This window comes from Ambystoma mexicanum, chromosome 13 (genome assembly GCF_040938575.1).
Source record: "Ambystoma mexicanum isolate Mex_15411 chromosome 13, UKY_AmexF1_1, whole genome shotgun sequence".
Taxonomy (NCBI): Eukaryota; Metazoa; Chordata; class Amphibia; order Caudata; family Ambystomatidae; genus Ambystoma; species Ambystoma mexicanum.
In genome coordinates, this window is record NC_090938.1 from 819645307 (window position 1) to 819933664 (window position 288358).

Consider the following 288358-nt stretch of genomic DNA (forward strand, 5'->3'; position numbering starts at 1 on the left):
AGGTGAGTGACTACGGAATTGTGGATGAGTTTTCTTAGTTATCTGGGTGTGATGGGAGGTGATGGCCCCCTCAGAACCTTTGATCCTGTAGTCTGCGCTTCTATCATTGGCTGATAATCACCAGACAGTTGGACAGACGGCACTTTCTGACTCTGTTCAGTAATATGTCCAATAAACATATAATGTTATTGTTAATTTATTCAGTTAATAAAGATTCATATGCAAAAAAACAAAATCCTGTTTAGAGAAAACAAAGGAAGCCTCACGCGGTGTCCATCTTTCTTTTCTGTCCATATCAGGTCTTGCTGACTCGTCATCCAGGGCCTCTAATGCCTGAAGGTAGGTACTGCGCTACTTAAAGGGGCACTCGGGACAGTATGGAGTTTGACTACTTGTTAACCATAATCCTACTGTTCCTATCTCCAGAAATCGGTAGTCTATACAAGGGTGTTTTAGGATGTGTCTGAAGGCCTGGTCCAGGCCTCATGGGAGAAGTTCTGCAGGTCCCAGGAATCAGGATCTGCTCAGGGTAGAGGTACATGCCTCATGGGAAAAGGTCTGCAAGCCCCAGGAGTCGGGATCTGCTCTGGTTAAAGTTACAGGCCATAGGGGAAAAGGTCTGCAGGTCGGCAGGCCCCAGGGGTCGGGATCTGCTCTGGTTACAGTTACAGGCCATAGGGGAAAAGGTCTGCAGGTCGGCAGGCCCAGGAGTCGGGATCTGCTCTAGTTACAGTTACAGGCCATAGGGGAAAAGGTCTGCAGGTCGGCAGGCCCCAGGAGTTGGGATCTGCTCTGGTTACAGTTACAGGCCATAGGGGACAAGGTCCGCTGGTCAGCAGGACCCAGGCGTAAGGATCTGCTCTGGTTAGATGGGAGAAGGTCGGCAGGTCTCAGGCATCGGGATCTGCTCTGGGTAGAATTACAGACCTCATGGGAGAAGCTTGGCAGGTCCCAAGTGCTGGGATCTGCTCTGGTTAAGAGTTACAGGCCTCATGGGAGAAGCTCAGCAAGGCCCAGGCGTCGGGATCTGCTTCAGTTAGAGGTACATGCCTCATGGGAAAAGGTCTGCAGGCCCCAGGTGTTGGGATCTGCTCTGGTTACAGTTACAGGCCATAGGGGAGAAGGTCCGCAGGTCGGCAGGTCCCAGGCGTCGGGATCTGCTCTGGGTAGAGGTTCGGGCCTCATGGAAGAAGGTCGGCAGGTCCCAGGCGTCGTATCTGCTCTGGCTAGAGTTACAGGACTCATGGAAGAAGGTCGGCAGGTCCCAGGCGTTGGGATATGCTCTGGGTAGAGTTATAGGCCTCATGGGAGAAGGTGAGCAGGTCCCAGGCTGTGGGATCCACTCTGGGTAGGGGTACAGGCCTCGTGGGAGAAGCTCGGCAGGTCCCAAGTGCTGGGATCTGCTCTGGTTAAGAGTTACAGGCCTCATGGGAGAAGCTCAGCAAGGCCCAGGCGTCGGGATCTGCTTCAGTTAGAGGTACATGCCTCATGGGAAAAGGTCTGCAGGCCCCAGGTGTTGGGATCTGCTCTGGTTACAGTTACAGGCCATAGGGGAGAAGGTCCGCAGGTTGGCAGGTCCCAGGCGTCGGGGTCTGCTCTGGGTAGAGTTACAGGCTTCATGGAAGAAGGTCGGCAGGTCCCAGGCGTTGGGATCTGCTCTGGGTAGAGGTACAGGCCTCATGGAAGAAGGTCAGCAGGTCCCAGGCTTTGGGATCCACTCTGGGTAGGGGTACAGGCCTCATGGGAGAAGGTCGGCAGGTCCCAGGCTGTGGGATCTGCTCTGGGTAGAGGTACAGGCCTCATGGGAGAAGGTCGGCAGGTCCCAGGCTGTGGGATCCACTCTGGGTAGGGGTACAGGCCTCATGGGAGAAGGTCGGCAGGTCCCAGGCTGTGGGATCTGCTCTGGGTAGAGGTACAGGCCTCATGGGAGAAGGTTGGCAGGTCCCAGGCTGTGGGATCCACTCTGGGTAGAGGTACAGGCCTCGTGGGAGAAGCTCGGCAGGTCCCAGGCTGTGGGATCCACTCTGGGTAGGGGTACAGGCCTCATGGGAGAAGGTTGGCAGGTCCCAGGCTACGGGATCCGCTTCTGTTGATGCCTTAAGAGAGGAGAGGCTGGTTCCCAAAAAAGGGGCAAAAAGTGCATGTTTCACTTCCAGGTGAGCAGCCAGAGGAATCCACTTTATCCGCTGCTCAAGAGTCTGGTAACCATCGGGACCCTTGGATACACGGTGAGAACCTTTTCCCGGGGATTATGTTATGTTTGTTGTCTTACTTCCTTTTGGCTGGTGTGAGTGGCCAGTACTTGACAGATTGTTGGTGTGGAACATGACATGGAATATTGGGTGGATGTTGATGTGCGTTCCAGAGAGAGAGAGAGAGAGAGAGAGAGAGAGAGAGAGAGAGAGAGCTGAGTTGTAATGTATGGGGGGGCGGTGGATGTCTCCCTGCACATATATCAACTTAACTTACCTCATGTACTTACCGCTTGTATTCTTGATCTGTGGTCCCAGTAAAGACTTGTTATCCCACGTCTGGCTCGGCGTACTTCCTTTTGAAGAAGTCCATATCTTATCATATTACTTTAAAAGTCCTCAGTTATCAGTAATAATGGATACCCCAGAGTAGGGGAGCAGAGCTCACGGGAGGAGGGGAATGACTCTTGAGTTCATGTTCCTTAATTCTTCCAGGAGCAGAAAAATTGCACACCTGCTCTTGAATTGAGCGACATTGATGTCTATCAGTCATGTCTTTGTTGTTCTTTGGGACATGTTTGTCGCAGTGCCTCCAGACGCCCCCACCTGTGTGTGTTTTACCTGCACAAGGAGGTGGCTTGAATTCCTCCATGCTTTGTTGGATAGGTCTCCAGCTCAGGGAGGGGGTGGGGGGGTTGGGCAGCTGTTCATGTTCTTGGTGTGACCAACACAGAAGTGGGTGATCTTAGCAGTCTTTGGTTCTCTGCTCACAGTTGGAAGTTTAATCTGGAGGTGGTTCATTACGTTTTCCTGCCTTGTAAATTTATTATTTGTTAAATGTACTCGCCACACTGGGTGGGTGGGAAAAGGTCAGGTGGGTGCCTTCTCTCTGGAATGGTTAGAAAAGGCTCTTCACTGTCTCTCCAACACCAGTGACTGGCAGGACTTTACAGACATTCAGACGCACCCTGAATGCCACAATGATTACAATTGCTGTGGGGCACCTTCACCAGTCCTGGTGTTTAAATCTTGTGGAACAGGATGTGTCTGCGACTTCCTCGAAGGGAAGCCCTCAATCTCCAGAACATTATCACTCTCCCCAAAAAGCACTATTAACATACATGTTATTTACCGGCCTCCAGGACTCCCGGCAGACTTCCAAGGTCAAATCACCCACTTACTCAGTGATAATATTAAAAAAACTACTAAAACCCTACTCCTAGGTGACCTCAACTTAGGATTCAATGATCCCAATGATCACGCCGTGATCTCATTTCTGAAGGACCTCACAGACCTGGACGTTTCCCAGAAAATATGACCCCTACCCACTCCAAAGGCAGAATTTTGGACTGGTTGTTCGACCACAACTGTGGCTCCACCATAACCTCTAACACAGTCTACCCCTGGACAGACCATAGCTGTATACAATTCACTGTCCCCACAGCTCCAAGTACTAAAACTACTACACATAAACCTGCCACTCTAGCAAGAAGCTCTAAAAAGTTCACTTCGGACAACCTACGACCCTATCTTGACATCCCGTGCTTAGCACCGCCTTTCTCGCAAGACCCAAACATCTTAGTAGATATTTTTAAGGACACCCTCACTCACGCAGTCAACTCCATTGCCTGACTAGAAGACACAAAAGAAAAAAGGAATTCCACTCAAATTCATGGTTCACAGAAGACCTCCAAACCCTACGCAATAACAAACGGCAGGCGCAAACAAAAAAAATAGCAATACCACCAAAGAACTGTTCAAAACTTTTGCCAAAAAATACAAAGATGCCGTTTTCAATGCCAAAACTGAAGCATATAATCGCAGAATATCCGACACCAACTCGCAATCCAAAGAACTCTTCACCATCTTTAAGGAACTCACAGACACTCCTATCTCCACAGATTAGATTCTTAAAGATGAAGCTTCGTGCACTAGCATACAAGCCGCCATGCTCCAAAAAATAGACCTTATACAATATAAAATCCTTGACCATCACTATGCCTTACTGAAACTTAACCAGCAAACACAAACACAGCCCATCAGCAGAATTATCAACGTCCCTAAATTCGCCTTTAATGACATCTCAGAAACAGAAGTCAAAGACATCCGGAAATACTTGAAGCCATCGCAATGCAAAGGTGACGTATACCCGCCTAAGATCATCAAGGAATGCGCCGAGCCACTTGCCCCACTCATTACCGCCTTCATCAATGCCTTCTTTAAGATGGGCATCGTCCCTGACAGCCTTAAAGAGGCTTGGGTGCGCCCCCTTTTAAAAAAGCCAATACTAGACCCTGCACAGCCCAACAACTACTGGCCTATAACAACCGTCCCATTCCTGCTCAAAATATTAGACAAGGCAGCTCACAGCCAGATCCAACTATACCTAGAAGCTAACTCCATCCTAGGAAACAGACAGTCAGGATTCCGCAAAGGGTACGGAACCAAAACAGCCCTGCTGGATCTAAAAATCAAATTACTCAAATCTTGGACAATGGGAAGCCCGCCCTCCTTCTCCTCCTAGACCTTTCAGCGGCGTTTGATCTTGTTGACCATAAAACCCTCACCGCACACCTCACACACTCAGCCCATTTCTCCGACCAAACTGTTTCCTGGATCACCTCATTCCTAGAAGGAAGAGCTATGAACGTCTTCTCAAACACAGCTAATGCAGTCCCCACCATCATACACTGTGGTGTCCCACAGGGATCCTGTACTGCCCCTATGCTGTACAATCTCTTCACAAAGCCTCTTTTTGATAAACTTGATGCACTTGGGATCACATATACAAATTATGCTGACGATACCCAGGTGCTCCTTCCCTTAACAGGCTCCTGTCACCAAGACGCCACAGCACTAAGGCAAATCTACGCCACCATCCAAGCTTGGATGGCCTCTAATGGCCTATGCCTCAACAGGGACAAGACTGAGATTCTTATTCTTGTCCTAAAGTCCACTCTAGCCAAGCTAGACTGTCTTTACTCCAACTTCAACATTGACAACTGCATCATCCCAGTCCTATCATCAGTCAAAACTCTAGGGGTCGACATTGATGCGACACTGTCAATGAACAAGCAAGTCAGCGCTATTGTCTCTGCCTCTGCCTTAAGTATTAAATTCATCAACGCCATTAAACCATTCTTAACTAAGGAAAATTGTCTCTCAATATCCAGAGCTACCATAGATGCAAAGCTTGACTACTGTAACGCGCTCTGAGCTGGCACCTCCTTAAAAAACGTAAACAGACTTCAAATCATCCAAAATAATTCACTAAGAGCAGCCTTAAGCATTCCAAAAAGAGACCACATTTCACAAGCAAGACAGTCCGTTCACTGGCTACCAGTCAAAGAACGCATCACATTCAAGATTCTCACGACCGCGCATAAATGCATCCACCGCACAGCTCCGCCCTATCTTTCAGACACACTCCATAGATCCATCTCTGCTAGGCCTGCCCGATTATGCTACACCAACCAACTCACTGTACCGCGAATCAACAAGGCCAAAGCAGGATGGACAGGCTTCCCATACTTAGCCCCAAAGCTCTGGAATGCGCTCCCCACTGCCCTAAGAGCAGAAACGTCTCTCCCTGCCTTTAGAAAAATCCTTAACACTACTCTCTTTAACTAAAACGCTCGCCACTACATGTTTTACAAACTGTCCTATGCAATTGTACAATAATCATGCCTGTGTGTGTTTTTTCATGTGTAACTAAGTTTTGATCCCTCTCTGTAACAAGCGCCACGATGCCCCCGGGCTGCTGCGCGCTCAACAAATATGAATAAATAAATAAATAAATTGTCCTGTGGTTTGGCACGCTTTATACATCTCTAAATAAATAAATAAATTGTGAGCACTGACCGTTCCTCAGGGTCTAGAACCTACAGTTCAGCAAAGGTCTTGTTCGCTTCGACATTCAGTGGATCTGTGCAGCTAGGATGGAAAGTAAAAGCGAGTGGATGTGTTTCTGCCGGGATAGCCTAGATGGGGTGCTTGGTTTTGGTGCGCTTAGGGCCTACTCTAAATTACAAACTCAATATATTTGTGAGAAAAATGAAGGGGGGGGCATTAATGGTAGAGTGTTGGCTGCGGTGTTGGTAGAACTGGTGAGTAACCCCAACCCACCTTTATGGAATCAAATGGGACAACTGTTCTACTTGTCCGCGCTCTGCCCTTCTCCTAAATTGAACAATGAGATAGTAATGTCATAAGATTTGCCTGCGAGCAGTGCAGTATTTTATGTATAATTTGACAAAGTATACCTTGCACACCTCAAATTAAAGTCAGGTACTAACAGAATATCCCATTGAGATCAATGAATTCTCATACTGATACAATTCACCACTCTCCAAACATAAATGATTTAGTACCTGTCTCTGGTCTAGAAGTTCACCAGATCACAAATTAATCTTGTAAACTACTAATAACACCCAAGATTGTCTGCCACAAATGATTTGGAACCTGTCTCTGATAAATTGATCTAGTAACCTTCTATACTCAACACATACATACGGTTGGTTGCCAAGAGACCTAAAATAACACCTACATTTATCTGCCTACACGTGTTTCGACCCGTTGGGTCCTCGTCAGGGCACACTTAAGCTATACACCTCTTAAGTTTCTTAGGTCTACTGCCCAATTCATTATTTCATCACGTGATTCTTATTGAAATTAGTCATGAATGGTGGCACACTGTAGGGGATGAGGAGAGGTGGAAGGGCTGTTCTTCCAGTCTCCCTATTCGTACTGTTCGTGATATTCTCTGATTGTAACTGCTGCAATCCTTAATAGATCACAAATGTTGCAGCTTGTAGGCTTTCTCGTACAGGGTCTTCCCTGGCTATGCTAAGGTTGTAACTGGGTCCCTTGTCTGTGGGAGGCTCATCTCAAACCATAGTTCACTTGTGCTGATACATTGCAACGTTATTACCAAAGGCTGTGCCTGTAGTTTTCTTCACGGGAATTGTACCTGCTGTTTTACTACCGAATAAACAATTTAGATGATTGAAAGCCTGCGCGTAAATGCGGCGTTCCTACATCTGCTCCGGCAAAAGCCATTGGTCATTAGGCAAGGGGCTTGCACCTTGACTGCAACCCTTGCCCAGACCCCGCAGGTATTTCCTCCTGCTTCTTAGCACCCACCTAGCCATTGTCTGTCTTGGATTGGCCAAAGCTTGTTCTCTGCGTGGGACCTCTCTCTCCCTCCTGCTCCTTTCTGACCCTTCTCTATCTCCAACCTTTCTCTGGCATGGGCATTCAGGCAATAGTGCTTGTCATTCATTTGGTGTTAAGCAGGCAGCCTGGCAACAGGGGTGAGGCTCTGGGGATATGATATGGCATTTATAACGCGCCTATACACAAGTGTTTCAAGGCGCGACAAGGCAAGGGAGGGGAAAACAGTGGAAGACAGACAACGATCCTACTAGGCCAGGTGTCATTCAGATCGTGCAAGTGCGAGGGTAGGGAGAAAGGGAAGAGTGCCAGGGGAAGGGAAAGGGGAAAGTGCAGTGCAGTACATGGGAAAGAAGAATAAATACGATACATAAAACAGCCTGATGGTGGCAAGTGCAAGGTAAGAGCAGACATAAGTGCTGGTAATGGGACTGAAGGGACTTCAGAACCAGTCCCCAAGTGCAGGGGGTTGCCAGGGAGGCAGGGCAGGTGAGCAAAGGGCGGGACTTGGCCCCAAGATCAGAAAGGGTGGCCAGGTAACCGGTGCAGAATCGGCAGGGAATTTCAGCAGAGGAGAGAGGCAGAGAAAGCAGAAGCAAAGAGGAAGGTTTTGAGGTGTTTCCGGAACCCGAGATGGTTCTCTCCGAGTTTCACGGAGGCAGGAAGGCTGTTCCAGAGGGAGGCCCCAGCCGAGGAGAGAGATCGACCTCCAACTCATTGCTTGGAGAAGCAGCTAACCCTGAGGGAGTTGGAGGCAGATGAGCGAAGAGCTCGAGAAGGAAGATATTTAGGAAGAGAGAGTTGAAGGTAATGAGGTCCCAGGCCCCAAAAGGCCTTGTGGATAATGTAGAGGGTTTTGAACTTAATCCTCGCAGCCACTGGGAGCCAGTGCAGAGATTGCAGTCCTGGAGAGATACGATCGCTGGGCTTGAGGCCAAGGACAAGTCTCGCAGTCCTGTTTTGGATAAGTTGCAGAGGGCGGAGAGTAGAGGCAGGCAGATTTAGATAGACGCTGTTGCAATAGGCCAGCTGGGAGAGAACCAGGGCTCTGGAGACGGTGAGCTTCTGGGGGAAGGAGAGGAGAGGAAGAATACCTCTGAGGAGGTACAGCTGGTAGTGTGACTTCTTAGAGACGTCGGAGAGGTGAGGAGAGAAGGAGAGTGTGGAGTCGAAGATGACCCTGAGGTTTTTAGCCTTGCAGGTGGGAGCAGGAAGAGGGCCAAGAGAGGCCGGCCAGAGAGCTAAAGGGAAGGAGGGAGAGGGTGTGCCGATGAGTAGAATCTCGGTCTTACTGGCATTAAGGCAGAGGTCGTTGGCGGCACACCACTCCTGGATAGCAGACAGACAGTCAGAGATGAAGGAAGGAGAGGAGGAGGCCGAGGGTAGCCTACAACTGAGCTGGGTATCATCTGCATAGCACTGAAAATTGGGGCAGAGGGCGGCGATGCGGTGGGCAAGGAGTGCCAGGTATTGGTTGAACAGCCAAGGAGAGAGGTTAGAGCCCTGGGGGATGAAACCTGTGCAGTTACCTTAGGGACCACTGCAAAAGGCTTTAGACTACAGGTGTAGGCAGTAAACCCAATTGGTAGCAGTCTGTACCACCCAGATTTACCTGGTAGCTGTGGCTGAGCAGCCAGACTTCTCTCAAGAAGAGTTAGACAGTATATAGAGTATACAAGATAGGTACCAAAATACAGTAGTACAAGCAAACACTGACCAGAGCTTTGGCATCAAAGTATATAATTATTTATTTAAAGACACACTTTTAGAAACACTCCAGCACTATTACTGTAAGCAAGTTCATAACACAGTCACTATTAATATCTATACATCCCTTATTCCTTATTAGACAAGTCTTAGTTAACACCACTTATTTTCAGATAGAGGTGAGCGCTTAACTAAAGATGGCACTCTAATAAGTTATCAGCCGGTCAAGTGGCACAGCGAGTAGAGCACTCGCTTTGACATCTGTGCAGAGCCTGCTAACGCAGGTTCGAATCCCGGCGGGGCCAAACTCAGCCTTTCATCCTTCCGAGGTCGATAAATGAGCACCACACACCGTGGGTAATAATAAGCAGCGCTCAGATACCTGAGGGTTCGTAGCGCTATATAAGTGCCTAATTATTATTATTATTATTATCAAAAAAGGGAGGGGAAAAGGCAGAAATTAGAAAAGCACACAACACTAATACTTTAGAAGCACCCAGCAAGGCAGGAAAGTCAAAGTCTACTGGTGAGCAAAAATGTTCAGAGGCCAGGCTCCCTCTTAGAGAGAGTAGAACACCAATGCGCCCAAGATCACACAGTTTAAGAGGCTTGAAAAGTCTTGCAAAGAGTTCAAAAAGGAATTAGTTCAGCTCATAAAAGTTCAGTTAGCCAGCCTAGGGCCAACCCAAGTGGTAAGTTGAGGATTTAAGAGACACCCCACACAGACCGTTGCGAGGGAGACCAGGTGGATACAGTACCTTGGAAGTGGAGCGGATCCTCCAGCGGGGGAAGTTGTTCCTGGCATCGGGTGCAAGTCGCAGCGTCGTCCAGAGGAAGAGAAGATCTCGACGTGGAGGGCAGCTGAAGGTCGTCGAAGTGCCAGGTAAGAAACCAGCCACGGAGTTCTCCGGTTAAAAGGTACTACCCTTTTATTCGCGGTAGTGGTAAAACGTGGTATACTGGTTGCCGGGGTGCTTGGCACAGGCAAGGCAGCCACGAGATGATCCAGGAAGGCGAAAAGGTGGGCAAACTGGTTATCCCTACCAGTCAAAGGAAGAAGACCCTTCGGGATGAAGATCTCCTCTGTCATTGGAAGAAGTGGTGAGGCGGTTCAGCAGGGCTCCACCGGTGGTGTTGTCGTTGCAGGTCGGCTCAGCTTCTCCCTCTTCGGATTCTTTGGTCCTGTGGTGACTTCTCAAGTTCCAGTCCCCAAAGCCCTGCTTTTATGCAGAAAACCCCCATTCATCAGTCCTAGCTGTCACTCAAACATGCTAAGTGGTGAGCCGGGCGGCTCACCACTGGGCCAATCACACAAGAGTGCGACTTGTGTTGCCGAGGCAACTCAGTCCAGGGTGCCTAAACCACCCTCCCACACATCCTGCAGACCCAGACAGAGTGTCACCACTTTTGGAGGCTTCTTTGGAGAAGCCCGCCAAAAAGTGGAACAAAGGGCTCGACTTGGGTTGGAGTTACAGAGGCGAACACAAACGCCATTTTAAAACTGAGTTCCAGAAAAAAGACCCAACCGGGGAATAAATATTAAATAAATAACCCGGCGGTATCTTTAACATTGCACCAAAAAGTGGTGCGCTTAAAATGAATGGGAAAATCCCATAGGAAATATTCCGGTGGAATATTTTGCGTGGTAACCACCGCCACCAGCCAGAAACTCGACGAGGGGGGACTGCACAGTGCCCCCTCGAAAAACAGACCCAGGGGCAATCTAATTACCCCTACCAGTACTTCCACAATATGATGGTTTGTACTGGTTCTGTTCCCAATTTAAGACTAGTAAAGTCAATGGTGACTTTACATGCCCTGGGAGACAGTAGTCAGTCCCAGGGTATGGAGTCTATGTTTGGGGGTCACTATGACACCCCTGTGTTACTGCACTGAGGGTGCTGTGTAACACACTTACCAAAAACCACATGAAACCCTATGGAGTAAAAGACCCCATAGCCCATAAAACACATTACAAAGTCAAAGGATATCTCAAATCATGTCTAAGAGTGGGAGAAAAAGAGTCTCACTCTTAGCAGGAGAAAAAAATAAACCCCAAAAATCCAGCAAAGCTGCTGGGGGACTCACTAGGTTTGGGAAATTAGCCTTAACAGAGAATTCTCCCTAACAGAGAGGAAGGACCCAAGTTGGACCTGGGAGGGTCGGTCGGAGAGGATCTTCATGATACTACTTTAAGAGATAACCAGACAGAGCAGGGGCCTCCCCCAGCCTCCAGGTTGCCCCTCTCCTGTTTCCTGGCCTCAGGGATGGAACTTTACAATACACACATGTCTCCGTCCTCAAGAGTGTGAGGCGGGAGTAGGCAGGAAATTGACTCTGTGTGTAAGCAGGGAGTAGGCAGGAAATGGACTCAGTGTAAGAAGGGAGTAGGCAGGAAATTGACTATGTGTGCAAGCAGGGAGTAGGCAGGAAATGGGACTATGTGTGTAAGCATGGAGTAACAAGGAAATTGACTCTGTGTGTAAGCAGGGAGTAGACAGGAAATGGACTCCGTGTGTAACCAGGGAGTAACAAGGAAATTGACTCTGTGTGTAAGCAGGGAGTTGGCAGGAAATGGACTCTGTGCGTAAGCAGAGAGTAGGCAGGAAAGGTACTCTATGTGTAAGCAGGAAGTAGGCAGGAAATGTACTCTGTGTGTAAGCATAGAGTAACAAGGAAATGGATTCTGTGTGTAAGCATAGATTAACAAGGAAATTGACTCTGTGTGTAAGCAGGGAGTGGCCAGGGAATAGACTCTTTGTGTAAGCAGGGACTAGGCAGGAAATTGACTTTGAGTCCCTCTTCCCTGTCAATATTGAGCCCAGGAGATTTGCAAGATCATTAAGGGCCCTTCATGGGCTTCCCAAGGTCCAGAGTCTGTTCCCAGGTGGCAAAAGCCTTAAAAGGACTTTGGAAACAATGTCACTGCCCACAGAAGCGCACCTTGGACAAGGGCACGTCCAGAAACCTTGAGGGGTGGGTCACCAAACAGAAAAGGGCCTCTTCTTGGGGTGTTTCATATCACAAAGTCTTATCTGGTGCTGTCTAGATTTGAACATTAGTGAAAACAGCAGAATTGTCAATGATGCAACGTTCGTATCAAGTGGGCAATGCCTTCAACTCCCCCCATATGACGTGTGTTTAAGAATCTGAAGATGCTTCCAGGCGTGCGGTAGAATGGCTGCATGAAGGGAGACTTTTTTTTTCATTAATACAGGATTGAAGGATTGTCTGGAGCACGCCTCTGCCAGGAATCCTCTCAAAATGTTCAGAGTTCTTTTATAGGTTCTAATGCCTGGTCCACGTGACAGCCAGGACTTTCATTATGGACTTCTCTTATTCTCAAATACGTCAGTATCTTCACTGGAGGGGTCACCTGGAATATCCTGAGATGTTGCTCATGCCCTTCCTTTCTTCTTCTTTTCCTTTTGGTCACAAAGACTCAGTTTCTCTTTGAAGAGATAAGGTCCCTCTGTTGGAGGCCACGGTGCTCGACTGAGCACACAACTCGAGTAGGGTGACCACCAGGGAGGCAGCCGTTGCAGAGAAAAAGCAGACTGCGGCCCAAAAGACACTTTGCCAGGATGTAGGTTAGGCAGTCCTCGATGAATAACAAGTTCCAGAGGGAAAATTGTAAATAGAGAGCAAAAAGGCAGCCAAATTGCCCAACAGGAACAGCTGCAGACAAACTCCTGGACTCAAGGTGGAATTGCAGGAAGAAAGGCAGCAACGAGGCAGGGAAAGGTGGACCAAGCAGACCAAAGGTGGGAGCCAAAACAGCAAATGGGAGAAGGCAGAAGAAGCATAGGAAGAGAAATACTAGCGTCTTACCCGAATTGGAGGAACAGGGTTCCAAAGCGAGGTAATGCTTTTAGGATGCACTGATATGATGGCGGCGGCCATCTTGGGAAACAACTAGACCGCTGCAAGTCCTACACTCAGGACATGTCGGCACAATTGAGGAAGTCAATCTCCAATGTCTCCAAGAACTCCAATGATGATATATGACAGTATTACCCGTTCATAACCGGGGATTGCCCAGCTTCCAGGGATGACAGCAATGGAATTGAAGACGCAATCAAGAGGCATGAATCTGCCGTAAAGGCTCCCAAGATCTTTCAGCTTCAGAATAGCCCTTCCAATGAACAATATACTGGAGGGTTCCCCGGTTGTACCAGGAATCAATGATCTTGGACTCTTCAAATTCTTCGGTCTCCGGTGTGGTTAAGAGAGGGGATTTACTCTTCTTACGTTGGTATCTGTCAGGAAGGTAAGTCTTAAGTAGAGCGGAATGAAAAACAGAATGTAGTCGACCCAGACCTTTTGGAAGAAGCAGTTTGAAGGCTACTGGACTGATCTTGGAAATGATATTTTAGGGTCCAATGTAACGTGGAGAAAGCTTTGAAGGGCGAATGTTTGGTAGACACCTTGGTTCCTATCTTGCAATGTGGGCATTTCCTCCTACTTCGATCAGCGTACGCCTTGTTTCTTTTCTTACTTATCGTCAGGTTCCTGTAGGCTTCCTCGTGTGTCTGAGGGTCTGAAGCAGAGAGTCCACAGAAGGTACCTTGGATGGTGGAAATGCAGAAGCAGGAAGTCTGGGATGCAAGCCATAAGGACAGTAGACTCATGCCGATAACAGTATGGATGGTATTGTTAGACATGAACTCAGCTATAGGCAAGACCTCACACCAATTGTTTGTTCTTTGTTGTTGAAACAACAAATGTATTGCTCCACGGTGTGGTTGAGCCTCTCTGTCTGGCAATTGCTCTGGGGGTGATAGCCAGAAGATAAGGCTCTATGTATTCCCAGAAGGTTACAAAGCATAGACCAGAACAAGGAAGTAAACAGAGTGCCTCTATCAGAGACAACTGTGATCGGGAGTCCATGTAATCGAAATATATCCCTGAGAAACATCAAGGCCATCTGAGGAGTGGTAGGAACCCCAGATCCCAGATAAAGGCGAGAAATGTGCCATTTTGTTGAATGAATCTACAGTGACCATTATGGCTGTACAGCCATGGGAAAGAGGAATATCTAGAATGAAATTGGTAAACACGTGTTGCCATGGTCCTTTGGGGGTCAGGGGCGGGGGTTCCTGATGCAAGAGTCCCAACTGTCTAGCTGTAGAATACCTGTTGTGAGCATAGACTGCACAGGAAATAAAATACTCTCAAACATCCTTCCTTATGGTGGGCCACCAAAAAGTATGGGAAATGAGATTGAGAGTAGCAAAAAGGTCCTTATTTCCAGCAGTCTTGGCGTCATGGCAACATGATAGCACCTTTTCTTGGAGATCTGGAGGTAGGAACAACCAGCCTTCCATCCAGGAGAAGTAGTCAGTCATCCCTTCTCACTGGCAAAAGATGGTCCAGAGACTGAGGCAGAGAATAATCTACTGAGGCGTCCCTCACATCCTGCAAGAATGAGTGGACCACAAAGACAAGCCTCTTTCCTGAATGGAGTCTTTCCTTTGGTGAACTGTTTTCGATGAATGCACCCAAGCTCCTGGAAAGACTGCCTGCCAGAATATTTCTATCACAAGGGAGGTATGTGATAAAGAAATCAAACTGAGAAAAGTAGTACACCCACCTGGCATGGTGGGAGTTGTGGCATTCCATCTGCTGGAGGACCCGAAGATTTCGGTGGTTGGTTCGAACCTCAAAAGGATGTGAGGCACCCTGCTGAAGATGATGCCATTCTGAACAGGCCTGTCTGATAGCAACTCCTTCTCCAGAATGGAATACTTAACCTCATTAGAAGTGAGTGTACAGGAGTAGTAGGCAACAGGATGTTCTTCCTTGTCCGGACCAAGTTGAAGAACGGCTCCAATAGCACCCCCAGATGCGCCAGTCTCCACAACAAAGGACAAAGATTGATCCCGTTGAATAAGGATCGGAGAGGAACAAAAGAGGGACTTCAATTGCTGAAATGCCCAATTAGTGCCTGATTCCAGCTAAAATGAACCCCCTTTTTGAGAAGGGCAGTTAAGGGCAAGACAATCTCAGAAAGGTTCCTGAAAACTTCCTATAAAACCTTGCCATCCCTAAATAAACATTGGATATCTTTAACTGACCGTGGCTCTGGCCACTGCATGATCGCCTTAATCTTTTGGGGATCCATCTGGATATGATATGATAATTTATTTATATAGCACCTATACACAATGTGTTTCAAAGCGCTTCAAGGCAAGTGAGGGAACAAGGGAAAATACAATGACATTTTTGTAGGCCATGAACAGTAAGGAAGTGAAATTAACTATTGTATTCGGCCTGACGACATTTCAGATAATGCAAGAGCTAAGAAATAGATAAGGAAGGGAGGGGGAGAGTGGGAGGAGGGGGTGAGTGGGAAGGATATAGAAACAGACAGGCGACAACCGTACTGGGCCTGGCGACATTTCTGATAGAGCCGGAAAAAACAAAAGGTCTTCCTTGTACAGGGTGAAACCTAAGTAGGGAACAGAAGAGACATTAAACACACACTTTTTTGGTTTGACCAGAACCTTATGGCAGCGAAGACGATATAGGATAGATGCGGACTGTGTTGATTTTCAGAAGAGGAAAAAAACAAGATATCATCCAAGTAAACGATTTTGGAATGGGAAAGGAGTTCGGCAAAGACCTTACCAATAAATCGTTGAAAGATCGCTGGGGCATTGACCATTCCAAAAGGCATTACTTGGTATTCAAAATGCCCAAAGGGCATTCTAAAGGCGGTCTTCCACTCGTCGCCCTTACGGACTCGAAGAAGATGATAAGCTCAGTGTAAATCCAGGGCATGGGGTAGCGATCTCATCCAGTAACACCATTAAGGCCACGGAAATCTTTGCATGGTTGCAGTTCTTTTGTGTCCTTCTTGGAAACGAAAAACAGAAGCTACGGCAGAAGACTTGGATTCCCTGATCAACCCTTTCTGGACATTGTTCTCCAGATACTCCTTGAGTGCTTCCTCATCTGGGAAGGATAAAGGATACATCCTACCAAATGGAACAGATGCGTTAGGAACAAGATCGATGGCACAGTCTTCCAATTGGTGTGGTAGTAATTCCTTGGGCAAATTGTCCTCAAAAACATCTTTGAATCTCTTGTATTTAGCAGGAATGCATAGAATTACAAGGTAGACATATTGACTGAACACCCTTGTCTTCCCCTTTGTTGCCTGATAATCTGCAGTTGGTGGATCAGTAGTCGGGCTGCAACTGAATTGGTTCTTTGACCAGTCTATAGCAGGATAATGCCTGCGTAACTATGGTATACCAAGGATAATGGGGAAGGTAGCGTTCAGGTGAGGTCAAAAGAAATGCTTTCCCGATGGTGAACAGGTGCATGTTAATTGACAGAGTCCCTTATGTGATAGGCCCAGAGACCAAAGGAGAGCCGCTGACACCTTCAACCGGAACTGTCTCTGTCTTGTCTTCTCTGGGAATATGTCTTTCCTTTGCCCGGGCTATGTCCATGAAATTGCCTTCCGCTCCGCAATCCAACAGGGCAAACACTTCCATTGGTGGTCTTTGCAGTACCTGAAGGTGTACCCGGAAGACCATCAATCGGTTATCTCCCATTACCGGGGGTGTATTAGGGTAAAAACAGGGACTATTGAATCGACCCGGAACCGTGGTCCCTTTTAGGTCCAGGGTTGGTCTTTTCCCTGCCTATGAGGAGGTATTTTGTATTTGTATTTTTATTGTTCTTTATATAGCGCCTTTATCCAAAGTGATTTACATAGGAGATCAAAAGTATATAAGAACAGTGGAGTAAAACATGCATCAGGTACCGCCGGTAACAATCAATCCAGGTACTGAAGCAGGTGAGTTTTAAGGAGGAACGGAATAAGGAGTAAGAAGTAATAGAGCGAAGGGACAGAGGGAGCAAGTTCCAGTGAGGAGGAGCGAGGAGCTGAAAAGAGCAAAAGCAGGATTGAGCGCAGAGAGGACAGGGCACAGCCAGTCTAAAGAGATCCGAGGAGCGGAGAGAACGCGAGGGAGAGTAGAATGAAAGGCAAGATGCAAGATAGTCAGGGACCAGTCTGTAGAGAGATTTGAACACTAGGCAAAGAAAATTGTATTTAAGTTGACAGTGGAAAGACAACCAACCAAGTGAGGCAAGATAAGAAGAGATCGAGTCACGATAAGAGAGAGCACAAAGTGATCGAATAGCCGAATGATAGATAGATTTAAGAGGAGCAAGGCGCGAGTGAGGAAGACCAAAGAAGGTGACAGAACAATAGAAAAGTCGAGAAAAGATTAACGATGATATGAGAAGTTTTGAGGCGTGGAAAGTAAGGAAAGGGCGGACGCTGCGAATGTTGTAGGGATGAAATCGACAGGCGTGGGATGTGAGAGAGACATGGTGAGCAAAGGAAAGGTTAGAGTCAAAGTAAAGACCAAGATTGCGGGCTATAGTGGAGATGGATATGCTGGAAGGAGAAAAGGAGATAAATGGGGCATTCAAAGTGAGAAAGTGGGAGGTCATTCAAGATCTGATGACAGACAGGGAAGTTGAGAGAGTAGAGTGAATATCAGGGGTGAAAGAGGAGAACGAAAGAAAGAGCTGAGTGTCATCAGCATAGAATTGGTGAGATAGTCCAAAAGAAGAGATTAGGGACCAAGTACTGATCCTTGAGGAACACCATGATTGAGGGGAAGAGGTAAAGAGGTGTTGCCACCCCAGGAGACAGCAAGAGTGTGGTTGGATAGGTAAGAGGAAAACCACGATAGGACAGAGCCATGAAAGCCAAACGAGGAGAGAGAGTTCAGAAGCAAAGAGTGATCGACGGTGTCAAATGCAGCAGATAAGTCGAGAAGAATAAGGACAGAGGAGTGTTTAGAATAACGAGCTGTAAGAAGAGAGTTAATCACACAAGTCAGGGCTGTTTCAGTGGAGTGACGGAGCCGAAAGCCAGACTGAGTGGGAGGAAGAAGAGATAGACCAGAGATAAATGAGGAGATTTGAGAATATACAAGACGCTCAAGGAGTTTAGATGGAAAGGGTAAGAGAGATATAGGACGAAGGTTTGAGACAAGAAGGGGATTAGCTGTAGGTGTTTAAAAGATAGGAATGATGATGGCATGTTTGAAAGCAGAGGGGAAGGTAGGAGTTGAGAGAAAGATATTGAGAAAAGAGATAAGAAAGGGTACCAGCATCGGGTAGATTTTAAGAAAGGGTGAGGAAGGAATGGAGTCAGTACGGGCAGCAGTGGGGTGAGCTTTAGCCAAGAGGAGAACCACCTTGGAGTCTGAAACAGAGGTGAAGTTAAAGATAGTGTTGGAATGGGTAGGAAGTGGTGAAGGAGAGGGGTTATAAGAAGGTGACAGTAGAATGTCCTGGCGTAAAGAAAGAACTTTAGAAGAAAAGAAGTTTGCGAGGTCAGATGCTGATAAGGGTTAATTAATGGAAGGATCTGGTAAAGGAGGAGAAAGAAGCCGAGTTAGTGTTTGAAATAGACGTCGAGGGTGAGTAGATTGAGAATGGAGAATGTCAGAGAAATAAGCGCGTTTGGCAGAGTTGATACAGTTGACATAGAGAGTATGATAGGAAAAAAGTGGCGTGATTGGTGGGAGAACAGAGTTTGAGCCAGCGCCTTTCGAGGCGACGAAGAAAGCGGTGCATAGCCAGGGTCGGACTGGGACCAGAAATAGTCCCAGACACCCAAAAAAAGTTGCCCACCTCTCGCCTCAAAAAATTGGCCCACCCCTTGCCTCATGACCCTTGACCTCTGATGACATCACCGGAAGTGATGTCATTTGACCCCACCCCAAAGTAACATCCTGGGAAGCAATGAAACACAACCTTTCACCCCTTGACAAAACAGGAAGTAGCATCGTTCCTAAGTACACTACGAAAAATGTGGTTATGATTTCACTAATGTGATGTACATTTCATACAAGAATGGATCACCATATGTATCATTAATATCTGTGTGTATAGATCCATATTGTCAAATTACTGTGAATGCAAGCAGACGTCCATGGCAAAATGATAACGTTATTGTATAGCACTTACGCTTAAGCTCTTTTTTATAGAACAAATATGCATACAATATCACCCAGCCTGGGTTGGTACTCATTTATCGACCTAAGAAGGATGAAAGGCTGAGATGGCCTTGCTGGGATTCGAACCTGCAGATCACACACACATCGCAGCTGCGAGCACTCAACCCACTGAGCTATCATATTGGCTATAGTAAAACCAGCAATTATTCTATAGTGGATACCATTAAACTCGTAACTGAGATTTAACAGCAGACCAGTTAAGTTAATCTGCAGGTCCGGTGCAAAGTTGGCCGCATGTCAAGCCTGCATGCATCTACTTTCAGGTTTCAGAGGTTGGCAAGATAGGGAAATCAGCGCACTCACAGGACATCCCATACTATGAGCACTCGTTACCTCATACATGCAAACAAACATCCTGAACAGCATGCCAGTGAGATGGGAAAGGTAGACGCATTACAACAAAGCATTCATTGTGGCACAATGAAGTCAATGGCCACTTGATGTGCTATGGTCAAATATTTCTACACTGTACAGAAGATTTTAGGAACAAGGATTTTGTAAAGTGACCGCGGACACCGAGATGGAATGTCTCGTGATGATCATAACGGAGACAACGGCAGAAAAAAAACCATGCTATTACTGCAACTTGTGAAAGGCAAAATATATAGTCTAAAATGGATGCTTATTCTACTCTAAAACTGGTTGTTTATCACTAATATCACTAATACAACAGCAAAGCAACCCCAGGGGGCACTGTGCCCCCTGGAGTGGCAGCACAGTGGCTGCCGCCGACCCGGCGGCAGCCACGGCCCCTCAACTTTGCATGCTGCAGCAGCATGCGAATGATGCATGCCTCATGTTATGATGCACACATCATGCATGCAAATAAAACATCCAATTATGCAGTTGAAGGTATTTTCTTTTTCCAAAATATATATTTTATTTTTCAAAAATGTATTTTTTCAGAATATTTTTTTGTTGTTGTTCAATCCGGCCCAGGCATTGCCAGAAACCGGCCCCCACCCCCCAGGGACGATTGCAGCCCGGCCACAGGCCGAAAGGCCGAGGGGCCAATCCAACCCTGCGCGTAGCACAGTGATGGGGAGAAAGGCAGGGTTGGGCAGGTTTGCGAGTAGGTTGAAAAGGAGAACAAGGATAAAGTTGGTCGAGGCTGGAAGCAAGAGATGAAGAAAGGGTGGATGCAGCTTTGTCGGCAGAGAGAGTAGAAAAGTTTTTGAGAGAAGGAAGGGAGTTAATACAGGTATCGTAGAAGCGGGAGGAATTGAAGTTGCGTAAATCACGCCTAAAGAATGTATTGTAAGAAGAAGGACTAGAGATACTAGGAGAAGTGAGTGGGAGCAGTGAAGCAGAAAGTAATGAGTGAACGGATAAGTGGACAGGTAGAGCAGAAGAAGAGGAAACACTGAAAGGTACGCCAGGGCAATTCCGGAGCAAATGTGTTCGAGATCCACAATACAAGCAGTGACCCAAATCTCTCCTTCTCATGCATTCTGTAGAAGACAATGGTCTTCGAGCAGAACCTACCTGCATAGGTTCATCAGCGGTAGTTCCATCGGTAGGGGTAGGCACAGTCGGAGGCAGAAACACAAAACCTCTTTGTTTCTTCCGTTCAGATCTCCGTTCAGTCATCCTGTACTCAATCTGGAGAGAAATGGACACCAATTCAGAGAAGGTCCCAGGGTGAGCAACTCGTGACAATTCGTCCTTAATGTCTTTGTTGAGTCTGCGCCTAAATATAGTCTGTTGAGCAGATTCACGGCAGCCGGACTCAGAGGCCGTACTCTGAAAATTGGTCACATACGTCAATACATCAGATTGACCCTGCCGGATGTCTAGAAAAAACTCATAGGAAAAATACAGTACCTCTGGCCATTCAAACCTTTCCTTAAATAAACGGACACAGGCTGAATAATCTTGCAGGGCTGGATCAGCTGCAGTAACCAGAGGCGTAGCCCAAGCTAGAGCGTTACCTACCAGGTTGGAAACCAAAAGTCCGACCTTGGCGCGGTCAGAAACATACGCCTTTGGGCGAAAGGTGAAGTACACTGTGCAAGCATCCAAGAATTCACTGAGTCTACAAGGAGATCCTTCATACTCCCCCCCCCCCAAAAAAATCCCAAAGGCGGTAAATCACTGCTCTGTTCCTCTCTAGCAGCCAAATGTTGTCGTATGGTCAAATATTCAGTCCTCAACTTCTGGACTTCTTGGGTGAGACCCTGTACTACAGTCACCAGTTCCTGATACTGTTCCAGGCTAGCCATATCTTCTGGACATTGCAAGCTCTCAAATACGTCAGCATTTTCACTCGAGGGCTCACCTGGAATATCCTGAGATGTCGCTCGTGCCCTTCCTTTCTTTTTCGTTTCCTTTTGGTCACGAAAACTCAGTTTCTCTTTGAAGAGATAGGGTCTACCTCTGTTGAAGGCCACCGTTCTCGACTGAGCGCACAGCTTCAGTAGGGCGACCACCAGGGAGGCAACTGCTGCAGGGCAAAAAGCAAACTGCGGCACACAAAACCCTGTGCCAGGATGTAGGTTAGGCAGTCCTCGATAAATAGCGAGTTCCAGAGGGAAAATTGTAAACAGAGAGCAACAGGGCAGCCAAATTGCCCAACATGAACGGCTGCGGATGAACTCCTGGAATTAAGGTGAAGATGCAGGAGGAAAGGCAACAACGAGGCAGCGAAAGGTGGACCAAACAGACCAAAGGAGAGAGCCAGAACAGCAAAAGGGAGAAGGCAGAAGAAGCAAAGGAAGAGAACAACTAGCGTCTTATCTGAACCCGGAGGAAAGGGTTGCAACCAGAGGAAAGGGTTGCAACCAGAGGTAACGCTGCTTAGGATGCACTGATATAATGGTGGTGGCCATCTTGGGAAACAACTAGACGGCTGCTAGTTCTACACTCGGGACATGCCGGCATAATTGCGGAAGTCAATCCCCAATGTCTCCAAGAATTCCAACGATGCGATATGACACTTATGGCCTTCTCAGAACCCCTGGTATACTCCCCTGCCAGGTATCTTGCCACAATGTTAGTCTTTTCACAACTTCAGTGGATTGCCTGGTATACTCCCCTGCCAGGTATCTTTCCCCAAATGTCACCTGCCTGGTGCATTCTCTTTTCCAGGATTTCTTTATTGGTTTCACTCTTACTTTCATATATCACATCAGCATCTACTTTGTTCTGTCCAATGCATGTGCTTAGGGTAACACTTGCTTCAGCTCTCCCCCACATTGACATCTCATGCATGTTATTGTTCAGGTTTAGTTGCAGCACTTTTTCTTGTCAGTATTCAAATGTTTTCCTTTTAAACATTGATTTAACACTAGGTTTTGTCTGTTTTTAAATCGCCTTTGAATACTGTCCAAAATATCAATCTGGCATCATTCGTACACTTGCTTGCTTGTTTGTCGGTACGCCCCACGTTCCCCAATGGCTCTGGGCCGACTCACCAGTAGTTTGTGGCGTCTCCAGTTTATGGTGTGCCTCCACAGTGAAGCTTCCTCCCTGGATTGGCTTCTTACACGATGCAGGCGTCTCTTCAGCGTTTCTTGCAGCTGGGTTTCTTCTCTGGCCTGGACCGGAGAACGCTGCTTCCTGACACGACCGTACCTCCAGGATCTCCTCTGCTTCCCGGTGCTGCTGCGTTCCTACAGTTATGCCTGTTGGGCCTCTCCTTCCTTCACACGACACCAGTGTCTGTAGTTCGCGTTCGCGAGCCGCCGCATGAATGTGCCCGTCTTCTCTTCCATGGTTCTCTCCTTTACCTCTTTGCTGGATACTGCGGTTGCCATTTTTAAATGCCCCGGTCACTTTGGTTTGAATGAAATAACTACGACTAGTCTGCACATTAGTCTTTGGACTTTGCTTGGTTTGCATCAACTCTTTGCTCCTCTTCTTCATCGCAGTACTTGAGGCTTTATGGGAGTTGAAGTCCATAGATGCAATTGGATTTCCATTATGATGATGTTCAAGAACTTTCTGAACAGATGGGAGGTGCACCAAAGTCATAATCACCGAAGCTCAATAAATGAGTGGAAAATTCCATACTGATGTCTCTAATAATTCACAAAACTTCAGGTGCAATCGGGTGGTGCCCCCTGACCTGTTGGGGCTCCGGCATCAACTAAACAAAACCCATAGCAGGCATTGCTGACTGGTGACCCCAAATGCACTTCTCTGGGTCCCACAACCCTCTGTCCTTAAACTGAACTTGAAGACCTAAAGTCCAAATCCACCCTTACACCACCAAACTGTATTACCGTTACCGCCACTTGGTCCGGCCGTATTACTGGTGGATTACAAGTGGCGGTGGCGGTGTAAATCCCCAAATTGTCTTTAGTCCATAGGACTCAATGGGGCATTTCCGGTGGAATTTCCCAGAAAGCTGGCGGATTTCCAGCTCATAGCTGGGGGAGAATCCTCCAACTTTCCGCTAAAGTTATAGTTGGGCGGTGCAGTAATGTGGCGGTATACGGTTATACCACCGTGTTTTACCCACACCGCCCAATTTGTAATGAGCACCACTGATATTTAAATACTCCTTATACCTCTGATGGATAAACTGCTAAAAGCAAATCAGTGAAAAGGAAAAACAGGCTGAAGAGGGAGAATAATAAACGTTAAAGGCAGTAGACCTTGAAAAAGAGAAATGAGCAAAGACAACGAAGAAAATACGTTTTGCAACTGAGGGACACGTGACTGGACATGGCACGCAAAAAGAAATGCTGAGTCTCCAGTAGACTGGTGCATTCTGGGATTAGGCCCTGACACAGCTGCTTAACTTGAAAGGACACTGTCATTTTCTTTGCTTTCGATGATGAACGCTGGAGAACTTGTGTTACTGGTAAGTAACTTTTCCATTGTTGCCTCATGTGATTTTAAATCTCCTTCCCATGTCCAGTTGCTATCTGAAAAGGGTGGTGATGAAGTGGGTGTCTTGCACATTCTTGCTAAAGTTTCTTCTTTAGTCTCAGAAATGTCCTTTTGTTACAGATGCAGGATTTCTGGAAAGGAAGCTACTTTCAGCACCATCTAGTGAATGCAGAAACTAGACCAAGAATTATTTGGGATCTCTGGGAATCTGAGCCCCAGGGAGATCCAGGAACATTATGATCTCCTTTGTTGCTGCTCCAGAATTCTTGCTTTCATCGCACCTGCTTCCTTCAAAGGCACTTCCTTTTCCTTTTCTTAAACTCCTATAAACTGGTGGTGAGGACATCAATGGGGCTCCATAATCTAGAATGTTTTAAGGTCAAGAATCGTATCTTGCGTTTATTCTGACTTGTTTGAAAGCTTTAGATGTTTTGGGCAGAGCAAAGTACCCTCTAAATACATATTCTGCACGCTTTATAGTTGACATGCAGGCATTTAAGTCCAGAATTTAAAATGTGTTTAAATATTGTGCCTTAGGAGCTCTCTGAATATATGTCTGTGATTGCATAATTTCTGTCATAGCCTGTTCAAATTCTGCCACAAGATTTTTCATGTAATGACCAAAGGCCCATCTGTTTCTATCCCAAAATCCAAGCCTGTGACTGGTTCCTGTCCCCTGCTGAGGTCTATGGGTATGGAGGTAGGAGAGGATCTAGTAGGGGGGACTGGTTGCAAAACTGAGGAGCAATAACTTTAAGATAAGTTGTTAGGTCCTGAGTGTTCTTGAATCCTGGGTAGCTGCTGGACCCCACAGACCACCACCGATGGTCACGGTACAACATATGATCCACAGCCGCACTCTCAAAACCCGTGAGGGAAAGGGGAATTGGACAAAATAACAAACAACACATTATCTTCTCCTCAACGTGTCTGGAGACCTGCAGATTGTGAAAGGATGACCAGTGAGTAATGCTCCAAGTTAATGAAGGAGAATGCCTCCATGATCTTGTGTGGGGATTTAAATATACACTTGTTGGATGTGAACGGCTTTCCTATAAAATAGAGAGAGTTGGAAGGAAGGGCTCTAGCGTGGTTTCTTGAAGTAGGCTCCAGGGACTTGCATATGTTAAATGCGCAGACAGTTGGGGATTCCCCAGGTATGTGTACATGGGGCAGAGGGGAAAAGAGATTCTGCCTAGACTATTGCTTTGTTTCTGGCAATTTGATGGATAGAGTAAGAAGATTTGAAATGGTGCAGCAACTCGTGAGTGATCACGACCTGGTAGCTATTGTCCTGGAAATCAGAGAAAAACCTTATACCAGGGTAAATATGAACCCAGTGAAATTACCCTGGGCCAGAAACATGCTAGGGGTGGGAAAAAGGGAGATTTCTGCAATCTGTGGGCAATTGCAGGCGGCAGTGGAAGGCAATAAGGCCTGTGTCCAATATAATTGGAGTGTAAAAGATTTCATCCAACCAGTGAAGAGAGGGAAAAATGCTGAGCTAATTCCTAAGCATGCTTACGATCCAATGGTTAGCAGGGCTGAGAAAGAATTTGCGTGCAGCCCTGAGGAAAATCCAAGCGGGAAAGGCTTCAGACTCCGCTGAACTGATCCGGCTTCGTAAGAAAAATTTTAGGAATTGGCTAATAGCCACTAGAAGTCAGCGACTGCAGTCCGAGGCTGAGCAGATGCTAAAGGTGGTCTGTAAGAAAAACACTAGGGACCTCTGTGAACTGCTGAACAACGGGGGGACCTTTAGAGCAGACCTTATGCTGGGCCAAGAGAGCGAGTCAAGTTGGCCGTCTACCTACTCCGGGATGTTTTCAGATCTGGTAGATCTAGTGAGGATGGAGGTGAGAGAGAGTGCCCACAGGTGGATGATTGAAATTGAAAGGGAAGATCTGGAGGTGAGGATAAAGGGATTCAGCTCTTCAAGAGCTGCAGGCCCTGATGGTATTTATATCCAGCTCCTCAAAGAAAATCCGGAAGAGTGGAGCCGATTGGCTATGCTGGTCTTTGATCAGGTTCTTTGTACGAATCAGGTCCCGGATACCTGGTGAGAGGCGATAATTGTCCCCATCTTCATGAAGGGCGACCGGCTGATCCTTGGAACTATCGGCCAATTGCCCTTCTTGACTCTATGCGGAAACTCTTCGCCTCAATTGTATTACGTGACTTGACAGAGTGGGCTGGGAAGGCAGGAGGCTGGACCCCTGTCAAACGGGATTTGTAAAGGGTGTGGGAACCTGCCTGAATCTCTTTGTAATCAGAGACTTAAAACAAAGAGTACTTGAATCAGGGGTCTGTATCCATATGGACTTTATGGACCTGGAACAGGCCTTCAATTGTATGAATCAGGAAAAGTTGTGGGCAAAATTAAAACATTTGAATTGCCCTGCGGATTTATTGGAGACTATCCGCGCACTTTACTTGTACACATCGGTGCAAGTTAGACTTGCAGCTACAGGGGTTCTCTCTGAAAAGATCATGACTCATCGGGGCCTGAAGCAGGGCTGTTCCCTAGCCCCGTTATTGTTTAGTTTGTATGTCTCAGACTTGGGAGAATCACAGGCTGTAGTGAGGCCTTTTCCACGTAAAAGAAATGGAAATGCTATACCTTGGGTCCTCTATGCAGACGATTTAGTGTTCATGGATCTTACCCCAGTTGTCTTGCATAGGCGAATCAAGAGCTTTGTGCAGTATCTTAGAGCCAATAATATGAAAATCAATGTTTGCAAATCAACGATCTTGAGCATGTCGTACGCTCGTAGGAGGCCTAGAAAAGATCAGGTTTGGTGGGTGGAAAATGAGAGGATGGAAGTGGTTGATACTATGGTATATCTGGGGGTGGTCATTAATAAGAACATCAATGATAGAGCCCTTTATCGCTCACTTCACACAAAGACTAGATGACTGGTGCGCCAGGGTATGAGAATCCATTGCAAATATGGTAAATTCTCTCTCTCCCTCTACTGTCATTCTATCGCCAAAAGGTAGTGCCCATTCTTACTTATGGCACAGAAGGAATGATGAACATATCCTGGAAGGGTTGGGCTCTATTAGAGGGTCTGTTCTGAAGAAAGTCTCTTAAATTACCCACCTCACTGCCAATGTCTATTATAAGGCACGAGTTGAGACTGCAGTCCTTGGACTCATTTGCCCTCTGGAAATCTATTGTGTTTTACTGAAAATGTAAGGTGGCTGAAAGCGGAACGCCCTTTGAGATTTTCCACTTAATGGAAAAATCTTCCGATCTATCTCTTCGGAGATGGTGGGAGAAGATTGAGGGGATCCATGCTGAATGTGAGGTTGAAAGGGCAGAGTTAATTTCCACCCCCATGAAAATAAAAATAAAAACCCTGCAAGATCAAGATTCAGTTGAAACTGTTCGCCAAAGAAACTCAGACTCATTGAGACCCTGTTTAGAAAGAGAAAGAGTCTCTTCAATCAGCCCCCACAATATCTACTAAAATTCCCTTCCTCACATTACAGGGATTTGTTGCTTAGGGTGGGATTGAATATTCTGGCTACGAGAGAGGTGGAACTGGAAAGAAACCAAATATCGCAGGAAGCCTCGCATTGTAGATATTGTGGATCCCCAGGGAAAGTTGAAACTCTTGGCCATTGGGTGACCTCGTGCTGGGCTCTTATGGATTTGTGTTCACATTTCCTGCAAGGCCATCAGAGTTCTAGGTTGACAACATTGGATCAACAGTGGTGGGAATGGATCCTGATGGGAGAGAGAAGAAGCTCTGCAATTCATAGAAGCCGTGCTAAAGTCTTCAAAGGATGTGCTCTGTAGCTAGGGCTTGTCTGAAAGTAGTAGAATGTCGAGGAAACCCCCGTAGAGCTGGGAAGCTTCTGGCCGTCGACTATTAAGGGCTTATATTCATGCTCGGTGACAGAGGTGGCTGGAGACTACTCCGGTAAATGATCTATTGAAACGGTGTAAGGTTATGTAAAAGGGTGTTGCTGAAAATACTGTTTGATTTTAAAATGAAGATGGAAATAGGTGAGGAATGTTGAAGCCTTAAACATCTTCTTTTATGATTGCTTCTTTCTTTCTGCCGGTTGCAATGTGGAAGAATGCCACGTCACGGAAATTGGAGGGGATCCGAGAAGGCACCTCTAGTAAAAAAGCCCTGACTTCCGACATTGGGGTCAGTGGGGCTCATACATCCTTTGTGAGGGACGAGGATATCCCTATATTTAATTTTAGCCCCATCACCACCGACCCAGGACTTAGCTTTGGTAATATCCAAACTTAAGGCTACAAAATGCACAGGTGATCCCTGCTCCTCTATCATCATCAAGACCTGCCCGCCGACGCTAGTACAGTCCATTTGTAAGTTTATTAACTCCTCCTTGACAAATGGGGTGGTCCCTAATGAGTTAAAACAAGCCTGGGTTACACCATTACTAAAAAAAACAGGACTGGACCAAAGCATCCCGGTTAACTATAGGCCGATAACCAACACTCCTTTCCTTCTTAAGATCTTGGATCGAGTGGCCTATTCACAGATTGCCCAACATCTTAACCTGTATCCCAACCTAAACCCCTTACAATCAGGGTTCAGACAAGGTTTTGAGAGTGAAACATCTCTATTAGATCTTAAACTCCAAACTACTAAAGAGAATGGACAAAGGCCTTGCCTCCATGCTCATCTCCTTGGATAAATCTGCGGCTTTCGATCTTGTTGATCATACCATCTTGGCTGAGCGGCTTAAGGAAGTAGCAAATTTTTCTGCAGAAGCTACTCAATGGATGTTATCCTTTCTATCTAATAGAACTAACAGAGTTAATGCAGAGGACGCAATGGTGCCGCCCATCCATGTGTTGTTCAGAGTACCTCAGGGTGCTTGCACTTAGCCGTGTATATATAACATCTTCATGGTTCCTTTCTTTGCACATCTTGAGCGGGAAGGGATTATTTTCTCCAACTACGCGGATGACACGTAATGTGTCATCCTGCTCTCAGGATCTCATTGCCAGGATGAAATAGAACTAAATAGAATATTTGCCATTATTGAGCGCTGGATGATGCAGAACAATCTGGCTCTCAATCGAGGCAAGACGGAACTCATGGTTGTCGGTTCAGTAGGCACCCCTGTTGGGGGACGTAGAAATCATCACTCTCCCCAAGGTTAAAATCCTGGGAGTTGTTCTTGATCAGGTGTTGGATATGAAACCATATGTAGGATGCACCGTCGCCTGAGCAACTTATTATATTAAACTATTAGCCCACTTGAGACCTTATATCTCTCAAGATAATGCGGAAGCAATTGCGCAAGCAATAATAGGCTCAAAGATTGATTATTGTTGTAGTCTTATGGCAGGAGCTAGCAAAGCTTCTATCAATCGGCTTCAAGTTGTTCAAAATGGGGCTGTGGGAGTGGTATCAGGCCTATCCACGCGTGCCCACGTAACAGAGTTACGTCGTGCCCTGCACTGGCTTCCTGTGGAGGCTCGTATCGCTTTCAGGTTACTGGTAATTACATTTAAGTGCCGAATGGGTAGGATGCCGACCTATTTATAAGACCATGGGCCTCATTACGACCCAGGCGCTAAGGGGTTAACGGCGCCATAAAAGGTGGCAGTGCCGTTAACCCCTTAGCGCCTAATTACGAGGTCCCTTTGCGGGTTCCCACCTTAATGGCTGGTTTTACCAGCCCTTAAGGATTGGACCCGCAAAGGGACCTCAGAGGTAATTACGGTACCGCAATTTGTGGTACCGTAATTACCGCCTTCCCCATTCCCATTGAGCCCTATGGGGGCAAAAATGGGAATGGGGATGGGTCAATGGAGAATGGGGAATTACCGCCCCGCCAACCTTGGAATGGAGCGGTAATTCCACCATTCACCATGGCAGAATCGGTAAGTTACCAGCGTTAACCATGGCGCTATTAGTGCCATAGTTAACGCCTGGGCCGTAATGAGGCCCCATATCAAGGAAAAACCCAACTACAGAAACTTGAGATCTACCAATCAAAATCTCTTATTTCTGCTCGATGTAAGACTAAGAAGGTGCAGGGAGGACCCTTCTTTGTTGTAGCCCCTCCTTATGGAACGCACTACCTGCCACATTAAGAAACCATAGTTCCTTGTCTTTGTTCAAAAAAGAGCTGAAAACCTGGTTGTTTCGATACATAATCAGTGTCTGGTTCCTCTCCTGCCCCTCTCTGTCTGGGTAGACTTTGCTTTCCCCTTTTGCCCGGACCTTATGTGTTCTGTGTCATGTGTACTGTCTTGTCCGCGCCCTCACACCTAAGGGTTTATGGCTGCGCACTATAAATAAACTAAAGTAAAGTAAAAAAGTAAAGTAAAGCTCAACCAATAAACATATTAAAAAAAAGAAGTCTCCAATTATAAGCTTCATTCTTCTTCACTTCTCTCATTACATGTATAATCCTCAGTAGAACTGGGGGAGTGTAATTCCAGAATGTCTTGGAATGCTTTTATTATTGTGAACATCTGTCAATAATAAACCTTTACTCTAATCTTTAGAAAAGTTAATTAGAGTCTTAGTACTATGCACTCCTCTATCTTCTATTTGACGTGGATACATAACTGTGTACATCAGAATTCCAGTTGGGTATTCTGGCCCATGAAGGCAGGTGCAGGCGGAATTGGGGGTTTAGGGGAGCTGAAGTTTGGGCTCAGACCAGCTGAAGACCTACAGACCAGAGATCATGACCTCAAGGCCCAATATTGGGACTCCCAGAATCTGAAGAGAAAGACTGCTGACAAGGTGTTTTTTAAGCATTCTTCTGAATCTCACATGGCTTTCTTCAGAGTTTACGTGCATCTGTAAATTGTTGCTTAGAGCAGAGCTGCTTGAGGTTATAAAATGCAACTGCCTTCTCCAAGTGGAGGATATAAGATCACAATAACGGATGTATTTCCAAATGTAAGAGCTGATGTAGAGCCGGCCTATCCCAGGAAGCTCCTTATATGTACATAAGTCCAAGCACCTTGGGAATGATGCAGGCTGGTGTAGATTAGGCCTGTCCCAGGAAGCTTCTTGTGAATGATACAGGCTGATGTAGAGTAGGCCTGTCCCAGGAAGCGCCTTGGGAATGACGCAGGCTGATGTAGAGTGGGCCTGTTCCAGGAAGCTCCTTGTGAATGATGCAGGCTGATGTAGAGTGGGCCTGTCCCAGGAAGCTCCTTGGGAATGACGCGGGATGATGTAGAGTAGGCCTGTCCCAGGAAGCTCCTTGGGAATGACGCAGGCTGATGTAGAGTAGGCCTGTCCCAGGAAGCTCCTTGTGAATGATGCAGGCTGATGTAGAGTGGGCCTGTCCCAGGAAGGTCCTTGGGAATGATGCAGGCTGATGTAGAGTGGGCCTGTCCCAGGAAGCTCCTTGTGAATGATACAGGCTGATGTAGAGTGGGCCTGTCCCAGGAAGGTCCTTGGGAATGATGCAGGCTGATGTAGATTAGGCCCGTCCCAGGAAGCTCCTTGTGAATGATGCAGGCTGATGTAGAGTGGGCATGTCCCAGGAAGCACCTTGGGAATGATGCAGGCTGATGTAGAGTGGGCATGTCCCAGGACGCTCCTTGGGAATGATACAGGCTGATGTAGAGTGGGCCTGTCCCAGGAAGCTCCTTGTGAATGATGCGGGCTGATGTAGAGTGGGCCTGTCCCAGGAAGCTCCTTGGGAATGATGCGGGCTGATGTAGAGTGGGCCTGTCCCAGGAAGCATCTTGTGAATGATACGGGCTGATGTAGAGTAGGCCTGTCCCAGGAAGATTCTTGTGAATGATGCGGGCTGATGTAGAGTAGGCCTGTTCCAGGAAGCTCCTTGGGAATGATACAGGCAGATGTAGAGTGGGCCTGTCCCAGGAAGCTTCTTGTGAATGATACAGGCTGATGTACAGTGGGCCTGTCCCAGGAAGCTTCTTGTGAATGATACAGGCTGATGTAGAGTAGGCCTGTCCCAGGAAGCTTCTTGTGAATGATGCATGCTGATGTAGAGTGGGCCTGTCCCAGGAAGCTTCTTGTGAATGATACAGGCTGATGTAGAGTAGGCCTGTTCCAGGAAGCTCCTTGGGAATGATGCAGGCTGATGTAGAGTGGGCCTGTCCCAGGAAGCTCCTTGGGAATGATGCAGGCTGATGTACAGTAGGCCTGTCCCAGGAAGCTCCTTGTGGGGGATGCGGACTGGCTGGCCTGTAGAGCTGGCCTGTCCCAGGAAGCTCAATATGGATGATGCGGGCTGATGTCGAGCTGACCTATTGCAGGAAGCTCCTTGTGAATGATGCCGGCTGATGTACAGTGGGCCTGTCCCAGGAAGCTCCTTGGGAATGATGCAGGCTGATGTAGAGCTGGCCTGTTCCAAGAAGCTCCTTGTGAATGATACAGGCTGATGTAGAGCGGGCCTGTCCCAGGAAGCTACTTGTTGGTGATGCAGGATGATGTAGAGTAGGCCTGTCCCAGGAAGCTCCTTGGGAATGATGCAGGCTGATGTAGAGTAGGCCTGTCCCAGGAAGCTCCTTGTGGGTGATACAGGCTGATGTAGAGTAGGCCTGTCCCAGGAAGCTCCTTGTGGGTGATACAGGCTGATGTAGAGTAGGCCTGTCCCAGGAAGCTCCTTGTGGGTGATACAGGCTGATGTAGGGTGGGCCTGTCCCAGGAAGCTCCTTGTGAATAATACAGGCTGATGTAGAGTGGGCCAGTCCCAGGAAGCTCCTTGGGAATGATGCGGGATGATGTAGAGTAGGCCTGTCCCAGGAAGCTCCTTGTGGATGATACAGGCAGATGTAGAGTGGGCCTGTCCCAGGAAGCTCCTTGGGAGTGATGCAGGCTGATGTAGAGTAGGCATGTCCCAGGAAGCTCCTTGTGGGGGATGCGGACTGGCTGGCCTGTAGAGCTGGCCTGTTCCAGGAAGCTCCTTGTGAATGATACAGGCTGATGTAGAGTGGGCCTGTCCCAGGAAGCTCCTTGTGGGGGATGCGGACTGTCTGGCCTGTAGAGCAGGCCTGTCCCAGGAAGCTCCTTGGGAATGATGCGGGCTGATGCAGAGTAGGCCTGTCCCAGGAAGCTCCTTGTGGGGGATGCGGACTGGCTGGCCTGTAGAGCAGGCCTGTCCCAGGAAGCTCCTTGGGATGCAGGCTGATGTAGAGTGGGCCTGTCCCAGGAAGCTCCTGGTGGGGGATGCGGACTGGCTGGCCTGTAGAGCTGGCCTGTCCCAGGAGGCTCCTTGGGAATGATGCGGGCTGATGTAGGGTGGGCCTGTCCCAGGAAGCTCCTTGTGGGGGATGCGGACTGGCTGGCCTGTAGAGCTGGCCTGTCCCAGGAAGCTCCTTCTGGGGGATGCGGACTGGCTGGCCTGTAGAGCAGGCCTGTCCCAGGAAGCTCCTTGGGAATTATGCAGGCTGATGTAGAGTGGGCCTGTCCCAGGAAGCTCCTTGTGGGGGATGCGGACTGGCTGGCCTGTAGAGCTGGCCTGTCCCAGGAAGCTCCTTGGGAATGATGCAGGCTGATGTAGAGTGGGCCTGTCCCAGGAAGCTCCTTGGGAGTGATGCAGGATGATGTAGAGTAGGCCTGTCCCAGGAAGCTACTTGTGAATAATACAGGCTGATGTAGAGTGGGCCTGTCCCAGGAAGCTCCTTGTGGGGGATGCGGACTGGCTGGCCTGTAGAGCTGGCCTGTGGCAGGAATCTTGTGGGTGATGCACATTGATGTAGAGTGGGCCTGTCCCAGGAAGCTCCTTGGGAATGATGCAGGCTGATGTAGAGTAGGCCTGTCCCAGGAAGCTCCTTGGGAATGATGCAGGCTGATGTAGAGTAGGCCTGCCCCAGGAAGCTCCTTGTGGGGGATGCGGACTGGCTGGCCTGTAGAGCTGGCCTGTCCCAGGAAGCTCCTTGTGGGGGATGCGGACTGGCTGGCCTGTAGAGCTGGCCTGTCCCAGGAAGCTCCTTGTGGGGGATGCGGACTGGCTGGCCTGTAGAGCTGGCCTGTCCCAGGAAGCTCCTTGTGGGGGATGCAGGCTGATGTAGAGCAGGCATTTTGTTTTTTCTTTCGGGCGCATGAACGTGTCCCCCCGTATTTTACGCGGCCGGCAACCTTCTCTTTCACGCGCACCTGCGCCTCTTTGCTTTTCGGGTTCGGCCTCGCAGGACATCAATTCATGATCTGTGACTTGCGTCGTGTGTCGCCCCGAGTGACTAGAACTCTGAATATCTGCTCCATGGCCATTCGCACTACATCATGTGTAATGCGACCCAGGCCGGCGAACGCTTAGCAAATGCGATTCGCGCTACATTTTGCAGCGGGGCTGAGGAACATGCCTTTTGCGTGTTCAAAACTAGCACGAATCGAAGTTTCTGGTGCCTCTGTGCATACCTAGCACAGATCAAAACCTCTTGCTGCCCGAAACCAACACGGGATGGAAGCACCAGACTGTTTTGTTATATGGCGCAAGAGTGCAAACAGAAGCGTGTTGCTGTTTCGTTGCATCCCGGGCACTGTGTGGAACCCATTGGCGGACCCTTAATGCTGATTTCGCGTGGTTTGTGGAAGCGCATTCCAGTGTGTATTTCCCCTATTCTCTTCGTGGGTGGAGTTTCATCCAGCCCTAGAGGGGACGGTGTAGGGCCTAGGGTGGCAGGCCACAGTGGAGGAGAGAGCTGGGAATATAAGTTCCTTCCACAAGGACCTCCCGTTTTGGCTCATTCAATTTGAGGTGGTTATGGATCATGCCGTCCCAATTATTGGAACCCCTAATCCCAATGGGGATCCCTTTGTCATTGTTTAATGCACTTTTGTCACTTTACACAAAACAAAGCTGTTGTGAGTCGAGATTTGGGTGGCAGCTCATTTTGAGGTTCAGAATGTGTGCAGCAAGGCTGTGTTCTGGCCCCCACTCTTTTCTGCCTCTTTATAAATGGCGCATTCCAGCCTGTATGGTCTAGTTCCACTGATGCCCCTCTCTAGGGTGAGATAATACCCATTTCTTTAATTTGCCGACGATGCCGTATTGGTTTCCTTGACCCCGACTGGCCTGAGAAAGCAACTTGCACGGTTTGTCGATTTTTATGATTTTGTGGCCTCTTGCTCTCCTGAAAACAAAATCCATGGTCTTTGAGCCCAGGTCCCTTATTGGACAAGTAAGATCGTTCAATTACCCGGGGATCAGGTTCATGCACTCGGGTGATTGGTCAATAGAAAGCTAAGCCTGCAGACTGATGGGTCCCTTATTGGACAAGTAAGATCGTTCAATTACCCGGGGATCAGGTAGATGCACTCGGGTGATTGGTCAATAGAAAGCTAAGCTTGCAGACTGATGGGTCCCTTATTGGACAAGTAAGATCGTTCAATTACCCGGGGATCAGGTACATGCACTCGGGTGATTGGTCAATAGAAAGCTAAGCTTGCAGACTGATGGGCCCCTTATTGGACAAGTAAGATCGTTCAATTACCCGGGGATCAGGTTCATGCACTCGGGTGATTGGTCAATAGAAAGCTAAGCTTGCAGACTGATGGGTCCCTTATTGGACAAGTAAGATCGTTCAATTACCCGGGGATCAGGTACATGCACTCGGGTGATTGGTAAATAGAAAGCTAAGCTTGCAGACTGATGGGTCCCTTATTGGACAAGTAAGATCGTTCAATTACCCGGGGATCAGGTACATGCACTCGGGTGATTGGTCAATAGAAAGCTAAGCTTGCAGACTGATGGGTCCCTTTTTGGACAAGTAAGATCGTTCAATTACCCGAATCAGGTTCATGCACTCGGGTGATTGGTCAATAGAAAGCTAAGCTTGCAGACTGATGGGTCCCTTATTGGACAAGTAAGATCGTTCAATTACCCGGGGATCAGGTACATGCACTCGGGTGATTGATCAATGGAAAGCTAAGCTTGCAGACTGATGGGTCCCTTATTGGACAAGTAAGATCGTTCAATTACCCGGGGATCAGGTTCATGCACTCGGGTGATTGGTCAATAGAAAGCTAAGCTTGCAGACTGATGGGTCCCTTATTGGACAAGTAAGATCGTTCAATTACCCGGGGATCAGGTTCATGCACTCAGGTGATTGGTCAATAGAAAGCTAAGCTTGCAGACTGATTGGTCCCTTATTGGGCAAGTAAGATCGTTCAATTACCGGGGGATCAGGTTCATGCACTCCGGTGATTGGTCAATAGAAAGCTAAGCTTGCACACTGATTGGTCCCTTATTGGACAAGTAAGATCGTTCAATTACCCGGGGATCAAGTTCATGCACTCGGGTGATTGGTCAATAGAAAGCTAACCTTGCAGACTGATGGGTCCCTTATTGGACAAGGAAGATCGTTCAATTACCCGGGGATCAGGTTCATGCACTCGGGTGATTGGTCAATAGAAAGCTAACCTTGCAGACTGATGGGTCCCTTATTGGACAAGTAAGATCGTTCAATTACCCGGGGATCAAGTTCATGCACTCGGGTGATTGGTCAATAGAAAGCTAAGCTTGCAGACTTATGGGTCCCTTATTGGACAAGGAAGATCGTTCAATTACCCGGGGATCAGGTTCATACACTCGGGTGATTGGTCAATATAAAGCTAAGCTTGCAGACTGATGGGTCCCTTATTGGGCAAGTAAGATCGTTCAATTACCCGGGGATCAGGTTCATGGACTCGGGTGATTGGTCAATAGAAAGCTAAGCTTGCAGACTGATGGGTCCCTTATTGGACAAATAAGATCATTCAATTACCCGGGGATCAGGTTCATGCACTCGGGTGATTGGTCAATAGAAAGCTAAGCTTGCAGACTGATGGGTCCCTTATTGGACAAGTAAGATCGTTCAATTACCCGGAGATCAGGTTCATGCACTCGGGTGATTGGTCAATAGAAAGCTAAGCTTGCAGACTGATGGGTCCCTTATTGGACAAGTAAGATCGTTCAATTACCCGGAGATCAGGTTCATGCACTCGGGTGATTGGTCAATAGAAAGTTAAGCTTGCAGACTGATGGGTCCCTTATTGGACAAGTAAGATTGTTCAATAACCCGGGGATCAGGTTCATGCACTCAGGTGATTGGTCAATAGAAAGCTAAGCTTGCAGACTGATTGGTCCCTTATTGGGCAAGTAAGATCGTTCAATTACCGGGGGATCAGGTTCATGCACTCCAGTGATTGGTCAATAGAAAGCTAAGCTTGCAGACTGATTGGTCCCTTATTGGACAAGTAAGATCGTTCAATTACCCGGGGATCAAGTTCATGCACTCGGGTGATTGGTCAATAGAAAGCTAAGCTTGCAGACTTATGGGTCCCTTATTGGACAAGGAAGATCGTTCAATTACCCGGGGATCAGGTTCATACACTCGGGTGATTGGTCAATAGAAAGCTAAGCTTGCAGACTGATGGGTCCCTTATTGGGCAAGTAAGATCGTTCAATTATCCGGGGATCAGGTTCATGGACTCGGGTGATTGGTCAATAGAAAGCTAAGCTTGCAAACTGATGGGTCCCTTATTGGACAAGTAAGATCGTTCAATTACCCGGGGATCAGGTTCATGCACTCGGGTGATTGTTCAATAGAAAGCTAAGCTTGCAGACTGATGGGTCCCTTATTGGGCAAATAAGATCGTTCAATTACCGGGGGATCAGGTTCATGCACTCCAGTGATTGGTCAATAGAAAGCTAAGCTTGCAGACTGATTGGTCCCTTATTGGACAAGTAAGATCGTTCAATTACCCGGGGATCAAGTTCATGCACTCGGGTGATTGGTCAATAGAAAGCTAACCTTGCAGACTGATGGGTCCCTTATTGGACAAGTAAGATCGTTCAATTACCCGGGGATCAAGTTCATGCACTCGGGTGATTGGTCAATAGAAAGCTAAGCTTGCAGACTTATGGGTCCCTTATTGGACAAGTAAGATCGTTCAATTACCCGGGGATCAGGTTCATGCACTCGGGTGATTGGTCAATAGAAAGCTAAGCTTGCAGACTGATAGGTCCCTTATTGGGCAAGTAAGATCGTTCAATTAACGGGGGATCAGGTTCATGCACTCGGGTGATTGGTCAATAGAAAGCTAAGCTTGCAGACTGATGGGTCCCTTATTGGACAAGTAAGATCGTTCAATTACCCGGGGATCAGGTACATGCACTCGGGTGATTGGTCAATAGAAAGCTAAGCTTGCAGACTGATGGGTCCCTTATTGGACAAGTAAGATCGTTCAATTACCCGGGGATCAGGTACATGCACTCGGGTGATTGGTCAATAGAAAGCTAAGCTTGCAGACTGATGGGTCCCTTATTGGACAAGTAAGATCGTTCAATTACCCGGGGATCAGGTACATGCACTCGGGTGATTGGTCAATAGAAAGCTAGGCTTGCAGACTGATGGGTCCCTTATTGGACAAGTAAGATCGTTCAATTACCCGGGGATCAGGTACATGCACTCGGGTGATTGGTAAATAGAAAGCTAAGCTTGCAGACTGATGGGTCCCTTATTGGACAAGTAAGATCGTTCAATTACCCGGGGATCAGGTACATGCACTCGGGTGATTGGTCAATAGAAAGCTAAGCTTGCAGACTGATGGGTCCCTTATTGGACAAGTAAGATCGTTCAATTACCCGGGGATCAGGTTCATGCACTCGGGTGATTGGTCAATAGAAAGCTAAGCTTGCAGACTGATGGGTCCCTTATTGGACAAGTAAGATCGTTCAATTACCCGGGGATCAGGTACATGCACTCGGGTGATTGGTAAATAGAAAGCTAAGCTTGCAGACTGATGGGTCCCTTATTGGACAAGTAAGATCGTTCAATTACCCGGGGATCAGGTACATGCACTCGGGTGATTGGTCAATAGAAAGCTAAGCTTGCAGACTGATGGGTCCCTTATTGGACAAGTAAGATCGTTCAATTACCCGGGGATCAGGTTCATGCACTCGGGTGATTGGTCAATAGAAAGCTAAGCTTGCAGACTGATGGGTCCCTTTTTGGACAAGTAAGATCGTTCAATTACCCGAATCAGGTTCATGCACTCGGGTGATTGGTCAATAGAAAGCTAAGCTTGCAGACTGATGGGTCCCTTTTTGGACAAGTAAGATCGTTCAATTACCCAAATCAGGTTCATGCACTCGGGTGATTGGTCAATAGAAAGCTAAGCTTGCAGACTGATGGGTCCCTTATTGGGCAAGTAAGATCGTTCAATTACCGGGGGATCAGGTTCATGCACTCCGGTGATTGGTCAATAGAAAGCTAAGCTTGCAGACTGATTGGTCCCTTATTGGACAAGTAAGATCGTTCAATTACCCGGGGATCAAGTTCATGCACTCGGGTGATTGGTCAATAGAAAGCTAACCTTGCAGACTGATGGGTCCCTTATTGGACAAGTAAGATCGTTCAATTACCCGGGGATCAAGTTCATGCACTCGGGTGATTGGTCAATAGAAAGCTAAGCTTGCAGACTTATGGGTCCCTTATTGGACAAGGAAGATCGTTCAATTACCCGGGGATCAGGTTCATGCACTCGGGTGATTGGTCAATAGAAAGCTAACCTTGCAGACTGATGGGTCCCTTATTGGACAAGTAAGATCGTTGAATTACCCGGGGATCAAGTTCATGCACTCGGTTGATTGGTCAATAGAAAGCTAAGCTTGCAGACTTATGGGTCCCTTATTGGACAAGGAAGATCGTTCAATTACCCGGGGATCAGGTTCATACACTCGGGTGATTGGTCAATATAAAGCTAAGCTTGCAGACTGATGGGTCCCTTATTGGGCAAGTAAGATCATTCAATTACCCGGGGATCAGGTTCATGGACTCGGGTGATTGGTCAATAGAAAGCTAAGCTTGCAGACTGATGGGTCCCTTATTGGACAAATAAGATCGTTCAATTACCCGGGGATCAGGTTCATGCACTCGGGTGATTGGTCAATAGAAAGCTAAGCTTGCAGACTGATGGGTCCCTTATTGGACAAGTAAGATCGTTCAATTACCCGGAGATCAGGTTCATGCACTCGGGTGATTGGTCAATAGAAAGCTAAGCTTGCAGACTGATGGGTCCCTTATTGGACAAGTAAGATCGTTCAATTACCCGGAGATCAGGTTCATGCACTCGGGTGATTGGTCAATAGAAAGCTAAGCTTGCAGACTGATGGGTCCCTTATTGGACAAGTAAGATCGTTCAATTACCCGAATCAGGTTCATGCACTCGGGTGATTGGTCAATAGAAAGCTAAGCTTGCAGACTGATGGGTCCCTTATTGGACAAGTAAGATCGTTCAATTACCCGGGGATCAGGTTCATGCACTCGGGTGATTGGTCAATAGAAAGCTAAGCTTGCAGACTGATGGGTCCCTTATTGGACAAGTAAGATCGTTCAATTACCCGGGGATCAGGTTCATGCACTCGGGTGATTGGTCAATAGAAAGCTAAGCTTGCAGACTGATGGGTCCCTTATTGGACAAGTAAGATCGTTCAATTACCCGGGGATCAGGTTCATGCACTCAGGTGATTGGTCAATAGAAAGCTAAGCTTGCAGACTGATTGGTCCCTTATTGGGCAAGTAAGATCGTTCAATTACCGGGGGATCAGGTTCATGCACTCCAGTGATTGGTCAATAGAAAGCTAAGCTTGCAGACTGATTGGTCCCTTATTGGGCAAGTAAGATCGTTCAATTACCGGGGGATCAGGTTCATGCACTCCAGTGATTGGTCAATAGAAAGCTAAGCTTGCAGACTGATTGGTCCCTTATTGGACAAGTAAGATCGTTCAATTACCCGGGGATCAAGTTCATGCACTCGGGTGATTGGTCAATAGAAAGCTAACCTTGCAGACTGATGGGTCCCTTATTGGACAAGTAAGATCGTTCAATTACCCGGGGATCAAGTTCATGCACTCGGGTGATTGGTCAATAGAAAGCTAAGCTTGCAGACTGATAGGTCCCTTATTGGGCAAGTAAGATCGTTCAATTAACGGGGGATCAGGTTCATGCACTCGGGTGATTGGTCAATAGAAAGCTAAGCTTGCAGACTGATGGGTCCCTTATTGGACAAGTAAGATCGTTCAATTACCCGGGGATCAGGTACATGCACTCGGGTGATTGGTCAATAGAAAGCTAAGCTTGCAGACTGATGGGTCCCTTATTGGACAAGTAAGATCGTTCAATTACCCGGGGATCAGGTACATGCACTCGGGTGATTGGTCAATAGAAAGCTAAGCTTGCAGACTGATGGGTCCCTTATTGGACAAGTAAGATCGTTCAATTACCCGGGGATCAGGTACATGCACTCGGGTGATTGGTCAATAGAAAGCTAGGCTTGCAGACTGATGGGTCCCTTATTGGACAAGTAAGATCGTTCAATTACCCGGGGATCAGGTACATGCACTCGGGTGATTGGTAAATAGAAAGCTAAGCTTGCAGACTGATGGGTCCCTTATTGGACAAGTAAGATCGTTCAATTACCCGGGGATCAGGTACATGCACTCGGGTGATTGGTCAATAGAAAGCTAAGCTTGCAGACTGATGGGTCCCTTATTGGACAAGTAAGATCGTTCAATTACCCGGGGATCAGGTTCATGCACTCGGGTGATTGGTCAATAGAAAGCTAAGCTTGCAGACTGATGGGTCCCTTATTGGACAAGTAAGATCGTTCAATTACCCGGGGATCAGGTACATGCACTCGGGTGATTGGTAAATAGAAAGCTAAGCTTGCAGACTGATGGGTCCCTTATTGGACAAGTAAGATCGTTCAATTACCCGGGGATCAGGTACATGCACTCGGGTGATTGGTCAATAGAAAGCTAAGCTTGCAGACTGATGGGTCCCTTATTGGACAAGTAAGATCGTTCAATTACCCGGGGATCAGGTTCATGCACTCGGGTGATTGGTCAATAGAAAGCTAAGCTTGCAGACTGATGGGTCCCTTTTTGGACAAGTAAGATCGTTCAATTACCCGAATCAGGTTCATGCACTCGGGTGATTGGTCAATAGAAAGCTAAGCTTGCAGACTGATGGGTCCCTTTTTGGACAAGTAAGATCGTTCAATTACCCAAATCAGGTTCATGCACTCGGGTGATTGGTCAATAGAAAGCTAAGCTTGCAGACTGATGGGTCCCTTATTGGGCAAGTAAGATCGTTCAATTACCGGGGGATCAGGTTCATGCACTCCGGTGATTGGTCAATAGAAAGCTAAGCTTGCAGACTGATTGGTCCCTTATTGGACAAGTAAGATCGTTCAATTACCCGGGGATCAAGTTCATGCACTCGGGTGATTGGTCAATAGAAAGCTAACCTTGCAGACTGATGGGTCCCTTATTGGACAAGTAAGATCGTTCAATTACCCGGGGATCAAGTTCATGCACTCGGGTGATTGGTCAATAGAAAGCTAAGCTTGCAGACTTATGGGTCCCTTATTGGACAAGGAAGATCGTTCAATTACCCGGGGATCAGGTTCATGCACTCGGGTGATTGGTCAATAGAAAGCTAACCTTGCAGACTGATGGGTCCCTTATTGGACAAGTAAGATCGTTGAATTACCCGGGGATCAAGTTCATGCACTCGGTTGATTGGTCAATAGAAAGCTAAGCTTGCAGACTTATGGGTCCCTTATTGGACAAGGAAGATCGTTCAATTACCCGGGGATCAGGTTCATACACTCGGGTGATTGGTCAATATAAAGCTAAGCTTGCAGACTGATGGGTCCCTTATTGGGCAAGTAAGATCATTCAATTACCCGGGGATCAGGTTCATGGACTCGGGTGATTGGTCAATAGAAAGCTAAGCTTGCAGACTGATGGGTCCCTTATTGGACAAATAAGATCGTTCAATTACCCGGGGATCAGGTTCATGCACTCGGGTGATTGGTCAATAGAAAGCTAAGCTTGCAGACTGATGGGTCCCTTATTGGACAAGTAAGATCGTTCAATTACCCGGAGATCAGGTTCATGCACTCGGGTGATTGGTCAATAGAAAGCTAAGCTTGCAGACTGATGGGTCCCTTATTGGACAAGTAAGATCGTTCAATTACCCGGAGATCAGGTTCATGCACTCGGGTGATTGGTCAATAGAAAGCTAAGCTTGCAGACTGATGGGTCCCTTATTGGACAAGTAAGATCGTTCAATTACCCGAATCAGGTTCATGCACTCGGGTGATTGGTCAATAGAAAGCTAAGCTTGCAGACTGATGGGTCCCTTATTGGACAAGTAAGATCGTTCAATTACCCGGGGATCAGGTTCATGCACTCGGGTGATTGGTCAATAGAAAGCTAAGCTTGCAGACTGATGGGTCCCTTATTGGACAAGTAAGATCGTTCAATTACCCGGGGATCAGGTTCATGCACTCGGGTGATTGGTCAATAGAAAGCTAAGCTTGCAGACTGATGGGTCCCTTATTGGACAAGTAAGATCGTTCAATTACCCGGGGATCAGGTTCATGCACTCAGGTGATTGGTCAATAGAAAGCTAAGCTTGCAGACTGATTGGTCCCTTATTGGGCAAGTAAGATCGTTCAATTACCGGGGGATCAGGTTCATGCACTCCAGTGATTGGTCAATAGAAAGCTAAGCTTGCAGACTGATTGGTCCCTTATTGGGCAAGTAAGATCGTTCAATTACCGGGGGATCAGGTTCATGCACTCCAGTGATTGGTCAATAGAAAGCTAAGCTTGCAGACTGATTGGTCCCTTATTGGACAAGTAAGATCGTTCAATTACCCGGGGATCAAGTTCATGCACTCGGGTGATTGGTCAATAGAAAGCTAACCTTGCAGACTGATGGGTCCCTTATTGGACAAGTAAGATCGTTCAATTACCCGGGGATCAAGTTCATGCACTCGGGTGATTGGTCAATAGAAAGCTAAGCTTGCAGACTGATGGGTCCCTTATTGGACAAGGAAGATCGTTCAATTACCCGGGGATCAAGTTCATGCACTCGGGTGATTGGTCAATAGAAAGCTAAGCTTGCAGACTTATGGGTCCCTTATTGGACAAGGAAGATCGTTCAATTACCCGGGGATCAGGTTCATACACTCGGGTGATTGGTCAATAGAAAGCTAAGCTTGCAGACTGATGGGTCCCTTATTGGACAAGTAAGATCGTTCAATTACCCGGGGATCAGGTACATGCACTCGGGTGATTGGTCAATAGAAAGCTAAGCTTGCAGACTGATGGGTCCCTTATTGGACAAGTAAGATCGTTCAATTACCCGGGGATCAGGTACATGCACTCGGGTGATTGGTCAATAGAAAGCTAAGCTTGCAGACTGATGGGTCCCTTATTGGACAAGTAAGATCGTTCAATTACCCGGGGATCAGGTACATGCACTCGGGTGATTGGTCAATAGAAAGCTAGGCTTGCAGACTGATGGGTCCCTTATTGGACAAGTAAGATCGTTCAATTACCCGGGGATCAGGTACATGCACTCGGGTGATTGGTAAATAGAAAGCTAAGCTTGCAGACTGATGGGTCCCTTATTGGACAAGTAAGATCGTTCAATTACCCGGGGATCAGGTACATGCACTCGGGTGATTGGTCAATAGAAAGCTAAGCTTGCAGACTGATGGGTCCCTTATTGGACAAGTAAGATCGTTCAATTACCCGGGGATCAGGTTCATGCACTCGGGTGATTGGTCAATAGAAAGCTAAGCTTGCAGACTGATGGGTCCCTTATTGGACAAGTAAGATCGTTCAATTACCCGGGGATCAGGTACATGCACTCGGGTGATTGGTAAATAGAAAGCTAAGCTTGCAGACTGATGGGTCCCTTATTGGACAAGTAAGATCGTTCAATTACCCGGGGATCAGGTACATGCACTCGGGTGATTGGTCAATAGAAAGCTAAGCTTGCAGACTGATGGGTCCCTTATTGGACAAGTAAGATCGTTCAATTACCCGGGGATCAGGTTCATGCACTCGGGTGATTGGTCAATAGAAAGCTAAGCTTGCAGACTGATGGGTCCCTTTTTGGACAAGTAAGATCGTTCAATTACCCGAATCAGGTTCATGCACTCGGGTGATTGGTCAATAGAAAGCTAAGCTTGCAGACTGATGGGTCCCTTTTTGGACAAGTAAGATCGTTCAATTACCCAAATCAGGTTCATGCACTCGGGTGATTGGTCAATAGAAAGCTAAGCTTGCAGACTGATGGGTCCCTTATTGGGCAAGTAAGATCGTTCAATTACCGGGGGATCAGGTTCATGCACTCCGGTGATTGGTCAATAGAAAGCTAAGCTTGCAGACTGATTGGTCCCTTATTGGACAAGTAAGATCGTTCAATTACCCGGGGATCAAGTTCATGCACTCGGGTGACTGGTCAATAGAAAGCTAACCTTGCAGACTGATGGGTCCCTTATTGGACAAGTAAGATCGTTCAATTACCCGGGGATCAAGTTCATGCACTCGGGTGATTGGTCAATAGAAAGCTAAGCTTGCAGACTTATGGGTCCCTTATTGGACAAGGAAGATCGTTCAATTACCCGGGGATCAGGTTCATGCACTCGGGTGATTGGTCAATAGAAAGCTAACCTTGCAGACTGATGGGTCCCTTATTGGACAAGTAAGATCGTTGAATTACCCGGGGATCAAGTTCATGCACTCGGTTGATTGGTCAATAGAAAGCTAAGCTTGCAGACTTATGGGTCCCTTATTGGACAAGGAAGATCGTTCAATTACCCGGGGATCAGGTTCATACACTCGGGTGATTGGTCAATATAAAGCTAAGCTTGCAGACTGATGGGTCCCTTATTGGGCAAGTAAGATCATTCAATTACCCGGGGATCAGGTTCATGGACTCGGGTGATTGGTCAATAGAAAGCTAAGCTTGCAGACTGATGGGTCCCTTATTGGACAAATAAGATCGTTCAATTACCCGGGGATCAGGTTCATGCACTCGGGTGATTGGTCAATAGAAAGCTAAGCTTGCAGACTGATGGGTCCCTTATTGGACAAGTAAGATCGTTCAATTACCCGGAGATCAGGTTCATGCACTCGGGTGATTGGTCAATAGAAAGCTAAGCTTGCAGACTGATGGGTCCCTTATTGGACAAGTAAGATCGTTCAATTACCCGGAGATCAGGTTCATGCACTCGGGTGATTGGTCAATAGAAAGCTAAGCTTGCAGACTGATGGGTCCCTTATTGGACAAGTAAGATCGTTCAATTACCCGAATCAGGTTCATGCACTCGGGTGATTGGTCAATAGAAAGCTAAGCTTGCAGACTGATGGGTCCCTTATTGGACAAGTAAGATCGTTCAATTACCCGGGGATCAGGTTCATGCACTCGGGTGATTGGTCAATAGAAAGCTAAGCTTGCAGACTGATGGGTCCCTTATTGGACAAGTAAGATCGTTCAATTACCCGGGGATCAGGTTCATGCACTCGGGTGATTGGTCAATAGAAAGCTAAGCTTGCAGACTGATGGGTCCCTTATTGGACAAGTAAGATCGTTCAATTACCCGGGGATCAGGTTCATGCACTCAGGTGATTGGTCAATAGAAAGCTAAGCTTGCAGACTGATTGGTCCCTTATTGGGCAAGTAAGATCGTTCAATTACCGGGGGATCAGGTTCATGCACTCCAGTGATTGGTCAATAGAAAGCTAAGCTTGCAGACTGATTGGTCCCTTATTGGGCAAGTAAGATCGTTCAATTACCGGGGGATCAGGTTCATGCACTCCAGTGATTGGTCAATAGAAAGCTAAGCTTGCAGACTGATTGGTCCCTTATTGGACAAGTAAGATCGTTCAATTACCCGGGGATCAAGTTCATGCACTCGGGTGATTGGTCAATAGAAAGCTAACCTTGCAGACTGATGGGTCCCTTATTGGACAAGTAAGATCGTTCAATTACCCGGGGATCAAGTTCATGCACTCGGGTGATTGGTCAATAGAAAGCTAAGCTTGCAGACTGATAGGTCCCTTATTGGGCAAGTAAGATCGTTCAATTAACGGGGGATCAGGTTCATGCACTCGGGTGATTGGTCAATAGAAAGCTAAGCTTGCAGACTGATGGGTCCCTTATTGGACAAGTAAGATCGTTCAATTACCCGGGGATCAGGTACATGCACTCGGGTGATTGGTCAATAGAAAGCTAAGCTTGCAGACTGATGGGTCCCTTATTGGACAAGTAAGATCGTTCAATTACCCGGGGATCAGGTACATGCACTCGGGTGATTGGTCAATAGAAAGCTAAGCTTGCAGACTGATGGGTCCCTTATTGGACAAGTAAGATCGTTCAATTACCCGGGGATCAGGTACATGCACTCGGGTGATTGGTCAATAGAAAGCTAGGCTTGCAGACTGATGGGTCCCTTATTGGACAAGTAAGATCGTTCAATTACCCGGGGATCAGGTACATGCACTCGGGTGATTGGTAAATAGAAAGCTAAGCTTGCAGACTGATGGGTCCCTTATTGGACAAGTAAGATCGTTCAATTACCCGGGGATCAGGTACATGCACTCGGGTGATTGGTCAATAGAAAGCTAAGCTTGCAGACTGATGGGTCCCTTATTGGACAAGTAAGATCGTTCAATTACCCGGGGATCAGGTTCATGCACTCGGGTGATTGGTCAATAGAAAGCTAAGCTTGCAGACTGATGGGTCCCTTATTGGACAAGTAAGATCGTTCAATTACCCGGGTATTAGGTACATGCACTCGGGTGATTGGTCAATAGAAAGCTAAGCTTGCAGACTGATGGGTCCCTTATTGGACAAGTAAGATCGTTCAATTACCCGGGGATCAGGTTCATGCACTCGGGTGATTGGTCAATAGAAAGCTAAGCTTGCAGACTGATGGGTCCCTTTTTGGACAAGTAAGATCGTTCAATTACCCGAATCAGGTTCATGCACTCGGGTGATTGGTCAATAGAAAGCTAAGCTTGCAGACTGATGGGTCCCTTTTTGGACAAGTAAGATCGTTCAATTACCCAAATCAGGTTCATGCACTCGGGTGATTGGTCAATAGAAAGCTAAGCTTGCAGACTGATGGGTCCCTTATTGGGCAAGTAAGATCGTTCAATTACCGGGGGATCAGGTTCATGCACTCCGGTGATTGGTCAATAGAAAGCTAAGCTTGCAGACTGATTGGTCCCTTATTGGACAAGTAAGATCGTTCAATTACCCGGGGATCAAGTTCATGCACTCGGGTGATTGGTCAATAGAAAGCTAACCTTGCAGACTGATGGGTCCCTTATTGGACAAGTAAGATCGTTCAATTACCCGGGGATCAAGTTCATGCACTCGGGTGATTGGTCAATAGAAAGCTAAGCTTGCAGACTTATGGGTCCCTTATTGGACAAGGAAGATCGTTCAATTACCCGGGGATCAGGTTCATGCACTCGGGTGATTGGTCAATAGAAAGCTAACCTTGCAGACTGATGGGTCCCTTATTGGACAAGTAAGATCGTTGAATTACCCGGGGATCAAGTTCATGCACTCGGTTGATTGGTCAATAGAAAGCTAAGCTTGCAGACTTATGGGTCCCTTATTGGACAAGGAAGATCGTTCAATTACCCGGGGATCAGGTTCATACACTCGGGTGATTGGTCAATATAAAGCTAAGCTTGCAGACTGATGGGTCCCTTATTGGGCAAGTAAGATCATTCAATTACCCGGGGATCAGGTTCATGGACTCGGGTGATTGGTCAATAGAAAGCTAAGCTTGCAGACTGATGGGTCCCTTATTGGACAAATAAGATCGTTCAATTACCCGGGGATCAGGTTCATGCACTCGGGTGATTGGTCAATAGAAAGCTAAGCTTGCAGACTGATGGGTCCCTTATTGGACAAGTAAGATCGTTCAATTACCCGGAGATCAGGTTCATGCACTCGGGTGATTGGTCAATAGAAAGCTAAGCTTGCAGACTGATGGGTCCCTTATTGGACAAGTAAGATCGTTCAATTACCCGGAGATCAGGTTCATGCACTCGGGTGATTGGTCAATAGAAAGCTAAGCTTGCAGACTGATGGGTCCCTTATTGGACAAGTAAGATCGTTCAATTACCCGAATCAGGTTCATGCACTCGGGTGATTGGTCAATAGAAAGCTAAGCTTGCAGACTGATGGGTCCCTTATTGGACAAGTAAGATCGTTCAATTACCCGGGGATCAGGTTCATGCACTCGGGTGATTGGTCAATAGAAAGCTAAGCTTGCAGACTGATGGGTCCCTTATTGGACAAGTAAGATCGTTCAATTACCCGGGGATCAGGTTCATGCACTCGGGTGATTGGTCAATAGAAAGCTAAGCTTGCAGACTGATGGGTCCCTTATTGGACAAGTAAGATCGTTCAATTACCCGGGGATCAGGTTCATGCACTCAGGTGATTGGTCAATAGAAAGCTAAGCTTGCAGACTGATTGGTCCCTTATTGGGCAAGTAAGATCGTTCAATTACCGGGGGATCAGGTTCATGCACTCCAGTGATTGGTCAATAGAAAGCTAAGCTTGCAGACTGATTGGTCCCTTATTGGGCAAGTAAGATCGTTCAATTACCGGGGGATCAGGTTCATGCACTCCAGTGATTGGTCAATAGAAAGCTAAGCTTGCAGACTGATTGGTCCCTTATTGGACAAGTAAGATCGTTCAATTACCCGGGGATCAAGTTCATGCACTCGGGTGATTGGTCAATAGAAAGCTAACCTTGCAGACTGATGGGTCCCTTATTGGACAAGTAAGATCGTTCAATTACCCGGGGATCAAGTTCATGCACTCGGGTGATTGGTCAATAGAAAGCTAAGCTTGCAGACTGATGGGTCCCTTATTGGACAAGGAAGATCGTTCAATTACCCGGGGATCAAGTTCATGCACTCGGGTGATTGGTCAATAGAAAGCTAAGCTTGCAGACTTATGGGTCCCTTATTGGACAAGGAAGATCGTTCAATTACCCGGGGATCAGGTTCATACACTCGGGTGATTGGTCAATAGAAAGCTAAGCTTGCAGACTGATGGGTCCCTTATTGGGCAAGTAAGATCGTTCAATTAACCGGGGATCAGGTTCATGGACTCGGGTGATTGGTCAATAGAAAGCTAAGCTTGCAGACTGATGGGTCCCTTATTGGACAAGTAAGATCGTTCAATTACCCGGGGATCAGGTTCATGCACTCGGGTGATTGGTCAATAGAAAGCTAAGCTTGCAGACTGATGGGTCCCTTATTGGGCAAGTAAGATCGTTCAATTACCGGGGGATCAGGTTCATGCACTCCAGTGATTGGTCAATAGAAAGCTAAGCTTGCAGACTGATGGGTCCCTTATTGGACAAGTAAGATCGTTCAATTACCCGGGGATCAAGTTCATGCACTCGGGTGATTGGTCAATAGAAAGCTAACCTTGCAGACTGATGGGTCCCTTATTGGACAAGGAAGATCGTTCAATTACCCGGGGATCAAGTTCATGCACTCGGGTGATTGGTCAATAGAAAGCTAAGCTTGCAGACTTATGGGTCCCTTATTGGGCAAGTAAGATCATTCAATTACCCGGGGATCAGGTTCATACACTCGGGTGATTGGTCAATAGAAAGCTAAGCTTGCAGACTGATGGGTCCCTTATTGGGCAAGTAAGATCATTCAATTAACCGGGGATCAGGTTCATGGACTCGGGTGATTGGTCAATAGAAAGCTAAGCTTGCAGACTGATGGGTCCCTTATTGGACAAGTAAGATCGTTCAATTACCCGGGGATCAGGTTCATGCACTCGGGTGATTGGTCAATAGAAAGCTAAGCTTGCAGACTGATGGGTCCCTTATTGGGCAAGTAAGATCGTTCAATTACCGGGGGATCAGGTACATGCACTCCAGGGATTGGTCAATAGAAAGCTAAGCTTGCAGACTGATTGGTCCCTTATTGTACAAGTAAGATCGTTCAATTACCCGGGGATCAAGTTCATGCACTCGGGTGATTGGTCAATAGAAAGCTAACCTTGCAGACTGATGGGTCCCTTATTGGACAAGTAAGATCGTTCAATTACCCGGGGATCAAGTTCATGCACTCGGGTGATTGGTCAACAGAAAGCTAAGCTTGCAGACTTATGGGTCCCTTATTGGACAAGGAAGATCGTTCAATTACCTGGGGATCAGGTTCATGGACTCGGGTGATTGGTCAATAGAAAGCTAAGCTTGCAGACTGATGGGTCCCTTATTGGACAAATAAGATCGTTCAATTACCCGGGGATCAGGTTCATGCACTCGGGTGATTGGTCAATAGAAAGCTAAACTTGCAGACTGATGGGTCCCTTATTGGACAAGTAAGATCGTTCAATTACCTGGAGATCAGGTTCATACACTCGGGTGATTGGTCAATAGAAAGCTAAGCTTGCAGACTGATGGGTCCCTTATTGGGCAAGTAAGATCGTTCAATTACCCGGGGATCAGGTTCATGCACTCGGGTGATTGGTCAATAGAAAGCTAAGCTTGCAGACTGATGGGTCCCTTATTGGATAAGTAAGATCGTTCAATTACCCGGGGATCAGGTTCATGCACTCGAGTGATTGGTCAATAGAAAGCTAAGCTTGCAGACTGATGGGTCCCTTATTGGGCAAGTAAGATCGTTCAGTTGCCTGGGGATCCAGATCTTGCACTCGGGTGATTGGTCAGATGGCTTCCTAGCACCCATGCCGCTCAGCCTCACATTACTCCTACTCTTCCTTGTCACAGTATTTACCTAAAAGGTACCCACCTCTGTCCCAGGACCATTTCATGCACTTCTCTTTTCTGGCCCCACTCCTTCCTCTGCAGGTGTAGAAGGTCCTTCTATCCCAGTCTGGGAGATAGAGGCAGTAAATCGGTACTGTGATGAGGACTCTGTTCTACCCCCCACTCTTCGGATGAGGACTGGGAGTAGTGAAGATTACTAGTAAGTAATCAGACCATTATCTTCATGTGCCTTTTCCTTGTCCCAGTAATTCCTGTGAGTAAAACAAAGCTATTGATGGAAGGAGCCTATGAGTAATCCACCATGACCACCTTAAGTGCTGCCGCACCCTCCTCCGTGGCCACCTTAAGTGCTGCCACAACCGCCAACTCCACCTTAAGTGCTGCTGCACCCGCCACTATTTCCACCTTAAGTGCTGCCACACCCGCCGCCATGAACACCTGAAGTGCTGCTGCACCCTCCACCATGACCACCTTAAGTGCTGCTGCACCCTCCTCCATGACCACCTTAAGTGCTGCCACACCCGCCAACTCCACCTTAAGTGCTGCTGCACCCACCACCATAACCACATTGAGTGCTGCCACAACCACCACCATGTCCACCTTAGTGCTGCCGCACCCTCCTCCATGACCACCTTAAGTGCTGCCGCACCCTCCTCCATGACCACCTTAAGTGCTGCCACACCCGGCAACTCCACCTTTAGTGCTGCTGCACCCGCCACCATTTCCAACGTAAGTGCTGCTGCACCCACCACCATAACCACCTTCACTGATGCTGCACCCTCCATCATGACCACATTAAATGCTGCTGCACTCACCACTATGTCCACCTTAAGTGCTGCTACTCCCTTGACCGTGACCACCTTAAGTGCTGCTCCATCCGCCACCATGACCACCGTGAGTGCTGCCACACCTGCCAACTCCACCTTAAGTGCTGCCTCACCGTCCTCCATCACCACCTTAAGTGCTGCCACACCCGCCAACTCCACCTTATGTGCTGCTGCACCTGCCACCATTTCCACCATAAGTGCTGCCGCACCCGCCACCATGACCACTTAAGTGCTGCTGCGCCCACCGCCATTACCACCTTAAGTGATGTTGCACCCTCCATCATGACCACATTAAATGCTGCCGCACCCGACACCATGTCCACCTTAAGTGCTGCTACTCCCTTCACCGTGACCACCGTAAATGCTGCCGCACCCACCACCATGACCACATTAAGTGATGCTGCACCCTCCACCATGACCACATTAAGTGCTGCCACACTCACCACCATGTCCACCTTAAGTGTTGCTACTCCCTTCACCGTGACTACCTTAAATGCTGCTGCACCCGCCACCATGGGCACCGTAAGTGCTGCTGCATCCGCCACCATGACCAGCTTAAGTGCTGCTGCACCCACCACCATAACCACCATAAGTGATGCTGCACCCTCCATCATGACCACATTAAGTGCTGCCGCACCCGCTACCATGTCCACCTTAAGTGCTGCTACTCTCTTCACCGTGACCACCTTAAGTGCTGATGCACCCACCACCATGACCACCTTGAGTGCTGCCACACCCGCCACCATGTCCACCTTAAGTGCTGCTGCACCCGCCACCAGGTCCAGCTTAAGTGCTGCCGCACCCGCCACCATGTCCACCTTAAGTGCTGCTACACCAACCACCATGAGCACCGTAAGTGCTGCCGCTCCCGTCACCATGTCCACCTTAAGTGCTGCTGCACCCGCTACCCTGAGCACCGTAAATGCTGCCGCTCCCGTCACCATGTCCACCTTAAGTGCTGCCGCACCCGCCACAATGACCACCGTAAGTGCTGCCGCACCGGCCACCATAACCACCTTAAGTGCTGCTGTTCCCGTCACCATGTCCACCTTAAGTGCTGCTGCTGCTCCCGCCTCCACCTTTATATCATTTTCAGAGTCGAACACTCCACTTCCTTCTGCAGGTTCCAGTCCGCAGGATGCACGTGCCAAACAAGCTGCTGTATAGTCCACATTGGCCCAGCAATGCTTAATGAGCTATATGGGGGTCTGGTCATGATGCTGCCCTACAGATGTCCACCAGGACCCCATGATGAGTTAGGAGAGGAAAGGGGGATTTGAGCCCTGTTTTTCTGGTTCCAGATTTTTGACGGAGAGTAGACTTCATCTGCTCCTCTTCCATCCTCCGTGTAAGGGCCACCAAAACACTTTCTGCAGAGTTGTTATTCAAACGCTAAAATAGTAAATTGTTCAATAAATGTGACTTTCACACATTAAAAAACATGGCTTTGAAAGCACCAAGTCACGTGATAAAGCAACCTGGAAAAGGTAAGAAAGTCTTAAAATAAACACATGTTCATATGGAACGTATTCAACACTCCATCTGAAATAATAAAGGGGCCGAGCTTTAGGGTGCAGTGGCACAGGTCAGGTACAGCTCACAGTAGCAGCCACTCAACATGCTGAGCTACCTTCCTAGGTGTGTACCTCTGTCTCATTTACCATATTTTCCTTGCCCACCAACTTCCATGTCCTTCCCTTGCAGCGCATTCTCCGTGCCCTCCACCCCCTCCTCCCTTACAATTAACTTTCAGACCTCTGTTTTCTTTTTGCTCCATTCCTTAATTCCTTTTACCTCCCACTCGCCCTCTTCACTTGCCCACATTTCTCAGTCACCAGTTCCTTGCCCCTCATCCGGTTCAACTGCCCATCCCTTACCCCTCAACACCTTACCTTGCCCTGGCTCACATGTAGGCGGCAGCCAATCTTGGTTTGCCATCCCTTACCCCGCAACACCTTACCTTGCCCTGGCTCACATGTAGGCGGCAGCCAATCTTGGTTTGCCATCCCTTACCCCGCAACACCTTACCTTGCCCTGGCTCACATGTAGGCGGCAGCCAATCTTGGCTTGCCATCCCTTACCCCTCAACACCTTCCATTGCCTTGGCTCACATGTAGGCGGCAGCCAATCTTGGTTTGCCACCCATTACCCCTCAACACCTAACATTGCCCTGGCTCACATGCAGGCGGCAGCCAATCTTGGTTTGCCATCCCTTACCCCGCAACACCTTACCTTGCCCTGGCTCACATGTAGGCAGCAGCCAATCTTGGCTTGCCATCCCTTACCCCTCAACACCTTACCTTGCCCTGGCTCACATGTAGGCGGCAGCCAATCTTGGCTTGCCATCCCTTACCCCTCAACACCTTACCTTGCCCTGGCTCACATGCAGGCGGCAGCCAATCTTGGTTTGCCATCCCTTACCCCGCAACACCTTACCTTGCCCTGGCTCACATGTAGGCGGCAGCCAATCTTGGTTTGCCATCCCTTACCCCGCAACACCTTACCTTGCCCTGGCTCACATGTAGGCGGCAGCTAATCTTGGTTTGCCATCCCTTACCCCGCAACACCTTACCTTGCCCTGGCTCACATGTAGGCGGCAGCCAATCTTGGCTTGCCATCCCTTACCCCTCAACACCTTCCATTGCCCTGGCTCACATGTAGGCAGCAGCCAATCTTGGTTTGCCATCCCTTACCCCTCAACACCTAACATTGCCCTGGCTCACATGTAGGCGCCAGCCAATTTGTTTTGCCACCCCTTACCCCGCAACACCTTACCTTGCCCTGGCTCACATGTAGGCAGCAGCCAATCTTGGCTTGCCATCCCTTACCCCTCAACACCTTACCTTGCCCTGGCTCACATGTAGGCGGCAGCCAATGTTGGCTTGCCATCCCTTACCCCTCAACACCTTCCATTGCCCTGGCTCACATGTAGGCAGCAGCCAATCTTGGTTTGCCATCCCTTACCCTGCAACACCTTACCTTGCTCTGGCTCACATATAGGTGGCAGCCAATCTTGGTTTGCCATCCCTTACCCCGCAACACCTTTCATTTCCCTGGCTCACATGTAGGCGGCAGCCAATCTTGGTTTGCCTTACTCCGCAACACCTTACCTTGCCCTGGCTCACATGTAGGCAAGCAGCCAATCTTGGTTTGCCATCCCTTACCCCTCAACACCTTCCATTGCCCTGGGTCACATGTAGGCAGCAGCCAATCTTGGTTTGCCATCCCTTACCCCTCAACACCTAACATTGCCCTGGCTCACATGTAGGCGGCAGCCAATTTGTTTTGCCATCCCTTACCCCGCAACACCTTACCTTACCCTGGCTCACATGTAGGCGGCAGCCAATCTTGGTTTGCCATCCCTTACCCCGCAACACCTTACCTTGGCTCACATGTAGGCAGCAGCCAATCTTGGTTTGCCATCCCTTACCCCTCAACACCTTCCATTGCCCTGGGTCACATGTAGGCAGCAGCCAATCTTGGTTTGCCATCCCTTACCCCTCAACACCTAACATTGCCCTGGCTCACATGTAGGCGGCAGCCAATTTGTTTTGCCATCCCTTACCCCGCAACACCTTACCTTGTCCTGGCTCACATGTAGGCAGCAGCCAATCTTGGTTTGCCATCCCTTACCCCGCAACACCTTAGCTTGTCCTGGCTCACATGTAGGCAGCAGCCAATCTTGGTTTGCCATCCCTTACCCCTCAACACCTAACATTGCCCTGGCTCACATGTAGGCGGCAGCCAATCTTGGGTTGCCATCCCTTACCCCTCAACACCTTACCTTGCCCTGGCTCACATGTAGGCCGTAGCCAATCTTGGTTTACCAGTCCGCATCTGCCAAACATGGCAAGGTGCTGTGATCAGGGTCTTGCTTGTAGTTGTGACACTGGGACCTGAACTTTGAAACCTTCAGCTAAAGGCACTGAGGGCATTTGACTGGCATTGTGCTGGCAAGATGCACTTTCCTGGAGAATCGGCTGCATGCTTCAATCCATGGAGGCAGAGGAGTCTGCAGGGGTGGGGGAGGGAGGAAGAATCGGCTGCATGCTTCAATACATGGAGGCAGAGGAGTCTGGGGGGTCTGCGGAGGCAGAGGAGTCGGTGGAGGGGCTGCGAGGGGTGGGGGGGGCCCGTTGGAGCTGTTGATGGAGAGGGAGTAAGGGTGACCTACTACTTGTATTTACAAGAAAAGTGGGACTGGAGGTGTTTTTTCAGCCTGTGTGTTTGTGGTTATGTTTTCAGTGTATTTGTGAGTGTGTAAAGTATATGTGGAAGGCTGTAGCTTTCTGTTCATGCAACTATACATGTATATATGCGTATACGGTGTGGGTTCCTATAGGTCTCTGTTGTTCACATACGTGTTCTGGGCGTCACTTTGTAGTCTACTAATAAATAATAGATCTTTCTGCAGACAGTTGCCAACTGCGCCTGAAAGTGAGAAACACAACCAACACATTGCACTGCAGTCGCCATATAGTAACATACAAGGGGGGGGGCTCCCTAGGGTGATATAGTAACATACAAGGGGGGGGGGCTCCCTAGGGTGATATAGTAACGCACAGGGGGCCTACCTAGGGTGATATAGTAACTCACCCGGGGGCTACCTAGGGTGATATAGTAACACACCCGGGGGCTACCTAGGGTGATATAGTAACACACAAGGGGGGCTGCCTAGTGTGATATAGTAACACACACAGGGGCTACCTAGGGTGATATAGTAACACACAAGGGGGCTGCCTAGGGTGATATAATAACACACAAGGGGGGCTGCCTAGGGTGATATAGTAACACACAAGGGGGGCTGCCTAGGGTGATATAGTAACACACAGGGGGGCTACCTAGGGTGATATAGTAACACACAAGGGGGGCTGCCTAGGGTGATATAGTAACACACACAGGGGCTAACTAGGGTGATATAGTAACACACAAGGGGTGCTGCCTAGTGTGATATAGTAACACACAAGGGGTGCTGCCTAGTGTGATATAGTAACACACAAGGGGGGCTGCCTAGTGTGATATAGTAACACACAAGGGGGGCTGCCTAGGGTGATATAGTAACACACAGGGGGGCTACCTAGGGTGATATAGTAACACACAGGGGTGGCTTCCTAGGGTGATAGAGTAACACACAAGGGGGGCTGCCTAGGGTGATATAGTAACACACGGGGGGGCTACCTAGGGTGATATAGTAACACACACGGGGGCTACCTAGGGTGATATAGTAACACACAGGGGGGCTACCTAGGGTGATATAGTAACATACGGGGGGCTACCTAGGGTGATATAGTAACACACATGGGGGCTACCTAGGGTGATATAGTAACACACAGGGGGGCTACCTAGGGTGATATAGTAACACACAAGGGGGGCTGCCTAGGGTGATATAGTAACACACAGGGGGGCTACCTAGGGTGATATGGTAACACACGGGGGGCTACCTAGGGTGATATAGTAACACACAGGGGGGGGTACCTAGGGTGATATAGTAACACACGGGGGCTACCTAGGGTGATATAGTAACACACACAGGGGCTACCCAGGGTGATATAGTAACACACCCGGGGGCTACCTAGGGTGATATAGTAACAAACACAGGGGCTACCTAGGGTGATATAGTAACACACCCGGGGGCTACCTAGTGTGATATAGTAACACAGGGGGGGCTACCTAGGGTGATATAGTAACACACACGGGGGCTACCCAGGGTGATATAGTAACACACAGGGGGGGTACCTAGGGTAATATAGTAACACACAGGGGGGGGGCTCCTTAGGGTGATATTGGTGTCCTTTCATAAAGAACTCACCCATGATCAAGAGCTTCACCACAGCACAGGGGAGGGAGTCTTACAAGGTGAAACCAAGGTCAAGTCATAATGGACCCTGTGGACACTTCCCTCCTTGAAAACAAGGAGTCCTAATAAACTGCTGAGGATTGTAACAAACCCTTGGCGTATTGGCCACAGTGAGGCCAGCATTACTATCCAGGGTCCTGATAAACTGCTGAGGAGTGTAACAGACCCTTGGCGTATTGGCCACAGTGAGGCCAGCATTACCACCCAGGGTCCTGATAAAATGCTGAGGAGTGTAACAGACCCTTGGCGTATTGGCCAGAGCGAGGCCAGCATTACCATCCAGGGTCCTGATAAACTGCTGAGGAGTGTAACAGACCCTTGGCGTATTGGCCACAGTGAGGCCAGCATTACTATCCAGGGTCCTGATAAATGCTGAGAAGTGTAACAGACCCTTGGCGTATTGCCCACAGTGAGACCAGCATTATCATCCAGGGTCCTGATAAACTGCTGAGGAGTGTAACAGACCCTTGGAGTATTGGCTAGAGCGAGGCCAGCATTACTATCCAGGGTCCTGATAAACTGCTGAGGATTGTAACAGACCGTTGGCGTATTGGCCACAGTGAGGCCAGCATTACTATCCAGGGTCCTGATAAATGCTGAGAAGTGTAACAGACCCTTGGCGTATTGCCCACAGTGAGACCACCATTATCATCCAGGGTCCTGATAAACTGCTGAGGAGTGTAACAGACCCTTGGCGTATTGGCCACAGCGAGACCAGCATTACCATCCAGGGTCCTGATAAACTGCTGAGGAGTGTAACAGACCCTTGGCATATTTGCCACACTGAGGCCAGCATTACCATCTAGGGTCCTGATAAACTGCTGAGGAGTGTAATACACCCGTGGCGTATTGGCCACAGCGAGACCAGCATTACCATCCATGGTCCTGATAAACTGCAGAGGAGTGTAACAGACCCTTAGCATATTTGCCACACTGAGGCCAGCATTACCATCCAGGGTCCTGATAAACTGCTGAGCAGTGTAACAGACCCTTGGCGTATTGGCCACAGTGAGGCCAGCATTACCATCCAGGGTCCTGATAAACTGCTGAGGAGTGTAACAGACCCTCTGTGCATTGGCCAGAGTGAGGCCAGCATTACCATCCAGGGTCACAGGGTCACATCCCCAGCGCTTAGTCAGGGTGGCGCTTTGGGAGGCACGGCAGTGGGACGAGGAGGAAAGGGCACCAAAAAGGGGATATGGTCATTCTGGCGCCGGGCCATGGGACAACGTCATGGATGGGCCCTGCCGTGCTGGAAGCAGAGTGCCGAGGGGTCTCGGGATGGGTATAAAGGGAAGGAGCGCAAGGAGCTCTCCATCGTTTGTCTTCCCCTGGCCGAGAACGGTGATCTGCAAAGGCAGCTCAGTTAGCTAAACTTCCCGCCATACCACCCTACAGATTGGAGGTTGAGGGGGTGTGTTGCTGTAGGTTGGGGAACATTACATTCAATTTTTGGTCACTGAAGGGGAGATTTATTGCTGGCTTATGGTATGGTCCAAGGTTCGGAACGGAATGGTGAGGTGTCATGCCAGAGACTAATTGAGCGGTCCTCACCGTTCTGTGCAAAGGGAGCGGTCGGGACTGGGGGTCTGATCAGTTTAGGGGGTCACATATTTCCCTCTGACTCGTTCCCGGAGTGTGGGGGGTGATGACCATTGCCACCCCACCCAGGCTCAAGTAGGTAATTGATGATGTAATGACGATGTAACAGATGATGTAATGATGACTTAGATGACATAATGATGACGTGATTGATGACGTAACAGTTAATGATGATCTGCATATATGGCTTTGTCGCATTTTGGTGCTGTATGCAATATAATAAATGCGGCCTAATGCCTTCCAAAGAATATCTGTGTCTGGTGTCCCTCACTGCCCCTGCCGCCTGCGTCGCCCACAAGTTTGGCTTTTACGTGCAGCTGCTATTGGGGGACTTGAACTTGGTGGACACCTTTTGACTGGGTAACCAGGGGTTTGGGATTCGAGGAAAGCCTGCATCCAGTGAACCCCTTGGAATAGGGTCCTTTAAGACGAGGTAGCAATACTTAGAGATGGATGGGGATGCAGGAATTACTCATACATCAGCAATCAAACCGACTCAGGAAGTTGGCAAAACTCTGTTCTGTTTTATTAGCAATTATCTAAAACAGCGAGAGGTTACAACAGACATCATCCGACGTTCCCTCGAGCTCTCAATGCATTTCTGAAAAAACATTTTTATACAGAAAATTCATCATTGCTGACGTCATCCTACGTGGCAAACTAAGAAAACCTACTAAGGAAAGTGATAGGCTTACAGGGAACATCTAAGTATACGTTCCATAATGGCGGGGGCTTTGATTGGGTTTCTAAGATCAGGTGGACAACTAAGCCCATCCCAAGTGCAAGTCATCTTCATTGTTACAAAATACACAACGATTCATTGGTTACACAAACTATAGGGCTCCTTACTATGTCCTCTATGATTGGTTGACATGCTTGTAGTGTTCTGGAATATTCCAATCACTAGCAGCACGCAAGCTGCTTACCCCAGGTGTTGGGAGGGTCGGCCTGGTCATGCCTCCCCACCCAATTAGCCCAGCACCTATCATCACTCCTACTGTCTGCCATTCAATTAAGGCTTTGAACTTGGCCTGGTAGCGCTCCTCGAGCCTGAGAATAAGAGGGAGAATGAGCATGGTCTGTCTTCTGGTTTCGGTGTAGCCTGACCTGAAGTCTATTTTCATCTGATCATGTGACTAGAGACCACGTTTTCGAGCTCTTCTGTTGCATAAAACACTATTATATGATGAACTCTTGATGCCTTGAATGTTTTTTCATTTCACTAAACAGAAGTGTGTTTCTTTCTCACGTTAATGTAGCTTCTTGAACAGACAGTTAGGCTCATGGTGGCCTCGGCTCTGGGTGCTGGGCCAGCCAGCCTTTCTCGAATTTCTCGTTCCCCATCAGCTATTTTCCAACTGCGCTAAACTCAAGCCCTCTCCATTCACAGGGTTGGAACTTGCTAAGGTGCATTGTGGAACATCCAGATTCTATATATTCCTATGTATATACACTGGTGCATCGCCACAATCTAATTCACTACATAGCCAGCCTCAAGATTACTCTGTCTACTTGCGTTTCAGCATCTGTACAGGTGTAAAATTATTTTGCATTTTCTTCAATGTTTCTTCACACGAGCCTCTTCATTTCGATTCTGAAATGTTGCTTTCCTTTGATACTTCATCCTCATATTCTATAGAGTGTCTGCATTCCGTCTCCATTGACACTTCTTCTGGGCGCGTCAGTTCTACTTCGCATGACGTCACCAGTCTTCTTTCTTGTTTGTTTTCACACTTCTTCCGGGGCGTCTTCCGGAAGACCATTATTTCTTTGTGAGTGCATATATGGTTTTCTCAATGGGTACCTTGTCTCAAGGATTCTTTGCGGTGTGGGCATCCTCACTGGAACTGCACGTGTCGCCACTTCCGGATCCCAGCATATAGGCAACACGGGGGCAGAGCTTTTGGTAGGGGTACTTGGCTTCTCCTCTAGACTAGTGAGACCTTTGGGTGCGCTAGTTGGTTTGTTTGAACTCTCCTTGGGATCTCCTTAAGTGGCCTTTTCTTTTGTTGTGTATGTAAGAATAAACATCTTTAGAACATACTGAGTCCATTTGTTTGTGCAATCCACTCGGCCGTCCATGGCAACACCCAGCTATTGTATGACTGCTGTCATGCTTTGCCCATGTGCAGTGTGTTTGGTCAAAAGACCTTTAGTTGTCAACAATAAAATACCATATCATACCATTTTAAATCATACACTATTATGCTGTGTCACTCTAAATCAGTCCGTTATTAGACTGTATTCTACATTACCCCACATCTATCACCCTATGTCTTCATTGACTCCATATCAATCACTCCATCTGCCACTGCATCACTCCTTATCACGCCTGTATACGATCAGTAAAGGAAGAGTCCGCTGAGAGTTCTGTACAATGGAATGTTTTATTGAAATGCTTCCAGGTAAAGTCATCCAGTTCCGGGTCAAGTGTCATTCATCATAGAATTGTGGTAGGTCAGCACCTGCAATGATTGTGTGTTCACTTCCTGTTTTGGTGATGGTTACCATGTATATCACACCCCCACTGGATCCATCACGTGACATTGCCAGAGCCAGCGCTGTAGAGGAATCAGAAAACATGTACATCTTACTGCAAGAATGGGAGGCATGACAAATCCCATGTAACTTGGCATGTGAGCATTACTCGAGTTATAGGAGGCACGTGCCAGTAAATAAGATAGGTAACAGATCATTAATGTAAGTCAGGAAGCACACAGAAGAGCTACTGAAAATCTGGGTACATGCAAACCTTCTGCAATCCATGGGCATATCAGCATGGGGGAGATATTGCAGATCATGGGCTTGTCAGCATGGGGGAGATATTGCAGATCATGGGCATGTCAGCATGGGGGAGATATTGCAGATCATGGGCATGTCAGCATGGGGGAGATATTGCAGGACATGGGCATGTCAGCATGGGGGAGATATTGCAGATCATGGGCATGTCAGCATGGGGGAGATATTGCAGATCATGGGCATGTCAGCATGGGGGAGATATTGCAGATCATGGGCATGTCAGCATGGGGGAGATATTGCAGGACATGGGCATGTCAGCATGGGGGAGATATTTCAGGTCATGGGCATGTCAGCATGGGGGAGATATTGCAGATCACGGGTATATCAGCATGGGGAGATATTGCAGGTCATGGGCTTGTCAGCATGGGGGAGATATTGCAGGACATGGGCTTGTCAGCATGGGGGAGATATTGCAGATCATGGGCATGTCAGCATGGGGGAGATATTGCAGATCATGGGCTTGTCAGCATGGGGGAGATATTGCAGGACATGGGCATTTCAGCATGGGGGAGATATTGCAGGTCATGGGCATGTCAGCATGTTGGAGATATTGCAGGTCATGGGCATGTCAGCATGGGGGAGATATTGCAGGTCATGGGCATGTCAGCATGGGGGAGATATTGCAGGTCATGGGCATGTCAGCATGTTGGAGATATTGCAGGACATGGGCATGTCAGTATGGGGGAGATGAACAAGTTACTTTCTTACCTGGTAACGTTCTTTCGATGGGATGGTCCGACGACGTATTCCATATCTATGACATGTAATCACCACAGCTGTGCTGCTTCGGAAACTTTTTTCGGCGTCTGCGTCCTGCGTCGATGACGTCGATGCGCCGTCGTCGAGGGCCTCCTCCGACGTCCGACGTCATCCGATGTGATAAGTAGGACGCACGACGCCCATAGCCTCAGTTGTAGTTTTTTCTCCCAGAACGTGTGACACCAGTCAACTGCCAGTCAGACACAAAGCCTTGCGGAACGTAAGCTGCAATCGCAAAAGAAATTCTGCAGCGGGGAAGGCAGGGCGGGAGCGATATGGAATACGTCGTCGGACCATCCCATCGAAAGAACGTTACCAGGTAAGAAAGTAACTTGTTCTTCGAGGGGATTGGGTCCTCCGACGTATTCCATATCTATGACAGACTCCCAAAGCAGTACCAGAGCAAGGAGGAGGGAAAGAATTTAGAATCAAAATTTAGAAAAGCCAATCAAATAGCAGAGCAAAGGACCGCCTTGCCAAAGGCCAGATCCTGTGCTCGGATGGAATCGAGGGAATAGTGACGTACAAATGTATGTACTGAAGCCCAGGTGGCTGCATCACAGATGTTGCGAATAGGAACACCCCTCTGCAGGGCAGTAGACGCAGCCATACCCCTGGTAGAATGGGCCCGCAAGCCAGCCGGTGGGTCCTTACCCGCCAAGCGGTAGCACTCCGAGATGGCCAAAATAATCCAGCGAGACAAAGTCTGTTTCGTCACAGCTTGCCCCAAACGCTTTCCAGCGTAACCAATAAAGAGTTGATCGTCCACTCTGACCCGGGACATGCGTGAAACATAAAAGCTTAAAGCTCTCCTAGGATCAAGCCTATGGACCCTCTCCTCTTCCTTACCAGGATGCGGAGGAGGATAGAATGCCGGAAGAACAACCTTCTGGGCCAAATGAAATTCCGTCACTACCTTCGGAAGAAATGAAGGACGAACTCTAAGGACAACCCTGTCCTTGTGAAATACAGTGAAGGGTGGCTTAACTGAAAGTGCCTGTAACTCACTCACTCTGCGAGCGGAAGTAACCGCAACTAAAAACACAGTTTTCAGAGTTAACAGCCTCAAAGGGCAAGAATGTAAAGGCTCAAACGGAGCACTCATAAGAAACTTAAGAACAAGGTTCAAATCCCAACCGGGCACCAGGAAAGGGGACGGAGGGAATACATTAGTGAGCCCTTTCAGAAATTGTGAAATCAAAGGGATTTTAAAGTAAGAACACTCTTCAGACGAGCGCTTAAAGATGGACAGCGCCGCCAGGTAACCTTTAATGGTACCCACTTGCAAGCCCCTGTGGGCCAAAGAAAGTAAAAAGGACAGAACCATGGGGATGTCACATGCAAAAGGATCCACATTCATAACTCTGCACCAGTCGCAGAACTTACGCCAACGGCAACGGTACAGAGACTTTGTTGCTGGCCTTCGGGCCGAAAGCAACACCTCCATCACGTCTTCAGGGAGGTCCCAATCCCTATACCTCAACCTTTCAGAAGCCAAGCGTGAAGGTTGAGGGATCTGACCTCTGGATGGAGAACCTGACCCCCTCCCGTGAGAGCAGATCGTCTCGGTAGGAAAGACGACGCGGAGGGCAGATGGACAAGTCGAGAAGGTCCGGGTACCACGTCCTCCGAGCCCACGCCGGAGCAATGAGGATCATCCGGGAACCGAACTTCCGTAACCTCCGCAGCACTTGCGGGATGACGGGGACTGGAGGAAACGCGTACAGCAGCGGGAATGACCACTCCACCACGAACGCGTCTCCTAGGGCTCCTTTTGGAGGAAATTCCCGCGAGCAAAACCTTTCGCACTTCCGGTTGACACTGGAGGCGAAGAGATCCACTTGAGGGGTCCCCCAAAGGGCGAAGATCTCCAGGAGAATCTCCTGAGCCAACTCCCACTCGTGAGAGATCGTGCTCTGCCTGCTCAGAGCGTCCGCCGTCACGTTTTCGTCTCCAGCCAGATGAACGGCCGAGATCGAAACTTCCTGCTGGATTGCCCAGAACTCGAGCTGCATCACCTCCCTGCACAGAGGAAGTGACCCTGCCCCCCCCTTTTTGTTGAGGTAGTGCATGGCCACTGTGTTGTCCGTCAGGATCAGGACACTCTTTCCTCGCACAGTCGGCAGAAAAGCCTTCAGGGCTAGCCTGATGGCCCTCAGCTCCAACAGATTGATATGGAGTCTGGACTCCGACGGAGACCAACGACCGCTGACAGTCAGCCCGTTGGCATGAGCACCCCAACCCGTGAGGGATGCATCCGTCACGATCGTCACCTCCGGCCAGGGAAGCCAAAATGAAGCCCCCATCATCAAGTTGCCTTCGACGGCCCACCACAGAAGGTCCCGGGCGACCGAAGGCGGCACCTGAACCGGGTCCGACATCCTGCCGGAGGACTGCGACCATTGCGTTTTGAGCGCCCACTGCAAAGATCTCATCCGCAAGCGAGCCTCTGGCACCAGAAGAATGCAGGATGCCATGAGGCCGAGCAACCTCAAGAACTCGAACGCTGGGAGCGTCTGGGCATGCTGAAACTTGTGCACCATCTGCTGAATGTGAAGAGCCCTCACCTGGGGAGGAAAACACTGCCCCAGGGAAGTGTCGAGCACTGCTCCGATGTACTGGAGCCGCTGTGTTGGCGTCAAATGGGACTTCTTGAAATTGAGGGAGAAGCCCAGCCTGTGAAGGGAGTGGCAGGTGACGGACAGATGATCCAGGACTTGCTCGGGAGAGCACCCCCTGATCAACCAATCGTCCAGGTAGGGGTAGACGTGAATCCCCCCTTGCCTGAGATGCGCTGCCACCACCACCATGAGCTTGGTGAAAACCCTCGGGGCGGAGGTCAATCCGAACGGCAGGACCCGAAACTGAAAGTGCGAGTCGCCAACCGCGAACCTCAGGTACTTCTTGTGCTTGGGATGGATCGGCACATGGAAGTAAGCATCCTTGAGGTCGAGTGACACCAACCAGTCCTGAAGCTGAAGGGCCAGGAGGACTTGAGAGAGAGTAACCATCTTGAACTTGTCCTTCCTGAGGAGTTTGTTCAAACCGCGCAAGTCCATGATGGGTCTCAATCCCCCGTCTTTCTTCGAAATCAAAAAATAAGGGGAATACCATCCCTTGTTCCTCTCCGCTACAGGCACCAGTTCTATGGCGCCTTTCTCCAGCAGGGCTTGAATTTCCTGCGCAAGGAGCGGATCCGGACTCTGCAAAGAGAGGTTCCCCGGTGGACTGTCGCGAGGCCTGTGCCGAAAGGGAAGACAGTAGCCGTGGGCTATGATCTCCAGAACCCACACATCTGAAGTAATGGCACGCCACTCTACAAGATGCTGCGCCAGCCTTCCCCCAACCGGCGAACCATGGGACATGGCCTCATGACTGAGAGGGAGCGGCCGCGGCGTTACCTGAGGGCAAAGAGGCAACTGCCCGAGCGGCCTTGGCACCACGGGTACCCTGTCGTCCACCTCTGGTACCCCTGCGTTGGCCTCTTTGACTGCCAGCTCCTCTCGCTTTACTGAAGGACGAGTAATAGCGAAAGGAACCACCCCTCCACTGCTGTCCCCTAGGACGAAAAGGCGGAGGTGGCGAACTGCAGCGCCCAACGACTTAGCTGCAGCTTTCGAGGTCTGCAACCTCTCAAGGCTCTCGTCAGCCTTGCTGCCAAAAAGGCGTTCCCCGTCAAAGGGCATGTTGAGGAGCCGAGACTGCACATCAGGAGCAAATCCCGACTTCCGCAACCACGCAAACCTGCGTATCACGGTGCTCGCCGCCATGGACCTACTGACGCATTCAGCTAAGTCCAAACCCGACTGAACGGACTCACACATGGCATCCTTACCATCCTGGACCATAGCAAGGAAACCATCCCGTTTGTCCCCTTCGGGAATATGTTCAGCCGCTAACGCAACACAGTTCCACAGAGTGTGTGTGAAACGAGACAAGGCACAAATGGAGTTGGCCGCCTGAAGCGCCATACCACCAGAAGAAAACACTTTCTTCGCCCAGCCATCAAAACGTTTGTCGTCCCTATCAGGAGGGATGGTAGGGTACGACGCCTGCTTTGCCGGGGCCGTGGCCGCCTGCACCACCAAACTCTCCGGAGTGGGGTGCCTGGTCAAGTAGCAGGGGTCGCTACTGGCTGGACGGTATTTTCGCGACAAGGATCTGCCCACCGCCGGGAGACTCTCCGGAGCAGTCCAAGCCGCCGCCACCCTTCTCTGTAAAGCCATATGGAACGGCAGTACCAGATCAGTTGGGGGACCAACATCAAGGATGTCTGTCAGATCATCCTGCACAAACTCCCCTGGGGGAGCAGACCAACCCAAGTACTCAGAAACCCTGGCCATAAGGCGCCGGTACGAGGAGTCGGCATGAGAGCCAGGCTCAGGCCTACAAAACTCCACCTCCGGAGAGGTGTCCAGTCCACTGGCATCATGCAGGGACTGTCTCAAATCATCAAACTGACTATGGCCCGAGACAATGTCATCTGGAACCCGACTAGGAACCAGGCCATCAGAATCCTCATCCACCTCTGAAATATAGTCCAGGTGGCGAAAAGAAGGCACCCGAGAGTGCTTGCTCTTAACCAGAGCCTTCCTAGGGGGTCCACCCGTGCTACGGGGTACCTCCGACACGAAAGGCGTCGATGGCGTCGAGCGAATCGGCGCCGGCGTCGAGAGAACCGGCAGCGGCGCCGAGAGGATCGGCGTCGACGTCGAGGAAATCGGCGTCAACGTCAGATGCAGCGCCTCCAGCATTGGCGGCGTCGACACAGCCCTCGAGGCCGGAGCCCCGAGCGTGTCCCTCGACGACATGAGCGTCGACGGCTTCGACGACTTCCTCGGAGCCGGAGCCTCGAGAAAGCCTGTCGACGCCCTCGACGCCTCAGACGTCGATGTCTTCCTCGAAGACCGTACAGGTGCACACGGTCTCGAACGTGTCGAGGACCGGGACCTGGAACGGGTACGTCGAGAACGAGCCCCCTTGTCCGAACGGGACCACTCCCGTGACTCGTGCCGACCACTCTTGCGAGCGGTGTCTCTCGACCTCACACGACCGACCCCACTCGGGGGCGCGGACGGCGCAGTACCCTGCGATTCAAGAATCGCCAGCATTTTCTTCCCGAAGGAACCCCATTCCTCCGGCGTCGCACGGCTGGTGGGGTAAGCGACGTGCCGGGCAGAGTCCTCCGAAGAGGACCTGGAAGACGACCGGTGTCGGCGCTTCCGAGAATGCCTCGAAGAGGCTGAGGAGTGGCGAGACCGACTCCTAGAAGGAGACCCACGAGACTTCCGACGATGACGCGGAGAGTCACCCCTCGAATCATCCGTCGAAAGCCCCGCAGACTTCGACTTCCTGGGTTTGGACACCCGACCTACCGACAGCTTCTTCTTACGTTCGCGTAAGGCTTTGGACGTGAGCGACTGGCAGTCGACACAGTCATCCGTGTCGTGGGCCTCCCCGAGGCACCAGAGGCAGGCGTCGTGCGAGTCCATCACCGACATCTTGGACCCACACTCCCCGCACTTCTTGAAACCCGGACGCGGGGCCGAAGACGAAGTAGAAGACATCTTCACACGAAGGATATCCACAAAACGAACAGGTTCGAAGAACCGTAAAAGAACAGAACTCAAAAGAGTCGAGGCATGAACCGAGAATCACGAAGCAACACATTCGCGGAAAAAACGGAACTGAGGCTACGGGCGTCGTGCGTCCTACTTATCACATCGGATGACGTCGGACGTCGGAGGAGGCCCTCGACGACGGCGCATCGATGTCATCGACGCAGGACGCAGACGCCGAAAAAAGTTTCCGAAGCAGCACAGCTGTGGTGATTACATGTCATAGATATGGAATACGTCGGAGGACCCAATCCCCTCGAAATTGTAGGTCATGGGCATGTCAGCATGGGGGAGTGTTGCAGGTCATGGGCATGTCAGCATGGGGGAGATATTGCAGGTCATGGGGCATCCAAGCCAATACTGTAAATCAGAGGAGTACCTGAGCATTAATGTGAGATAGGAGGGGCACATGAACACACACACGTGTTACTGCAAATCTGGGTACATGCAAACCTTCTGCAATTCAGGGGCATGTCAGCTTGTCCGATGTGGTAGGAGAGATGAGGAGAGGAAGGCAGATTGAGGATGGGTGGCTAGGGGTGGTAGGAGGATGGAAGGGGGGAGGGGGAAAGTGGAGTAGAGAGTGCTCAGGATGTCCGGGGTTTTAGCAGTGAAGTGGATGGCCAGGGCAGTGCAGGGGGCCTGAGAGGGGAGAGGCGTGGTGGAGACTGCAGAAGGATGAGCTAGTTCCTTGCAGATTTTAAAGAGTTCAGCCGTGTTGTTGGATGCTCCAGAGATGCGAGCCTGGATGTGGGCTCTCTTCTTGGAGCGAATGTGGAGACGATATTGCCTTTGGCGAAGGCGACAGGCCAGTTTGTCAGAGGATGAGCTTGAGGTCTGCCACTTCCGTTCCGCAGCTCTGCGCTTGCACTTAAGGGCTTCAAGATCAGACTCGTACTGGGTGTTGCGCTTGGTAGCATGTTTCAGGCGAATCCACATGACTGGGGCAAGGATATTGAGAGTGTTGGTGATGGCGAGGTGGAGGTTGCTAAGGGCAGCATCGGAGGTAGAGTCTGCGGTGGGAGGGGAGGGGGGTCAAGGTAGATGTGAAGGCAGCAGCTGCATCGGGCGAATGCCAGAGAATGAGGTTGGCAGAGCTGGGGAGGTGAGGCCAGGGGGTCGAGAGGGCCCAAGTGAGAGGATAGAAGGGAGTGGTCTGACCAGGAGAGAAGGGTGGCAAGAGGATAGGGGAGCAGAAGGTTAGTGTGGATGAAGGCATCGAGAGTGTGCCCAGCTGAGTGGATGGGACCAGTGGGGAGAATACAGAAGGAGAGCAAGGTGCAAAGGTCACAGAGGAGAGTGGTAGCTGTGATTGAGGAGTCAAAGTGGATGTTGAAATCACCAAGTAGGAGGAGTTTAGCGGTAGATGACAGGAGCGAGGAGGAGAAATCCACCCATTCTGGGAGGAACAGTGAGATGGAGACAGGTGGTCGACAGATAGTGGAAATGGTCAAGGATGAGGTAGGAGAGATGACCAGCTTGCAGACCGGGCTCTGAAAAGAGTATGGCTGGGTGGGTATGAGGAAAGAAGGGACCAACTCAGGGAAGATCAGCCAACCCCACTGCCATCTCGGTTGGGGCATGGCTTAGAGGTGATCTTGTAGCCGTCAGGGAGAAGGGAGTCAAAAGCAGTGACTGAGCTGGCCTTGAACCATGTCTCGTGAGATTAAGGATGTGGAGGTCCATTCAAGGAGGAGGCAGAAGCCAGCAGAGTGTTTGATTTAAGCATTCAGTGCCTGACTTCGCCTGACCTTGTTACTGGGACATTCATAGAAAGAGTAAAGTTCCTTTGAATGTAGTTGTTTTGTCGGTATGGTTTATGACGGGAAAAGCATTGAGAGGTCTGGGGAAACCAGGGGTCTGGTTGACAGTAGGCTAAGGGGATGTCAGGTAAGGGGTTGTTTGGAAAGGGGGCATGCTATGTCTCACGCTTGGGTAAACCCTCCCCAATCGCAAGGGACCCTCCACCCAGGTGATCCTCCCTCTCTAGCCCGCTCACAGGGGCGGGATCCAAAAGCGATGGCCCAGCCATGGCCACCTGTTTGGATGGTCCCCGAGATCAGGAAGGGAAAAACACCCTGATTTCTTACACCCCGCAAATGTACATAAGCTCAATTACTAAACTGGTTGCGGATACATGGGACAAATTGGTGATGAAATACGGTATTACTTTGTTTCCATACCCTTTCACACCAATATTTCTTTACCCAAGGTTCTCTCTGTGAATGCAGCGCGGAGCTTTCCAAAAGCGCTAGGCGGGGGGTTGCCAGAGACTGAGGGACATGGTTGCAGGGCAACCCGTCAAATCATTTATAGAGTGCAAACAGGGGTTTAGAGTCAATGAGAGGGAAGGATTGCATTACTTCCAATGAAGGCACTGGATCTCGAACTCAGAGGTTGAGCCTGCAGCCACTCGGCCACTCATCTCTATAGAAAAATATATTATGACTCATGACAGCTTTAAGGGATTGATTTCGGGTCTATACAGAACGCTGGTGGTTGCGGGACCCCAGAAGACCTGGCCGTGTATAATGATTACATGGGGGAAAACCTTAGGGAAGGAAATACCCTGGGAACAATGGGACATCCTCTGGAGGGACATTCCCAAAATTGCAAAATCAACCCAATGACAAGAAATGTGGTATACGATTTCATCCAGATGGCTCTACACAGCTGCCAGGCTTACAAGACTGTACCCAGAAGCCTCGCAGGATTGGTTGAGTGGGTGTGGGGGTATTGGCACTTGGTTCCATACATGTTGGAATTGCTCCAAGCTTAAAAGACTGTATCCGGAGGCCTCACAGGATTGTTTGAGTGGTTGTGGGGGTATTGGGGCTTGGTTCCATATATGGTGGAATTGCCCCAAGCTTAAAAGACTGTATCCGGAAGCCTCACAGGCTTATTTGAGTGTGTCGGGGGGAAATTCTGCTGGGGTCGGCGGAGCCGTCCGCGGACCTCCGGGCAGGGAGGCCCCAACTCCTCCCGTTTATTCTAAAAGCACAGAGTATGAGGCACACGCAAGAAGCAAGGTGGTTCTGCTGTTTATTAGGCAAACGGCAGGGATGGGTCAAGGAGCGTACGCGTCCGTCCTGACACACACACACACGTGGGGCTCGCAGGCCCTTTTTACCTTTGTATGACGCGCTACTTGCGTCACCTTGGAAAGTTAGCAAAAAACCTATCGCCACTCTTAATTGGTTGCTCGAGTGGTAGGGTTAGTATAGCATACGTATAGAGAACATTATTAGTGGTCGAGGGTTAGTCAGGTGATATACTTGGGTTGTCCCTTCAACTTGATACATGAAAATTGTTACATGAAGACCCCTGAGGATTGGTCAATGTTAATAGCGTCAGTGATAGGAGCCCCATGTTCTAATTGGTCCGCTCGCGAGCCTCCCAGTCTGGGACCATCGCCGTTCCCAGCTCGCGGTGCACCTGTCCTTTGCAACAATGTTTCACTAGGGTTATGTGTAGACAATGTGAGGATTCATTCACATGTGGGTAGGCCGACTACTCCCACCGTCGCAGATGTCCATTGAATTGTATCAGCCTGAGTCTTGTACCAGGGCTTTCAGGCGTCTCCTTCCCCCTTGCCTTGGCATCCTGTAAGGTTCGGCTTGGTCACGTGAGGTGAGACCGTGTTTGAGACAGAATTCCGCACAATTAATATTGTTTGTCCACTGTGTGCCTGGTTTAATTTGTAGGTGGGATTTTGACGTTGGTCTACAGTGTGTGAAGTTGCAACATCGTGCCCTTGATCGTCTGCTTCTGGAATGCGGGCTTGCAACATTGCGACCTTGGCTTTCTGCTTTCGCCGGACTATTTCTGCGGGATCAGCAACCTGACTCTTGCTCTTTCAACGTCCATTGAAGCTCCCGCTTGCGGCCTACTTGGGCCCTGTGTATAGGTGGAATCGTTTGGTACACAGGCGCTTTAGGTTATCGCACCATATATTCTCATCCCCAGTATCGTGTCTTAATTATAGTCTTTAAGAGGAGCGTAAGCAAGCTTTTAGATAAGTTCATTGTGCGCCTTGCGTTTCTGCGTCTTAGAAAAGCCTATGTATAAAATAATAAAGATGCGTGTCCATGAGTGTGTTTGTCGCCTATGTTATAGCACGGAGTATGTTCTTCGTGTAGATTGGTGTGGGCGTGTACAGTGTGCATGTGTGTTCAGTTGTTGGCTAAGTCGTCATGGCATCTCTAACGATGTGTTGGTTTTAGTCGAGTTGATCCATGTTACAGGTGTCCACATGGGCAGGTCGTCTTGCAGGGCAGGTGGGTGGGCACATCCGTATGTTCTTATACCATGGTATTTGGTCGTCTGGTAGGTGGGCAAATTCATCTCGTGGCGGGTGCTTAGGCCGTGATCCTCTAGGCCAAGCGCGAGGGGGGTTTGGCGGGAGCCTGTTGTTCCATTCTCCCACTTCAGTCCCCCCTCTGGTCGACTTGTCGACCACAAACATATCGTTTTCTTTATCTCCTCTCACCCTCCATATTTTAGTTATTCCTCCTAAATGTCCATAGTGGTTGACATGGTCTTCAAATGACCAATACATATATGCACATGTTCCTCCGGGAGTGCAGTAGACCCATTTCCCGATGTAACTTCTTGGGTTTCTTGGGTTTTCAATCTTCACAGACGGTGGGTCCAGGTGGTTGGTCATTATCTGGTTGCGCAACTTCTCTCTCTCTTTTATTATGGTACCTGTGTGTTGGCCGTCATCCGCTGGCATCAAGGGATGCATGCCAGCCAATTCGATCATCTCGTCTGTGGTACGTGCCTTCCTTGTCTTCCAAAATTTTATTATGATCAAGGTAGCTCCTGCCAAAATAGTACAACCAACTATAATTTTCAGTCCATCTGACAGCCAAGATGGCATCCATGACCATAAAACTGAAAACCAGCTCTCATCCTTTTTTACACCCTTACTTTCATCCATCGTTTTAGAGTGCATCTGGGCCAATTGTGAAACTGCTTCTGTTAGTGTACCATTGTCAGCATCGTTGGCAGGAATGAACGTACAGCATGATTGTCCTATTTTTGCGCAAACTCCTCCTTCCATAGCCGTGAGGAGGTCCAACACATATCTGTTCTGAAGTGCTACCATCCTCACAGCTCGCAGTTCTTCCTTTATTGCGTTAAATCCATTTACTGTAGAGTTTATAGTCATCATTAGTTCCCATCTAGTTATCTGGAGCCACTTTGCGTTTGCGTAAGCCTGGAGTCCTGGATGAATTATTGAGGAAAAGAACATTGCTGCTCTGCTGAATAGTCTGTGTTCTGGCGGAATGGAAGTCAATGACGTTTCCGACCTTCCCCATAGATAATTTCCGGTCAGAGGTTCTCCTTGTCTCTTCTTTCTATTCAAGATGGTATTATTACCGTTGCTTCGGCTCTCTGGGTGTTTAATAGATTGTGCAGATCTCTTCTTCCTCTTGTTCCCTTCATCCATTTTGGGGAAATTCGCCACGTTCACATGTTTCTGGGGTACCACTAGTGATGGTACATTGACGTGCACCATTGTACATACACCATTCCACAGAGGGGGCAGTGTGTGATATGCCTTTTCTCCACAGGCCCAGTAATGGTCCATTATTACTGCTGTTCCTGCTCCCCCCTCAGGTAGCTCCACCATGCTTTCACAGTTGGTGTTGTATCCTACGTCCACCTCTCCCTTATGTTGGTAGCATACCTTAGGTGCAGACAGTGGCAATATTATTATTGGGTCTTCATCCTTTTCTATCCACGTGAGCATGGGTACGTACTTCACCCAAGTTGTCCAACATCTGTGGTTGTGCTCATTAATAGTTGAAGTGGTTTCCTTTGTCACCATGTTACTGCCAACCACTCCTATCTCCCATTTGTTGTCTATGTACACTTTTCCTGTTATAGTCACCAGTGCCCTCTCCCAACATCCTGTTTTGCCAGGAACTTCAGCGGCATACCAGTCGCATGGTAAGTATTGTAGTGTTACTTTCTTTGTTTCTCCTTTTTCAGGACCAGTTGTTATGTATCTGAATGCTTGAGCATGCAAACTGGTCTTGTGGTAACTCAAATAAGTCTTTAAGAAGTTGTTTTCATAGGGATATGTGTCTCGTGTTTTCCACACTAGTTGTACCACCGTCCCTTGGAATCTTCCTTTCGTTTGGAACAGTGCCAGGTATATTATGCATCTTGCCGTCTTTTCATCTATTTCTGTGGCAACAAATGTCCGGGAAGCGCTCATGGCATATGGTATTAGTGAGCAGACGTAGCAGCTGTCCTCTGTTGTCTGCTTCCCTATTTTAGTCATGTGTTGGTACCACATGTTGTTTGAGATGTGTGCCGAATCTTGTATGTAGTTGTCAATACCTTTACTATCTGAGTATGTGCTGCGTTTAGCTCTATTTTGCTTGTGTGCAATATTACTATTATCACCTGACGTAACACCTGTTGCAGCTGGGGGTGGGGGTGTATTAGGTTTGGGTACAGCAATAATATTGGTAGCATAGTTGTACTGCCATACAGAGGCAGCTAAGAACCCGGTGATCATCAAAATCCCTATTATTTTTATTACAAATGCTAATTTCACCGGCATTTTGCTCTTACCGTGCTGCAGTCCGGCAGCGTATTCTTGCGACGATAAAGTTGCCCGCCTGGAAACACTCAAAAATGCTGGTTATTAGTGTTAGTAGTTATGTCTCAAGCCCTCCCTACCAAATAGTCATTCAGTGCCCAGGCAAATAGCTGTTCCCACGCCACTCTAAGCGATCTATCTCTTAGAGCAGGTAGGTATGGGTGGAGGTGGGGCATTGAATGTTCTATGGCCAAGAGGAACGCTGTGTAGTAGACACGCACCCTCTTTCTTTTTAGATACGTTGGCCTCTTTATTTCATACACAAATTGGTGTGACAATTCTTCTGGGTAATTATCGTCTGAGGGTACCATCTATTCCTGGGTAGTGAATTTGTTAGTTGTCTATTACCTTAGCAGTACAATAAGGCGCAATTCCTGCATGTGCGATAGAAAAGAAAAGAAAGCATTCACGTGTTTACATGTGTATATGTGCAAGGCAATGTCCTTTAGTGCTGTTGGTACCGTAATGGGGGTGGGGGTCAATGGGCAGGGGGTTTGGGTCTCAACTGGCGGAAGTTTCTTTGCTCTTTGAGCGTGTGATCATGGGGTGGGCAGCGTGGGGATCACCCCTTCCTTCTTTAGTTACTGTCTCTGGTGAATTTGGGGAGTGACACGATATAGGGGAACTTGGGTCGTTGGCTGTGGCAGAAGTCTCTTCGTTCGTTGGAGGTGTTGTCGTCGTTCTCCCAAGTAACCTGTCGGTGGTGTCGGGGCGGGTCTGGATTTTGTAGATCTTTACGTCGTGTAGGTGATTCCAGGCACGTTTGTCCTGTAGTTTTACTGCCCTTGTTGATACCTCTTCTACCAGATGGGGGCCAGTAAAGCGCGGGTCATTCCACCTCCTGTTGAAATTGCGAAGTAGTACGTGGTCACCTTTAGTAATTTTACACAATCCTTCCTTTTCCAGTTCTTTATCCGCGTTTTCTTGTTGGTTGCTGTTAGACCCGCCCCGTGTGCGCTCGAGCTGTTGAGAAACAAACACTACACTAGTAATCAAAGAAGACACATATTGATACATTTCGTCACCAAAAACATTTGCACTACTGTCTTGGTCTGTAAATGCTCTTGATGTTGGCGTTAGAGGGAGGCCCATTTGGCGTCCGGTAATCACCTCGTGAGGGGTGAGGTGGTGGTCGGACCCTGGTCTATTCCGTAGCTCAAACAGAGCTAACGGGAGGCAATACAACCAATTCTTTTTTGTTGTTTGCTTTATTTTCGCAATTGCTTCCTTTAGTAGGCCATTCAGGCGTTCACATATGCCGTTGGCCTGCGGGTGGTATGCACATGCAAACTTATGCTTGATATTTAGTAAAGACGTGATATGTTGGAACATTTCGTTTGCGAAATGCGGGCCATTGTCTGACCGCAGTACCTCGCACACTCCCCACTTGGGGAAAATTTCTCTCACTAGGAATTTTGCTGCTCTGAATGCATCTGGATGTGAGCAGGGTCCTGCTTCAATCCACCTTGAAAATGGGCATACTACTACAATCATATACCTGTTTCCTTGACATACGTTGATCATATCAACGTAGTCAATATGGAGATGTAGGAAGGGTCCCTCTGGCCGGGGTATAGTACCTTTTATCACCTTCAAGGTGTGACCGGCCGTAAACTGTTGGCATGTGAGACAGTTGCTGATAAAGGCGGACACATGGGAATTCAACTCGGGACAGAACCAGTCTTCCCTAATACGCGCCGCAATTACTTCCTTGCCTGTGTGGGCTGGGTGGTGTAGCTGGCTCAGGGCAGTGGTCAGTAATGCCAGTGGCATTACAATCTTTCCAGTGTTACCTTGACGCCATAGTGCATCAGTTGGTGACATCGTGCATCCTCTCTTCATCCATGTTTCCTTTTCTGCCATAGGGGCAGCTGCTTGTAACTCCATTATTTGTGTGGCCGGGAGGTGGGTGTACCCTTCTCTTATCAACATCTCCCTCGCTGTTCCCCTCCCTCTTTCTGAATCTGGGGGGTTCCATATTTCGCCAAAATACGCAGCATACTTCGCGTGAGCGTCTGCTGCTGCATTCCCTCTTGAAACATGATCTTCTCCATTAGTATGTGCGGTACATTTTACTAAAGCAATTTCTTGGGGGTTATTTATTACTTCAATTAATTCAGCCAATAGAAGGGCATGTTGCACTGGAGTGCCGTCAGCTCTCCTAAACCCTCTCCTCCTCCATTTTGACAGCCCTGAGTGGACTGTGGACGTGACATATGCGCTGTCAGAGTATATTGTCACCCGTTTGTCAAAGCTTTCCTTCAACGCCAAGATCAGTGCGACCAGTTCTGCTGCTTGAGCAGAGTAATGCTGTGGTAGTTGCACACATTTCATCGCCACACATACTGGTACATCCATCATTTTTACCACTGCTGCCCCTGTTCTCCTGATCCCATCCCTCTGGTCAATAGTTGATGAGCCATCAATGAACAGGAGCTCACCCCCCTCTAGTGCGTTTTCTTCAACCTTTCTAGCACATGAGTATATTTCAGTGGTTTGCGTACAATCATGCGCATAATCCCCTTCTTCAATTACTTCTGCTAAGAACCTTGCAGGGTTGACCGTGCTACATCTAACTATTGATAGTTCAGCCCTAGATAATATGATCTCATAACCTGATGCCCTCTGCGTGGTTAGGGTGGACTTAGGTTTGTTCAATATTGCAAATAGCGCATGCTCCACAAATAGTGTCGTTGGGCACCCCATAGTAATTCCTGACGCCTTCTCTACCGCAAAAGCAGCTGCGGCGAGACCTTGTTCGCAAGGAAAATGACCTAACATCACAGGGTCCAAGTGACCACTGTAAAACGCAACTGGCTTGTAGCCCATGCTTGTTTTTTGAGCCAACACTGCTTTCATTACTGCAGAGTCGCAATGTGAAAATATAAAGAATTGTCGATCGTAATCTGGGGTGGCCAGTACTGGGGCAGTTGATATCGCACTCTTTAGTTCATCAAAAGCCTCCTTCATTTCCATTGTCCATCCTAACTTGTTTTCCTCCTTGTTAGCTTCTCTTAACGCCTCAAGCAGGGGTCCTATGTATGAACTGTAATCAAATACCCATGCTCTACAGTAGTTGCACATACCCAGGAACTGTTGTAGTTCTCTCACTGTTTGTGGCAAAGGTGTTTTTGAAATGGCCTGTGCTCTTTGTGGTGCAATCTTTCTTCCATGTTGGGATATAAGTTGCCCAATGTAAAGTACCTGTTCCTGACAGTACTGTAACTTTTCCATGTCTACCTTGTAACCCTTTTCAGCCAATATTGTGAGCATTTTTAAGGAATCCTGTCTGCATTTTGTCTCGTTAGTGCTGCAAATTATTATGTCGTCTACATACTGTAAGACGGTGCTTTCCACTTCGATGTTACCCAAATCCATCTGTATTACTCTGTTAAAGATTGAGGGTGACTCACAGTACCCTTGTGGCAGTCTGGTGTGTTTCCATTTTGCGTTCCTGTACGTGAAGCTTGTCAGATCTTGTGAGTCTGGGTGCAATGGTATAGAGAAAAAGGCATTTTTAAGGTCGATCACTGTAAATCGTGATGCCTCTGCTGGAATGCCACACAATATTGTTGCCGGGTTTGCGGTTATGGGATATTCTGCTTCCACTATGTTATTTAAGGGCCTGAGGTCCTGTATGAAGCGCCAAGACCCCCCTTTAGCCTTGCGCACTGGGTATACAGCCGTATTACATGGTGATTCTGAGGGGACCAATATGCCATTATTTATAAGGGCCGTTATTGTCTCATATATGCCTTCATCTGCCTCTTTCGATAGTGGGTACTGTTTTACTCTGGGTAGTATTGCACCTTTTTTCAATTTTATCCTTACACCCCCTATACTTTTTATACACCCCACATCATAGGGGCTAGTAGTCCATAGTGGTGTTGGTACTTTTGCCATGTCTTCCTCAAAAAAGGTAACTGGAGTGGATGTAGGTGCGTCTAATGCTATTGCAATTTTCTGTGCCACTTGTGTATGTATTACTTTTAGCCATATTTCCACACTCATCATAAACACCATTTCACCTTCCTCCTTTTCCTCTGAAAAGAGCTCCTTGTCTGATACCTGCGTTAGTCTACATCCCTCAGTCAATGCTATTACTGCTCTCCACGCTCTCCCTTCATTGTCTTGGGCATGTACTGCGATGTAATCAGCAGTTGCTATGATGCTTTCTATGCTTACTGGGATCACCTTTCCTTCTTGTTCGTTGGCTGGTGTTTCTGGCCTGAACAAATAAGCTGTAGGCCTCCTCCAAATCTTTCCTTCTATACCAGGCATCCATGCAAATGCCATGTCTGTCCCGTACTGAAATAGTTCACCATCTACTGGCTCAGCCCTAATCGCTGTCTGCCCGCAGTATGCTTGCATAATCTGTCGCGCTGTGAGCATGTTGATCCCTGGGGTAGAGCAAATTATGCCATTCTCCGTAAAGGAGATCGTCATATTTAACCTGTTCATGATGTCCCTTCCCATTATATTCACTGGTGAGGCCCTAGAGTATAAGAGAGGAACTGACATGTCATGATCCCCTATTGATAAGGGAACGTTATCCGTAAAGGGAACCAACCCCTTAGCCCCAGAAAATCCTTGGGTGTTCATGGCTTCGCCTGACATTTTAAATTTACCTTCCCTTATGCAAGACCGGGTTGCCCCGGTGTCAACAAGGAATGATAATTTTTTGTCACCTATCGTTACCTCTATGCGTGGTTCCTCCGCACTATTAGGTGTTACTGACAGGATGGGACACACCAAAGCCGTCTGTGGGCTGTCCTATTGAGGGTACAACGATTGGCCGTTTCCTGTGTAAGGGTTGTGTCCTAGTATCGCTACCCTACCCAGTTGTGTTTGTTGTGCTTGGGGTTGTTGTGTTGTTGCTACCTGCTGCTGTGGTTGTGAGTAGGTCAGTGGTTGTTGTTGTGTTACTATTGGTTGGTGTTCACTTCTCTGCTGCAGCGTCTGTTGTTGTTGTTGTATGTCCTGTGTGGGCCCTAGTTGTCCCTGTTCGTTCCAGAATGGTGTTCCTGGTCTTACTCTACACGTTCGTGACATGTGTCCCACTAATCCACAGCTCCAACATACCGGTGGTTCTCTACTCTGCCATGGGAAGTTTCCTGTGTTGTCCTGGTACACTGGTTGACCGGTGGGGTAGGAATTTCTAAGTCCTCCCACCTGCGGTTGTGTGTTATATCCGTATCCTCTCCCTCTCATTGTTCCCCCTCTTCCCCTGTTCTAATTATAATACCCGGTTCCTGGCATGCAATATCCCCCTCCCGTGTTTGTTGTGTATTGTTGGAGTGGCGGCACCTGTTGTATTACACCCTGTGGTAGTGGTATTTGGGAGGGATCCTGTGCAGCCACTACTTGTGTTGGGTTTTGGGTCGTTGTTGCAGGTGCAGTTATTAAAGCCCCTTCCATTGTGTATTTAGTGAGCTTTTTCTGTACCAGTTTAGCCTCTTCCGTTTTCCTATCTTCTTCCTTTTGTTTCATTTTACCTTGCCATGTCCTACAATGATGTACTATCGTCAGTTGTATTTCTGGCCATGATTTTGCTTCCATTCCCACCACCTTCTTCAATTGTTTCTGAACTCCTTCTGGGAGCCCTTGAACTAGTATATGATAAAATATTGCTGGTGTTTTATCCCATTGTTCTCTAGTTTCCATGCGCCACTTCTCTTGTATTTCCTGGATATAATCAACAGGATCCTCGTTCTCACGCATCTTGCGTGAGGTTATTGCTCCTATGTCTGACGTATCTGGGTACTGTACCCTCAGTGCTTGCCATAATGCATGCCTGCAGTTTGCGAATGGTGCCCCATCGTGCGATGTATTCGTTATTGTAACCCCAGTGAACCCTGCTCTCTTCCAAATGTCATCTGCTGCATCCCCCAATATAGATATTAGAAGTCCTTTTACATCCCCCACTGCCAATTTCTGGCCGGCGGTATGTTTTTCCATTTCATATATCCATTTACCTGCACCTCCACTTAATGATGGGAGCCTACACTTAATGTTTTCTTTGTCTACATGCTTCCAAGGGACGTATTGTGGTCTAACCCCTCCCTTCTCCAGAAGTGGCATTAAGTTGTGTCTCTTCATATCCCTTGGGTTCCATAAAATCGACCCCCCACACCCTTCATCATCTTCCGTCTCCCTTATGTGGTCAGTACCGTCCGTAGTTCCCTCACTCGTAAATCTTTCCTCTCCGACCTTTCCTGTATTCAATGTGGGCATGTGTACTCGTCCTTCCTGTCTACGTCCCGGGAGGTCTCTAAGCCTTTCTACATAGGGAGTCACTTCAGTTGTGGATGGTGTTAGCTTGGGTGTATGGAGTGGGCGTGATGTGGTTGACCATGTGGGGTAGGATTGTGACGGTGTGCCTTCATGTACTTCACTTTCCTTTATTCCTTTCTCCTCCCCCCTACTTCTCTCCCATTCATCCTTTCTCCTACACACCCATGGTGAGTCTGCATTGGTTCGGGTGGCGTATAGTTTATCTAAGCTTTCTCTCTCAGTCTTCCTCCCATCCTTCTCCGTTCCCTCGTCATCTTCACTGCAGAAGTCATGTATAAATGGCAGTCCCCATTCTGTCTTTTGCCCCTTTATTGTTACCGTCTTTAAATCTATTAGGTCCGTTTTTTCGTTTTCTCCTTTGCTAACCGCTCCCCTTTGTGTTGATGTCGTTGCTACTTCTGTGTCCTTGTATACATACCTCCTTCCTTCACTCTCTCCTCTCCTATCTTCTCTTTCCCCTTCATTTCTCTCCCCATCTCTCTACCAATTTCCTCCCTTTTCCTCTTTAACTCCTCCATTACTTCACTACTCATTTTTTCCAATATCCTTTCATCCTCTTTCTTCCTTTCCCATCTCACCCTTTCCCTTTCCAATATACTCTCTATCGTTCTCCCTTCTTCATATTTCCTACTCGTTTCTGATAGTAACCTCTTCTTCCACATTGCCATTTCCTTTTCCTTCTCTTCTTCCTCTTTTTTCTTCTCCCTTAGTACCGCTCTTGATACTCTGTCTGCCGCTGCTTTTACCCTCTCGGCTTCTTTCCTTTGCTCCTCAGTTCGTTCCTTTATTCTCTCTACTTCGTATTTACCTTCTTTCCTTTCCCTTGCCCTCTCTCTTTCCTCCCTCTCGAGTCGTTTGATCAGCTCATTCTGCTCATCCCTTAACTCCGCCAGTCGTTCCTCCAAAGTCCCTTCCCTTCCTCCTAACTGCTCTTCTCGGGTCACTTCACTCTCCCTGGTATTATCCTCGTCCGTTTTTCTTACTACCTCCCTCTCTTCTCCTGTTAACGAGCCTCGCAATTTCAATAGTATCTGTGCAGCTACCCACTCGTCCTGTCCTATTTCCGCAGGTTTCTCTTTTCCAGCCCTCCCTTTTCCTCCCGTCATTTTCCTATTATCTGCATATGGTGGTGGGCTGTATGCTGGGTTCGAATACCCCTCAGCCGCTCTTGCCTGTCCTCTTTCTATTTCTCCTAATTCTCTTAAGGGGTACAGTCCCTCTCCCTCTGTTTTTACTACCAGCGTTAGAGGTATATCGTCGCTCTGTTCCTTTTTTATTTCATTTTCTGTTGGTTTGTTACTCTTTTCTCCTTTTCCTCCTTCTTCCCCCGCGTTCCTTGTGCTTCCGCCCTTCTTTTCCTCATTCTCTCCTTCTTTCTTAATCTCTTTTCCTTCCGGTGTTTCCCCCATAGTGAACATCCCATTTGGTCCGGGTCGGGACCCCTGGAACATTCTCCACAAGTTAAACACTTCCACGTGGTGTGTTAATTTCTTCCCCTTATAGGTGCTATGCAAATGGTTTAATAGTGCCTGTTGAGTGTATGGATCGAAGCTACCATTAGGCGGCCATGATATTGTCATTTTGTTGTCCGTCCCTTGTGTCCATTCTATGCTATACTTAATCAGTTTCTCCCTATGGGGTGATAGTGTTTTACAAATGTGTTGTAGTGGGGTAGTGAGTGTGTTCCCCCACCCTCCCGATCCTGCCCCTCCTGACATGGTAATGCTCCACTTGTTGTCCTCCCCCTATGTGGTAGTTGTTATCTTGCTAACTCTTGTAGTACGCTGTCTTATGTCCTTACCTGGCCCCGTGAATTTGGGGACTTACGGGAGTCCACTTACACAATTATTACAGTATAGTATTTACATTTAGATATTTCTCCTTTCTTTTCTTCCTTTACAAACGCTCTTGCGGCCCCCTGCGGCCGAGGCGCACGTAGCCCCCTGCGGCTGCGTACCCCGTGTGACGTTCTTATACAGTCGTCCTATTTTCAATTGTTCTTCCTCTCTTTTTGACACTGGCCGTGGCCGGCGTTCTCCGTGCGCAGCCACGTCCTCCTTTTCGCCTTCCCTCGATCAATTCGTTACCGTTTATCTCCGTTCCCACTCCCTTACCTCAACTCTTCTTCCTATCGATCTTAAACGAAAGATACTCGTGTTCTAGATATCCTATCAAGGCCCTGTTGGTGACGTCACCGATCTCTTCAAGGTATAGGTAAATTCTTAACAGCCTTGTAACCTCCCCCCGTTAACCCCCACAGCTGTCTTCCTGTCTCGCCTGGAACAAGGTAATCCACAATATGCATATAACCCGGACTGCGCACGCTGCGTCGCCTCGCGTGTGATACGCCCCTCTACAGGAGGGCTTAACCAGCCAATTATCTTCCGTATTTAGGCAACCAACTAGCTACCGCCTACAGGGAAACGTCATCTACCTATCGAGTTTCTTGCTCGAACAATAGGGATCCTCATCTACTCATTGATCGATAAATACCAAATCGTAGGAAACCACACACACACACCCTTATACGTAATCGCGACTTTAGACCAATCAGTGTCTACGAGCGGTCGCACGTGATGTTTTCGTGCTCCGCCCCCCCTCTCTCGCGTGACGTAGCCAACTTCTTTCTCACTCGTTCGGCTACCATTCATTTCATTGTCAACACTAAACTGTCAAATCTTCGCCGCGCACCCGTTCAACACCTCCCACCTCCCTTATTTAATTCCTCCCCCCTCCCTCACAATTTCACGTTGCTTGTTGTGCGTGGCACACTCACCAAGTTCTCCTGATGCGGGGTCGCTCGACTGCGTGCACCCCTCCAAGCGGCTCGCCACCTCCCCTCGTCTGGACCACGTCTGGACACTCGCCAACCGCGGGCGGGATACTTCTCAACCGGCTCCCGAAGGCCAATATCCGGATTGCGCTGTCCGGTCTTCTCGCAGTTCCGCGATGGTCCTGTAGTCCTCAGAAGGGGGCAACGGCAGAGGGGGCCGCGCTGCCGGGCCTCCTCGCAGCAACAGTACTCGGAAAAATAAAAATAAAAGCAGATCTTAAACAGATCTCAGCAGTGCCTCCAACTTGTCGGTGGGAAATTCTGCTGGGGTCGGCGGAGCCGTCCGCGGACCTCCGGGCAGGGAGGCCCCAACTCCTCCCGTTTATTCTAAAAGCACAGAGTATGAGGCACACGCAAGAAGCAAGGTGGTTCTGCTGTTTATTAGGCAAACGGCAGGGATGGGTCAAGGAGCGTACGCGTCCGTCCTGACACACACACACACGTGGGGCTCGCAGGCCCTTTTTACCTTTGTATGACGCGCTACTTGCGTCACCTTGGAAAGTTAGCAAAAAACCTATCGCCACTCTTAATTGGTTGCTCGAGTGGTAGGGTTAGTATAGCATACGTATAGAGAACATTATTAGTGGTCGAGGGTTAGTCAGGTGATATACTTGGGTTGTCCCTTCAACTTGATACATGAAAATTGTTACATGAAGACCCCTGAGGATTGGTCAATGTTAATAGCGTCAGTGATAGGAGCCCCATGTTCTAATTGGTCCGCTCGCGAGCCTCCCAGTCTGGGACCATCGCCGTTCCCAGCTCGCGGTGCACCTGTCCTTTGCAACAATGTTTCACTAGGGTTATGTGTAGACAATGTGAGGATTCATTCACATGTGGGTAGGCCGACTACTCCCACCGTCGCAGATGTCCATTGAATTGTATCAGCCTGAGTCTTGTACCAGGGCTTTCAGGCGTCTCCTTCCCCCTTGCCTTGGCATCCTGTAAGGTTCGGCTTGGTCACGTGAGGTGAGACCGTGTTTGAGACAGAATTCCGCACAATTAATATTGTTTGTCCACTGTGTGCCTGGTTTAATTTGTAGGTGGGATTTTGACGTTGGTCTACAGTGTGTGAAGTTGCAACATCGTGCCCTTGATCGTCTGCTTCTGGAATGCGGGCTTGCAACATTGCGACCTTGGCTTTCTGCTTTCGCCTGACTATTTCTGCGGGATCAGCAACCTGACTCTTGCTCTTTCAACGTCCATTGAAGCTCCCGCTTGCGGCCTACTTGGGCCCTGTGTATAGGTGGAATCGTTTGGTACACAGGCGCTTTAGGTTATCGCACCATATATTCTCATCCCCAGTATCGTGTCTTAATTATAGTCTTTAAGAGGAGCGTAAGCAAGCTTTTAGATAAGTTCATTGTGCGCCTTGCGTTTCTGCGTCTTAGAAAAGCCTATGTATAAAATAATAAAGATGCGTGTCCATGAGTGTGTTTGTCGCCTATGTTATAGCACGGAGTATGTTCTTCGTGTAGATTGGTGTGGGCGTGTACAGTGTGCATGTGTGTTCAGTTGTTGGCTAAGTCGTCATGGCATCTCTAACGATGTGTTGGTTTTAGTCGAGTTGATCCATGTTACAGGTGTCCACATGGGCAGGTCGTCTTGCAGGGCAGGTGGGTGGGCACATCCGTATGTTCTTATACCATGGTATTTGGTCGTCTGGTAGGTGGGCAAATTCATCTCGTGGCGGGTGCTTAGGCCGTGATCCTCTAGGCCAAGCGCGAGGGGGGTTTGGCGGGAGCCTGTTGTTCCATTCTCCCACTTCAAGTGGGTATGGGGGTATTGGCACTGGGTTCCATATATGGTGGAATTGCCCCAAGCTTAAAAGACTGTCTCTGGAAGCCTCACAGGATTATTTGAGTGGGTATGGGGGTATTGGCACTGGTTTCCATATATGGTGGAATTGCCCCAAGCTTAAAAGACTGTGGGCCTCATTAGGACCCTGGCGGAGTGGGTTTCCGCCAGCGCTAATCGCGGCGGACCCGTCCGCCGTACTACGAGTTCCCGTAGCGCCATGGCGGCCTTTTCCGCCTGGTTTTACCAGGCGGAGAAAACCATGGCGCTACGGGACCTCGTTGTTAATTACGCCACCGTATTTTACGGTGGCGTAATTAACTCCTTCCCCACTCCCATTATACCCTATGGGGCAAAAATGGGAATGGGGAAGGGCAGAATGGGGATTGGGGATTTACCGCTCCGCCAAGGTCGGAATGGGGCGGTAAATCCGCCAACCCCCATGGCGCTATCGACGGCTTTCCGCCGTGCTTCGCGGTGCATTTAGCACCGCGAAATCCGCCAGGGTCCTAATGAGGCCCTGTATCCGGAAGCCTCACAGGATTGTTTGAGCGAGTGTGGGGTTATTGGCGCTTGGTTCCATACATGTCGGAATTGCTTAAAAGACTGTGGGCCTCATTACGACCCTGGCGTTAACCATGGCGCTATTAGCGCCATGGTTGACGCCGGTAAATTACCAACTCCGCCATGGTGAATGGCAGAATTACCGCCCCATTCCAAGGTTGGCGGGGCGGTAATTCCCCATTCACCATGGGCCCTTCCCCATTCCCATTTTTGCCCCCATAGGGCTCAATGGGAATGGGGAAGGCGCTAATTACGGCACCGTAAATTACGGTGCCGTAATTAGCTCCTAGGTCGTCCCTTTGTGGGTTGGTTTTTTAACGCCTACTAAAAGCAGGTGTTAAAGTGCAACCCGCAAAGGGACCTCGTAATCAGGCGTTAAAGGTTTAACGGCGCCGACACCTTTTATGGCGCCGTTAACCCCTTAACGCCTGGGTTGTAATGAGGCCCTGTATCCGGAAGTCTCACAGGATTGTTTGAGTGGGTGTGGGGGTATTGGCACTTGGTTCCATATATGGTGGAATTGCCTGAAGCTTTGTTTGAGTGGGTGTGGGGGTATTGGCACTGGTTCCATAGATGGTGGAATTGCCCCAACCTTAAAAGACTTTGGGCCTCATTACGACCCGTGCGGAATGGGTTAATGGGTGCCGCTAATGGCTGCGGACCCGTTAACACCATTTCGCACGATTAGGAGGTTCGCTCGCGGGACCCGATGTGGACGTCTGGTTTTACCAGATGTCCTTACCGGGTCCCGCGAGGGGACCAGGGAGCTAACAACGGGCCGGCCGTAATCGGCCTGTTGTTAGCTCCCTCCCCCATTCCCATTGAGCCCTAAGGGGGCACAAATGGGAATGGGGAAAGTCAGGGGCCGGGTTCCTTGAAGGAGGAATTACCGGGCCCTCCAAACTTGAAATGGCCCGGTAATTCCCCATTCAGGGAACCCGGACCCGGTTTTGGTGGCAGCCATGCCGCCAATAGCGGCATGGCTACCGCCAAAGCCGTAATGAGGCCCTGTATACGGATGTTAGGGAGAATTCTCTTCTAAGGCTAATTTCCCTTACCTATAGAGTCCCCCAGCAGCTTTGCTGGATTTGAAGGGTTTCTTTTTTTCTCTTGCTAAGAATGAGACTCTTTTTTCCCGCTCTTAGACCTGTTGCTGATGTGCGCCTTAGGCTATTTTTTGTGCTTATGGGCTATGGGGTTCTTCTTACTCTCATAGGTATCATCTTTATGCATGTGTGTTACACAGCACCCTCAGTGCAGTAACGCAGGGGCGTCACCTCGACCCCCAAATATAGACTCCATACCCTGGGACCGACTACTGTCTCCCAGGGAATGTAAAGTCCCCATTGATTTCACTAGTCAATAGTTATGAACAAAACCAGTATAACCCATCTTACTATGGAAGTACTGGGAAGGGTAAATAGTTTTTCCCTGGTGTTCATTTTCGAGAGGGTACCGTACAGTCCCTCTCTCCAAAATGTCTGGCTGGTGGCAGTGGTTACTACCGTAATTATTCGACCGCAAATATTTTCCTATGGGAATTACCCATTGTTCGAGGTTACCACTTTTACTGACAGCCTCTAACATACCGCCGGTTTATTTTAATATTAATTTGACTCCGGTAGGTTTTTATTGCCAGATCTTTGATATTAATTCTGTCTTGTGTCTTTCTCTGTAATCCTAACCTAGGTTGGGGATCCTTTGTTCGTCCTTTTGGCAGGCTTCTGCACAGAAGCCCTCCTTTCGGCACCACTGAGTCTGGGGTAGACAGGATGTGTGGGAGGGGGAATAGGCACCCTGGACAGGGTAACCTAGGCAACCCAAGTAGCACTCTGCCCTGATAGGCTGGGGGGTTATCCCACCAGGATAGCCACCCCACTATGTGAGTGACAGCTAGGCAGTATGAATGGGGGTCTTTCTGCATAAAAGCAGGGTCCTGAGGACTGGAGGACAAGACGTCGCCACTGGAACTAAGAAACGGAAGAGGAGAGAAGCTGAAGACATCTGCAACGACTGAACCACCGGTGAAGCCCTGCTGCCTTTTCTCCAACGACTCGAGAAGATCTTCACCTGCAAGAGTCTTCTTCCCTTGAGCTGGTGGGGCCAACCAGTTCGCCAATCGCCTTCCAGGACCTGCCTTGGTCGAATCGCCAGTGCCAAGCACTAGGAGACCGGATAGCCAGGCACCCGTCCACCACGACCGCCATTTAAAGGAGCATACCTTTTATTCCATTTTGGCAGCACCGCGGCTGGTTTCATCCCTGGGCAGAGCAGTAACCCGAACCTTCCTCCATGATGAGAGCCTCTCTTCCTCTGCTGGATCTCCCGAAATGCAGGAACTGCCAGGAACTACCGCCACCACAGGAGCCTCTTCCACTTTCAAGGTACATTGTTCCGCCAGGCCTCCCGTTTCGTTGGGTACTGCTAAAGGTGTTTTAAATCCTTTACTTACCTCCAGGGTTGGCCGCCCCTTTCGTCTAACATTATCATTTTACATCTGCAACCACCTTTTCAATGTGTTAAACAAAGACTTGACTGCAGCTACTAGAACATTTTTTTGAACCTAGGCACTTTGCCTCGTACCACTGACTCTGGCACATCCCTATTGACTCTGGCTAAATCTGTTACAACTGCCTTCTCTAGATTACTTTTCACTAAAAAATGTGTTGGTGCACATAACTTCTTATAACCACCTTTTCCTTCCCCTTTATATATTGTGAAGTGCCATTTTGCTCAGTTTTCACCTAAGTATTGCTGTTGCTAAAGTACTGCCTTGCCTAACTTGTTCACAATCCAATTGGGAAGTGTTGCTGGTGTGTTTAGGAGTCTAAACCTGTATAACTTGTCCTTTCCCTCCCTCTGAAGAAATTGTGAGAGTGCCATTTCTGCTTGGTTTACACTGTGCCGTTTTGCTCAGTTTTCACTCTTGCTCAAACTTGTCTACAATTTAAATAGGGAGTTGTGTATACTTTTCTTGACTGTTTTAACTTGCTTTAAGGATAGTGATTTGGGTGTAAACTTAAAAGTGTGTAAAATAAATATATATTCTTTTGATACAAAGCTTATGTCAGTGTTTCCTTGTTCCATAGTGCTGTAGTCCTATTGTGTAAACCCTGAATACTGCTCATCTCCCTCTTGAGATAAGTCTGAGTGCTTAGCCACAGCTACCAACTAAATCTTTGTAGTACAGACTGATACCAAAGGGTATTTATTGCATATACCTGTAGTCTTAATCTTCTGTAGTGCTCCCTAAGGGAACTGCACAGGATTCTGCCTAACACCGGAAGCCTCACAGGATTGTGTGTGTGGGGGTATTGGCACTTGGTTCCATATATGGTGGAATTGCCCCTAACTTAAAAGACTGCATCCGGAAACCTCACAGGATTGTTTGAGTGGGTGTGAGGGCATTGGCACTTGGTTCCATATATGGTGGAATTGCCCCAAACTTAAAAGACTGTATCCAGAAGCTTCACAGTATTGTTTGAGTGGGTGTGGGGTTATTGGCACTTGGTTCCTGTTATGAAGATGGCACAACACAGGAGGCAAGTCTTCATTAAGTGTTTATTTAAGTTAAATGATATAAAAGACCCCCAACAGCAGCAGGGAGCCACCAGCAATCGCATATAACGTCAACTGACAAAACATAGAACGTTAGGAATAACATAAGTAAACACCGGTTCTGTGACCACACTAGAACTTGGAACAGTGAACCATTCTATGTGTTATTAACCCTCTCTGTACATAGCTCTTTCTCCATGAGAGCACATTATAACAGTTCCATATATAGTGGAATTGCCCCAAGCTTAAAAGACTGTATCCAGAAGCTTCACAGTATTGTTTGAGTGGGTGTGGGGTTATTGGCACTTGGTTCCTGTTATGAAGATGGCACAACACAGGAGGCAAGTCTTCATTAAGTGTTTATTTAAGTTAAATGATATAAAAGACCCCCAACAGCAGCAGGGAGCCACCAGCAATCGCATATAACTTCAACTGACAAAACATAGAACGTTAGGAATAACATAAGTAAACACCGGTTCTGTGACCACACTAGAACTTGGAACAGTGAACCATCCTATGTGTTATTAACCCTCTCTGTACATAGCTCTTTCTCCATGAGAGCACATTATAACAGTTCCATATATGGTGGAATTGCCCCAAGCTTAAAAGACTGTCTCCGGAAGCCTCACAGGATTGTTTGAGTGGGTGTGGGGGCATTGGCACTTGGTTCCATATATGGTGGAATTGCCCCAAACTTAAAAGACTGTATCCAGAAGCTTCACAGTATTGTTTGAGTGGGTGTGGGGTTATTGGCACTTGGTTCCTGTTATGAAGATGGCACAACACAGGAGGCAAGTCTTCAATAAGTGTTTATTTAAGTTAAATGATATAAAAGACCCCCAACAGCAGCAGGGAGCCACCAGCAATCGCATATAACTTCAACTGACAAAACATAGAACGTTAGGAATAACATAAGTAAACACCGGTTCTGTGACCACACTAGAACTTGGAACAGTGAACCATCCTATGTGTTATTAACCCTCTCTGTACATAGCTCTTTCTCCATGAGAGCACATTATAACAGTTCCATATATAGTGGAATTGCCCCAAGCTTAAAAGACTGTATCCAGAAGCTTCACAGTATTGTTTGAGTGGGTGTGGGGTTATTGGCACTTGGTTCCTGTTATGAAGATGGCACAACACAGGAGGCAAGTCTTCATTAAGTGTTTATTTAAGTTAAATGATATAAAAGACCCCCAACAGCAGCAGGGAGCCACCAGCAATCGCATATAACTTCAACTGACAAAACATAGAAGGTTAGGAATAACATAAGTAAACACTGTTTTGTGACCACACTAGAACTTGGAACAGTGAACCATCCTATGTGTTATTAACCCTCTCTGTACATAGCTCTTTCTCCATGAGAGCACATTATAACAGTTCCATATATAGTGGAATTGCCCCAAGCTTAAAAGACTGTCTCCGGAAGCCTCACAGGATTATTTGAGTGGGTGTGGGGGTATTGGCACTGGGTTCCATATATGGTGGAATTGCCCCAAACTTAAAAGACCAGAAGCTTCACAGTATTGTTTGAGTGGGTGTGGGGTTATTGGCACTTGGTTCCTGTTATGAAGATGGCACAACACAGGAGGCAAGTCTTCATGAAGTGTTTATTTAAGTTAAATGATATAAAAGACCCCCAACAGCAGCAGGGAGCCACCAGCAATCGCATGTAACTTCAACTGACAAAGCATAGAACGTTAGGAATAACATAAGTAAACACTGGTTTTGTGACCACACTAGAACTTGGAACAGTGAACCATCCTATGTGTTATTAACCCTCTCTGTACATAGCTCTTTCTCCATGAGAGCACATTATAACAGTTCCATATATAGTGGAATTGCCCCAAGCTTAAAAGACTGTATCCAGAAGCTTCACAGTATTGTTTGAGTGGGTGTGGGGTTATTGGCACTTGGTTCCTGTTATGAAGATGGCACAACACAGGAGGCAAGTCTTCATTAAGTGTTTATTTAAGTTAAATGATATAAAAGACCCCCAACAGCAGCAGGGAGCCACCAGCAATCGCATATAACTTCAACTGACAAAACATAGAAGGTTAGGAATAACATAAGTAAACACTGTTTTGTGACCACACTAGAACTTGGAACAGTGAACCATCCTATGTGTTATTAACCCTCTCTGTACATAGCTCTTTCTCCATGAGAGCACATTATAACAGTTCCATATATAGTGGAATTGCCCCAAGCTTAAAAGACTGTCTCCGGAAGCCTCACAGGATTATTTGAGTGGGTGTGGGGGTATTGGCACTGGGTTCCATATATGGTGGAATTGCCCCAAACTTAAAAGACCAGAAGCTTCACAGTATTGTTTGAGTGGGTGTGGGGTTATTGGCACTTGGTTCCTGTTATGAAGATGGCACAACACAGGAGGCAAGTCTTCATGAAGTGTTTATTTAAGTTAAATGATATAAAAGACCCCCAACAGCAGCAGGGAGCCACCAGCAATCGCATGTAACTTCAACTGACAAAGCATAGAACGTTAGGAATAACATAAGTAAACACTGGTTTTGTGACCACACTAGAACTTGGAACAGTGAACCATCCTATGTGTTATTAACCCTCTCTGTACATAGCTCTTTCTCCATGAGAGCACATTATAACAGTTCCATATATAGTGGAATTGCCCCAAGCTTAAAAGACTGTATCCAGAAGCTTCACAGTATTGTTTGAGTGGGTGTGGGGTTATTGGCACTTGGTTCCTGTTATGAAGATGGCACAACACAGGAGGCAAGTCTTCATTAAGTGTTTATTTAAGTTAAATGATATAAAAGACCCCCAACAGCAGCAGGGAGCCACCAGCAATCGCATATAACTTCAACTGACAAAACATAGAAGGTTAGGAATAACATAAGTAAACACTGTTTTGTGACCACACTAGAACTTGGAACAGTGAACCATCCTATGTGTTATTAACCCTCTCTGTACATAGCTCTTTCTCCATGAGAGCACATTATAACAGTTCCATATATAGTGGAATTGCCCCAAGCTTAAAAGACTGTCTCCGGAAGCCTCACAGGATTATTTGAGTGGGTGTGGGGGTATTGGCACTGGGTTCCATATATGGTGGAATTGCCCCAAACTTAAAAGACCAGAAGCTTCACAGTATTGTTTGAGTGGGTGTGGGGTTATTGGCACTTGGTTCCTGTTATGAAGATGGCACAACACAGGAGGCAAGTCTTCATGAAGTGTTTATTTAAGTTAAATGATATAAAAGACCCCCAACAGCAGCAGGGAGCCACCAGCAATCGCATATAACTTCAACTGACAAAACATAGAAGGTTAGGAATAACATAAGTAAACACTGGTTTTGTGACCACACTAGAACTTGGAACAGTGAACCATTCTATGTGTTATTAACCCTCTCTGTACATAGCTCTTTCTCCATGAGAGCACATTATAACAGTTCCATATATAGTGGAATTGCCCCAAGCTTAAAAGACTGTCTCCGGAAGCCTCACAGGATTATTTGAGTGGGTGTGGGGGTATTGGCACTGGGTTCCATATATGGTGGAATTGCCCCAAACTTAAAAGACCAGAAGCTTCACAGTATTGTTTGAGTGGGTGTGGGGTTATTGGCACTTGGTTCCTGTTATGAAGATGGCACAACACAGGAGGCAAGTCTTCATGAAGTGTTTATTTAAGTTAAATGATATAAAAGACCCCCAACAGCAGCAGGGAGCCACCAGCAATCGCATATAACTTCAACTGACAAAACATAGAAGGTTAGGAATAACATAAGTAAACACTGGTTTTGTGACCACACTAGAACTTGGAACAGTGAACCATTCTATGTGTTATTAACCCTCTCTGTACATAGCTCTTCCTCCATGAGAACACATTATAACACATCTTCCTCTTTTTCACAAAACTCACTCACAAAACATTAACACCTTCAATGTGACCTCTTTTCACCGTAGCAATTCTATCCTTATTCCAGACCGGTCCACCCGCTACACGCACCGCACCTTTTAGCACAGCAACCACCCTGACAGGATCTGAATATAACGAATCACCCTTTTTTTACAACACCTTTCTTTATTCTTACCCAATCACCACACTCTACTCGCAATTCCTTTCTTCCTCTTCACTTATTTTCACGCATTACCCAATCACTTTTTCTTTTTCAACACATTTTCCTCACCTCATCAATCACTACATCCGACTCTCTACTCCTCCCTAACCATGGAGGACGTGTCATAGAGAAAGGTTTTCGACCCCTCATGAGTTCAAATGGACCTAAACCAGTAGTGGCATGGGGCGCCATACGCAACACCCACATCCTGTTGTGGATGGTCACCATTTTATCGAAACCGCACGCTTTCCCCATGCGGATGCTTTCCATCACGCATCTGTTCAACCTTTCGACTACCCCATTGGTTTCAGGATGATAAAGAGCAGCTCTTTTGTGTCTTATCCCTCACTTCTTCGGATAACTCGGAAAGCATCCACCCGTAAACTGGGTACCACTGTCTGTAAGAACACTCTCTGGAAGACCCTCACTTGCAAAAATCCCTTGCAACACATTCACCATGCTTTCCCCCTTGAATTCCCTCACAATTCTAAAATCAGACCACCTGGAGAATAGATCAACCACCAGCACCACAAATCTCCCCCTAACATAGCCCAATAGTCTGATCTCAATACACCCTTAGTTTTAGAGATGCCAATATGACCACTATGTGCTAAGTCAATAACTTTGGCACGAATACCCGCTGGGACCACCGCTCTCTCCCATCTGAGCAATATGTCATCAGCAACTCACAGTTCATCTTTCACCTCCCAATAAGGTCTTTCTCCTACCGTCAATTCCGACTTGTTGGGCCAAACTGATGTTAACACATACTTCATCACCTTTTTAATTGCTTCATCCTTTCTTATTTCTGTTAGCCACTCCGCCTTAGACACAATCCCTTCAGTGTTCACAAACACCATCTCCATGTCAATATCCTCCTGCACGTCCTGTGTCACAACTCTTATTCTCGACAAATGATCAGCCAGAACGGTCTCTTTCCCAGGAATTACTTCCATTCTAAAACTATGAGCTTGCATCCTGGTAACCCATCCAGCTACTCTGCGTGAGACTTTATCCAAACCTCTGCTCTCAAAAATAACCTTCAGGGGTTTGTGGTCCATCCGAATCACAAAGTCCACTCCCCATACAAAGTTTCTGAAACGCTCAACTGCCCAATAGCATGCCAGGGCTTCTTTTTCAAAAACAGAATATCGTAACTCTGCACCTTTCAAACCATGTGATGCATGTGCTATCACTACTTCTTATCCATCCTCTTGTTTCTGGGAAAGAACGGCACCTAGACCATCCTCACTGGCATCTACGGTAATGATCGACAATCTCTTTGTGTCAAAACATCCTAAAGGCCGAGCTAGATCTATCTCCTCCTTAATTCTTAGGAACTCCAACTCACAAGCTCGGCTCCATATGAAATCAGCACCTTTCCTTAAGATTTTCCTCATTTCCAGAACTTTTGTGGCATAATTTTCTATGAAATTTTGGTAAAATTTGGTCAAAAATGAACATAGTTCACCTTTAGTGGCTGGCCTCTCAACTTCTTTTATGGAATTCACAATGCTCTCCTTGGGCTTCACACCCTCACTCGACACCTCCTGACCTAAACAATCCACCTTGGACACAGCAAACTTGCACTTTTCTTCCCTTAAAGTAATGCCCCTTTCTTTAAAAATCTTCAATACTCTATCAAGGGTTTTATCGTGTTCTTCTAAGGTTTCTCTGCATATTAACACATCGTCTTGGAAGCAGAAAACTCTCTTCACACACCTGAGCAAACGATCCATGATCTTTTGAAACACTGACGAGGCTGATACCAGCCCAAAAGGCATCCTCCTAAATTGATACACGCCTTCATGTGTAATAAATGCAGTGACTTTCTTACACTCTTCTTCCAGTTCGACCTGGTGATATTCCGATGCCATATCGGGTTTCGAGAACATTTTGCCTCGCCCAACCATTGTTAACATCTCACCCATGTTCGGCAAAGGGTGCCTGTCAACCATCACACATTTGTTGAGTTCGGGCATGTCTCTACACAATCTCAAGTCACCCGAACTCTTTTTAACAACTACAACAGGCGAAACCCACTCCACACCTCCTGCTTTCTCAATAACGCCCATCTTTAACAATTTATCCAGCTCTTTTTTGACACCTTCTCATAAGGAGAAGGGTACAGGTCAAAGTTTTGCAACAACGGGTGTACTGCCCCTTTTTATGATGATTTGGTGCTGAAACCCCTTCACTCTCCCCAAGGTTTTGTTGAACACTTTACCATGCTCTGCTAAATAAGTACTTGGAGTGATGCAAGGTGAAGTTACTTGTAATACCTGTTCTACCTGGTTGGGATCTAGTCTAATTCCTAAATTCTTTTGCTCCCTCCATCCCAGTAAGGATTGCCCTTGCTTAGTAATGTACATTTTACCATCACATTTGCGTCCCTTGAACTCAAATTTACTCCAATTGTAACCCAACAACTCAATCTTATCCTGATTATAACCTCCTGGATTTATATCAGGTTTTATTTAATTGGGCACTTCGCCCTTCAACTCCTTTTCAAATACGCTTCTTGATACTAAAGTAATCTTTGAACCAGAGTCAGCCATCATGGAGACTTTGTGGCCATTCACGCTCAGCACAGCATATGGACGCTAACAATCATCCGCACTCTCACTCTCGGATGTGACATTTACAGTGCTGACAATAACATTTTGCAACGGAAGTGTAATTTCTTCCTCCCATGATCTGCCATCTTCTTCTTCATTCACATACAAAACCTTCCTTTGATTGAATTGTCCATATTGATCGTTTTTACAACAGTTCGCGAAATGCCCCTTCCTTTTGCATTTCGCACATGTGGCTCTGTGACCAGGACATACAACTGATGAAGTGAAATGCGTACTACTCGCGCACCGAAAACACAGTCTCTCATCTTTTTTTCTGTTCTCTGTGGAGGTTCCTGGCTTCTTTTCTCTTCTTCAGTTACACGATTCGTCTGCTTGCCTTTCCCCCTTCTTTTACTTTTCCCATCCACCAGATTCAGGAGCTCCATTTTACTCTCCCTTGTTTCTCCTGTTTCATTTTTGGATAGTTTAGCCACACAAGCCAAGGAGTCTTCCACTTGTCTAGCAATATCTAATACTTCATCCAAGTTGGGTTCATCCCTTAGCCATAACTCTTCACGTATCTTGTTGGACCTGCAGTGCGTCGTGAACTGGTCACGGATATGCTTGTCAAAAGCCTCTTGGAACTTGCAAGATAAGGCTAGATGTCGCAGCGCCGTCACATACTCTTCCACAGTTTCCCCTTGGGCTTGTATGCGCATCCGGAAATTATAACGTTCAATACAGTGCTCGTTTTAGGATTAAAATGCTTGTCCAGCTTCATCAGAGCCAAATCAAATTCATTCACAGCATCACCCCCGCCATCCCCTAATGGCTGGGGAAGTGTCTCATAAATACTCTGTCCTTCATATCCTAAAAAGTGTAGGAGAAGTGCTAACTTCCTTTCGTTGGAATAAGATGTCCCGCCAGCTGCCTTCATGTAATGCAAAAATCCTTTGCGCCACTGAGCCCACAGAATCTTCGCTGGACCTGGAGTCGGCATAAAAATTGGAGGTCCAGCTATTCCCGGTAGGCCCGCCATGCTCCTATGGAAGTTGCTTGTGCCTCTATACTCGCACACTCACACAGAGACACTGACTGTGAATCCGGGTGGATTTTTCAACTCAGTTTACTTACCCCTTTAAAGGCAGTATATATATATATATATATATATATATATATATATATATATATATATATATATATATATATATATATATATATATATATATATATATACATATATGAGAATGGCTAATGTGCATTCACTTCTCACAAGTCTGGTAGATGGACGAGCAACTCTTCAATTTGGCTGTGGCTTCAGAAGCTATGTTTCACTCATATGCTTCACTTATCAGCGCATGCTTCCATGAGCAGCAGCTCTGCCTGCACGCAACTTGCTGAAACACCTTCACTTCACTTATTTGTGGTGGTGTGTGCAATCATGTACAGCAACATTGCATGCGCTCAATTCTTGGGTCCCCACTAGTCCTTATGGCTCGATAAGGCGGCTGACTTCAATGAAGATACATTATGTCCTACGAGCGCATTTGGTAAAAGAAATTCCTTTGCAAGACACGAGCGAACGTTCAGGGTGCGCCTCTATTCCGCTTCGTACGGTACAGTGAATCTGCTCTCGCTGCCGGGCCCCTCCTTTCCCACGCAGGAGCAAGCGCGGCTGAATCACTGCTTTAGTTGCCGGGCCTCTCCTTTCCCACGCAGGAGCTAGCGTGGCTGAATCACTGCTTTAGTTGCCGGGCCTCTCCTTTCCCACGCATGAGCTAGCGTGGCTGAATCACTGCTTTAGTTGCCGGGCCTCTCCTTTCCCACGCATGAGCTAGCGCGGCTGAATCACTGCTTTAGTTGCCGGGCCTCTCCTTTCCCACGCAGGAGCTAGCGCGGCTGAATCACTGCTTTAGTTGCCGGGCCTCTCCTTTCCCACGCAGGAGCTAGCGCGGCTGAATCACTGCTTTAGTTGCCGGGCCTCTCCTTTCCCACGCAGGAGCTAGCGCGGCTGAATCACTGCTCTCGCTGCCGGGCCTCTCCTTTCCCATGCAGGAGCTAGCGCAAGTGAATCACTGCTTTAGTTGCCGGGCCTCTCCTTTCCCACGCAGGAGCTAGCGCGGCTGAATCACTGCTTTAGTTGCCGGGCCTCTCCTTTCCCACGCAGGAGCTAGCGCGGCTGAATCACTGCTTTAGTTGCCGGGCCTCTCCTTTCCCACGCAGGAGCTAGCGCGGCTGAATCACTGCTTTAGTTGCCGGGCCTCTCCTTTCCCACGCTGGAGCTAGCGCAGCTGAATCACTGCTTTAGTTGCCGGGCCTCTCCTTTCCCACACAGGAGCTAGCGCGGCTGAATCACTGCTTTAGTTGCCGGGCCTCTCCTTTCCAACGCAGGAGCTAGCGCGGCTGAATCACTGCTTTAGTTGCCGGGCCTCTCCTTTCCCATGCAGGAGCTAGCACGGCTGAATCACTGCTTTAGTTGCCGGGCCTCTCCTTTCCCACGCAGGAGCTAGCACGGCTGAATCACTGCTTTAGTTGCCGGGCCTCTCCTTTTCCACGCAGGAGCTAGCGCGGCTGAATCACTGCTTTAGTTGCCGGGCCTCTCCTTTCCCACGAAGGAGCTAGCGCGGCTGAATCACTGCTTTAGTTGCCGGGCCTCTCCTTTCCCACGCAGGAGCTAGCGCGGCTGAATCACTGCTTTAGTTGCCGGGCCTCTCCTTTCCCATGCAGGAGCTAGCGTGGCTGAATCACTGCTCTCGCTGCCGGGCCTCTCCTTTCCCACGCAGGAGCTAGCGCGGCTGAATCACTGCTTTAGTTGCCGGGCCTCTCCTTTCCCACGCAGGAGCTAGCGCGGCTGAATCACTGCTTTAGTTGCCGGGCCTCTCCTTTCCCACGCAGGAGCTAGCGCGGCTGAATCACTGCTTTAGTTGCCGGGCCTCTCCTTTCCCACGCAGGAGCTAGCGCGGCTGAATCACTGCTTTAGCTGCCGGGCCTCTCCTTTCCCACGCAGGAGCTAGCGCAGCGGAATCACTGCTTTAGCTGCCGGGCCTCTCCTTTCCCACGCAGGAGCTAGCGCGGCTGAATCAGTGCTTTAGCTGCCGGGCCTCTCCTTTCCCACGCAGGAGCTGGCGCGGCTGAATCACTGCTTTAGTTGCCGGGCCTCTCCTTTCCCACGCAGGAGGTGGCGCGGCTGAATCACTGCTCTCGCTGCCAGGCCTCTCCTTTCCCATGCAGGAGCTAGTGCGGATGAATCACTGCTCTCGCTGCCGGGCCTCTCCTTTCCCACGCAGGAGCTAGCGCGGCTGAATCACTGCTTTAGTTGCCGGGCCTCTCCTTTCCCACGCAGGAGCTAGCGCGGCTGAATCACTGCTTTAGTTGCCGGGCCTCTCCTTTCCCACGCAGGAGCTAGCGCGGCTGAATCACTGCTTTACTTGCCGGGCCTCTCCTTTCCCACGCAGGAGCTAGCGCGGCTGAATCACTGCTTTAGTTGCCGGGCCTCTCCTTTCCCACGCAGGAGCTAGCGCGGCTGAATCACTGCTCTCTCTGCCGGGCCTCTCCTTTCCCACGCAGGAGCTAGCGCGGCTGAATCACTGCTCTCGCTGCCGGGCCTCTCCTTTCCCACGCAGGAGCTAGCGCGGCTGAATCACTGCTCTCGCTGCCGGGCCTCTCCTTTCCCACGCAGGAGCTAGCGCGGCTGAATCACTGCTTTAGTTGCTGCGCCTCTCCTTTCCCACGCAGGAGCTAGCGCGGCTGAATCACTGCTTTAGTTGCCGGGCCTCTCCTTTCCCACGCAGGAGCTAGCGCGGCTGAATCACCGCTTTAGTTGCCGGGCCTCTCCTTTACCACGCAGGAGCTAGCGCGGCTGAATCACCGCTTTAGTTGCCGGGCCTCTCCTTTCCCACGCAGGAGCTAGCACGGCTGAATCACCGCTTTAGTTGCCGGGCCTCTCCTTTCCCACGCAGGAGCTAGCGCGGCTGAATCACCGCTTTAGTTGCCGGGCCTCTCCTTTCCCACGCAGGAGCTAGCGCGGCTGAATCGCCGCTTTAGTTGCCGGGCCTCTCCTTTCCCACGCAGGAGCTAGCGCGGCTGAATCACCGCTTTAGCTTCCGGGCCTCTTCTTTCCCACGCAGGAGCTTGCGCGGCGGAATCACCGCTTTAGCTGCCGGGCCTCTCCTTTCCCACGCAGGAGCTTGCGCGGCGGAATCACCGCTTTAGCTGCCGGGCCTCTCCTTTCCCACGCAGGAGCTAGCGCGGCTGAATCACTGCTTTAGTTGCCGGGCCTCTCCTTTCCCACGCAGGAGCTAGCGCGGCTGAATCACTGCTCTCGCTGCCGGGCCTCTCCTTTCCCACGCAGGAGCTAGCGCGGCTGAATCACCGCTTTAGTTGCCGGGCCTCTCCTTTCCCACGCAGGAGCTAGGGCGGCTGAATCACCGCTTTAGTTGCCGGGCCTCTCCTTTCCCGCGCAGGAGCTAGCGCGGCGGAATCACTGCTTTAGCTGCCGGGCCTCTCCTTTCCCACGCAGGAGCTAGCGCGGCGGAATCACTGCTTTAGCTGCCGGGCCTCTCCTTTCCCACGCAGGAGCTACCGCGGCTGAATCACTGCTTTAGTTGCCGGGCCTCTCCTTTCCCACGCAGGAGCTAGCGCGGCTGAATCACTGCTTTAGTTGCCGGGCCTCTCCTTTCCCACGCAGGAGCTAGCGCGGCTGAATCACTGCTTTAGCTGCCGGGCCTCTCCTTTCCCACGCAGGAGCTAGCGCGGCTGAATCACTGCTCTCGCTGCCGGGCCTCTCCTTTCCCACGCAGGAGCTAGCGCGGCTGAATCACTGCTTTAGTTGCCGGGCCTCTCCTTTCCCACGCAGGAGCTAGCGCGGCTGAATCACTGCTTTAGCTGCCGGGCCTCTCCTTTCCCACGCAGGAGCTAGCGCGGCTGAATCACTGCTCTCGCTGCCGGGCCTCTCCTTTCCCACGCAGGAGCTAGCGCGGCTGAATCACTGCTTTAGTTGCCGGGCCTCTCCTTTCCCACGCAGGAGCTAGCGCGGCTGAATCACTGCTCTCGCTGCTGGGCCTCTCCTTTCCCACGCAGGAGCTAGCGCGGCTGAATCACTGCTTTAGTTGCCGGGCCTCTCCTTTCCCACGCAGGAGCTAGCGCGGCTGAATCACTGCTTTAGTTGCCGGGCCTCTCCTTTCCCACGCAGGAGCTAGCGCGGCTGAATCACTGCTTTAGTTGCCGGGCCTCTCCTTTCCCACGCAGGAGCTAGCGCGGCTGAATCACTGCTTTAGTTGCCGGGCCTCTCCTTTCCCACGCAGGAGCTAGCGCGGCTGAATCACTGCTTTAGTTGCCGGGCCTCTCCTTTCCCACGCAGGAGCTAGCGCGGCTGAATCACTGCTTTAGTTGCCGGGCCTCTCCTTTCCCACGCAGGAGCTAGCGCGGCTGAATCACTGCTTTAGTTGCCGGGCCTCTCCTTTCCCATGCAGGAGCTAGCGCGGCTGAATCACTGCTTTAGTTGCCGGGCCTCTCCTTTCCCACGCAGGAGCTAGCGCGGCTGAATCACTGCTTTAGTTGCCGGGCCTCTCCTTTCCCACGCAGGAGCTAGCGCGGCTGAATCACTGCTTTAGTTGCCGGGCCTCTCCTTTCCCACGCAGGAGCTAGCGCGGCTGAATCACTGCTTTAGTTGCCGGGCCTCTCCTTTCCCACGCAGGAGCTAGCGCGGCTGAATCACTGCTTTAGTTGCCGGGCCTCTCCTTTCCCACGCAGGAGCTAGTGCGGCTGAATCACTGCTTTAGCTGCCGGGCCTCTCCTTTCCCACGCAGGAGCTAGCATGGCTGAATCACTGCTCTCGCTGCCGGGCCTCTCCTTTCCCAAGCAGGAGCTAGCGCGGCTGAATCACTGCTTTAGTTGCCGGGCCTCTCCTTTCCCACGCAGGAGCTAGCACGGCTGAATCACTGCTTTAGTTGCCGGGCCTCTCCTTTCCCACGCAGGAGCTAGCGCGGCTGAATCACTGCTTTAGTTGCCGGGCCTCTCCTTTCCCACGCAGGAGCTAGCGCGGCTGAATCACTGCTTTAGTTGCCGGGCCTCTCCTTTCCCACGCAGGAGCTAGCGCGGCTGAATCACTGCTTTAGTTGCCGGGCCTCTCCTTTCCCACGCAGGAGCTAGCGCGGCTGAATCACTGCTTTAGTTGCCGGGCCTCTCCTTTCCCACGCAGGAGCTAGCGCGGCTAAATCACTGCTTTAGCCGCCGGGCCTCTCCTTTCCCACGCAGGAGCTAGCGCAGCTGAATCACTGCTTTAGCTGCCGGGCCTCTCCTTTCCCACGCAGGAGCTAGCGCGGCTGAATCACTGCTCTCGCTGCCGGGCCTCTCCTTTCCCACGCAGGAGCTAGCGCGGCTGAATCACTGCTCTCGCTGCCGGGCCTCTCCCTTTCCCCCGCAGGAGCTAACGCGGCTGAATCACTGCTTTAGTTGCCGGGCCTCTCCTTTCCCACGCAGGAGCTAGCGCGGCTGAATCACTGCTTTAGTTGCCGGGCCTCTCCTTTCCCATGCAGGAGCTAGCGCGGCTGAATCACTGCTTTAGTTGCCGGGCCTCTCCTTTCCCACGCAGGAGCTAGCGCGGCTGAATCACTGCTTTAGTTGCCGGGCCTCTCCTTTACCACGCAGGAGCTAGCGCGGCTGAATCACTGCTTTAGTTGCCGGGCCTCTCCTTTCCCACGCAGGAGCTAGCGCGGCTGAATCACTGCTCTCGCTGCCGAGCCTCTCCTTTCCCACGCAGGAGCTAGCGCGGCTGAATCACTGCTTTAGTTGCCGGGCCTCTCCTTTCCCACGCAGGAGCTAGCGCGGCTGAATCACTGCTTTAGTTGCCGGGCCTCTCCTTTCCCACGCAGGAGCTAGCGCGGCTGAATCACTGCTTTAGTTGCCGGGCCTCTCCTTTCCCATGCAGGAGCTAGCGCGGCTGAATCACTGCTCTCGCTGCCGGGCCTCTCCTTTCCCATGGAGGAGCTAGCGCGGCTGAATCACTGCTCTCGCTGCCGAGCCTCTCCTTTCCCACGCAGGAGCTAGCGCGGCTGAATCACTGCTTTAGTTGCCGGGCCTCTCCTTTCCCACGCAGGAGCTAGCGCGGCTGAATCACTGCTTTAGTTGCCGGGCCTCTCCTTTCCCACGCAGGAGCTAGCGCGGCTGAATCACTGCTTTATTTGCCGGGCCTCTCCTTTCCCACGTAGGAGCTAGCGCAGCTGAATCACTGCTTTATTTGCCGGGCCTCTCCTTTCCCACGCAGGAGCTAGCGCGGCTGAATCACTGCTTTATTTGCCGGGCCTCTCCTTTCCCACGTAGGAGCTAGCGCAGCTGAATCACTGCTTTAGTTGCCGGGCCTCTCCTTTCCCACGCAGGAGCTAGCGCGGCTGAATCACTGCTCTCGCTGCCGGGCCTCTCCTTTCCCACGCAGGAGCTAGCGCGGCTGAATCACCGCTTTAGTTGCCGGGCCTCTCCTTTCCCACGCAGGAGCTAGCGCGGCTGAATCACTGCTTTAGCTGCCGGGCCTCTCCTTTCCCACGCAGGAGCTAGCGCGGCTGAATCACTGCTTTAGTTGCCGGGCCTCTCCTTTCCCACGCAGGAGCTAGCGCGGCTGAATCACTGCTTTATTTGCCGGGCCTCTCCTTTCCCACGTAGGAGCTAGCGCAGCTGAATCACTGCTTTATTTGCCGGGCCTCTCCTTTCCCACGCAGGAGCTAGCGCGGCTGAATCACTGCTTTAGTTGCCGGGCCTCTCCTTTCCCACGCAGGAGCTAGCGCTGCTGAATCACTGCTTTAGTTGCCGGGCCTCTCCTTTCCCACGTAGGAGCTAGCGCGGCTGAATCACTGCTTTATTTGCCGGGCCTCTCCTTTCCCACGCAGGAGCTAGCGCGGCTGAATCACTGCTTTAGCTGCCGGGCCTCTCCTTTCCCACGCAGGAGCTAGCGCGGCTGAATCACTGCTTTAGTTGCCGGGCCTCTCCTTTCCCACGCAGGAGCTAGCGCGGCTGAATCACTGCTTTAGTTGCCGGGCCTCTCCTTTCCAACGCAGGAGCTAGCACGGCTGAATCACTGCTTTAGTTGCCGGGCCTCTCCTTTCCCACGTAGGAGCTAGCGCGGCTGAATCACTGCTTTAGTTGCCGGGCCTCTCCTTTCCCACGCAGGAGCTAGCGCGGCTGAATCACTGCTTTAGCTGCCGGGCCTCTCCTTTCCCACGCAGGAGCTAGCGCGGCTGAATCACTGCTTTAGTTGCCGGGCCTCTCCTTTCCCACGCAGGAGCTAGCGCGGCTGAATCACTGCTTTATTTGCCGGGCCTCTCCTTTCCCACGCAAGAGCTAGCGCAGCTGAATCACTGCTTTATTTGCCGGGCCTCTCCTTTCCCACGCAGGAGCTAGCGCGGCTGAATCACTGCTTTAGTTGCCGGGCCTCTCCTTTCCCACGCAGGAGCTAGCGCGGCTGAATCACTGCTTTAGCTGCCGGGCCTCTCCTTTCCCACGCAGGAGCTAGCGCGGCTGAATCACTGCTTTAGTTGCCGGGCCTCTCCTTTCCCACGCAGGAGCTAGCGCGGCTGAATCACTGCTTTAGTTGCCGGGCCTCTCCTTTCCCATGCAGGAGCTAGCGCGGCTGAATCACTGCTTTATTTGCCGGGCCTCTCCTTTCCCACGCAGGAGCTAGCGCGGCTGAATCACTGCTTTAGTTGCCGGGCCTCTCCTTTCCCACGCAGGAGCTAGCGCAGCTGAATCACTGCTTTAGTTGCCGGGCCTCTCCTTTCCCACGCAGGAGCTGGCGCGGCTGAATCACTGCTCTCGCTGCCGGGCCTCTCCTTTCCCACGCAGGAGCTAGCGCGGCTGAATCACTGCTTTAGTTGCCGGGCCTCTCCTTTCCCACGCAGGAGCTAGCGCGGCTGAATCACTGCTTTAGTTGCCGGGCCTCTCCTTTCCCACGCAGGAGCTAGCGCGGCTGAATCACTGCTTTATTTGCCGGGCCTCTCCTTTCCCACGCAGGAGCTAGCGCGGCTGAATCACTGCTTTAGTTGCCGGGCCTCTCCTTTCCCACGCAGGAGCTAGCGCGGCTGAATCACTGCTTTAGTTGCCGGGCCTCTCCTTTCCCACGCAGAAGCTAGCGCGGCTGAATCACTGCTCTCGCTGCCGGGCCTCTCCTTTCCCACGCAGGAGCTAGCGCGGCTGAATCACTGCTCTCGCTGCCGGGCCTCTCCTTTCCTACGCAGGAGCTAGCGCGGCTGAATCACTGCTTTATTTGCCGGGCTTCTCATTTCCCACGCAGGAGCTAGCGCGGCTGAATCACTGCTTTAGTTGCCGGGCCTCTCCTTTCCCACGCAGGAGCTAGTGCGGCTGAATCACTGCTTTAGTTGCCGGGCCTCTCCTTTCCCATGCAGGAGCTAGCGCGGCTGAATCACTGCTTTAGTTGCCGGGCCTCTCCTTTCCCATGCAGGAGCTAGCGCGGCTGAATCACTGCTTTAGTTGCCGGGCCTCTCCTTTCCCACGCAGGAGCTAGCGCGGCTGAATCACTGCTTTAGTTGCCGGGCCTCTCCTTTCCCACGCAGGAGCTAGCGCGGCTGAATCACTGCTTTACTTGCCGGGCCTCTCCTTTCCCACGCAGGAGCTAGCGCGGCTGAATCACTGCTTTAGTTGGCGGGCCTCTCCTTTCCCACGCAGGAGCTAGCGCGGCTGAATCACTGCTTTAGTTGCCGGGCCTCTCCTTTCCCACGCAGGAGCTAGCGCGGCTGAATCACTGCTTTACTTGCCGGGCCTCTCCTTTCCCACGCAGGAGCTAGCGCGGCTGAATCACTGCTTTAGTTGGCGGGCCTCTCCTTTCCCACGCAGGAGCTAGCGCGGCTGAATCACTGCTTTAGTTGCTTGCTGCCGGCCTCTCTCTTTTCATGAGTACCAGCTTCGCCTGTTTCATACGAATCGATCACTGTTGGGAAACGAGGCATCGGAGGGCGCGGAGCAAGGAACGACGAGATTCACTTACTTGTGAAATAGGCAGAGTGGGGGAGCCTCCCCTCAGTGGCCGCTACAACGCTCGGGGTTCGCGGAGCAGCCCACTAGAAGAGAAGTCTTTACAATCTGGGTGGTCTTCCCTGGGTGGCCGCTGCTACGCTTGCCAAAAGCAGAGCGGCATGAACAGGATCGCTGTCGGGGTCTTCTTTTCACAATCCCATCCTCGTCGCCATTGTTATGAAGATGGCACAACACAGGAGGCAAGTCTTCATTAAGTGTTTATTTAAGTTAAATGATATAAAAGACCCCCAACAGCAGCAGGGAGCCACCAGCAATCGCATATAACTTCAACTGACAAAACATAACACCGGTTCTGTGACCACACTAGAACTTGGAACAGTGAACCATTCTATGTGTTATTAATCCTCTCTGTACATAGCTCTTTCTCCATGAGAGCACATTATAACAGTTCCATATATGGTGGAATTGCCCCAAGCTTAAAAAACTGTATCTGGAAGCCTCACAGGATTGTGGGTGTGGGGGTATTGGCACTTGGTTCCATATATGGTGGAATTGCCCCAAGCTTAAAAGACTGTATCTGGAAGCCTCACAGGATTGTGGGGGTATTGGCACTTGGTTCCATATATGGTGGAATTGCCCCAGAATCGATGCATTTTGGAGGGAAATACGGGATGCCCGAGAGCAGATCTTTGGTGCTCACCTAATAACATCCTCAGAAGAGGGTCTGCTGGGATGTAGGGGGTGGTCCGAAACAGGCTCCAATAAGGCACAGTGGAGAGCCCAAATAATTCTAGTGTTAGCCGCCATGCTGCTGATCACACAGAGATGGAAAGCTGGGAGATTCCAACATTTCAAGAATGGAGGCGGGGAGGAGGAGGGGAAATGTTTTACAGAGCTGACTGTGTTGGGTGCATGGCATATAGCTTAGCCAAAATTAAATAAAATTAATTTTAAAAAAGAAGTATGAGAGGTTGTCAATCTAGATTAATAGTAAATCAGGAATGTCGGCCTCCGCGATCAAACTGCCTGAGAATTGAAGAAAGATATCACATGGGCAAAAAAGAAAGGAGAGAAAAATGACGGGAGCACATTTATTTACTTTCAGCATGACTCCAGCTATGGTTGGGCATTAAGTGGCTGAAATGAAAGACGACTAAACAGGACTCCCCTCTCCTGCCTTCTCAGGAAACAACATCCAGAGTCTTAAAATCAATATAATTGAGACTAGGGATCAAAGCCAAGACTTTGGCCTGAAGAACCAACTCTTCAAAGAACATCTTGCAATTGATAATCATTCCACTCAACCCTTTTAACTCCCTCTGGAATACCCACTCACTCCCCCCCTCCCTAACCCCTCAGAGCTCCTCTTCTACCCCTGCAACCTACCTGCTCACTCCCCCTCTCTACCCATCAAAGCTCTTCTGCAACCTACCCACTCATTCTCCCTCTCTACCCATCAGTGCTCCTCTGCAACCCCTGCAACCTACCCACTCACTCCCCCTCTCTACCCATCAGAGCTCCTCTGCTACCCCTGAAACCTACCCACTCACTCACCCTCTCTACCCATCAGAGCTCCTCTGCTACCTCTGCAACCAACCTGCTCAATCCCCACTCTCTACCCATCAGAGCTCCTCTGCTACCCCTGCAACCTACCCACTGACTCTCCCTCTCTATCCATCAGAGCTCCTCTGCAACCCCTGCAACCTACCTACTCACTCTTCCTCTCTACCCATCAGTGCTCCTCTGCAACAGCTGCAACCTACCCACTCACTCCCACTCTCTACCCATCAGAGCTCTTCTGCAACCCCAGCAACCTACCAGCTCACTACCCTTCTCTACCCATCATGCTCCTCTGCTACCCCTGCAACCTACCCTCTCTCCCTCTCTACCCATCAGCACTCCTCTGCAACCTCTGCAACCTACCCGCTCACTCCCCCTCTCTACCCATCAGAGCTCCTCTACAACCCCTGGCACCTACCTGCTCACTACCCTTCTCCACCCATCAGATCTCCTCTGCTACCCCTAAAACCTACCACTCACTCTCCCTCTTTACCCAACAGTGCTCCCCTGTAACCCCTGCAACCTACCTGCGCACTACCCTTCTCTACCCATCATGCTCCTTTGCTACCCCTGCATCCTACCCACTCCCTCTCTACCCAACAGTGCTCCTCTGCAACCCCTGCAACCTACCCACTCACTCCCCCTCTCTACCCATCAGAGCTCCTCTGCTACCCCTACAACCTACCCACTCACTTCCCCTCACTACCCATCAGTGCCCCTCTGCAACCCTGCAACTTACCCACTCACTTCCCCTCACTACTCATCAGTGCCCCTCTGCAACCCCTGCAACCTACCCACTCACTCCCCACTCCCTACCCATCAGTGCTCCTCTGCTACCACTACAACCTACCTACTCACTCCCCCTCTCTACCCATCAGAACTCCTCTGCAACCCCTGCAACCTACCCACTCACTCACCCTCCCTACCCCTCAGAGCTCTTCTTCTACCCCTGCAACCTACCCACTCCCTACCCCTCTCTGCCCATCAGTGCTCCTCTGCAACCTACCCACTCTCTCCCTCCTCTCTACCCATCAGAGCTCCTCTGCAACCCCTGCAACCTACCCACTCACTCATCCTCACCCTCGCTACCCATCAGAGCTCCGCTGCTACCACTACAACCTACCCACTGACTCCCCCTCTCTACCCATCAGAGCTCCTCTGCTACCCCTGCAACCTACCCACTCAGTCTCCCACTCTACCCATCAGTGCTCATCTGCAACCCGTGCAACCTACCCACTAGCCGTCTCTACCCATCAGAGCACCTCTACTACCTCTGCAACCTACCCGCTCCCTACCCCTCTCTACCCATCAGAGCTCCTCTGCAACCCCAGCAACCGACCTGCTCACTCACCCTCTCTACCCATCAGATCTCCTCTGCTACCCCTGCAACCTACCCACTCCCTCTCCCTCTCTACCCATCAGTGCTCCTCTGCAACCCCTGCAACCTACCCACTAACCCTCTCTACCCATCAGAACTCCTCTTCTACCCCTGCAACCTACCTGCTCACTCCCCCTCTCTACCCATCAAAGCTCTTCTGCAACCTACCCACTCATTCTCCCTCTCTACCCATCAGTGCTCCTCTGCAACCCCTGCAACCTACCCACTCACTCCCCCTCTCTACCCATCAGAGCTCCTCTGCTACCCCTGAAACCTACCCACTCACTCCCCCTCTCTACCCATCAGAGCTCCTCTGCTACCTCTGCAACCAACCTGCTCAATCCCCACTCTCTACCCATCAGAGCTCCTCTGCTACCCCTGCAACCTACCCACTGACTCTCCCTCTCTATCCATCAGAGCTCCTCTGCAACCCCTGCAACCTACCTACTCACTCTTCCTCTCTACCCATCAGTGCTCCTCTGCAACAGCTGCAACCTACCCACTCACTCCCACTCTCTACCCATCAGAGCTCTTCTGCAACCCCAGCAACCTACCAGCTCACTACCCTTCTCTACCCATCATGCTCCTCTGCTACCCCTGCAACCTACCCTCTCTCCCTCTCTACCCATCAGCACTCCTCTGCAACCTCTGCAACCTACCCACTCACTCCCCCTCTCTACCCATCAGAGCTCCTCTGCAACCCCTGGCACCTACCTGCTCACTACCCTTCTCCACCCATCAGATCTCCTCTGCTACCCCTAAAACCTACCACTCACTCTCCCTCTTTACCCAACAGTGCTCCCCTGTAAACCCTGCAACCTACCTGCGCACTACCCTTCTCTACCCATCATGCTCCTCTGCTACCCCTGCATCCTACCCACTCCCTCTCTACCCAACAGTGCTCCTCTGCAACCCCTGCAACCTACCCACTCACTCCCCCTCTCTACCCATCAGAGCTCCTCTGCTACCCCTACAACCTACCCACTCACTTCCCCTCACTACCCATCAGTGCCCCTCTGCAACCTACCCACTCACTCCCCACTCTCTACCCATCAGTGCCCCTCTGCAACCCCTACAACCTACCCACTCACCCCTGTGAGAAACCTGAGGATATTCTGACTCCTACTCCCCCAGGTAGCCAGGGAAAGGCCATCGCTCTTGGATCACGACCCTGGTGGTGGAGAAGTGAGAGAGGATCACCAGGGTGTATGGTCCTTGGGGATTGGGAGTTGGGTGCCCACAGGCGAGACATGGTATCCCCTTTCCCTATTGACGACCAACCTAACCCTCCCCCAATCTTTATGGGCTACTGCAAGGCCTCACCCTTTATTTTCCCAAATGTGGACTCTGACAGTACTGGCATGAGGAAGAGTGGACTGAGAGTAATCAACACTAAACTTAATTTCACCACTCTGGTACTGGGACAAGGACAATGCCTGAAGAGTACTGTGCGGGTCAGGCATGTCCCTTTAATCATGGTCAGGCAAGCCTAACCACACCAGCAACCTGTCAAGTGGTTGCAGGTGTATAAAGAGAGAGCCAGAGAACAGCATGGGGAGCAGCAGGGAGGCCTGTATGGGAGAGACCAGCAGAGAACCTGTGTTGTGAGGAGCAAGCAGTGGCGGGACCTGAGAGGAAGCTAGGACACCGGCAGATGCCCCAGACAACCTGTAGAGCCCATGGCAAGTCGAGCCGAAAAGCTGCCACAGGTGTGGGAGTCTCCGTTGCCCACAGAGCAAGGAAGGAGAGGGTGGCAGCGCTTTCCGTGTCCATGGAGTCGGGTTGCAGAGTTATTGGCATTTGCTCTGAAGGACCCGAAATGTGAGCAGGACTCACAGAGGCCGGCCCACTCGCCTATGAGGCAGAACAGAAGTGGGAGGCACCAGGAGCGGGGATCACGGAGACCGGCCTGCTTGCCTGTGCAGCAGAACCGATACCGCGCTGCACCAGGAGGAGAAACGCAGGGTACCAGTGAATGGGAAGTGGTGTCACTCAAAGACGGGGACACTCCTAGGGGCTATGCATGAATGCTAAAGTGCTGTATGCCCAATATTGAATTCCAAACTGAATGAAAACTCGAAGAAGAGTTAAATTATGCACATTGATACCGTAATAAATGAAATCTTAAAACAATGTGAAACTATATATATTGAATTGAATGAAAGTTCACGGCCAAAGAAATAATTGAGGAGAACAAAAAGGGAAGGTGCCCTTTTGTGAAAGTAACCCATGGAGAAAGAAACAGTGTGAAACCGTGTGACAACCGGTCGGGATACATAACACCACCTCAAAGGGGACTTTTATGAACAGATACAGTGCGGCAAGGTTAAAGGCTGGCAAGAGGTGTGTGACGCATATTTACAGAGCCAAGAGACTAAAATGGAGATGCCATGAGAGGGTGCACATTCAAATAAACCCAAGAGGCCGACAAAGAGAAGCAAAGTGAAGGTGAAAAGAACCTGTGTGTGCTGAAGAGCCTAGGGTTCCTGGTTGTGCAACCTTTGACGGGTGGACCGTGTGGTCTGACAACTGAGCCTAGACCAGGGAGCCCTGAATTGAGAAACCCAAGACATTGTGAGACAAACCAAGAAGGAGCTCTGTAAATGAACTATTAATGTCAAACAAGAAAGGTCAAGTTGGCCTGGATTTGTGTTGAACTTTAAAGGTCTGAAACAAAATATGAATTGCTACGTTGAAGTCTTGGGGAATGGAAGCCTGAGACTTGGCGAACTACAAACGATATCTTGATGTCGGAGCCTCAAGACCCCCTTGTCCTTTTGAACTGTGTTGCTTGGTTGCTTGGAACTTGGGGAAGGGAACCCCAAGGATTTATGGAACTTTCTTGAACTTGAAAGGGGTAATCTTGAGACTTTTGTGAAACCTTCGTAAACGAGCATCACGTCAAATATACCATGTCATTGCATGAGTATTGCCGCCGGTCAGCCAGAGCATTTATATTCCATGTCATTGTATGAGTATTGCCGCCGGTCAGACAGAGCATTTATATTCCATGTCACTGCATGAGTATCCCCGTCTGTCGGCCAGAGCATTTATATCCCATGTCATTGCATGACTATTCCAGCCAGTCAGACCGAGCATTCATATTCCATGTCATTGCATGAGTATTGCCGCCGGTCAGACCGAGCATTTATATTCCATGTCACTGCATGAGTATCCCCGCCTGTCAGACGGAGCATTCATATTCCATGTCGTTGCATGAGTATTCCCACCTGTCAGACGGAGCATTTATATTCCATGTCACTGCATGAGTATTCCCACCTGTCAGACGGAGCATTTATATTCCATGTCACTGCATGAGTATTCCCACCTGTCAGACGGAGCATTTATATTCCATGTCACTGCATGAGTATTCCCGCCTGTCAGACGGAGCATTCATATTCCATGTCGTTGCATGAGTATTCCCGCCTGTCAGAAGGAGCATTCATATTCCATGTCGTTGCATGAATATTCCCGCCTGTCAGACAGAGCATTCATATTCCATGTCGTTGTATGAGTATTGCCGCCGGTCAGACAGAGCATTTATATTCCATGTCACTGCATGAGTATTTCCGCCTGTCAGACAGAGCATTCATATTCCATGTCATTGCATGAGTATTCCCACCTGTCAGACAGAGCATTTATATTCCATGTCACTGCATGAGTATTCCCACCTGTCAGACAGAGCATTTATATTCCATGTCACTGCATGAGTATTCCCACCTGTCAGACAGAGCATTCATATTCCATGTCACTGCATGAGTATTTCCGCCTGTCAGACAGAGCATGCATATTCCATGTCACTGCATGAGTATTTCCGCCTGTCAGAGCATTCATATTCCATGTCACTGCATGAGTATTCCCACCTGTCAGACAGAGCATTCATATTCCATGTCACTGCATGAGTATTCCCACCTGTCAGACAGAGCATTCATATTCCATGTCACTGCATGAGTATTCCCACCTGTCAGACAGAGCATTCATATTCCATGTCACTGCATGAGTATTCCCGCCTGTCAGACAGAGCATTTATATTCCATGTCACTGCATGAGTATTCTCGCCTGTCAGACAGAGCATTTATATTCCATGTCACTGCATGAGTATTCCCGCCTGTCAGACGGAGCATTTATATTCCATGTCACTGCATGAGTATTCCCGCCTGTCAGACGGAGCATTCATATTCCATGTCACTGCATGAGTATTGCCGCCTGTCAGACAGAGCATTCATATTCCATTGCATGAATATTCCCACCTGTCAGACAGAGCATTCATATTCCATGTCGTTGCATGAATATTCCCACCTGTCAGACAGAGCATTCATATTCCATGTCACTGCATGAGTATTCCCGCCTGTCAGACAGAGCATTCATATTCCATGTCACTGCATGAGTATTTCCGCCTGTCAGACAGAGCATTCATATTCCATGTCACTGCATGAGTATTCCCACCTGTCAGACAGAGCATTCATATTCCATGTCACTGCATGAGTATTCCCACCTGTCAGACAGAGCATTTATATTCCATGTCACTGCATGAGTATTCCCGCCTGTCAGACGGAGCATTTATATTCCATGTCACTGCATGAGTATTCCCGCCTGTCAGACGGAGCATTCATATTCCATGTCACTGCATGAGTATTCCCGCCTGTCAGACGGAGCATTCATATTCCATGTCACTGCATGAGTATTCCCACCTGTCAGACAGAGCATTTATATTCCATGTCACTGCATGAGTATTCCCACCTGTCAGACAGAGCATTCATATTCCATGTCACTGCATGAGTATTCCCGCCTGTCAGACGGAGCATTTATATTCCATGTCACTGCTTGAGTATTCCCGCCTGCCAGACGGAGCATTCATATTCCATGTCGTTGCATGAGTATTCCCGCCTGTCAGACGGAGCATTCATATTCCATGTCGTTGCATGAATATTCCCGCCTGTCAGACAGAGCATTCATATTCCATGTCGTTGCATGAGTATTGCCGCCGGTCAGACGGAGCATTTATATTCCATGTCGTTGCATGAGTATTGCCGCCGGTCAGACGGAGCATTTATATTCCATGTCACTGCATGAGTATTCCCGCCTGTCAGACGGAGCATTCATATTCCATGTCACTGCATGAGTATTCCCGCCTGTCAGACAGAGCATTTATATTCCATGTCACTGCATGAGTATTTCCACCTGTCAGACAGAGCATTCATATTCCATGTCACTGCATGAGTATTCCCACCTGTCAGACAGAGCATTCATATTCCATGTCATTGATATGATATGATATGATATGGTATTTGTAACGCGCCTATACACAAGTGTTTCAAGGCGCGACGAGGCAGGGAGGGAGGGAAACAAGGGGAAGACAGACAAACGATCCTACTAGGCCAGGTGTCATTCAGATCGCGCAAGTGCAGAGGTAGGGGGAAAAAGGGGAAAGTGCAGGGGGAGGAGGGGGGGGGGAGTGCAGTACAAGGTAAGTAGCGTAAAAAAGATAAATAATAAATAATAAATAAAAGGGCCAGCTGGTGGCAAGTGCGAGGTAAGTGCAGAAGCAAGTGCTGGGAAGGGGGCTGTAGGGATACAGTGACAGTCCCACAGTGCAGGGGGAGCCAGGGAGGCAGTGCAGGTGGAGAGTGGCTGGGCCCTGGACCGAGGTTGCTGAGAGTGGCCCAGATGCAGGTTTAGTGCTGAATTCAGTGGGGAGTTAAGCAGGTTTAGCAGGGGAGAGGGAGAGAGAAGGCAGAAGCGAAGAGGAAGGTTTTGAGGTGCTTCCGGAACCGGAGATGGTTCTCCTCAAGTTTCAGGGAGGCAGGAAGGCTGTTCCAGAGGGAGGCCCCTGCTGCGGAGAGAGATCTACCCCCAGCTCGTTGCTTCGAGAAGCGGCTGACCATGAGGGAATTGGAGACGGATGAGCGAAGGGCTCGTGAAGGAAGATATTTAGGAAGAGAGAGTTGAAGGTATTTAGGTCCCAGGCCCCAGAAGGCCTTGTGGACAATGCAGAGGGTTTTGAACTTAATCCTCGCAGCCACTGGGAGCCAATGCAGAGATTTCAGTCCTGGAGAGATACGGTCCCTGGGCTTGAGGCCAAGGACAAGTCTCGCAGTTCTGTTCTGGATAAGTTGCAGAGGGCGGAGAGTGGAGGCAGGAAGATTAAGATAGAGGCTGTTACAGTAGTCCAGCCTTGAGAGAACCAGGGCTCGGGAGACAGTGAGTTTCTGGGGGAAGGAGAGGAAGGGAAGAATACCTCTGAGGAGGTGCAGCTGGTAGTGTGACTTCTTAGAGACGTCAGATATATGAGGAGAGAAGGAGAGTGAGGAGTCTAAGATGACCCCGAGGTTTTTAGCCTTGCAGGTAGGGACAGGAAGGGGGCCAAGGGAGGCCGGCCAGAGAGCTGCAGGGAAGGAGGGAGTGGGTGTGCCGATGAGTAGAATCTCAGTCTTACTGGCATTGAGGCAGAGGTCATTGGCGGCACACCATTCCTGGATAGCAGACAGACAGTTGGAGATGAGGGAAGGAGAGGAGGAGGCCGAGGGTAGCCTGAAAATGAGCTGGGTATCGTCTGCATAGCACTGGAAGTAGGGGCAGAGAGCGGCGATGCGGTGGGCAAGGAGTGCCAGATACTGGTTGAAGAGCCAGGGAGAGAGGTTGGATCCCTGGGGGACACCACAGGTGGAGAAAAAGATGTCAGAGAGGAAGGAGCCCATTTGGACCTGGGAGGGTCGACCGGAAAGGAAAGAGGTCAGCCATGCCAGAGCCTGACCAGTGATACCCAGGTTATCACGGAGACAGTTGAGCAGGATGGCATGGTTGACAGTGTCAAAGGCAGAGGAGAGATCGAGCAGAATGAGAACACAGGGAGTGTTGGAATCGAGGTTCAGGAGCAGGTCCTCACGGATGTTCAGGAGAGCAGTTTCCGTGCTTCTGGCCGCTCTGAAGCCGGATTGATGGTCATGAAGATTACCAACAGATTCAGCATGGAGGTTAAGCTGGGAGATGGCCAGTTTCTCCAGGAGCTTACCCAGGAAGGGAGTAATGGAGATTGGGCGATAATTGGCCGGGCAGGAGGGGTCGGAAGAGGGTTTCTTGAGGAGGGGGTGCACAAGGGAGTGCTTGAGGGGGGATGGGAAGACTCCAGAGGCGAATGAGTGGTTGCAAAAGTCAGCCAGGGCAGGAGCCAGGGAGTCGATGTGGTCCTTGATGGTTTTGGAGGAGCAGGGGTGAACCTGTTTAGACGAGGCTTTCATAGATCGGACTTGTCTGGAAACCTCATCAGCAGAAAAAGGTGGAAAAGCAGAGAAGGAGGGCGGAGGGGCGGCTGCAAGAGAGCAAGAGGAAGAGCCGGGAAGAGAGGGAGGGAGGAGAGAGGAGGAGAGCGAGGACAGGATGTCCTGAGTTTTTGAGATGAAGTGCGAGGCCAGTGCAGTGCAGAGGGCCTGGGAGGGGACAGGAGAGGTAGAGACTGCAGCAGGGTTGGCCAGCTCCTTGCAGATTTTAAAGAGTTCGGCCGAGTTGTTAGATGCCTCAGAGATGCGGGCTTGGATAAGGGCTCTCTTCTTGGTGAGAACGGAGAGCCGGTATTGCCTTTGGAGCAGGCGACAGGCCAGTTTGTCAGAGGATGAACATGAAGCACGCCATTTCCTCTCTGCCACCCTGCACTTGCGTTTTAGGGTGACGAGATCCGAGTCATACCAGGAGTTACATTTGGCTTTGGGCTTCAGGCGGATTCTCATGACGGGGGCAAGGATATCGAGAGTATCAGATATAGAGGAATAGAGCATGGAGAGGGCTGTGTCAGGGTGGGAGTCAGCTGAGGGGGGAGGAGGGGGCGAGAAGGTAGCAGCGAAAGCCTCAACTGACACGCGCTTCATGGGTCGGATGACCGAGAAGGTAGGTGGCAGTGAAGAGGATGGCTTTGCCTGTGGGGTAGGGAGGGAGAGGTGGGAGGATAGGAGAAAGTGATCGCTCCAGGAGAGAGGAGTGGAGAGAGGGAGGGAGAGGGGAAGGTCAGAGGAGATCAGAGCATCAAGAGTGTGCCCTGCAGAGTGGGTAGGCCCAGACGGGAGAATAGAGAGTGAGAGAGAGTTGCAGAGTTCGCGAAAGAGATCAGTGGGGGGACAGGAGGCATCGAGGTGGATGTTGAAGTCACCGAGAAAGAGGAGTTGGGTGGTTGAGGACAGGAGTGAGGAGGAGAGGTCAGCCCATTCATTGCATGAGTATTCCCACCTGTCAGACAGAGCATTCATATTCCATGTCATTGCATGAATATTCCCACCTGTCAGACAGAGCATTTATATTCCATGTCACTGCATGAGTATTCCCACCTGTCAGACAGAGCATTCATATTCCATGTCATTGCATGAATATTCCCACCTGTCAGACAGAGCATTTATATTCCATGTCACTGCATGAGTATTTCCACCTGTCAGACAGAGCATTCATATTCCATGTCACTGCATGAGTATTCCCACCTGTCAGACAGAGCATGCATATTCCATGTCGTTGCATGAATATTCCCACCTGTCAGACAGAGCATTCATATTCCATGTCATTGCATGAATATTCCCACCTGTCAGACAGAGCATTCATATTCCATGTCGTTGCATGAATATTCCCACCTGTCAGACAGAGCATGCATACAGTCTTTCTTTGCGTAATCCTTGGACATTACATTCATGTACTTCTTCATTGCAGCTGCACAGAGGTGTCCCTCCTAAACTATTACTGCTGTTTTTCTCTACATGCATGGGATCAGAGACCTTATGAGACACCAAGGGAGTACATTAAAAACGTTCCTGTGTTACTTCCACCCCAATCCACTCCTCCGATATTGCCTCTTGTATTTCAAAGAATAAGCTCTATAGGTGCCAGAAACCTACCATTAGTTGCAAACTGAACACACTCCTCTCTCGACATCTTCGACTTGAAGGCGGAATCTACGTAGCCATAAATATACGTGCTCCCAGAACCTCCAATGGCAAAGGGTTGGCGGATCAGCATCCCGCTAAGCGTCGCATACACCTGAGCCAAGAAACAAATGCATGTCATTGACCATACCATGAGCTAAAGCACATGCATTATAAAATATATCATGTGCCAGTGGCCATACACCTGATCCAAGAAACAAGCGCATGTCAGTGATCATATCATGAGCTAAAGTATATGCGCTATAACATATATCATGTGCCAGCGTCTCATACACCTGAGCCAAGAAACAAATTCATGTCAGTGACCATACTATGAGCTAAAGCACATGCACTATGAAATATATCATGTGCCAGTGGCCATACACCTGATCCAAGAAACAAGCGCATGTCAGTGATCATATCATGAGCTAAAGTATATGCGCTATAACATATATCATGTGCCAGCGTCTCATACACCTGATCCAAGAAACAAATGCATGTCAGTGACCACACCATGAGCTAAAGCACATGCACTATAACATATATGATGTGCCAGCATCTTGTACATCTGATCCAAGAAACAAATGCATGTCAGTGACCATACCATGAGCTAAAGCACAGGCACTATAACATATATCATGTGACAGTGCCCCACACACCTGAGCCAAGAAACAAATGCATGTCAGTGACCATACCATGAGCTAAAGCACATGCACTATAACATATATCATGTGACAGTGGCCCATACACCTGAGCCAAGAAACAAATGCATGTCAGTGACCATACCATGAGCTAAAGCACATGCACTATAACATATCTCATGTGCCAGCATCTCATACACCTGAGCCAAGAAATAAATGCATGTCAGTGACCATACCATGAGCTGAAGCACATGCACTATAACATATATCATGTGCCAGAGTCCCGTACACCGGATCCAAGAAACAAATGCATGTCAGTGACCATACCATGAGCTAAAGCACATGCACTATAACATATATCATGTGCCAGAGTCCCATACACCTGAGCCAAGTAACAAATGCATGTCAGTGACCATACCATGAGCTAAAGCACATGCACTATAACATATATCATGTGCCAGCGTCCCATACACCTGATCCAAGAAACAAATGCATGTCAGTGACCATATAATGAGCTAAATCACATGCATTATAACATATATCATGTGCCAGCGTCCCGTACACCTGAACCAAGAAACAAATGCATGTCAGTGACCATATAATGAGCTAAAGCACATGCACTATAACATAGATCATGTGACAGTGCCCCATACACCTGAGCCAAGAAACAAATGCATGTCAGTGACCATACCATGAGCTAAAGCACATGCACTATAACATATATCATGTGCCAGCATTCCATACACCTGAGCCAAGAAACAAATGCATGTCAGTGACCATACCATGAGCTAAAGCACATGCACTATAACATATATCATGAGCCAGCGTCCCATACACCTGATCCAAGAAACAAATGCATGTCAGTGACCATATAATGAGCTAAATCACATGCACTATAAGATATATCATGTGCCAGCATCCCGTACACCGGATCCAAGAAAAAAATGCATGTCAGTGACCATACCATAAGCTAAAGCACATGCACTATAACATATATCATGTGCCAGCATCCCATACACCTGAGCCAAGTAACAAATGGATGTCAGTGACCATACCATGAGCTAAAGCACATGCACTATAACATATCATGTGCCAGCATCCCATACACCTGAGCCAAGAAAAAAATGCATGTCAGTGACCATACCCTGAACTAAAGCACATGCACTATCAGATATATCATGTGCCAGTGTCTCATACACCTGAGCCAAGAAACAAATGCATGTCAGTGACCATACCATGAACTAAAGCACATGCACTATCAGATATATCATGTGCCAGTGTCTCATACACCTGAGCCAAGAAACAAATGCATGTCAGTGACCATACCATGAGCTAAAGCCCATGCACTATAACATATATCATGTGCCAGCGTCCCGTACACCGGATCCAAGAAACAAATGCATGTCAGTGACCACACCATGAGCTAAAGCACAGGCACTATAACATATATCATGTGCCAGAGTCTCATACAACTGAGCAAAGAAACAAATGCATGTCAGTGACCATACCATGAGCTAAACATGCACTATAACATATCTCATGTGCCAGCGTCTCATACACCTGAGCCAAGAAACAAATGCATGTCAGTGACCATACCATGAGCTAAAGCACATGCACTATAACATGTATCATGTGCCAGCATCTTGTACATCTGATCCAAGAAACAAATGCTTTTTAGTGAACATACCATGAGCTAAAGCCCATGCAATATAACATATATCATGTTTCAGCATCCCGTACACCTGAGCCAAGAAACAAATGCATGTCAGTGACCATACCATGAGCTAAAGCCCATGCACTATAACATATATCATGTGCCAGCGTCCCGTACACCGGATCCAAGAAACAAATGCATGTCAGTGACCACACCATGAGCTAAAGCACAGGCACTATAACATATATCATGTGCCAGAGTCTCATACAACTGAGCAAAGAAACAAATGCATGTCAGTTACATACCATGAGCTAAAGCACATGCACTATAACATATATCATGTGCCAGCGTCTCATACACCTGAGCCAAGAAACAAATGCATGTCAGTGACCATATCATGAGCTAAAGCACATGCACTATAACATGTATCATGTGCCAGCATCTTGTACATCTGATCCAAGAAACAAATGCATTTTAGTGAACATACCATGAGCTAAAGCCCATGCAATATAACATATATCATGTGCCAGCGTCCCACACACCTGAGCCAAGAAATGAATGCATGTCAGTGACCATACCATGAGCTAAAGCCCATGCACTATAACATATATCATGTGCCAGCGTCCCGTACACCGGATCCAAGAAACAAATGCATGTCAGTGACCACACCATGAGCTAAAGCACAGGCACTATAACATATATCATGTGCCAGAGTCTCATACAACTGAGCAAAGAAACAAATGCATGTCAGTGACCATACCATGAGCTAAACATGCACTATAACATATCTCATGTGCCAGCGTCTCATACACCTGAGCCAAGAAACAAATGCATGTCAGTGACCATACCATGAGCTAAAGCACATGCACTATAACATGTATCATGTGCCAGCATCTTGTACATCTGATCCAAGAAACAAATGCTTTTTAGTGAACATACCATGAGCTAAAGCCCATGCAATATAACATATATCATGTGCCAGCGTCCCACACACCTGAGCCAAGAAATGAATGCATGTCAGTGACCATACCATGAGCTAAAGCCCATGCACTATAACATATATCATGTGCCAGCGTCCCGTACACCGGATCCAAGAAACAAATGCATGTCAGTGACCACACCATGAGCTAAAGCACAGGCACTATAACATATATCATGTGCCAGAGTCTCATACAACTGAGCAAAGAAACAAATGCATGTCAGTGACCATACCATGAGCTAAACATGCACTATAACATATCTCATGTGCCAGCGTCTCATACACCTGAGCCAAGAAACAAATGCATGTCAGTGACCATACCATGAGCTAAAGCACATGCACTATAACATGTATCATGTGCCAGCATCTTGTACATCTGATCCAAGAAACAAATGCTTTTTAGTGAACATACCATGAGCTAAAGCCCATGCACTATAACATATCTCATGTGCCAGCGTCTCATACACCTGAGCCAAGAAACAAATGCATGTCAGTGACCATACCATGAGCTAAAGCACATGCACTATAACATATATCATGTGCCAGCGTCCCGTACACCTGAGCCAAGAAACAAATGCATGTCAGTGACCATACCATGAGCTAAAGCCCATGCACTATAACATATATCATGTGCCAGCGTCCCGTACACCGGATCCAAGAAACAAATGCATGTCAGTGACCACACCATGAGCTAAAGCACAGGCACTATAACATATATCATGTGCCAGAGTCTCATACAACTGAGCAAAGAAACAAATGCATGTCAGTTACATACCATGAGCTAAAGCACATGCACTATAACATATATCATGTGCCAGCGTCTCATACACCTGAGCCAAGAAACAAATGCATGTCAGTGACCATATCATGAGCTAAAGCACATGCACTATAACATGTATCATGTGCCAGCATCTTGTACATCTGATCCAAGAAACAAATGCATTTTAGTGAACATACCATGAGCTAAAGCCCATGCAATATAACATATATCATGTGCCAGCGTCCCACACACCTGAGCCAAGAAATGAATGCATGTCAGTGACCATACCATGAGCTAAAGCGCATGCACTATAACATATATCATGTGCCAGCGTCCCACACACCTGAGCCAAGAAAAAAATGCATGTCAGTGACCATACCATGAGCTAAAGCACATGCACTATAACATATATCATGTTTCAGCATCTCGTACACCTGAGCCAAGAAACAAATGCATGTCAGTGACCATACCATGAGCTAAAGCCCATGCACTATAACATATATCATGTGCCAGCGTCCCATACACCTGAGCCAAGAAACAAATGCATGTCAGTGACCATACCATGAGCTAAAGCACATGCACTATAACATATATCATGTGCCAGCATCCCATACAACTGAGCCAAGAACCAAATGCATGTCAGTGACCATACCATGAGCTAAAGCACATGCACTATAACATATATCATGTGCCAGCGTCCCGTACACCGGATCCAAGAAACAAATGCATGTCAGTGACCACACCATGAGCTAAAGCACATGCACTATAACATATATCATGTGCCAGCGTCTCATACAACTGAGCCAAGAAACAAATGCATGTCAGTGACCATACCATGAGCTGAAGCACATGCACTATAACATATATTATGTGCCAGAGTCTCATACACCTGAGCCAAGCAACAAATGCATGTCAGTGATTGTACCATGAGCTAAAGCGCATGCACTATAACATATATCATGTGCCAGTGTCTCATACACCTGAGCCAAGAAACAAATGCATGTCAGTGACCATACCATGAGCTAAAGCACATGCACTATAACATATATCATGTGCCAGAGTCCCGTACACCAGATCCAAGAAACAAATGCATGTCAGTGACCGTATCATGAGCTAAAGCACATGCACTATAACATGTATCATGTGCCAGCATCTTGTACATCTGATCCAAGAAACAAATGCATTTTAGTGAACATACCATGAGCTAAAGCCCATGCAATATAACATATATCATGTGCCAGCGTCCCACACACCTGAGCCAAGAAATGAATGCATGTCAGTGACCATACCATGAGCTAAAGCACATGCACTATAACATATATCATGCGCCAGCATTCCATACACCTGAGCCAAGAAACAAATGTATGTCAGTGATCATACCATGAGCTAAAGCACATGCACTATAACACATATCATGTGCCAGCATCCTGTACACCGGATCCAGAAACAAATGCATGTCAGTGACCACACCATGAGCTAAAACACATGCACTATAACATATATGATGTGCCAGCATCTTGTACATCTGATCCAAGAAACAAATGCATGCCAGTGACCATACCATGAGCTAAAGCACATGCACTATAACATATATCATGTGACAGTGCCCCATACACCTGAGCCAAGAAACAAATGCATGTCAGTGACCGTATCATGAGCTAAAGCACATGTACTATAACATATATCATGTGTTAGCGCCCCATACACCTGTGCCAAGAAACAAATGCATGTCATTGACCATACCATGAGCTAAAGCAAATGCACTATAACATATATTATGTGCCAGAGTCTCATACACCTGAGCCAAGAAACAAATGCATGTCAGTGATTGTACCATGAGCTAAAGCGCATGCACTATAACATATATCATGTGCCAGCGTCCCGTACACCGGATCCAAGAAACAAATGCATGTCAGTGACCACACCATGAGCTAAAGCACATGCACTATAACATATATCATGTGCCAGCGTCTCATACAACTGAGCCAAGAAACAAATGCATGTCAGTGACCATACCATGAGCTGAAGCACATGCACTATAACATATATTATGTGCCAGAGTCTCATACACCTGAGCCAAGAAACAAATGCATGTCAGTGATTGTACCATGAGCTAAAGCGCATGCACTATAACATATATCATGTGCCAGAGTCCCGTACACCGGATCCAAGAAGCACATGCATGTCAGTGACCATACCATGAGCTAAAGCACATGCATTATAACATATATCATGTGCCAGCGTCTCATACACCTGAGCCAAGAAACAAATGCATGCCAGTGATCATACCATGAGCTAAAGCGCATGCACTATAACATATATCATGTGCCAGCATCCCATACACCTGAGCCAAGAAACAAATGCATGTCAGTGACCATACCATGAGCTAAAGCACATGCACTATAACATATATCATGTGCCAGCGCCCCATACACCTGAGCCAAGAAACAAATGCATGCCAGTGATCTTACCATGAGCTAAAGCGCATGCACTATAACATATAGCATGTGCCACCATCTCGTACACCGGAGCCAAGAAACAAATGCATGTCAGTGACCATACCCTGAGCTAAATCACATGCACTATAACATATATCATGTGCCAGTGTCCCATAGACCTGAGCCAAGAAGCAAATTCATGTCAGTGACCATACCATGAGCTAAAGAGCATGCACTATAACATATATTATGTGCCAGAATCTCATACACCTGAGCCAAGTAACAAATGCATGTCAGTGACCATACCATGAGCTAAAGAGCATGCACTATAACATATCATGTGCCAGCGTCCCGTACACCTGAGCCAAGAAACAAATGCATGTCAGTGACCATACCATGAGCTAAAGCACATGCACTATAACATATATCATGGGCCAGCGTCTCATACACCTGAGCCAAGAAACAAATGCATGTCAGTGACCATACCATGAGCTAAAGCACATGCACTATAACATATATCATGGGCCAGCGTCTCATACACCTAAGCCAATAAGCACATGCATGTCAGTGACCATACCATGAGCTAAAGTACATGCACTATAACATATATCATGTTCCAGCGCCCCATACACCTGAGACAAGAAACAAATGCATGTCAGTGACCATACCATGAGCTAAAGCACATGCACTATAACATATATCATGTGCCACCATCTCGTACACCAGATCCAATAAACAAATGCATGTCAGGTACCATACCATGAGCTAAAGCACATGCACTATAACATATATCATGTGCCAGTGTCTCACACACCTGAGCCAAGAAATAAATGCATGTCAGTGACCATACCATGAGCTAAAGCGCATGCACTATAACATATATCATGTGCCAGCGTCTCGTACACCTGAGACAAGAAACAAATGCATGTCAGTGACCATACCATGAGCTAAAGCACATGCACTATAACATATATCATGTGCCAGCGTCCCGTACACCAGATCCAATAAACAAATGCATGTCAGGTACCATACCATGAGCTAAAGCACATGCACTATAACATATATCATGAGCCAGCGTCCCATACACCAGATCCAATAAACAAATGCATGTCAGGTACCATACCATGAGCTAAAGCACATGCACTATAACATATATCATGTGCCAGCATCTCATACACCTGAGCCAAGAAACAAATGCATGTCAGTGACCATACCATGAGCTAAAGCACATGCACTATAACATATATCATGAGCCAGCGTCCCATACACCTGAGCCAAGAAACAAATGCATGTCAGTGACCATACCATGAGCTAAAGCACATGCACTATAACATATATCATGAGCCAGCGTCCCATACACCTGAGCCAAGAAACAAATGCATGCTAGTTACCATACCATGAGCTAAAGCACATGCACTATAACATATATCATGTGACAGTGCCCCATACACCTGAGCCAAGAAACAAATGCATGTCAGTGACCATACCATGAGCTAAACATGCACTATAACATATCTCATGTGCCACCATCTCGTACACCTGAGCCAAGAACAAAATGCATGTCAGTGACCATACCATGCGCTAAAGCACATGCACTATAACATATATCATGTGCCACCATCCCGTACACCTGAGCCAAGAACAAAATGCATGTCAGGTACCATACCATGAGCTAAATCACATGCACTATAACATATATCATGAGCCAGCGTCCCGTACACCAGATCCAATAAACAAATGCATGTCAGGTACCATACCATGAGCTAAAGCACATGCACTATAACATATATCATGTGCCAGCGTCCCGTACACCAGATCCAATAAACAAATGCATGTCAGTGACCATACCATGAGCTAAAGCACATGCACTATAACATATATCATGAGCCAGCGTCCCGTACACCAGATCCAATAAACAAATGCATGTCAGGTACCATACCATGAGCTAAAGCATATGCACTATAACATATCATGTGCCAGCATCTCATACACCTGAGCCAAGAAACAAATGCATGTCAGTGACCATACCATGAGCTAAAGCACATGCACTATAACATATATCATGGGCCAGCGTCTCATACACCTAAGCCAATAAGCACATGCATGTCAGTGACCATACCATGAGCTAAAGCACATGCACTATAACATATATCATGTGCCAGCGTCCCGTAAACCTGATCCAAGAAACAAATGCATGTCAGTGACCATACCATGAGCTAAAGCACATGCACTATAACATATATCATGTGACAGCGTCTCATACACCTGAGCCAAGAAACAAATGCATGTCAGTGACTATACCATGAGCTAAAGCACATGCACTATACCATATATCATGTGCCAGCATCCCATACACCTGAGCCAAGAAACAAATGCATGCCAGTGATCATACCATGAGCTAAAGCACATGCACTATAACATATATCATGTGACAGTGCCCCATACACCTGAGCCAAGAAACAAATGCATGTCAGTGACCGTATCATGAGCTAAAGCACATGTACTATAACATATATCATGTGCCAGCATAATAGATGCTCATGGAAGACAGGTTTATACAGGATGGGTGGTTAGACGAAGAGACGAGTTTACACAGGATGGGTTGTTAGGTGAACACACAGGTTTATAAGGATCATTACTTGAATAGACAAGTTTATATAGGATGGATCATTACATGAACAGACCGGTTTATACGGGATGGATCATTACATGAACAGACAAGTTTATATAGGATGGATTATTACATGAACAGACAGGTTTACACAGGAAGGATGGTTAGATGAACAGGAAGTGTTATACAGGATGGATTATTACATGAACAGACAGGTTTATACAGGATGGATTATTACATGAACAGACAGGTTTATATAGGATGGATCATTACATGAACAGAGATGTTTATATAGGATGGATTATTACATGAACAGACAGGTTTATATAGGATGGATCATTAAATGAACAGACAGGTTTATGTAGGATGGATCATTACATGAACAGACATGTTTATATAGCAAGACAGGTTTATATAGGATGGATTATTACATGAACAGACAGGTTTATACAGGCTGGATTATTACACGAACAGATAGATTTATATAGGATGGATCATTACATGAACAGACATGTTTATATAGGAAGACAGGTTTATATAGGGTGGATCATTAGATGAACAGAAATGAATCCATCCTGTATAAACCTGTCTGTTCATGTAACGATCCATCCTGGATAAACCTGTCTGACAGAGAGGTTTATCCAAGATGGATCGTTAAATGAACTGGCAGGTTTATACAGGATGGATTATTACATGAACAGACAGGTTTATATAGGAAGACAGTCTTATACACGATGGATCATTAGATGAACAGAAATGAATCCATCCTGTATAAACCTGTCTATCAGACAGGTTTATACAGGATGGATTAATAGATGATCAGTTTAATAGGTGTGCGATCAATATTAGAGGAACAGCCAGAGAGATGATGGAGGGAAATGGATAAGAAGATGAACAGACTGATAGACTGGCATTTTGACAGATGGACAGACTGGTCATCAGGCAGACACAGGAATGAACGCTCAATTAAGAAATAGATGGTTAAACACTGCAGACATGGAGAGACAGGCTTAGGTTGGGCATCTCTTACCTGTCCTCCATGTCTCCGGTCCCAGCCGGCCACCAGTAGATGTGCTGACAGCTCCTCCTTGTACTTATAGCTGATGCCCTTCACAAGATTGGCAGCTGCCACTACCAATGGGGCGTCGTCCATGTCGAGGCTGAGAAAGAGAGACAGGCACCTGAAGCTTTCTCTTACATCGGCTGTACATCCCAGGCCCTCACTCAGAGACCCTCAATTTAGGACCCGGATGGACCTGGCTTATCTGCTACACCAGTCTGATAGTACCCATCGTAGGTTGTTGTGAGTTACAGCAAGAACACCCACGAAAGGGGGCTGGCACAGACACAGAGTGGGGCCAGGTTTGGGGTTAGAACTCCAGTCAAAGCCTGGAAGGAAACCCCTAATTATCCAGCACTTCAGCGCACGTGAATAGTGCATGAGAATTCCACTGTATAGAGCTCCTGACCACATGCTCGGCCCAGACTGTGTAGGAAACAGATAGGCATGTGGCAATGGTGTCTCAGCTTCCACAGCCTGTAGGACATGGCAGGGAACAGAGAAGCATGTGGTCCACAGCCTGCAGGACAGGGCAGGGAGCAGATAGGCATGTGGCAATGGTGTCTCAGCTTCCACCGCCTGCAGGACAGGGCAGGGAGCAGATAAGCATGTGGTAAGGGTTTCTAAGCTTCCACAGCCTGTAGGACATGGCAGGGAACAGATAGGCATGTGGTTCACAGTCTGTAGGACAGGGCAGGGAGCAGATAGGCATGTGGCAATGGTGTCTCAGCTTCCACCGCCTGTAGGACATGGCAGGGAACAGAGAAGCATGTGGTTCACAGTCTGTAGGACAGGGCAGGGAGCTGATAGGCATGCGGTTCACAGCCTGTAGGAGAGGGCAGGGACAGATAGGCATGTGGCTTACAGCCTGTAGGACAGGGCAGGGAGCAGATAGGCATGTGGTGCACAGCCTGTAGGACAGGGCAGGGAACAGATAGGCATGTGGTAAGGGTTTCTCAGCTTCCACCACCTGTAGGACAGGGCAGGCAGCAGACAGGCATGTGGTAATGGTTTCTCAGCTTTCACAGTCTGTAGGACAGGGCAGGGAGCAGATAGGCATGTGGTAATGGTTTCTCAGCTTTCACAGCCGGCAGGACAGGGCAGGGAGCAGACAGGCATGTGGTAAGGGTTTCTCAGCTTTCACAGCCGGTAGGACAGGGTAGGGAGCTGATAGGCATGCGGTTCACAGCCTGTAGGAGAGGGCAGGGACAGATAGGCATGTGGCTTACAGCCTGTAGGACAGGGCAGGGAGCAGATAGGCATGTGGTGCACAGCCTGTAGGAGAGGGCAGGGACAGATAGGCATGTGGCTTACAGCCTGTAGGACAGGGCAGGGAGCAGATAGGCATGTGGTGCACAGCCTGTAGGACAGGGCAGGGAACAGATAAGCATGTGGTAAGGGTTTCCTCAGCTTTCCAAGCCGGTAGGACAGGGCAGGGAGCAGATAGGCACGTGGTAAGGGTTTCTCAGCTTTCACAGCCGGTAGGACAGGGCAGGCAGCAGATAAGCATGTGGGAATGGTGTCTCAGCTTCCACAGCCTGTAGGACAGATCAGGGAACATATAGGCATGTGGTTCACAGACGGTAGGACAGGGCAGGGAGCAGATAGGCATGTGGGAATGGTGTCTCAGCTTCCACAGCCTGTAGGACTTGGCAGGGAACAGATAGGCATGTGGTTCACAGCCTGTGGGACAGGGCAGGAAGCAGATAGGCATGTGGTAAGGGTTTCTAAGCTTCCACAGGCTGTAGGACAGGGAAGGGAGCAGATAGGCATATGGTAAGGGTTTCTCAGCTTCCACAGCCTGTAGGACAGGGCAGGGAGCAGATAGGCATGTGGTAAGGGTTTCTCAGCTTCCACAGCCTGTAGGACAGGGCAGGGAGCAGATAAGCATGTGGCAATGGTGTCTCAGCTTTCACAGACGGTAGGACAGGGCAGGGTGAAGATAGGCATGTGGTAAGGGTTTCTCAGCTTCCACGGGCTGTAGGACAGGGCAGGGAGCAGATAGGCACGTGGTAAGGGTTTCTCAGCTTCCACCGCCTGCAGGACAGGGCAGGGAGCAGATAAGCATGTGGTAAGGGTGTCTAAGCTTCCACAGGCTGTAGGACAGGGAAGGGAGCAGATAGGCATGTGGTAAGGGTTTCTCAGCTTCCACATCCTGTAGGACAGGGCAGGGAGCAGATAAGCATGTGGCAATGGTGTCTCAGCTTTCACAGACGGTAGGACAGGGCAGGGAGAAGATAGGCATGTGGTAAGGGTTTCTCAGCTTCCACGGGCTGTAGGACAGGGCAGGGAGCAGATAGGCATGTGGTAAGGGTTTCTCAGCTTCCACCGCCTGCAGGACAGGGCAGGGAGCAGATAAGCATGTGGTAAGGGTTTCTCAGCTTCCACAGCCTGTGGGACAGGGCGGGGAACAGATAAGCACGTGGTAAGGGTTTTTCAGCTTCCACCGCCTGCAGGACAGGGAAGGGAGCAGATAGGCATGTGGTAAGGGTTTCTCAGCTTCCACTGCCTGCAGGACAGGGCAGGGAGCAGATAAGCATGCGGTAAGGGTTTCTAAGCTTCCACAGGCTGTAGGACAGGGCAGGGAGCAGATAAGCATGTGGTAAGGGTTTCTAAGCTTCCACAGCCTGTAGGACAGATCAGGGAGCAGATAGGCATGTGGTTCACAGCCTGTAGGACAGGGCAGGGAGCAGATAGGCATGTGGCAATTGTGTCTCAGCTTCCACAGCCTGTAGGACTTGGCAGGGAACAGATAGGCATGTAGTTCACAGCCTGTGGGACAGGGCAGGGAGCAGATAGGCATGTGGTAAGGGTTTCTCAGCTTCCACCGCCTGCAGGACAGGGCAGGGAGCAGATAAGCATGTGGTAAGGGTTTCTAAGCTTCCACAGCTGGTAGGACAGAGCAGGGAGTAGATAGGCATGTGGTTCACAGACTGTAGGACAGGGCAGGGAGCAGATAGGCATGTGTTAAGGGTTTCTAAGCTTCCACAGGCTGTAGGACAGGGAAGGTAGCAGATAGGCATGTGGTAAGGGTTTCTCATCTTCCACCGCTTGCAGGACAGGGCAGGGCAGGGAGCAGATAAGCATGTGGTAAGGGTTTCTAAGCTTCCACAGCCTGTAGGACAGATCAGGGAGCAGATAGGCATGTGGTTCACAGCCTGTAGGACAGGGCAGGGAGCAGATAGGCATGTGGCAATTGTGTCTCAGCTTCCACAGCCTGTAGGACTTGGCAGGGAACAGATAGGCATGCGGTTCACAGCCTGTGGGACAGGGCAGGGAGCAGATAGGCATGTGGTAAGGGTTTCTCAGCTTCCACCACCTGTAGGACAGGGCAGGGAGTAGATAGGCATGTGGTAAGGGTTTCTCAGCTTCCACCACCTGTAGGACAGGGCAGGGAGTAGATAGGCATGTGGTTCACAGACTGTAGGACAGGGCAGGGAGCAGATAGGCATGTGTTAAGGGTTTCCTCAGCTTCCACCGCCTGCAGCACAGGGCAGGGAGCAGATAGGCATGCTGTAAGGGTTTCTCAGCTTCCACAGCCTGTAGGACGGGGCAGGGAGCAGATAGGCATGTGGTAAGGGTTTCTCAGCTTCCACAGCCTGTAGGACGGGGCAGGGAGCAGATAGGCACGTGGTAAGGGTTTCTAAGCATCCACGGCCTGTAGGACAGGGCAGGGAGCATATAGGCATGTGGTAAGGGTTTCTCAGCTTCCACAGCCTGTAGGACAGGGCAGGGAGCAGATAGGCATGTGGTAAGGGTTTCCTCAGCTTCCACTGCCTGCAGGACAGGGCAGGGAGGAGATAGGCTTGCGGTAAGGGTTTCTCAGCTTTCACAGCTGGTAGGACAGGGCAGGGGGCAGATAGGCACGTGGTAAGGGTTTCTAAACTTTCACAGCCGGTAGGACAGGGGGCAGATAGGCACGCGGTAAGGGTTTCTCAGCTTTCACAGCCGGTAGGACAGGACAGAACACCCAAGGGGTGAATGGATACCGCGTTTTCCCAGGGCTATCGTCACTGGCCCCATGAGGGATTTCCCTCCCCGTGAGATCCACCCGCTGAGTACCAACCCCAGGGGGAATATCGGGTAGAGTTCGTCACAACAGCTACTCATATTAATATAATTCGGCATCAGTTTCTAGCAACCACCTTCTTTCTGGTAACATCCTGCACTATTTGCTGCTCCAAACACTAACTCCCACTCTCGCCCGATACCTGGCCTCGGCTGATGGACCTGTGGATACTCTGTTCCAACGTGTCCAGGTGGAGGAGAATACTACAAGGTCCCATTAACATTGCTGGTAGTGTTTCTTCATACGTCACCATGTTTTTTCAGTACAAACAATTTTCACAGGTCAAGTGCATTTCTTTTATGTCTAGTAGATACGCTAGGCTCATCAACCTGCAGGCCTGGTTGCATTGTAAAGGTACTTCAAGGCCTGGTGCAGGTGCAGAGAGTAGGGTCAGGAGGGACCACGTGGGGCATGAAGGAAAGCCCCCTGAAATGGACCAGAGGCGATGGCGTGCTGGTGCAGAGTGGTGTCAGGACGTACCACGCGCTGCATGAAGGAAAGACACTGAACTAGACCAGACAAAGGGCAGATGGAGAAGAAGGGAGGGGAAAGGGAGGGGAATTTACAGACATTGAAGAGATTCATTGGAATGGACACTAGAGAAGGAAACCATAGAGAGTGAAAGGGGGGGGGTCAGATAATGGAAGGAAAATGGACAAGAGGTTCATGTGGAAGCATTGGAGGGTGCACAGAGGAGAGACACTGCAAAGAACAAGAGAGATGCACTGAGAAGGACACAGGATAAAGCCAGCCAGACTGCAACATAACAGAAGGCATGGAGCAATGTGGAAGACACTGCATGAAATCCATAATAAAACATTGAGGTGTGCATCCCCTCAGCTCCCTCCATATAGAGCCTCACACCTGTGCAGATCCAGGTGGTAGTTCACCATATCCGCCACTGCCTGCGCGTCGACCGCAGACCCCGAGAGGGCACAGTAGATCCGCTCATGAAGGGGCGCCAGCTTATCAAACACACGGTTCGACACAAATTCACTGGGGAAAAAGGTAAGCAGTTCATTACTTGAGCATAGTTGAACCCCAACACCCCAATGCATGACCACCCACAGAGGCACATGCAACCTTTCCTCTTAGAAGGTGCTGTGAGGCCAGAACCACTAGCGCATGCCCATAATTGATCAGTGCAAAGCATGAACCCACACACAAACACTGCCCAAGATGTCACTGCCTAGACACACACAAACACACACCCTCTGCAAGACCCATCACTGCCTAACCATGACTAGAATCAGTGCAAACCATGAACCCACACACTGCCCGACATGTGACCGGTGAGGCACCAGTCACTGTCCAGACACACACAGTCACACCCACCCACACACCCTCTGCAAGGCCCATCACTGCCTAACCATTACTAGAATCAGCTCACATATGAACCCCCAAACAAAACGTGATCACAACCAACCACTGCAACAATCACTGCAAACCATTAAAACCAGCATACCATAAACCAACACTCATACAAACTGTGATCCCACACCCACCAATGCAACAAGCACTGCAAAACATTAACAAAACCAACATACCATGAACTCACACTCATACAACCTGTCATCCTACACCCGCCACTGCAACAGACAATCACTGCAACCCATTAACAAAACCAGCATACCATGAACCCACACTCATACAAACTGTGATCCCACACCCACCACTGCAACAATCACTGAAAACCATTAACAAAACCAGCATACCATAAACCCACACTCATACAAACTGTGATCTCACACCCACCACTGCAACAGACAATCACTGCAAACAATTAACAAAAGCAAACTGTGATCCCACACTCATACAAACTGTGACCACACACCCACCACTGCAACAATCACTGCAAATCATTAACAAAACCAGCATACCATGATCCCACACTCATACAAACTGTGATCCCACACCCACCACTGCAACAGACAATCACTGCAACCCATTAACAAAACCAGCATACCATGGACCCACACTCATACAAACTGTGATCCCACACCCACCACTGCAACAATCACTGCAAACCATTAACAAAACCAGCATACCATAAACCCACACCCATGCAAATGGTGATCCTACAACCACCACTGCAACAGACAATCACTGCAAACCATTAACAAAACCAGCATGCCATGAACCCACACACATACAAACTGTGATCCCACACCCACCACTGCAACAATCACTGCAAACCATTAACAAAACTAGCATACCATGAACCCACACTCATACAAACTGTGACCCCACACCCACAACTGCAACAGACAATCACTGCCAACCATTAACAAAACCAGCATACAATGATCCCACAATCATACAAACTCTGATCACACACCCACCACTGCAACAGACAATCACTGCAAATCATTAACAAAACCAGCATACCATGATCCCAAACTCATACAAACTGTGATCCCACACCCACCACGGCAACAATCCCTGCAAACCATTATCATATCCAGCAGACCATGAACCAACACTCACACAAACTGTGATCCCACACCCACCACTGCAATAGACAATCACTGCAAACCATCAACAAAACCAGCATACCATGAACCCACACTCATACAAACTGTGATCACACACCTACCACTGCAACAATCACTCCAAATCATTAACAAAACCAGCAAACCATGATCCCACACTCATACAAACTGTGATCCCACACCCACCACTGCAACAATCCCTGCAAACCATTAACAAAACCAGCATACCATGAACCCACACTCACACAAACTGTTATCCCACACCCACCACTGCAACAGCCAATCACTGCAACCCATTAACAAAACCAGCATACCATGAACCCACACTCATACAAACTGTGATCCCACACCCACCACTGCAACAGACAATCACTGCAAACCATTAACAAAACCAGCATACCATGATCCCACACTCATACAAACTGTGATCACACAGCCACCACTGCAACAGACAATCACTGCAAACCATTAACAAAACCAGCATACCATGATCCCAAAATCATACAAACTGTGATCCCACACCCACCACGGCAACAATCCCTGCAAACCATTATCATATCCAGCAGACCATGAACCAACACTCACACAAACTGTGATCCCACACCCACCACTGCAATAGACAATCACTGCAAACCATTAACAAAACCAGCATACCATGAACCCACACTCATACAAACTGTGATCACACACCTACCACTGCAACAATCACTCCAAATCATTAACAAAACCAGCATACCATGATCCCACACTCATACAAACTGTGATCCCACACCCACCACTGCAACAATCACTGCAAACCATTAACAAAACCAGCATACCATGAACCCACACTCATACAAACTGTGATCCCACACCCACCACTGCAACAATCACTGCAAACCATTAACAAAACCAGCATACCATGATCCCACACTCATACAAACTGTGATCACACAGCCACCACTGCAACAGACAATCACTACAAATCATTAACAAAACCAGCATACCATGACCCCACACTCATACAAACTGTGATTCCCACACCCACCACTGCAACAATCCCTGCAAACCATTAACAAAACCAGCATACCATGATCCCACACTCATACAAACTGTGATCACACAGCCACCACTGCAACAGACAATCACTGCAAATCATTAACAAACCAGCATACCATGAACCCATACTCATATCAACTGTGATCTCACACCCACCACTGCAACAGACAATCACTGCAAACCATTAACAAAACCAGCATACCATGAACCCACACTCATACAAACTGTGATCACACACCTACCACTGCAACAATCACTCCAAATCATTAACAAAACCAGCATACCATGATCCCACACTCATGCAAACTGTGATCCCACACCCACCACTGCAAACATCCCTGCAAACCATTAACAAAATCAGCATACCATGAACCCACACACACACAAACTGTCATCCCACACCCACCACTGCAACAGACAATCACTGCAAACCATTAACAAAACCAGCATACTATGAACCCACACTTATACAAACTGTGATCACACACCCACAACAATCACTGCAAACCATTAACAAAACCAGATACCATGAACCCACACTCACACAAAATGTGATCCCATACCCACCACTGCAACTATCACTGCAAACCATTAATCAAACCAGCATACCAGGAACCCACACTCACACAGACTGTGATCCCACACCCACCACTGCAACAGCCAATCACTGCAAACCATTAACAAAACCAGCATACCATTAACCCACACTCATACAAACTGTGATCACACACCCACCACTGCAACAGACAATCACTGCAAACCATTATCAAAACCAGCATACCATGAACCCACACTCATACAAACTGTGATCCCACACCCACCACTGCAACAGACAATCACTGCAAACCATTAACAAAACCAGCATACCATGAACCCACACTCATACAAACTGTGATTACACACCCACCACTGCAACAGACAATCACTGCAAACCATTATCAAAACCAGCATACCATGAACCCACACTCATACAAACTGTGATCCCACACCCACCACTGCAACAAGCACTGCAAACCATTAACAAAACCAGCATACCATAGACCCACACTCATTCAAACTGTGATGCCACACTCAACACTGCAACAGACAATCACTGCCAGCCATTAACAAAACCAGCATACCATGGACACACACTCATACAAACTGTGATCCACACCCACCACTGCAACAGCCAATCACTGCAAACTATTAACAAAACCAGCATACCATGGACCCACACTCATGCAAACTGTGATCCACACTCACCACTGCAACAGCCAATCACTGCAAACCATTAACAAAACAAGCATACCGTGATCCTACACTCATACAAACTGTGATCACACACCCACCACTGCAACAGACAATCACTGCAAATCATTAACAAAACCAGCATACCATGATCCCACACTCATACAAACTGTGATCCCACACCCACACTGGAACAATCATTGCAAACCATTAACAAAACCTGCATACCATGAACTCACACTCATACAAACTGTGATCCTACACCCACCACTGCAACAGACAATCACTGCCAGCCATTAACAAAACCAGCATACCATGGACCCACACTCATACAAACTGTGATCCACACTCACCACTGCAACAGCCAATCACTGCAAATCATTAACAAAACCAGCATACCATGATCCTACACCCATATAAACTGTGATCCCACACCCACACTGGAACAGACCATCACTGCAAACCATTAACAAAACCAGCATACCATGATCCTACACTCATACAAACTGTGATCACACACCCACCACTGCAACAGCCAATCACTGCAAATCATTAACAAAATCAGCATACCATGATCCTACACTCATACAAACTGTGATCACACACCCACCACTGCAACAGACAATCACTGAAAATCATTAACAAAACCAGCATACCATGATCCCACACTCATACAAACTGTGATCCCACATCCACACTGGAACAATCACTGCAAACCATTAACACAACCAGCATACCATGATCCTACACTCATACAAACTGTGATCACACACCCACCACTGCAACAGACAATCACTGCAAATCATTAACAAAACCAGCATACCATGAACCCACACTCACACAAACTGTGATCCCACACCCACCACTGCAACAGATAATCACTGCTAACCATTAACAAAACCAGCATACCTTGAACCCACACTCATACAAACTGTGATCCCACACACACCACTGCAAAGAGACAATCACTGCAAACCATTAACAAAACCAGAATACCATGGACCCACACTCATACAAACTGTGATCCCACACCCACCACTGCAACAATCACTGCAAACCATTAACAAAACCAGCATACCATGAACCCACACTCACACAAACTGTGATCACACACCCACCACTGCAACAGACAATCACTGCAAACCATTAACAAAACCAGCATACCATGGACCCACACTCATACAAACTGTGATGCCACACCCACCACTGCAACAATCACTGCAAACCATTAACAAAACCAGCATACCATGAACCCACACTCACACAAACTGTGATCACACACCCACCACTGCAACAATCACTGCAAACCATTAACAAAACCAGCATACCTTGAACCCACACTCATACAAACTGTGATCCCACACACACCACTGCAACAGACAATCACTGCAAACCATTAACAAAACCAGAATACCATGGACCCACACTCATACAAACTGTGATCCCACACCCACCACTGCAACAATCACTGCAAACCATTAACAAAACCAGCATACCATGAACCCACACTCACACAAACTGTGATCACACACCCACCACTGCAACAGACAATCACTGCAAACCATTAACAAAACCAGCATACCATGGACCCACACTCATACAATCTGTGATCCCACACCCACCACTGCAACAATCACTGCAAACCATTAACAAAACCAGCATACCATGAACCCACACTCACACAAACTGTGATCACACACTCACCACTGCAACAATCACTGCAAACCATTAACAAAACCAGCATGCCATGAACCCACACTCATGCAAACTGTGATCGAAAGCTGATGTCTACATCTCATCCATCGACACCCAGCCATCCAGCAAGGACTTTTACCTAACATCAAAAAGATGGCTGTGGATGTACTTCCCAGACAGGGGGATGATTGCGTTTCCTGTCCAACATCACAAAACATGCTCTCAGATAAGCAACTGCACACTTACCCAGCAGACACGCGAGAATCTGAAGCCACTATTACGCCGCCATCAAACTCCACTGCCAGGATTGTCGTCTACGGAAAGAGGAGAGCACAGCCAGATATGAAACACAAAACTAGGTCAAATAAAAATGGATTGTGGGAGGTTTCAAGATTTCATGAAAAACATAAAGCTTAATTCTTCACTTCAGCAAATGCAAATGTATTGTCAAGGGGGCAAGTGGGGTTCACAAAGATGCTGGACAGCAACTTGTAGCCCCAAATTAATGTATAGATAGACATTCTCAGAAGCAAATCTCAAAGTTATGTGAATTACCTCTTAATAGTTCAGGGCTCTCAGCCTGTCAGCATACAGTTCTGTATGGATGGGGAGCACCCATTGCCTCTCACCCTTGAAAGAACACTTCCTGGCCAGCAGGTGTCGCTGGCTCCACACCACTAGCTGCGAGTAGTAGCAGAGCTGCTCCTCAATGTTCACTCTTGGGGATAAGGGTTTCCTGCACCCTGCTTTGGCAATCTTCTCAAGCTTGTCTCCTCACTCAGTGTCATGGATCCTGATGATGAACTCATATACCCCAGGATGATATACCCCAGGACGATATACCCCAGGATGATATACCCCAGGCTGATATACCTCAAGACCATATACCCGAGGATGATGTACCCCTGGACGATAGACCCCCGGACGATAGACCACAGGATGATATACCCCAGAATGAAATACCCCTGGATGATGGACTCCATGATGATATACCCCAGGATGATGGACTCCAGAATGATATACTCCATGATGATATACCCCAGGACGATATACTCCAGGATGGTATAACCCCGGACGACATAACCCAGGATGATATACCCCAGGATGATGCACCCCAGGATGATAGATCCAGGATGATATACCCCTGGACGATATACCCCAGGATGAAATACCCCAGGAGGATAGACCCCAGGATGATATACCCTAGTATGATATACCCCAGGATGATAGCCCCTTGGATGATAGACCCCTGGACGATAGACCCCAGGATGGTATACCCCTGGATGATATACCACTGGACGATATATACCCTAGGATGATATATCCCCAGGCTGATATACCCGAGGATGATGTACACCTGGACCATATACCCCTGGATGATAGACCCCTGGACGATAGACCCCAGGGTAATATACCCCAGGATGATATACCCCAGGATGGTATACCCCTGCATGATATACCCCACGACGATATACCCCAGGATGATGGACTCCAGGATGATATACCCCAGGACGATGTACCCCAGGACGATGTACCCCAGGATGATATACCTCAGGATGCTATACCCCAGGATGATATACCCCAGGACAATATACCACACGATGGTATACCCCAGGATGATATACCCCAGGCTGATACACCCCAGGATGATATACCTGTTATGTTCCACGAACACCAGGGACGCAAGTTTGTGTAATAAATAAGTTCTTTATTCTTAAGTCTATGGGACGACCCCCGGGAGGGACTCAACCGCCGTCCACAGCTTTGCCTTCTCTCTTGCTCCCCGCCGTGCTTGGAACCTGGAACCCCTAAGGTTGAGGATCCACATTCCAAACACACATACAAACCAAAACACTAATGTAATATACATTACTTACATGTATAACATTGATATCCTAACACCTCCTTCCCTTCTAACATTTGAAAACGATATCTAAATCTCTTATGTCTGAACAAATGCTATTAATTTAAAATAAAGTAGAATTCTGATACATAACATATCTTGAATTGTACTGAGCTAGTGCCAGTAACTTAAAATGAAGTAGAACTCGAACTCTAAAAACAACATGTCTTAACATTTGTACTGTTAGCATTATATGTCGACAGTGATGATAATGCCAGTGACTCTGTATGCAGATCTATCACTCTCTTCCTTTGACGCACTTGACAATTGCTACTCTCTCCTTGTTCCAAATACCACCACCTCTGACCAATACCGATGAACCTAAATCTTTTACCACTTGTTTGGGCTCAGAATACAAAGATGCTCCTTTGCGTACTTTGGTGGGCAACTTAATTTTGATCCAATCACCTTCATTAATCTTAAATTCCTTACAACAGTTTCTTTGATCATATCTTACCTTGGATTTAACTCCTGCTTCAAACATTCTACTCCTCACTCTTCCCAAATCCACCTCAACCATCCTGGATTTCCCCATCCATCCTGGACATAGATGTGAGTTGGGTTTCCTACCTCTCAACATCTCAAATGGCGTTAATCCTGTGACACTATGAGGCGTTATTCTATACTGAAATGTCCTTTCCATTGCCGTCCTGAACCAATCCCCACCAGTTGCTACTGCAATTCTTATGGCTTCCATCAACGTCCTATTGAAGCGTTCAACACAACCATTACTTTGGGGATGATAGAGGGAGGTGTTTGCCTGTTCAATACCATTCTTATCCAAAAATTCTCTAAATTCCTTGGATATTAATTGGGATCCATTATCCGACAAACATTTTCTAGGAAAGCCTTCTCTCCAAAATAGTTGTTCTAAGAATTTTGTAACACTGCTGCTGGAAATGTCTCTAAGTAAACAAATCTCAGGCCATTTGGACAATAAATCTATGACCACCAGCAGATAACTGTCTCTGGTCCCTCCTATGTTAAATGGTCCTAATAGATCTATTGCAATCTCATCCCATGGTACCCGCGGGGTTTCCCTAATAACCATAGGTACTTTTCGTACACTCAAACCTTTGTTTCCCTCCAGGCACTCTGTACACTCCTTAACTTGCTCTTCAATCTCTTTATCAATTCCAGGCCACCAGAACTCGGATCTTATTATACCCTTAGTCCTAGCTATACCTAAATGTCCTTCATGGGCTAGTTCCATTACTTGTCTCCTCATACCCTGATGAACTATCATCTGATGCCCTCTATATAGATACTTGTCATTGATCCATAAATCTCCTTTAACTCTGGCAAATCCACCCATATCACCTTTGTAATTCATTACTCCGTTTTCTCTCACTAATGTTAATATTTTCTGGTATATTGAATCTTCACTACAAGCTTTATCCCACTCATCTTTTTTTAGGGACTCATGTACTTGGAAAATCTCAAATGTTTCTTCCTGATCTGATTGCTCTAACTTGATGTGGCCATCTCTATGAACAGATCTTGACAAGGCATCTGCCACTACATTGACTTCACCGCTAATGTGAATCATAGTAAATTGCAGACCTTGAAGAGCTGTAACCCACTTCATTATGCGTCTTGATACACCTTCCAGCCCACCTTTGGTAAAAATACCAACCAATGGTTTATGATCAGTACAAATCTCAAATTTCCTTCCCCACAGGAACCTTTTGAACTTCTCAACACCCCAAATGCAAGCAAGAGCTTCTTTCTCAACCACTGAATATCTAATTTCAGGATCTTTAAGTGACCTTGAGGCAAATGCTATAGTATGCAGCCCCTCTGAATCTTCTTGCATAAGAACTGCACCTATGCCATAGTCACTAGCATCTACAAAAAGTAGTGTGCGTTTCCCTTCTTCAAATGTCTTTAGAATGGGAGCATTAATTATGGCCTTTTTTATCATTTCAAACTCCAACTTACAGTCTTCACTCCATTTAAATATCACACCTTTGCGAGTGAGCCTTCTCATGTGTCTTGACATGTCTGACAAATTCTTAATGAATTTGCCATAGAATTCAACTAACCCCAAAAACGACAACACTTCTGCTTTTGATTTGGGATCTTCCATTTTCCTTATTGCTTCAATAGCCTCCTCTTTAGGTTTGACTCCCTCAGCAGTGATTTCGTGACCTAAATAAACCACTTTACTTGCTTTGAATGTACACTTCTCTGATGCTATTGTTAGACCAGCTTCTCCTAATATGTCTAACACCCTTTTTAACCGTCTGTCATGTTCCACCTCATCACTGCCACATACTAGAACATCATCTTGGTAGTACATCACCCCTTTCTCTCCACCTAGTAATTTGTACATAATACTCTGAAATACACTCGCAGCCGACACCAAGCCAAACGGCATGCGTACGCATCTAAATAAACCGTTAGGAGTGATAAATGCTGTTAAATCTCTGGAATCTGGATGCAACTCAATCTGGTGGTAAGCAGACTTGAGGTCTAAAATTGAAAATATTTTTGATCCAGAGACACCCACAAGTAGGTCATCTATCCTAGGTAGTGGAAACCTATCTGCCACCACCATACTGTTAAGATGTCTTAAGTCAATGCATATCCTCAAGGACCCAGAGGCCTTCCTGACTACCACTATGGGACTCACCCATTCTGAGGAGTCAATTCTTTCAATAACCCCTTCATTCTCCATTCTTTTTAATTCACTTTCTACACCCTCCTTGAGTGCCAGGGGAATGGTGCGCAATTTCGCAATCTTTGGAACTGCCCCTTTTTTTAATCGTATTTTGTGAACAAATCCTTTCATACATCCAAGCTTATGTTCCTTTTCAATCAATCTCTCACCACTCACTGTTAAGACCTGTTCAGGATGACCTGCTTCAAGTCTGATTTTTAGATCAGTGTCATGACGCGCGCTCCATGGAAGCTATGGAGCCGGTGGAAGGGCTGATTTCCACCACCAGCGGTCTAGTCTTCCACGCACTGCCGTGCCGTCATGACGCACATAAATGAGCGTCGCACACGGTACTCATTGCGTTGCAACCTTGCTTTTCCGGCCTGGTTCATACGCTTGGTCTCCTCTCAGACCCCCCTCCCACTCTGTGTATTCCAGCTTGCTTCCTCTTGTCAGCCCTCAGTGAAATCCCTCTCTACTCTCTTCCCGCAATCCCTCTGAGTGCTACCTCCTCTCCTTTGTTTCTTCCGCTCCGGTGTATTTCCCTTCCCGGTGAGGCTTTCCTTGCTCCATTCCCTTCGTTTTCTCTTGGAGACCTCATCCTCTCTTCCTCGGATACGGAATCATTCCAACAGCGCTCAGGCTACGCACTCTACCCCGATTCCTGCAGTGTCTTCTGGGAACTGTAGTCCTCGTTTCAACTCAAACGGAACGCCTTCAGCCTCGACATCAGTAGTGCTATACATCCAAGCACACCAGGGTTTTTCAGCCACGCTTTTCCCTGGTTTTGGGGGCGGACTCCCGGAGGGCCCTTTCTGCCTCGCTGTCTACCAGCAGGCAGGGTGGCTTCCGGTGGAGCTCGTCCCACTCTCAACAGGAAAGGACGAGACCTCTGGAGGGACAGAAGAGCCATTGACACAGACGGTTCCTCAGAAGAACTCAGCACAGGTGAGGAGGAGGGAACCAAGGAGGGTACTAGTCAAGCTACCAATACTCCATCGCATGACAGTTTGCAACGCCAAAGAATGGCTAGTTTAGAGCAGTATCAAGAACTGGTTAATGCTATTCAGGGGATAACTGCTGAGCTCCAAACCATGAGGGTAGAAAACACCGCCCTCAAGGCTGACAATGCCGCCCTGAGACAACTAATGATTCGGAGAGAAGAGGTTCGGGAAGATCTTCCGCCCATGCCCTTACCCTGTGGGAAGTATGAGGGGAACCCCAAGAAGATTAAGGAATTCCTCGACGCCTGTAGAGTATACTTTACTTTTCGCCCAAAGATGTACGAATCCGACAAGGCAAAGGTTGGCTTCCTAGTCTCAAATCTTGGGGGTAACGCTCTAGCATGGGCTACCCCGTTGGTTACAGAAATTGATCCTATCCTGAATGACTACAATGCCTTTGTACTACGATTCAGAGAACGCTTTGAAAGGACCGAGACATTGTACGCGTCTTATGAAAACATACTAGACCTCAAACAGGGTCTTGTTGATGTACAAACCTATGCCTCAAACTTCCAGAAGATAGCTTGGGAAACAGGATGGCCTGACTCAGTCAAACAGACTCTCTTTCGGAGAGGGCTACATGAAGATTTGAAGGACGAACTCTCTCGAGTAGCAAGACCCTCCTCCTTCCAAGAACTAGTCGCTCTGGCCCTCCAGATGGAATTTCGAATTTCAGAGAGAAGAGCAGAAAGAAGGAAGACCAGACCCAATCCGCTTTCTACACCATCCTCCTACTCACCAGCCGCTCCAGACAGATCTCCTCTCCAGACAGAAGAACCCATGCAGATCGGCGCAGCAAGGGGTCCACTTACTGCAGCAGAAAGAAAGAGACGAAAAGACCGGAGCTTGTGCATGTATTGCGGTTCTGAGAAACACCTCCTTAGGGACTGTCCGGAGGTACCTCCCCGAAGGTCGGGAAACGAAAGACCCCGACCCTGAGCAGGGAGACGGAAGGGGCTTCTCTTGCTAATCCCTGTTTTACAAGTGCGTCCATACCATGTCCCCCCTCAAACCAGTTAATGGTCCTAAAGATAGTTCTGGAATGGACCCCAACCCAAGCAGTTGAGTGTCTAGCAATGCTTGACTGTGGTGCAGCTGGGAACTTTATGGACGACCAATGGGCCAGTAGATACGCCATTCCTAGGAGAGAAAAACCTCAGCCCATACCCGTTGAAGGAGTGGATGGCACACCTTTGTCTTCCGGTCTTATCCATCAAGAAACCACGGAAGTCACGGTTAAGATGAAGACTCATCATGAAACAGTAATCTTTGATCTGATAAAAGCTGCCCACTTTCCGGTGATTCTCGGGATACCTTGGTTGAGAAAGCACAATCCGGGGATCGACTGGGTAACTAACATTATAGAGTTCAGATCAGACCTATGTTTGCAGTCCTGTTTGAAGGAGGAGGGGCAACAGTCACATCAGGGTGACACAGTGCCAGCGAGGAGTATTAACTCCATTCCCGTTACCTATCGGGAATATACCGACATCTTTGCAGATACTCTTCCCAGACCCCTTCCCCCACATCGAGCTGAGGACTGTAAAATTAATCTCATACCTAATGCAGTGGTCCCATTCGGAAGAATGTATCCCTTATCACTCCCGGAGAAGGAAGCATTACGAGATTACCTAGCCAGCAATCTACAGAATGGCTTGATACAAGAATCGACTTCCTCGGCTGGAGCTTCTCTGTTCTTTATTCCAAAAAGGGGAACCAAGGAACTCAGACCTTGTATCGACTACAGAGGCCTAAATAGCCAAACCATACGAGATCGATACCCTATGCCTCTAATTAAGGAGATCATGGAAGCAGTACAAGGTGCAAAATGGTTTACCAAATTAGACCTTAGGGGAGCCTATCATCTCCTACGAATCCAACAAGGGGACGAATGGAAGACCGCCTTCCGTACTCCATTAGGTCACTTCGAGTACAAGGTAATGCCCTTTGGGTTGGTTAACGCGCCAGCCCAGTTCCAAAGATTTATGGACAAAATCTTCAGTGATCTTCTGTTCAAGTCCACGGTAGTTTACTTGGATGACATCCTGGTTTACTCTCATACTTTAGAACAACATCGTCTACATGTAAGAGAAGTGCTCAAGAGACTCCGAGGACACCACCTATTAGTCAAGCCAGAGAAATGTCTTTTTGAGGTTGCTACTGTTTCATACCTGGGCTTTATTCTGTCAGAAGACCGCATCGAGATGGACCCTCACAAGACTACATCTATCAACAATTGGCCTGTTCCCAGCTCAGTCAAGGACATCCAGAAGTTCCTGGGGCTGACGAATTTCTATCGAAAGTTCATCACGGGTTTTTCCAACACAGTCCTACCTATCACAGCTTTACTTAAGAAGGGGATGAAGTTCCTTTGGACGCCAGAAGCAGATTCCGCCTTTCATCAGCTCAAACAAGCATTCACTTCTGCACCCATCCTCAGGCAGCCTGATCAGTCGCAACCCTTTATCATAGAAGCCGACGCCTCTCAAGGGGCTATCGGAGCAGCCCTACTACAAAAGAAGGAGGATCAACTCGAACATCCCGTTGCCTATTATTCCAGAACACTTACCTCCAGTGAAAGGAACTATTCAGTGATCGAAAAAGAACTGTTAGCTATTAAACAAGCATGTGAGGAGTGGCGCCATTTGTTGCAAGGAGCGAAATACCCGTTTCAAGTTCGAACAGACCACAGGAACCTAAGTGTTCTACAACAGATGGAATGCAGGAACTCTCGTCATGCTCGTTGGGCTTACTATTTCTCCCAATTTGATTTCATACTCACGTATCTTCCAGGTAGAGACAATCACTTAGCGGATGCTCTCTCCCGCAGCCACCACGAAGGATCAGGGAATCACCCGGAACAGGAACGGCTGCTCAACGGGAAGAGATTCATAGGAACAGTTAATAAATATCTACAGCAGGTCCTTGAAGCCCAAAGAACCATCTCTCTTCCCAGAGATCCCTCTCTGACCTACAAAGGTGAATACCTGTATAAAGACGACTTGCTTTACCTGCCCACCCAAGATCTCCAGAATCAAGCCCTTTCGTGGTGTCACGATCTGCCTATGGCTGGTCACAAGGGCCGGGCTGCTACACTGGAACTACTGAAGAGGAGTTTCTGGTGGCCCAAGATGAATCAGGATGTTGGGGAGTATGTCTCTTCCTGTCCCACATGCGCTCAAGGCAAACACAGTTCGGCTAAACCATTGGGGCTTCTACAACAGGATGAACCACCCGCCGGACCTTGGCAACATATCTCTATGGATTTCATCGTGGAATTACCCAGATCGGGAGGAAGTTCTGCTATCATGGTAGTGGTTGACTCCTTTAGTAAACTAGCGCATTTCGTTCCTCTTCGGGGCACTCCTTCTGCCACTACCACAGCAGACGTGTTCCTCAAGGAAATAGTTCGTCTCCATGGTTTGCCCTCCACAATCGTGTCTGATAGAGGAACACAGTTTACATCCAAGTTCTGGACTGTATTGTGTAAACAGTTACAGATACAGAGAGCATTATCTTCTGGCTATCACCCGGAAACAAACGGACAGACCGAACGCCTCAACGCTACACTTGAACAGTTTCTGAGATGCTACTGCAACCAGACTCAGGATAACTGGAGTCATCTCTTACCAGTTGCAGAATTCTCATATAACAACACCAAGCATACTGCTATCGGTATGAGTCCCTTCAAATGTACATATGGGTACGAACCCAAACACATCCCATTTCCCACTGTTCAACCCACTAATGTCCCTACCATAGACCTACTACTAGACACTCTCAAACGAACCCACAAGTCAGCTCAAGAAACCCTGTTGGCCAGTCGTCAGACTTACAAGAGATGGGCTGACAAGAACAGGAGACCTAATCCTGATTGGAAGAAAGGGAGCAAGGTCTGGTTGTCCACGAAATATCTTCCCCGGAGAATCCACCGAGGTAAATTCACACAGAGATATATCGGACCTTTTTCCATACAACAACAGATCAATCCTGTGGCCTTTCGGCTAAACCTCCCACACTCTCTTCGGAGAATACATCCAGTGTTCCATACCTCGCTTCTTAAGGAATACAAACCTGATCCATTCTTGAGAACCTCCAGGAGAAAGATACCCAGTGTGGATGATGACACCCAAGAGTATGAGGTTTCGCGCATCTTGGACTCTCGTTACAAACATGGAGTCCTACAATACCTCATACTGTGGAAAGGATACCCTTGGACGGAAAGAACTTGGGAACCAGCCAAAAATCTACATGCCACCAGGCTCCTACGCATATTCCACAGACACCATCCAGGCAAGCCTGGAGGACGGTCTTGGCGAAGGGGTTATACTGTCATGACGCGCGCTCCATGGAAGCTATGGAGCCGGTGGAAGGGCTGATTTCCACCACCAGCGGTCTAGTCTTCCACGCACTGCCGTGCCGTCATGACGCACATAAATGAGCGTCGCACACGGTACTCATTGCGTTGCAACCTTGCTTTTCCGGCCTGGTTCATACGCTTGGTCTCCTCTCAGACCCCCCTCCCACTCTGTGTATTCCAGCTTGCTTCCTCTTGTCAGCCCTCAGTGAAATCCCTCTCTACTCTCTTCCCGCAAACCCTCTGAGTGCTACCTCCTCTCCTTTGTTTCTTCCGCTCCGGTGTATTTCCCTTCCCGGTGAGGCTTTCCTTGCTCCATTCCCTTCGTTTTCTCTTGGAGACCTCATCCTCTCTTCCTCGGATACGGAATCATTCCAACAGCGCTCAGGCTACGCACTCTACCCCGATTCCTGCAGTGTCTTCTGGGAACTGTAGTCCTCGTTTCAACTCAAACGGAACGCCTTCAGCCTCGACATCAGTAGTGCTATACATCCAAGCACACCAGGGTTTTTCAGCCACGCTTTTCCCTGGTTTTGGGGGCGGACTCCCGGAGGGCCCTTTCTGCCTCGCTGTCTACCAGCAGGCAGGGTGGCTTCCGGTGGAGCTCGTCCCACTCTCAACAGGAAAGGACGAGACCTCTGGAGGGACAGAAGAGCCATTGACACAGACGGTTCCTCAGAAGAACTCAGCACAGGTGAGGAGGAGGGAACCAAGGAGGGTACTAGTCAAGCTACCAATACTCCATCGCATGACAATCAGCTTGATCACTCCACGATAGTAACTCTCCCCCTTTGTTGGCAACATAAATAGTAGTGGTGGCCTTCCTATCTTTAAACTGCAGTTTAGCGTCAAAGTATCCTATTATCTCTATTGGTTTGTCACCATATGCATTCACCTTAATTTTGTTTTCTCGTAATGTACAGCAATTAAATCTCTCTTTCCATACCTGCACTCCTATTAATGTATAATCCGCCCCACTATCCATAAGCATCGATATTTGTATCCCATTGACCAACACAATGGCATATGGCTTTTTCATCTTCACTTTCCCATCAATGGCATTCACCATGAACACCACTTCTCTACCATTTTCAATATAATCATCCTCCTCATTATTTACACTAACATCGAAAACTTGACCTGAATTGGAATTAACATTTCTACAACATCTGGCAATGTGTCCACGTATGCCACAATTGTTGCATATGACATGCACTGCAAAACACTCCTTGTCCGATGCTACATGTGAGAAACTCCCACACCGGAAACACCTTCTTGTCGTGGAATCTCTATTTGTCACTGCCTCTTTAAAGCCTCTGGAGAAGTTAGACTCTCTGGAGAAATTCCTGTTGTCTTTGACTAACCCTTGGCGATTCCAACTTTTCCCCACTGGAGGTCTACTCTCCTGTCGATCTTCGCCTTTTTTCCCATACTGCAACTGTCTCTTCGAAAAACTTGAGCCCATCCTCGGATTAACTTTTGATACTTTCTGAACTGCACCCTCTGTTTCTTCCAACTTGGGTTTCTCAATGTTCGAATGATTGTCTGCTTGGAGTAACTTTATACATTTATCAGTGTGTTCCACCATCTTTGCAATCTCTATAGCTCTATCCAATGTGGGATCTTTCTCCTTCCAAAGCTCTTTCCTAATGTTGTCATTGTTGCATTTAATCATTAATTGATCCCGTATATGTTCTTCCTGACAGTGAGTGAATCTACATCTCACCGCCAATCCCCTCAGAGCTGTAATAAAATCTTCTATGCTCTCTCCATTCTTTTGTTCCCTGGTGGCAAATTTGTATCTCTCTAAAATGATGTTCTCCTCTACTGTAGGTTCTGGTAATTTTCTTAGAACTTCCTGACCTGCTGTCCCAAGGCAATGAAATAATAAAGCTTCTTTCCTTTCATTGGAATAATTGGGGCCAAATACTGCTAACGCATATTTGTGGAAACCTTCCTTCCAATCTATCCATCGCACTCTGGGTTCTCCAGGTGAGGATAAGAAAAACACTGGGGCTGGGACATTTGCCATTGTATACAGTAATACCAGTGACTGTGGTTACTACGCTGTGGTACGATTGGTATATATTGTCAAATTTCCCTCAATTAACCATGTAAATAACTGCGTTATTTGTAACTCACCAGCCAACTTGTAGCATGTGGTACTGTCCGCTTGTTCTGCAAGCCTTGTAAAATCTGTTGAATCGCACACTCGTCCGGCGTCCCACTGGATGCTACTCTGCGTTAATCATCTCGCAATGTGTCGATGAGCTTCCGCTGGGTCACTTTGTTCTTCGTTTGTTTACCTTCAGCTGCTGGTCCGCCTATGTGTTCCCTTTTGTTGCATGAAGACGTCGATCACGGCGCCCGTTACGCCGTAGGGTCCTCTTTTCGGTTGACTCCGTCACGTCACTTGGTCCTGTTTTCGAACGCTATCGGCGCGTATGGCGGAGTCGCGTTGGAATGCGCATACAGGTATTTTGAATGTAAACACTTTGCACAATGTCACTTTCTGTAATTAAAGTGGTTATCGTCGGTACCTGTGTTCAACCAATTCTTATCCAGTGGCTCCCGAGCATGTATCAATGCGTGGCCGCTTACTTCTTTTTTTTTTTTCGATCCGTAATCTTCTTAGTTAGTATTGTGCCGGGGGTCGTCTCTGGAAAGTCCTTTATCCTCGTCGCCAGTTGTTATGTTCCACGAACACCAGGGACGCAAGTTTGTGTAATAAATAAGTTCTTTATTCTTAAGTCTATGGGACGACCCCCGGGAGGGACTCAACCGCCGTCCACAGCTTTGCCTTCTCTCTTGCTCCCCGCCGTGCTTGGAACCTGGAACCCCTGAGGTTGAGGATCCACATTCCAAACACACATACAAACCAAAACACTAATGTAATATACATTACTTACATGTATAACATTGATATCCTAACAATACCCCAGGACGATATACCTGAGGATGATGTACCCCAGGACCATGTGCCCCTGGTTGATAGACCCCTGGACGATAGACCCCCGGATGATGTACCCCAGGATGAAATACCCCTGGACGATGGACTCCATGATGATAGGATGATGGACTCCATGATGATATACCCCAGGACGATATGCTCCAGGTCGATATACCCCTGGACGATAGACCCCAGGATGATAAATAATAATAATAATAACAATAAAAATAATAATAATAATAATATACCCCTAGATGATATACCCCAGGATGGTAGACCCCAGGATGATATACCCCTGGACGATATACCATAGGATGATATACCCCTGGACGATTCACCCCAGGATGATGTACCCCAGGATGATAGATCCAGGATGATAGATCCAGAATGACAGATCCAGGATGATATACCTCTGGACGATATACCCCAGGATGGTAGACCCCAGGATGATATACCCCTGGAAGATATACCCAAGGTGATAGACCCCAGGACAATTTACCCCTAGACGATCGACCCCTGGATGATAGACCCGAGTATGATAGACCCAAGGACAGTATACCCCTGGACTACATACTCCCGGATGATATACTCCAGGATGATATACCCTAGGATGATAGACCCCAGGATGATAGACCCTTGGATGATATATACCTCTGGATGATAGACCCCAGGGTGATATAACCCTGGATGATAGACCCCAGGATGATATACCCCCGAATGATATACCTCTGGACGATAGACCCCTGGAAATAGACCCCAGGATGATATAACCTACGATGACAGACCCCAGGATGATAGACCACAGAATGATAGACCCCAGGATGGCAGACCCCTGGGCGATATACCCCAGGGTGATAGACCCCAGGATGATATAACTACGATGACAGACTCCAGGATGATAGACCGTGGGATGACAGACCCCTGGACGATATACTCCAGAAAGGTATACCCCAGGACGATAGACCCCAGGATGACAGATCCCAGGGTGATAGACCCCAGAATGATATACCCCAGGATGATAGACCCCAGGATGATAGACCCCTGGATGATATATAGGCCTGGATGATAGACCCCAGGGTGACAGACCCCAGGATGATAGACCCAGGACAACAGTCCCCAAGGTGATAGACTCCAGGATGATAGACCCCAGGATGATAGACCCCTGGATGATATATAGGCCTGGATGATAGACCCCAGGGTGATAGACCCCAGGATGATAGACCCCAGGATGATATACCCCAGGACGATGGACTCCATGATGATAGAACCGAGGATGATAGACCCCAGGATGATATACCCCAGGATGATAGACCCCTGGATGATATATAGGCCTGGATGATAGACCCCAGGGTGATAGACCCTAGGATGATAGACCCCAGGACGATAGACCCCAGGATGATAGACCCCAGGACGTACCCTTTGGTCTACAGAGGATCACAGACACAGCTCCAGGACTCTATTTCAGACCAGAGAATATAGAATACTTTCTCTTAAGAAGCAAGCTTTTCGATAAATTATGGAATTGTATGCATGCTAGGTCAGGTGTTTCTAGTCCTAAGCCCCTGTTGAGGCAGCGCCTGTTCAGGTAGTAGGTGTCTCAGAGGAGTTATAATCAGTGAGAAGATGCGACTGATTGCACAAAAGGTGGTATATAAATGTGCCAACTGAGAAAACACTAGACAACAATACAAGAGGGCCTCCTTTCGCCCGTTCCACCTAATCAGCTCGCAATCTGCCCTGGCAACAGTTTGGTTTGTATTTGGTCTTGTTTTGGTGTCTGGCGCGTGCACTGGAATGACGTTTCCACTTTGCATTTGATGTTTGAAAGGGACCCTTTGTCTGAATCAGAAGAAAGATTTGGGCTCGACCTGGGGAAGGCAAAGGGGCAAGATGGACAAAGGACAGGACAAAAGAACCTCGTAGCACAGCCATTTTGGAGCCAGCCCACCTTCCTATGCCAAAAGCGGTAAACGGCAAGAAAGGGTTCAAAATAGACAAAAAGATAAGCTGCCACCAGCCCTGTCCAAACCAATCCTTTGAGGGAGTCTAGGGCCTTTGGAAACGAAAGGAAGACGCAAGCCCACTGTACTGTACGGTACATTGTGACTTGTAACATGTTGCAGAAAAGTTGCAAGATTGAAAGGGACTAAGGGAAACAAAGCCTCCCAGTACTGACTGTCCTTAAGCGCGTGTCAGTTTCCCCATAAAAAGTGAGCGAAAGCCCAGAGGAGAGCAGCTGAAGGCTGGGCTCCAAAGTCAGACTATGGTGTTAAAACAGAAACAGAGAGTTGGGGGGTACACAATTGGAGGGAAAACGTCACATAAATGGGAATCTTTCCTAACAAACGCGATGAAAGCTTTTGATTCCCTGGAATGGGAATGGTTGTTCGGAGTGTTAGGGGCCTATGGATTTGGGGTGAATATCTGCCGCTGGCTGAGTCTGCTATGCAATAAGCCGGTTGCAGTGGGCTGTGCAATAAGCCGGTTGCAGTGGTGAAGACTAATGACTGGGTGTCGCGACAGTGGATGCTGAGCAGAGGCACACGGCAGGGATGACCGGTCTCACCAATCGTGTTTTCCATGGCGCTAGAGCCGTTGGCGTGGTTCCTGAGACAGGCGATGAGCGAGGCAGGGATTCTAGAGGGAGGGATACGGCATGTAGCTTCGTTATATGCAGATGACCGGCTGTTGTATGTTGGAACCCACGGGATAACATGCCAATGCTGCTTGAGGTGCTGGGGAACTTCCAGAGGGTGTCAAGATTCCGGATCAATAACGATAAATATCTTCTATTCCCATTGAGGGGCTCAGGAACAAGCACTTAGCTGAGCTCCCAGACTGGGGGAGACGGTGGGAGGGGGAGTAAACTGACCTCCCAGACTGGAGGAGACGGTGGCAGGGGGAGTAAGCTGAGCTCCCAGACTGGGGAAGACGGTGGAAGGGGGAGTTAGCTGACCTCCCAGACTGGGGGAGACGGTGGGAGGGGGAGTAAGCTGACCTCCCAGACTGGGGGAGATGGTAGCAGGGGGAGTAAGGTGACCTCCCAGACTGGGGGAGACGGTGGGAGGCGAAGTTAGCTGACCTCCCAGACTGGGGGAGACGCGGGAGGAGGAGTAAGCTGACCTCCCAGACTGGGGGAGACGGTGGGAGGGGGAGTAAGCTGACCTCCCAGACTGGGGCAGACGGTGGGAGAGGGAGTTAGCTGACCTCCCAGACTGGGGGGGGACAGTGGGAGGGGGAGTAAGCTGACCTCCCAGACTGGGGGAGGCGGTGGCAGGGGGAGTTAGCTGACCTCCCAGACTGGGGGAGACGGTGGGAGGATGAGTAAGCTGACTTCCCAGACAGGGGGAGACGGTGGGAGGGGAAGTTAGCTGACCTCCCAGAATGGGGGAGACAGTGGCAGGGGGAGTTAGCCGACCTCCCAGACTAGGGAAGACGGTGGGAGGATGAGTAAGCTGACTTCTCAGACTGGGGGAGACGGTGGAAGGGGAAGTTAGCTGACCTCCCAGACTGGGGGAGACGGTGGGAGGGGGAGTAAGCTGACCTCTGTATGGGAGGATTGGTCCAAGAGACCCCCCTCCCCTGCAGCCTCTCCCCCCTGTGAAGTCCATGGCTCATCAGGGGTTCCCCCTGCCACCAGGGCCCAGGTGGCGGGTGGACCACTGGCTGAAGACATTGACCAAACATGCTGTATTTAGCTAGACCCTGGAAACCATTTTGTGAAATCAAAATGGTTTGAGCCCTGTGCACCACAGCGCGGCCCCCACCCCTGGAGAGTCTCACTTATCCCTGCGGCCGCAGCTCCCTGGCAGATCCGCTGAGAGCCCGTTCCCACGAACAGACGGACATGAGCTAGTGTTAGATGCAAACACTGTAACATTTCACCTTCCGCAGTGTATCACTGTTCCCAGTATGACCCGGCCAGCAGGGCCGGGGTGGGAAAGAACTGTAAAATGGTCCCCTGACAAAAGCAGAGCCCCCAATACTAATGAGCAAACTACCTGTGAGGAAACTCTTCTCTCCATGACCTTTCTGACTAAAAACATGTAACCTCCATGAAGATGGCAGAATGTGTGCTTATATGGCATTCGGGTTGAAGTACCCACATCCCCGTAGCTATGCGCAAATGGTAAAAGTGTCCCGGGGTTTTCATGTTATATGTATCGCCGAGAAGACTGCACCCCAAGGTCCCATGCCATAACTGAACTAATGCTGCTAGAGTGCAAAGGAAGACAGATACAGCCCTATTGGGAGCTCATGTAAATGGTGCACGAAAATGTACAGTATGTATGTCCAAGTTCACCATGTGTCACTGCCATCAGTCTTATTAGCCGGTTGTTCCTGCGTACTCCACCAACCTTACTACTACCTCGCTTACCGCGCATGTATAGAAATGTAACAAAATGTTGTGGTTGTTAAATACTTAAAATATAGGTAACGCATTTGAAATGGCCATGTAAAAGGCACTAACAATGTTGAAAACATAAGCTTTGAAAAGACTCAATGAGTATTGTATATTATATGAATGTTTATGCCTCTTCCACTTAAATCTGCCACACACGAGGAAAATACCTTTGTGGGCATATCCAAGGCCATTCCCCCGTCCTCCCCATTGAAGCCTGCCAGACGGAAAAGCAGAGGCCTGTGCTGCTCTGCTCCACTTCCCCCATTTCGGCTGGAGCCGCTTCAAACATTCACATTCCCCCCCCGCAGCACCCAGGGCCGCGGCCTGCCACCTGAATTATTTACAACCCAGCAGTAAACCCCGGCCTTAAACACAGATCCAAAGGCGCCCTTTCTGAGGCTCCACGACCCACCGGCTCACCTTAGATTAATGGCCCCTGTAAAATTAGGACACCCAATATCATGGCAACACTACAGGAACACATCCATAATGACTTCTAATAAGACATGATAACTCGGACAGCTCGTCCCTTGCCCTGAGACCCAATCTCGCGACCTATGATACCCGGCCAACAGGACGATGGTAACCATGTATTGATGTATCACCAAAAGACCCCACTCTAGGTGCATTCCTCCTGTGTTGCATTAACCTGTAGAATAACCTATTGGAAGATTTACCAGGGAAGATAATATTGCAATGTTGAATGACTGCGGTGTGCGTGGCCTTAGGGCAGAAAGCCAGGAAAGACGTTCATCACTGACACTGGTCACGGCTGGCACAACAACACCGTCCGGATGAGCCCAGCTGACCTGCCCGGCCCAGCCCAGCCCACGAGGGTAACCAGTGACGTCCACCGACCACGGCAAACCACATCACAGCGGCACCTATAGTTAGTCGTCGCCACCCAATCCCCACGAACTTGTGCCCCCTATAGTATGTAGGTTCTTATGACGTTTTTTGTAAATATATACGCCTGTCTTTGCTATTGTCAGACAGAGCGCTCTCGGAGTTTGCAGAGTCCTTTGCATGCCCTATTCTGATTGATAAACTCCCCTCTAAGCTCACCCGCACTTTGTCTTAGCCTTATTCCCATCTTGGGAGAGTCCATTATTGTCTCTCATTGTGGGAGGATCGTGCTATCTGGGGGACGCTCGCCTTCACCTCCCAGACTGGGGGGGGGGCGGTGGCAGGGGGAGTTAGCTGACCTCCCAGACTGGGGGAGACGGTGGGAGGGGGTGTTAGCTGATGGGAGGGAGAGTAGGCTGACCTCCCAGACTGGGAGGGGGAGATGGTGGGAGGGGGAGTACGCTGACCTCCCAGACTGGGGGAGACAGTGGGAGGGGGAGTAAGCTGACCTCCCAGACTGGGGGAGACGGTGGGAGGGGGAGTTAGCTGACCTCCCAGACCGGGGGAGACGGTGGCAGGGGGAGTTAGCTGACCTCCCAGACTGTGGGAGACATTGGGAGGGGGAGTTAGCTGACCTCCTAGACTGGGGGAGACGGTGGGTGGGGAGTTAGCTGCCCTCCCAGACTGGGGGAGACGGTGGAAGGGGGAGTTAGCTGACCTCCCAGACTGGGGGAGACGGTGGCAGGGGGAGTTAGCTGACCTCCCAGACTGGAGGAGACGGTGGGAGGGGGAGTTAGCTGACCTCCCAGACAGCAGGAGACGGTGGAAGAGGGAGTTAGCTGGCCTCCCAGACTGCGGGAGACGGTGGGAGAGGGAGTAAGCTGACCTCCCAGACTGGGGGACGATGGTGGGTGGGGGAGTTAGCTCACCTCCCGGACTGGGGGAGACGGTGAGAGGGGGAGTAAGCTAACCTCCCAGACTGGGGGAGACGGTGGGAGAGGTAGTTAGCTGACCTCTCAGACTGGGGGAGACGGTGGGAGGGGGAGTTAGCTCACTTTCCAGACTGGGGTAGATGGTGGGAGGGGGAGTTAGCACACCTCCCAGACTGGGGGAGACAGTGGGAGGGGGAGTTAGCTCACCTGCCGGAATGATGGAGACGGTGGGAGGGGGAGTTAGCTGACCTCCCGGACTGGGGGAGACGGTGGCAGGGGGAGTTAGCTGACCTCCCAGACTGTGGGAGACATTGGGAGGGGGAGTTAGCTGACCTCCTAGACTGGGGGAGACGGTGGGTGGGGAGTTAGCTGCCCTCCCAGACTGGGGGAGACGGTGGGAGGGGGAGTTAGCTGACCTCCCAGACTGGGGGAGACGGTGGCAGGGGGAGTTAGCTGACCTCCCAGACTGGAGGAGACAGTGGGAGGGGGAGTTAGCTGACCTCCCAGACAGCAGGAGACGGTGGAAGGGGGAGTTAGCTGACCTCCCGGACTGGGGGAGATGGTGCGAGGGGGAGTAAGCTGACCTCCCAGACTGGGGGACGATGGTGGGTGGGGGAATTAGCTCACCTTCCAGACTGGGGTAGATGGTGGGAGGGGGAGTTAGCACACCTCCCAGACTGGGGGAGACAGTGGGAGGGGGAGTTAGCTGACCTCCCGGACTGGGGGAGACGGTGGGAGGGGGAGTTAGCTGACCTCCCGGACTGGGGGAGACGGTGGCAGGGCGAGTTAGCTGACCTCCCAGACTGGGGGAGACAGTGGGAGGGGGAGTTATCTGACCTCCCGGACTGGGGGAGACGGTGGGAGGGGGAGTTAGCTGACCTCCCAGACTGGGGGAGACGGTGGGAGGGGGAGTTAGCTGACCTCCCAGACTGCGGGAGACGGTGGGAGGGGGAGTTAGCTGACCTCCCAGACTGGGGGAGACGGTGGGAGGGGGAGTTAGCTGACCTCACAGACTGGGGGAGACGGTGGGAGGGGGAGTTAGCTGACCTCCCCAACTGGAGGAGACGGTGGGAGGGGGAGTTAGCGGACCTCCCAGACTGGGGGATATGGTGGGAGGGGGAGTTAGCTGACCTCCTAGACTGGGGGAGACGGTGGGAGGGGGAGTCCTTCCGGTATTTGGGAATTCAAATCTTTCACGATATAGAAGACACGTTTGTGTACAATACGGGAGGGCGTTATCTGGGATGGGAGACTCCATCCAATTTTGGAAGAAGCTGCCGCTATCACTGAGGGGGAGGGTAGCGCTCTGCAAAATGGTGGTACTACCGAGGCTACTCTATTATTTCACTAATATTTCCTATGTGATTAAAGGGTGTTTTTCTGGATGCTGGATGAGAAGATTGGGGAATTGTGGAATGCAGGGAGGAGAGAGGTGTCGCTGGCGACTGTGCAGTGCCCAAGCTCAACGGTGGTCCCAATTTACCCGACTATGAGGCATACTTTATGGTGGCATAGCTCCAGGCGGTGTTGGAGTGGGGGGACTCTAAGGGGGAGTTACTGAGGGGATTGGTGGGGACAGGGGCGATGAATGTGTTTCAGACGGTACAGGCGGTGTGGAATCCAAGTCGCGGGGTGGCATAGTGTAGATTTGCCATGGAGTGCAGACCCAAAGCTACGGCAAATCATTGGGAGAGTTGGACCTGGATGGCTACGGGAGAAAGGGGGCCGGACAGTGGGGGACCTATTTGAGGGAGGAAAACTGATTATGTTGGCAGAGTGGAGTGCGCGGTATAAGATTTCTAAGGGGCATTTTCTTATATATGGGGCGGTGGCTAAAAGGCCTGCGGCAATATGGGAGGAGACACCTGAAGAACCGGGCACGAGTCCGCTGATCCAGGCGCTGATGGATCAGGACAGGTGCGGGGCCAAAATCTCCTGCATTTACCAAGCAGTGAGGAGCGAGATCCCCCTGAAGGAACTGGCAGTAAAGAGGAAGTGGGAAGAGGGTGGGGTTGCCAGATATCTGAGAAGGAGTGGGCAAACATGTGGGAACAGGTCCGTAAGGTCTCGAGAAATGCTAGGTTTCAACTCATTCAGTTCAATATACTGCACAGGGTTTATGTGACCCCCAGCAAGCTTCATGTTATGGATGACACCCTCAGCCAGGATTGCCCGCGTGGTGGGACAGGTCCAGCAGGGAGCGGGCACATGATCTGGGGGTGCATGGCTATTGCACACTGCAGAGGGTTTATGTGACCCCCACCAAGCTCCATGCTATGAATGACACCCTCAGCCAGGACTGCCCTCGTGGTGGGAGGGGTCCGGCAGGGCGCTGGCACATGATCTGGGGGTGCATGGCTATTGCACACTGCAGAGGGTTTATGTGACCCCCACCAAGCTCCATGCTATGAATGACACCCTCAGCCAGGACTGCCCACGTGGTGGGACGGGTCCGGCAGGGCGCGGGCACATGATCTGGGGGTGCATGGCTATTGCACACTGCACAGGGTTTATGTGACCCCTCCCAAGCTCCATGCTATGAATGACACCCTCAGCCAGGACTGCCCTCGTGGTGGGAGGGGTCCGGCAGGGCGCTGGCACATGATCTGGGGGTGCATGGCTATTGCACACTGCAGAGGGTTTATGTGACCCCCACCAAGCTCCATGCTATGAATGACACCCTCAGCCAGGACTGCCCGCGTGGTGGGACGGGTCCTGCAGGGCGCGGGCACATGATCTGGGGGTGCATGGCTATTGCACACTGCAGAGGGTTTATGTGACCCCCACCAAGCTCCATGCTATGAATGACACCCTCAGCCAAGACTGCCCGCGTGGTGGGACGGGTCCGGCAGGGCGCGGGCACATGATCTGGGGGTGCATGGCTATTGCACACTTCAGAGGGTATATGTGACCCCACCCAAGCTCCATGCTATGAATGACACCCTCAGCCGGGACCACCCGCGTGGTGGGACGGGTCCAGCAGGGCGCGGGCACATGATCTGGGGGTGCATGGCTATTGCACACGCCCAAGCTCCATGTCAACAGCGACCCTGAGCAGTAGGAAGGGGTAACAGCAACCCTGAGCAGGAAGCGGTAACAGCAATCCTGAGCAGGAGGAAGGGGCAACAGCGACCCTGAGCAGGAGGAAGGGGTAACAGCGACCCTGAGCAGGAGGAAGGGGCAACAGCGACCCTGAGCAGGAGGAAGGTGTAACAGCGACCCTGAGCAGGAGGAAGGGGTAACAGCGACCCTGAGCAGGAGGAATGCGTAACAGTGACCCTGAGCAGGAGGAATGCGTAACAGCGACCCTGAGGAGGAGGAAGGGGTAACAGCGACCCTGAGCAGGAGGAAGTTGTAACAGCGACCCTGAGCAGGAGGAAGGGGTAACAGCGACCCTGAGAAGGAGGAAGGGGTAACAGCGACCCTGAGCAGGAGGAAGGGGTAACAGTGACCCTGAGCAGGAGGAAGGCTAACAGCGACCCTTAGCAGGAGGAAGGTGTAACAGCGACCCTGCGCAGGAGGAAGGGGTAACAGCGACCCTGAGCAGAAGGAAGGGGTAACAGTGACCCTGAGCAGGAGGAAGGGGTAACAGCGACCCTGAGCAGGAGGAAGGCGTAACAGCGACCCTGAGCAGGAGGAAGGGGTAACAGCGACCCTGAGCAGGAGGAAGGTGTAACAGCGACCCTGAGCAGGAGGAAGGGGTAACAGTGGACTGGAGCCAAATGCTGAATGAGCGGTGTTCCTCAGCAGATATGAACCCCCCATGAGGGGGAATGGGGAGGCAAAACAATCAAGGCAGGGGGAGGAGGAAGTGGGGTTGGGGCAGAGAGAGGGAGGCTGGGAGATCGAGAGGAGGAAGGGAAAGCAAAAGGTTACTGTACACTGTATTTGGTTGAAAGGCACCATTATGAACCATGTATTTGGTTGTGGGGTTTGTGGACCAGGGGGAACCCGAAATAATAAATGAACCAGAAGGGAAGTAAGGGGGGGTATGGGTGGGATGGGCAGCTATGTTGGGTTGTTATGGTTTGTTTGTCAATAGAAATATTGTTAAAATAATTAAACAGGGCCCCTTGTGGAGGGGATGGAATGACTGCAGGTCCCAGCATAGCAAGCAAACCTGCAGCAGCTTCTCACCAGGAAGTATACACAGCTGCAGTAGGTGCATTAACCCACTGCGCTGGCAACCCCTGTCTCCCCTTCCACCGAGACCTGGAAACTAGATGTCTAGGATGCCTTCTGTTGGCCTATTACATCCATTTCTCACACATTTCAGAGGATATGTAGATCATTGTTTTTTAAATTCTGATTTTTTTGGTATAAAACAAGCGTTGCACACATTTTAAAAATAATGTATGATTTAGTTAACAGAAAAAGAAACAAATAGATTAATAAGGCAGGCTTCTTTCCTCTTCCAGGTTGCTTCTGTGGACTGTTAAGGATTTTTAAATGTAACTACTGTGCTCTCCGGGGTGAGAGGTTTCTCAGGCTGTTGCTGTCGCGCCCCTGACATGGGCAGTCGGCTACTGCTCGCCCCCCACCTGTCAAGACACACAATATCCTGTTGTGCCCACCCCTTGGCTAAATAACTGAGGCCAGACCGGTTTTCCTCCTTTGTGGCATAACAAGGCTGTAGTTTATTTATAAACATTTCACACTATCACATTATTACAGTCCCAGGTGATGGCAGCAGCTTTCTGTGTACACCTTCCTTGGCACCCCCCTTTTCACCTTTCTCTGCTCCTTCCTTTATATCCAGCCAGCTCTCTTTTACTTATCCATTCCTTTCCAGCATACTTAGGTCACCACTCCCCGAACCTCCCAGAGCCCCGGTCTGGGCAACACACATTGGCCGGCGCCGCTGATGGGCTGCAGGGGGCGCCGTCCCCGCACCTCTCAGAGCCTCAGGCTGAGCAACACACATTGGCGGGTGCCGCTGCTGGGCTGCAGGGGGCGCCGTCCCCGCACCTCTCAGAGCCTCAGGCTGAGCAACACACATTGGCGGGTGCCGCTGCTGGGCTGCAGGGGGCGCCGTCCCCGCACCTCTCAGAGCCTCAGGCTGAGCAACACACATTGGCGGGTGCCGCTGCTGGGCTGCAGGGGGCGCCGCTGCTGAGCTACAGGGGGCGCCGCTGATGGGCTGCAGGGGGCGCCGCTGCTGGGCTACAGGGGGCGCCGTTCTGCTTTCCTTTTCCACCAGCCCAAGCTAGAATCTGATGCCCGTGGGAGATGCCCCTCCTTTTTATACCATACAGGCCCCCACCATTGGGTTACCCCCTCTTCTTTATACCGTACGGGCCCCTGCTGTGAGGTTACCCCATCCTCTTTATACCGTATGGGCCCCCGCTGTTAGGTTACCCCCTCCTCTTTATACCGTATGGGCCCCCGCTGTTAGGTTACCCCCCTCCTCTTTATACCGTACAGGCCCCGCTGTTAGGTTACCCCCTCCGCTTTATACCGTATGGGCCCCCGCTGTTAGGTTACCCCCTCCTCTTTATACCGTATGGGCCCCCGCTGTTAGGTTACCCCCTCTGTTTTATACCGTATGGGCCCCCGCTGTTAGGTTACCCCCTCCGCTTTATACTGTACGGGCCCCCGCTGTTAGGTTACCCCCTCCGCTTTATACCGTACGGGCCCCCGCTGTTAAGTTACCCCCTCCTCTTTATACCGTATGGGCCCCCGCTGTTAGGTTACCCCCTCCTCTTTATACCGTATGGGCCCCCGCTGTTAGGTTACCCCCTCCTCTTTATACCGTATGGGCCCCCGCTGTTAGGTTACCCCCTCCGCTTTATACCGTACGGGCCCCCGCTGTTAGGTTACCCCCTCCTCTTCATACCGTATGGGCCCCCGCTGTTAGGTTACCCCCTCCTCTTTATACTGTACGGGCCCCCGCAGTTAGGTTACCCCCTCCTCTTTATACCGTACGGGCCCCTGCTGTTAGGTTACCCCATCCTCTTTATACCGTATGGGCCCCCGCTGTTAGGTTACCCCCTCCTCTTTATACCGTATGGGACCCCCGCCGTTAGGTTACCCCCTCCTCTTTATACCGTACGGGCCCCCGCTGTTAGGTTACCCCCTCCTCTTTATACCATACGGGGCCCCCGCTGTTAGGTTACCCCCTCCTCTTTATACCGTGCAGCCCCCGCTGTTAGGTTACACCCTCCTCTTTATACCGTGCAGCCCCCGCTGTTAGGTTACACCCTCCTCTTTATACCGTACGGGCCCCCGCTGTTAGGTTACCCCCTCCTCTTTATACCGTACGGGCCCCCGCTGTTAGGTTACCCCCTCCTCTTTATACCGTACGGGCCCCCGCTGTTAGGTTACCCCCTCCTCTTTATACCGTACGGGCCCCCGCTGTTAGGTTACCCCCTCCTCTTTATACCGTACGGGCCCCCGCTGTTAGGTTACCCCCTCCTCTTTATACCGTACGGGCCCCCGCTGTTAGGTTACCCCCTCCGCTTTATACCGTACGGGCCCCCGCTGTTAGGTTACCCCCTCCTCTTTATACCGTACGGGCCCCGCTGTTAGGTTACCCCTCATCTTTATACCGTGCGGGCCCCCGCTGTTAGGTTACCCCCTCCTCTTTATACCGTGCAGCCCCCGCTGTTAGGTTACCCCTCATCTTTATACCGTGCGGGCCCCCGCTGTTAGGTTACCCCCTCCTCTTTATACCGTGCAGCCCCCGCTGTTAGGTTACCCCTCATCTTTATACCGTGCGGGCCCCTGCTGTTAGGTTACCCCCTCCTCTTTATACCGTACGGGCCCTCGCTGTTAGGTTACCCCCTCCTCTTTATACCGTATGGGACCCCCGCCGTTAGGTTACCCCCTCCTCTTTATACCGTACGGGCCCCGCTGTTAGGTTACCCCCTCCTCTTTATACCGTATGGGACCCCCACCGTTAGGTTACCCCCTCCTCTTTATACCATACGGGCCCCCACGTTAGGTTACCCCCTCCTTTTAATACAGTACGGGACCCCCGCTGTTAGGTTACCCCCTCCTCTTTATAACGTACGGGCCCCCGCTGTTAGGTTACCCCCTCCTCTTTATACCTTACGGGCCCCACTGTTGGGTTACCCCCTCCTCTTTATACCGTACAGGCCCCCGCTGTTAGGTTACCCCCTCCTCTTTATACCGTATGGGCCCCCGCTGTTAGGTTACCCCCTCCTCTTTATACCGTACGGGCCCCCGCTGTTAGGTTACCCCCTCCTCTTTATACCGTATGGGCCCCCGCTGTTAGGTTACCCCCTCCTCTTTATACCGTGCAGCCCCCGCTGTTAGGTTACCCCCCCTCTTTATACTGTACGGGCCCCGCTGTTAGGTTACCCCCTCCTCTTTATACCGTACGGGCCCCGCTGTTAGGTTACCCCCTCCTCTTTATACCGTATGGGCCCCCGCTGTTAGGTTACCCCCTCCTCTTTATACCGTACGGGCCCCGCTGTTAGGTTACCCCCTCCTCTTTATACCGTACGGGCCCCGCTGTTAGGTTACCCCCTCCTCTTTATACCGTACGGGCCCCGCTGTTAGGTTACCCCCTCCTCTTTATACCGTATGGGCCCCCGCTGTTAGGTTACCCCCTCCTCTTTATACCGTGCAGCCCTCGCTGTTAGGTTACCCCCTCCTCTTTATACCTTACGAGCCCCCGCTGGTGGGTTACCCCCTCCTCTTTACACCGTACGGGCCCCTGCTGTTAGGTTACCCCCTCCTCTTTATACCGTACGGGCCCCCACTGTTAGGTTACCCCCTCCTCTTTATACCGTGCAGCCCCCGCTGTTAGGTTACCCCTTCCTCTTTATACCGTACGGGCCCCGCTGTTAGGTTACCCCCTCCTCTTTATACCGTACGGGCCCCGCTGTTAGGTTACCCCCTCCTCTTTATACCGTACGGGCCCCGCTGTTAGGTTACCCCCTCCTCTTTATACCTTACAGGCCCCCGCTGTTAGGTTACCCCCTCCTCTTTATACCGTACGGGCCCCGCTGTTAGGTTACCCCCTCCTCTTTATACCGTATGGGCCCCCGCTGTTAGGTTACCCCCTCCTCTTTATACCGTGCAGCCCTCGCTGTTAGGTTACTCCCTCCTCTTTATACCTTACGAGCCCCCGCTGGTGGGTTACCCCCTCCTCTTTACACCGTACGGGCCCCTGCTGTTAGGTTACCCCCTCCTCTTTATACCGTACGGCCCCCGCTGTTAGGTTACCCCTTCCTATTTATACCGTACGGGCCCCGCTGTTAGGTTACCCCTTCCTCTTTATACCGTACGGGCCCCGCTGTTAGGTTACCCCCTCCTCTTTATACCGTACGGGCCCCCGCTGTTAGGTTACCCCCTCCTCTTTACGGGCCCCGCTGTTAGGTTACCCCCTCCTCTTTATACCGTACGGGTCCCGCTGTTAGGTTACCCCCTCCTCTTTATACCATGCAGCCCCCGCTGTTAGGTTACCCCCTCCTCTTTACGGGTCCCCGCTGTTAGGTTACCCCCTCCTCTTTACGGGCCCCCGCGGTTAGGTTACCGGGGAGGTTAGTTTAGCCACTGCTCGATCGCCTGAGTTACCGCCACAGGAAGAAGGGTTTCCCTATCCTACTATTCACGCCCTCACCTTCTTAGGGCGTCCTCCAAGTTCAGCAAACCAGGTACCCGCCCATATCCGACAGGTGACCCCCGTCCTTCTCATAGTGCCCTGTCCTTCTGCACTAATGCCCTATTGTTCAGAAACCAGCCCCTTGCACAATGCTGGCATTGCCACGTGGAGCTTCTTCTGGACTTCCCAGCAGCTGCCACGGACTAGGCCTCACTACATATAAACCTCGCAAGTGGTTCTGCCCACATCCCATGGTCTCGCTCAGCGCCTCCCGCGCCCCAGGGCACCTCTACCCAATGGGAGCAGGGCACCCACTCCTAGGGGGATAATCGGCATTTTTACCCCTCTCATTCTGGCCGGGGCCCCTTTCATTTAGGTGCCATGTCTCCCCAACCTGCTCAGCAAAGTTACTCCGCTGCAATGACCCGACTATGTGAGCTAACGTTCCTCCCTCCCCCCGGGAGGTGTAGGGGCCCGTGCCCGGCCCGCAAGCAATGCACAGATGGGAGACACTCGTTCTGTGTCGCCACTTCCTTGCCCAACAGTCGCCACTCTCGTTTCGGGGGTCATGCCCCCACTCGTAGCCAGCCTGGTTCATGTTTAAAGCTTGAAGCTTGACCCCCAGCGCACAGCAGGGGCCTCACCTGGCTGGATGTGTTCTTCCTCACTTACCCCGGGCAGCCGAGAGCAGCTCCTGGCAGCTGGTGGTGCCCAGCTACCCAGGCTCTTCTGGCACAGCACCTGGCAATTCCAGGCAGCCTCCAGCCCAATTACTACCCGACCCGGCCCTGCCCAGCTGCCAGGATCGGACCCATATCGCAGCACCCCAGTTCCTAAACTGCACCCCCACCAGAGGATCACGAAGCATCACAATCAGGCAGGACTGGCCTACAGGGCAATGGGCCCATGGCCGAACTAAAAATGCAAAATGCTTGTGTGGGTCCGTTATTTGGGCCCAAGTGGGCCACTTTTTTGGCCAGTGTGCGCAAGTTTGATGAGTTACTTCAGCTAATAGATTTTGCCCAGTGTTGCTGAATAAACATTCTTTAAAATGCGCAATTTGCATCACATTTTATCAAAAAAGCTCCCCCTTGAGTACTATTCACAGAGTGTCACAAGAGGAATGAATTCCCATTTGCAACTCCGGGCCACTTTTCCGTTGGTGCCCGAGACAATGTTATGCCCCAGTCCGACCCTGATCACAATGAGGGCCTGCGCCGAGGTTTCCAACCGTGCACTCAAGGTCAGGCATCTAAACTCCCGGCGGCACTCCCTGCCCCCGTGCCATTAACCCCCCCCCCCCCCCCCCCCCCCAATGTTCCAAACCACACTCTCCATCTTCATGCACTGGCGCAGGAGCGCCATTTAAATACAATATCATTTCCTTTCACACTCACACCTTCCAACCCCTAGGGGGCACTGTCCCTTCTCTTGCTGTCCCACTGAAGAACACCCCCAGCCCCATCGTGTCTGGGGGCCAGAGCACGGCTCCTGGCAGCGGAAAGAGTAGGGCGCAAAATGCCCCTGCAGCTCTTGAAGGCCCCCCCTCCCCCCCAGGGAGCCCGAGGGAGCATGGGAGCGACAAATGCGCACATTCCACGGGAGTGGCAAATGCGCACATTCCACGGGAGCGGCAAATGCGCACATTCCATGGAGCGGCAAATGCGCACATTCCACGGGAGAGGCAAATGCGCACATTCCACGGGAGCGGCAAATGCGCACATTCCACGGGAGCGGCAAATGCGCACATTAAAATGGAGCGGCAAATGCGCACATTCCAATGGAGCGGCAAATGCGCACATTCCACGGGAGCAGAAAATGCGCACATTCCAAAGGAGTGGCAAATGCGCACATTCCACGGGAGCGGCAAATGCGCACATTCCAATGGAGAGGCAAATGCGCACATTCCAATGGAGAGGCAAATGCGCACATTCCAATGGAGCGGCAAATGCGCACATTCCAATGGAGAGGCAAATGCGCACATTCCAATGGAGAGGCAAATGCGCGCATTCCAATGGGAGCGGCAAATGCGCACATTCCACGGGAGCGGCAAATGCGCACATTCCACGGGAGCGGCAAATGCGCACATTCCAATGGAGCGGCAAATGCGCACATTCCAATGGAGAGGCAAATGCGCACATTCCAATGGGAGGGCAAATGCGCACATTCCACGGGAGCGGCAAATGCGCACATTCCACGGGAGCGGCAAATGCGCACATTCCAATGGAGAGGCAAATGCGCACATTCCACGGGAGCAGCAAATGCGCACATTCCACGGGAGCGGCAAATGCGCACATTCCACGGGAGCGGCAAATGCGCACATTCCACGGGAGCGGCAAATGCGCACATTCCAATGGAGAGGCAAATGCGCACATTCCACAGGAGCGGAAAATGCGCACATTCCAATGGAGAGGCAAATGCGCACATTCCAATGGAGAGGCAAATGCGCACATTCCACGGGAGCGGAAAATGCGCACATTCCACGGGAGCGGCAAATGCGCACATTCCACGGGAGCGGCAAATGCGCACATTCCACGGGAGCGGCAAATGCGCACATTCCAATGAGAGCGGAAAATGCGCACATTCCACGGGAGCGGCAAATGCACACATTCCAATGGGAGCGGAAAATGCGCACATTCCACGGGAGCGGCAAATGCGCACATATTCCACGGGAGCGGCAAATGCGCACATTCCACGGGAGCGGCAAATGCGCACATTCCAATGGGAGCGGCAAATGCGCACATTCCACGGGAGCGGAAAATGCGCACATTCCACAGGAGTGGCAAATGCGCACATTCCACGGGAGCGGCAAATGTGCACATTCCATTGGGAGCGGCAAATGCGCACATTCCACACGAGCGGCAAATGCGCACATTCCAATGGGAGCGGCAAATGCGCACATTCCAAAGGGAGCGGCAAATGCGCACATTCCACGGGAGTGGCAAATGCGCACATTCCAATGGAGAGGCAAATGCACACATTCCACAGGAGCGGCAAATGCGCACATTCCAAAGGGAGCGGCAAATGCGCACATTCCAATGGAGCGGCAAATGCGCACATTCCACGGGAGCGGCAAATGCGCACATTCCAATGGAGCGGCAAATACGCACATTCCACGGGAGCGGCAAATGCGCACATTCCAATGGAGCGGCAAATGCGCACATTCGACGGGAGCGGCAAATGCGCACATTCCACGGGAGCGGAAAATGCGCACATTCCAGTGGAGTGGCAAATGCGCACATTCCAATGGAGAGGCAAATGCACACATTCCACAGGAGCGGCAAATGTGCACATTCCAAAGGGAGCGGCAAATGCGCACATTCCAATGGAGCGGCAAATGCGCACATTCCACGGGAGCGGCAAATGCGCACATTCCAATGGAGCGGCAAATACGCACATTCCACGGGAGCGGCAAATGCGCACATTCCAATGGAGCGGCAAATGCGCACATTCCAATGGAGAGGCAAATGTGCACATTCGACGGGAGCGGCAAATGCGCACATTCCACGGGAGCGGCAAATGCGCACATTCCACGGGAGCGGCAAATGCACACATTCCAATGGAGCGGCAAATGCGCACATTCCAATGGAGAGGCAAATGTGCACATTCCACGGGAGCGGCAAATGCGCACATTCCACGGGAGCGGCAAATGCGCACATTCCACGGGAGCGGCAAATGCGCACATTCCAATGGGAGCGGAAAATGCGCACATTCCACGGGAGCGGCAAATGCGCACATTCCACGGGAGCAGCAAATGCGCACACTGCAATGGGAGCGGCAAATGCGCACATTCCAATGGGAGCGGCAAATGCGCACATTCCACGGGAGCGGCAAATGCGCACATTCCACGGGAGCGGCAAATGCGCACATTCCAATGAGAGCGGAAAATGCGCACATTCCACGGGAGCGGCAAATGCACACATTCCAATGGGAGCGGAAAATGCGCACATTCCACGGGAGCGGCAAATGCGCACATATTCCACGGGAGCGGCAAATGCGCACATTCCACGGGAGCGGCAAATGCGCACATTCCAATGGGAGCGGCAAATGCGCACATTCCACGGGAGCGGAAAATGCGCACATTCCACAGGAGTGGCAAATGCGCACATTCCACGGGAGCGGCAAATGTGCACATTCCATTGGGAGCGGCAAATGCGCACATTCCACACGAGCGGCAAATGCGCACATTCCAATGGGAGCGGCAAATGCGCACATTCCAAAGGGAGCGGCAAATGCGCACATTCCACGGGAGTGGCAAATGCGCACATTCCAATGGAGAGGCAAATGCACACATTCCACAGGAGCGGCAAATGCGCACATTCCAAAGGGAGCGGCAAATGCGCACATTCCAATGGAGCGGCAAATGCGCACATTCCACGGGAGCGGCAAATGCGCACATTCCAATGGAGCGGCAAATACGCACATTCCACGGGAGCGGCAAATGCGCACATTCCAATGGAGCGGCAAATGCGCACATTCGACGGGAGCGGCAAATGCGCACATTCCACGGGAGCGGAAAATGCGCACATTCCAGTGGAGTGGCAAATGCGCACATTCCAATGGAGAGGCAAATGCACACATTCCACAGGAGCGGCAAATGCGCACATTCCAAAGGGAGCGGCAAATGCGCACATTCCAATGGAGCGGCAAATGCGCACATTCCAATGGAGCGGCAAATACGCACATTCCACGGGAGCGGCAAATGCGCACATTCCAATGGAGCGGCAAATGCGCACATTCCAATGGAGAGGCAAATGCGCACATTCGACGGGAGCGGCAAATGCGCACATTCCACGGGAGCAGCAAATGCGCACATTCCACGGGAGCGGCAAATGCGCACATTCCAATGGAGCGGCAAATGCGCACATTCCAATGGAGAGGCAAATGTGCACATTCCACGGGAGCGGCAAATGCGCACATTCCAATGGAGCGGCAAATGCGCACATTCCAATGGAGCGGCAAATGCGCACATTCCACGGGAGCGGCAAATGTGCACACTCCAATGGAGAGGCAAATGCACACATTCCACGGGAGCGGCAAATGCGCACATTCCAATGGAGCGGCAAATGCGCACATTCCAATGGGAGCGGCACATGCGCACATTCCAATGGAGAGGCAAATGCGCACATTCCATGGGAGCGGCAAATGCACACATTCCACGGGAGCGGCAAATGCGCACATTCCACGGGAGCGGCAAATGCGCACATTCCAATGGAGCGGCAAATGCGCATATTCCAATGGGAGCAGCAAATGCGCACATTCCAATGGAGAGGCAAATGCGCACATTCCAATGGAGCGGCAAATGCGCACATTCCACGGGAGCGGCAAATGCGCACATTCCACGGGAGCGGCAAATGCGCACATTCCAATGGGAGCGGCAAATGCGCACATTCCAATGGAGCGGCAAATGCGCACATTCCAATGGAGAGGCAAATGCGCACATTCCAATGGAGCGGCAAATGCGCACATTCCACGGGAGCGGCAAATGCGCACATTCCACGGGAGCGGCAAATGCGCACATTCCAATGGAGCGGCAAATGCGCACATTCCACGGGAGCGGCAAATGCGCACATTCCACGGGAGCGGCAAATGCGCACATTCCAGTGGAGAGGCAAATGCGCACATTCCAATGGAGAGGCAAATGCGCACATTCCAGTGGAGCGGCAAATGCGCACATTCCAATGGAGAGGCAAATGCGCACATTCCAGTGGAGCGGCAAATGCGCACATTCCAATGGAGCGGCAAATGCGCACATTCCAATGGAGAGGCAAATGCGCACAATGCAATGGAGCGGCAAATGCGCACATTCCAATGGAGCGGCAAATGCGAACATTCCACGGGAGCGGCAAATGCGCACATTCCACGGGAGCGGCAAATGCGCACATTCCAGTGGAGAGGCAAATGCGCACATTCCAATGGAGAGGCAAATGCGCACATTCCAGTGGAGCGGCAAATGCGCACATTCCAATGGAGAGGCAAATGCGCACATTCCAGTGGAGCGGCAAATGCGCACATTCCAATGGAGCGGCAAATGCGCACATTCCAATGGAGAGGCAAATGCGCACAATGCAATGGAGCGGCAAATGCACACATTCCAATGGAGCGGCAAATGCGCACAATGCAATGGAGCGGCAAATGCGCACATTCCACGGGAACGGCAAATGCGCACATTCCAATGGAGAGGCAAATGCGCACATTCCACGGGAGCGGCAAATGCACACATTCCAGTGGTGATCGGTGCCAGGGTGAAAGGGGGTGTCCACATTGTAGCTGGTACCCACTTCTCCAGGCCCCTTTCATATGAAAGGGTTGAAAGGCCCTGATCAGTCCCTGTTGTCCGATACCCGCGTCCCTCCTTTCCTTCCCTGGACGTGCCGCCCCCCCGCCCCACCCCCATCTCTGTTATCTTTGACACGGCCCCTTTATACCTCTGGGAGGCGGCCCCTTTATACCTCTGGGAGGCTGGCCCTGCTCACTGCTGCTGTGCTTTCCCAGCTGAGAGGCACCATAACTTACTGAAGCCCTACAGTGGCTCAAAGCGCCTCGAGGAACAGGGACTCCACATGTGAAAGGCACCCCCACTTTGCAATTTCTGGTATTAATAGTAATTAGCTGCCACACCAGATGATTCCCAAACACAGCATGCATTCCTGCTAATTACCCTCAGGTGGCGCTACGGCATCGAATGCCGTGAGCGCCGCCACCCACACTGCCAGCCCACCCGGGCAAGCGCTGCGATGCACTGTGATGTGCACACACACACACATGCTTTCCAAATGCACCTCATTTTGATACCAGAAACTTGGCCTCAGCCCTTAACGTAACCGCTCACAGACCTCGCGCTCCGAGGAGCCAAACACCCCCTGGGTACAGCACACTGTGCACAGTGGAGCACACCCACACTGAAGATATGCCGAAATTTAGACGCTTATAGTGGAATAATCCGTCGTGCGTGGCAAAGGTGGTGATTCCTCTCGATTCTGGATGGAGTACCATCTGGTGGTACCCTTGATTCAGGTCTACTTTGGAGAAGAGAGTGGACTTATTCAGTTGAACAATCATGTCCTCAATTCTGGGGCCTGGGTGTCGTTCACGCTGAATCTTGGTGTTGGCTAATCGCATGTCCACACAGAGTCTGAGTCGTCCTCCATCCTTTGGCACTATGACCAGTGGAGAGACCCACGGGGTCGAGCCCGTAGCTGGTTCGATTATTCCGTCTTCCAGGAGTTGTCCGAGTTCAGCTGACACTGCGGGTTGGAGGTGGAAACCAACCCTCCTTGGATGTTGTGGAACGGGTCGGACAGTGGGATCAATATGGAGTTTCACTGGGGGTCCTTTTAGTTTCCCTAGGCCCTTGCAGATGAGAGGGAATTCTTTCACAATGGTGTCTTCTGACATCGTGTCTGTACACGCGGGCCCTGATCAGGCGTTGGACACGCTTTCTCTTGTCTCAAGTGTTGGTTCTGTCGAGTGGATTTTGTCACCTTCTTGCACGCGTGTGTCTGAGGCCTAGGCAGGAGGTGGTTCTATAGCTGAGAAGGCATCTTCCTTTGGTCAGACTGCGAATGACGTGAATGCTCGTCATGGTGGAGTGGTTGTCGTGGATGAGACGACGACCGAATGAGCCAATTGTTTGCAGGGGGTTTGCAGCGCCCCATTGGTATATCTTGGAATCGGATGACATCAGGGCCGGTTTGTTGGGAATCTGGTGAAACTTCTTCTCACCCATTATGTTGTCAGTGGCTCCTGAGTCGACTAGGAAACAGAATTGTCTCCCTCCTATATCCACCGGTATCTTGGGTGCTTCCCGTGCTTCTCCTTTCTTCATGATCAGATTGACAAATTCATCATGCTGATATTGGTCATACTGATAAGACTTCATGTTTGAAACCTTGTAGGTCCGCTGCATAGTGGTGATGTGTTGGGGGTCCATCATATTCATCTCTTATGTGGAATACTTGCTCGTATCCTTCTCTTCCTTGGATCTCATCAGTCGGGTAGACATCTTCGACCACTCTGACGTACCTTCTTGGGTTTTGGTAATATGGCTGTGTTTGGTAGGCTTGAGCTTGTGGGTTTCCGTTGGGTATTTTGAATTGAGGGGCAACAGGTGGTCTTTGCATTGGAAATGGTCTGCATTCCCTGCAGAGTGAGTGAAAGTGTCAATCTCTGCCGCAGTTGCCACATCTCTTGGACAGTGCGGGGCAAGTCCCTGCGTGAGGGAAAGCCATCCCACAGCGGTAGCATTGGCGTTGGGTTCTCAGCGTTATTGAATAGTTGCGATTGGGGGCTCTCTCAGTCGTTCTGGTGGTGTTGGCCTGCATTGCCGCTATCATTTCATTCTTGTCCTGTTTTGTCGAAGTGGTGCCTGTTACCTGTGTCACTTGTTTTTCCACCCCTTCTAAAATCCTTGCCATCTGGCTTACTTCTTCTATGGTGATCAGTTTTTTGAGGAGTTGCTTCTTTAGGGTCTGGGATACACATTACTTGCCGGTCAAGTGGCACAGCGAGTAGAGCGCTCGCTTTGACACCCACCGTGGGTAATAATAAGCAGCGCTCAGATACCTGAGGGTTCGTAGCGCTATGTAAATGACAAATTATTATTATTATTATTATTATTACTCTCAGACGTATGGCCTCATCAAGCGAGAAGGCATGGAATTGGCAGTTCACTCCTTTTATTCGTAGATTCGTCAACGGTCTCATTGATCCTTTGCGTGCACTGATTCAATATGTACCTTTTATAGTCTCTGTTGGGCTCAATTACCAGTCTTCTGTTCAGTGCCGCGATTAGTGCTGGGAAGTCAGCTTGTTCAGCCGTTGGGATGGTTTTCAACAGGACTTTGATGTCATTCCCTGCTAGGTTTAGAAACATGCTGTGTAGTCTTGGTGACTTTTCTTCCCCCGCAGCATCTATGAAGATATTAAAGTCTTCTATCCACTCAACCCACCTTGGGCCCCTGTCCACTTGTGGCATCATGGAGAAAGGGGGGGCATGCGCCATGCCGTGGTTGCTGTGCTCCCTGTAGGAGTTGGAGGGGTTGGAGCTTGCTGATCTTGGGGCGAGCTCATGGTGAGCTGGTGGTGGTGAGTGGGGTGTGTGGTACTGTTGGTCATCTTGAGTCAGGCCCCTTGTGGTTGCAGCAGGTGGATGGGCTTGGCCCTGCTGTCTTATGTGGTGGCTGTAGATGCGGGGTATCACCCACCTTTCTCAAGAGTCTGCTGGAGTCTGGTGGGCCTTGGTTGCGACTGCTGTCGGATTACCGTGCAGTCGATGTGTGGGGGCACTTCACGTGCACCCTGGACGAGTTGTCTTCGCCGGCGTGGAGTTGACGCTGGAGGATGGGCCACATGGAGTTGAGGTGTGCCCTGGATTGAGAAAAGCTTGAGCTTGGGATCATGCGCTCCTCTGTGTAGATGGATGGGCCTGGGATCAGACGTGCTGCTGTGCACGTGGCTTGCACGTGTTCATGGAGGAGAGCGGCCTCAGGCCCGACTGGCCGCCGGTGGCGTACGTGTTATTGTTCGCATGGCCGTGTGTGCACAGAGGAGGGAGGGCGGGCCTCAGATCAGGTCACAGTGTGGAGGAGGAGGAGGAGAAGGGCGGGTTTGGGATCACACGCGCCGGCAATGTAAAGCGGGCCGGGATCGGTCCGTTGACTGTGGGAGGAGGAGGCGGGCCTGGGATGAGGCGCGGGCGCCAGCGGGCTGGAGGTGCCTGCGGTGTGCTTCCGAGCAGGATCGCTGCCGGAAGATGGAGGACGAGGACTCGGCGGTCCTGGAGAGTACCTCGTCGCCAGTTGTTGGGCCCGGATGGGCCACTGAAAGAAGGACAGACACGCCGAGGTTGTGTGCACATCTTTCTTTATTCTCTGCACAACATAAACTAACCTAGAACATTCCCTCCCCCTTGCGTTCCCCGTCACATGACGCTACTCACGTGACACGGCGTCGGTCTCTTAAGGAGACACGAATGCTGTGACACCTTCCTTCCACGGGCAACTGCAGGCACAGCACACTGTGCACAGCAGAGCACCCCCACACTGGGTGGCCGAGAGACCCCTTCCTTCCACGGTAAGCTGCGGGCACAGCACACTGTGCACAGTGAAGCACACCCACACTGGGTGGCCAAGAGACCCCTTCCTTCCACGGGCAGCTGTGGGCACAGCACACTGTGCACAGCAGAGCACACCCACACTGGGTGGCCAAGAGACCCCTTCCTTCCACGGGCAGCTTCGGGCATAGTGCACTGTGCACAGCAGAGCACACCCACACTGGGTGGCCGAGACACCCCTTCCTTCCACGGTAAGCTGCGGGCACAGCACACTGTGCACAGTGAAGCACACCCACACTGGTTGGCCGAGAGACCCCTTCCACGGGCAGCTGTGGGCACAGACAGCACACTGTGCACAGCGGAGCACGAGCACACTGGGTGGCCGAGAGACCCCTTCCTTCCACGGGAAGCTGCGGGCACAGCACACTGTGCACAGCGGAGCACACCCACACTGGGTGGCCGAGAGAACCCTTCCTTCCATGGGAAGCTGCGGGTACAGCACACTGTGCACAGCGAAGCACACCCCCACTGGGTGGCCGAGAGACCCCTTCCTTCCACGGGCAGCTGCGGGCATAGCGCACTGTGCACAGCGGAGCACACCCACACTGGGTGGCCGAGAGACACCTTCCTTCCACGGGAAGCTGCGGGCACAGCACACTGTGCACAGTGAAGCACACCCAGACTAGGTGGCCAAGAGACCCCTTCCTTCCACAGGCAGCTGTGGGCACAGCACACTGTGCACAGCGAAGCACGAGCACACTGGGTGGCCGAGAGACCCCTTCCTTCCACAGGCAGCTGCGGGCACAGCACACTGTGCACAGCGGAGCACACCCACACTGGTTGACCGAGAGACCCCTTCCTTCCACGGGCAGCTGCGGGCACAGCACACCATGCACAGTGGAGCACACCAACACTGGGTGACCGAGAGAACCCTTCCTTCCACGGGCAGCTGCGGGCATAGTGCACTGTGCACAGGGGAGCACACTGGGTGGCCGAGAGACCCATTCCTTCCAGGAGCAGCTGCGGGCACAGCACACTGTGCACAGCGGAGCACACCCACACTGGGTGGCCGAGAGGCCCCTTCCTTCCACAGGCAGCTGCGGGCATAGTACACTGTGCACAACGGGGCACACCCACACTGGGTGGCCGAGAGACCCCTTCCTTGCATGGGCAGCTGCGGGCACAGCACACTGTGCACATCGCACTGTGCACAGCGGAGCACAGACACACTGGGTGGCCGAGAGACCCCTTCCTTCCACAGGCAGCTGCGGGCACAGCGCACCGTGCACAGCAGAGCACAAGCAAGGGCATAGCACACTGTGCACAACGGACAACACCCACAATGGGTGGCCGATAGACCCCTTCTTTCCACGGGCAGCTGCGGGCACAGCACACCGTGCAAAGCGGAGCACACCCACAATGGGTGACCGAGAGACCCCTTCCTTCCATGGGCAGCTGCGGGCACAGCACACCATGCACAGTGGAGCACACCAACACTGGGTGACCGAGAGAACCCTTCCTTCCATGGGCAGCTGCGGGCATCGCGCACTGTGCACAGGGGAGCACACTGGGTGGCCGAGAGACCCATTCCTTCCAAGAGCAGCTGCGGGCACGGCACACTGTACACAGCAGAGCACACCCACACTGGGTGGCCGAGAGACCCCTTCCTTCCACAGGCAGCTGCAGGCATAGCACACTGTGTACAACGGAGCACACCCACACTGGGTGGCCGAGAGACCCCTTCCTTCCATGGGAAGCTGAGGGCACAGCACACTGTGCACAGCGGAGCACACCCACACTGGGTGGCTGAGAGACCCCTTCCTTCCACAGGCAGCTGCGGGCACAGCACACTGTTCCCAGCAGAGCACAGACACACTGGGTGGCTGAGAGACCCCTTCCTTCCACAGGCAGCGGTGGGCATAGCACACTGTGCACAGCGGAGCACACTGGGTGGCCAAGAGACCCATTCCTTCCAAGGGCAGCTGCGGGCACAGCATACCATGCACAACAGAGCACACCCACACTAGGTGGCCGAGAGACGTCTTCCTTCCATGGGCAGCTGCAGGCGCAGCACACCGTGCACAGCGGAGCACAGCCACACTGGGTGGCCGAGAGAACCCTTCCTTCCACGGGCAGTTGCGGGCACAGCACATCGTGCACAACAGAGCACACCCACACTAGGTGGCCGAGAGACCCCTTCCTTCCACAGGCAGCTGCGGGCATAGCACACCGTGCACAGCAGAGCACACCCACACTAGGTGGCTGAGAGACCCCCAGAGTGTCCTAATGTTGCAATGAATGGATACTTGCACAGGCCCAGCCACAGGCGCCTCTAGACCCTGAAATCGTAGGTGTGGGGGCGGGAAGGTGCCCCTGGGGTGGCACCACGTGCTGTCCACCCATCTCTGCCCACTAGTCTCCCACTCACCACCATGTTGATAGCTCATCCCTCATGTGGCCGCTTTGCTGTAGCAGAGCTGCCAGAGAGGCAAGGCCTTTCAAACGCTCACAAGCAACTCTGCACATTTCCTTCTAACACAAAAACCGCCCAGGGCACAACACAAACACCAAGCACAACACTGCGGAAAAACCACCCTGCTGGCGGCATGGCGACCACGCAGAGCACAAACATTGCCCTCAAACACCCAGGCAGCCTTCCCGAACCTTGCCCTCAAATACACAGGCAGCCATCTCAAAGGGACCACCCAGGGCACAAACACCCAGGCAGCCTTCCCGCTGGGACCACCCAGGGCTCAAGCATCGCCCTCAAACACCCAGGCAGCCTTCCCGCGGCGGCCACCCAGAGCACAAGCATCACCCTCAAACACCCAGGCAGCCTTCCCACGTCGACCACCCAGGGCAAAAGCATCACCCTCAAACACCCAGGCAGCCTTCCCGCGGCGGCCATCCAGGGCACAAGCATCGCCCTCGAACACCCAGGCAGCCTTCCCCTGGGGACCACCCAGGGCACAAGCATTGCCCTCAAAAACACAGGCAGCCTTCCCGCGGCGGCCACCCAGGGCACAAGCATGGCCCTCAAACACCCAGGCATCCTTCCCACAGCAACCACCCAGGGCACAAGCATCGCTCCTCAAACACGCCTGCAGCCTTCCTGCAGGGACCACCCGGGCACAACCATCACCCTCAAACACCCAAGCAGCCTTTCCACTGCGACTACCCAGGGCACAAGCATTACCCTCAAACACCTAGGCAGCCTTCCCACATCGACCACCCAGGGCAAAAGCATCACCCTCAAACACCCAGGCAGCCTTCCCGCTGGGACCACCCAGGGCTCAAGCATCGCCCTCAAACACCCAGGCAGCCTTCCCGCGGCGGCCACCCAGGGCACAAGCATCACCCTCAAACACCCAGGCAGCCTTCCCACGTCGACCACCCAGGGCAAAAGCATCACCCTCAAACACCCAGGCAGCCTTCCCGCGGCGGCCATCCAGGGCACAAGCATCGCCCTCGAACACCCAGGCAGCCTTCCCCTGGGGACCACCCAGGGCACAAGCATTGCCCTCAAAAACACAGGCAGCCTTCCCGCGGCGGCCACCCAGGGCACAAGCATGGCCCTCAAACACCCAGGCATCCTTCCCACAGCAACCACCCAGGGCACAAGCATCGCTCCTCAAACACGCCTGCAGCCTTCCTGCAGGGACCACCCGGGCACAACCATCACCCTCAAACACCCAAGCAGCCTTTCCACTGCGACTACCCAGGGCACAAGCATTACCCTCAAACACCTAGGCAGCCTTCCCACGTCGACCACCCAGGGCAAAAGCATCACCCTCAAACACCCAGGCAGCCTTCCTGTGGCGACCACCCAGGGCACAAGCATCGCCCTCAAATACTCAAACACCCAGGCAGCCTTCCCGTGGTGACCACCCAGGGCACAAGCATCGCCCTCAAACACCCAGGCAGCCTTCCCGCGGGGACCACCCAGGGCACAATCATCCCCCTCAAACACCCAGGCAGCCTTCCTGCGGTGCCCCCCCATTGCACAAGCATCGCCCTCAAACACCCAGGCAACCTTCCCCGTGGCGGCCACCCAGGGCACAAGCATCGCCCTCAAACACCCAGGCAGCCTTCCCGCGGCGGCCACACAGGGCACAAGCATCGCGCTCAAACACCCAGGCAGCCTTCCCGCAGCGACCACCCATGGCACAAGCATCGTCCTCAAACACCCAGGCAGCCTTCCCACAGTAACCACCCAGGGCACAAGCATCGCCCTCAAACACGCAGGCAGCCTTCCTGCGGGGACCACCCGGGCACAACCATCACCCTCAAACACCCAAGCAGCCTTTCCACGGCGACTACCCAGGGCACAAGCATTGCCCTCAAACACCCAGGCAGTCTTCCCGCGGGGACCACCCGGGGCACAAGCATCGCCTCAAATACGCCGGCAGCCTTCCTGCAGGGACCACCCAGGCACAACCATCACCCTCAAACACCCAAGCAGCCTTTCCACTGCGACTACCCAGGGCACAAGCATTACCCTCAAACACCCAGGCAGCCTTCCCACGTCGACCACCCAGGGCAAAAGCATCACCCTTAAGCACCCAGGCAGCCTTCCTGCGGCGACCACCCAGGGCACAAGCATCGCCCTCAAACACCCAGGCAGCTTTCCCGCGGGGACCACCCAGGGCACAAACACCCCCCTCAAACACCCAGGCAGCCTTCCTGCGGCGCCCCCCCCATTGCACAAGCATCGCCCTCAAACACCCAGGCAACCTTCCCAGTGGCGGCCACCCAGGGCACAAGCATCGCCCTCAAACACCCAGGCAGCCTTCCCGTGGGGACCACCCAGGGCACAAGCATTGCCCTCAAAAGCACAGGCAGCCTTCCCGCGGGGGCCACCCAGGGCACAAGCATGGCCCTCAAACACCCAGGCAGCCTTCCTGCGGCGGCCACCCAGGGCACAAGCATGGCCCTCAAACATCCAGGCAGCCTTCCCGCGGCGGCCACACAGGGCACAAGCATCGCGCTCAAACACCCAGGCAGCCTTCCCGCAGCGACCACCCAGAGCACAAGCATCACCCTCAAACACCCAAGCAGCCTTTCCACGGTGACTACCCAGGGCACAAGCCTTGCCCTCAAACACCCAGGCAGTCTTCCTGCGGGGATCACCCGGGTACAACCATCACCCTCAAACACCCAAGCAGCCTTTCCACGGCGACTACCCAGGGCCCAAGCATTGCCCTCAAACACCCAGGCAGCCTTCCGGCGGTGACTACCCAGGGCACACGCATTGCCCTCAAACACCCAGGGAGCCTTCCCGCAGCAGCCAGCAAGGACACAAGCATCACCCTCAAACACCCAGGCAGCCTTCCCGCGGTAGCCAGCCAGGGCACAAGCATCGCCCTCAAACACCCAGGCAGCCTTCCCGCGGGGACCACACAGGGCACAAGCATTGCCCTCAAACACCCAGACAGCCTTCCCGCGGGGACCACTCAGGGGACAAGCATCGCCCTCTAACACCCAGGCAGCCTTCACATGGCGACTACCCAGGGCACAAGCATTGCCCTCAAACACCCAGGCAGCCTTCCCGCGGGAACCACCCAGAGCACAAGCATCACCCTCAAACACCCAGGCAGCCTTCCCGCGGCGGCCCCCCGGGGCACAAGCATTGCCCTCAAACACCCAGGCAACCTTCCCGCAGCAACCAACCAGGGCACAAGCATCGCCCTCAAACACCCAGGCAGCCTTCCCGCGGCGGCCACCCAGGGTACAAGCATTGCCCTCAAACACTGAGGCAACCTTCCTGCGTCGGCCACCCAGGGCACAAGCATGGCCCTCAAACATCCAGACAGCCTTCCCGCGGCGACCACCCAGGGCACACGCATCGCCCTCAAACATCCAGACAGCCTTCCCGCGGCGGCCACCCAGGGCACAAGCATCACCCTCAAACACCCAGGCAGCCTTCCCGCAGCGACCACCCACGCCACAAGCATTGCCCTCAAACACCCAGGCAGCCTTCCCGTGCAAAGAACAAGGAACACTGTCGCCAGCAGTAAAATCATCCCACCTAAACCAAAACAAAGTGCAAGACCCCTTCCTTCCTATACTTCGGGGTACAATAAGCATGTCTATGTAAAGCGCTTTGGATAAAAGCGCTATATAAAAAACAAGTTATTATTATTATACTGCCAATTTCACTGGGGAAAACCCTGAAAGCGCCATGTCCGTTTCACACGCAATCAAGCCTCAGGTGTGGGAATGAAAGTGCACTGAGGTTGGTGCAGCTAAACTGTACTCTCTGAATACAATAAGCCGTAGAAAGAGGGACATCCCTTCCCAGGAGGAGTGACAGGTGCGTGGGGAAGAAGGTTAAAGGAGGAAACACACACAGAAAACTGCCCCTTGGGGTGAATTCTCTAAAGGACTGCATTCACTTTTAGACTAAAAATGAAGGGGAAAGGAGGGTCCTGGAAGCCATGGTGCCCTCCCCAGGGCTCCTTACCCCTGTCCTGATCTCACAGGAAGTGTCCCAGGGCTCAGTCATGGTCTCCCCGCTCTGTGCTCTCCTCCTGTCTGGTCTGCACTCTCCTCCTGTCTGGTCTGCGCTCTCCTCCTGTCTGGTCTGCGCTCTCCTCTTGTCTGGTCTGCACTCTCCTCCTGTCTGGTCTGCGCTCTCCTCCTGTCTGGTCTGCGCTCTCCCTCCTGTCTGATCTGCACTCTCCTGTCTGGTCTGCACTCTCCTCCTCCCTGGGCTGCACTCTCCTCCTCCCTGCTGCACTCTCCTCCTCCCTGGTCTGCACTCTCCTCCTCCCTGGTCTGCACTCCTCCTGTCTGGTCTGCGCTCTCTTCCTGTCTGGTCTGCGCTCTCTTCCTCTCTGATCTGCACTCTCCTGGTCTGCTCTGTGCTCTCCTCTGTCTGGTCTGCACTCTCCTCCTCCCTGGTCTGCACTCTCCTCCTCCCTGGGCTGCACTCCTCCTCTCTGGTCTGAGCTCTTCGGTGCAGCCCGAGAAGATGGGAAGGTGGGAAAGTGAAAGTGAAAGTAACATGGGGACAGCTGGGGCCATGGCTGCTCACAGTGTAGTACCGCCTGCCACCGCCAGAGGGCACGCACAGAGGTTGTCGGGACATTAGTCCTCTGCTGCCTAGCAACTCCATAATGCTGGGAAAGCTCTAACTCTATTGGATAATGCTCTTCTACTTTCAGAGACTTAACAGGCACACCCTTGCCTAGCTACTGATGACGCGTTGTGAGCTTTCCCACCATTGGCTGGGTGTAATAAGCACAGTCCAGCGAACCTGGGTCCTGAAGCTACACCTTTCCCTAGCTACTGATGACGCGTTGAGAGCTTTGCCACCATTGGCTGTGTGTAAATAGCACATGCCTAGCGAACCTGGGGCCTGAAGATAAAGGCTCGCCTAGCAACTGATGACGCAGAGGAGCGTGGGGTGCCTCCCTATGGAGCTTGGCTCAAGGGGGCGGAGTCTGGCTGTCAATAGAGGCCATTGAGTCCTGGGGCTGTGGCTGCGCGTGGGAGACAATGAGAGCTCTGTGTGGGGCCCGGGCAGCCATGCACAGGGAACAGTATAGCCATATACTGAAACAAGTGCAGCTCCCTACATGTGAAAGTGCAGCCTAGGTGCAGGGAAAAGTGCTAACGGGGCCCTGCCAGCCATGCACAGGGCACAGTATAGCCATATACTAAAAAAGTGCAACTCCCTACATGTGAAAGTGCAGCCTAGGTGCAGGGAAAAGTGCTACTGGGGCCCTGGCAGCCATGCACAGGGAACAGTATAGCCATATACTGAAACAAGTGCAGCTCCCTACATGTGAAAGTGCAGCCTAGGTGCAGGGAAACGTGCTACTGGGGCCCTGGCAACCATGCACAGGGCAGAGTATAGCCATATACTGAAAAAAGTGCAGCCCCCTACATGTGAAAGTGCAGCCTTGGTGCAGGGAAAGTGCTACTGGGGCCCTGGCAGCCATGCACAGGGAACAGTATAGCCATATACTGAAACAAGTGCAGCTCCCTACATGTGAAAGTGCAGCCTAGGTGCAGGGAAAAGTGCTACTGGGGCCCTGGCAGCCATGCTCAAAGAACAGTATAGCCATATACTGAAAAAAGTGCAGCTCCCTACATGTGAAAGTGCAGCCGAGGTGTGGTGAAAGGTGCTACTGGGTCCCAGGCAGACATGCTTAACGAACAGTATAGCCATATACTGAATAAAGGGCGGCTCCCTACATGTGAAAGTACAGCCTATGTGCAGGGAAAAGAACAGCCACATACAAGAAAGAAAGCACAGTAATTACTTCCAAGGCACTCTTCCTCGTCCCAGTACTTCGGGGAACCAACTTTTGGGGCCTAGTAGCCTGGGACTCCCCTCGCTAGACATCCCTTCAGGGTGCGCTGGGAGGTGGGAGGCTCTTCTAGAGTCCTTCCTTCTGTGATGTCACGTGCCGGGGGAGACCCGGTCACGTGTCAGGGGGCGGGAGCAGGAAAATAAAGGAATCACCGGAAATGGCGTTTTGGCGCCAGTCCGGGTTTATGCAGTGAACCGAGTGGTCATGTCATTATTTAGCGCTGCGCTACGACATCAGGCCTAGGCAGGCCCATGCCCCTTGCCGGGCCTCCGCAGCAACGGAGCATCCTGACATCTCACCTTCCTGAGGGGCCTCAGTGAGGAGGGTTCAGGGATCTGGCAGTTGCGCTGGGCCGGTGCTGCGATGGATGTACCTGCTTTGCTGCTCAGGATGGAGAATCGCTCTGTGGCCAGGCACAGGTGAGGCATGTGTCAGATGAAAGAACCAGGGGCTGGGTGGGCCTCCCCGCTCCCTTAGATTGCGTGTAAGGCTCACGGATGAGTAGTGTAGAGAGTTACATGTGTTCATTCGCTCTCTGCGCCTCGCTGCGGTCACGCGAGCCCTTGTTTGGTTCTAAGCAGGGCTGCCGCGTGACAACAGTGAGGCGGTTGAAAAGGAGTGTGACAGGGTGGAGTTGGCTCTGTGGGGCCCGTTATAATAAACTAAGTTCGACTTACCTGAATCTGCACCTATTCCTTTCACTGGCGACGAGGTGAACGGGGAGCCTGCCACAGAGCACAAGCAGCAGGGGCCCGCTGTCTATGTGGCTGATCTGCAGGCGAAGCGGAGCGGAGGCGGAGCAGCAGCGGAGCAGGTGCCTCTGCATTGCGGCCAGATCGGACCGCAACCGATTAGGGCGTCAGTGCCAGAAGTGCGAGGCAGCGCTGCAGGGGGACGGTTTCCCTAGCCCCGCATTAAGCTTCCAACGAGCGACAAAGTGCTGCTTCAGCCGATCCTGTTTTGGACCCGCCCGCCCCAGGTCTCATTGGATGTCGAGGTGAGGAGCAAAAGGGGAATAGAGAAGGGCACACCTAGAGGAGGAGGTCCACTCATTGTAAAAGCACTCTGTCTCTCATTGGGTAAGTGTCATTGTACCAAGAAAACAAGCCCAATTGCCACGTAAAGTTGCTTAAGGAATAAGCAGGTCAAGGAAAAGGCCCCTGCAAACTTGCAGTGTCAAAGAAAAGACTCAAAGGAGAAGAGATAAGCTGCAGACACACTTGGACTGATAATAAACAGGAATTTTGTGCAAATATACGTACAGGATAAGTAACATTTAATATAAAAAGTCACACAAAAGTGCTGGCAATTTTATTATTCACCACAGAACACAAGCACATCTCTCAATAACAATGGCTGCAGCAAGCATGTCCCCACCTCCACCTTTTCTATCCGAACCGGGCACGCCGTCGATAAGGTGGGACAGATGGAAAAGGCTGTTTGACACTTACCTGATTGCTATGGGGGGGGGGAGTTTGCCCCAGCAAGAAAGGAGGTGATGTTGCTCCACAATCTGGGAACTGAAGGTCGGAGCGTTTATGATGGACTACCTGAACCTCCTCAAGAGGGCCAAGGGGAATTAGATCAAAAGTTAGAAATTCATTTCGAAGCCAAAAAAAAATTACATTCGAGAGACACAGATTTTTTCAAAGGTCTCAGGATCCACAGGAGCCAGTGGAGAATGTTATTGCAGCTTTAAGGTCCCTCAGCCACACGTGTGAGTTAGGACCGCTAACAGACTCACTTATACGGGACCAACTAGTCCGATGTACCAATAATATGAAGATAAAGGAAAGATTGTTGTCAAAGGATGTGTCACTGGAGACGGCTGTAGAAACGGCAAGAAGCATGGAACAGACCCACAAATATATGTCATCTATGAAAGGCGACAAACAGGAAGGTGAGGTAGCTGCTGTGAGAGGGTTTTGCAAGGTAATCCCTAACAAGGAAGTCAAATGCTATAAGTGCGGGAGCAACTGCCACATATCTACTCGTTTATTTTGTCCTGCGAGAAACATTTCATGTTTGAAGTGCAAAAAGAAGGGACACTTCACGAGAGTCTGTTGTGAATCTGGGCAGGTGCAAAACATTGAGTCTGGCGGAAAGGTACCTGAACAGGAGGAGAATTCGGCGATGTTGCAAGGCAGTCAGGCCAAACACGTGCTGGAAGTGTCAGAGGTTTCACATAAGGGAGGTGCACCAATGGATGTGTTTATGGTCAACGGTAGAGTGGCAACAATGAAGGTGGACAGTTGTTCACCTTGGACCCTCATGTCGAAGGCAACATTTGAAGATTGTATGCAAGGTGATGTGAAACTATTAAAGGAACACCGACTAGAATCATATGCTTATGGCAATGTGTGAATGGAAGTTTTAGCGAAGTTCCGAGCTTACATAAAATACAAAGGGAGAAGCTGTGAATCAGAAGTGTATGTCACTCAAGAAGGTTTGTCTCTCCTGGGGTGGGGCGAACAGCGTAAATTGGGAATTAGAATACAAGCAAGTACTGAAGAACCTATTGCTGTGGCTGAGCTGAGAGACAAATGGGAGAAGGAATTGCCGATGGTGTTTCAAGAGGAATTAGGGATGCTGAAGGGGTTTGAACATGAGATACGTTTGAAGGCTGGTGCCATTCCTAAGGTGCACAAGGTGAGGCCAGTACCTCACGATCTAAGCAAAAAACTGAAACTGGAAATTGAGTCGTTATTGCAGAAAGGAATCATAGAGAAGAGTGAGAGTTCAGAATGGTTGTCACCAGTGGTGGTCGCTGCAAAATCAAATGGAGACATAAGGCTCTGTGTAGATCTGCGGGACGTCAATAGGAACATTTTAATATATAGACACCCCTTGCCGATAATTGGTGACAAGTTGTCAATGCTCAATGATGCCAAAGTATTTTCAGTGATTGATCTCTCTCAGGCATATCATCAAATTCCCCTGAAGGAAGACTGTCAACACTTAACGGCATTCATAACAATCTTTGGAACATTTAGATATTGCAGAATGCCGTTCGGACTTGCCTCGGTTGCGGCCGTATTCCAAAGAGCGATTGAGACTGTGATGAATGGAGTAAACAATATTATTGTGTTTCAAGACGATCTGTTAATATATGCAAGTTCCATAGGAGAACATGATGTGATTCTGAGACAAGTGTTAAGCAGATTGAGTGAGGCTGGGTTAACCGTGAGGAGAAGCAAATGTAAGATTGCGGTTGACAGAGTGGAGAATCTGGGACACGAGATTGACAAACAGGGGGTGAAACCTACGAGAGATTTGGTGGAGGCGGTGAAATGTGCTCCTGTGCCAATAGATAAAGATCAAGTGAGATCGTTTTTTGGATTAGCTGAATATTATCATAGATTTGTGAAGGAATTTGCCAGGGTGTCCACACCTCTCAGAATGATGCTTAAGAAGGGTGCAAGGTTTGAGTGGACTTCAGAGTGTGATGCAGCCTTTGATTGTATTAAACAGGCGGTGAGTGAAGCGCCCTCAATTGGAAGGTTCGACCCCAAAGACAGGGTTGTCTTGGTGGTTGATGTGAGCATGTTAGGTTTGGGCGCGACTTTAGTACAATATGACAGGGACAACACAGAAAGAGTCATTGTGTTTGCCTCTAGGGCGCTCAGGGTTGCAGAGTGTAAATACTCTATTATTGAAAGAGAAACATTAGCGATGTTTTGGGCCATTATACACTTTAAATATTGTTTGTGGGGGAGAAGATTCATTGTCAGGTCGGACCACAAACCCATGGTGCAGCTATTTGAAAGCGGAAGGTGGGCTATGGGTTCCATAAGGATAAGTAGGTGGGGCTTAGGATTTCAAAATTATCATTTTGATGTGAGTTATCTACCTGTGAAAATGAATGTGGTGGCATCTTGCCTGTCTGGGCTGCCGGTTGGGAAAATAGTAGAGGACAAGGCCGAGAAGGAGGTAGAGGAGGAGTCGGTGGTAGCAGAGATACAAAGTGCTGTTAGTCAGGAAAGGTGGGTACAGGAAGAGGATTTGGATGAGGACCTCAAATTGATCAAAAGGTGGACTGTGATGGGATGGCCGGACAGGAAGGAGCTAGATAGGAGGTTCAATGTGTGGTGGGAGATTAAAGAAGAATTGAATTTGTATGAAGACAGGTTAAGGAGGGGGTGATGTGTAGTTCCCCCAGAATCTCTCAGATCCATGTTAGTAGAACTTGTGCATCAGGGACACCCAGGGGAAGGAGCCATGAAAAGGACACTTCGGCAGAGATATTGGCGGCCAGGGATTGACAGGAGGGCGGAGAGGTATGTCAAGGATTGTATGGCTTGTCAGACTTGTGACAAGAGCAGAGTCGTAAGAGAAACTCCATTGGTCCCCAATTTCATGCCTGACCAGTCTTGGACCAAGTTAGCGGTGGACATTATGGGTCCAATAGCGGGATTAGGTGAAGGTCTAAGATTTTTGTTTGTTTTGGTAGACTTTCACTCTAAATGGATTGAGTGGGAAGCTGTTAAAGAAGTAACGGCCAGAGAATTGATTGTGTTCCTAGAGAGAGTCTTTCTTAAAGAAGGAGTACCCGCTGAAATTGTGTCAGATAACGGGGTACCGTTTGTTTCAGGGGCCATGATGAGGTTTCTAACCAGTTATGGAATAAAACACACTAGGACAGCGCTGTATAATCCCACGGCTAATGGTCTTGTAGAAAGAGTCAACAGATATTTGAAAGGGGGTTTGCAAATGGCCATGAGGTTGAGACAGCCTTGGAAGGAAGTGTTGAGTCTGTTAACTTGGAACTATGTAACTACACCACATTCGGTGACAGGAGTTTCTCTATTTGTGTCCATTAAAGGTAGAGAGTTTGGGACAAGGCTCTGTCCAGGATGGCTAGGAATGGCCAGAGTTGTTCAAGTAGATAGGGACCGCATTATGAAGCTTGTCAACATGAGTCAGGAAAGAAACAAGGAGTTGTTTGATGCCAAGAAGAGTGTGAAAGATCGTGAGTGGAAGGTTGGGGAGATGGTCTATGTTAAAAACCCCAGGTTGGTGAATAAATGTGTGGGAAATAAGTTCCTTGGTCTGAAGAAGATATGGGCCGTAAGGAAGAGTGTAGTCATCCTAGAAGGGGGAGATTAGCAAGAGCTTTTGATTCGAAAGAGGAGAGTGGAAGGGCAGCTTTGCGAGCTGATAATAGAACTGCCAGTGCTGTGGTAGAAGAGGACTTGAATGGGCAAGGTTCTCATAGGATAAGATCAAAGCTTGTGTGGAGGAGAGATTATGAATGTTAGATATTTGTCATTCACTTCAACTTCATTTATTGTCTATTTAGGGAATATTTCTGGGAATGCAAAGGTTATTTCTGGGAAGGCTAATGCTAATTCCTTTGTTATTCTTACGTTGTATTTTGTTCATCATTTTCTAGTCATAGTAATGTGTAATTTAGGTTGTAAGAGATTTGGGTTACTTTGTTACTTTGTTTTATTTGGAGGGGAAGATGTGTAGAGAGCTACATGTGTTCACTCGCTCTCTGTGCCTCGCTGCGGTCACACGAGCCCTTGATTGGTTCTAAGCAGGGCTGCCGCGTGACAACAGTGAGGCGGTTGAAAAGGAGTGTGACAGGGTGGAGTTGGCTCTGTGGGGGCCCGTTATAATAAACTAAGTTCGATTTACCTGAATCTGCGCCTACTCCTTTCAAGTAGGTACAGGGAGATGACTTTTTGGCTTCTTTCGTTATGTAGGGTTTCCTCCAGGTGCAGCTGCATTGCTATCCAAGAGCCGGTCGGTTCCATGGAAAGCAACAGCAAGTGGACCCAACTGGGGGCCTTGAGCAGCGCAGTATGAGAGGAATAATGAGAGGTGTTAGGCAAGATTGTATGCAGTACCCTTTGGGTGCACTACAATAGCCCTGACCTCCTGGCAATAGAGACCCAAACTTTGCTATAAGTCTGAACTACCCAGGTTGGTAGTGTGGACAAGCAGTCAGGCTTATTTCAAGATGGGTCAATGTGAGCAGTAATGTTGTGACAGAGTTTAACAGTACAGTTATCCAAATAAACACGTATACTCAAGGTTTCTTGATAAAACATTTATTAATGTATTTCACAGTCAATTATATAAACCTTCGTTAGAAAGGGAGCAAAACATGTAACCCTTAAATATACTTCAAAACAAATTCTTAGTTTCTCTAAATCAGATGATACCCATTGGGAATGGCACACAGACACTTCCTACACCCCAGGTGACCTAAATAGCTAGGACACTGTGGACATTGATTTATCACTGGTACATTTAGAGAAATACTGAGTTTGGTGCAAAAGATAGAATAGAGGAATTAAACAAAGGTTAACAAATAATTCAGAAATACTTTTAGAAGTACTTTTAGAAACCTTCCAATGCAGAGTAAATTAACCATTTCCTGTGGAAAGAGAAAGCACAGAGTCAGAGGCAAGAAGAGTCACTCAGGGAGCCAGGACAGCCAATGTTAATTGCACAATGTCAAGGGGAGCTGAAGGTCTTCTTTGCAGGTAGGTAAAAAGTCTTGCACAATGTTTTTAGAAATGGTTGTAGAAAATAGAACACTTGAAGGGCCACAAGCTGGGAGGCTTGTAAGGGGCAAAGCTTTAGCAACTCTGTAAGGTAACCAAGACAGGTCTCAACTGAGAGCAAGCAAGTCTACACAACAAGAGGTAAGTTCTCTTAGACTTCTTTACAGTACCTCTGTGTAAAGACTGGAGGGGGGTGTCTGTACTTCAGCTCTCTATGTGGTAGAGGAGAGGCACAGAGGACCCCAGCCAAGATTCTCTATTATGGTAGCAATGGACGAGCAATCAAGGCCTAGCTTCTCAGGAGGTGATGCAGGCTGGTTCTTAAGTACAGTGTAGTCCCCAAGCACCCACAAAGGAATGTCCACACACCAGGGCTGGACTGCCCCACCGGGACACCGGGACATCCCCCGGTGGGCCTCTGTCTTGCAGGGCCTCTTTGGCGCAGAAGCGCCACGATTATTGTAATTAAAATTGTATTTTACACTTCAGCATGTTGGAGCTGGAGGATGGGCTCGAACCCCCAAACTTTCAGGTACAAGTCACAGCACTTGTTGACTGTGCCACAGGGATTGCCTTGGAAGTGGCTGTACACAAATCCATATAATGTCAATGAGAGCAAATGCCTGTTTTGAATTGACATGCCGAGATTCACAGACAAAACAGCACAAATGAGATCATATACAGTTTATGAAAAGGAGAAGTGCTGGAATTATGATGGCCTCGACTATGGTAATTAAAATTGTAGTTAACACGTTCAAAATGTTGGAGCTGGAGGTTTGTCTCGAACCCCCAACCTTTCAGGTCTAAGTCACAGCACTTATTGACTGTGCCACAGAGACTGCATTCAAAATGGCTGTACAGCAAGCCATACAATATGAATGAGAGCAAACGCTTGTTTTGAATTAACATGCCAAGATTCACAGACAAAACGGCACAAATGAGATCATATACAGTTTATAAAAACGAGAAGTGCTGGAAATATGGTTGGGTGGTGGTTGTGGGGGCGTGTTGGGGACAATGGCATAACAGGGGTCCCCGCACCCCCCGTGGTGTGGGGGGCCCCGCAACCACATGTTCTGGAAGGGGGCCCCACTTATGTTAAAAAAAAAAAAATGTCTACCTTTTTACATTTTCTTTTTAATTCACTCTGCATGAAGGGCAGAGTGAATACAAAAAGTCTGGTGGCTACCCCCACCCCATGACATTAAGACCCTAGGCTGGAGGCCTCCATGTCATGGGGTGGGGGAAGCCTATGACTTCAAAAATAAACTTTTGAAGTCACTCTGCCTTCATAAAGAAATTATTTCCATTATGGTTTAGTCCTTAACAGAAATAATTTCTTTATGAAGTCAGAGTGACTTCAAAAAGAAACATCGGCCTCATTACGAGCATGGCACTGCCTCCTGCGAATAGGCAATAACCGGCCCATTACAAGCTGAATGGGCCGGTAATTTCCCATTCGTGGGTGGCGGTATTGCCGGGCTCACGATCCCCCTATAGGGCAGAATGGGGGTGGGGAGCATGGTTGTGCCGGCACCGTTGTTAACGGTGACGGCGCAATTACGAGTTATGCTCGCTGGTGCCACACAGCCCGCCAGGTAAGACCTGGCGGGCTGTCGGGAACCTGCGAGCAGAACTCATAATGCGGCGGGACAGTATGAACGGTGCCGGTGCCCTACCGCCACCGTTCATACCGTCACCGCCAGGGTCCTAATGAGGCCAAATGAATTTTTGAAGCATTATGGCTCCCCTCAACCCATGACGTGTGCATGTGTGAGTGTATGGTGAAAGAGTGCACACAAATGTATGGGTGGCTGGTTATGCGTGTGTGTATGTGTGTGTGTGTGTACAGTGAAAGTATGTACACTTAAATGTATGGGTGGCTGCCTGGGTGTGCCTTTATGGTGAAAGTGTCCACACTTAAATGTATAGTTGACGGTGTGAGTGTATGGTGAAAGGGTGCACACAAATGTATGGGTGGCTGGGTGTGCATGTATGGTGAAAGGATGCACACTTACACTTAAATGTATGGGTGTCAGGAAAGGTAGAAGGCAATGGATATGGCAGGGCAAATGTGCACGAAATACACAGTAAACAACGTGCATTCAATACCCAAGACTTGTGTATACCAAAACCCAGGAGAGAAAACAGCGTGAACCAATGATAACACTATATGAAAAGGAATGTAGGGTAAGCACTTAGAACCTCCTTATGACTGAAAGGAAAGTCGGCAAACTCCTTACCCACTATGCTCTTACAGATACTGACAGCGCTAAGCCCACGTAGAGGGCAAGCAGGGACAGAATCTGTGAGCTGACACTCTAGACGGTACTGAATAAAGAATTTGGAAACAGTACTCACAAGGACCGGAATGACCACATGAATGCCAGTACTCACGAAGACCGGAAAGACCACTTGGATGTCCGTATTCACGAGGACCGGAAAGACCACTCAAAAGTCAGTACTAACCCACAACCCTGTAAATCAAACAAGAACCCAGAAGGCAGTAAAGGCAAAGAGTGAGGATGACTAAATACCTAAACCCAAGTCAAGAGGCAAGAAGGAATAGAACAGAGTGGAAAACAAAAGATAATCGCACAGGAGCTAGTTACAACAGCTTCCCACACCTAATAATAAAATAGGAAATAAATGCAAAAGTGTAAAGGAAAACATGGCATGGATCCCAATAGAAGGTAAGGATCAGGAGCAGTGAAAACGATATCAAAAGGGAAACCTCCCTACCCATCCAAGGTGAAAAGGCAGGAAGCTAACCTGTAAAGGAAAGATTAATGCAACAAGTCTTTCAGTAGTAAAGGACAATTTCTAGGAAACAGTGAACACAGGCAATTGGGCTGCAGCAAAAGGAAAGCTCAGAGAAAGGCTGCCTGCAGACAGAGAAAGGGAGAAAGGGATTTCCAGAAGGCAGAAATCAATTAGGCATACAAATACGAATTCCAGGACAAGGAACAAGAAACACTAACTAGAAACTGGGCACAAAAACTAGGAACCAGGAACAAGGGACCAGTCACGACAGGAATGCTGCAACAATGACCAGCGCTGGACTGAAGCAAACTGAGGCTTTTAAAGCTGCTTAACGAGCACACCCCTCAGGCGTGCCGCCTGCTGCACCTGCAGCCACAGGTGTTGCCTATCCTCCACCCAGCCTTGTCCTGCAAGGGAGGAGGTGAAGCAGTGAGCCAGGCATTCTGGGAAGCATAGTCATTTGATTAAAGTAGCAGTAGCATGCTGGCTGCCAAAAACCTGGAATGGATCCGGAAGGGAAGTAATTTGGGAAATAAGGTTTTAGCGCTCCAAATTCATCGGGACACTGTAGCATAAGGTTCGGAGGAAATGTCCAGTAGGGAATAAACCCCAAACTATGCCCCCAAGTGGCGGGAACGGGAGCGAAGGGAGCGAGCCGTGACAATGGGTGGCTGCCTGGGTGTGCCTGTATGGTGAAAGGGTGCACACTTAAATGTATGGGCAGGTGGCTGGGTGTGTGTGGCTGTGTGGTAAAAGGGAGAACACTTAAATGTACGGGTGGCTGCCTGGGTGTTATTGTATGGTGAAAGAGTGCACTCTTAAATATATGGATGGCTGGGTGTGTGTGTGTGTATATATGGTGAATGGTGTGCATGCTTGTGTTCAGGGGCACAACAAAACCTACATTTCAGGGAGGCTAACCCTTCAAATGTTGGGAGAGGCGCTAACTTCACGTGTGGTGGGGCAGAGAAAACGTATTTATGTGGCGGCATCTAACTTCTTTACGCATTTTAATGAGACTATTCTAGTGCAGCTTCAATGTTACAAGCAGTTAAATCTCTCCTTTAGGTCTAAAGCACCCACTTATGGACTGCTGTGAGAATGACTGGTCTCCTGTTTCCTCTCTACCCTTCCAATCACTCCCCTGGCAAAAAAGTAATAAACCCACATCGCAATTTCAATTGCTTAAAAAATTTGGTATTTGAATGCAGGTACTAACAGTGAAATGCTGTACATTAGTAATTGCTGGTCCGGGCCCTTGTTAACGGCAAAACCCAGGTGCCGTTTAAACATCTGTGTCCTTTTCTGTCCGGCAACTGCTCTGTGGGTGAGCCAGGTCAAGTCAACATAGCCCACAATTTCAGTGGGGGGAGGGAGTGCTGAAACTCAGTTAGCTCAATGGTGTTGCACCACTACTTGTGTTTAATGCCTTGATTAATTAATTGATTATTGGTAATCATCTTTCACCTATGCCTATTCTTCCTCATTCCAGTACTTGTGTATGAGGCACTATGCCTCATGCACAAGTACTGGGATACGGTAGAGGTACATGAAGGTAATGCCTGACTTAGCTACCTGTAATCTTCATTACTCCTAGTCCCACTCTGCCCCATCCCAGTACTTACCAGTGAGGCAAGGAGCCTCATACGTAAGCACTGGGACAAGGAAGAGGGACATGCAGGTAATTCTGGGCCAATGAGCTGATTTTGGAGGTTGGGGTAGGGGATGGGAGGGAGAAGGGATGTGTGGGGCGTGGGGTTGTGCAATAAATCATAATGGTTGCCCATGTCCATGCTATGCAGGCATGATATGTGGCATTAGTGCCTAGAGAGGCATTTTGGTGCAGCCAGTCTAGTCATTCCTCAGTTTGGTATGACTTTTTTTGTAACTGGGCATTTCTGATAGAGCAGTCCTGCTAAGTGTAATTCCTGGCTAGACTGACATTTGGGTTCTGCCACTCTAGCCGTTTCTTACTGCGGCACTGTATATTTTTCTGGGCATCTGTGATAAAATGATATGTTATGATATGATAAGTCATATATAACACACCTGTACACAAGCTTTTTTAGGCACGACAAGACAAGGGAAGGAAAACTGAGGGAGGACAAGACAAATGATCTTAGTAAGCCTTGTGTCATTCAGATCTTGCAAGTGTGAGAACGAGAAGTGCAAGGGGAATGGGAGGGGGGAAGTGCAAGGGAGAGGGGAGGGGAAAACACGGCAGCAATGCTCTGAGTATGTGCCGCCAGGGCAGCGTGTCTCTGGGTAGTGCAAGGAGAACAAGGGACTGTAGGGTTACAGTTACAGCCCCTAAATGCGTGGTAGGCCTGGAGACAGTGCAAGGGTGACTGATCAAGAAAGAGCCTGGACTCAGTGAGACAGAGGGTAGCCAAGCAACCAGTTGGTACAGCGGACAGGTAGGTCAGCAGGGGAGGCAGAGAGAGAAAGCAGAGGAGAAGAGGAACGTTTTGAGCTGCTTCCAGAGCGTCAGGTGGTCCGGCTCAAGTTTGGGAGGGTCAGGGAGGCCATTTCAGAGGGAGGCACCTGCAGGGGAGAAGGATCTACCCCCCCCCACTCTCTGCCTGGAGAAGCATCTAACCCTTAGGGCTTGAGAAGGAAGGTATTTTGGCAGATAGCGTTGGATGTAGTGCGTATTCCAGCCCCAGAAAGCCTTGTGGACAATGAAAAGGGTCTTGAACTTGATCCTTGCAGCCACCGAGAGCCAGTGGAGAGATTTCATGGCTGGAGAGATACAGTCCCTGGGCTTGAGGCCAAGGATAAGTCTTGCAGTCCTGTTCTGGATTAGTTGCAGAGGGCGGAGAGTAGAGGAAGGCAGATTGAGAAAGTGGCTGTTGCAGTAGTCCACCCTAGAGAGAACCAGAGCTCTGGAGACAGTGAGCTTCTGGGGGAAAGTGAAAAATGTAAGAGTCCCGTTGAGGAGGTGCAGCTGGTAGTGGGATTTCATGGCTACATCCGAGATGTGAGGAGAGAGAGAGAGTGGAGTTGAAGATGACACCAGGAATGAGCGAGAGAGGAGAGGCTGAGGGGAGCCTGAGGGAAAGCTGAGTGTCATCCGCATAACACTGTAAATTAGAGGACAAGGTAGTGATTAGGTGGGTCAAAGGGGCCAAGTAGTGGTTGAAAAACCAGGGTGAGAGGATAAAGCCCTGGAGAACGCTACATGTAGAGAGAGGTGACAGAGTGAAAGGGACCAAGTTGGACCTGGGAGGGGCGGTCCAAGAGGAAGGAGGTCAGCCACTCCAGGTCCTGATCCATGATGCCCAGGTTCTCACAGAGTCAATTGATCAGGATGGCATGGTTGACCATGTCGAAAGCAGAGGAAAGTTCCAGGATAATGAGGACAGAAGGAATGCTGGAATCAAGGTTAGAGATCAGATCTTCACAGGTGATCAGGAGAGCAGTTTCAGTGCCTCTCTTAAGCCAGACTGATGGTCATGGAGACAACCAACAGATTCAGTTTGGAGTGTAAGCTGGCAGTTGGCCAGCTTTTCCAAGAGTTTGGGAGAGGGGAAAGTTCCGGTGGCAAAAGTATGATTACAGAAATGGATCAAGGGTGTCAATGTGGTCCTTAATGGTTCTGGAGGAGCAGGCGAGCACCTGTTTCGCCGACACTTCCATAGGTGGGACTTGTCTAGAAACCTAGTCAGGTGTTAGAGAGAAAGAGGAGAAAGGAGGAGGAGAGGGAGAGGGAGAGGAAGAGGAGATAGTGGACAGGATGTCCTGAGGTTTAGCAGAGAAGCGAGAGGCCAAAGCTGTACAGAGGACCTGTTGAGGGAACAGGAGAGGTAGAAACCGCAACAGGATTGGCCAGTTCCTTGCAGATTTTAAAGAGTTTGGCTGTGTTGTTAGAGGCCGCAGAGACGCAGGCTTGAATGTGTGCTCTCTTCTTTATGAGTCTTATTGCTTCGAATGGCATTTTGGTGCAACCAGTCTAGGCATGTCTTAATGTGGCCTGGCATGCTTTACTGTAATGTTATTATGTGTCTACACTGGTCTACATTGTGCAGCCAGCTGGGCATGTTTTCATTGTGACATGGCATTTTTAAAAGCATTAACGTTCATGTACACTGTTGGTGACTTGCATGTATTGGATTGCTATTACCCTACACAACAATACCACACACTGTGGCTTTTTAGTCAATTTTTCTCAGAAAGTGTGCTGTATATAGCATTAAAACACATATTTATATCTTTCTCCTAGTGCAGTGTGTGGTATACCCCTTCATCAACACGTTTGTGCGTATTGTGCAAGCGTGGTAATCTAGGCCGGCCCAGCGTGTGGCGCGACCCGTGATTTGTTGCCGAGTTGGGGGGGGCCCTCAGCATGGCTTGCAGGGGGGCCCCCAGACCATGTGTTACGCCACTGGTTGGGGAGGGGCGGTAATTGGTGGGCTGCAACGTGTTACTCCCTCTTTTATGTTGTTGGTCGTCCCAGTTTTTCGTTTTGGAAATCTGGTCACCCTAATCCATCAGCAGACAGCAGAAGCAGGAGGCGACTCGAGGGAGGCTGTGGCTGAGGCTGAGGGTGGCAGCCAGACTGCCGACTGAAAGGTAAGAATTATATTTGCGTGCTGAGTGCCCCACTCTCCCATTGTATCTTCTGCTGAGTGTAGTTGCGCACAAGGGGCAATGTAATGCCACTGCCCGCAGGCTTAGGGTCTATCCTCATATTAAGATATGGATGTAGTGTAACTTACTGAATGGCACGTTTCACTGAAGCACTGGCTAAAAAAGGGAAGAAAAAAAAAAACTGAAATCTAAAAAACACTAATCCGAGTCAATACTTCACATAAGTGACTGGACGTTACATTTTCGAACTCTGGACGAGTGTAATTAAGGTTGAGAGTTCAATGAAGCCCCCCGACGATGCCACTGATTGATACAAGGCTGGTGTCACATGAAGAACACTTTAAACAAGACCTACTTTCCACATAGAGAAAAGTAATCAACCACACCCTTCACAAAAGAACCTACAACACAAGTACATGGAATACCCAGACCTTTTACACTTAACACAAACCTAAGCACATGGGAAACATAAGTGTACAGCTGCTGTTATTCGTGGAGACATGTTAACGAGCTTGAAATATGCATAATATCTGCTTATCTTGCTTCAGCATCATTGTGGATACACCACCTCTATCCTCGATGGCCAATTCACTGACACTGATTCGAATCAGGCCACCATTTGCTTGACTGAGGTATCACACCAGGTTAGATTGATCCTCGCATACATTCTTTGTTAAATGAATGGGTGCATTGCCATGTTATCCAATGTAAAATAATAGTTAAAACGTACTTGTAGGTTCATTTTTACTTGTTTGTGGTTTTCACTGATGTGCACATTTTGGCAGTGTTTTCCTGACTTTCGTTTTTTGACATAATTTTATATTGTTTGTCGGGGTTTGGTAGACAATTTCCGTGGCTCTAACTTGCAATCCACACAGCCACGTGTTGTAGTGATGTCCTTGAGTTGTTAGAGTTATTGAAAGAGGTTCCGCAGTCCGCAGAGCACATTTTGAAATGGGGCAGAGGAGAGCCACAGCTGTCAGAAGGGAGTGTCAAAGTCAGCTCCTTGAAGGAGCACACGCCTGTTCATGCCAAGGTCGCAGTGGGGACGGCAGATAGACTCGGATTAGTATTTTGGGTAACACTGCTGAGTGACCATCACTTGCTAGTTCTTCTCTGGTACTTTTACCTCCTTCTTTCCTCTCCTCTCCAGGCTTACCTGCCCTCCTCTCTTCTGGATCCTTCCCATGCCCCCACAGTCTATTTTCTAGAGCCAATAGTAAAATGTACCAACTTGGGCCAGTGAAACTAGGGCATGTGGGTGCAACTGGCCATGAGGGTGTGGTGTCCGTGTATTCCTGAAGTCCGTGTATATCACCAGTCATATCATATGCACTTGCTAAGTGTGTTTCCGAAATGCACATTTTGCAAATTATATGGGAGGAGTGTATTTCCACTGTGTGCATGGTGCAAATCACGGGAGGCGCGCCCCCTGCGTGTATATTTTGCAATTCATGCGTTGGCATCACATAACTGAGTAATGGATGAGCATTAGCATTACACAGTGTCCCAAAGTCTGTTTATTACGCAATGGGAATGATTCATCACAAAACGTTTTTTAATGGGTACAGGCCAAAATTCTTCTTGGCCGTTGAACATAGTATGTATGCAGTGGATGCACTTTACACATTTGGTTACGTTTCCTGTACCAATGACCTACTCAGTGTCCCTACATCTTTCTTTCCACAGTGTGATATCTTTGACCAATCCTTGCACAGTGAGGATTGCATAATTGCACTTTAGTTTCCCTCCCATGCACTTTGCATTGCGTGCCCTGAGGCAGGCCTTTGTGCACATTGTCTGCCTGTTCTTTGCACACTGTCCTGTCACACAAACTTTGCCTGCTGTGTTTCAAATCCAGGGACCTGTCTAATGCACGTGCCCAGTGCCCTGCCTCTGCAGCACATCCACAAAGCCTGGTGGGAATTAATAGCACAGAAGCTCCGCCCAAACACCCTCAGGAGCTGGCTGGGGCACCAAGCCTAAATCACGTCATGTGTGTTTCATACCAGTTTCCTGCACGTTGTGCACTGTGGATTGTGGGCAAACGGGCGTGGCACTGGCCCTTGGCCTGCCTGCCTCTAGGGTACAATGTGTTCACGCAGCTGTCCTGCTGTGTACATAGCACCTACTGCCATGCATACCCCACAACACAGAGTTATTATTGGCCTGTGCACATGACTCCTACAAGCGTGCACACACAGCGTCACTAGGAACACCCCAGGACTCTGTTTACATCCCTTCATACCCAGACCCCATGCAAGCAGTCCCACACCTCTATGCATGTCTACTACCTCCCTTCACCCACAAGAGCACTTACATGTGTGCATAGCTCCTACATTCATACAGATCACTTGAGAGCTCTCTCTCATGCCTGTGAACATAGCACCTACCTCTATAAAGACACACGGCCATTGAGAGCGTTCTCAGGGGAGCACACATAGCGCTTACCTCCCTACTAACCCGGGGCTATTGAGAGTGCTCTCAGACGCCTACACATAGCCCCCATCACCCTGTACACATGTTACTGTTGTATGAGTGCTCTCAGGGGCCTGTACACACAGCCTCTACCTCTGTGCACACCCTGTGCTATTGATAGCACTCTCAGAAGCCTTTACACATAGCTCCTATCCCCTGCACACGTTAACCCATTGAGAGGACCCTCAGAATCATGTTCACATAGTTCCTATCTGTTTGCACACATTGGGGCACAGAAAGCATGTGGAGGGACACGTGTACAGAGTTTTCATCTTCCCTCACAAAGCCAGTTAGAGTGAGAGCAAATAGCAGATCCAATGAAAATCTTTACAGAATGTGACTAGTGACTACCACACACCCTGGGGGCCTACATCTGCCAGAGCCCACGGCTAGGCTTGGAGAGGGCATGGGGGACAACCGTGCCATGGTCAGGGGCCCCAGAAGCACTAAGCAGTTGGCATTGATTTCCAGGTGCCCATTTTCCCTAACAGCCTCAGCTCGTATTTGCCTACCTGTGCTTTGGCCCAACAAAGGACCCAAGCTACGAGTCAGTTAACACAGAACCAGAGGAAGGTCCGGGGGAAGACAACACCGGACTCATTCATGGCCTGGGGATTGACCCTGGCCCTTTTAAAGTGCCTAGAAATACCCTTCAGTTGGCACCATCTTGGAAGCAGGGGAGGGCAGGTGTTCCTTCTTCCTGTTAATTTCAATCTCCTACTCTTAATAATAGCAGGTTTCCTAACACCCTTTTGGTGCGGGACTGGGTGTCTCGTGGCATGTCTAATGCATAGTGTGTTGGGCACACGCGCTATGCTCGCTCGTTCAGCAAAATATTGGGCCACTTTGACAACATTTTCCAGGGCCTCTTTTGGTTCCCAGTCCGGCCCTGCCACACACTGTATTAGTTAAAACATAGTCTTTATATAATCAGGTTCAAGGTTATGTACACTATCACAATAACTCACGTTGTGCTCAGTGAATCTACAATGGCAAATATATACAGTTCTAAAGGTGTACCGCAATTATTATCAGATCTCATTAAAGTGCATCAACTATACTCTGGTTAAATGTCACACAGATCACGTAATAAAGTCAACCAACAATAGACATAGAAGGAAAGCAGTTGGTTAGAACAATTGGCAGAATACTGACCCCTACCACTAGACACAGTTCTGTGTGGAGATCCCCCCACCTGGGCAACCTGTAAAGTAAAGATATATCACAAGCCCAGTCCATATATTGTTCACAAGAGTCTTATTTCTTTCTAAGATAGTTCTACAACACCAATGTACCTGGAATAGCAGAGTTCATCATCGGGTCATCGACGGATCCTTCTTGAGCGGCTGCCTTTAAGGCAGCAGCCACGGATCGTCGAGATTCCATGAGGAAAAGGGTTGAACGACAACAGTGAGGTGGCAGCTTTGTTCCTAGCAGTGCTCGTCAACGTCCTGCAAGGAAGAGGTGTGCGGGGCACCTCAGTGACGATAGTTCAGGACCGCAAAGAGTTTGAAGAACTGTGGCCCAGCAAGGGCATCGAGTCATCGGCGTCTCTATGGTCATCAGGTGGCAGGAAACCCACCGGCGGATGCTCCTCGGCGTGTCAGCGGCCTCGACTTTCTCTGGCGGGACAAAGCGGTCGATGGTGCAGTCGAGAACATCCTTGGATCAAATGTTCTTAGGCAAAGGGAGCACGGCAGCTCCGTCTGCGACGGCCGTCGTCAATGGTGATGGACAACAGTGTCCGGGCGCTTCTCCTTGTGATTCCGCGGCGGTCCCTGTCTCCGGTCGGCAGCCTTTCGTAGGTCTGTCTACCAGGGAGCGCTGGCAAAGATTAGCAGTACACGATGGTCCCTCATAGCTCAGGAAGAGGGCGCCTAATCAGGTCCTCTCTGGGTCAGTCCTTGGAGACACAGCAGCTTTTAGATTGACGAAGTAGAGCAACAGCAAGACCTCTCTTCCAGCAGGGCTTCAAGGTTAAGCTTCAGGTCAGTCAGAAGGGCATTCTTGCAGGCAGGCAGCCAATCAGGTGAATAGTGCTTTCAGGCCATTCACTTCTCTCCAGACACTCACAACAAGTTATGTGTATTGGGACAAGTACCCAGCCATTCAACACTCCACACTGCATTCATACCAGTTTCGGGCAGGGCTGTTGTTAGGCCGAAACCTCTGCAGTTCCCTTCAGGACCACTGCAAAAGGCTTAAGACTACAGGTGTTGGCAGTAAACCCAATTGGTAGCAGTCTGTACCACCCAGATTTACCTGGTAGCTGTGGCTGAGCAGTCAGACTTCTCTGAAGAAGAGTTAGGCAGTATATAGAGTATACACAATAGGTGCAGAGATACAGTAGCACAAGCAAACACTGACCAGAGCTTTGGTGTAAAAGTATATCATTATTTATTTAAAGACACACTTGTAAATTACACTAGCACAAAAAGAGGTGAGTAAATTCAACACACAGTCACTATTATAGATATACAACCCTGATTACTTATTAGACAAGCCTTAGTGAGAAACACCACTTATTTTCAGACAGAGGTGAGCGCTTAACCTAAGATGGCACTCTATAAGTTATAAAAAAAAAAAGGAGGGAAAAAGGCAGAGTTATGAAAGCACACAATTCCAATGCTTTTAAAAGAACCACAGTGAGGCAGGTTAGGCAAAGTCTACTGGAGAGCAAGGAAATTCAAATGCCAGGCCCACTCTTAGAGAGAGCAAGCAAAATGTGTCCAGGATCACACAGTGGGTTTGTGCCCAAAGAGTCTTTGTAGATAGTTCAAAAAGATGAGATCAAGTCAGGAAAAGTTAGTTAACAGGCCCCAGGCTAACCCAGGTTAGAAAGTCGAGGATTTACTGTCACCCTGAACGATCTGTCGCAAGGGAAGCCAGGTGGGACACAGTACCTGAAATGGGAAGAACGCTCCAGCGGGGGCAGTTGTTCCTGGCAGCGGCTGCAAGTCAGTGTTTCGTCCAGAGGAAGAGGAGGTCTCGACGTGGAGGAAAGATGAAGGTTGTTGCACTGCCAGGGAAGAAACCAGCCGCAGAGTTCTCCGGTTACAAGGTACTACCCTTTTCTTCGCTGTAGTGGTAAACCGTGGTATCCCGGTTGCCGGGGTGCTTGGCACAGGCAAGGCGGTCACGAGATGATCCAGGAAGGCGAAAAGACGGGCAAACTGGTTATCCCCACCAGTCAAAGGAAGAAGACTCTCCGGACTGGAGATCTCCTCTGTCGTCAGGAAAAGTGGTGAGACGGTTCAGCAGGGATCCACCGGTGGTGTCGTCGTTGCAGGTTGGCTCGGCTTCTCCCTCCTCGGACTATTTCGGTCCTGTGGCGACTTCTGAAGTTCCAGTCCCCAAAGCCCTGCTTTTATGCAGAAAACCCCCATTCATCAGTCCTAGCTGTCACTCAAACATGCTAAGTGGTGAGCCGGGCGGCTCACCACTGGGCCAATCACACCAGAGTGTGACTTGAGTTGCCAAGGCAACTCAGTCCAGGGTGCCTAAACCCCCTCCCACACGCGCTGTGGTACCCAGACAGAGTAGCACCACTTTTGGAGGCTTCTGTGGAGAAGCCTGCCAAAAAGTGGAACAAAGGGCTCGACTTGGGTTGGAGTCACAGAAGCGAACACAAACGCCATTTTGGAACCGAGTTTCGGCAAAAAATACCAACCAGTGAATTTATATTAATTTAATAAACCGGGAGTATGTTCGAGGCTATTTTAAAAAGTGGTAGCCTCGAACAATGGGAAAATCCCATAGGAATATATTTGCGGTCGAATATAAAAAGTAGTATCCACTGCCACCAGCCAAAACTCGGTCGCAGGGGACTGGACAGTGCCCCCTCGAACAACAGACCCCGGGGCCATCGAATTGCCCCGACCAGTACGTCCACAATATGATGTTTTGTACTGGTTCTGTTCACAATTTGAAGACTAGTAAAGCCAATGGTGACTTTACATGCCCTGGGAGACAGTAGTCAGTCCCAGGATATGGAGTCTATGTTTGGGGGTCGCTACGACACCCCTGGGTTACTGCACGGAGGGTGCTGTGTAACCCACATACCAAAAACACATCAAGCCCTATGGTGTAAAGGACCCCATAGCCCATAAAACACATACAAAGTCAAAGGAACACCTCAAATCATGTCTAAGAGTGGGAGAAAAAGAGTCTCACTCTTAGCAGGAGAAAAAAATAAACCCCAAAAATCCAGCAAAGCTGCTGGGGACTCACTAGGTTTAGGGAATTAGCCCTAACAGAGAATTCTCCCTAACAGCTGTCTCAGTGATTGTGTCAAACACCAGCAACCAGACATCCACAACAAGAAGTGCATATTGGTCATACACTCCATTCACCCAGGTCCCACCCACAGGGTGTACCCACAACATACAGTCACTGGGAAGGCTCCAGCCAGTCTGACCTGGACATCACAACAACACCATATATGGAACTTCCACCCAACAGCCAGTCTGGTGGAAGGGACAGAGAAAGGGCTTCCTGGGACTTTGGGAAGATCAAGGTAACAGATGATGGAAGGCAAGAGGCCACGGGGCCCTCTTGTCTCCATCAGGAATATACTGATTCCAATGACAGGGCCTGGGTATCCCAAAATGGAGGACGCTCAGGGCACCAGTGTCACGATTCCTCCCACGCGCACACCACTGGCCCGGGATCGTGTGGGCTCCAAAGCGCTCTCCCGCCCCCCATCTCGCTCATCTCTTTCTCCCTCTCCTCTCCGGGACTCACGTGGATACTCACATGCCATGCGCGCGCGGCCACGCCCGGTCTGTAACAGGACTGCTCTCAGGCTACGGCCGTTTCTTCACTGGCAGTTACCTTGGCGCCTGGGATCACGAAGGACTAGCATCGGGCTTCTGCGTCGCGGGACTGTAAGGTCGCGTGACGCGCTTGCCCGGTCATGTGACCCAGCCGTGCATCACGTGACCAGAAGCACTCATCACGTGACCAGAAGCGCGAGTACTTAAACACAGGAAACCCAGGTACTCGTTGCTTCACAGCTGTGCTCTGCATCCTGTTTGGCGTTACGTACTTCGGATCATTGACTACTCACGGAATCGACCTGGTCTGCTCTACTGGACTCTTCTTGGATTTCCCCTTGGATTTGTTACTTGGTGATTATTGGCTTTTGACCACGGACTGTTTGGACTGCCTTACGGATTCTCCCTCTGGCACTTCGACTCTTTGGACTTCTTGTCTCACAGCTCCACAGTTTACTCCTGCTAACAGGCAGATAAGGCGACTACTACTCCTTTTGGGGTAATTCAGTCCACGTGGGTCCCAGACCTCCCCATTAGATTCATCATCTCTACCTTGACCTCCTTAGGTAAGACCTTTACGTTTTTCCTAACACTGTGGTTTATTGCTTATTGCTTGGTACTTAATCCGCATTTTCTTGCAGCAGCTTCGGGTCTCAGAGGTTTGCGGTCCCGGATTTGAACATCTCCGCCTGTGGCCTCAACGGCTGCACAGAGAGTGACTTTGGGTTCTCTCTGTGCGGCATTTGGGGACGGAGGCCTCTTCTGCCTACACGACACTCAAGTCACAACAGACTGTGAAGCCTATTGTCGTGTAGGCAATGGAGGGGAACGCTGAAGATCCCATGACTGCTATAGTCCAAGCCATCACAGTGCTACGAGCCGACATGGCAGCAGCCAACACGGCTATCCATCAACGCCTTGACAACATACAGAGTCTCAGACACCCTTTGCCCCCAGATGCAGAGTTCGGAGATACACCCCCTGTCCCTCAACCCGTTCCGCCACTGGTTCCCTCACCTCAGAATCCCATTCCTGTGGTGTTACCCACCCCGTTCCCGCTGGCAGCTCCTGAGAGATACTATGGGGATCCCAAGAAATTCAGGACCTTCCTAAACCAATGCAAACTGCACTTTCTGTGCCGACCTCAGGCTGTCCAGATTCCACCACAAAAGCAGCGTTCACCCTTGCTGCATGGCCAACCCCTTGTTGGAGAATGACAACCCGGCCCTACATGACTTTGATCTCCTTGTCACTGAAATGTCCAGGGTCTTTGATACCAGACACAAAGCCCAGTCCCGGGACCTGGAACTCCTGGACTTGAGTCAGGGTAGGGGTTCCCTCATTGAATTCATAACCCGTTTTAACCAGCTCTCCGCTGAAACCTCCTGGCCCGAGAGCAAGAAGGCAGTGGTGTTCTATAGGGGTCTCAGTAATTCCATGAAGGACGCTTTATCGGTAGTCCCTTCGTTACCCACTGCATTCCAGGATCTGGTTGATTTGTCTCTTCAGGTGGACGCACGTAGGTCCGAAAGAAGAGCGGAAGCGGGTTTCGCTCAGTCCACCACTCCTCACACGACAGTTCCTTCCCCTGACTCCTCACAAGAACCCATGCAGATCGGGGGCATCAGGAGCCCGATAACTCCCCTAGAAAGGGAACGTAGGAGGGTGGACAAAGCCTGTTACTATTGTGGCACACTAGGTCACTTTGTTAAGGAATGTCCGCGACGCCCCAAACTCAAGCCACAGTGTTTTCGGACAGCTCGATCATAGTACCGGGGACGGGATCGAGCTATATCACTCACACCCCGGACCCAACACCCGCTTTCGGGCGGATCTGCCCCATCCATGTACAAGCCACTCTACAGCCCACAGCATATGTCACGCATCCTGTTACCCTGATTATCGATTCGGGGGCAACGGGTAACTACATCGACATTTCCTTGGCCCATTCCCTGAATCTGCCCCTCGTGACCAAGACTAGGCCCGAACCAGTACATGCTGTAGATGGCTCTTCTTTGATTTCAGGCCCGGTAAAACAACAAACAGCCCCTTTGCTATTGGCGATTCAATCCAAACACAGGGAGACCATAAATTTTGATCTCATTACCATGCCACAGTTCGGACTCATACTCGGAATCCCTTGGCTTCAGGAACATAACCCCCTCATTGATTGGAAATTGGGTTTGGTTCACTTTGAGTCGGACATATGCCAACATTTCTGTCTTCCCACAGACACCGTCAGCGATAACCCTGCTCAAGCTATAGCTCAGTTAACGGTGCTTGACCCGCAGGAAACATTATCGGATCACGTAGTCGGACTAGTAGCGACAGACGTTCCCCAAGTCTACCAGGATTATGCGACTGTGTTTGATCGTGGCTCCTCCGAAAAACTTCCACCTCATCGTCCATACGATTGCCCCATCGATCTGCTTCCTGACGCTGTGGTTCCCTCAGGGTGGATCTATTCCCTCTCACCATCCGAGAAATCGGCTCTCCAGGAGTACATTTGGAAGGCCTTGAGCCTAGGGCACATACGGCCATCCACCTCACCGGCAGCGAGCCCTATATTTTTTGTGCCCAAGAAAGAAGGCGATCTGCGCCCATGCGTAGACTATAGACGCCTGAATGCGGTCACGAGGAAAGACCGGTACCCTATTCCCCTTATCACACCCTTGCTTAACCGACTCACACACGCTACTATCTTCACCAAATTAGACCTCCGCGGAGCCTACAACCTGGTCAGCGGCCGTTCCGGGGACGAATGACAAACCGCTTTCTGTACCCGGTACGGCTTATACGAGTATACAGTCATGCCCTTTGGGCTGTGCAACGCCCCGGCGACCTTCCAGAGGTTTATGAATGACATCTTGAGTGATATTCTAGATGTCTACGTTGTGGTTTACTTCAATGACATCCTGATTTTTTCTCAATCTCTGGAAGAGCACGTACGCCATGTTTGTGAGGTGTTGTCACGGTTGCAAAAACATTCGTCATATGCCAAGCCGGAGAAGTGTCTGTTCCACGTTGATAACGTTGACTTCCTCGGGTTCTGTATCACTCCCGGAGGGTTGTCCATGAACCATTCCAAGGTAAAAGCGGTTTTGGACTGGCCTGTTCCTGCGAACCTGAAAGCTCTTCAGTGCTTTTTGGGCTTCGTGAATTTCTACAGGAGGTTCATCTCTGGTTTCTCTTCTATCGTGTCCCCCCTCACCACATTAACCAGCCCTAACGTCCCCTTTCTTTGGTCTGATACACATCAGAAGGCCTTTGATGCATTAAAGACTGCTTTCACTACAGCCCCTGTTCTCCAGCATCCCGACCCAGAACTCCCTTTTATTGTAGAGGCCGACGCCTCCTCCTTTGCTGTTGGTGCTGTCTTGTCCCAAGCATGTCAGTCCACGGGTCGCCTGCACCCGGTTGTATTCCATTCCCGCAAGTTTACTACCCCCGAGTCCCACTACACCGTGACCGAGAAGGAGCTGTTAGCGGTGATGGACGCGTTCCGCGTTTGGCGACACCACCTTTTGGGCGCCAAGCATCGAGTCACGGTATTCTCAGATCACCAAAACCGGCAGGATTTGGCGTCCCTAAAATGTCTTAACAGTCGACAGGTGAGGTGGTATCTTTTCTTCACGGCATTCGACTTCCAGATCTGACATCGGGCTGGTTCCGCACATGGCAAAGCCGATGCATTGTCCGCTCTCCTGGGGGGGTTTCTCTGCCAGAATTCCCTGACACGTTGTTGGACAACACCAAGGTAATTTGTCTATGTACCCCCTCAGTGCCCTTAGTGGACGCGGTATGCAATTGGGTTTCCTTGCACCCCAACCAGTTATCAGAGTGGGATCCGGTATTCCATGATGGTCTCCCGTATGTGTTGAACCGCCTGTTCTTGCCCACTGCCGATACAAGCAATATGGCCATGGAATGGTCGCATGATGCCCCTGTGAACGGTCATCCTGGCCAACGCCGGACGTTATCTCTCCTGAAACGCTGGTGTTGGTGGCCAGGCACGAAGAGGGACGTGGATTGCTACGTCAACACCTGCACTGTATGTACACAATGCAAAACCCATAGGGGACGCCCATTGGGCCTACTTCTCCCTTTACCCGTGCCTCCGAGACCATGGCATACATTAACCATGGATTTTGTTACAGAACTTCCCCGGGTGCAGGGTTATGATACTATTTGGGTGGTGGTGGACTCCTTCTCAAAGATGGCCCGTTTCATCCCTGTAAGGGTATACCCTCCGCTTCCGTCCTGGCCACCTTGTTCTTTGATTCCATATTTTGTCTATTTGGCTTGCCCTCTGTCCTTATTTCTGACCGGGGTTCTCAATTCACTTCTCGCTTCTGGCGTGCTCTGACCAGGTTAATGGGTATAGATGTCCGGTTCTCTTCGGCCTACCACCCGGAGACGGATGGTCATACCGAAAGGACAAATCAGACCATGGAGCAGTATCTGCGCTGTCTGATCCTGCAGCAGCAGTGCTCTTGGTTGCGTGCCCTTCGTCACGCTGAATTCGCCTACAACAATGCGGTTCATGCATCCACTGGGTTCTCTCCCTTCTATGTCCTCTATGGCCAGCATCCCCGCACATTGCTGATCCCTGACCTCGCGGCCTTCACCAATCCGGCCGCTAGTACCTGTCTTAGGGATCTGTCATCTATCCACGCCCAGACCATGTTGCATCTCTGTGAGGCCCAGTCTTCTATGAAGGTCCAGGCAGACAAGAAGCGTCTGTTAGCCCCTAGTTTCACGGTGGGTTCCCGGGTGTGGCTTTCTACCCGTCACTTGAGGTTAGTGGGTTGCAGGAAGCTTTTGCCCTGTTTTGTGGGTCCTTATGTGGTGTCCCGGGTAATCAATCCTGTCACGTACCGTCTTGTTCTCCCGGGGTCGTGGAGGATCCACCCTGTGTTTCATGTCTCCCTTCTCAAGCCATGTCCGGCCCCTTCCCGCTTGCGCGCCTCTGCTGCCCCGGTGTCCCTGGCGTCCCCTGATGTGTACGAGGTGTCCTCCATCCTGGGCTCCCGGTTCTACAGGGGGCACTTGCAGTATCTGGTGGATTGGGTTGGTTATGGCCCCGAGGAGCGCTCTTGGGTCCCCGCTATCGATGTCAACGCTCCCCGGTTGGTGGCTCGTTTTCACCGGGTACATAAACAATAGGTGTATCCTACCCTTTGTTAGACTAAGTCTAAGTTTAAATGATTGTTGAGGGAGCAAGTACTCGACTATTTCTTTGCGAGGTTGCTAAAGATTTTATCAAACCACTAGTGCTAGTATTTGGCCGCTTTCTAGTGAGGATGATACGGTTGGAGGGAGAAAGAAAACCAAAACAATAATGTGTTAACCACTAATCATTAGCAGGTTGGAGACTGTAAATCAAAAACTCCATTTGGAGAAATAATCTAGTCCAAAACATTCGTGCATTTTCTACAAAGTTGTATTAATGTTTACAATGTGCATAAGATACATTCTGTGCATTACATAGGTTCAGAAACAGACACAGTCATTTAACTTCATGGTTCTTTAGCTACAGGAAATTAAGTGGGAAAATTGTAGACATTTTTGAAACATATTCAACAACATGACAAACTGAAATTCAAATGTCAACAAAGGTTCTTCTACATATGATAGAGGAAAACTTTTTTCAGAGGAAAGAGGAAACTAAAAAAGTCGTTGCCCCTAGGTGTGAGGGAAGTGCTTTTCTCTTTTTATCAAGTTCTTTCCCTTTTTTGAGACAGTTCCTTTTGTCTTGATCTAAGTTCAGGGCTTCAATGTTGCCCTATCAACGGGTCTCTATGTAGTAAAAGAATTCTTTGCCAACGTGATGCTTGGCAAGCTTCTCAAGCAGTTCACGTTTCGGCGGTCTTTTCAGCGTGTGCCTACAGCTGCCTTCATCAGGGCATGTTAGTTCAAGACCCTGTGATTGCATACAAAACACAAAAGAAGAAAGAAAAGGAGAAAAGAAAAACCTTTTTTAAAAAACAAAGAGAGGTTGTTTTTGTCCCTCACTTAACCAGTCAGAAAGCATTTTCTGACATAGTATTATAGTTTGTGTACCTCTGCTCAATCGGCTGGAGATTTGCCTGCCGTGGCATTTATCCCAAGGTCTGGGTTCGAGTGAGGTCCGGAAGGTTGAGACACCCCTTCTCCTACTGTGGGGTTGCTGCTGTGCCACGTAATGGCACTTAACGCCTGGACAACGTTGTCCGAGTTCTCTTCTTAGGTCCTGGTCTGTATATAGAGTCCTGTATGGTACCAGGAAGGAAGCAGGACACAGAAGAGCAAGAAAGAAAGAGAAGAAAAGAGGGATGTATATTACTGCCTCATGGTAAGCTGGTGAGCAAATGGGTTAAAGCCACCAGTGGAGGTAAACATCTTTTCCTACCTGCACCGTGGTCGTGCATGGAGCCTGGGTGGAAAGGTAGGCTGGGAGAACTGGAGAGGTGTAGCTGGGACAGTGCCCTCTTGTGCTTGGAGTCGAGTCGACCAGATTTTATCCTTTGGATGCTGCGTGGATGCCGAAGTGAAATTTCACGTGTGAGTCGGCCTATAGGGAAACAAAATGAGCCCATGTGTGTTGTGGCTAAGAGAGAGCGTGGTGCAGTGGCATGGTACACAGCCTGTGTGCAGAGGGGGTCTGTTCCAGCGCGGCCGGCTGGTAAATGACTCGCCTGGAGCACTCGGGTAGGGTGAGGGAACCAAATTTCGTGCGCGAGCCCCGTGAACATATCCCATGTATTGGGTATGTGGATCGCATCATGGGGGCTGCATGTGGGCACTTACTTCTGGGCTTGTTTGGTCTGCACAGAGGATGTGCGTGGGAACGGCAGGCTCTTGGCTTTCTCTGTCTCCCGGAGTCGCACTGTGCAGCGCGGCGTACGTTGCTATGGTGAAGGAAGCCGAGCTCCCGATTGGAGCCCAGGAGCAAAGAGGCCCGGATTGCAAAAAGACTACTGACACTGCTGGGAAATGTAGTCTAAGGTCCGGAGATGTGCCTTGATGAGCGGAGCTGGGTGGGTTAAATGTGCCCTAATATCTGGAAAGGTGCTGTTACAAGTGATTTGGCTTCTGTAATGGCTGAAGGGCGAGCCAAAACATTCCCGAAAAGGAGTTAATTCATCCTGTAGGTAGAAACTGGAGTGAAAGAAGGGTGCTCGGTGTTGCATTGTTATGCAGGTGATAGATGATGCATAAACCTTCTGGATACTCCACTTATTGATAAAGGCTGAAATCTGGCCAAACAGTTACAGCTACAGGGTGTGTTTGTCCTGTAGGTGGGAGCATGAGTGATGCCACCTACGTATAATGTGAATGTTTCAAGCCGGTGGGTGAAGTGTATGGCTCGGCTCCTGTGTATGACATGGGTAGTGTTCGCAAAGGTGTGTGCGGAGTACACAGAGCCTGTATGTTAACTGTGTTGTGATCTGAGGATCAGGCTCCCCTCATCACAGGCAAGGTGCTTAATGTGTGACCGGATGGAAGGCTTCGTTAAGTCCCTGATGGTACGTATCTAAACGATGTATCCATCGTGATTCCTTGTACAGAAGACTGTTCTGGAGGTTGGGGCCTCCTTTTACTCTTTCTAAGACCCACTATTTGATATCATTGGGGGTATGTCTTGCCTCCAAGAAATGTGGTACTAATGGTGCTTGCAAAGTCTTGCACCTGATCTTGGATCTATGCTCGGCAGGGGCGGACTGGCCTATAGGGAACTCTGGAGATTTCCCGGTGGGCCTCTGCATCCTGGGCCTCTTGTGTGTGGGATTTCCAAATTTCCTCATAAGAAAAGCATTGGGCTTGCTAAAAATGTGTCATATCGGGCCGCTTTGAACATTATTTCCAGGGCCTCTTTTGGTCCCCAGTAATTATTTCCAGGGCCTCTTTTAGTTCCCAGTCCACCCATGATGCTCGGAAATCCTTAGGTGAACTGATCTCATAGTCTGTCCGACATATTTCAGACCGCAAGGGCACTCAATGCAATAGACAACTTGAGCGCTTTTACAGTTCGTGAAATCCTTCAAAATCCAGTCTCTTTGTCCAATTTTGAAAGATTTTATTTTCATCGTGAAGCGGCACGCCACACAGTTCCCGCATGGATAGTGTCCTTGTATGAGGCGAAGTGTTCTCTGGCCTATGTTGGAAGGTTCAGCTTGGAATAGAGAGTGTATCAGGTGTTCTTTCAAGTTTTTTGCCCGCTTGTAGGCGAATCTAGGAGGTGCGTGTTCCGGGAGGTTCAGTTTAGCAATGTACCAGTATTTCTGGATAATTCTCTTTACCATTGCTGTGTGTTTGCCATGTGTGATGGCGCAGGTAAGCTGATCTTCTCCCTTGGTGGTTTCTTCTTCTCCTGTTTCCAGGAGGTGGCCTCTGTTCATATTGAGGGCTCTCTTCATCGATTGATTAAGAAGTCTTTTGGGGTATCCCCTTTCCCTTAGTCGCCCAGAGAGATTCTCTGCATGGGTTTAAAAGTCTGTTATCTGTGTGCAATGTCTGCGTATCCTTAAGAATTGACCAAAAGGTAAGTTGTGTTTGGTATGCATAGGGTGGTTGCTTGTGTGGTGGAGCAGGGTGTTCCTGTCACCTGGATAACCGTTCCCGCTCACTGGGTCGAGGGCCTTTGGGGGGGGGCTCTGTCACGATACCTCCCACGCGCACCCCACTGGCCCGGGATCGTGTGGTCTCCAAAGCGCTCCCCCGCCCCCCGTCTCGCTCATCCCTTTCTCCCTCTCCTCTCCGGGACTCACGTGGATACTCACATGCCTTGCGCGCGTGGCTGTGCCTGGTCCGTAACAGGACTGCTCTCAGGCTACGGCCGTTTCTTCACTGGCAGTTACCTTGGCGTCTGGGATCACGAAGGACTAGCATCGGGCTTCCACGTCGCGGGGCAGTAAGGTCGCGTGACGCGCTTGCACGGTCACGAGACCCAGCCACGCATCACGTGACCAGAAGCACTCATCACGTGACCAGAAGCGCGAGTACTTAAACACAGGAAACCCAGGTACTCGTTGCTTCACAGCTGTGCTCTGCATCCTGTTTGGCGTTACGTACTTCGGATCATTGACTACTCACGGAATCGACCTGGCCTGCTCTACTGGACTCTTCTTGGATTTCCCCTTGGATTTGTTACTTGGTGATTATTGGCTTTCGACCACGGACTGTTTGGACTGCCTTACGGATTCTCCCTCTGGCACTTCGACTCTTTGGACTTCTTGTCTCACAGCTCCACAGTTTACTCCTGCTAACAGACAGATAAGCCGACTACTACTCCTTTTGGGGTAATTCAGTCCACGTGGGTCCAGGACCTCCCCATTAGATGCATCATCTCTACCTTGACCTCCTTAGGTAAGACCTTTACGTTTTTCCTAACACTGTGGTTTATTGCTTATTGCTTGGTACTTAATCCTCATTTTCTTGCAGCAGCTTGGGGTCCCAGAGGTTCGCGGTCCCGGATTTGAACATCTCCGCCTGTGGCCTCAACGGCTGCACAGAGAGTGACTTTGGGTTCTCTCTGTGCGGCATTTGGGGACGGAGGCCTCTTCTGCCTACACGACACTCAAGTCACAACAACAAGTCAATTCAGCACAGAGCTGCCACCAGCCGGTACCCTGCTCTGTGGGCCACCCACAGGCACCCAAAAACATACACTAGGGGCACAGCGTTGCATCCCCACCCATGGGTGCCATAAGGGTATCCCATGGGTCTGTACACCAAACCATAAGAGAGCTGCACCGCCAGGAGTCCCACATGAGCTCCTGCATGGAAAATACGACAGAACACACGATAAAAAACAGACAAGGATACGGAGGCCCTGTCCCTCCGATGGATTCCCAGCATCACAGTCACCCCCCCAAGACTGAGGTTAGGGTGCCTAATCTCCCACGAACTAGACACCCTCATCCAAATGGTCAACATACCCTCTGGAAAGGCCATCTGCGTTATCGTGACTCTTCCCTGGTCTGTGCTCTATGGCGAAGTCTAGCCCTTGCAGGCTAATGGACCACCTGAGCAGTTTCGGGTTCTTACCCTTCATCTGCATAAGCCACTTCAGGGGCTTATGATCTGTTTGGACTTTGAAGGTAGACCCCGTAAGGTAGGGCCTAAAACGCCTAAGGCTCCAAACTATACTAAAACATTCCTTTTCAACAGTTGCCCACCTAAGTTCCCTACCCTTAAGTTGTCTACTGATGAATATGATCGGATGTTCTCTTCCTTTGTCATCTAACTGGGACAATACAGATCCAATTCCAGTGTCGCAAGCGTCAGTTTGAACGATAAAGGGCTTGCTGTAATCAGGTGCACACAACACAGGTGCCCTACACAGACTTTCTTTCAAGCCAACAAAGGCCCTCTGACAGTCGTCTGTACAATTAACCTTTTTAGGTTGTTTAGGTGAAGTCAGAGCTGTCAGTGGTGCAGCTATGGTTCCATAGTCCACCATGAATTTGCAATAATACCCAGTGAGGCCCAAAAAGGCTCCCACCTGGGTTTGAGTAGTGGGAGTCTCCCAGCCATGTACATCCTGTACTTTACTGGGGAGAGGTTGGATTTGACCCCCTCCTACCTCATGACCAAGATATGTGACTTTGCCCTGAGCTATCTGGCACTTGGTGGCCTTGATAGTGAGGTTAGCCCTTTTCAAGGCCTACAACACCTTGTCCAGATATGCCAAATGCTCTTCCCAGGTGGAACTGTAGACGGCAATGTTGTCTAAGTAGGCCACACAAAAGGCCTCCAGCCCACTGAGCGCATGATTGACCAATCTCTGGAAGATGGCAGGGGCATTCTTCAACCCAAAAGGCATGACCCTAAACTGGTAGAGTCCCTCTGGTGTAGAGAATGCCGTCTTTTCCTTGGCATGGTCCGTCAGAGCTATTTGCCAATAGCCAGACGTAAGGCCAAAGGTGCTCACAAATTTGGCAGCACCTATGGTGTCCACGAGCTCGTCAGCCCAGGGCAATGGGTGTGCGTCAGTTTTGGTGACGGAATTGACTCCTCAGTAGTCCACACAGAACCTCCAATCCTTGGTACCTGCCTGGGAACTTGCCTTGGGGACAAGGACCACTGGACTGGACCAGGGACTGGTTGAGGGTTCAATAACACCCAGATTCAACATCTTGGTGACCTCAGCCTGGATGTGGTTCTTAACTGTATCTGACATACGGTAGCACCTGCTTTTGACAGGCACACTGTCACCAGTGTTAATTTCGTGCCTACACCACGGTGTAAGGCCTGGTGTCAGGGAAAACAGAGAGGCATACTGTTGGAGCAAAGCCCTGCAGGCCTTCTGCTGCTCTGTCGTCAGTTCTGGAGAGAGATGCACCCCCTCCACTGAGCCATTCTGAGGGTTGCTATGCAGCAAATCAGGAAAGGGCTCACTCTCATCCTCAACTTGCTCTGAAGCTAGCAAGAGACATGAGACTTCTGCTCGCCTGTGGAAAGGCTTTAGCCTGTTAACATGGAATACCTGAGGGGCTACCCCAGGGGCTCCCATGTCAACCAGATAATTGACTTCGCCCATCTTGGAGATGATCTTGAAGGGTCCAGTCCACTTGTCCGCCAAAGCTCTAGGCTTGGTAGGCTCCATCACAAGGATTTCCTGTCCTTGCGTTCAATCCACTTGCAAGGCTTTAGGGTCATGCCAGTACTTGTTCAATTCCTGGCTGGCCTTGAGATTTTCTGTCGCCTGACCCATCATCTGGGTCATCCTCCGTCTGAGGCCTAACACATAGTCCCCCACTTGCTTGGCGGGACCTGGAGGGTTGGCCTCCAAACCTTCTCTGATCAAGGCAAGGGGCCCCCTCACGGGATGCCCAAAGAGTAACTCAAAGGGGCTTAAACCAACACCCTGTTGAGGTACCTCTCTGTAAGCGAACAGCAGACATGGCAGGAGGAGATCCCATTTCCTCCTTAGGGGCTCTTCCAAAGCACCTAGCATTACCTTGAGAGTTTTATTACATCTCTCAACCAGACCATTGGTCTGGGGGTGGTAAGAGGTGGAGAACTTGTAGGTTACCCCGCACTCTTTCCACATAGTTTTCATGTAACTAGACATGAAGTTGGATCCTCTGTCAGAGACAACCTCCTTAGGGAATACAACTCAGGTGAAAATGCCCAGGAGAGCCCTGGCAACCACTGTGGCAGTAACAGTCCGAAGGGGTATAGCCCCAGGGTACCTGGTGGCATGATAAACCAAGACCAGGATGAACCGATGTCCACCTGAAGTGGGAGGGTCAAGGGGACCGAAAATGTCGATGCCCACCCTCTCAAATGGTGTGCCAACCACTGGCAATGTCTGCAGTGGGGCAATGACACTGCCTCCAGTCTTGCTAGACAATTGACAAGTTGGGCAGCTCCACTTCTACTCCCATCCAAGGCCATTAGAAATGGGCAGAGAGCCTCTGCTTCGTCTTCTTGGTCCCAAGATGACCAGCTAAGGGCACCTCATGCACCAACTGCAGCAGGAAGGGTCTGTAATCCTGGGTACCACCAACCTCTTGAGGGCACCAGGTTCAGGCTTAGTGGGCTCACTAACAAGGAGCTCACCCTCCCAATAGATCCGGAATGTCCTAGGCACATCTCCTTGTGCCTGGGACAGGGCCTGTTTCCTCAGACCCTCGAGAGAGAGTGGCACTCTCTCTGTCTCTTACAGAAGTCTGCCCGGGAGGGTCCCCCTTCAGCCAACAGGCATTGAAGGTCGGGGTGGTCCTCCGGGTTGAGAACCTCTTCCACATGAGAGTCTTCTGTCTCTTCTCCATCAGGAGTTGAGTTTGGGTTTTCCACTGGACCCAGTCCGTCCAGAGCATGGATCCCAATAGGTGATGTAAGAGAGTCACAGAGGTGGCCTTCTTGTTCTTACGTCTTCTTGCCTTAGGCCTTGCCTTTGGCTCGAGTACCTGACTCACAGCCAGATCCTGTGTCAAATGTGACCTAGTGACTGCAGCCACAGTCAGGGGGAGACCATCCAAGATCAACCCCAACTCTACTAGATCATTTCCTAACAGAATGTTAGCAGGGACATTGTCCTGAACCAGTACAGGAAGCTTTGCTGTCTTGTCTCCAATCATGAGTGTGACTAAGGCTACAGGCGATAATTTGGGAGGCCCACCAGCTAACCTGGTGGTTCTCAGAGGAGCACCTACATAGTCCTCTGGCACCACTGTCATGCTTGCCCCAGTGTCTCTCAAACCAGTAGAAGGCTGGCCATTCAAGAGGACACTTCTCAAAAACCTACGGGTGTTCTGTGGGATAGTCGCTAGTACTTCTGCGTACTGGTCCCAGGCCCCAAGGGACACTAAGGAAATCTCTACAGGAGCACCTAATGTGATCCCTGTAGAGGAGGGGAGGACAGTGGCCCCCACCTCAGACATGGGGTAAGGGTAACTCAGGCTGACAGCCTGTACTCCAAGTGCCTTACCTTTACACTTGGAGTCACGCTTCTTGTGATCCAGAGCCCCACAATCCCAACAAGTGCCAGGAGTGTGGGGTATGCTACTGGAACCACTGGGAGCCTGCTTTGCAGCAGGTGGACCACTACTCTTATTCCCACCCACAGATGACTTATCCCCACTAGATTTTGGGGTTTTAGGAGAGGAAGGTTTTGGTTTACCCAACTGTGATTGCTTCTGGGCCTCCTCAGCTTTCTGAGAGGTCCCCTTTTCTTTGTCCTTGTCCTTCCCACTGGGTTCCTTAGGGGACACCCGGTGGGAGACCCACCTGTCAGCCAGCCTTGCCAGCTGAAAGGGATCTAAAATGTTCTGCTCAGCAACATACTGACGCAGCTCTGGTGAACAGGCATCAGAAAAGTTCTAAAAAACAAAAGGTGCGACAATTCAACAAATGTTTTCACTTTCTATCCATCAATCCACCCCATCATGTTCATGTGCGCAGCACTCACCCAGTCAACCCAAGACACATTCTCTCTTTTCTTAAAATCCCTGAACCCTTTGAGGTATTGGGTAGGTGTCTTGCCAAACTTGGCAATCAAAGCAGACTTCATGCACTCATACTGACCCCTTTCTTCCACACTCAGTTTCAGAATACAGTCATATCCTGTCTGAGGCACTCTGCTTAATAAACACTTAGCCCAATCTCTCTTATCAACATCATGAATTGCATTAGCCATTTCAAACGCTTCAAACCATTGCAGGATATCTGAACCCTCCACAAACACACCAACCAAATATTTCATAAACTTGGTTGCTGGGGACCTGACACTCTCAACGGGTTTAGCTGAAGTCTCCACTCTAGCTTTCTCTAGCTGGATTTTCTGACACTCAGAGTCCCGGTTCTTGAGTTCGAGGTCCTTATCTTTGAGTTCAAGATCCCTATTCTTGAGCTCCACTTGTTGTGCCAACTCCTCTTTTTAAGCTCAGCATCTATTTCCAACTTGTGGTATTCCAAGGCTAATTTCATCCTTAATGACTTAAGCTACAAGGAATTGCTGAGGTTTGGAACAGAGGCAGCAGGAATGGTGGCATTCCCAGAAACAGATTCAGCAGCAACCCCAGGGGCAGAGCCCTCATTGGTTGCATCCCCCCTTCAAGAGTTTCACAATCAGTTTGGTAGTCCACCAGGGCAGCTATCAGCTCAGCCCTAGACTTATCCACAAAGTCTAACTACCTGGCTTTACAGGCATTCTGGAGAGCCTCTAAGCTCATCCTAGTCAATTTACCATTTGCAATAGACTCCATTGCATGTAATGCAGTTATCTTGTACACAACTAAACCTTAATTTAACAAAGTCCAGATATTTTGTAAGTGGCACGGTTATACACTGATTCTTAAAACCATAAGCATCCCACTGCTGCCACCAGCGTAAAGACTCTGATTAGAATAAATGGTTCCAGCTGGCTTCTGTTCCTGTACAGCTCTGAAGATCCTGTTGTTCCTGTGCCTCAGGCGTGGGGACAAGAGGGAGGACGTCTGGGGACTCCTGCTCTGGAACGGGACGGTCAGCAGCAGCAATGGGCAAACTTCAATTCACCTGTCCTTCAGTGTTTCAGCTCCTCGCGTCTGACAGAAAATAGCAACACCACGGTTCTCAGATACCACTTCATACTTTCCTTGCTTCTGGGGTCCAGCACTCTGTTGAGGTGGCTCAGGCTTGGTCAGTCCTGCATCAGGGAAGTCCGGGGGATATTCCTGGAGCTTGGGTCTGACTTAAAAGCAATGCACACAATCTGGTGTTCCTCTCCCTGGCTTTTCGGTTCAAGCAGCAGCAGCAGTGAAAATACAACCAGCTTCGAGAGGATGTCCAGACGGGCTTACTTTGGAATTGATTGGTCCCACCAACTCAAAGGGAGAAGCCGTCCTTGCAGGGCTTCTCTAGTTGATGTGAATTCGGAGCTTCAGCACAGCAGCAGGGCTTCACCAGGCAAACCAACGTTCCAGGAGTTACAGCAGGCATCTCTTCCAAATACGTCTTTGGATTCCTTCGTCCAGTGGTCGACTCTGCCTTCCAAGCCAAAAAGCCTCACCTTTTATGCAGGTTTCTTCCATTCATTCCAGCCTAGCTGTCAATCACACAGCAGGGTGGCTGTCCTTGCCGAACAGCCTGCAGGCCAATCACCTTTGGGTGCATTCCTGCCCTGCCAGACATACTGGAGCCAGAGACGGGCTTCACTCGTGAATCCCGCCAAAGACAAAACGAACAAAGAGACCTAACATGGTTTGGCGCGCAGAGTAAATCTCAAGAATTACCTTTCCAACAAGAAATGGTGAAAAAAGAAGACCAGTGCCATTTTTACGAAATGGACACCCATGGGTGCCTTACCGTGGCTGCGAACGCAACCCGTGATAAAAACACACAATGGTAGTAAAAAGTAAACCACTGTCTCCAGCCATTAACTGTAGAAAAGGTAACATAAAATTGTTACATAAGAAACTAGACAAAGGGGATACTAAGTTACCCCTCCAGCACCCTATTGTAAGATAGTGTGTGCTGGGTCTAGAAAGTTACAAAATGTAAGTAAAGTCAATTTCACTTCACTGCTCTTGTAAACAGTAGTTTATCCAAGAAAAGGTATTCAAGCATTTGGGAAATCTAAGAGACTTCCCTGTGTCACTGCACTGAAGGTGCTGTGTGACACAATGCAAAGTTGATGCCTATGGAGTTTGTCAGACCCAAAGTCAAAAGAAACACAGAAAATAAATCACATTAAATGTAAATGAGAGATAAAAAGTCCTAAATTCAAGCAAAAGAGCTGGGGGGTCTCTGAGGTAGAAGGGAATTAGCACATTTCCGAGAATTCTCCCTAACAAGAGGAATGCTGACGGCAAGGGTCTCCATGCAATAAGTCTGGAGAGTCAGGCACCACCCTTATTCAATCACATTAAACATTTCAAATATTCTAAAGAAACCCTATTTGGCCTACACCAGCTAACCGCATTCACAGAATCCGCAGGGACGTCATTTCACCAAAATGCCAGGGGTAGCGGAAGTGACATCACACGACCCTTGACCCCTGGATGACATCACAGGAAGTGATGTCATTTGACTACACCCGAAGTGATATCGCGGGAAGTGATGGAACATGACCTTTCACCCCTTGACAAAACAGGAAGTGGCATCACATAGCATTGTACACTACGAAAAATATGGTTACGATATCACTATAATGTGATGTACATTTCATACGAGAATGTATCGCCATATGTATCGTTAAGATCAGTGTATATAGGCCCATATTACCAAATTACTGTGAATGCAAGCAGATGTCCATGACCAAATGATAATGATATGTTATTATATAGCATTTACGTTTAAGCGCTTTATATAGTATATATACACCCAATATCACCCAACCTGTGTTGGTACCCATTTATCGACCTCAGAAAGATGAAAGGCTGAGTTGAGGTGTTTAAGACAAGACTAAATCAGTGACTCACCCCCTGAAGTGTACCTGAAATAAACCTTTAATGAGTTTAGCAATTATTGTATAGAATTCGAGAAAGACACATTATTTGGTATTCCTATTCTTTCTTATTTTGGGCCAGTGCTGAAAGTGTTAGACTTGTGGCACTCCTGTTCTTTTTTTTCTTCTTTTTTTTAAGAGGCCTGCACAAGAAAGCCAGCCACTCCAGAAGTAAAGAGCCACAAATGACGTCCCTGAGAATGCGGTAAAACATTATTAGCAACAAAAGACCAAGGAACCCTCCCCAGTGCTGCATGTGCTCTTGCAGAGATCGCCAGTGCTAATTTATGTCTGTGATATTAAATCAATAATCCTTTGTTACATATCACTTTAATGCTAAAAAGAACTAAGTCCAAATTCAATTTGGAGATGGAAGGATTGATCCAGTGCATTTCGGGCATCCCATGCCCTTCTTCAGGGAAAGCATCCGTCTACTTCCGAGTGTCTCTTGCGCTGTCCAAGAAAAATTTGCCACCGAAGATCTCGTTCATAAAATATGCAGTTTTCCAGTGCAGGGGGTGTGGCTTCTTTCCCCTGGATTTCACACAGTCAAAGGGTTCTCTTCCTCTTCTTGCCTTTCACAATTTATTCAACTTTCCAGTCCAGAAGGTATGGTTCCCTTCCCCTGGACTTCACACATCTAAGAGGTTGTATTTCCTCTTCTTGACTCTCACAGTTTTTAAAAAAAAAGTTTTAATTAAATTTTACAAACAAACAAACAATAAAAACCAAGCCAACAGTGCATGTTCCAACAGTTTCATTACACTTTTCTTAATTCCTAACCACTACTCCCTCTACCCCACCCCCCATGCAAGTCTATTGCGTTAAACCTTCAGTTTCCACATCCTGTGGTTTGTCTCCTCCTCCACAGGCTCAGTCGGGTCGTCTAATGACCCAAACAGTCCGGCTATCAGTGATTTCCAGGCCATCAGGGACTCATTCTTTTCCTCCCCCCCATTGCTACACGCTTCTTGCCATGCCATGGTTTCGGTTTCTGCCCATTTTTGCAAGTCTTTCCACCACACCTCTATCATCGGCTCATGGCATGACTTCCATCCCATGGCAATCCTTCGTTTTGCAAGCACATAAACCAGGTCCCTCAGTTTGCTTACATGCCTGAGCTTCTGTGGTCTGGGGACCCCCCCCAGCAGACAGGCCCACACCATATCCACTACTATCTTGACCCCTCTTCTTTCTAGTTTCTCTTTTACTCCCCTCCAGAACCTCTCTATGAGCGGGCATGACCAGAACATATGCACCATGCCCCCGTTCTCTTCGTCACACTTGGGGCATGCTTGCCGACCTGCATTTTCGAACCCCGATATCCTCTAAGGCGTCATATAAGCCCTGTGTTATGTACAGCTGTATCTGTTTCAGCCTCGCGTTTCTAGACACCTTCTTATGATACCCTTGCACCCGTTCCCACATCCCATCTCCCATTTGGGCCCCAACCCCCGTTTCCCAGTCCAGTCTCACTGCGTGACCTCCTTCCCCACTTTGGACATCAACATCTCATACAGTCTGGAAATCTCATGACCCCCCCTCAGCTATATCATATATCACGTCTATGGTGGCGTCCAATTCTTCCTCCAGCACAGTTTCAGGCCATGTTCTCTTAATCCTCTGTACCATTCTGTGGTATGTAATGTACTGGCCTTCGTGCAACCCAGCTTCTTCCCACAGCCCCTCAAAAGTAACGCTAGAGCCCCCCTGCCAAATATCCTCCATCGTTGCCACCCCAGCCCGTTCCCAGTGGGCCCGGAGTATCAGTTGCAGCTGAGCGTCTGCCCCTGTCAATACAACCAATGGTATCTGCGGTGAGCATGGGGACGGGTCCCCCATCATTTGACATGCCCTGCGCCACACCTTCCACCCTAGTAGCATCATTTTAGGGCGCCCCACCATTTCCGCCCTGGGTGCCCACATAACTTCTTTCAAATAAAAAGGTGCACAATCACGCCCAAACAGCCTAAATTCAGAGGTCTCTTCATCAGAGAGCCATTTGGCAACATACTGCAACTGGCTAGTCACTTAGTACGCCTCATAGTTGGGCAGCTTTATTCCCCCTTTGTCATGGAAGTTCTGAAGCTTCCATAACACCACTCTGTTTCGCATGCCATGCCATAGAAAGTCCCTACACATGCTATTCAGTTTGGTGAAGAACCCTTTAGGAATCAGGTACGGTATATTCCCGAAGTAGTGTAGGAGCCTCGGCAGGACCACCATCTTTAGCATTGCTTACCGCCCCATCATCGCCAAAGGCAGCTTTGCCCAAAATCGCATGCATTTCTCAATTTTTTTGATTGCCACTTCTGTATTACACCTATGCTCCTCCTCAACGGTGTGATATATGTCTATCCCCAGGTACCGGAAAGTACTAACTGCCCACGGTACCTGTAAAACTGGTAACCTCTCCACTGGAACCCCTATATACCCCCCTAACGGGAACAGGCTAGACTTCTGGGGGTTCACCGCTATGCCGGATAGCACAGCATATCTCCCGAGCACTTCCAAGATGTACTGGAGGTTTTCCTCTGGAAACCGCACATACAGCAGCATGTCGTCTGCATATAGGGAGATCAAATGCCACTCTCCGTTCACCTCGATGCCTATGGTGTCATATTGTTGCCTCAGATAGATCGCGAGAGGTTCCAGGGCCAGTATGTAGAGCATAGGAGACCACGGGCATCCTTGTCTAGTACCCCTACTAAGCTGCCACCTCTCTGATATCACAAATCCCGTCTTAACTCTAGCCAGCGGTTCACTATACAAAATCTTCGCCCACCTTACATAGCCAGGCCCCAACCCGTAGTGTTTCAGGGCCGCCAGCAGCCACGGCAACTTGACGGAGTCAAAGGCCTTGATCGCATCCAAGGACACGATTGCCATTTCCTCATCACTTCCTCTGCCCAACTCAATGATCCTCTGGAGTCGCCTATGATTATTGGTGATGTTTCTATGGGGACATAGCCCGTTTGATCCGGATGTATTAACTTGCTAATGACCCTCTTCAGTCTATTTGCCAAGACAGCAGTTGATATCTTGCCATCTTGGTTCAGCATTGACAGAGGTCTAAAGGAACCACAGCTACACCCAGGTTTATTAGGTTTAGAGAGAGGTACTATGACAGCCTCTCTCAGTGACTCCGGTAAGCGGCCCGTCTCGAACGCTTTGTTTATCATTTCTAGCAGCCGGGGGAGGACCTCTTCTATATATACCTTATAAAATTCGCTTGGGAGCCCATCTGTCCCCGGGGTCTTACTAGTAGGCAACTGCCTCACCACCTCCCCCAGTTCTTCCAGGGTAATCGGGGTGTCCAATTCCTCTCTTTCTTCCTCGCTTATCTTGGGCAGCCCCATATCCTCAAGCGTTTCCTCTATCATTACACGGCTACTTTCCCCATCTTTCACGTATAACACTTTATAATAATCCACAAACGCTTGATTAACCCCCTCCTGGGTGTCCTCTACGCTACCATCTTCCCTCTCTATAGTTCTAATTGTGGCTCTGGGGGTCTCGCTCTTATATAACCACGCCAAAAGTCTCCCCGGTTTATCACCTCCCGCATGCTGTCTCTCTATGTACTGTTTATAATTAAGGTTACACAACCTCTCCCAGTATTCCGCACATTTTTGCTGTAGCTTAAGTATCAAATCTAGCTTCTCCGCTTTATCGTCAACGGCTTTTAAGGCCTCTTCCAATTTTGCTTCTGTCTCCCTCAGTTCAGCCAAAACTCACCCTGTAGGCCCTTGGATTTCACCATGGCCGCCCCCCTCATGATAACTTCAAAGGCCTCCCATAGTGTCCCCGTCGAGTCCACACTCCCAGTATTGGTTTCAAAATAGTTTACTATCTCCTCCCGCAAATCCTCTCTAAAGAAGGGGTCTCGCAACACCTCTGCTCGTAGGCGCCATGTCGGGATCCTCGCCCTCGGGGGGCAGTATTGCCACGCAAAAATCAGGGGCGAGTGGTCCGAGAGGACTCTGGCCCTATATTCTATGTGTGCAATCTCTGCTATCATTTCAGGTGATGCAAAGACATAGTCCAGCCTCATTGATAACTGCTGTGGGGCAGAATAATGCGAATATTGCCTTTCCCCATGGTGCCACACTCTCCATGCATCTTCCAACCCAAAGTCATCAAGCAGTGTCTGTAGCGCCCTGGGTGCAGGGGCTGGTCTATCCAATTTCCCGTCCGATCTATTCACCCTCGGGTTCAATACGTAGTTGAAGTCCCCTCCCCAGATCACCGCGCTTCCCACACACACGCTCAGGTTCGCACTCAGTGCCCTAATGTACGCCGCTGTGTTCTGGTTCGGGGCGTACGTGTTAACAATACTTATCTCCCTGTTCTCTACCAATCACCTCAGAATAACCATCCTCCCGTCTGTCTCAGCCACCACTTGCAACCACTGAAACGGGACATGTAGCGCCACCCATATAAGTACTCCTCTTGCGTAGGCTGAGTACGATGAGCCCACCAACACCCCCTTCCACTTTCCCGCAATCATGTCCATCCTCTCACGTGTAAGGTGGGTTTCTTGCAGCAATACAATATCTATTTTCTGCCTGCGCAGATACAGCATAACCTTGTTCCTTTTTAAATAGCTATTAAGCCCCGGCACGTTCTATGTGAGTATTTTAAGGTCCCCCATGGCCTGGTATGATCCCCTTCCCTCCCCTCCAGGTGCAGTTTAACATTGAGTTCCAATCCAATCTACATAGGCTCACATCCCCTTCTAAATCCCCTTTAACCAAAAACACGCCAAACTTCCCGCTCCCTCTCCCCCCGCCTCCCATCCCTTCCCCAACACCCCGCCCAACTGTTGCCCAGCTCCATCCCTGGATCTCAGGCTCCCCCACATCTAGCTCTTTCCGGCTTTCGCCTGTACTCGAAGCTCTGCAGGGTGAGGCCGCCCTATTGTATTCCAGTCCATCAAGTCTCTCACAATCAGCAATAAGTTATCAAATATCAGCCTCCTACAGCCAGACCCATCTTTCTTAGCCTTCGCCTAGGCGCTCTTGGGATGGTCGCTTGCCGCCATAACAGTATGCACACCGTATCTGAGTCACTTATCACGTCCATCTCGTGTCTCTTCCGTGTCTTGATCCGGGCAGCCCTGCAGATCTTCCGGAGTGTCAAAAAAATGCATTTTGCTCCTATGCACGACCTTCAATTTCGCAGGGTACAGCAGCATATATTTTATCCCGGCCGCCCACAGCCTCTTTTTGATGGTTAAATAGCTGTACCGCTGCCTTTGGACAAGCATAGTATAATCCGGGTATGCCGTGATAGTGCTCGAGGCCCTCTCAATTGTTCCGCCTTTCCGAAAATACTCCAGTATTTTCTCACGGTCTTTGTAGTTCAGTATTTTGGCGATTATCGCTCGTGGAGGGGCCCCTGGTCTTGGCTTCCTCATGAGGGCTCTATGTGCGTGCTCCACCACAAATCCCTGCGAGAGTGTGCCAGCCCCGATTCCTTGTAGGAGTAAGTTCTCAATGTAATCAGTTGGGTCCTGGCCATCCTCACCTTCTGGCAAACCCACCACGGGAATATTGTTTCTCCTCGCTCTCCCTTCTGCTTCTTCTGCTCGAGCCTCCAAGTTGGCCACCTGTTGCTTAAGGACATGGATCTCCTATGCATTGTCGGTGCTGGTGTCCGTGTTAGATTTCACCGCACCCTCCAGGCTGCTTGTGCGTTCCGCCCGCCCCCTGACATCTTGTCTCAGCAGGGAGACTTCGATGCCCACTGCTTCAATTTTAGCCTCCAGGGAAGTGCATAGGTCTATCATCACAACCCCCCAAGATTCCTTCAACTCCGTAATGGCTTCTAAAATCTGATGATTATCAGCTGCTGTGGCGCCCTCCGCCTGTGCCATCGAGCCTTTGGTTGCGGTGGCCGCAGGAGACTGTTGTGTTTTCGCGAAAATATCCATTGTGGGTTGTTTGTTCTTATTCTTACCCACGGCCCCTCGCACCACCATTTTCCGGCCTTGGTTGGGTCTCCCTATTACGATCCAACGTCCAAGTGTCTCCCCAACCGTAATTTCCGCTCTTTACTGACTGTTGTGGTAATGTCCAGGCAGTCGCGACATCCACCTCCTCTCACCGCTGCTAGTTGCTCATCAATGCCGAGCGAGCGCTTCTCGTGCTTGTCGTGGTGTGGCCTGCATTTTCACACCTCTGCTGGCCTCGGGCCCCTGCCGTCCTGGCCAGCACCCAAGCCTTCGCGACCCAAGGCCCACAGCCCCCAAGGGTTTTTCTCCGTCTTCACTTCGCCATTGTCATTCCTTCCCCGTGGTCGCCGCCTCTATTCGTCCTCTTCGGGTGTCCTAGTTTTGTTTCCTTTGTTGTCAGCCATCTTGTGTGACAATGGACCGAACTGCTGCCGTCGTTCGTCGAGCAATTCCTCCAGACTCCCGCTTACGATTCTCTCGATCTTTATGCAATGAGCAGAGCATACATTCCTGTGCGTGTGTGATCAATTCTGGAACCAATGGCGCATTTTCAAAGGTAGTTTTCACGGATCATCTGTCGGATCCTCCGGAGCTACACGGGAAGCACGACCTACTCCGTGGCTGCTCAAGCCACGTCCCCTCTTGACTCTCACAGTTTATTCACAATTGGGTGCGTGTCCCAGATTAGCAATCACATTGCCTGGTATACTCTCCTGCCAGGGCTTTCACAATGTTCACTTTATGATTGGATGCAGGTCCCAGACTTGCAAAAGGGTTGCCTGGTATACTCTCCTGCCAGGGCTTTCTCAACATGTAACAGTCTGACTCATTCAGCCTCTGGGTCTTTGACCCCCTTTCATTTGTTTCACTCTGTAATGCACTCAGCGTCCCAGCTTCCTTGCTCAGGTGCACCCTGTGAATATTACTGTTGCTCCTCATCATACGGTATAAGATGCAAAGCGCTCTGGTGTCCCATTTCCCCTCTTTGGGTGCACCAGTCTCTTTTGGCGGCTTCAGCATTCTCTATGCTCTTTGGTTTATCCAGCGGGGCACCTCCTCCTACTGTTGGCGTCCCATCTGCTCTCCAGTCACCGATATGCCTTGGCCTCCTCTCTACAGCGTCTCCGGCTGCAGGCTTTTGTGCGGTGTACCTTTTGACCTCTAAGCTTTTCTTGGCGACACTGTTTGGAGCTTTTCTGCTCCCCGCTACTACTGGCTTCTTCCTTGTTTCCTGACCCGCGTTGGGTGTAATGGTTCTCCATCTTCCTTGCTGTGCTTAGGTTTTAAATGTCCCTGCATACATCAGATCCATAAAACCACTAGAGCGCATCTCTAGTTCTGCAGCTTCAGTGCTCTGCATTGCTCTTGTGCTCTTCCTCATCTCAGTCGATTTGCAAAAAGTATAGGAAAGTGCCCTCCTTTCAGTGCAAAGTGGATGGACTGGATCTATATCACAATATGCCAAACAGGTTTGAGAATTCAAGGGGTTGGTGTTATACCATGAGTGGGAAGGGGGATTGCATACTCCTGCCAGCGAGTCTCCTTTCCTCCCATGAGGGTTGTCTCCCCCCATATGGTCCTCCCTCAGGCAGCCACCCCCATTGTTGGGATCAGGTAGTGGCTGCCCTTCTCTGGCCATATGGGAAGAGAGTTTTCATGGAGAAGGAGTGATGACATCTCTAGATTCCCCACACACCCTTCCCCTCATGTCGCTGGTTTCTTCTACACCTATTGGGAAAGGGGAAAGGTAATCCACATTGCCTTGATCTTTCCTTTCCTGTGTTTTATACTAAAACAATAGGACTATAGGTTCTAAAACCAGCACATGACTCTGGAATTTGTGCCTTTCCGGAGACTGATCCATATTAAAGGGGAGTGATCAGTTACCAACCAGAGCTCCCTGCCTGTAAGGTAGTACCGTTAGGAAGACACAACTCATTGCATAGCTAGGGCCTCGAGTTCAATTGCGGCATCGTTTCTCTCCCTTGGGAAGAGCTTTCGGCTAATATAAAGAATACGAGGTTCAATGCCGTTATATTCCTGGTAGAGAACTGCCCCCAACCCAGCCTGGGATGCGTCTCTTTGTAATATGAACTCCTTATTGAAGTTAGCTACACAGAATCTGCTTGAGGGTGTTAAAACAAGCTTGGTCTTCTTGATTCCACTTAAGCTTCTGGGGGTCAGCATTTTTAAGTTTGTCAGTAAGGCACGCTGTAATAGAAGGGTCACTGGGAATACATCTTCTATAATACCCCAGTAACCCAAGGAAAGCACTCAGATCTCTTTTTGTCTTTAGGGACATCCTTTACCTTTTCTGTTGTGGTTGCACAAGAACCCCAAGTGGTTTACTGCAGATTGGGCAAGGTGGCACTTTTTGGGTTTGCAGTAAGTCCTGCCTTTCTTAGGGCCCTTGTTACTTGATAAAGATTGTACACCTGTTCATTCCAGGTCTCACATTGGATGACTACGTCAAAGGGGGCAAAGCAGAACAGTTTTTTTATTTTCCAAACAGACCGGGATCATACAGGAAACGACGACATCTCCAGCAATATCAGCTCTTGAGCCCATGTCACAAGCTTTCATAGTATTATGACATCACACTTCCCAACACTTCCCGAAAGACCCATCCCATTGGGCAGCTCGGGTATTATTACAATTAGGTATCCCCTACATGAGTGGTCTAACTGGTCCTTCCACCCCAGAATTCGGGCTCCCTGATTGGCTGGAGCGGGTTCCCCCAGGCCTGGGACCCTGCTCTGTTCACAGGGCTCAGTGTGCCTTTTCAAGGTAATGTGAAAGACTGTGTGCCCCTATTATTGCTACTGGTATAGCCACCTAGCCAGGGAGATTGCCTGCAGGTTGCAATGTTAGTTGGGCAACACATGTAACAATTCTGACCGTCTTCGCTGGGAGCCGCTTCTCTTCCCACCACGGGTAAATGGCTATTTTTCAGCCTGGCTGAGTCACATGGGTGAGGACTGCAAAACGGAGCTTTTGTGTCTGCAATTAGTGAGGATTTATTGTGTTATTTTGCAGGTGGCTCCCTGCTCCGGGATCCAGAATATTACACCCACCCTTGTCCTTGGCTGCGAGCACTGTGGCTCTGTGCTTCGTGCTGCAGAGTCTGCATCTCTTCATTCCTTATTCTGAGACCTGTGACTTCATGTGAATTCACTACAGTCATTCTATGGTTTCCTATATTTATATAGTGTAGTATTCTCCTTCGGGGTTAATAGTACTCGGCTCTTTGAGGCTTCTTATACGTCCCTGAAGTTCCATATGGTTAGTTGTAGTGAAGCGGTTGCAAGCGTGCTCTGTGTTACTTTTTGCTTTCTTGCTTTTCTGTGTTTGGCTAGCGAAAAGAAAAAGGTTTCTGAAAGTATGTACATGTATCTGTCCTCTATCTACAGAACTGTGTATGCATGTTCTTCGTGTGTGCACGTCTGTGTCTGTGTAACTTCGTGCAGGGATGCAAGTTTGCTGCGTGACTAACGTTACTATGTCGGGGTGTCACTAATGACGTCAGCACGGCTGGATATTTATCATTAGTCAACCTGGTCCAGTGATGGGGCTAAGCTGGATATGGTTTGAAGGGTTGCCTAAGAGAATATGTGCTCACATACGTGGAATGCTCCGGTCCACCAAGGGGTTGGCCAAACAGTGACCGGCATCTGTCATTTCTCATCCTGCGGGCAGTCATGCAGATAGGGGACATGAGGGCCATTCCAGGGACCCTCTCTTCAGGAGGGAGTGAGAGGAGGGCTGAAGAGTGTCTTGAATCTTTGAGATTTTGCAGGAAATGTGAGCAAACTCATTAGTAGAAAAGGATTAGGGTGATGGATATTGGCTTGGAAGGTGTGAGCAAAGATTGGAGGCAGGTGATCATTTGCAGGGGTGATTGCAAAGGGAGGAGATTAGGTTTCTGAAGTAGGTTAGGGAAGCAAGGGAAGTTTTGGAGGCTAGATATAGGGTAGATGTCTGTAATTTGCACCAGCGTCATAGGTAACAGCGTATGTTTGTTTTGAGGGTCTGACTTGCAGAGGTCATCCAAGGATGGAGACAGGGAGGGATGGTGTGAATGTGCGAGCAGGATAGCGTTGGTCAAATGGAGTCAGAAGTGCATATTGAAAGTCAGAGAAATCACAGTCAATGGAAGAGGCATGAATAGGGGAAAGAGACAGAAGAGGGGTACTCACACCATCAAGGTAAGGGGCAATAGAGTCCTGCCTTCATTTCCTCTTAATCATTGAAGAGGGGAGATGAGGAGTAGAAGGTGGAGGGACTGAGATATTAAAGTGAACAATCAAGTGATCACAGGAATCAATGCAGTGGTCACAGGAGGAGAGCCAATAGGGAGCAAGTGATCAGAGGGATCAATGCAGAGGTCACAGGAGGAGCCAATAGGGAGAAAGCAAAGATCAAGAGAAATCCTGCCAGAGTGGGCAGGCTGGTCGTGGAGGGAGTAGAGGGTATGGTCAGATGGAGGGAGATAAAATCAAGAGAGTTCCCACCAGAGTGGGTAGGCTGGTCGTGGAGGGAGTAGAGGGTGTGGTCAGATGGAGGGAGATACATTCAAGGGAGGTGGCTGCATAGGGCTTGGGGAGGTAAAAGTTGCCCATCATGACATTGGGGATGTCAATAGGAAGTGACTCAATGAGAAGGTTCAGATCAGGGAAGAAGAAGTTGAGAGCACCAGGGGGTCAATAGAGTGCAACAGGGGGTCAATAGAGAGTCAGAACAGTGAGAGGAGCACCAGGGGGTCAATATAGAGCCAGAACAGTGAGACGGCACCAGGGGGCCAATAGAGAGCCAGAACAATGAGAAAGCACCACGGGGTCGATGGAGACCCAGAACAGCAAGAGAGCACCAGGGGGTCAATGGAGAGCCAGAACAGTGAGAGAGCACCAGGGGGTCAATAGAGAACCAGAACAATGAGAGAGCACCAGGGGGTCAATAGAGAGCCAGAACAGTCAGAGAGCACCAGGGGGTCGATAGAGAGCCAGAACAGTGAGAGGAGCATGAAGAAGGATTGAATAGTGACATATTAGAAAAGGAAGAGTTGGTGTCCGACAGGGGTAGAGAGTCGGTGTTGAGGGCTTTACTGACACCACCGCCCTTCCCAACAGGTCTGTGAGAGAGGGAGACGGTAGCAGATTCAGTGTGGAGAGCTGCTAGTGTAGCAGATCAAGGATTCTGTGATAGCAAAAGTGAAAGTTGAGGGTTAAAAGAGCCGAAGTGGTCAGTGATGTCGGAAGGCTTGTTACAGGGGAATTGTGCATTCTAGAGGCCACGTGAAGGAGTGATAGGAGGTGGGGGACAGGGGCAAGTGTTGTATGGTAGGCAAGGCGGATAGATGAGGTTGGAGATCCTGGGAGAACGGGGATGTCTTATTTGAAGAGTGATGGTGCAGGCGGGAGAGGAAGATGGGAAGGTCTGAGAGTGATGCAGAAGTTGTGCCAAGTTGAGGCTGAAGGCTATGAGAGAAGGGAAGGAGAAGAGCGAGTGGGAGGAATGGAGCAAAGTCAAGAAGCACGATGAAGGGTAGAAGAAATAGGCAAGGGAAGACAGTGAAGAAAGGGTGCTGCCCAACAAAGGGGAGGGGTTAGGTGGGTGAGCAGGAAGGGAAGTGGTGGATGGTCTTCTGTGAAGAAGTAGGTGGGCTTCCAGACTTGCAGGCAGAGGCCTGGGTATTGTAAGCACAGTGAGCTTTGTTTTGCTGGCAGGAACCTCAGATGGTGTACAGGGCCCTCTGGCAAAGCAGGATGTGGCCAAGAAAAAAAAGAAAAATGAAAACCAACATCCAGACAGTTGCATGTCCCTCTGGGTGGCAGTCACAGCGCTATAGATGGCTTCCAGGCCTGCAGGTAAAGTCCTGAGTGATGTGAAGGAGTTGGAGACTGACAGAGAGCATGAATGTCCCAATATTTATTACATTTAGTGCAGTGGAAGGGTAGTAACACTTCCGGTCAAACTCAGTACAGGTTGACACTATTTCTACCCAGGCTGGTGGGTAGTTTGTCCATGGCCCTGAGGAAGGAATGCAAAACCAAGTAGACAAGAAGGCAGGCCCATCTCTGAAGGGGCCCATTTGGCCTTGCGGACCAGCGCTTAGACATCATACACTGCAGAAGCAGAGCTAGGCCACTTTGAGAATTTGACCCAAAGCAATTGATGCAGTCTTGGATTGTGTTATCATTTTGAGAGATACAACGTCCCTGGTAAACATTTATCAGACTGAGCTTATGATGGAGTCTAGGGCTTCAAACATGACACTGAGGAATGTAATCTCAGGGCACTGCCACTTTTCAGCCATTGGCATCTGGAAAGCCATCAGATGGCCACAGCCATGAAGATTCATTTGGAGGGTAAGATGATATTTGGAGACTCCTTGGAACATAAGGTGCAAAGGGTATTTAAGGCAGATAAACATCTGCAAGAAATCCCACCCTAATGCCAAGTAGGGCTCTAAGAATACCTGTTTCCACTTAGAGACCGAGTGGGTACAAGTAATCCAGCTTTAGAAGGAAGCCAGAGTTTCATCCAAAGTCTGGGAAAGAAATCCCTCCTTAAAAATAGAGAAATCCGGATGCCAGGGAAGTGTGAGCCAGACTACATTGATCTTCAGAACTTATGGAACAAGCTCTCATTGGATGCCCGGGTGAACAGGATCATCTGTTGGGGTTAAAAAATAGAGGCGAGCACCCTTACCTGATTCTTGGTGAGGGAAGATGGCGGCCTCTTGCTTTGAGGAGGCTCCGAGCAGGGCCTGTACTGTGTGGTATAGACCCCGTTCTGAGCCTCCTCATTGGCCCCTCACCGAGTACTAATAAAGAGTTCGAATAAGGCCTAACTTTCCCTATCGCTATGGGGTATTCCCTACCTATTTTACTCAGTCATCAGTAAATGTCCAAACGAATAAGTCAAGTTGCCCAAAACTAATGCTTACTGCCCCCACCACTATTCTAACAAACTAAGGTCAGGGATAGGACTCCCTTCTCCTGATGTATGTTTCTCGCACTTCTCTTCTTTAATCTTTCGAGTTTCTTGTTAATATTGTATTTTCAAATATTCTCTTGTTACTTTCTGCACCAGTTCCTGTAGATCTCTTTAACGACTTTTGGCTTCCCTCTCCTCTTAAAGGATTACTTTTTTTGGCCTTTGTCGAATCCTTTGATTATATATTCGGGGTAACCGTGGAAAGTGTCTTTTCCTATATCTTGTTTACAATTAGGGTTCAGCCTTTCTTGCTGTTGTCTGTCTTGTAAATCATTTATTCCTGATGCTTTTCTGCCCTTCAGTTTGTAATATTCCTTCTCTGTTATGTTCCCCTCAATGTTCCTTCAGTAACCAAGTGTTTCCCCCCTCTTTGTAGGATAGTGAGACCCACATTCCATTGATCCTTCTCTCAGGATTATTTATGATCCTTCTCATATCAAAACTGTTCAAGTTCATCAGATTTTATATGATATGATAGGTTATTTATAACACGCTTAATACCCAGAGGTTTCCAAGTGTGGACCCGGGGATGGAACCTGTGTTGCTCCAAATTGTCTTGCTTCCAAGGCGAGCATGTTTCTTCTAAGCTATCCTCCCGAGACAATTTCAAATTTAGTTTTATGATTTCATCAATTGTACCGAGACGAGTCTCTGTGCTTGCATAATGAGCCACGGTCGGCCTCTCGATCCTCCCGTTCCCCCTTCACCTTTACTCTGTCGGTGGAACGTCTCCAGGGCCTTTAAGGGCGTGAAACCTTCTTCTTTCAGTTTCTCTGTCGGCTCTCTTCTGCCGGCGTCTTCTCCTTGCGGTTCTCTTGCTCTCTCTTCGTGTCTCTGTATCTCGACGAGAGGCAGGAGCGTTTGACAACATCACTGTCACGGTTACCATCCGACTCGTAATGAGGCCCAATGTCTTTACACTCTGAATTCTTCCTGTTAACTACATTGGAACACTTTCACAAACACGGTCCTCTTTCTTATGCGTTCTTAGGGTTTACTTTATTTCATGCTCTTCACAAACCGGCTTCACAATGCCGTCCGACTCACTGGGCTGACTTCTGCACTTTGGTTTCAAGGGGCACTTTGTTCCAAGGTCAGGATCTCACCACCTGCCCCTCGGACGCTCCTGGGCTGTCTCACCGACCCAGGGGAACACGCATTCACATACACAGTTGCTGCAGGGGACCAGCACACCCCTCGAGTTCCATGTAAGGACCCTTCTTGGCTCTCTAGAGACACGGCTCCCTCGCCAGGCTTCTGCTTTCTCACACTGCAGTTCCTCAGCGTCTCGGCTTTGCAGGCTCTGGCCTCTCGTCCTGGGTAACTCTGGTGTTGTGGTTCTCCTCTCGGCTCACTCACCTGCTTGCTCTCCTACTCGCTCGTACATCTGAGTCAGACCACACCTTTTATAGGGAAAAGACCATTCAAGTGGAGTCAGGTGTGAGGATTACCTCAAAGGCCTGACCCTGCCTGACTTCATTAGCTGGACATTTTAAGTTGTTTCTATGATAGGTTTCCCTCATGTTATTCCTATGGGTAATCTTTACTGATCTTAGTTGCATCTTCCTCGTCTCAGTCTTTGTTGGAAATGGGGAGGGGGAGTTGGGGTGAGATTGAAAATATCCCATAAAGGCTGAGGGAGAGTAGGTTCGGGTGTTGTTGGGACTGGGGAAATACCATGTCTCGCCCTCGGGTATTCTCCTGTCAATCCCTTGTGACCCTCCACTCAGGTGATCCTCCCTCGCTTGTACACCCCCAGGGTCGGGATCCAAAAGCGATGGCCCTTCCCTGGTCACCTGAATGGATGATCCCGAGGGAGTGGGTGGGAGAATACAGTCAGGTTTCTCACAAGAGCCACCTCTCATTCAAGTCACACAAAGCAAAGATACGTAAAAACAGCATCATGCCAGGTATCTCTCTAGCGGCAAATCAAGCCCCTCCCACCAGACCCCAGCCCTGTCGCCGTCTCACATGGATGGAGGAATCGCCCTGCTCACTGGCCTATCCATGAGAACCCTCCTCCACACCGATGCCTGCCGTATCAAAGGTCTCTGGAAATACAACCACATAAACACCCACACACTCATCAAACTTCACTGGCCGCCTCTGCAAGCGTGAATCACCTCACTATGCACGATTCCTACTGCACGCTTCCTGCTGCACGCTTCCTGCTGCATGATTCCTGCTGCACGATTCCTGCTGCACGATTCCTGCTGCTGGCAGATAAAGGTCACCATCTCTGGGGAGGTGAACTCGTCCTCAGAAGCCAGCTGCATTATATACAGCATAGTCACTATGCACGTTTCCTGCTGCTGGCAGATAAAGGTACACCACCTCTGGGGAGGTGAACTCGTCATCAGAAGCCAGCTGTATTATATGCAGCGCCGTCACTATGCACGATTCCTGCTGCTGGCAGATAGAGGTACACCATCTCTGGGGAGGTGAACTCGTCCTCAGAAGCCAGCTGCATTTTATGCAGCACTGTCACTATGCACGATTACTGCCGCCGGCAGATAAAGGTACACCATCTCTGGGGAGGTGAACTCGTCCTCAGAAGCCATCTGCATTTTATGCAGCGCTGTCACTATGCACGATTCCTGGTGCCGGCAGATAAAGGTACACCATCTCTGGGGAGGTGAACTCGTCCTCAGAAGCAAGCTGCATTATATACAGCGCTGTCACTATGCACGCTTCCTGCTGCCGGCAGATAAAGGTACACCATCTCTGTGGAAGTGAACTCGTCCTCAGCAGCCAGATGCATTATATACAGCGCTGTCACTATGCACGATTCCTGGTGCCGGCAGATAAAGGTACACCATCTCCGGGGAGGGGAACTCGTCCTCAGAAGCCAGCTGCATTATATGCAGCGCTGTCACTATGCACGATTCCTGCTGCCGGCAGATAGAGGTACACCATCTCTGGGAGGTGAACTCGTCCTCAGAAGCCAGCTGCATTTTATGCAGCGCTGTCGCTATGCACGATTCCTGCCGCCGGCAGATAAAGGTACACCATCTCTGGGGAGGTGAACTCGTCCTCAGAAGCCAGCTGCATTTTATGCAGCGCTGTCGCTATGCACGATTCCTGCTGCTGGCAGATAAAGGTACACCACCTCTGGGGGGGTGAACTCGTCCTCAGAAGCCAGCTGCATTTTATGCGGCGCTGTCGCTATACACGCTTTCTGCTGCTGGCAGATAAAGGTACACCACCTCTGGGGTGGTGAACTCGTCCTCAGAAGCCAGCTGCATTATATACAGCGCCGTCGCTATGCACGCTTCCTGCTGCCGGTAGATAAAGGTACACCACCTCTGGGGAGGTGAACTCGTCCTCAGAAGCCAGCTGCATTATATACAGCATAGTCGCTATGCACGCTTCCTGCTGCCGGCAGATAAAGGTACACCATCTCTGGGGTGGTGAACTCGTCCTCAGAAGCCAGCTGCATTATAGACAGCGCCGTCGCTATGCATGCTTCCTGCTGCCGGCAGATAAAGGTACACCACCTCTGGGGAGGTGAACTCGTCCTCAGAAGCCAGCTGCATTATATACAGCGCAGTCACTATGCACGCTTCCTGCTGCGGGCAGAAAAAGGTACACCAGCTCTGGGGAAGTGAACTCGTCCTCCGAAGCCAGCTGCATTATATACAGTGCTGTCGCAATGCACTCTTCCTGCTGCAGGCAGAAAAGGTACACCATCTCTGGGAGGGGAACTCGTCCTCAGAAGCCAGCTGCATTATATACAGCGCCGTCGCTATGCACGATTCCTGCTGCTGGCAGATAAAGGTACACCACCTCTGTGGAGGGGAACTCGTCCTCAGGAGCCAGCTGCATTATATACAGGGCTGTCACTATGCACGCTTTCTGCTGCCGGCAGATAAAGGTACACCATCTCTGGAGAGGTGAACTCGTCCTCAGAAGCAAGATACATTACATACAGCGCAGTCGCTATGCACGATTCCTGCTGCTGGCAGATAAAGGTACACCACCTCTAGGGGAGGTGAACTCGTCCTCAGAAGCCAGCTGCATTATATACAGCGCTGTCACAATGCACGCTTCCTGCTGCAAGCAGATAAAGGTACACCATCTCTGGAGAGGTGAACTCGTCCTCAGAAGCCAGCTGCATTATATACCGAGCCGTCGCTGTGCACGCTTCCTGCTGCTGGCAGATAAAGGCACACCACCTCTGGGGAGGTGAACTCGTCCTCAGAAGCCAGCTGCATTGTATACAGTGCCGTCGCTGTGCACGCTTCCTGCTGCTGGCAGATAAAGGCACACCACCTCTGGGGAGGGGAACTCGTCCTCAGAAGCCAGCTGCATTATATACAGCGCCGTCACTGTGCACGCTTCCCGCTGCAGGCAGATAAAGGTACACCATCTCTGGAGAGGTGAACTCGTCCTCAGAAGCCAGCTGCATTATATACCGAGCCGTCGCTGTGCACGCTTCCTGCTGCTGGCAGATAAAGGCACACCACCTCTGGGGAGGGGAACTCGTCCTCAGAAGCCAGCTGCATTGTATACAGTGCCGTCGCTGTGCACGCTTCCTGCTGCTGGCAGATAAAGGCACACCACCTCTGGGGAGGGGAACTCGTCCTCAGAAGCCAGCTGCATTATATGCAGCGCTGTCGCTATGCACAATTCCTGCTGCCGGCAGATAAAGGTACACCAGCTCTGGGGAGGTGAACTCGTCCTCAGAAGCCAGCTGCATTATATGCAGCGCAGTCGCTATGCACGCTTCCTGCTGCCGGCAGATGAAGGTACACCACCTCTGGGGAGGTGAACTCGTCCTCAGATGCCAGCTGCATTATATGCAGCGCAGTCGCTATGCACGCTTCCTGCCGCTGGCAGATGAAGGTACACCAGCTCTGGGGAGGGGAACTCCTCCTCAGAAGCCAGCTGCATTATACACAGCGCTGTTGCTATGCACGATTCCTGCTGCTGGCAGATAAAGGTACACCACCTCTAGGGGAGGTGAACTCATCCTCAGAAGCAAGCTGCATTATATACAGCGCTGTCACTATGCACGCTTCCTGCTGCCGGCAGATAAAGGTACACCATCTCTGTGGAAGTGAACTCGTCCTCAGCAGCCAGATGCATTATATACAGCGCTGTCACTATGCACGATTCCTGGTGCCGGCAGATAAAGGTACACCATCTCCGGGGAGGGGAACTCGTCCTCAGAAGCCAGCTGCATTATATGCAGCGCTGTCACTATGCACGATTCCTGCTGCCGGCAGATAGAGGTACACCATCTCTGGGAGGTGAACTCGTCCTCAGAAGCCAGCTGCATTTTATGCAGCGCTGTCGCTATGCACGATTCCTGCCGCCGGCAGATAAAGGTACACCATCTCTGGGGAGGTGAACTCGTCCTCAGAAGCCAGCTGCATTTTATGCAGCGCTGTCGCTATGCACGATTCCTGCTGCTGGCAGATAAAGGTACACCACCTCTGGGGGGGTGAACTCGTCCTCAGAAGCCAGCTGCATTATATACAGCGCCGTCGCTATGCACGCTTCCTGCTGCCGGTAGATAAAGGTACACCACCTCTGGGGAGGTGAACTCGTCCTCAGAAGCCAGCTGCATTATATACAGCATAGTCGCTATGCACGCTTCCTGCTGCCGGCAGATAAAGGTACACCATCTCTGGGGTGGTGAACTCGTCCTCAGAAGCCAGCTGCATTATAGACAGCGCCGTCGCTATGCATGCTTCCTGCTGCCGGCAGATAAAGGTACACCACCTCTGGGGAGGTGAACTCGTCCTCAGAAGCCAGCTGCATTATATACAGCGCAGTCACTATGCACGCTTCCTGCTGCGGGCAGAAAAAGGTACACCAGCTCTGGGGAAGTGAACTCGTCCTCCGAAGCCAGCTGCATTATATACAGTGCTGTCGCAATGCACTCTTCCTGCTGCAGGCAGAAAAGGTACACCATCTCTGGGAGGGGAACTCGTCCTCAGAAGCCAGCTGCATTATATACAGCGCCGTCGCTATGCACGATTCCTGCTGCTGGCAGATAAAGGTACACCACCTCTGTGGAGGGGAACTCGTCCTCAGGAGCCAGCTGCATTATATACAGGGCTGTCACTATGCACGCTTTCTGCTGCCGGCAGATAAAGGTACACCATCTCTGGAGAGGTGAACTCGTCCTCAGAAGCAAGATACATTACATACAGCGCAGTCGCTATGCACGATTCCTGCTGCTGGCAGATAAAGGTACACCACCTCTAGGGGAGGTGAACTCGTCCTCAGAAGCCAGCTGCATTATATACAGCGCTGTCACAATGCACGCTTCCTGCTGCAAGCAGATAAAGGTACACCATCTCTGGAGAGGTGAACTCGTCCTCAGAAGCCAGCTGCATTATATACCGAGCCGTCGCTGTGCACGCTTCCTGCTGCTGGCAGATAAAGGCACACCACCTCTGGGGAGGTGAACTCGTCCTCAGAAGCCAGCTGCATTGTATACAGTGCCGTCGCTGTGCACGCTTCCTGCTGCTGGCAGATAAAGGCACACCACCTCTGGGGAGGGGAACTCGTCCTCAGAAGCCAGCTGCATTATATACAGCGCCGTCACTGTGCACGCTTCCCGCTGCAGGCAGATAAAGGTACACCATCTCTGGAGAGGTGAACTCGTCCTCAGAAGCCAGCTGCATTATATACCGAGCCGTCGCTGTGCACGCTTCCTGCTGCTGGCAGATAAAGGCACACCACCTCTGGGGAGGGGAACTCGTCCTCAGAAGCCAGCTGCATTATATGCAGCGCTGTCGCTATGCACAATTCCTGCTGCCGGCAGATAAAGGTACACCAGCTCTGGGGAGGTGAACTCGTCCTCAGAAGCCAGCTGCATTATATGCAGCGCAGTCGCTATGCACGCTTCCTGCTGCCGGCAGATGAAGGTACACCACCTCTGGGGAGGTGAACTCGTCCTCAGATGCCAGCTGCATTATATGCAGCGCAGTCGCTATGCACGCTTCCTGCCGCTGGCAGATGAAGGTACACCAGCTCTGGGGAGGGGAACTCCTCCTCAGAAGCCAGCTGCATTATACACAGCGCTGTTGCTATGCACGATTCCTGCTGCTGGCAGATAAAGGTACACCACCTCTAGGGGAGGTGAACTCATCCTCAGAAGCCAGCTGCATTATATGCAGCGCTGTCACTATGCACGCTTCCTGCTGCAGGCAGATAAAGGGACACCATCTCTGGAGAGGTGAACTCGTCCTCAGAAGCCAGCTGCATTATATACAGCGCTGTCACTAAGCACGATTCCTGCTGCCGGCAGATAAAGGTACACCACCTCTGGGGAGGGGAACTCGTCCTCGGAAGCCAGCTGCATTATATACAGCGCTGTCGCAGTGCACGCTTCCTGCTGCCGGCAGATAAAGGCACACCACCTCTGGGGAGGGGAACTCGTCCTCGGAAGCCAGCTGCATTATACACAGCGCTGTCGCAGTGCACGTTTCCTGCTGCTGGCAGATAAAGGTACACCAATTCGTCCTCAGAAGCCAGCAGTATTATGCACAGCGCTGTCACTATGCAAGATTCCTGCTGCTGGCAGATAAAGGTACACCACCTCTGGGAGGGGAACTCGTCCTCAAAAGCCAGCTGCATTATATGCAGCGCCGTCACTATGCACGCTTGCTGCTGCTGGCAGATAAAGGTACACCATCTCTGTGGAGGGGAACTCGTCCTCAGAAGTCAGCTGCATTATATACAGCGCTGTCACTATGCACGATTCCTGCTGCTGGCAGATAAAGGTACACCACCTCTGGGGAGGTGAACTCGTCCTCAGAAGCCAGCTGCATTATATGCAGCGCCGTCACTATGCACGCTTCCTGCTGCAGGCAGATAAAGGGACACCATCTCTGGAGAGGTGAACTCGTCCTCAGAAGCCAGCTGCATTATATACAGCGCTGTCACTAAGCACGATTCCTGCTGCCGGCAGATAAAGGTACACCACCTCTGGGGAGGGGAACTCGTCCTCGGAAGCCAGCTGCATTATATACAGCGCTGTCGCAGTGCACGCTTCCTGCTGCCGGCAGATAAAGGCACACCACCTCTGGGGAGGGGAACTCGTCCTCGGAAGCCAGCTGCATTATACACAGCGCTGTCGCAGTGCACGTTTCCTGCTGCTGGCAGATAAAGGCACACCACCTCTGGGGAGGGGAACTCGTCCTCAGAAGCCAGCTGCATTATATGCAGCGCTGTCGCTATGCACAATTCCTGCTGCCGGCAGATAAAGGTACACCAGATTTGGGGAGGTGAACTCGTCCTCAGAAGCCAGCTGCATTATATGCAGCGCAGTCGCTATGCACGCTTCCTGCTGCCGGCAGATGAAGGTACACCAGCTCTGGGGAGGGGAACTCCTCCTCAGAAGCCAGCTGCATTATATACAGCATAGTCACTATGCACGCTTCCTGCAGCTGGCAGATAAAGGTACACCACCTCTGGGGAGGTGAACTAGTCCTCAGAAGCCAGCTGCATTATATACAGCGCTGTCACTATGCACGCTTCCTGCTGCCGGCAGATAAAGGTACACCATCTCTGGGGAGGTGAACTCGTCCTCAGAAGCCAGCTGCATTATATACAGCGCTGTCACTAAGCACGATTCCTGCTGCCGGCAGATAAAGGTACACCACCTCTGGGGAGGGGAACTCGTCCTCGGAAGCCAGCTGCATTATATACAGCGCTGTCACTATGCACGCTTCCTGCTGCAGGCAGATAAAGGTACACCATCTCTGGGGAGGTGAACTCGTCCTCAGAAGCCAGCTGCATTATACACAGCGCTGTCGCAGTGCACGCTTCCTGCTGCTGGCAGATAAAGGCACACCAACTCTGGGGAGGGGAACTCGTCCTCAGAAGCCAGCTGCATTATATGCAGCGCTGTCGCTATGCACAATTCCTGCTGCCGGCAGATAAAGGTACACCAGCTCTGGGGAGGTGAACTCGTCCTCAGAAGCCAGCTGCATTATATGCAGCGCAGTCGCTATGCAAGCTTCCTGCTGCCGGCAGATGAAGGTACACCAGCTCTGGGGAGGGGAACTCGTCCTCAGAAGCCAGCTGCATTATATACAGCGCTGTAGCTATGCACGATTCCTGCCGCTGGCAGATAGAGGTACACCATCTCTGGGGAGGTGAACTCGTCCTCAGAAGCCAGCTGCATTATATACAGCGCTGTCGCTATGCACGATTCCTGCTGCTGGCAGATAAAGGTACACCATCTCTGGGGAGGTGAACTCGTCCTCAGAAGCCAGCTGCATTATATACAGCGCTGTCACTATGCACGATTCCTGCTGCTGGCAGATAAAGGTACCCCTCATCTCTGGGAAGGTGAACTCGTCCTTAGAAGCCAGCTGCATTATATGCAGCGCCGTCGCTATGCACGATTCCTGCTGCTGGCAGATAAAGGTACACCATCTCTGGGGAGGTGAACTCGTCCTCAAAAGCCAGCTGCATTATATACAGCGCCGTCGCTATGCACGCTTCCTGCTGCTGGCAGATAAAGGTACACCATCTCTGGGGAGGTGAACTCGTCCTCAAAAGCCAGCTGCATTATATACAGCGCCGTCTCTATGCACGCTTCCTGCTGCTGGCAGATAAAGGTACACCACCTCTGGGGAGGGGAACTCGTCCTCAGAAGCCAGCTGCATTATATACAGCACAGTCACTATGCACGCTTCCTGCTGCAGGCAGATAAAGGTACACAACCTCTGGGGAGGTGAACTCGTCCTCGGAAGCCAGCTGCATTATATACAGCGCAGTCACTATGCATGCTTCCTGCTGCTGGCAGATAAAGGTACACCACATCTCGGGAGGTGAACTCGTCCTCGGAAGCCAGCTGCATTATATACAGCGCTGTCACTATGCACGCTTCCTGCTGCAGGCAGATAAAGGTACACCATCTCTGGGGAGGTGAACTCGTCCTCAGAAGCAAGCTGCATTATATACAGCGCTGTCACTATGCACGATTCCTGCTGCTGGCAGATAAAGGTACACCATCTCTGGGGAGGTGAACTCGTCCTCAGAAGCCAGCTGCATTATATACAGCGCTGTCACTATGCACTCTTCCTGCTGCGGGCAGATAAAGGTACACCATCTCTGGGAGGGGAACCCGTCCTCAGAAGCCAGCTGCATTATATACAGCGCCGTCGCTATGCACGATTCCTGCTGCTGGCAGATAAAGGTACACCACCTCTAGGGGAGGTGAACTCGTCCTCAGAAGCCAGCTGCATTATATGCGGCGCTGTCGCTATGCACAATTCCTGCTGCCGGCAGATAAAGGTACACCAGCTCTGGGGAGGTGAACTCGTCCTCAGAAGCCAGCTGCATTATATGCAGCGCAGTCGCTATGCACGCTTCTTGCCGCCGGCAGATGAAGGTACACCAGCTCTGGGAGGGGAACTCGTCCTCAGAAGCCAGCTGCATTATACACAGCGATGTCGCTATGCACGATTCCTGCTGCTGGCAGATAAAGGTACACCACCTCTAGGGGAGGTGAATTCATCCTCAGAAGCCAGCTGCATTATATACAGCGCCGTGTCTATGCACGCGTCCTGCTGCTGGCAGATAAAGGTACACCATCTCTGGGGAGGTGAACTCGTCCTCAGAAGCCAGGTGCATTATATACAGCGCTGTCGCTATGCACAATTCCTGCTGCCGGCAGATAAAGGTCACCATCTCTGGGGAGGTGAACTCGTCCTCAAAAGCCAGCTGCATTATATACAGCGCTGTCGCAGTGCACGCTTCCTGCTGCTGGCAGATAAAGGCACACCACCTCTGGGGAGGGGAACTCGTCTTCAGAAGCCAGCTGCATTATATGCAGCGCTGTCGCTATGCACAATTCCTGCTGCCGGCAGATAAAGGTACACCAGCTCTGGGGAGGTGAACTCGTCCTCAGAAGCCAGCTGCATTATATGCAGCGCAGTCACTATGCACGCTTCCTGCTGCCGGCAGATGAAGGTACACCACCTCTGGGGAGGTGAACTCGTCCTCAGATGCCAGCTGCATTACATGCAGCGCAGTCGCTATGCACGCTTCCTGCCGCTGGCAGATGAAGGTACACCAGCTCTGGGGAGGGGAACTCGTCCTCAGAAGCCAGCTGCATTATATACAGCGCCGTCTCTATGCACGCTTCCTGCTGCTGGCAGATAAAGGTACACCATCTCTGGGGAGGTGAACTCGTCCTCAAAAGCCAGCTGCATTATATACAGCGCCGTCTCTATGCACGTTTCCTGCTGCTGGCAGATAAAGGTACCCCCCATCTCTGGGGAGGTGAACTCGTCCTCAAAAGCCAGCTGCATTATATACAGCGCCGTCTCTATGCACGCTTCCTGCTGCTGGCAAGTAAAGGTACCCCCCATCTCTGGGGAGGTGAACTCGTCCTCAGAAGCCAGGTGCATTATATACAGCGCTGTCACTATGCACGATTCCTGCTGCTGGCAGATAAAGGTACACCACCTCTGGGGAGGTGAACTCGTCCTCAGAAGCCAGCTGCATTATATGCAGCGCCGTCACTATGCACGATTCCTGCTGCTGGCAGATAAAGGTACACCATCTCAGGGGAGGTGAACTCGTCCTCAGAAGCCAGGTGCATTAAATGCAGCGCTGTCACTATGCACGATTCCTGCTGCTGGCAGATAAAGGTACACCATCTCTGGGGAGGTGAACTCGTCCTCAGAAGCCAGCTGCATTAAATACAGCGCTGTCACTAAGCACGATTCCTGCTGCTGGCAGATAAAGGTACACCATCTCTGGGGAGGTGAACTCGTCCTCAAAAGCCAGCTGCATTATATACAGCGCCGTCTCTATGCACGTTTCCTGCTGCTGGCAGATAAAGGTACACCACCTCTGGGGAGGGGAACTCGTCCTCAGAAGCCAGCTGCATTATATACAGCGCAGTCACTATGCACGCTTCCTGCTGCAGGCAGATAAATGTACACAACCTCTGGGTAGGTGAACTCGTCCTCGGAAGCCAGCTGCATTATATACAGCGCAGTCACTATGCACGCTTCCTGCTGCTGGCAGATAAAGGTACACCACCTCTGGGGAGGTGAACTCGTCCTCGGAAGCCAGCTGCATTATATACAGCGCTGTCACTATGCACGCTTCCTGCTGCAGGCAGATAAAGGTACACCATCTCTAGGGAGGTGAACTCGTCCTCAGAAGCCAGCTGCATTATATACAGCGATGTCACTATGCACGATTACCTCTGCTGGCAGATAAAGGTACACAACCTCTGGGGAGGTGAACTCGTCCTCAGAAGCAAGCTGCATTATATACAGCGCTGTCACTAAGCACGCTTCCTGCTGCTGGCAGATAAAGGTACACCATCTCTGGGGAGGTGAACTCGTCCTCAGAAGCCAGCTGCATTAAATACAGCGCTGTCACTATGCAAGATTCCTGCTGCTGGCAGATAAAGGTACACCATCTCTGGGGAGGGGAACTCGTCCTCAGAAGCCAGCTGCATTATATACAGCGCTGTCACTATGCACTCTTCCTGCTGCGGGCAGATAAAGGTACACCATCTCTGGGAGGGGAACTCGTCCTCAGAAGCCAGCTGCATTATATACAGCGCCGTCGCTATGCACGATTCCTGCTGCTGGCAGATAAAGGTACACCACCTCTGTGGAGGGGAACTCGTTCTCAGGAGCCAGTTGCATTTTATACAGCACCGTCACTATGCACGCTTCCTGCTGCAGGCAGAAAAAGGTACACCAGCTCTGGGGAGGTGAACTCGTCCTCAGAAGCCAGCTGCATTATATACAGCGCTGTCACTATGCACTCTTCCTGCTGCGGGCAGATAAAGGTACACCATCTCTGGGAGGGGAACTCGTCCTCAGAAGCCAGCTGCATTATATACAGCGCCGTCGCTATGCACGATTCCTGCTGCTGGCAGATAAAGGTACACCATCTCTGGAGAGGTGAACTCGTCCTCAGAAGCCAGCTACATTACATACAGCGCCGACGCTATGCACGATTCCTGCTGCTGGCAGATAAAGGTACACCACCTCTAGGGGAGGTGAACTCGTCCTCAGATGCCAGCTGCATTATATACAGCGCCGTCGCTGTGCACGCTTCCTGCTGCTGGCAGATAAAGGTACACCATCTCTGGAGAGGTGAACTCGTCCTCAGAAGCCAGCTGCATTACATACAGCGCAGTCACTATGCACGCTTCCTGCTGCAGGCAGATAAAGGTACACAACCTCTGGGGAGGTGAACTCGTCCTCAGAAGCCAGCTGCATTATATACAGCGATGTCACTATGCACGATTACTGCTGCTGGCAGATAAAGGTACACAACCTCTGGGGAGGTGAACTCGTCCTCAGAAGCAAGCTGCATTATATACAGCGCTGTCACTATGCACGATTCCTGCTGCTGGCAGATAAAGGTACACCACCTCTGGGGAGGGGAACTCGTCCTCGGAAGCCAGCTGCATTATATACAGCGCTGTCACTATGCACGCTTCCTGCTGCAGGCAGATAAAGGTACACCATCTCTGGGGAGGTCAACTCGTCCTCGGAAGCCAGCTGCATTATATACAGCGCTGTCACTATGCACGCTTCCTGCTGCAGGCAGATAAAGGTACACCATCTCTGGGGAGGTGAACTCGTCCTCAGAAGCCAGCTGAATTATATACAGCGCTGTCGCTATGCAAGAATCCTGCTGCTCGCAGATAAAGGTACACCATCTCTGGGGAGAGTGAACTCGTCCTCAGAAGCCAGCTGCATTATATACAGCGCAGTCACTATGCATGCTTCCTGCTGCAGGCAGAAAAAGGTACACCAGCTCTGGGGAGGTGAACTCGTCCTCAGAAGCCAGCTGCATTATATAGAGCGATGTCACTATGCACGATTACTGCTGCTGGCAGATAAAGGTACACAACCTCTGGGGAGGTGAACTCGTCCTCAGAAGCAAGCTGCATTATATCGAGCGCTGTCACTATGCAAGATTCCTGCTGCTGGCAGATAAAGGTACACCATCTCTGCGGAGGTGAACTCGTCCTCAGGAGCCAGCTGCATTAAATACAGCGCTGTCACTATGCAAGATTCCTGCTGCTGGCAGATAAAGGTACACCATCTCTGGGGAGGTGAACTCGTCCTCAGAAGCCAGCTGCATTATATACAGCGCTGTCGCTATGCAAGAATCCTGCTGCTCGCAGATAAAGGTACACCATCTCTGGGGAGGTGAACTCGTCCTCAGAAGCCAGCTGCATTATATACAGCGCGGTCACTATGCACGCTTCCTGCTGCAGGCAGAAAAAGTACACCATCTCTGGGGAGGTGAACTCGTCCTCAGAAGCCAGCTGCATTATATACAGCGCTGTCATTATGCACGATTCCTGCTGCTGGCAGATAAAGGTACACCATCCCTGGGGAGGTGAACTCGTCCTCAGAAGCCAGCTGCATTATATACAGCGATGTCACTATGCACGATTACTGCTGCTGGCAGATAAAGGTACACAACCTCTGAAGAGGTGAACTCGTACTCAGAAGCAAGCTGCATTATATACAGCGCTGTCACTATGCACGATTCCTGCTGCTGGCAGATAAAGGTACACCATCTCTGGGGAGGTGAACTCGTCCTCAGAAGCCAGCTGCATTAAATACAGCGCTGTCACTATGCAAGATTCCTGCTGCTGGCAGATAAAGGTACACCATCTCTGGGGAGGTGAACTCGTCCTCGTAAGCCAGATGCATTATATGCAGCGCAGTCGCTATGCCCGCATCCTGCTGCCGGCAGATGAAGGTACACCACCTCTGGGGAGGTGAACTCGTCCTCAGATGCCAGCTGCATTATATGCAGCGCAGTCACTATGCCCGCTTCCTGCTGCCGGCAGATGAAGGTACACCACCTCTGGGGAGGGGAACTCGTCCTCAGAAGCAAGCTGCATTATATACAGCGCTGTCGCTATGCACGATTCCTGCTGCTGGCAGATAAAGGTACACCATCTCTGGGGAGGTGAACTCGTCCTCAGAAGCCAGCTGCATTATATACAGCGCCGTCGCTATGCACGCTTCCTGCTGCTGGCAGATAAAGGTACACCATCTCTGGGGAGGTGAACTCGTCCTCAGAAGCCAGCTGCATTATATACAGCGCCGTCACTATGCACGCTTCCTGCTGCTGGCAGATAAAGGTACACCATCTCTGGGGAGGTGAACTCGTCCTCAGAAGCCAGCTGCATTATATACAGCGCCGTCACTATGCACGCTTCCTGCTGCTGGCAGATAAAGGTACACCATCTCTGGGGAGGTGAACTTGTCCTCAAAAGCCAGCTGCATTATATACAGCGCCGTCTCTATGCACGCTTCCTGCTGCTGGCAGATAAAGGTACCCCCCATCTCTGGGGAGGTGAACTCGTCCTCAAAAACCAGCTGCATTATATACAGCGCCGTCTCTGTGCACGCTTCCTGCTGCTGGCAGATAAAGGTACCCCCCATCTCTGGGGAGGTGAACTCGTCCTCAGAAGCCAGGTGCATTATATACAGCGCTGTCACTATGCACGATTCCTGCTGCTGGCAGATAAAGGTACACCACCTCTGGGGAGGTGAACTCGTCCTCAGAAGCCAGCTGCATTATATGCAGCGCCGTCGCTATGCACGATTCCTGCTGCTGGCAGATAAAGGTACACCATCTCTGGGGAGGTGAACTCGTCCTCAGAAGCCAGGTGCATTAAATGCAGCGCTGTCACTATGCACGATTCCTGCTGCTGGCAGATAAAGGTACACCATCTCTGGGGAGGTGAACTCGTCCTCAGAAGCCAGCTGCATTATATACAGCGCTGTCACTATGCACGCTTATTGCTGCAGGCAGATAAAGGTACACAACCTCTGGGGAGGTGAACTCGTCCTCAGAAGCCAGCTGCATTATATACAGCGATGTCACTATGCACGATTACTGCTGCTGGCAGATAAAGGTACACAACCTCTGGGGAGGTGAACTCGTCCTCAGAAGCAAGCTGCATTATATACAGCGCTGTCACTATGCACGATTCCTGCTGCTGGCAGATAAAGGTACACCATCTCTGGGGAGGTGAACTCGTCCTCAGAAGCCAGCTGCATTAAATACAGCGCTGTCACTATGCAAGATTCCTGCTGCTGGCAGATAAAGGTACACCATCTCTGGGGAGGGGAACTCGACCTCAGAAGCCAGCTGCATTATATACAGTGCTGTCACTATGCACTCTTCCTGCTGCGGGCAGATAAAGGTACACCATCTCTGGGAGGGGAACTCGTCCTCAGAAGCCAGCTGCATTATATAAAGCGCCGTTGCTATGCACGATTCCTGCTGCTGGCAGATAAAGGTACACCACTTCTGTGGAGGGGAACTCGTTCTCAGGAGCCAGCTGCATTTTATACAGCACTGTCACTATGCACGCTTCCTGCTGCAGGCAGAAAAAGGTACACCAGCTCTGGGGAGGTGAACTCGTCCTCAGAAGCCAGCTGCATTATATACAGCGCTGTCACTATGAACTCTTCCTGCTGCGGGCAGATAAAGGTACACCATCTCTGGGAGGGGAACTCGTCCTCAGAAGCCAGCTGCATTATATACAGCGCCGTCGCTATGCACGATTCCTGCTGCTGGCAGATAAAGGTACGCCACCTCTGTGGAGGGGAACTCGTCCTCAGAAGCCAGCTGCATTATATGCAGGGCTGTCACTATGCACGCTTCCTGCTGCCGGCAGATAAAGGTACACCATCTCTGGGTAGGTGAACTCGTCCTCGGAAGCCAGCTGCATTATATACAGCACAGTCACTATGCACGATTCCTGCTGCTGTCAGATAAAGGTACACCATCTCTGGGTAGGTGAACTCGTCCTCGGAAGCCAGCTGCATTATATACAGCGCAGTCACTATGCACGCTTCCTGCTGCTGGCAGATAAAGGTACACCACCTCTGGGGAGGTGAACTCGTCCTCGGAAGCCAGCTGCATTGTATACAGCGCAGTCACTATGCACGCTTCCTGCTGCAGGCAGATAGAGGTACACCATCTCTGGAGAGGTGAACTCGTCCTCAGAAGCCAGCTGCATTATATACAGCGCCGTCGTTGTGCACGCTTCCTGCTGCTGGCAGATAAAGGCACACCACCTCTGGGGAGGGGAACTCGTCCTCAGAAGCCAGCTACATTACATACAGCGCCGTATCTATGCACGATTCCTGCTGCTGGTAGATAAAGGTACACCACCTCTAGGGGAGGTGAACTCGTCCTCAGAAGCCAGCTGCATTATATACAGCGCCGTCGCTGTGCACGCTTCCTGCTGCTGGCAGATAAAGGCACACCACCTCTGGGGAGGGGAACTCGTCCTCAGAAGCCAGCTGCATTATATACAGCGCCGTCGCTGTGCACGCTTCCTGCTGCTGGTAGATAAAGGCACACCACCTCTGGGGAGGGGAACTCATCCTCAGAAGCCAGCTGCATTATATGCAGCGCTGTCGCTATGCACAATTCCTGCTGCCGGCAGATAAAGGTACACCAGCTCTGGGGAGGTGAACTCGTCCTCAGAAGCCAGATGCATTATATGCAGCGCAGTCGCTATGGCCGCTTCCTGCTGCCGGCAGATGAAGGTACACCACCTCTGGGGAGGTGAACTCGTCCTCAGATGCCAGCTGCATTATATGCAGCGCAGTCACTATGCACGCTTCCTGCCACAGGCAGATGAAGGTACACCAGCTCTGGGGAGGGGAACTTGTCCTCAGAAGCCAGCTGCATTATACACAACGCTGTCGCTATGCACGATTTCTGCTGCTGGCAGATAAAGGTACACCACCTCTAGGGGAGGTGAACTCATCCTCAGAAGCCAGCTGCATTATGTACAGCGCTGTCACTATGCACGCTTCCTGCTACAGGCAGATAAAGGTACACCACCTCTGGGAGGTGAACTCGTCCTCAGAAGCCAGCTGCATTATATACAGCGCTGTCGCTATGCACGCTTCCTGCTGCTGGCAGATAAAGGTACACCATCTCTGGGGGAGGTGAACTCATCCTCAGAAGCCAGCTGCATTATATACAGCGCTGTCGCTATGCACAATTCCTGCTGCCGGCAGATAACGGTACACCAGCTCTGGGGAGGTGAACTCGTCCTCAGAAGCCAGCTGCATTATATACAGCGCTGTCACTATGCACGATTCCTGCTGCTGGCAGATAAAGGTACCCCCCATCTCTGGGAAGGTGAACTCGTCCTCAGAAGCCAGCTGCATTATATGCAGCGCCGTCGCTATGCACGATTCCTGCTGCTGGCAGATAAAGGTACACCATCTCTGGGGAGGTGAACTCGTCCTCAAAAGCCAGCTGCATTATATACAGCGCCGTCGCTATTCACGCTTCCTGCTGCTGGCAGATAAAGGTACACCATCTCTGGGGAGGTGAACTCGTCCTCAAAAGCCAGCTACATTATATACAGCGCCGTCTCTATGCACGCTTCCTGCTGCTGGCAGATAAAGGTACACCACCTCTGGGGAGGGGAACTCGTCCTCAGAAGCCAGCTGCATTATATACAGCACAGTCACTATGCACGCTTCCTGCTGCAGGCAGATAAAGGTACACCACCTCTGGGGAGGGGAACTCGTCCTCGGAAGCCAGCTGCATTATATACAGCGCAGTCACTATGCATGCTTCCTGCTGCTGGCAGATAAAGGTACACCACATCTCGGGAGGTGAACTCGTCCACGGAAGCCAGCTGCATTATATACAGCGCTGTCACTATGCACGCTTCCTGCTGCAGGCAGATAAAGGTACACCATCTCTGGGGGGGTGAACTCGTCCTCAGAAGCAAGCTGCATTATATACAGCGCTGTCACTATGCACGATTCCTGCTGCTGGCAGATAAAGGTACACCATTTCTGGGGAGGTGAACTCGTCCTCAGAAGCCAGCTGCATTAAATACAGCGCTGTCACTATGCAAGATTCCTGCTGCTGGCAGATAAAGGTACACCATCTCTGGGGAGGGGAACTCGTCCTCAGAAGCCAGCTGCATTTTATACAGCACTGTCACTATGCACGCATCCTGCTGCTGGCAGATAAAGGTACACCATCTCTGGCGAGGTGAACTCGTCCTCAGAGGCCAGCTGCATTATATACAGCACAGTCACTATGCACGCTTCCTGCTGCAGGAAGATAAAGGTACACAACCTCTGGGGAGGTGAACTCGTCCTCGGAAGCCAGCTGCATTATATACAGCGCAGTCACTATGCACGCTTCCTGCTGCTGGCAGATAAAGGTACACCACCTCTGGGGAGGTGAACTCGTCCTCGGAAGCCAGCTGCATTATATACAGCGCTGTCACTATGCACGCTTCCTGCTGCAGGCAGATAAAGGTACACCATCTCTGGGGAGGTGAACTCGTCCTCAGAAGCAAGCTGCATTATATACAGCGCTGTCACTATGCACGATTCCTGCTGCTGGCAGATAAAGGTACACCATCTCTGGGGAGGTGAACTCGTCCTCAGAAGCCAGCTGCATTATATACAGCACTGTCACTATGCACTCTTCCTGCTGCGGGCAGATAAAGGTACACCATCTCTGGGAGGGGAACTCGTCCTCAGAAGCCAGCTGCATTATATACAGCGCCGTCGCTATGCACGATTCCTGCTGCTGGCAGATAAAGGTACACCACCTCTAGGGGAGGTGAACTCGTCCTCAGAAGCCAGCTGCATTATATGCGGCGCTGTCGCTATGCACAATTCCTGCTGCCGGCAGATAAAGGTACACCAGCTCTGGGGAGGTGAACTCGTCCTCAGAAGCCAGCTGCATTATATGCAGCGCAGTCGCTATGCACGCTTCTTGCCGCCGGCAGATGAAGGTACACCAGCTCTGGGGAGGGGAACTCGTCCTCAGAAGCCAGCTGCATTATACACAGCGATGTCGCTATGCACGATTCCTGCTGCTGGCAGATAAAGGTACACCAGCTCTGGGGAGGTGAACTCGTCCTCAAAAGCCAGCTGCATTATATACAGCGCCGTCTCTATGCACGTTTCCTGCTGCTGGCAGATAAAGGTACCCCCCATCTCTGGGGAGGTGAACTCGTCCTCAAAAGCCAGCTGCATTATATACAGCGCCGTCTCTATGCACGCTTCCTGCTGCTGGCAAGTAAAGGTACCCCCCATCTCTGGGGAGGTGAACTCGTCCTCAGAAGCCAGGTGCATTATATACAGCGCTGTCACTATGCACGATTCCTGCTGCTGGCAGATAAAGGTACACCACCTCTGGGGAGGTGAACTCGTCCTCAGAAGCCAGCTGCATTATATGCAGCGCCGTCACTATGCACGATGCCTGCTGCTGGCAGATAAAGGTACACCATCTCTGGGGAGGTGAACTCGTCCTCAGAAGCCAGGTGCATTAAATGCAGCGCTGTCACTATGCACGATTCCTGCTGCTGGCAGATAAAGGTACACCATCTCTGGGGAGGTGAACTCGTCCTCAGAAGCCAGCTGCATTAAATACAGCGCTGTCACTAAGCACGATTCCTGCTGCTGGCAGATAAAGGTACACCATCTCTGGGGAGGTGAACTCGTCCTCAAAAGCCAGCTGCATTATATACAGCGCCGTCTCTATGCACGTTTCCTGCTGCTGGCAGATAAAGGTACACCACCTCTGGGGAGGGGAACTCGTCCTCAGAAGCCAGCTGCATTATATACAGCGCAGTCACTATGCACGCTTCCTGCTGCAGGCAGATAAATGTACACAACCTCTGGGTAGGTGAACTCGTCCTCGGAAGCCAGCTGCATTATATACAGCGCAGTCACTATGCACGCTTCCTGCTGCAGCAGATAAAGGTACACCATCTCTGGGGAGGTGAACTCGTCCTCAGAAGCCAGCTGCATTATATACAGCGATGTCACTATGCACGATTACTGCTGCTGGCAGATAAAGGTACACAACCTCTGGGGAGGTGAACTCGTCCTCAGAAGCAAGCTGCATTATATACAGCGCTGTCACTAAGCACGCTTCCTGCTGCTGGCAGATAAAGGTACACCATCTCTGGGGAGGTGAACTCGTCCTCAGAAGCCAGCTGCATTAAATACAGCGCTGTCACTATGCAAGATTCCTGCTGCTGGCAGATAAAGGTACACCATCTCTGGGAGGGGAACTCGTCCTCAGAAGCCAGCTGCATTATATACAGCGCCGTCGCTATGCACGATTCCTGCTGCTGGCAGATAAAGGTACACCACCTCTGTGGAGGGGAACTCGTTCTCAGGAGCCAGTTGCATTTTATACAGCACCGTCACTATGCACGCTTCCTGCTGCAGGCAGAAAAAGGTACACCAGCTCTGGGGAGGTGAACTCGTCCTCAGAAGCCAGCTGCATTATATACAGCGCTGTCACTATGCACTCTTCCTGCTGCGGGCAGATAAAGGTACACCATCTCTGGGAGGGGAACTCGTCCTCAGAAGCCAGCTGCATTATATACAGCGCCGTCGCTATGCACGATTCCTGCTGCTGGCAGATAAAGGTACACCATCTCTGGAGAGGTGAACTCGTCCTCAGAAGCCAGCTACATTACATACAGCGCCGTCGCTATGCACGATTCCTGCTGCTGGCAGATAAAGGTACACCACCTCTAGGGGAGGTGAACTCGTCCTCAGAAGCCAGCTGCATTATATACAGCGCCGTCGCTGTGCACGCTTCCTGCTGCTGGCAGATAAAGGTACACCATCTCTGGAGAGGTGAACTCGTCCTCAGAAGCCAGCTACATTACATACAGCGCCGTCGCTATGCACGATTCCTGCTGCTGGCAGATAAAGGTACACCACCTCTAGGGGAGGGGAACTCGTCCTCAGAAGCCAGCTGCATTACATACAGCGCAGTCACTATGCACGCTTCCTGCTGCAGGCAGATAAAGGTACACAACCTCTGGGGAGGTGAACTCGTCCTCAGAAGCCAGCTGCATTATATACAGCGATGTCACTATGCACGATTACTGCTGCTGGCAGATAAAGGTACACAACCTCTGGGGAGGTGAACTCGTCCTCAGAAGCAAGCTGCATTATATACAGCGCTGTCACTATGCACGATTCCTGCTGCTGGCAGATAAAGGTACACCACCTCTGGGGAGGGGAACTCGTCCTCGGAAGCCAGCTGCATTATATACATTCGCTGTCACTATGCACGCTTCCTGCTGCAGGCAAATAAAGGTACACCATCTCTGGGGAGGTCAACTCGTCCTCAGAAGCCAGCTGCATTATATACAGCGATGTCACTATGCACAATTACTGCTGCTGGCAGATAAAGGTACACAACCTCTGGGGAGGTTAACTCGTCCTCAGAAGCAAGCTGCATTATATACAGCGCTGTCACTATGCACGATTCCTGCTGCTGGCAGATAAAGGTACACCATCTCTGGGGAGGTGAACTCGTCCTCAGAAGCCAGCTGCATTAAATACAGCGCTGTCACTATGCAAGATTCCTGCTGCAGGCAGATAAAGGTACACCATCTCTGGGGAGGTGAACTTGTCCTCAGAAGCCAGCTGAATTATATACAGCGCTGTCGCTATGCAAGAATCCTGCTGCTCGCAGATAAAGGTACACCATCTCTGGGGAGAGTGAACTCGTCCTCAGAAGCCAGCTGCATTATATACAGCGCAGTCACTATGCACGCTTCCTGCTGCAGGCAGAAAAAGGTACACCAGCTCTGGGGAGGTGAACTCGTCCTCAGAAGCCAGCTGCATTATATAGAGCGATGTCACTATGCACGATTACTGCTGCTGGCAGATAAAGGTACACAACCTCTGGGGAGGTGAACTCGTCCTCAGAAGCAAGCTGCATTATATCGAGCGCTGTCACTATGCAAGATTCCTGCTGCTGGCAGATAAAGGTACACCATCTCTGCGGAGGTGAACTCGTCCTCAGAAGCCAGCTGCATTAAATACAGCGCTGTCACTATGCAAGATTCCTGCTGCTGGCAGATGAAGGTACACCATCTCTGAGGAGGTGAACTCGTCCTCAGAAGCCAGCTGCATTATATACAGCGCTGTCGCTATGCAAGAATCCTGCTGCTCGCAGATAAAGGTACACCATCTCTGGGGAGGTGAACTCGTCCTCAGAAGCCAGCTGCATTATATACAGCGCGGTCACTGTGCACGCTTCCTGCTGCAGGCAGAAAAAGTACACCATCTCTGGGGAGGTGAACTCGTCCTCAGAAGCCAGCTGCATTATATACAGCGCTGTCATTATGCACGATTCCTGCTGCTGGCAGATAAAGGTACACCATCCCTGGGGAGGTGAACTCGTCCTCAGAAGCCAGCTGCATTATATACAGCGATGTCACTATGCACGATTACTGCTGCTGGCAGATAAAGGTACACAACCTCTGAAGAGGTGAACTCGTACTCAGAAGCAAGCTGCATTATATACAGCGCTGTTACTATGCACGATTCCTGCTGCTGGCAGATAAAGGTACACCATCTCTGGGGAGGGGAACTCGTCCTCAGAAGCCAGCTGCATTTTATACAGCACTGTCACTATGCACGCTTCCTGCTGCCAGCAGATAAAGGTACACCATCTCTGGAGAGGTGAACTCGTCCTCAGAAGCCAGCTACATTACATACAGCGCCCTCGCTATGCACGATTCCTGCTGCTGGCAGATAAAGGTATACCACCTCTAGGGGAGGTGAACTCGTCCTCAGAAGCCAGCTGCATTGTATGCAGCGCAGTGGCTATGCACGCTTCCTGCTGCCGGCAGATGAAGGTACACCACCTCTGGGGAGGTGAACTCGTCCTCAGATGCCAGCTGCATTATATGCAGCGCAGTCGGTATGCACGCTTCCTGCCGCCGGCAGATGAAGGTACACCAGCTCTGGGGAGGGGAATTCGTCCTCAGAAGCCAGCTGCATTATACACAGCGCTGTCGCTATGCACAATTCCTGCTGCTGGCAGATAAAGGTACACCACCTCTAGGGGAGGTGAACTCATCCTCAGAAGCCAGCTGCATTATATACAGCGCTGTCACTATGCACGCTTCCTGCTGCTGGCAGATAAAGGTACACCATCTCTGGGGAGGTGAACTCGTCCTCAGAAGCCAGCTGCATTATATACAGTGCTGTCGCTATGCACAATTCCTGCTGCTGGCAGATAAAGGTACACCATCTCTGGGGAGGTGAACTCGTCCTCGGAAGCCAGCTGCATTATATACAGCGCCGTCGCAGTGCACGCTTCCTGCTGCTGGCAGATAAAGGCCCACCACCTCTGGGGAGGGGAACTCATCCTCAGAAGCCAGCTGCATTATATGCAGCGCTGTCGCTATGCACAATTCCTGCTGCCTGCAGATAAAGGTACACCAGCTCTGGGGAGGTGAACTCGTCCTCGTAAGCCAGATGCATTATATGCAGCGCAGTCGCTATGCCCGCTTCCTGCTGCCGGCAGATGAAGGTACACCACCTCTGGGGAGGGGAACTCGTCCTCAGATGCCAGCTGCATTATATGCAGCGCAGTCACTATGCCCGCTTCCTGCTGCTGGCAGATGAAGGTACACCACCTCTGGGGAGGGGAACTCGTCCTCAGAAGCCAGCTGCATTATATACAGCGCTGTCGCTATGCACGATTCCTGCTGCTGGCAGATAAAGGTACACCATCTCTGGGGAGGTGAACTCGTCCTCAGAAGCCAGCTGCATTATATACAGCGCCGTCGCTATGCACGCTTCCTGCTGCTGGCAGATAAAGGTACACCATCTCTGGGGAGGTGAACTCGTCCTCAGAAGCCAGCTGCATTATATACAGCGCCGTCACTATGCACGCTTCCTGCTGCTGGCAGATAAAGGTACACCATCTCTGGGGAGGTGAACTCGTCCTCAGAAGCCAGCTGCATTATATACAGTGCCGTCACTATGCACGCTTCCTGCTGCTGGCAGATAAAGGTACACCATCTCTGGGGAGGTGAACTTGTCCTCAAAAGCCAGCTGCATTATATACAGCGCCGTCTCTATGCACGCTTCCTGCTGCTGGCAGATAAAGGTACCCCCCATCTCTGGGGAGGTGAACTCGTCCTCAGAAGCCAGGTGCATTAAATGCAGCGCTGTCACTATGCACGATTCCTGCTGCTGGCAGATAAAGGTACACCATCTCTGGGGAGGTGAACTCGTCCTCAGAAGCCAGGTGCATTATATACAGTGCTGTCACTGTGCACGATTCCTGCTGCTGGCAGATAAAGGTACACCATATCTGGGGAGGTGAACTCGTCCTCAGAAGCCAGCTGCATTATATACAGCGCAGTCACTATGCACGCTTCCTGCTGCAGGCAGATAAATGTACACAACCTCTGGGGAGGTGAACTCGTCCTCGGAAGCCAGCTGCATTATATGCAGCGCAGTCACTATGCACGCTTCCTGCTGCTGGCAGATAAAGGTACACCACCTCTGGGGAGGTGAACTCGTCCTCGGAAGCCAGCTGCATTATATACAGCGCTGTCACTATGCACGCTTCCTGCTGCAGGCAGATAAAGGTACACAACCTCTGGGGAGGTGAACTCGTCCTCAGAAGCCAGCTGCATTATATACAGCGATGTCACTATGCACGATTACTGCTGCTGGCAGATAAAGGTACACAACCTCTGGGGAGGTGAACTCGTCCTCAGAAGCAAGCTGCATTATATACAGCGCTGTCACTATGCACGATTCCTGCTGCTGGCAGATAAAGGTACACCATCTCTGGGGAGGTGAACTCGTCCTCAGAAGCCAGCTGCATTAAATACAGCGCTGTCACTATGCAAGATTCCTGCTGCTGGCAGATAAAGGTACACCATCTCTGGGGAGGGGAACTCGACCTCAGAAGCCAGCTGCATTATATACAGTGCTGTCACTATGCACTCTTCCTGCTGCAGGCAGATAAAGGTACACCATCTCTGGGAGGGGAACTCGTCCTCAGAAGCCAGCTGCATTATATAAAGCGCCGTTGCTATGCACGATTCCTGCTGCTGGCAGATAAAGGTACACCACCTCTGTGGAGGGGAACTCGTTCTCAGGAGCCAGCTGCATTTTATACAGCACTGTCACTATGCACGCTTCCTGCTGCAGGCAGAAAAAGGTACACCAGCTCTGGGGAGGTGAACTCGGCCTCAGAAGCCAGCTGCATTATATACAGTGCTGTCACTATGAACTCTTCCTGCTGCGGGCAGATAAAGGTACACCATCTCTGGGAGGGGAACTCGTCCTCAGAAGCCAGCTGCATTATATACAGCGCCGTCGCTATGCACGATTCCTGCTGCTGGCAGATAAAGGTACGCCACCTCTGTGGAGGGGAACTCGTTCTCAGGAACCAGCTGCATTATATACAGGGCTGTCACTATGCACGCTTCCTGCTGCCGGCAGATAAAGGTACACCATCTCTGGGTAGGTGAACTCGTCCTCGGAAGCCAGCTGCATTATATACAGCGCAGTCACTATGCACGCTTCCTGCTGCTGGCAGATAAAGGTACACCACCTCTGGGGAGGTGAACTCGTCCTCGGAAGCCAGCTGCATTATATACAGCGCAGTCACTATGCACGATTCCTGCCGCTGGCAGATAAAGGTACACCACCTCTGGGGAGGTGAACTCGTCCTCGGAAGCCAGCTGCATTATATACAGCGCTGTCACTATGCACGCTTCCTGCTGCAGGCAGATAAAGGTACACAACCTCTGGGGAGGTGAACTCGTCCTCAGAAGCCAGCTGCATTATATACAGCGATGTCACTATGCACGATTACTGCTGCTGGCAGATAAAGGTACACAACCTCTGGGGAGGTGAACTCGTCCTCAGAAGCAAGCTGCATTATATACAGCGCTGTCACTATGCACGATTCCTGCTGCTGGCAGATAAAGGTACACCATCTCTGGGGAGGTGAACTCGTCCTCAGAAGCCAGCTGCATTAAATACAGCGCTGTCACTATGCAAGATTCCTGCTGCTGGCAGATAAAGGTACACCATCTCTGGGGAGGGGAACTCGACCTCAGAAGCCAGCTGCATTATATACAGTGCTGTCACTATGCACTCTTCCTGCTGCAGGCAGATAAAGGTACACCATCTCTGGGAGGGGAACTCGTCCTCAGAAGCCAGCTGCATTATATAAAGCGCCGTTGCTATGCACGATTCCTGCTGCTGGCAGATAAAGGTACACCACCTCTGTGGAGGGGAACTCGTTCTCAGGAGCCAGCTGCATTTTATACAGCACTGTCACTATGCACGCTTCCTGCTGCAGGCAGAAAAAGGTACACCAGCTCTGGGGAGGTGAACTCGGCCTCAGAAGCCAGCTGCATTATATACAGCGCTGTCACTATGAACTCTTCCTGCTGCGGGCAGATAAAGGTACACCATCTCTGGGAGGGGAACTCGTCCTCAGAAGCCAGCTGCATTATATACAGCGCCGTCGCTATGCACGATTCCTGCTGCTGGCAGATAAAGGTACGCCACCTCTGTGGAGGGGAACTCGTTCTCAGGAACCAGCTGCATTATATACAGGGCTGTCACTATGCACGCTTCCTGCTGCCGGCAGATAAAGGTACACCATCTCTGGGTAGGTGAACTCGTCCTCGGAAGCCAGCTGCATTATATACAGCGCAGTCACTATGCACGCTTCCTGCTGCTGGCAGATAAAGGTACACCACCTCTGGGGAGGTGAACTCGTCCTCGGAAGCCAGCTGCATTATATACAGCGCAGTCACTATGCACGATTCCTGCCGCTGGCAGATAAAGGTACACCATCTCTGGGAGGTGAACTCGTCCTCAGAAGCCAGCTGCATTATATACAGCGCCGTCGCTGTGCACGCTTCCTGCTGCAGGCAGATAGAGGTACACCATCTCTGGAGAGGTGAACTCGTCCTCAGAAGCCAGCTGCATTATATACAGCGCCGTCGCTGTGCACGCTTCCTGCTGCTGGCAGATAAAGGTACACCACCTCTAGGGGAGGTGAACTCGTCCTCAGAAGCCAGCTGCATTATATACAGCGCCGTCGCTGTGCACGCTTCCTGCTGCTGGCAGATAAAGGCACACCACCTCTGGGGAGGGGAACTCGTCCTCAGAAGCCAGCTGCATTATATACAGCGCCGTCGCTGTGCACGCTTCCTGCTGCTGGTAGATAAAGGCACACCACCTCTGGGGAGGGGAACTCATCCTCAGAAGCCAGCTGCATTATATGCAGCGCTGTCGCTATGCACAATTCCTGCTGCCGGCAGATAAAGGTACACCAGCTCTGGGGAGGTGAACTCGTCCTCAGAAGCCAGATGCATTATATGCAGCGCAGTCGCTATGCACGCTTCCTGCTGCCGGCAGATAAAGGTACACCACCTCTGGGGAGGTGAACTCGTCCTCAGAAGCCAGATGCATTATATGCAGCGCAGTCGCTATGCCCGCTTCCTGCTGCCGGCAGATGAAGGTACACCACCTCTGGGGAGGTGAACTCGTCCTCAGATGCCAGCTGCATTATATGCAGCGCAGTCACTATGCACGCTTCCTGCCGCCGGCAGATGAAGGTACACCAGCTCTGGGGAGGGGAACTTGTCCTCAGAAGCCAGCTGCATTATACACAACGCTGTCGCTATGCACGATTCCTGCTGCTGGCAGATAAAGGTACACCACCTCTAGGGGAGGTGAACTCATCCTCAGAAGCCAGCTGCATTATGTACAGCGCTGTCACTATGCACGCTTCCTGCTACAGGCAGATAAAGGTACACCACCTCTGGGAGGTGAACTCGTCCTCAGAAGCCAGCTGCATTATATACAGCGCTGTCACTATGCACGCTTCCTGCTGCAGGCAGATAAAGGTACACCATCTCTGGGGAGGTGAACTTGTCCTAAGAAGCGAGCTGCATTATATACAGCGCTGTCACTATGCACGCTTCCTGCTGCAGGCAGATAAAGGTACACCATCTCTGGGGAGGTGAACTTGTCCTAAGAAGCGAGCTGCATTATATACAGCGCTGTCACTATGCATGCTTCCTGCTGCAGGCAGATAGAGGTACACCACCTCTGGGAGGGGAACTCGTCCTCAGAAGCCAGCTGCATTATATACAGCGCCGTCGCTGTGCACGCTTCCTGCTGCAGGCAGATAAAGGTACACCAGCTCTGGGGAGGTGAACTTGTCCTAAGAAGCGAGCTGCATTATATACAGCGCTGTCACTATGCATGCTTCCTGCTGCAGGCAGATAGAGGTACACCACCTCCGGGGAGGTGAACTCGTCCTCAGATGCCAACTGCATTATATGCAGCGCAGTCGCTATGCACGCTTCCTGCCGCCGGCAGATGAAGGTACACCAGCTCTGGGAGGGGAATTCGTCCTCAGAAGCCAGCTGCATTATATACAGCGCTGTCACTATGCACGCTTCCTGCTGCTGGCAGATAAAGGTACACCATCTCTGGGGAGGTGAACTCGTCCTCAGAAGCCAGCTGCATTATATACAGCGCTGTCGCTATGCACACTTCCTGCCGCTGGCAGATAAAGGTACACCATCTCTGGGAGGTGAACTCGTCCTCAGAAGCCAGCTGCATTATATACAGCGCTGTCGCTATGCAAGATTCCTGCTGCTGGCAGATAAAGGTACACCATCTCTGGGGAGGTGAACTCGTCCTCAGAAGCCAGCTGCATTATATACAGCGCTGTCACTATGCACGATTCCTGTTGCTGGCAGATAAAGGTACCCCCCATCTCTGGGGAGGTGAACTCGTCCTCAGAAGCCAGGTGCATTATATACAGCGCTGTCACTATGCACGATTCCTGCTGCTGTCAGATAAAGGTACACCACCTCTGGGGAGGTGAACTCGTCCTCAAAAGCCAGCTGCATTATATACAGCGCCGTCTCTATGCACGCTTCCTGCTGCTGGCAGATAAAGGTACACCACCTCTGGGGAGGGGAACTCGTCCTCAGAAGCCAGCTGCATTATATACAGCGCAGTCACTATGCACGCTTCCTGCTGCAGGCAGATAAAGGTACACAACCTCTGGGGAGGTGAACTCGTCCTCAGAAGCCAGCTGCATTATATACAGCGCAGTCAATATGCACGATTCCTGCTGCTGGCAGATAAAGGTACACCACCTCTGGGGAGGTGAACTCGTCCTCGGAAGCCAGCTGCATTATATACAGCGCTGTCACTATGCACGCTTCCTGGTGCAGGCAGATAAAGGTACACCATCTCTGGGGAGGTGAACTCGTCCTCAGAAGCCAGCTGCATTATATACAGCGATGTCACTATGCACGATTACTGCTGCTGGCAGATAAAGGTACACAACCTCTGGGGAGGTGAACTCGTCCTCAGAAGCAAGCTGCATTATATACAGCGCTGTCACTATGCACGATTCCTGCTGCTGGCAGATAAAGGTACACCACCTCTGGGGAGGGGAACTCGTCCTCGGAAGCCAGCTGCATTATATACAGCGCTGTCACTATGCACGCTTCCTGCTGCAGGCAGATAAAGGTACACCATCTCTGGGGAGGTGAACTCGTCCTCAGAAGCCAGCTGCATTATATACAGCGATGTCACTATGCACGATTACTGCTGCTGGCAGATAAAGGTACACAACCTCTGGGGAGGTGAACTCGTCCTCAGAAGCAAGCTGCATTATATACAGCGCTGTCACTATGCACGATTCCTGCTGCTGACAGATAAAGGTACACCACCTCTGGGGAGGGGAACTCGTCCTCGGAAGCCAGCTGCATTATATACAGCGCTGTCACTATGCACGCTTCCTGCTGCAGGCAGATAAAGGTACACCATCTCTGGGGAGGTGAACTCGTCCTCAGAAGCCAGCTGCATTATATACAGCGATGTCACTATGCACGATTACTGCTGCTGGCAGATAAGGGTACACAACCTCTGGGGAGGTGAACTCGTCCTCAGAAGCAAGCTGCATTATATACAGCGCTGTCACTATGCACGATTCCTGCTGCTGGCAGATAAAGGTACACCATCTCTGGGGAGGTGAACTCGTCCTCAGAAGCCAGCTGCATTAAATACAGCGCTGTCACTATGCAAGATTCCTGCTGCTGGCAGATAAAGGTACACCATCTCTGGGGAGGTGAACTCGTCCTCAGAAGCAAGCTGAATTATATACAGCGCTGTCGCTATGCAAGAATCCTGCTGCTCGCAGATAAAGGTACACCATCTCTGGGGAGGTGAACTCGTCCTCAGAAGCCAGCTGCATTATATACAGCGTAGTCACTATGCACGCTTCCTGCTGCAGGCAGAAAAAGGTACACCAGCTCTGGGGAGGTGAACTCGTCCTCAGAAGCCAGCTGCATTATATAGAGCGATGTCACTATGCACGATTACTGCTGCTGGCAGATAAAGGTACACAACCTCTGGGGAGGTGAACTCGTCCTCAGAAGCAAGCTGCATTATATCAAGCGATGTCACTATGCAAGATTCCTGCTGCTGGCAGATAAAGGTACACCATCTCTGGGGAGGTGAACTCGTCCTCAGAAGCCAGCTGCATTAAATACAGCGCTGTCACTATGCAAGATTCCTGCTGCTGGCAGATAAAGGTACACCATCTCTGGGGAGGTAAACTCGTCCTCAGAAGCCAGCTGCATTATATACAGCGCTGTCGCTATTCAAGAATCCTACTGCTCGCAGATAAAGGTACACCATCTCTGGGGAGGTGAACTCGTCCTCAGAAGCCAGCTGCATTATATACAGCGCAGTCACTATGCACGCTTCCTGCTGCAGGCAGAAAAAGGTACACCATCTTTGGTGAGGTGAACATTGTCCTTAGAACCAGCAGCATTAAATACAGCGATGTCACTATGCACGATTACTGCTGCTGGCAGATAAAGGTACACAACCTCTGGGGAGGTGAACTCGTCCTCAGAAGCAAGCTGCATTATATACAGAGCTGTCACTATGCATGATTCCTGCTGCTGGCAGATAAAGGTATACCATCTCTGGGGAGGTGAACTCGTCCTCAGAAGCCAGCTACATTAAATACAGCGTTGTCACTATGCAACATTCCTGCTGCTGGCAGATAAAGGTACACCATCTCTGGGGGGGGAAACTCGTCCTCAGAAGCCAGCTGCATTTTATACAGCACTGTCACTATGCACGCTTCCTGCTGCAGGCAGATAAAGGTACACCATCTCTGGGGGGGGGGGGGGGGAACTCGTCCTCAGAAGCCAGCTGCATTTTATACAGCACCGTCGCTATGCACGATTCCTGCTGCTGGCAGATAAAGGTACACCACCTCTGTGGAGGGGAACTCGTCCTCAGGAGCCAGCTGCATTATATACAGGGCTGTCACTATGCACGCTTCCTGCTGCCGGCAGATAAAGGTACACCATCTCTGGAGAGGTGAACTCGTCCTCACAAGCCAGCTACATTACATACAGCGCCGTTGCTATGCACGATTCCTGCTGCTGGCAGATAAAGGTATACCACCTCTAGGGGAGGTGAACTCGTCCTCAGAAGCCAGCTGCAATATATCAAGCGCAGTCGCTATGCACGCTTCCTGCTGCCGGCAGATGAAGGTACACCACCTCTGGGGAGGTGAACTCGTCCTCAGATGCCAGCTGCATTATATGCAGCGCAGTCGCTGTGCACGCTTCCTGCCGCCGGCAGATGAAGGTACACCAGCTCTGGGGAGGGGTATTCGTCCTCAGAAGCCAGCTGCATTATACACAGCGCTGTCGCTATGCACAATTCCTGCTGCTGGCAGATAAAGGTATACCACCTCTAGGGGAGGTGAACTCGTCCTCAGAAGCCAGCTGCATTATATACCGCGCCGTCACTATGCACGCTTCCTGCTGCTGGCAGATAAAGGCACACCACCTCTGGGAGGGGAACTCGTCCTCGGAAGCCAGCTGCATTATATACAGCGCTGTCGCAGTGCACGCTTCCTGCTGCTGGCAGATAAAGGCACACCACCTCTGGGGAGGGGAACTCGTCCTCAGAAGCCAGCTGCATTATATGCAGCGCTGTCGCTATGCACAATTCCTGCTGCCGGCAGATAAAGGTACACCAGCTCTGGGGAGGTGAACTCGTCCTCAGAAGCCAGCGGCATTATATGCAGCGCAGTCGCTATGCACGCTTCCTGCTGCCGGCAGATGAAGGTACACCACCTCTGGGGAGGTGAACTCGTCCTCAGATGCCAGCTGCATTATATGCAGCGCTGTCGCTATGCACGCTTCCTGCCGCTGGCAGATGAAGGTACACCATCTCTGGGGAGGTGAACTCGTCCTCAGAAGCCAGCTGCATTATATACAGCGCTGTCACTATGCACGATTCCTGCTGCTGGCAGATAAAGGTACACCATCTCTGGCGAGGTGAACTCGTCCTCAGAAGCCAGGTGCATTATATACAGCGCTGTCGCTATGCACGATTCATGCTGCTGGCAGATAAAGGTACACCATCTCTGGGGAGGTGAACTCATCCTCAAAAGCCAGCTGCATTATATACAGCGCCTATGCACGATTCCTGCTGCTGGCAGATAAAGGTACACCATCTCTGGGGAGGTGAACTCGTCCTCAAAAGCCAGCTGCATTATATACAGCGCCGTCGCTATGCACGCTTCCTGCTGCTGGCAGATAAAGGTACACCATCTCTGGGGAGGTGAACTCGTCCTCAAAAGCCAGCTGCATTATATACAGTGCCGTCTCCATGCACGCTTCCTGCTGCAGGCAGATAAAGGTACACCATCTCTGGGGAGGTGAACTCGTCCTCAGAAGCCAGCTGCATTATATACAGCGATGTCACTATGCACGCTTCCTGCTGCAGGCAGATAAAGGTACACCATCTCTGGGGAGGTGAACTCGTCCTCAGAAGCCAGCTGCATTATATACAGCGATGTCACTATGCACGCTTCCTGCTGCTGGCAGATAAAGGTACACAACCTCTGGGGAGGTGAACTCGTCCTCAGAAGCAAGCTGCATTATATACAGCGCTGTCACTATGCACGATTCCTGCTGCTGGCAGATAAAGGTACACCATCTCTGGGGAGGTGAACTCGTCCTCAGAAGCCAGCTGCATTAAATACAGTGCTGTCGCTATGCAAGATTCCTGCTGCTGGCAGATAAAGGTACACCATCTCTGGGGAGGTGAACTCGTCCTCAGAAGCCAGCTGAATTATATACAGCGCTGTCGCTATGCAAGAATCCTACTGCTCGCAGATAAAGGTACACCATCTCTGGGGAGGTGAACTCGTCCTCAGAAGCCAGCTGCATTATATACAGCGCCGTCTCTATGCACGCTTCCTGCTGCTGGCAGATAAAGGTACCCCCCATCTCTGGGGAGGTGAACTCGTCCTCAGCAGCCAGGTGCATTATATACAGCGCTGTCGCTATGCACGATTCCTGCTGCTGGCAGATAAAGGTCACCATCTCTGGGGAGGTGAACACGTCCTCAAAAGCCAGCTGCATTATATACAGCGACGTCACTATGCACGCTTCCTGCTGCTGGCAGATAAAGGTACACCACCTCTGGGGAGGGGAACTCGTCATCAGAAGCCAGCTGCATTATATACAGCGGCAGATAAAGGTACACCATCCCTGGGGAGGTGAACTCGTCCTCAGAAACCAGCTGCATTATATACAGCACCGTCGCTATGCACGCTTCCTGCTGCTGGAAGATAAAGGTACACCATCTCTGGGAGGGGAACTCGTCCTCAGAAGCCAGCTGTATTATATACAGCGCCGTCACTATGCAAGATTCCTGCTGCTGGCAGATAAAGGTACACCACCTCTGGGGAGGTGAACTCGTCCTTGGAAGCCAACTGCATTATATACAGCGCTGTCACTATGCACGCTTCCTGCTGCAGGCAGATAAAGGTACACCATCTCTGGGGAGGGGAACTTGTCCTCAGAAGCCAGCTGCATTATATACAGCGATGTCACTATGCACTATTACTGCTGCTGGCAGATGAAGGTACACAACCTCTGGGGAGGTGAACTCGTCCTCAGAAGCAAGCTGCATTATATACAGCGCTGTCACTATGCACGATTCTTGCTGCTGGCAGATAAAGGTACACCATCTCTGGGAGGTGAACTCATCCTCAGAAGCCAGCTGCATTATATGCAGCGCTGTCGCTATGCACAATTCCTGCTGCCGGCAGATAAAGGTACACCAGCTCTGGGGAGGTGAACTCGTCCTCAGAAGCCAGCGGCATTATATGCAGCGCAGTCGCTATGCACGCTTCCTGCTGCCGGCAGATGAAGGTACACCACCTCTGGGGAGGTGAACTCGTCCTCAGATGCCAGCTGCATTATATGCAGCGCTGTCGCTATGCACGCTTCCTGCCGCTGGCAGATAGAGGTACACCATCTCTGGGGAGGTGAATTCGTCCTCAGAAGCCAGCTGCATTATATACAGCGCTGTCACTATGCACGATTCCTGCTGCTGGCAGATAAAGGTACACCATCTCTGGCGAGGTGAACTCGTCCTCAGAAGCCAGGTGCATTATATACAGCGCTGTCGCTATGCACGATTCCTGCTGCTGGCAGATAAAGGTACACCATCTCTGGGGAGGTGAACTTGTCCTCAAAAGCCAGCTGCATTATATACAGCGCCGTCGCTATGCACGATTCCTGCTGCTGGCAGATAAAGGTACACCATCTCTGGGGAGGTGAACTCGTCCTCAAAAGCCAGCTGCATTATATACAGCGCCGTCTCTATGCACGCTTCCTGCTGCAGGCGGATAAAGGTACACCATCTCTGGGGAGGAGAACTCGTCCTCAGAAGCCAGCTGCATTATATACAGCGATGTCACTATGCACGCTTCCTGCTGCAGGCAGATAAAGGTACACCATCTCTGGGGAGGTGAACTCGTCCTCAGAAGCCAGCTGCATTATATGCAGCGCTGTCACTATGCACGATTCCTGCTGCTGGCAGATAAAGGTACACCACCTCTGGGGAGGGGAACTCGTCCTCGGAAGCCAGCTGCATTATATACAGCGCTGTCACTATGCACGCTTCCTGCTGCAGGCAGATAAAGGTACACCATCTCTGGGGAGGTGAACTCGTCCTCAGAAGCCAGCTGCATTATATACAGCGATGTCACTATGCACGATTACTGCTGCTGGCAGATAAAGGTACACAACCTCTGGGGAGGTGAACTCGTCCTCAGAAGCAAGCTGCATTATATACAGCGCTGTCACTATGCACGATTCCTGCTGCTGACAGATAAAGGTACACCACCTCTGGGGAGGGGAACTCGTCCTCGGAAGCCAGCTGCATTATATACAGCGCAGTCACTATGCACGCTTCCTGCTGCAGGCAGAAAAAGGTACACCATCTTTGGTGAGGTGAACATTGTCCTTAGAACCAGCAGCATTAAATACAGCGATGTCACTATGCACGATTACTGCTGCTGGCAGATAAAGGTACACAACCTCTGGGGAGGTGAACTCGTCCTCAGAAGCAAGCTGCATTATATACAGCGCTGTCACTATGCATGATTCCTGCTGCTGGCAGATAAAGCTATACCATCTCTGGGGAGGTGAACTCGTCCTCAGAAGCCAGCTGCATTAAATACAGCGTTGTCACTATGCAACATTCCTGCTGCTGGCAGATAAAGGTACACCATCTCTGGGGGGGGAACTCGTCCTCAGAAGCCAGCTGCATTTTATACAGCACTGTCACTATGCACGCTTCCTGCTGCAGGCAGATAAAGGTACACCATCTCTGGGGGGGGGAACTCGTCCTCAGAAGCCAGCTGCATTATATACAGGGCTGTCACTATGCACGATTCCTGCTGCTGGCAGATAAAGGTACACCACCTCTGTGGAGGGGAACTCGTCCTCAGGAGCCAGCTGCATTATATACAGGGCTGTCACTATGCACGCTTCCTGCTGCCGGCAGATAAAGGTACACCATCTCTGGAGAGGTGAACTCGTCCTCACAAGCCAGCTACATTACATACAGCGCCTTTGCTATGCACGATTCCTGCTGCTGGCAGATAAAGGTATACCACCTCTAGGGGAGGTGAACTCGTCCTCAGAAGCCAGCTGCAATATATCAAGCGCAGTCGCTATGCACGCTTCCTGCTGCCGGCAGATGAAGGTACACCACCTCTGGGGAGGTGAACTCGTCCTCAGATGCCAGCTGCATTATATGCAGCGCAGTCGCTATGCACGCTTCCTGCCGCCGGCAGATGAAGGTACACCAGCTCTGGGGAGGGGAATTCGTCCTCAGAAGCCAGCTGCATTATACACAGCGCTGTCGCTATGCACAATTCCTGCTGCTGGCAGATAAAGGTATACCACCTCTAGGGGAGGTGAACTCGTCCTCAGAAGCCAGCTGCATTATATACCGCGCCGTCACTAGGCACGCTTCCTGCTGCTGGCAGATAAAGGCACACCACCTCTGGGGAGGGGAACTCGTCCTCGGAAGCCAGCTGCATTATATACAGCGCTGTCGCAGTGCACGCTTACTGCTGCTTGCAGATAAAGGCACACCACCTCTGGGGAGGGGAACTCGTCCTCAGAAGCCAGCTGCATTATATGCAGCGCTGTCGCTATGCACAATTCCTGCTGCCGGCAGATAAAGGTACATCAGCTCTGGGGAGGTGAACTCGTCCTCAGAAGCCAGCGGCATTATATGCAGCGCAGTCGCTATGCACGCTTCCTGCTGCCGGCAGATGAAGGTACACCACCTCTGGGGAGGTGAACTCGTCCTCAGATGCCAGCTGCATTATATGCAGCGCTGTCGCTATGCACGCTTCCTGCCGCTGGCAGATGAAGGTACACCATCTCTGGGAGGTGAACTCGTCCTCAGAAGCCAGCTGCATTATATACAGCGCTGTCGCTATGCACGTTTCCTGCCGCTGGCAGATAGAGGTACACCATCTCTGGGGAGGTGAATTCGTCCTCAGAAGCCAGCTGCATTATATACAGCGCTGTCACTATGCACGATTCCTGCTGCTGGCAGATAAAGGTACACCATCTCTGGCGAGGTGAACTCGTCCTCAGAAGCCAGGTGCATTATATACAGCGCTGTCGCTATGCACGATTCCTGCTGCTGGCAGAGAAAGGTACACCATCTCTGGGGAGGTGAACTCATCCTCAAAAGCCAGCTGCATTATATACAGCGCCGTCGCTATGCACGATTCCTGCTGCTGGCAGATAAAGGTACACCATCTCTGGGGAGGTGAACTCGTCCTCAAAAGCCAGCTGCATTATATACAGCACCGTCGCTATGCACGCTTCCTGCTGCTGGCAGATAAAGGTACACCATCTCTGGGGAGGTGAACTCGTCCTCAAAAGCCAGCTGCATTATATACAGCGCCATCTCCATGCACGCTTCCTGCTGCAGGCAGATAAAGGTACACCATCTCTGGGGAGGTGAACTCGTCCTCAGAAGCCAGCTGCATTATATACAGCGATGTCACTATGCACGCTTCCTGCTGCAGGCAGATAAAGGTACACCATCTCTGGGGAGGTGAACTCGTCCTCAGAAGCCAGCTGCATTATATACAGCGATGTCACTATGCACGATTACTGCTGCTGGCAGATAAAGGTACACAACCTCTGGGGAGGTGAACTCGTCCTCAGAAGCAAGCTGCATTATATACAGCGCTGTCACTATGCACGATTCCTGCTGCTGGCAGATAAAGGTACACCATCTCTGGGGAGGTGAACTCGTCCTCAGAAGCCAGCTGCATTAAATACAGTGCTGTCGCTATGCAAGATTCCTGCTGCTGGCAGATAAAGGTACACCATCTCTGGGGAGGTGAACTCGTCCTCAGAAGCCAGCTGAATTATATACAGCGCTGTCGCTATGCAAGAATCCTGCTGCTCGCCGATAAAGGTACACCATCTCTGGGGAGGTGAACTCGTCCTTGGAAGCCAACTGCATTATATACAGCGCTGTCACTATGCACGCTTCCTGCTGCAGGCAGATGAAGGTACACCATCTCTGGGAGGTGAACTCGTCCTCAGAAGCCAGCGGCATTATATGCAGCGCAGTCGCTATGCACGCTTCCTGCTGCCGGCAGATGAAGGTACACCACCTCTGGGGAGGTGAACTCGTCCTCAGATGCCAGCTGCATTATATGCAGCGCTGTCGCTATGCACGCTTCCTGCCGCTGGCAGATAGAGGTACACCATCTCTGGGGAGGTGAATTCGTCCTCAGAAGCCAGCTGCATTATATACAGCGCTGTCACTATGCACGATTCCTGCTGCTGGCAGATAAAGGTACACCATCTCTGGCGAGGTGAACTCGTCCTCAGAAGCCAGGTGCATTATATACAGCGCTGTCGCTATGCACGATTCCTGCTGCTGGCAGATAAAGGTACACCATCTCTGGGGAGGTGAACTTGTCCTCAAAAGCCAGCTGCATTATATACAGCGCCGTCGCTATGCACGATTCCTGCTGCTGGCAGATAAAGGTACACCATCTCTGGGGAGGTGAACTCGTCCTCAAAAGCCAGCTGCATTATATACAGCGCCGTCTCTATGCACGCTTCCTGCTGCAGGCGGATAAAGGTACACCATCTCTGGGGAGGTGAACTCGTCCTCAGAAGCCAGCTGCATTATATACAGCGATGTCACTATGCACGCTTCCTGCTGCAGGCAGATAAAGGTACACCATCTCTGGGGAGGTGAACTCGTCCTCAGAAGCCAGCTGCATTATATGCAGCGCTGTCACTATGCACGATTCCTGCTGCTGGCAGATAAAGGTACACCACCTCTGGGGAGGGGAACTCGTCCTCGGAAGCCAGCTGCATTATATACAGCGCTGTCACTATGCACGCTTCCTGCTGCAGGCAGATAAAGGTACACCATCTCTGGGGAGGTGAACTCGTCCTCAGAAGCCAGCTGCATTATATACAGCGATGTCACTATGCACGATTACTGCTGCTGGCAGATAAAGGTACACAACCTCTGGGGAGGTGAACTCGTCCTCAGAAGCAAGCTGCATTATATACAGCGCTGTCACTATGCACGATTCCTGCTGCTGACAGATAAAGGTACACCACCTCTGGGGAGGGGAACTCGTCCTCGGAAGCCAGCTGCATTATATACAGCGCAGTCACTATGCACGCTTCCTGCTGCAGGCAGAAAAAGGTACACCATCTTTGGTGAGGTGAACATTGTCCTTAGAACCAGCAGCATTAAATACAGCGATGTCACTATGCACGATTACTGCTGCTGGCAGATAAAGGTACACAACCTCTGGGGAGGTGAACTCGTCCTCAGAAGCAAGCTGCATTATATACAGCGCTGTCACTATGCATGATTCCTGCTGCTGGCAGATAAAGGTATACCATCTCTGGGGAGGTGAACTCGTCCTCAGAAGCCAGCTGCATTAAATACAGCGTTGTCACTATGCAACATTCCTGCTGCTGGCAGATAAAGGTACACCATCTCTGGGGGGGGAACTCGTCCTCAGAAGCCAGCTGCATTTTATACAGCACTGTCACTATGCACGCTTCCTGCTGCAGGCAGATAAAGGTACACCATCTCTGGGGGGGGGAACTCGTCCTCAGAAGCCAGCTGCATTATATACAGGGCTGTCACTATGCACGATTCCTGCTGCTGGCAGATAAAGGTACACCACCTCTGTGGAGGGGAACTCGTCCTCAGGAGCCAGCTGCATTATATACAGGGCTGTCACTATGCACGCTTCCTGCTGCCGGCAGATAAAGGTACACCATCTCTGGAGAGGTGAACTCGTCCTCACAAGCCAGCTACATTACATACAGCGCCTTTGCTATGCACGATTCCTGCTGCTGGCAGATAAAGGTATACCACCTCTAGGGGAGGTGAACTCGTCCTCAGAAGCCAGCTGCAATATATCAAGCGCAGTCGCTATGCACGCTTCCTGCTGCCGGCAGATGAAGGTACACCACCTCTGGGGAGGTGAACTCGTCCTCAGATGCCAGCTGCATTATATGCAGCGCAGTCGCTATGCACGCTTCCTGCCGCCGGCAGATGAAGGTACACCAGCTCTGGGGAGGGGAATTCGTCCTCAGAAGCCAGCTGCATTATACACAGCGCTGTCGCTATGCACAATTCCTGCTGCTGGCAGATAAAGGTATACCACCTCTAGGGGAGGTGAACTCGTCCTCAGAAGCCAGCTGCATTATATACCGCGCCGTCACTAGGCACGCTTCCTGCTGCTGGCAGATAAAGGCACACCACCTCTGGGGAGGGGAACTCGTCCTCGGAAGCCAGCTGCATTATATACAGCGCTGTCGCAGTGCACGCTTACTGCTGCTTGCAGATAAAGGCACACCACCTCTGGGGAGGGGAACTCGTCCTCAGAAGCCAGCTGCATTATATGCAGCGCTGTCGCTATGCACAATTCCTGCTGCCGGCAGATAAAGGTACATCAGCTCTGGGGAGGTGAACTCGTCCTCAGAAGCCAGCGGCATTATATGCAGCGCAGTCGCTATGCACGCTTCCTGCTGCCGGCAGATGAAGGTACACCACCTCTGGGGAGGTGAACTCGTCCTCAGATGCCAGCTGCATTATATGCAGCGCTGTCGCTATGCACGCTTCCTGCCGCTGGCAGATGAAGGTACACCATCTCTGGGAGGTGAACTCGTCCTCAGAAGCCAGCTGCATTATATACAGCGCTGTCGCTATGCACGTTTCCTGCCGCTGGCAGATAGAGGTACACCATCTCTGGGGAGGTGAATTCGTCCTCAGAAGCCAGCTGCATTATATACAGCGCTGTCACTATGCACGATTCCTGCTGCAGGCAGAAAAAGGTACACCATCTTTGGTGAGGTGAACATTGTCCTTAGAACCAGCAGCATTAAATACAGCGATGTCACTATGCACGATTACTGCTGCTGGCAGATAAAGGTACACAACCTCTGGGGAGGTGAACTCGTCCTCAGAAGCAAGCTGCATTATATACAGCGCTGTCACTATGCATGATTCCTGCTGCTGGCAGATAAAGCTATACCATCTCTGGGGAGGTGAACTCGTCCTCAGAAGCCAGCTGCATTAAATACAGCGTTGTCACTATGCAACATTCCTGCTGCTGGCAGATAAAGGTACACCATCTCTGGGGGGGGAACTCGTCCTCAGAAGCCAGCTGCATTTTATACAGCACTGTCACTATGCACGATTCCTGCTGCTGGCAGATAAAGGTACACCACCTCTGTGGAGGGGAACTCGTCCTCAGGAGCCAGCTGCATTATATACAGGGCTGTCACTATGCACGCTTCCTGCTGCCGGCAGATAAAGGTACACCATCTCTGGAGAGGTGAACTCGTCCTCACAAGCCAGCTACATTACATACAGCGCCTTTGCTATGCACGATTCCTGCTGCTGGCAGATAAAGGTATACCACCTCTAGGGGAGGTGAACTCGTCCTCAGAAGCCAGCTGCAATATATCAAGCGCAGTCGCTATGCACGCTTCCTGCTGCCGGCAGATGAAGGTACACCACCTCTGGGGAGGTGAACTCGTCCTCAGATGCCAGCTGCATTATATGCAGCGCAGTCGCTATGCACGCTTCCTGCCGCCGGCAGATGAAGGTACACCAGCTCTGGGGAGGGGAATTCGTCCTCAGAAGCCAGCTGCATTATACACAGCGCTGTCGCTATGCACAATTCCTGCTGCTGGCAGATAAAGGTATACCACCTCTAGGGGAGGTGAACTCGTCCTCAGAAGCCAGCTGCATTATATACCGCGCCGTCACTAGGCACGCTTCCTGCTGCTGGCAGATAAAGGCACACCACCTCTGGGGAGGGGAACTCGTCCTCGGAAGCCAGCTGCATTATATACAGCGCTGTCGCAGTGCACGCTTACTGCTGCTTGCAGATAAAGGCACACCACCTCTGGGGAGGGGAACTCGTCCTCAGAAGCCAGCTGCATTATATGCAGCGCTGTCGCTATGCACAATTCCTGCTGCCGGCAGATAAAGGTACATCAGCTCTGGGGAGGTGAACTCGTCCTCAGAAGCCAGCGGCATTATATGCAGCGCAGTCGCTATGCACGCTTCCTGCTGCCGGCAGATGAAGGTACACCACCTCTGGGGAGGTGAACTCGTCCTCAGATGCCAGCTGCATTATATGCAGCGCTGTCGCTATGCACGCTTCCTGCCGCTGGCAGATGAAGGTACACCATCTCTGGGAGGTGAACTCGTCCTCAGAAGCCAGCTGCATTATATACAGCGCTGTCGCTATGCACGTTTCCTGCCGCTGGCAGATAGAGGTACACCATCTCTGGGGAGGTGAATTCGTCCTCAGAAGCCAGCTGCATTATATACAGCGCTGTCACTATGCACGATTCCTGCTGCTGGCAGATAAAGGTACACCATCTCTGGCGAGGTGAACTCGTCCTCAGAAGCCAGGTGCATTATATACAGCGCTGTCGCTATGCACGATTCCTGCTGCTGGCAGAGAAAGGTACACCATCTCTGGGGAGGTGAACTCATCCTCAAAAGCCAGCTGCATTATATACAGCGCCGTCGCTATGCACGATTCCTGCTGCTGGCAGATAAAGGTACACCATCTCTGGGGAGGTGAACTCGTCCTCAAAAGCCAGCTGCATTATATACAGCACCGTCGCTATGCACGCTTCCTGCTGCTGGCAGATAAAGGTACACCATCTCTGGGGAGGTGAACTCGTCCTCAAAAGCCAGCTGCATTATATACAGCGCCATCTCCATGCACGCTTCCTGCTGCAGGCAGATAAAGGTACACCATCTCTGGGGAGGTGAACTCGTCCTCAGAAGCCAGCTGCATTATATACAGCGATGTCACTATGCACGCTTCCTGCTGCAGGCAGATAAAGGTACACCATCTCTGGGGAGGTGAACTCGTCCTCAGAAGCCAGCTGCATTATATACAGCGATGTCACTATGCACGATTACTGCTGCTGGCAGATAAAGGTACACAACCTCTGGGGAGGTGAACTCGTCCTCAGAAGCAAGCTGCATTATATACAGCGCTGTCACTATGCACGATTCCTGCTGCTGGCAGATAAAGGTACACCATCTCTGGGGAGGTGAACTCGTCCTCAGAAGCCAGCTGCATTAAATACAGTGCTGTCGCTATGCAAGATTCCTGCTGCTGGCAGATAAAGGTACACCATCTCTGGGGAGGTGAACTCGTCCTCAGAAGCCAGCTGAATTATATACAGCGCTGTCGCTATGCAAGAATCCTGCTGCTCGCCGATAAAGGTACACCATCTCTGGGGAGGTGAACTCGTCCTTGGAAGCCAACTGCATTATATACAGCGCTGTCACTATGCACGCTTCCTGCTGCAGGCAGATGAAGGTACACCATCTCTGGGGAGGTGAACTCGTCCTCAGAAGCCAGCGGCATTATATGCAGCGCAGTCGCTATGCACGCTTCCTGCTGCCGGCAGATGAAGGTACACCACCTCTGGGGAGGTGAACTCGTCCTCAGATGCCAGCTGCATTATATGCAGCGCTGTCGCTATGCACGCTTCCTGCCGCTGGCAGATAGAGGTACACCATCTCTGGGGAGGTGAATTCGTCCTCAGAAGCCAGCTGCATTATATACAGCGCTGTCACTATGCACGATTCCTGCTGCTGGCAGATAAAGGTACACCATCTCTGGCGAGGTGAACTCGTCCTCAGAAGCCAGGTGCATTATATACAGCGCTGTCGCTATGCACGATTCCTGCTGCTGGCAGATAAAGGTACACCATCTCTGGGGAGGTGAACTTGTCCTCAAAAGCCAGCTGCATTATATACAGCGCCGTCGCTATGCACGATTCCTGCTGCTGGCAGATAAAGGTACACCATCTCTGGGGAGGTGAACTCGTCCTCAAAAGCCAGCTGCATTATATACAGCGCCGTCTCTATGCACGCTTCCTGCTGCAGGCGGATAAAGGTACACCATCTCTGGGGAGGTGAACTCGTCCTCAGAAGCCAGCTGCATTATATACAGCGATGTCACTATGCACGCTTCCTGCTGCAGGCAGATAAAGGTACACCATCTCTGGGGAGGTGAACTCGTCCTCAGAAGCCAGCTGCATTATATGCAGCGCTGTCACTATGCACGATTCCTGCTGCTGGCAGATAAAGGTACACCACCTCTGGGGAGGGGAACTCGTCCTCGGAAGCCAGCTGCATTATATACAGCGCTGTCACTATGCACGCTTCCTGCTGCAGGCAGATAAAGGTACACCATCTCTGGGGAGGTGAACTCGTCCTCAGAAGCCAGCTGCATTATATACAGCGATGTCACTATGCACGATTACTGCTGCTGGCAGATAAAGGTACACAACCTCTGGGGAGGTGAACTCGTCCTCAGAAGCAAGCTGCATTATATACAGCGCTGTCACTATGCACGATTCCTGCTGCTGACAGATAAAGGTACACCACCTCTGGGGAGGGGAACTCGTCCTCGGAAGCCAGCTGCATTATATACAGCGCAGTCACTATGCACGCTTCCTGCTGCAGGCAGAAAAAGGTACACCATCTTTGGTGAGGTGAACATTGTCCTTAGAACCAGCAGCATTAAATACAGCGATGTCACTATGCACGATTACTGCTGCTGGCAGATAAAGGTACACAACCTCTGGGGAGGTGAACTCGTCCTCAGAAGCAAGCTGCATTATATACAGCGCTGTCACTATGCATGATTCCTGCTGCTGGCAGATAAAGGTACACCATCTCTGGGGAGGTGAACTCGTCCTCAGAAGCCAGCTGCATTAAATACAGCGTTGTCACTATGCAACATTCCTGCTGCTGGCAGATAAAGGTACACCATCTCTGGGGGGGGAACTCGTCCTCAGAAGCCAGCTGCATTTTATACAGCACTGTCACTATGCACGCTTCCTGCTGCAGGCAGATAAAGGTACACCATCTCTGGGGGGGGGAACTCGTCCTCAGAAGCCAGCTGCATTATATACAGGGCTGTCACTATGCACGATTCCTGCTGCTGGCAGATAAAGGTACACCACCTCTGTGGAGGGGAACTCGTCCTCAGGAGCCAGCTGCATTATATACAGGGCTGTCACTATGCACGCTTCCTGCTGCCGGCAGATAAAGGTACACCATCTCTGGAGAGGTGAACTCGTCCTCACAAGCCAGCTACATTACATACAGCGCCTTTGCTATGCACGATTCCTGCTGCTGGCAGATAAAGGTATACCACCTCTAGGGGAGGTGAACTCGTCCTCAGAAGCCAGCTGCAATATATCAAGCGCAGTCGCTATGCACGCTTCCTGCTGCCGGCAGATGAAGGTACACCACCTCTGGGGAGGTGAACTCGTCCTCAGATGCCAGCTGCATTATATGCAGCGCAGTCGCTATGCACGCTTCCTGCCGCCGGCAGATGAAGGTACACCAGCTCTGGGGAGGGGAATTCGTCCTCAGAAGCCAGCTGCATTATACACAGCGCTGTCGCTATGCACAATTCCTGCTGCTGGCAGATAAAGGTATACCACCTCTAGGGGAGGTGAACTCGTCCTCAGAAGCCAGCTGCATTATATACCGCGCCGTCACTAGGCACGCTTCCTGCTGCTGGCAGATAAAGGCACACCACCTCTGGGGAGGGGAACTCGTCCTCGGAAGCCAGCTGCATTATATACAGCGCTGTCGCAGTGCACGCTTACTGCTGCTTGCAGATAAAGGCACACCACCTCTGGGGAGGGGAACTCGTCCTCAGAAGCCAGCTGCATTATATGCAGCGCTGTCGCTATGCACAATTCCTGCTGCCGGCAGATAAAGGTACATCAGCTCTGGGGAGGTGAACTCGTCCTCAGAAGCCAGCGGCATTATATGCAGCGCAGTCGCTATGCACGCTTCCTGCTGCCGGCAGATGAAGGTACACCACCTCTGGGGAGGTGAACTCGTCCTCAGATGCCAGCTGCATTATATGCAGCGCTGTCGCTATGCACGCTTCCTGCCGCTGGCAGATGAAGGTACACCATCTCTGGGAGGTGAACTCGTCCTCAGAAGCCAGCTGCATTATATACAGCGCTGTCGCTATGCACGTTTCCTGCCGCTGGCAGATAGAGGTACACCATCTCTGGGGAGGTGAATTCGTCCTCAGAAGCCAGCTGCATTATATACAGCGCTGTCACTATGCACGATTCCTGCTGCTGGCAGATAAAGGTACACCATCTCTGGCGAGGTGAACTCGTCCTCAGAAGCCAGGTGCATTATATACAGCGCTGTCGCTATGCACGATTCCTGCTGCTGGCAGAGAAAGGTACACCATCTCTGGGGAGGTGAACTCATCCTCAAAAGCCAGCTGCATTATATACAGCGCCGTCGCTATGCACGATTCCTGCTGCTGGCAGATAAAGGTACACCATCTCTGGGGAGGTGAACTCGTCCTCAAAAGCCAGCTGCATTATATACAGCATAGTCACTATGCACGCTTCCTGCCGCTGGCAGATAAAGGTACACCACCTCTGGGGAGGTGAACTCGTCCTCAGAAGCCAGATGCATTATATACAGCGCCGTCGCTATGCACGCTTCCTGCCGCCGGCAGATAAAGGTACACCATCTCTGGGGAGGTGAACTCGTCCTCAAAAGCCAGCTGCATTATATACAGCGCCATCTCCATGCACGCTTCCTGCTGCAGGCAGATAAAGGTACACCATCTCTGGGGAGGTGAACTCGTCCTCAGAAGCCAGCTGCATTATATACAGCGATGTCACTATGCACGCTTCCTGCTGCAGGCAGATAAAGGTACACCATCTCTGGGGAGGTGAACTCGTCCTCAGAAGCCAGCTGCATTATATACAGCGATGTCACTATGCACGATTACTGCTGCTGGCAGATAAAGGTACACAACCTCTGGGGAGGTGAACTCGTCCTCAGAAGCAAGCTGCATTATATACAGCGCTGTCACTATGCACGATTCCTGCTGCTGGCAGATAAAGGTACACCATCTCTGGGGAGGTGAACTCGTCCTCAGAAGCCAGCTGCATTAAATACAGTGCTGTCGCTATGCAAGATTCCTGCTGCTGGCAGATAAAGGTACACCATCTCTGGGGAGGTGAACTCGTCCTCAGAAGCCAGCTGAATTATATACAGCGCTGTCGCTATGCAAGAATCCTGCTGCTCGCCGATAAAGGTACACCATCTCTGGGGAGGTGAACTCGTCCTTGGAAGCCAACTGCATTATATACAGCGCTGTCACTATGCACGCTTCCTGCTGCAGGCAGATGAAGGTACACCATCTCTGGGGAGGGGAACTTGTCCTCAGAAGCCAGCTGCATTATATACAGCGATGTCACTATGCACTATTACTGCTGCTGGCAGATGAAGGTACACAACCTCTGGGGAGGTGAACTCGTCCTCAGAAGCAAGCTGCATTATATACAGCGCAGTCGCTATGCACGCTTCCTGCTGCCGGCAGATGAAGGTACACCACCTCTGGGGAGGTGAACTCGTCCTCAGATGCCAGCTGTATTATATGCAGCGCTGTCGCTATGCACGCTTCCTGCCGCTGGCAGATGAAGGTACACCAGCTCTGGGGAGGTGAACTCGTCCTCAGAAGCCAGCTGCATTATATACAGCGCTGTCGCTATGCACGCTTCCTGCCGCTGGCAGATAGAGGTACACCATCTCTGGGGAGGTGAAATCGTCCTCAGAAGCCAGCTGCATTATATACAGCGCTGTCACTATGCACGATTCCTGCTGCTGGCAGATAAAGGTACACCATCTCTGGCGAGGTGAACTCGTCCTCAGAAGCCAGGTGCATTATATACAGCGCTGTCGCTATGCACGATTCCTGCTGCTGGCAGATAAAGGTACACCATCTCTGGGGAGGTGAACTTGTCCTCAAAAGCCAGCTGCATTATATACAGCGCCGTCGCTATGCACGATTCCTGCTGCTGGCAGATAAAGGTACACCATCTCTGGGGAGGTGAACTCGTCCTCAAAAGCCAGCTGCATTATATACAGCGCCGTCTCTATGCACGCTTCCTGCTGCAGGCGGATAAAGGTACACCACCTCTGGGGAGGTGAACTCGTCCTCAGATGCCAGCTGCATTATATGCAGCGCTGTCGCTATGCACGCTTCCTGCCGCTGGCAGATGAAGGTACACCAGCTCTGGGGAGGTGAACTCGTCCTCAGAAGCCAGCTGCATTATATACAGCGCTGTCGCTATGCACGCTTCCTGCCGCTGGCAGATAGAGGTACACCATCTCTGGGGAGGTGAATTCGTCCTCAGAAGCCAGCTGCATTATATACAGCGCTGTCACTATGCACGATTCCTGCTGCTGGCAGATAAAGGTACACCATCTCTGGGGAGGTGAACTTGTCCTCAAAAGCCAGCTGCATTATATACAGCGCCGTCGCTATGCACGATTCCTGCTGCTGGCAGATAAAGGTACACCATCTCTGGGGAGGTGAACTCGTCCTCAAAAGCCAGCTGCATTATATACAGCGCCGTCTCTATGCACGCTTCCTGCTGCAGGCGGATAAAGGTACACCATCTCTGGGGAGGTGAACTCGTCCTCAGAAGCCAGCTGCATTATATACAGCGATGTCACTATGCACGCTTCCTGCTGCAGGCAGATAAAGGTACACCATCTCTGGGGAGGTGAACTCGTCCTCAAAAGCCAGCTGCATTATATACAGCGATGTCACTATGCACGCTTCCTGCTGCAGGCACATAAAGGTACACCATCTCTGGGGAGGTGAACTCGTCCTCAGAAGCCAGCTGCATTATATACAGCGATGTCACTATGCACGATTCCTGCTGCTGGCAGATAAAGGTACACCATCTCTGGGGAGGTGAACTCATCCTCAGAAGCCAGCTGCATTATATGCAGCGCTGTCGCTATGCACAATTCCTGCTGCCGGCAGATAAAGGTACACCAGCTCTGGGGAGGTGAACTCGTCCTCAGAAGCCAGCGGCATTATATGCAGCGCAGTCGCTATGCACGGTTCCTGCTGCCGGCAGATGAAGGTACACCACCTCTGGGGAGGTGAACTCGTCCTCAGATGCCAGCTGCATTATATGCAGCGCTGTCGCTATGCACGCTTCCTGCCGCTGGCAGATGAAGGTACACCATCTCTGGCGAGGTGAACTCGTCCTCAGAAGCCAGCTGCATTATATACAGCGCTGTCACTATGCACGATTCCTGCTGCTGGCAGATAAAGGTACACCATCTCTGGGGAGGTGAACTCGTCCTCAAAGGCACGATTCCTGCTGCTGGTAGATAAAGGTACACCATCTCTGGGGAGGTGAACTCGTCCTCAAAAGCCATCTGCATTATATACAGCGCCGTCGCTATGCACGATTCCTGCTGCTGGCAGATAAAGGTACACCATCTCTGGGGAGGTGAACTCGTCCTCAAAAGCCAGCTGCATTATATACAGCGCCGTCGCTATGCACGCTTCCTGCTGCTGGCAGATAAAGGTACACCATCTCTGGGGAGGTGAACTCGTCCTCAGAAGCCAGCTGCATTATATACAGCGCAGTCTCTATGCACGCTTCCTGCTGCAGGCAGATAAAGGTACACCATCTCTGGGGAGGTGAACTCGTCCTCAGAAGCCAGCTGCATTATATACAGCGATGTCACTATGCACGCTTCCTGCTGCAGGCAGATAAAGGTACACCATCTCTGGGGAGGTGAACTCGTCCTCAGAAGCCAGCTGCATTATATACAGCGATGTCACTATGCACGATTACTGCTGCTGGCAGATAAAGGTACACAACCTCTGGGGAGGTGAACTCGTCCTCAGAAGCAAGCTGCATTATATACAGCGCTGTCACTATGCACGATTCCTGCTGCTGGCAGATAAAGGTACACCATCTCTGGGGAGGTGAACTCGTCCTCAGAAGCCAGCTGCATTAAAAACAGCGCTGTCACTATGCAAGATTCCTGCTGCTGGCAGATAAAGGTACACCATCTCTGGGGAGGTGAACTCGTCCTCAGAAGCCAGCTGAATTATATACAGCGCTGTCGCTATGCAAGAATCCTGCTGCTCGCAGATAAAGGTACACCATCTCTGGGGAGGTGAACTCGTCCTCAGAAGCCAGCTGCATTATATACAGCGCCGTCTCTATGCACGCTTCCTGCTGCTGGCAGATAAAGGTACCCCCCATCTCTGGGGAGGTGAACTCGTCCTCAGCAGCCAGGTGCATTATATACAGCGCTGTCGCTATGCACGATTCCTGCTGCCGGCAGATAAAGGTCACCATTTCTGGGGAGGTGAACTCGTCCTCAAAAGCCAGCTGCATTATATACAGCGACGTCTCTATGCACGCTTCCTGCTGCTGGCAGATAAAGGTACACCACCTCTGGGGAGGGGAACTCGTCCTCAGAAGCCAGCTGCATTATATACAGCGGCAGATAAAGGTACACCATCCCTGGGGAGGTGAACTCGTCCTCAGAAACCAGCTGCATTATATACAGCGCCGTCGCTGTGCACGCTTCCTGCTGCTGGAAGATAAAGGTACACCATCTCTGGGAGGGGAACTCGTCCTCAGAAGCCAGCTGTATTATATACAGCGCCGTCACTATGCAAGATTCCTGCTGCTGGCAGATAAAGGTACACCACCTCTGGGGAGGTGAACTCGTCCTCGGAAGCCAACTGCATTATATACAGCGCTGTCACTATGCACGCTTCCTGCTGCAGGCAGATAAAGGTACACCATCTCTGGGGAGGTGAACTTGTCCTCAGAAGCCAGCTGCATTATATACAGCGATGTCACTATGCACTATTACTGCTGCTGGCAGATAAAGGTACACAACCTCTGGGGAGGTGAACTCGTCCTCAGAAGCAAGCTGCATTATATACAGCGCT

General features: G+C 50.3%; 1 protein-coding gene and 1 long non-coding RNA gene across 2 annotated transcripts; one reads left to right on the forward strand and one right to left on the reverse strand.

Annotated features, from left to right (window-relative positions):
• Nucleotides 1-297: 297 nt before the first annotated feature.
• LOC138522063 (uncharacterized) lies at nt 298-30479 on the forward strand. The gene is made up of 2 exons (XR_011283227.1): nt 298-339; nt 24083-30479. It is a non-coding gene; the product is annotated as an uncharacterized lncRNA (long non-coding RNA).
• A 31708-nt stretch (nt 30480-62187) lies between these two features.
• Nucleotides 62188-184217, reverse strand: LOC138522064 (proteasome subunit beta type-9-like). Its single transcript, XM_069635304.1, has 6 exons — nt 183940-184217; nt 140038-140105; nt 134201-134332; nt 129238-129367; nt 119098-119239; nt 62188-62380 (listed from the first exon to the last, which is right to left on the reverse strand). The coding sequence occupies exons 1-6, from the start codon at nt 183979-183981 to the stop codon at nt 62253-62255; spliced, it is 642 nt and encodes a 213-aa protein (XP_069491405.1). The 5' UTR covers nt 183982-184217; the 3' UTR covers nt 62188-62252.
• Between the last annotated feature and the right edge of the window lie 104141 nt (nt 184218-288358).

Coding starts and splice junctions, on each gene's coding strand:
- LOC138522064 (XM_069635304.1), bottom strand. CDS start 183,981: ATGACTGAGCCCTGGGACACTTCCTGTGAGATCAGGACAGGG. Junction 129,368..134,200: donor TACCACCTGGATCTGCACAG/GTGTGAGGCTCT, acceptor TCTCTTTCTCAG/CCTCGACATGGACGACGCCC. Junction 119,240..129,237: donor ACCGGAGACATGGAGGACAG/GTAAGAGATGCC, acceptor TTCTTGGCTCAG/GTGTATGCGACGCTTAGCGG.